The sequence below is a fragment of the Tursiops truncatus genome, chromosome 11, assembly GCF_011762595.2.
Source record: "Tursiops truncatus isolate mTurTru1 chromosome 11, mTurTru1.mat.Y, whole genome shotgun sequence".
Classification (NCBI taxonomy): Eukaryota; Metazoa; Chordata; class Mammalia; order Artiodactyla; family Delphinidae; genus Tursiops; species Tursiops truncatus.
The window spans coordinates 48,533,895-48,822,252 of NC_047044.1; the positions used below are offsets into that span (position 1 = coordinate 48,533,895).

A 288,358-nucleotide genomic window follows, 5' to 3' on the forward strand; every position below is an offset into this window, starting at 1 on the left:
GGTAGTAGAGTCATTTTCACAATGTTGATTCTTCCAATCTAAGAACATGGTATATCTCTCCATCTATTTATATCATCTTTAATTTCTTTCATCAGTGTCTTATAATTTTCTGCATACAGGTCTTTTGTCTCCTTAGGTAGGTTTATTCCTAGGTATTTTATTCTTTTTGTTGCAGTAGTAAATGGGAGTGTTTTCTTGATTTCACTTTCAGATTTTTCATCATTAGTGTATAGAAATGCCAGATATTTCTGTGCATTAATTTTGTATCCTTCTACTTTACCAAATTCATTGATTAGCTCTACTAGTTTTCTGGTAGGATCTTTAGGATTCTCTATGTATAGTATCATGTTATCTGCAAACAGTGCCAGCTTTACTTCTTCTTTTCCGATTTGGATTCCTTTATTTCCTTTTCTTCTCTGATTGCTGTGGCTAAAACTTCCAAAAATATGTTGAATAAGAGCGGTGAGAGTGGGAAACCTTGTCTTGTTCCTGATCTTAGTGGAAATGCTTCCAGTTTTCACCATTGAGGATGCTGTTGGCTGTGGGTTTGTCATATATGGCCTTTATTATGTTGAGGAAATTTCCCTCTATGCCTACTTCCTGCAGGGTTTTATCATAAATCGGTGTTGAATTTTGTCAAAAGCTTTCTCTGCATCTATTGAGATGATCATATGGTTTTCTTCAATTTATTAATATGGTTTATCACATTGATTGATTTGCGTATATTGAAGAATCCTTGCATTCCTGGAATATACCCCACTTGATCATGGTGTGTGATCCTTTTAATGTGCTGTTGGATTCTGTTTGCTAGTATTTTGTTGAGGATTTTTGCATCTATGTTCATCAGTGATACTGGCCTGTAGTTTTCTTTCTTTGTGACATCCTTGTCTGGTTTTGGTGTCAAGGTGATGGTGGCCTTGTAGAAGGAATTTGGGAGTGTTCCTCCCTCTGCTATATTTTGGAAGAGTTTGAGAAGGATAGGTGTTAGCTCTTCTCTAACTGTTTGATAGAATTCGCCTGTGAAGCCATCTGGTCCTGGGCTTTTGTTTGTTGGAAGATTTTAAATCAGAGTTTCAATTTCAGTGCTTGTGATTGGTCTGTTCATATTTTCTATTTCTTCCTGATTCAGTCTTGGCAGGTTGTGCATTTCTGAGAATTTGTCCATTTCTTCCAGATTGTCCATTTTATTGGCATAGAGTTGCTTGTAGTAATCTCTCATGATCTTTTTTATTTCTGCAGTGTCAGCTGTTCTCCTTTTTCATTTCTAATTCTATTGATTTGAGTCTTCTCCCTTTTTTTCTTGATGAGTCTGGCTAATGGTTTATCTATTTTGTTTATCTTCTCAAAGGACCAGCTTTTAGTTTTATTGATCTTTGCTATCTTTTCCTTTATTTCTTTTTCATTTATTTCTGATCTGATTTTTATGATTTCTTTCCTTCTGCTAACTTTGGGGTTTTTTTGTTCTTCTTTCTTTAATTGCTTTAGGTGCAAGGTTAGGTTGCTTATTTGAGATGTTTCCTGTTTCTTATGGTGGGCTTGTATTGCTATAAACTTCCCTCTTAGAACTGCTTTTGCTGCATCCCATAGGTTTTGGGTCGTTGTGTCTCCATTGTCATTTGTTTTGATTTTTTATTAGGTATTTTTTGATTCTAGGTATTTTTTGATTTCCTCTTTTATTTCTTCAGTGATCACTTCGTTATTAAGTAGTGTATTGTTTAGCCTCCATGTGTTTGTATTTTTTACAGATCTTTTCCTGTAATTGATATCTAGTCTCATAGCGTTGTGGTCGGAAAAGATACTTGATACAATTTCAGTTTTCTTAAATTTACCAAGACTTGATTTGTGACCCAAGATATGATCTATCCTGGAGAATGTTCCATGAGCACTTGAGAAAAATGTGTATTCTGTTGTTTTTGGATGGAATGTCCTAGAAATATCAACTAAGTCCATCTTGTTTAATGTATCATTTAAAGCTTGTGTTTCCTTATTTATTTTCATTTTGGATGATCTGTCCATTCGTGAAAGTGGGGTGTTAAAGTCCCCTACTATGAATGTGGTACTGTCGATTTCCCCTTTTATGGCTGTTAGTATTTGCTTATGTATTGAGGTGCTCCTATGTTGGGTGCATAAATATTTACAATTGTTATATCTTCTTCTTGGATCGATCCCTTGATCATTATATAGTGTCCTTCTTTGTCTCTTCTAATAGCCTTTATTTTAAAGTCTATTTTGTCTGATATGAGAATTTCTACTCCAGCTTTCTTTTGGTTTCCATTTGCATGGAATATCTTTTTCCATCCCCTTACTTTCAGTCTGTATGTGTCTCTAGGTCTGAAGTGGGTCTCTTGTAGACACCAAATATATGGGTCTTGTTTTTGTATCCATTCAGCCAATCTGTGTCTTTTGGTGGGAGCATTTAGTTCATTTACATTTAAGGTAATTATTGATATGTATGTTCCTATTCCCATTTTCTTAATTGTTTTGGGTTTGTTATTGTAGGTCTTTTCCTTCTTTTGTGTTTCTTGCCTAGAGAAGTTCCTTTAGCATTTGTTGTAAAGCTGGTTTGGTGGTGCTGAACTCTCTCAGCTTTTGCTTGTTTGTAAAGGTTTTAGTTTCTCCATCAAATCTGAATGAGATCCTTGCTGGGTAGAGTAACCTTTGTTGCAGGTTTTTCTCCTTCATCACTATAAACATGTCCTGCCAGTCCCTTCTCCCTTGCAGTTTCTGCTGAAAGATCAGCTGTTAACCTTATGGGGATTCCCTTTTGTGTTATTTGTTGTTTTTCCTTTGCTGCTTTTAATATGTTTTCTTTTTATTTAATTTTTGACAGTTTGATTAATATGTGTCTTGGCGTATTTCTCCTTGGATTTATCCTGTATGGGACTCTCTGTGCTTCCTGGACTTGATTAACTATTTCCTTTCCCATATTAGGCAAGTTTTCAACTATAATCTCTTCAAATATTTTCTCAGTCCCTTTCTTTTTCTCTTCTTCTTCTGGAACCCCTATAATTTGAATGTTGGTGCATTTAATGTTGTCCCAGAGGTCTCTGAGACTGTCCTCAGTTCTTTTCATTCTTTTTACTTTATTCTGCTCTGCAGTAGTTATTTCCACTATTTTATTTTCCAGGTCACTTATCCGTTCTTCTGTCTCAGTTATTCTGCTATTGATCCCATCTAGAGTATTTCTCATTTCAGTTGTGTTGTTCATCGTTTGTTTCATCTTTAGTTCTTCTAGGTCCTTGTTAAACGTTTCTTGCATTTTGTCTATTCTATTTCCAAGATTTTGGATCATCTTTACTATCATTATTCTGAATTCTTTTTCAGGTAGACTGCCTATTTCCTCTTCATTTGTTAGGTCTGGTGGGTTTTTATCTTGCTCCTTCATCTGCTGTGTGTTTTTCTGTCTTCTCATTTTGCTTATCTTACTGTGTTTGGGGTCTCCTTTTTGCAGGCTGCAGGTTCGTAGTTCCTGTTGTTTTTGGTATCTGTCCCCAGTGGCTAAGGTTGGTTCAGTGGCTTGTGTAGGCTTCCTGGTGGAGGGGACTAGTGCTTGTGTTCTGGTGGATGAGGCTGGATCTTGTCTCTCTGGTGGGCAGGTCCACGTCTGGTGGTGTGTTTTGGGGTGTCTGTGGACTTATTATGATTTTAGACAGCCTCTCTGCTAATGGGTGGGGTTGTGTTCCTGTTTTGCTAGTTGTTTGGCATAGGGTGTCCAGCACTGTAGCTTGCTGGACGTTGAGTGAAGCTGGGTGCTGGCATTGAGATGGAGATCTCTGGGAGATTTTCGCCATTTGATATTATGTGGAGCTGGGAGGTCTCTTGTGGACCAGTGTCCTGAAGTTGGTTCTCCCACCTCAGAGGCACAGTACTGACTCCTGGCTGCAGCACCAAGAGCCTTTCCTCCACACGGCTCCTCAATTTGGTATGATTGGTTGTCTATTCAGGTATTCCACAGATGCAGGGTACATCAAGTTGATTGTGGAGCTTTAATCCGCTGCTTCTGAGGCTGCTAGGAGAGATTTCCCTTTCTCTTCTTTAATTTTTACTAGTAATTCACTGAGCAGGGATTCAAAACCTGTCCAGTAGCCAAGGTAGAGGAGAAAATTATTCTGCCCCTTCCACTGACCTCCGCCCTTTCCTCTCCATCAGGAGCCCTTCCAAGCCGACTAACAAGAAAACAAACATTTCTTCATTCTTTTCCTAGAAAGTGCAAGTCAGTGCACGTTCATTCATGCAAACTGTCAGAGAGGTCATAACCCTCCAGTTTCAGGCACAGCTGAGTTCTCCCTTCTAGTCTTAATTTAGCTATGACATTCTGCTACGTTATTCTGTTAACCTATTTCTTAGCTTTCCTACTAGCTTACCAATAAGTTAAGAACTTGTCAACTTTATTCTCTTCCCTCCCCACACAGTACCTAAAATGGTGTCTCCCATATCATTATTTAATTGAATTGATAATGACCTTTCACGTGAAATCCTAGTAAATCCCAAGGGATATGACTCCATCTGTTCACAGAGTCACATTCAAAGGAAACACAAGTCGGCCTGCATAACTTGAGGAAAAAATTTATTATCTTCACTACTGGTAAAGTATTAGCATTTGGTATCATGTGTTCACTGTCAAGCATTTCCCAGAAGGCCGATGTTGGTTATCATTCCTTCTCATCACTTCACTCACTCCTCTCACACCACAGCAATTACAGAAACCAAACAAGCAAACAGAAGCCAAAACCTCTTCTACTTTTACTTATTTCTTCTCCATCTAGCCCTAGCCCTTCTCCACCTTCCCCACTTGTGATACCTCATTCTCTGCTTCTCCTCCTCCAGCCTCTCACTGTGAAAAGCTGCCTGGGAAGCATAGTTTCATTTCTCATCTTGGTCACTTTTCATTTATTTTTTCTTTCTTTTTCCTTGCGGTACGCAGGCCTCTCACTGCTGCGGCCTCCCCCGCTGCGGAGCACAGGCTCTGGGCACGCAGGCTCAGCGGCCATGGCTCACGGGCCCAGCCGCTCTGCGGTATGTGGGATCTTCCCAGACCGGGGCACGAACCCGTGTCCCCCACATCGGCAGGCAGACTCTCACCCACTGCGCCACCAGGGAAGCCCTGGTCACTTTTTAAATGAGAATCATCAACCTGCAGGGTAAAAAAGGATCTTTCAGGAGATGACTTGGAAATAGACCTGTGAGAATCATACGGTAATAATTTTTCCTTGTTAAACAAAAACAAAGATGCTGTCTGCTGATCTGTGTATTAATTTTAAAACTGAAAAACAAAGTTTGAACTGAATCTATCTTTAGATCTTTCTGGCAATTTTCTCTAAAGACGAAAAGTTCTGACACAAAATATGAGCGGCTCTAGAAGGTATTTTTTCTGCAGTATTTTGACAAACTAGTTCTGTGATATTTTTGCCCTTATAAGCTCTTATGAATTCAGCCAGCATAGAACTGTCAGAGGGAACCTGAGAACAAATTTGAAACACTACCCTCAACTGGTGTTTAGGCAAACAATACAGAATGAAGAGCATGCCATCTGGATACTTTTCTGTGCACCTCTCTGCAGTAGCTATCTATTACTGTGATTATCTATTACTGCATTTAAAAAAAAAAACCACTGCAAAATGTATTGGCTTTAAATAACCATTTTATTATCTCATGATTTTGTGGGTTGACAAGGCTCAGCTGGGCAGTTCTGACCCATGGGATTTGGGTCAGGGCTACAATCATCTGAGGACTTGACTGGTTTGCAGTGTCCAGATTGGTTCACTGGCACATCTGGTGCCTTGACAGGCATGGTTCAAAGGCTAATGCCTTCCATTTATCTTTTATCTATCTGAGCTGGGAGGCTGGGTATCTCTCTCTCTCTTCTCTCTCTCTCTCTCTCACCCCCTCTCTCTCCCTCCCTCTCTCTCCCCCCTCTCTCTCCTTGTCTCTCTCTCTCTCTCTCTCCCTCGCCCTCTCTTGCTCTGTCTCCCTCTCTCTCCCCCTCTCCCTCTATCTCTCCCTGTCCCCCACTCGCTCTCTCCCCCCTTTCTCCCCCCTCGCCCTCTCCCTCCCTCTCCCCCCTCTATCCCCCCTCCTTCTCCCTCCCTCTTTCTCTCTCCCTCTCCCTCTTCTTCTCTCTTCCTCTCCCTCTCTCCAACACTCCCTCTCCCTCTCTCTCCCCCTCCCCTTCTCTCTCCCTATCTCCTGCTCTTCCTCTTGCCCTCTCTCTCTCTCCCTTTCCCTCTCACTCCCTCTCCCACTCTCCGTTTCTCCCTCTCCCTCCCTGTCTCTCTCCCTACCTCTCCCTCTCTCCCTCCCTACCCCTCCCTCTCTGCCTCTCTTACCCTCTCCCTCTCTCCCCCCTTCCTCTCCCTCCCCCTCTCCCTGTCTCCCTCTATCTTCCATCTCTCCCTCTCCTCTCCCTCCCTCCCCCTCTCCCTTTCTCTCACTCTCCCTCTCTCCCCATCCCTCTCGCACTCTCTCCTCCCCTCTCTCCCTGCCTCTCTTTCTCACTTCCTCTCTCCCTCCCCCTCTATCTCCACCTCTCTCTCTCTCCCTCCATCTTCCTCTCCCTCCATCTTCCCTCTCTCCCTCCCCCCTCCCTTCCTCTCTTGATCTCTCCCCTCCCCCTCTCTCTCTCCCTCTCCCCCTCCCTCTCTGTCTCTTCCTCTATCTTCCCTCTCTCTCCCCTCTTGCCCTCTCCCCCTTTCCCCCTTTTGTCTCTCTCTCCCTTTCCCTCTCACTCCCTCTCTCCCTCCGTCTCCCCCTCTCTCCTTCTCTCTCTCCCTCTCCCCCTCATTGCTTCTCTCCCTCTTCCTCTCTCCCCCCCTCTCCGCCTCTCCCTCCCTCTCCCTCGCTCTCTCCCCCCCCCTCTCTCACTCTGTCTCCCCCCTCCTCCTCTCTCCCCCTCCCTCTCACTCCCCCTCTATCTTCCCTCTTTCCCATTTCCCCCTCCCTCTCTTCTTCTCTCCCTCCCTCTCTCTCCCTTTTTCTCCCCCTCTCTCTCCATCTCTCTCCCTCCCTTGCTCTCTCCCCCTCTTGCTCTATCTCTCTCCCCCCCTCTCCATCTCTCTCCCTATCTCCTGCTCTTCCTCTTTGCCCTCTCTCTCCCTCTCCCTATCCCCCTCCCCCTCGCTCTCCCTCTCTGTCCCTCTCGCACTCTCTCCCTCTCCCCATCCTCTGTCTCTCCCTCTCCCCCCTCGCTCTCTCCCCCCTCTTTCTCCTCCATCTCTCCCCCTCTCTGTCTCCCTCACTCCCTCTCCCTTCTCTCCCCTCTCTCCACCCCTCTCCCCCCTCCCTCTGTCCCTCTTGCACTCTCTCTCCCCCCTCCCTCTCCCTCCCCCTCTCTCTTCCTCTCCCCCTCCTTCTCTCCTGCTCTCCATCTCTCTCTCTGTCTTGCTCTCCCTATCTCTCTTCCTATCTTCTCCTCTCCCCTTCTCTCTCTCCACCTCTCTGTCTCCCTCTTTCCCTCTCCCTATCTCTCCCTCCCCATCTCCCCCTCTCCACCCTTCCTCCCTCCCTCCTCTCTCTCCACCTCTGTCTCCCTCTCTCCATCTATCTTCCCTCTCTCTCCCCCTCGCCCTCCATCTCCCCCTCTACCCCCTTCCTCTCTCTCTTCCTCTATCTTCCCTCTCTCTCCTGTCCTCTCTGTCTCACTCTCCCTCCCTTTCCCCCTTTTGTCTCTCTCTCCCTCTCACTCCCTCCCCCTCCCTCTCTCCCTCTCTCTCCCTGTCCCCCACTCGCTCTCTCCCCCCTCTCCCCCTCCCTCTCTACCTATCTCTCCCTTTCTCTCCCCTCCCTCTCTCTCCTCTCCCCCTCCCCCTCTATCTCCACCCCTCTCTCTGCCTCTCTCTCCCTCACTCCCTCCCTCTCCTGCTCTCCCTCCCCTGCTATCTCTCCCTCCCCATCTCCCCCTCTCCACCCTTCCTCTCTCCCTCCCTCCTCTCTCTCCACCTGTCTCCCTCTCTCCCTATTTCTCTCTCTACCCCCTTCCCTCTCCATATCTCTCTCCCTCTCCTCTCCCTCTCCCCCTCCCTCTCCCTCCCACCTCTCTCCCTGTCTATATCTTCCCTCTCTCTCCCCCCTCGTTCTCTCCCCATCCCTCCCCCTCTCCTGTCTCTCTCCCTCTCTTCTTTCTCCCTCTCTCCCCCCTTTCTCCATCTCTCCCTCTATCTTCCCTGTCTCTCCCTCTCTCTCCCTATTTCCCCCTCTACCCCCTTCCTCTCCCTCCCTCTCTCTCTCCCACTCTCCATTTCTCTCTCACCCTCTCCATCTCTCCCCCTCCATCTCCCTCCCTCTATCTCTCCCTGTCCCCCACTCGCTCTCTCCCTTCTCTCCCCCTCTACCTGTCTCTCTCTCCCTCCCTCTCCCCCTCCTTCTCTCTTGCTCTCCATCTCTCTCTCTGTCTCGCTCTCCCTCTCTCTCTCTCTCCCCATCTCCCCCTCTCCACCCTTCCTCTATCTCCCTCTCCCCGTATCTCCCTCTCTCTCCTCTCACCTGCTCTCTCTCCTGCCCTCTCTGTCTCACTCTCCCTCTCCCTCCCTCTCCCTTTCTCTCCTCTCCCCCCTTGCTCTCTCCCCTCCCATCTCCCTTTCTCTCCCCCTCTCTCTTGCCACCTCTCTCCCTCTCTGTCTCTCCATCTTCCCTCTCTCTCGTTCTCTCCCTCACCCTCTCCCCCCCCTCCCTCTCTCTCTCCCCCTCATTCTCACTCACCCTCTCCCCCTCCCTCTCTCTCTCTCTTTCTCCCCGTCTCCCTCCCTCTCCCTCCCCTTCTCTCCCCCCTCTCTCTCTCCGTCTCTCCACCTTCCCTCTCTCCCTTTCCCTCTCCCACTCTCCATTCTCTCCTTCTCTACCTCTCTCCCTCCCTCCCTCACTCTCTCTCCCTTTCCCTCTCTCACCCTCTCTCTCTCTCTGTCTGTCTCCCTCTGTCTCCCTCTCCCCTTAGTCTGAGGGTCTCTCCTACTCACCATATCACTTCTCCAGCAGAATTTCCATGGAGCCTCAGGACTCCCAAAAGCACAGAAGCTGCCTGGCCTTCTTCAGACTTAGGTGTAGAACTTCCACATTCTGTTGGTTAAAACAATAGACAGGGCCTGTCCACTTAACGTGGAAGGGAGTGAATACTAGAAGATGTGGTTCACTGGGAACCATCTCTGGAGGTTGGCTGCTACCACATACAATTCACTGGAACAACTCAATGTCCCCTTTAATAGGAAGTATTTTCTTCTATCGAGAACATTGTTTTAACCTGATGTTCTTTTTTTCAGTTATTTCCCCAAAATGTCCACCAGTATAGCTTTGAAGTCATTACATACATGTTTTATTCTGAAATAAAACTGTGTGCTTTACTACAGAAACAGCAATATTCACTATTTTAGATGATTTAGACATCTAGAGGCCTGAAATGAAAGCTTCACTAAAGAATACTAAGTGTGAAGACTCTGATAAAAAGAACTATACACTTAAACCTAAAGACATAAAGCAGAGTCTCTCAAAAAGTGTTCCACAGCATTGGTGCTACAGATTATAAACACTATTGTATGGATAAGCAGGTTGGAGGAAATGCTAGGTGAAACAGTTGATTTTTTTTAAAAAAGGAGAAATTTGTTACATCTTTAATATGCAAAGTAGGATACAGTGTTTTGTTTCCTTAACTTCCTTGAACATGAAACTTTTTGTCTTATCCCCAAGAAGTGAAGTTCCACTAAATACTCTGGGAAAATGATCTCTAAAGCATTATGTGCTGTGAAGATCACATTACAACCCAGTGCCGGGCTTCCCTGGTGGCACAGTGGTTGAGAGTCCGCCTGCCGATGCAGGGGACACGGGTTCGTGCCCCGGTCCGGGAAGATCCCACATGCCGCGGAGCGGCTGGGCCTGTGAGCCATGGCCGCTGAGCCTGCGCGTCCGCAGCCTGTGCTCCGCGACAGGAGAGGCCACAACAGTGAGAGGCCTGCGTACCACAAAAAAAAAAAAAAAAAGATGACCCAGTGCCTTTATGTGCTATACTTCATTGGTATAAAATACATCCTTAAAGCATGGGAGTTACATTAATCATAATAGCTGATGAGATTATTGACCACTTATGTGCCACATAATGTGCTAAGTACTTTATATCCAGTTAATAGTGCACCAAGTACATCACACGCATTATCCCCTTTAATCCTAATAGATGCACTTAATAGATATTATGATTTCCATTTTATAGATGAGGAAACTGAGTCATAAAAATACATGCAATTAAGAGGTGGAGTGATGACTTGAACCTCTGTTGGTATGACTCCATAGTCCGTGAGCTTCACTACAGCTCTATACTACCTTCAGTTCTGCACATCAAATCAAGTTTTCTGCTTCTAACATTAATGCTTCAGCTTACTTTGAGATTCCACAACTTCAGAGGAAACTTATATTCATCAAGCACCTACATCGTGCCAGTCCTTATGCTTTTATACATATCTATTAGGTGGTTTAGTCCTTACAATAACCATGGAAGAAAAGTATTGAACATTTTGTGAGGGGAAAAAAAAATTCCCTTGCTTTGTGATATTCAATGTTTTGCCAACATAGGATAAACATCTCATAAGTCCCTTCAGATGATTTCTCAGGAACTCACTCAGTTTTGAAGTACAAACTATCATCCCTCAAATTCATCTAAAGAATTGCTTCACTGAAGTACCCAGAACAGATTCAAGCTTCAATAAATCCTTCCTCCAGCCCTTGAAATATCTACTTGGAGTCCTAGTGAAAATTATACAAAATAATCTGTTTGGAACCTATACTTATTAAATTCTATATCCATGCAATAGTTTCTCTCTTAATTATATGCAAATTAAATGAATGGAAATTAATAGTACAGCTTGAATCTATACCTCTTTGCACAATGCCATTTCAATATAGCAAAATGGCCAAAATACCCATGGAAACATACTTACTTATGAAGTCATTTCAAGATGGATTCCTGAGCACAAATTTACAAGGCCTCTGCGGGTTCACTGAAATAGAAACACTAAAAAGAAACAGTAACAGCACAGTATGTTAGATGGGGGTGTGAAGAATGGTGGTCATTAGTGAATGAGATATTTCAACACATTTCTGGGTGACAGGAAGCAGGTGGGAGCCCCTAAGCCAATAACTGGCACAGGATTCCCTACAAGAGGCGCTGCAGTGAGGTGAGAGCTTTTCTACCAGTAGCAGTTGGAACAACCCCAAGCTCAGTTTTTAGGGAAGAGGGAAACATACAGCTGATAAAATGTTTTTAAGTCTATGTGGAAACTAAGGTCTATGTATGAAAAACTGTTTTAATTACTCAATTCTCACCTCTACTCAGGGGGCAGTCAGCCCAGAGATAGAACCTAGAGATGAGAAGAATGGACTGTGGAGCACTGGTTCAAAGCCTGCTTCTGTCACTTACTAGCTGTGTGACCTTGGGCAGGTTATCTAACCTCTCTGTGCCTCCATTTCCTTGTGTGTGATAATGGTAGCTAATCCAAAGGATTGTCGGGAGGAGCAAATGAATTTACATATGTGATGTTCTTAGTGCTGGCACATGACCAACCGTTATATCAGTATTAGCTATTGTCTTTATCAGCAGCAGCATCATAACCTCCAGAACAAATCTCTTGAATAAACCAAGGAGATTATCTGTGGTTTATGGTATGTGAATTGGAGTCTCCAAGTAAAGCCCTGCTCAACAGGGAACTTGGGGGACTAGTACCTAGCTGCTGGCTCCTTGCCCCACTTACCCTAAAGCGATCCTGTCAGTGAATTCCTCCTCCCAAGCAGCAGAGGGCTTTTAGTTAGACTCCCCACCAAAGGAGAGGCAAAGTGTATCAGGAGATAGAGCCACTAATGTAGGAATGAACTGAACCCACCCCAACTACTTGGTCATTTGTTTGAACTATAAATAGAAAACCAAAGACCATGAAGCACAATTTACCAGCATCTTTGTTTTTCTAATAGTCAAAGTAAGTTTTTATCTTATTTTGATTTTGTTTCCAGCTTTTTTGAGATGTTAATTGGCACGTAACATTGTATACGTTTAAGGTGTAAAATGTGATCATTTGATATCTGTATATGTTATGAAATGATCACCACTATAATGCTGGTTAACACATTATCATCTCACATACTTACCAACAGCAAAAACTGATCCCAGAGAAATTGGAGATAATTCAGGGAGAAGAGAAGTTAAAAAACATCAACTCCAACTAGAAATCTCAGATTTGAGATGATTTCGTACCTCCCCCCCACCAAAAAAAAAAATATATATATATATATATAGCCATTAAAAGAAGAAATCAAGGACAACAACAACAAAAAAAAGCTCTTTGGTATTGAGAACATGATTTCTGAAAATTCATAAAAATTTAAAAGAAAGCTAGAAGTTAAAATCAAGGCGATTCCCCAGGATATAAAGCATGATGACAACAAGATGGAAACTAGAGAAAAAAAAAAATGAAAGCCTTAGGAGAGCTAATTTATAGGAATTTCACATAAAACTAATGGGTTTTAGGGGAAAAAAGTCAAAATGGATTGGCCAGGTGTACCAAGGATTAGGTTGGAAACACCTGTGGCTGAGGAAGGGTTTAATGATTCAGATTGAGATGCTCTGTGAAGGTGGAACAGGGGAATGACGTCTACACTGCTCACAGCATTAGGGAACTTCAGGACACGAAGGCCCAAGAGAAGATCCTGAAATGAAAACCCAGTGAGAACAATTACATTATTAACAAGTAATAAGAACCAGATTAGAACGAGCAACACTAGATGCTTTAAGCCGACGCAGTGACGCTTGCCAAGGATCATCCGTTCACCTTCTTAATAGTGGGAAGGGTGCTGATTGCATGGCCTTTGTGAGCCGCACCAGCCTAGACACGAAAATAAGATCAAGAGGGTAACGACAAAATAATTTTTCTTGTTTGGCCTTCCTTAGCAAAACTCCAGCTAGCCCTCAGAGTCCTAAATAGTTTAGGATTTCCCCAGCATGACCTGCATATCACTCATCTTGACTCCAAAAGGTAGCAACACACCCCAAGTTGCAAGCAACTCTCTTGCAAATGTCCATTTGGCAAGGTTATTACAGTCAATGCCAATGTAGCCAGAGGGTCTGCCTTTGATAACTGTCCCGAACGAGGCCGGCTGTCACGGCACTTCACTGCACAGGCCATATCAACAATCTGCCTGGACGTGAATCCCAGACCCATCCCATTCCTAAAGTGTAACCTTGGCCTCTCCAGGCCTCACATTTAACATCTGTAAATTGGGGATAATAATATTTATTCCACAGTGGTTTTGAGAAGATGAAATGAGATAATTATATTTAAGAATGTAGCACAGTGCCTAACATAGTTAGTGCTTGATAAAGTTTCTGTATAAATCTTACACATCATGCCATTGAGACCCGCCAGCGTACACACCCAAAATGCTGCTGCCCGAGCATTGCACCATCTCCCATGGGTATCAAAGCTGCTGTTGCCTTGGGTAACATTTCACTCAGGTGAGCCGTCAACATAATTCTCTTAATTTATGAATCTATTTACCTTCTAATTTAAGCACCCATTCTGAGTGGAGATAGAAATTTAGTGAATTTAGAGCCCTGCTCCCACTTCCCAGGTGGCATGTAGATTTCCAGGGATTACACACCACCTTTGTGTTGCCTGGGGCTGGGGGGTGAGTGGCACCTAGTCCTTGGGTTCCCCTCACTGTGCTATACTTTCATCATCAACAAAGCTAGCTGCTCCTTCTCCCCTGACTCCCAGTCGGAAGGCCTTTAGGACCTAGGTCTCTGACAGTACCTGTGTTTCACTCTAGAGCTTCAGAGAATTTTCTGGGGCTGGCTCCGGTCCTTCACCATCACTGGCTCCACAGTGAGTGCGGTGGAAATTGTTCTGTGGATGACCTGGCCACCCAGGCAGGTCCACGACTCTTGCTCATTTCTCAAGCTCTGATAATGGGCACAGATGCACTGTCCTCAGCTCCAGATTCCCTGGTCTTGTCTGGATTGTTCTGTTCACTTCCTTCTCCTTTGAGGACTCTGGCTGAGAGTTAAGACAAAGAAAGACGCAGTCCCGTTTGAGTGACCAGCATCTGCCACCACAGCTTCTTTCCAGTCCTCCTCCTCCTACCCCGGGATGACCCTCGTCTCATGGTGGAGGAGGAGAAGAGAAAAGCCATGATTCTACAGTATGTGCTCTCTGCCTGGAGGCCTTCGAAGACCTATTGCTTTTGGCTCCCAAGCTATGACAGCCCTGAGTTGGGGCGCAAAAGACAAAGCAGAGAAGGACAAGGAAATGCAAAGTTACACAAAGATATTTAGGAACATGTAGTTGTTGTCTGCCCCAATTTTGATAACTCATAGACTAGTCCCAGGTATCATGTATTGAGTGAGAACTTACTAGATGCCAGGCGTTTCTCTAAGCGCTTTGTGTATATTAATTCATTTAATCATCGTAGCAACCTACGAGGCAGGTAGGATTTTATTCCCTCTTTTCCAGATGAAAAATGGAGGCTTGGACAAGTTAAAGAAACTTGCCCAAGGTCACTGAGGGTGTCCAGGGGAAAGGTGGCATTCTAGCCTAGGCAGTGTGGTTCCAGGGCTGGGACCTCCACCCACCTATCCCAGATTGTGAACCAAGCAGCCCCTGTGTTTTTCCCTCATTCTCTGATTGCAGCGCAGGGCATGAGTCTATGGCTCAGGCAGAGGACAGCTGGAGCAACAGGCATGTCAGGGTCACCCCCTTGCCCTCCCTGTCCTTGAAGCCAGTGTGCTTCCTGCACCTCCCCCTTGCTTTGGATGGAGTTACTGTACTTACTATGTGAATCCGTCTTAGATGGCAACTCGCTATGCCTCTGTGGGCCCACCCCAGCCCTCTAGACTTCATCAGGATAGGCTGTGATACCTACTTAGAAAAGCAAAACATGGTCTAATGGAAAATACAAGCCCAGCTTCAACCACCACCCCACCATTATAGCTATGAGACATCAATCAAGTTTTTAATTATCTCTGAGCCTTAACGATTTCATCCCTAAAATGGGGATAATACTTCCATCATAGGGTCATTAAATGTGTGAAGGACTTAGCACAGTGCCTGGAGCATGGAAAGCAAAGCACAAAGTAGATACTTGACTCCTTCTTTCATGTAACTTTGTGATGAGCATATAGGTGCCTTCTAACCTGTGGTGGCATAAACCTATTCCAGTTGCTCTGTGTGAAGCCCTCTGCTTGAGGCACTTTTTCCTAGAGGGTCAGTCCCATTTCTGGTTATATGCATGTCAGAAGCAATATGCTGAAAGATTCACTGTTAGCAAAGGTTTTTTCCTTAGAGAACCACTGCTCCATGTCTACTGGGTTATAACCAGGGTTAAGTCAATCAATTTTTCCCAAAAGGAAGTGGACACATTATCTTAATGTGCTTAATAATAATGTTAATAACTACTATCTAAAATGAGTCTATATAAATATTTATGTACCCAACTTAGGAGCACCTCAATACATTAGGCAAATGCCAACAGCCATAAAAGGAGAAATCAACAGTAGCACAATAATAGTGGGGGACTTTTAACACCCCACTTATACCAATAGACAGATTATCCAGACAGAAAATAAATAAGGAAACACAAGCTTTAAATGACACAATAGATCAGATAGACTTAATTGATATTTATAGGACATTCATCTGAAAGCAGAAGAATACACTTTTTTCTTAAGTGCACACAGAACATTCTCCAGAATAGATCACATTTTGGGTCACAAATCAAACCTTGGAAAATTTAAGAAAATTGAAATTGTATCAATCATCTTTTCTGACCACAACGCTATAAGATCAGAAGTCAATTACAGGGAAAAAAAAACAGTAAAAAACACAAATACACGGAGGCTAAACAGTGTGCTGCTAAATAACCAAGAGATCACTGAAGAAATCAAAGAGGAAATTAAAAAATACCTAGAAACAAATGACAGCGAAAACACGATGATCCAAAACCTATGAGATGCAGCAAAAGCAGTTCTAAGAGGGAAGTTCATAGGAATTCAAGCTCACCTCAAGAAAGAAAAATCTCAAACAATCTAACCTTACACCTAAAGCAACTAGAAAAAGAAGAACAACGAAAACCCAAAATTAGTAGAAACCCAAAATTGGTAGAAGGAAAGAAATCATGAAGATCAGAGCAGAAATAAATAAAATAGAAACAAAGAAAACAATAGCAAAGATCAATAAAACTAAAAGCTGGTTCTTTGAGAAGATAAACAAAATTGATAAACCGTTAGCCAGACTCAGCAAGAAAAAAAGGTAGAGGACGCAAATCAATAATATTAGAAATGAAAAAGAGTTTACAACTGACACTGCAGAAATATAAAAGATCATAAGAGACTACTATAAGCAACTATATGCCAATAAAATGAACAACCTGAAAGAAATGGACAAATTCTTGGAAAAGCACAACCTTCCAAGATTGAACCAGGAAGAATTAGAAAATGTGAACAGCATAGGCAGAACACTCTATGACATAAATCACAGCAAGATCCTTTTTGACCCACCTCCTAGAGAAATGGAAATAAAAACAAAAATAAACAAATGGGACCTAATGAAACTTCAAGGCTTTTGCACAGCAAAGGAAACCATAAACAAGACCAAAAGACAACCCTCAGAATGGGAGAAAATATTTGCAAATGAAGCAACTGACAAAGGATTAATTTCCAAAATTTACAAGCAGCTCATGCAGTTCAATAACAAAAAAACAAACAACCCAATCCAAAAATGGGCAGAAGACCTAAATAGACATTTCTCCAAAGAAGAAACAACAAACACATGAAAGAATGCTCAACATCACTAATCATTAGAGAAATGCAAATCAAAACTACAATGAGATATCATCTCACACCAGTCAGAATGGCCATCATCAAAAAATCTAGAAACAATAAATGCTGGAGAGGGTGTGGAGAAAAGGGAACCCTCTTGCACTGCTGGTGGGAATGTGAATTGGTTCAGCCAATATGGAGAACAGTATGGAGGTTCCTTAAAAAACTACAAATAGAACTACCATATGACCCAGCAATCCCACTACTGGGCATATACCCTGAGAAAAGCAAAATTCAAAAAGAGTCATGTACCAAAATGTTCATTGCAGCTCTATTTACAATAGCCCAGAGATGGAAACAACCTAAATGCCCATCATCGGATGAATGGATAAAGAAGATGTGGCACATATATACAATGGAATATTACTCAGCCATAAAAAGAAACAAAATTGAGCTATTTGTAATGAGGTGGATAGACCTAGAGTCTGTCATACAGAGTGAAGTAAGTCAGAAAGAGAGAGACAAATACCGTATGCTAACACATATATATGGAATTTAAGGGGAAAAAAATGTCATGAAGAACCTGGGGTAAGACAGGAATAAAGACACAGACCTACTGGAGAACGGACTTGAGGATATGGGGAGGGGGAAGGGTGAGCTGTGACAAAGCAAGAGAGAGGCATGGACATATATACACTAACAAACGTAAGGTAGATAGCTAGTGGGAAGCCGCTGCATGGCACAGGGATATCAGCTCGGTGCTTTGTGATGGCCTGGAGGGGTGGGATAGGGAAGGTGGGAGGGAGGGAGACGCAACAGAGAAGAGATATGGGAACATATGTATAAGTATAACTGATTCACTTTGTTATGGAGCAGAAACTAACACACCATTGTAAAGCAATTATACCCCAGTAAAGATGTTAAAAAAATAATAATATATATATATATATATATATATGTATATATGAACAGACCAGTCACAGGTAATGAAATTGAAACTGTAATTAAAAATCTTCCAACAAACCGAAGTCCAGGAGCAGGTGGCTTCACTGGAGAATTCTATCAAATGTTTAGAGAAGAGCTAACATCCATCCTTCTCAAACTCTTCCAAAAAATTGCAGAGGGAGGAACACACCCAAACTCGTTCTACAAGGCCACCATCACCCTGATACCAAAACTAGACAAAGATATCCCCCCAAAATAAAATTATAGAATAGTATCACTGATGAACATAGACGCAAAAATCCTCAACGAAATACTAGCAAACAGAATCCAACAACACATTAAAAGGATCATACACCATGATCAAGTGGGATTTTTCCCAGGGATGTAAGGATTCTTCAATATACATGAAACAATCAATGTGATACACCATATTAACAAATTGAAGAATAAAAACAATATGATCATCTCAATAGATGCAGAAAAAGCTTTTGACAAAATTCAACACACATTTATGATTAAAAAAAAAACTCTTCAGAAAGTGGGCATAGAGGGAACCTACCTCAACATAATAAAAGCCATATATGACAAACCCACAGCAAACATCATTCTCAATGGTTAAAAACTGAAAGCATTTCCTCTAAGATCAGGAACAAAACAAGGATGTCCACTCTTACCATTATTATTCAACATAGTACTGGATGTCCTAGCCACGGCAATCAGAGAAGAAAAAGAAGTAAAAGGAATATAAGTTGGAAAAGGAGAAGTAAAATTGTCACTGTTTGCTGATGACATGATACTCTACATAGAAAATCCTAAAGATGCCACCAGAAAAATACTAGAACTAATCAATGAATTTGGTAAGGTTGCAGGATACAAAATTAATGCACAGAAATCTCTTGCATTCCTATACACTAACAATGAAAGATCAGAAAGATAAATTAAGGAAACAACCCCATTTACCATCACAACAAAAACAATAAAATGCCTATGAATAAACCTAGAATAAACCTACCTAAGGAGGCAAAAGACCTGTACTCAGAAAACTATAAAACACTGATGAAAGAAATCAAAGATGGAGTGACATACCATGCTCCTGGATTGGAAAAATCAATATTGTGAAAATGACTATACCACCCAAGGCAATCTACAGATTCAATGCAATCCCTATCAAACTACCAATGGCATTTTTCACAGAACTAGAACAAGAAATTTTACAATCTATATGGAAACACAAAAGGCCCTGAATAGCCAAAGCAATCTTGAGAAAGAAAAACGGGGCTGGAGGAATCAGGCTCCCTGACTTCAGACTATACTACAAAGCTACAGTAATCAAGACAGTACCGTACTGGCACAAAAACAGAAGTATAGATCAATGGAACAGGATAGAAAGCCCACAGATAAACCCATGCACATATGGTCACCTTATCTTTGGTAAAGGAGGCAAGAGTGTACAATGAAGAAAAGACAGCCTCTTCAATAAGTGGTGCTGGGAAAACTGGACCGCTATATGTAAAAGAATGAACTTAGAATACACCCTAACACCATACATAAAAATAAGCTCAAAATGGATTAAAGACCTAAATATAAGGCCAGACACTATAAAACTCTTAAAGGAAAACATAGGCGGAACACCCTATGACATAAATCACAGCAAGATCCTTTTTGACTCACCTCCTCGAGTAAGGGAAATAAAAACAAAAATAAACAAATGGGACCTAATGAAACTTAAAAGCTTTTGCACAGCAAGGGAAACCATAAACAAGATGAAAAGACAATCCTCAGAATGGGAGAAAATAGTTGCAAACGAAGCAACTGACAGTGGATTAATCTCCAAAATATACAAGCAGCTCATGCAGCTCAATATCACAAAAACAAACAAGCCAGTCCAAAAATGGGTGGAAGACCTAAATAGATATATCTCCAAAGAAGACATACAGATGGCCAACAAATGAATGAAAAGATGCTCAAATTCACTGATCATTAGAGAAATGCACATCAAAACTACAGTGAGGTATCACCTCACACCGGTCAGAATGGCCATCATCAAAAAATCTACGAACAATAAATGCTGAAGAGGGTGTGGAGAAAAGGGAACCTTCCTGCACTGTTGGTGGGAATATAAATTGATACAGCCACTATGGAGAACAGTATGGAGGGGTTCCTTAAAAAACTAAAAATAGAACTACTATACAACCCAGCAAAACTACTGGGCATATACCCTGAGAAAACCATAAGTCAAAAAGAGACATTTACCCCAATGTTCATTGCAGCACTATTTACAGTAGCCAGGACATGGAAGCAACCTAAGTGTCCATCGACAGCTGAATGGATAAAGAAGATGTGGTGCATATATACAATGGAATATTACTGAGCCACAGAAAGAAACGAAATTGAGTTATTTGTAGTGAGGTGGGTGGACCTAGAGTCTGTCATACAGAGTGAAGTAAGAAAGAGAAAAACAAATACCGTATGCTAACGCATATATATGGAATTTAAAAAAGGAGTACTGATGAACCTAGTGGCATGGCAGGAATAAAGACGCAGACGTAGAGAACAGACTTGAGGGCACGGGGAGGGGGAAGGGGAAGCTGGAATGAAGTGAGCGAGTAGCACTGACGTATATACACTACCAAATGTAAAATGGATGGCTAGTGGGAAGCAGCTGCATAGCACAGGGAGATCAGCTTGGTGCTTTGTGACAGCCTAGAGGGATGGCATAGGGAGGCTCAAGAGGGAGGGGATACGAGGATATGTGTATACATATAGCTGATTCACTTTGTTGTACAGCAGAAACTAACACAACATTGTAAAGCATTTATACTCTAATAAAGATGTGGAAAAAATAAAATAAAAAATAAAATGAATCTATATACAAAACAGATTCACAGACACAGAAAATAAAGTTATGATTACCAAAGGGGAGAGGGAGGAAGGGACACACTTAGGAGTATGGGATTAACAGATACAAACTACTATAGATAAAAGAGATAAGCAACAAGGATTTACTGTATAGCACAGGGATTACACCCAATATCTTGTGATAACCATAATGCGAAATAATCTGAAAAAATATATAAAACTGAGTCACTTTGCTATACACAGAACAATGTTGTAAATCAACTATACTTCAATAAAAAATAACAGCTACGATTTGTATAATACTCACTATGAACCAAGTACTGTGCTAAGGTTGATTTGATTTTTACAGTGTTGTGAGAAAGGAGGTCTTGTACCCATTTTACAGAACAGATCACTGAGATTTAGAGGTTAAATAACTTGTGTATAGTCATAAAGGTAGCACATGGCAGAGCTGGACTCTGAACAGTGGGGTATCCATCAGAATCCAAACCCATGCTCTCCACCACTGCTTTAAAATAATAGTAATAACAATAGAGCATAATGAGAAACTTAGTTTCTATACTCTTTTTGTTTTCCAAAAAAATTGCATATTAATCCAAGTCACATGTTCCATTAAGGCTTGTTATATAAGGGCAATGACAATAAAGTAGAACTTGTCTTAGAACTGTTTACAAGACTAAGGAAAAGAAAGTCTAAGAGAAATTTCAATTATCTGAACATGTACTGTACAGAATCTTTGGGAAGAGGGTACTTAAAGCAATTATTGAAATTTTTTGTTTCCTGGTTTTATTTAAATTTTCAATGAATGTATTCACTGGGCCTCTCTAGCATACTGATAAGAGATAGTCCCCAGTTGACATCTAAATTAAAAAGTCAAATTTTCTAATAAATTCGATGCTGATTTATTTCACAATTGGTGTTCACAATGATACCCGGCAATGTGAATTCATTTGGCCTATTCACTTAGGGCTTCAGTAAGCAAACTTCCTGGGGCGGGGGGGTAGTGGGAGTTTGGAAATTAAAAAATAATGGATTAGATTCAACAGATAAGTGACACATCACTGTTTAGAAACTATTATGGCTTTAACAGAAAACAGAGTTCAATACCCACACCCTTTTACAGACCTGATTAACAAGAAATTTTCTCCAAGCAGATGGAGCATGAAAATTGTTGCCCCTTGGAATCAGTTGTCTAAAACTGAGTTTAATATTTGCATTTGCTTTTCCACTGTTATTATTATTATTGCCATTTTAACTTATGCATTACAGCCATAGCATATGCCTCTGGGTACAAGAGGCAGGAAAAACTCAATTTTAGTGTTTGTCTTATTTGCACTTCACTTGAAGAAATTTGGTTTGCCACATGGAGTGAATAAAGCTGTCATGTTATTTTTTTCAAAAAAGAACACAATAATTATAACAGACTATGCATTCATTACTGAGTAGATTAATTTTTTTCTTCCATTGAATGGCATGAAAAGGGGGATAATTTCAAACTGAATTGTGCCTGGTGAATCACGATGCACATTTCCAACCTAGGCATATAATAGGTCCTGGCTTTTCTACCAGTGTTTTCCAAACACGTTATCTTTTTGAAGAATATTACGAGCACCCCTCAGAGATACTGTGGGTTTGGTTCCAGACCACCGCAATAAAGCAAATATAGCAATAAAGCAGGTCACACAATTTTTAGTGTCCCAGTGCATGTAAAAGTTATGTTTACACTATATTGTAGTCTATTAAGTGAGCAATAGTATTATGTCTAAAAAAAACCCAATTCACATAACTTAATTTGAAAATACTTAAAAAAGTGCTAACCATCACCTGAGCCTTTGGCAAGGTGTAATGTTTTTGCCGGTGGAGGGTCTTGCCTCAGTGGTGATGGCTGCTGAAGGGTGGGGTGGCTGTGGACATTTCTTAACATAAGACAGCCATGACGTTTGCCACATGGATCAACTCTTCCCTTCATGAACGATTTCTCCATAGCATCTGTGCTGTTCTATAGCATTTTACCAACAGAACTTTCAAAATTGGAGTCAAAGCAGCAGCAGGGTTTGAGAAGATTATCAACTAAATTTATGTAATATTTCAACAATCTTTATAGCATCTTTACCAGGAATAGATTCCATCTCCAGAAACGACTTTCTTTGCTCATCTGTAACAAGCAACTCCTCATCCCTTCAAGTTTTATCATGAGATTGCAGCAATTCAGTCGCATCTTCGGGCTCCACTTCTAATTCTAGTTCTCTTGCTATTCTCACCACATCTTCAGTTTCTTCCTCCACTGAAGTCTTGAACCCCTCAGAGTCACCCATAAGGGTGGGAATCAACTTCTTCCAAACTCCTGTTAGTGTTGATATTTTGACCTCTTCCTATGAATCACAAATGTTCTTAATGTTATCTAGAACGGTGAACCCTTTGCAGAAGGTTTTCAATTGACTTTGCCCAGATTCATCAGAGGAATCACTAAAGCCTTAGGAAATGTATTTCTTAAATAATAAGACTTCAAAGTCAAAATTACTCCTTGATCCACGGGCTACAGAATGGATGTTATGTTAGGAGGCATGAAAACAACATCAATCTTGCACATCTCCATCAGAGCTCTTGGGTGACCAGGTGCATTGTCAATAAACTGATTTTTTTTTTTAAAGAAATCTTTTTTCTGAGCAGTAGATCTCAACAGTGGACTTAAAATATTCAGTAACCACGTTGTCAACAGATGTGCTGAAATCCAGGCTTTGTTGTTCCATTTATAGAGCACAGGCAGAGTAGACTGAGCATAACTCTTAAGGGCCCTAAGATTTTCTCAATGCTAAATGAGCATTGGCTTCAGCTTAAAGTCACCAGTGCATTAGCCCCGAGAGTCAGCCTGTCCTTTGAAGCTTTGAAGCCAAGCATTGACTTCTCCTCTCTAGCTAGTCCTAGATTGCATCTTCTTCCAGCATAAGACTGTTTAGTCTACATTGAAAATCTGTAACCACCTTAATTATCTTAACTAGAACGTCTAGATAACTTGCTGCAGTTTCTACATCAGCATTTGCTGCTTCTGTTTTCTCTGTGATGTCATGGAGACAGCTTCTTCCCTCAGACCTCATGAGCCAATCTCTGGCAGCTTTCAACGTTTCTTCTGCAGCTTCCTCATGTCTCTCAGCCTTCACAGGAGAGAGTGAGGGCTTTGCTTTAAGTTTTGTTTCAAGGAAATGTTGTTGCTCGTCTGATCTTCTATCCAGACCACTAAAACTTTCCCCAGATCATCAATAAAGCTCTTTCACTTTTGTATCGTTTGGGTTCACTGGAGTAGCACTTTGAATTTCCTTCAAGAACTTTTCCTTTTCATTCACAACTTGGCTAACTGTTAGGCCAAAAGCTAGGCCTCTTGAACCAATCTTGGCTTTCAACATGCCTTCCTTACTAAGCTTAATCATATCTAGCTTTTGATTTAAAGTGAGAGACATGCGACTCTTCATTTGAACACTTAGAGGCCATGGTAGGGTTATTAATTGGCCTAATTTCAATATTATTGTGCCTCAGGGAATAGGGAGGCCCGAGGAGAGGAAGAGAGATGGGGGAATGGCAGGTCAGTAGAGCAGTCAGAACACATACATATATTCATTAAGTTTGCTGTCGTATATGGTCATGGTTCATGGCACCCCAAAACAATTGCAATAGTAACATCAAAGATCACCAGTCACAGATCACCCTAACAAATATAATAATAATTTAAAAGCTTGAAATATTGTGAGAATTACCAAAATGTGACACTGAGACATGAAGTAAGCAAATACTGTTGGAAAAATGGTGCCAATAGACTTGCTTGACGCAGGGTTGCCACAAACCTTCAGTTTAAGAAAATGCAGTATCTGCAAAACACAAAGCAAGGTCTGGCTGTACTCAGGATGAAACAAAAAGATGTTGTCTGGCTTATATGTACTAATTTTCTGCAGGAAAATGTAAATTAAAATATAACCTTTGACTCCCAGAAAGTACTCTATGTTAAATATTCGGCTTTCTTCATTTCTTAGGGACTTGAATTCTCTCTTCCTTTCTTCTCTTTTTACATTGTCTCCTTTACATTCTCAGCTACCATCTAGCCATTGCCAAATCCTTCTTTATACGTTAGAGATCTTAGCTATGTTCATACCAGGATTCAGATATGCCTGGCCCTGCCAGGACGTTCACTGTGGTCGGCCCCTCAGAGCCCTGTTTGCATGAAGTGTTGAGATCTCCCTAGGAAATAGCTCATTATAAGAGCGGAGAGAGTGGAGGGGAAGATGTTTGTTTCAAGATAATGGGACAGGGTTGGAGGAAAGGGTCATTCGGGCAAAACATGATCATTCAGATCATTCATTCCCCATTCAGTGGAGTGGAGACTATAAGTAAAAACCTTTTAAGAGCTGTTTTACCAAAAGTATCTTTAGACAGTGGGAGCACAAAGAAGCATTTTTGGTGACGTAGGTAACACATGGTCATATAATAATTAATGTGTATTGTACACTTCCTAATCACAAAACACTTACCATATATAATCTTAGTCAAACACATTTTCATAATCATCACAGTGACCCTATGATATGGTCATGTTTTTCCATTTTATAGATAAACTATAGAGGATATATAAATATATCTTGCCTACGGACATGCAGCTAAAAAGTGGCAGATCCAAGATTCTAACTCAAATCTCTGATTTTAAAACGTACCCTCTCAGCTACATTGCAGTACCGTCTTCCACCAAGACAGACTGGGGCACATTGGAACGCGGAACAGAAACTGTAGGCTGTAGAAGTCATTCGTGTGCGCCTATGTCTGCGGTGTAAGATGGGAGAGTAACAGACCACTCAGTGTGGGAACAGACACCTTCTGGCCCTAGTCACAAGCCTCTCGTGGGCCTCTGGGCAACCTCTTAGCTGCTGAGTAAGACAGGAGGGAAGTGGTTCCTGGCAGATGGTAGCCTAGGTGACAGCTTTGAGAATACAAGTGAAGTAACTCCTAGGTTTCCAGAATAATTAGAGGGAAATTCAAAAGTATTTGAAGTTCTGGTAGAATAAACTGGGGACACAATAAAATGAATTCTGTTTTGTTACCACTTTATGACTCTATTTTTAACCTCTGACTGGTTAGGCCTAGAGAAATAGGTTATGCTAAGAACCCCCCAAGTCAGGATTTATCTGATATTGAAAGAAGGAAAACGGCCCCTCGTTTTTACATTTTGAGGCTTCTTAATGTCAGTTTGCAACTTCTGGGGGCGAGAGAGAACAACTCTGGTTTGCTCTGTTTTCTTCCCTTTGAGCTTACTGCGGAACAGGACAATTTCTGCCTCTTCCCCCTAACCTCAGTTATTATTCAAAAACAATTGTCAGCTACAGGTCCTTTACCAAATGAAAAAGTGCCCAGTCAATAGCACATTTGGAACACTGACTCTGAACAAGAGGCACAGAGCAAGGTCCTGGGGCCTTCAAAGATGACTAAGCTGTGGTTCACTCCTCTTAAGCAATTTCATTCTTGTGGGAGACGGACAGGTATGTAACTCATCACACACAGGACAGAATAAAACAGCTAAGTGGAGGCCAAGTAACAAAACGTCAGGGGGCTTGAGGCACTGAGTGCCGTTCGTGCACAGGGACTTTGCCCCTGTTCTCCATCAATACTGGCTATGTTTGGAGTAAGCACTATTTCACATGATTCTTCCTGGCTTTCCCACTCCGTTCCTTCAGTTATTTCATCCATCATGGTCTCTTTCTATAGACACTTCCTTTCTCCCCTTCCAAATCGTTTCTCAGACACCCATTGAAATTACTGAGCTCCTCAGAACCGCCTTAAAATCAAGCTACTAATGACACATTCTTGCCAACCCTTACTCTTTAGGTCCATCTGTCTTCTTGTCTGCTCAGAAGAGTCCAAAAGTATTTCTCGGTCTTTCAGTCTTTACACCACATGGGGGAAATGCATTGAAGCTAGTTAACAAGACCACAGACTAAGGGCAAAGCACTAAGATCGACTTTTATGTGCCCAGTTACCACCTAAGATGTCAACTATGCACCAGGGGGTTCATAATGAGTGTGTGAGAGACAGCATCTCTGAAACGGTTTGGCCTTTTCTCTTTCCTTTATAACCCGGTGTCTATCCTACTCTACTGAAGAAGCAACTACAAAATGCAGAAGAGAACAGCAGTAAGGAAGAACCGTCACGATAGCCAGGGTTTGTCTGTGCACTGCTTTATCTCTACTACCTAACATAGGACTAAATGAGTATTTGCTGAAAGAGAGAGAGGGAGATTGAGTTAAACGTTGCACTTGCTTGTACTAGATGAACTCCAAGGTCCCTTCTTACTGAGATTTATGACCGAGTTAAGAGAGAGAACTTAAATTTGAAAAACTACATTAAACTCATCAGGTTGCATTGTTTCCTAGACCGTCCTCTCTGTATACACAGATTGCTAAGCAATGTGATGGCCAACATTGAGATCAAGTCAGGGAGAACAGAATCAAGGCAACGGAAAGAATTTCAAAGGGCCATTTATTTTATCCCCAGTTGGCAACTAAGTCATTCCGTAAAAGGATGTAGGATGATATAATGGAAAGAGCACAGGCTTTGGAGCCAAACAGAGCTGGGTTTGAATTCCTATTCTGCTGCTCACAAGCTGCATGTCTTCAGGCAGTTTAAAAGCTTTGAGCCCCTGTTTCCTCTTCTATAAAATACAAACCATAGGAAAATATCTTAAGAGGGTTTTGTGGCTTGCACAGAATGACACATAGAAGGACCTCAAATTATGTTAGTTCCATTTCTCCCCAAAAATCTATGCACATAATTATTTAAAAGGTATGCCTCACTTTCCCTTAGGATAGCAGCATCTTACAAATTCCTAGTCTCTTAATTCTACAAATTTTGTAATTCTGGCCTTTACCTTTTTTGTTTTACTTACTTTTGGTTGGAATTTCAGTTGAAAAGTATCACTACTGCCAAATCTCCATTTGTACAATAAGCTTTCATAAACTCAAAGACCAGTGTCAAGTCCCTTGTGTGTCTGTTGTAAAACCCAGTCCTCACTCCTCATTTGTCAGAGGTTTCTGAAGAAAAGAATTCTTTTTAAACACTTAGGGTATCACAAGGTCTTAACCTGCTCTGAGACAGGAACTAGTTTTCACTCCACCAGGCAGAACCTCAAACATTAATAGGAATTCTAAGTGTGGAAGAAATCTATCAGTGCTGGAATAAAAGAAAACATGTATTATCTCCTTCTACTAAATGAAGGTTAAACTCTCTCCAAAGACTCAAGTTTAAAATAGTTATGATGCAGCCAGTCAACCTGCAAGGTGACGGGAGAAAGAAGAATCTTTGCTTCTAATGGAAGTGTTTAAAAATGGAGTAAAATCTTCCAGACCAGGGACTGAGTCTTAATCCTTGGTGATTCTCCGGGAACAGGGTCATGCCTGGCACCCAATAGTAACCAGAAATCTCCATTATGCCAAATTAAAATAACTCTGTCACCTCCATAAAAACCGTAAGACTCTACAGTAGTACCTTTAAATAGAAAACCAGAGAATATAGAAGTTAAAACCTAATAATATTAATGTAATTATTATTTTTAACATGGTCTTGCTATTTCCTTAAGAAGAATGTTCCCCTTTTAAGCCAAGAATATCACTTTATTTTTTTTTAAAGCTATTGAAAAAATATTTCAAAGGCTGTTAGTTCTGGGTCATAAGCCACTAACTCTTTTCTGGCTCTGATTAAAAATACTCAGTAAGATTTACCAAAAACTGGATTTGTCTCTGTGGAATAGATTCATTACTCTGTGCTTCTGCTTGCAGTAGACGGAGCCATCCTACTGTGTTTGCTCCAGAGCTGCCATTTCCATTGGCTGACATTCCTTCACGTGTACATAGCAATAAACAGTTTTCATAAATACATGAGGGAAACTTAGTTAAAGCATAAAATACTCCAAATACGTCAAAGTCCTCTGTCGTGCAACTCAGTAAGAATGCTGGTAACTACCTTACGGGGCTGCAGTACAGTGTAAGTGCGATAATGAATAGAAGTCACTCAACATATGTCTGGGACGTAGAAAGTAGTTGGTACCAAATTAATGTTATTAGTAATCATAGGAGCAGAGCAGTAAAGACAAGATGTTCATCTATCAAGCAGGCCTGAGTTCAAATCCCAGCTCAACCACTTTACAGCTATGTGACTGGGGGCAAGTTTTTTAATCTCTTTAAGCCTTAGTTTTTCCATTTACAAAACCTGGACACTTAGGGCACGTACCTAAAAGCATTTTTGAGAGAGTTACATTAAAAGGATTTAGCACAATGTGGTGTGTCGCTTGGTATGTATTCAGTAAATGCCTTTTATTGCTGTAAGCATTGTTAATAATAATAGTAAATTTTGTCTGTATTTTTCTCCAGGGGAAAATGGTTAATAAACTATATGTCAAGAAAAATACTCAGTAAAACGCTCTGTAACATTCTATCTCTGAATACTTCAGGTTGTATGGTAGTATAAATAATACTCTTTGATTTTTATTTATTTATTTAATTGAAGTACAGTTGACTTACAATATATTAGTTTCATGTATACAACATAGTGATTCAATATTTTTCCATCACTATATTGTACTCCATCTAAAATTATTGTAAAATATTGGCTATATTACCTGTGCTGTATATTACATCCTTGTATCTTATTTTATACATAATAGTTTGTACCTCTTAATTCTTTTCACCAATCTTGTCCCTCCCTCCACCCCTCTCCCCACTGATAACCACTAGTTTGTTCTCTGTATCTGCGAGTCTGTTTCTGTTGTTATATTTGTTCATTCGTTTTATTTTTCAGATTCCATGTGTAAGTGAAAACATGGTGTTTGTCTTTGCCTGGCTTATTTCACTAAGCATAGTACTCTCCAGGTCCATCCACGATGTTGCAAATGGCAAAATATCACTTTTTTTATAGCTGAGTAATATTCCTGTGTGTGTGTATACATATGTATACACATACATACATATGTGTTTATATATCTATCTTCCTTATCCATTCATCTTCTTTATTCATTCTTCTGCTGATGGACAGTTAGGTTGTTTCCATAGCTTGGCTATTGTAAATGAAGCCGCTATGAATACTGGGGGGCAGATATCTTTTCAAATTAGTGTATTCATTTTCTTCATATACATACCCAGGAATGCAGTTGCTGGATCATATAGTAGTTCTATTTTTAGCTTTTTAGGGAACCAGTAATGCTCTATTTCTTGACCTGGGTGATGACATAGTTAAGGTATTATCCTTGACACTCAGGGACACGTTTAAAATCCCATGAAATTCAATAGTAAACAATACAACAAAATCCTATCATATTCTACTTTGTTGAAGTTCATCTTTGGCATATAAAACATCATAACGATGTACTGATTCAGTCTAATGTGGGGGAAATACACATAATTGTTGAGTGAACTGGTATATCCTGTAGCCCCATACAACCTGCACTGAAACATCTCCTTTTCTTCCCTCAACTATAACTCATTTGTATGACCCATGATGAGTCTGGCTCCACAGCCCTCAGAAAGTCTTGAGGTTTTCCCATCATATATTTCATCTTTGGAGCTCTAAGACATTTTACAAACTAATTCACATTACCCCTCAGAGACTGAGAACTGATTAATATAGGACATTAGTGACATTTTAAGGTCCCAGGCCCCACTTTATTCTAAGGTGTTGAAAGGCTACTGTTTAATGACAACTGTTCCATTCTCAGAGGTTTCCCCTTTGTGATAGAGAGGCATCTGCAATAACCTCAGAACATGCTCCTCATGTTTAAATACAACCCCCAAAACCATGCATCTCATTTCCAAAAGTTGTAAGAAATATTTCAATGGCATCTCGATGGCAGTGGCTTGGCCACACGTCTGTTTCTAAACCAATCCTGTGGACAGGCGAATTGTGTGGCCAAGCTTGGCTGGGATACCATCCTTAGGCCAGTGTTGAAGGCAGCTCCACCAGGACCATATAGAGTGAGAGTGGCAAGTGATAGATTCCCAGTTAACTGGGGATGCACTGGATTATGCTTGGCCCAAAACTAACAAATGTCTACTACTCTAGGGAAGGTTGATGAGCCATTGGGAGATAGAATAACAAGACTAGGACTCTTTAGTTAGGAAAGATGGAAGCTAAGAAACCACCTAATGGAAATCTTTAAAACCATAAACGTTTTATATGGATGAATATCAAACCCTTAATTATTATAATAAAAATGCCAGTTTTGAAATTTTGAAGGTTATTTCAGGAGTGAGAAGGGAGAAACACCCCAAACTCCCATGACTCCCTTTGAAATATGAGCCACATGACCCTCTAATGCAATCGGCGTGTGTCTCCTGAGCCTGGGTTGTCCACCAGCCTCAATCTCATTCAACTGAACTAGCATGGGACTGCTTTACATGCCGTTTTAAATCCTTGGAAAAGTTTAGGGATTAAGTAAAGCGGAAAGACACAACTGGACTGTAAAGAAAAAATGTTTTCCATTATTTCATTTCCACATCCAACAGAGAGAAGAAAATGCAGCTGTAATCCACAGACATGAATCAAGAGAGTGAGAAAAACACGATGCAAAATTTGAGGACACGGTGCTTGAGACCAAAAACAAACCAAACAAATGTTGGTGTATTAGAGCTAAACATTTACATTCACATTTTTTGTTTTTAATTTTTCAAGTTATAACACATATAAAATAATTATATATTAAATAAAATATTATGTGTTGTTATTATACATAGCCTCCTAGTTGACAGCTGACTATCTGATAAGCCCTTTTGCTTCCTTTCCATCTTACTCTGTTGAAGTAAGTCTGATAAAGTTTGATTTATTCACTGTAGGTTATTTTCTCAAAAAAAGCTAGAAGTCCTTAAAAATGTAGATGTGTCCTTTGGGCAGGCTTCATTTTCTTTTTTCCTGGGATATTATTGTGCTTTCCCAGTGACTTAGCCACCAAGGAATGATAAAAAGAATGATCTATTTCAAACACTTGTGGCTCATTATGGGGACTGAGGGACAAAGTTGAAATAAAAGGTCACAATGAGGTGTGATTGTTCTTTGTGTTCTCTCACAGACAGGGATAAAGGTACACCTTGGAGAAGAAACTGTATAGGAAACTGTAAAAGAAACTTTCCTTTGTAAGTTATGCAAAAAGCACAGATAATGTGCATTTACAGAAAATAAATGCCTTCAGAGAATCAAACATGGTTCCAAACTGTGCCAAGAAAATTTGAAACAAAAGCTTTTTAAAAATATGTGGACGCTACATTTCTCGAAGTTTAGGATCTATGAACCCAGGATACACTTCTTTTTCACGGATTTGGGGTCAGTGTGGGGCAGACACTCACTGTCTTGTTCACCTGTGCCCACTGACCTGCTCAAAGGCGTGCCAAGAGGAAAACCACATACAGATTTGCTCACTTCACCAAACAGCTATCGATGGGAATCATCCTCTGCGTCAGAAATACAACACTGCCCAAGAGAAAGCCTTTGCCTAGTGGTAAGTCTAGTAGGAAGACAGAAATTCAATAAAAAATATTGAACTGTGATTGCGGTAAGAGTCACAGGGCTTCCCTGGTGGCGCAGTGGTTAAGAATCCGCCTGCCAATGCAGGGGACACGGGTTTGATCCCTGGTCCGGGAAGATCCCACGTGCCTCGGAGCAACTAAGCCCGTGCGCCACAACTACTGAGCCTGCGCTCTAGAGCCCGCGAGCCACAACTACTGAAGCCCGTGCGCCTAGAGCCCGTGCTCCACAACAAGAGGAGCCACTGCAATGAGAGGTCCGCGCACCGCAACGAAGAGTAGCCCTCGCTCGCCACAACTAGAGAAAGCCCACGCACAGCAACGAAGACCCAACACAGCCAAAAATAAATAAATAAGTAAATTGACAAAAAAACCCCAAGAGACATGAAGTATAAGCAAGGGTGTGACCGAAGTGTCCAACTAGGATATTAGAGTGGTTTGGGATAGAAGGAGGGACACCCAGGTTGCATCTTGAAAGAGTTAGATGGGGCATGAAAATGGCAAGAAGAGAAAGCAGTAATATCTCAAGCAGAAGGAACTATATCTTCGAAGGTTCTCAGATGGAAAGGAACACGATGTGTTCCATGAGCTAAAAGAAGACCCACAGGAAGAAGGCAGGGTGAGGGTGAGGATTGAAACTGGAAAGGTAAGTAGAGGCAGAACACATGGCGTCTTGACAGAGTGAGGATCTGAAGCTTTAGAAACTAACAACAATGGAAATCCATGGGAGAGGTGGTGGGTTTTTTTTTTTTCCCCCAAGTGCATGTCACTGTCAAATTTTTTATTTTGAATGATCCCCTTTTTCACAATTTGGGGAATCAACTGGCAAGGTATACGTACAGGTATAGGGAGACCATTTGTGTTTATCATTGTGGTCCAGAAGCAGATGATGGTGACTTTGCCCACCAGTGGTGGCAAAGTTGATAGAAACAGAAAGGTTTGAAAGATATTTAGGAGGCGGAGTCTATAATTTAGTGGGTGAAAGGAGGTAGGTGCCTGGCACTGGGACCTCCAAAGGCAGAGGATGTTTTAGAGGAGATTGAGTTCATTTCTCAAAATGTTGTCTGTGTCATATCCAGGTGGAGAAAGGAGTTGACAGTTGGACCTGGGATACAGTGGAAAAGTCTAAACTAGTTATATTTGCAAATTTATTTAGTAAACACTTTCAAATGCTTACTAATTACCAGTCACTATCTAAGCACTTTACAAATATTGTTTAATCTTCCTAACAGCCCTCTGAGGGAAGTACAACTGTTAAATCCATTTTCCCTACGAGAGAACCGAGGCCCAGAATTATCAGAGTCGCCCAGCTAGGTCATGAGCCAGAATTCAAACCTGGGGCCATCTGGTTCCAGAGTCCACACTCTTCATCACTAGGCTGCTGGATGGAGCCCAGGAATAGAGTAGGTGTGGGTGAGCTGTAGACTAATAAGAGGAGAGAACAGAGCCCTGAGGAGCTCAAACTATTAAAGGTCGGGAGAGGAGAGTGAACTGGCAGAGGAGACCGATCACTTGCACAGATCCGTGAGGCCCTTTTATCCCGGCAGGTGTGTCCAGCAAGGATCACACTCTGAAGTCAGCAGATCCCACAGGGGAGTCAGACAGTCCTCGTCTCCATTAGCCCGGACACGCTCCCCACCAGCTCCCAAGTCTGAGGTTTCTCCTGCTTGAGAAACCAGGACAGAGCTACCACGCCACTTTCTAAACTCTGCGCAATTGGTGCTCCTCCAAGGCTGACTCTTTTGCCAATAACTTGACTTGTATTATTTTTAGTAAAGTACCATGTAGCAAGCTGTTTCTTAAAATATTTCCAGTCTGGAGTGCTGTCAAGACAAAACTCCAAAAAGAAGAAAACTGGGAGTGGAGGGTGACAGCTGAAAGAGAAAAAGAATCATGAAAGAGGCTGGAGAAGCCACCCCCCAAAACTGTTGAGGAAAGAACATAATCTAAGTGAGAAGGCTGGAAAGCCAGCAACACATTCCAGTCAGTCTTAATCTCAAGGGACTGCCAGCCACTCATGCCCATATCATTCCTAAGTAAGCAATTACCTGGTTCCTTTTCAGTGATGATGTTAGTTAGTTAGTTCCTACTCCCAACAGAATTTCATGGTACCTCAGCATCCGAAAGCTGTGTAGCATCATATTTAAGAGTACAAGCTTTGGAACCAGCATGGTGTGTGGGAATTCTGGCTCTGTGTTAAATGTATGACTTCAGGAAGTTACTTATCTATGGCCTCAGTTTCCTCATCTGTAAAATGGGGATGATAACAACACCTACTTCATAGGATTCTCGTGAAATATTTGATCTAGTATCTGATGCACAGTGTAAATACTCAAGATGCATGAATTAATCTTCTTATTTTTATTATTGTTAGAAGGGCTGGTGCTCTCCAAATGCTTCTAGCAACATAAAACCATGGTATTTTCAATAGTACCAAGATACTATATTAATAGTCACTCATGGTCACAAGCCATTAAAGCAGGGTTTTTAAACTTAATTTGAGCAGTACAAGTTGAAAGACTCTCAACTATTGTTTGTATCAGGGAGCATTCAATCAGAGAAACAGAAAGATTGTGTGCGTGTTCACACATGCATGTGTGTGGAGAGAGAGACAGACAGACAGACAAACATATTTGTCATAGAGATTTGACTTTATGCAACCGTGTGATCTGGTTCATCAGTCTCTGTAAGTCAGGTGCTTCCTGTCTGAGACTGGAGCTTGAAGCCACAGGTCAGGCCGGCAGGAAGGGAAGATGGATGTAGAGTCAGGAAGAGCAAGGACAGCCAGGAACCCACAAATATGAGCTGGAGCCCCTGAGGACAGACTGAGACTTAGTTCTCGTCACCTCTGGCCGTGATTACATGGCTGCCCTGCAGCAGTGGGGACCCTCAGTCAAGGGACGGAACACACACAAATGGTCCAGGAGTCAGATACGCTAAGGAAGGCTCAGGAAGAAGGTAGGCAGTTGTAGGCCCATGTGCTGCCTCATGTCAATGAGGTGAGGAAGCAAATAGATAACAGTGTGTGTAAACTACAAAATGATGGTCGCCTCGCTTTGCCCTCTAAATATCCCATTAAAGTCTCTTCCCGTATGCTAGCACATATGTATGGAATCTAAAAAAAAAAAAAGGTTATGAAGAGCCTAAGGGCAGGACAGGAATAAAGACGCAGATGTAGAGAATGGACTTGAGGACCCGGGGAGGGGGAAGGGTAAGCTGGGACGAAGTGAGAGAGTGGCATGGACATATATACACTACCAAACGTAAGGTAGATAGCTAGTGGGAAGCAGCCGCATAGCACAGGGAGATCAGCTCGGTGCTTTGTGACCACCTGGAGGGGTGGGATAGGGAGGGTGGGAGGGAGGGAGACGCAAGAGGGAAGAGATATGGGAACATATGTATATGTATAACTGATTCACTTTGTTATAAAGCAGAAGCTAACACACAGTTGTAAAGCAATTATACTCCAATAAAGATGTTAAAATTTTTTTTCAAATTAAATAAAATCTCTTCCCACCCCAAATGGAAAGGGAATTCTGGGAAATGTCATTCAGCTGAGCCAATTGTCGATACATTACAAAACCACTGAAGGGCCCTTGCCATAGATATTTGCTAAATTGCCATGTGCCCAGTGCTGTGCCAACTGTTTTACCTTCCTTATCTCATCCATTTTCACCACAACCCCACAAGTCTGTCTGTCTATCACAAGTGAGGAAACTGAGGACAAGAATTCCTCTTGGGTAACCTGGCCAAGGTCAGATGAGAGTTATATAAATAAGTGATGAAATGCACAGCTGAGTTTTGGAGTTAGTGTCTGTATTAACCAGATTTTCTATAGTATGAGACTTCCTCTCCAAAACAGCTTAGTTAACAACTGCAACAGATAATCATCATGACGTTCCTATCCCTGCTCTTGTTAAAAATAATAGGGCAAGATTGGCCCAAGGCGCTGATGCACCTAACGATATTATTACACTCTTGGAATCTTATGAAAGTAAAGTAGTTTTCAGGTACTGTTTATATATAAATATTATTCTCTTAAAAATGAAGTAGATATCAACACCAAATGGAATTATTCCTTAGGCTCAATCTATTTCATTTCAAAAGCTATGAATTAATTTTAGTTAATTCTAAATGTAAGTCATAGCTAGTGTACCATTATCTTATATGTGGGCATGTAATTTGCATCAATTTGCACTGAATTTAATAAGAATTTAAATGGAAATCCTCACTTCCTCTTAGTTAAGAGTAATCAATATCTTTGAAGCTGAGATCCCTGCAGGCAACCATGGGATGCCACCCACAGAGGCAAAAATCCCAATTTACTAGTTAAAAGCTAGCTATAAAGAAAATGTAAGGTAATTGCTGAGTAAGATACAGATCCTGCTGCAGATAATAGCTATAAAATCTGGATATGAGGTAAAAAATTGGTAACTCAAGAAAACTGGTCACTAGAGAGTGAAGTAATACAACCCTATTCTTATGGGGAGTTCATGCTCCGTAAGAAAGGAGTTGTATAAAGTGAGTTTCCATTATTGTCCTTTTAGCCTGGGACCAGTAGTGTTTTGGTGACAGCAGGGGCACTGGTGAAAAACTGCAGTCTTTTTGTCCTGGGAATTCAAAAGACCAAATCTGTGGAAACCAGTCACTGAAGAGAGATGGGGAGCTCTGTAAGAAAAATGGTCAGAGAGGGGTTCTCCAATTTCTATCTGGCTCTTACTCTTAATCACTCTTGAACCATTCATGTGCAGAACAGATGCAAAACAGTTTTGCTAAGACAAAAAATAGGAGCTGAGTTTGGACCTGCTACACAGAAATTGAGTTTCTAGTTCAAGTATGAACCAAGAAAATTGTTTGCTAAAACAAAGTAACAGTCATCAGAGAAAAGTATTAGAATCCACTCTCCACAACTTAACATTCATATTGTCCTGGATACAATCACCATCACTTGACAGGTGAAGAAGAAAAATGGAACATACTCTTTTTTTTTCTTCCGAAGAGCAAGACTTTTTCTTATTTTTTCAAACATAGGGTGTTAGTGGTACAACAGTAATATTTTTTTCACCCATACTTTTTTTTTTTTTTTACTTTTGAGAGTGTTTTGGTTTTATTTTGATTTGATTTTAAGCCATATACACATAGTTTGTAAACTTTAAAACTGTAATATGTTGCAAATTAGTTGTATCATATGGACTTTTGCATTTACTGGTATTTAGTGATCATATGATCTATATTCCAGAAAGCATTTTTTTTATGTGGGGGTTTTGTGATGCCTTTTGTTTATTTATTTATTTTTTAACATCTTTATTGGAGTATAATTGCTTTACAATGGTGTGTTAGTTTCTGCTTGATGACAAAGTGAATCAGTTATACATACACATATGTTCCCATATCTCTTCCCTCTTGTGTCTCCCTCCCTCCCACCCTCCCTATCCCACCCCTCTAGGTGGTCACAACACCCATACTCTTAAGAGATCATATTCTTAAGAGAAAAGTTAAATTAATCCTAAATTCATCAAAATGTTAGACTTACCTGCTTTGAAATCCTTATCTGTTATCATGATCCTATGTGCTTAAGTTCTAAAAAAATGCTCATAATGGCAGGATAGGAAATTTCAGCAAAGATATTAAATCATAAAGAGAACCAAATGGAAATTCTAAATCTGAGAAATAAAACATCCGAAATAAAAAATTATCAGATGGACTTCAGAGCTGAGTAGCAATGACAGAGAAAAAAGTAAATGAACCTGAAAGTAGATCAACAGAAATTATCCAAAGTTAATATCAGAGAGAAAAAAAAGATTTTTAAATGAACGAAACTTCAAGGACCCAGTAGATTATATCAAATGGTTGAATATACTTGTAATTAGAACCTCATAAAGAAAGAAGTTAAAGAACTACGCACGAAAAAAATTGAAAAATAATGGCCAAATTTCCCCAAATTTGATGAAACATATAAATTTACAACTCAATATGTTCAAGAAACATCAAGCATGACAAACATAAGAAGGCTTTGCTTTGGAACATCCTAATCAAACTGTTGAAGCCTGAATATAAAGAGCAAAACTTGAAAACAGCAAGAGAAAAATGACATTACATACAAGGGAATAATCATCTGATTAACTAGTTGCGTCTTGTCAGAAACTATGGAGACCAGAACACCTTATCTTTGATAAAGGAGGCAGGAATGTACAGTGGAGAAAGGACAGCCTCTTCAATAAGTGGTGCTGGGAAAACTGGACAGGTACATGTAAAAGTATGAGATTAGATCACTCTCTAATACCATACACAAAAATAAGCTCAAAATGGATTAAAGACCTAAATGTAAGGCCAGAAACTATCAAACTCTTAGAGGAAAACATAGGCAGGACACTCTATGACATAAATCACAGCAAGATCCTTTTTGACCCACCTCCTAGAGAAATGGAAATAAAAACAAAAATAAACAAACGGGACCTAATGAAACTTCAAAGCTTTTGCACAGCAAAGGAAACCACAAACAAGACGAAAAGACAACCCTCAGAATGGGAGAAAATATTTGCAAATGAAGCAACTGACAAAGGATTAATCTCCAAAATTTATAAGCAGCTTATGCAGCTCAATATCTAAAAAACAAACAACCCAATCCAAAAATGGGCAGAAGACCTAAATAGACATTTCTCTAAAGAAGATATACAGACTGCCAACAAACACATGAAACAATGCTCAACATCATTAATCATTAGAGAAATGCAACTCAAAACTACAATGAGATATCATCTCACACCAGTCAGAATGGCCATCATCAAAGAATCTAGAAACAATAAATGCTGGAGAGGGTGTGGAGAAAAGGGAACCCTCTTGCACTGTTGGTGGGAATGTAAATTGGTACAGCCACTGTGGAGAACAGTATGGAGGTTCCTTAAAAAACTACAAATAGAACTACCATACGACCCAGCAATCCCATTACTGGGCATCTACCCTGAGAAAACCATAATTCAAAAAGAGTCATGTACCAAAATGTTCATTGCAGCTCTATTTGCAATAGCCCAGAGATGGAAACAACCTAAGTGTCCATCATCGGATGAATGGATAAAGAAGATGTGGCACATATATACAATGGAATATTACTCAGCCATAAAAAGAAACGAAATTGAACTATTTGTAATGAGGTGGATAGACCTAGAGTCTGTCATACAGAGTGAAGTAAGTCAGAAAGAGAGAGACAAATACCATATGCTAACACATATATATGGAATTTAAGAAAAAAAAAATGTCATGAAGAACCTAGGGGTAAGACAGGAATAAAGACACAGACCTACTGGAGAACGGACTTGAGGATATGGGGAGGGGGAAGGGTAAGCTGTGACAAAGCGAGAGAGAGGCATGGACATATATACACTACCAAACGTAAGGTAGATAGCTAGTGGGAAGCAGCCGCATAGCACAGGGAGATCAGCTCGGTGCTTTGTGATCGCCTGGAGGGGTGGGATAGGGAGGGTGGGAGGGAGGGAGACGCAAGAGGGAAGAGATATGGGAACATATGTATATATATAACTGATTCATTTTGTTGTAAAGCAGAAACTAACATACCATTGTAAAGCAATTATACTCCAATAAAGATGTTAAAAAATAAATAAATAAAAAGAAACTATGGAGACCAGAAAAGAGTCCAAAAACATCTTTAAAGTACTGAAAGTACTGAACCACTGTCAACGTAGAGTTATATATCTGGTTAGGGCAGGGGGTGGGGGGAACCTTCAAGAATGAAGATGAAGTTGAAATAAAGATACCACATAAAGGAAAACTGAAAGAATACATCACCAATAGGCCTGTAGTACAAAAAAGCAAAATATACTGAAGGAAAATAATTCTGAATGGAAGTCTAAATCTAAAAAAAAGTGTCACAAATGAAAATATCTGCATAAATACAAAGACTGTATTTTTTGCTTTTTCTTCTCTTAATTCCTTTACAAAGCATATGCGTGTTTAAGGATTTAAAGGGAGTGCACAAGACCACCTTCATTCTGATACCAACTGGAACTTCAGGGTCCCCAAGACCACCCTCAGATTCCATAATTCATTAGAAGGACTCAGAGAGCTCACTGAAAGCTATTATACTCATTGCTATGGTTTATTTCAGTGAAAGGACACAGATTAAAATCCATCAAGAAAAGAAACACATGCGGAGTCCAGGAGAGTTCCATGAGCTTCCAGCTCTCCTTTCCCAATGGAGTCATGGAAGGTGCTAACTCATCCCAGAAGTGCTGTGTGACAGCACGCATGGAATGCTGCCAACTAGGGAAGCTCATCCGAGCCCTGATGCTCCCTTGCATAGACATGGTATGTCACCTGCATGGTTGACCTTAGTTTCCAGCCCTTCCAGAGGCTGAGCTAATACCACGTGACCCAAAGTTCCCACCATCAATCACATTGTTAGTATCTGGTGTGGCTCAAAGCCCCCAGACGCTGGGTATCAGGCAGGACATTCCAAGAACTTGGGAATCACCTCACAGGAGCCAAGGGCAAAGGCCAGACCTCTCTTTTGAGCAAGACTAATTCTTTACTGCAAAGTGTTTAAAGTCAAAATTATAATATTGTCTTGTGGTGTTGATAATGAATGTAGATGCAGCATAGGGGACAAAGAGGAGATATGTATCTGTGGTTTGAAAGGGTTCTGTATTTTATATGAAGTAGTATGAGGTTAGTTGTAACTCGGTCTGCAGAAAGTTTAAGATCTACTGTATATTGTAATCCATAGGACAGTCAAAAAATGCAAACAAGTATAGTTGAAAAGCTGGTATGAACATTAAAATGAATTTCTAAAAAAATAAGTACAGGCAAAGAGGAATATAAAACCTTATTTTCAAGAGCATTAGAAAATTAAAATATTTAGGAATAAATTCAACAAAAGATTGTAAGACCTATACACTAACTTCCTTCAAAATGTTCTGTGATTTTTAAAGAAGATCTAAATGAATGAAAGCCTATTCCACAGTCAAGGATGAGAAGATTTAATATTATCAAGATTAAATTCTCACCCAAATTATCTATAGATTCAATACAATTCCATTGAAAATCCTATCAGACTTATTTCGAAGACATTGACAAACTGATTTTAAATTTTATATGGAAAAGCAATGGACCTAGAATACCTAAAACAATTTTGAGGACTTAAAATGGTTGGAGGAATGACACCATCTGATTTCAAGTCTTACTGTAAAAGCTGCTGTCATCTATACAGTGTGATGTTGACATAAGTGTAAACACATAACATCAGTGGAACAGAAGAGAGCTCAGAAATAGATCTGTACTTCTAAGGTCAATTGATTTTTTTTTTTTTCTTAGCCAAGATGTCAAGGTAATTTAATGGAAAAAATGATAGTCATTTCAACTAATAATGCTGAACCCAATGGATGTCTGTATGCACAAAACAACCCCTACCTCAAAACAAATACAAAAATTAACCCCATGAATTGGACGTAATGTAAGTGCTAAAGTTATAAAACTTCTAAAAAGAACCACATTTTTTTTTTGGTGAAATTGGATTAGGCAAAGATTTCTTAGGCAGCAACAGAAAAGCATGAAAATAGAAGAAAATTAGATGAAATGGACTTAAATTTTTTTTTAATGTAAACTTGAAAAATACATTTAAAGTAAGTAGAAAGGAAGTCACAGACCAGGAGAAAAGATTTGCAAATCCTAGTGCTTGTATCCAGTATACAAAGAACTCTTCCAACTCAATAAGAAGGCAAAGAATAGGTGCTGGGAAGATGGCGGAAGAGTAAGACGCGGAGATCACCTTCCTCCCCACAGATACACCAGAAATACATCTACACGTCGAACAACTCCTACAGAACACCTACTGAATGCTGGAAGAAGACCTCAGACCTCCCAAAAGGCAAGAAACCCCCCACGTACCTGGGTAGGGCAAAAGAAAAAACAGAGACAAAAAAATAGGGACAGCACCTGCACCAGTGAAAGGGAGCTGTGAATGAGGAAAGGTTTCCACACACTAGGAAGCCCCTTCGCAGGTGGAGACTGCGGGAGGCGGAGGGGGGAGCTTCGGAGCCGTGGAGAAGAGCACAGCAACAGGGCCGCGGAGGGCAAAGCGGGGAGATTCCCGCACAGAGGATCGGTGCCGACTGGCACCCACCAGCCCGAGGGGCTTGTCTGCTTACCCGCCGGGGAGGGCGGGGCTGCGAGCTGAGGCTCGGGCTTCGGTACGAGCGCAGGGAGAGGACTGGGGTTGGCGGCTTGAACACAGCCTGAAGGGGTTAGTGCACCACGGCTGGCCGGGAGGGAGTCCGGGGAAAAGTCTGGGCCGTCCGGGGAAAAGTCTGGGCCTACAGAAGAGGCAAGAGACTTTTTCTTCCCTCTTTTGTTTCCTGGTGCACGAGGAGAGGGGTTTAACAGCGCTACTTAAAGGAACTCCAGAGACGGGCGCGAGCCACGGCTAAAAGCGCAAACCCCAGGGACGGGCGGGAGACGCTAAGGCTGCTGCTGCCGCCACCAAGAAGCCTGTGTGCGAGCACAGCTCACTATCCACACCCCTCTTCCGGGAAGTCTGTGCAGCCCGCCAGCGCCAGGGTCCTGGGATCCAGGGACAACTTCCCCGGGAGAACGCACGGCGCGCCTCAGGCTGGTACAATGTCATGCCGGCCTCTGCCGCGGCAAGCCCGCCCCGCACTCCGTGCCCCTCCCTCCCCCGGCCTGAGTGCGCCAGAGCCCCCGAATCAACAGCTGCTTTAACACCGTCCTGTCTGAACAAAAAACAGACGCCCTCCGGCGACCTACATGCAGAGGCAGGGCCAAATCCAAAACTGAGCCCCTGGGAGCTGTGAGAACAAAGAAGAGAAAGGGAAATCTCTCCCAGCAGCCTCAGAAGCAGCGGATTAAAGCTCCACAATCAACTTGATGTACCCTGCATCTGTGGAATACATGAATAGACGAGTCATCCCAAATTGAGAAGGTGGACTTTGAGAGCAAGATTTATGATTTTTCCCCCTTTTCCTCTTTTTGTGAGTGTGTATGTGTATGCTTCTGTGTGAGATCCTGTCTGTATAGCTTTGCTTCCACTATTTGTCCTAAGCTTCTATCCGTCCTTTTTTTCTCTAAATAATTATTTTTAATTCAATAACTTTATTATACTTTATTTTATTTTACTGTATCCTCTTTCTGTCTTTCTTCCTTCCTTCCCTTCTTCCTTCCTTCCTTCCTTCCTCCCTCCCTTTCTTTCCTTCTTCCTTCCTTCCTTCCTTCCTCCCTCCCTGCCTCCCTCCCTCTACTAATTCTCTCTACCTTTTCTCCCTTTTATACTGAGCCGTGTGGATGAACGGCTCTTGGTGCTCCAGCCAGGAGTCAGGGCTCTGCCTGTGAGGTGGGAGAGCCAACTTCAGGACACTGGTCCACAAGAGACCTCCCAGCTCCACATAATATCAAATGGCGAAAATCTCGCAGAGACCTCCATCTTAACACCAGTACCCAGCTTCACTCAACGACCAGCAAGCTACAGTCCTGGACAACCTATGCCAAACAACTAGCAAAACAGGAACACAACCCCACCCATTAGCAGAGAGGCTGCCCAAAATCATAATAAGTCCACAGACACCCCAAAACACACCACCAGACGTGGACCTGCCCACCAGAGAGACAAGATCCAGCCTCATCCACAACACAGGCACTAGTCCCCTCCACCAGGAAGCCTACACAACCCACTGAACCAACCTTAGCCACTGGGGACAGACACCAAAAAAAACGGGAACTACGAACCTGCAGCCTGCAAAAAGGAGACCCCCAAACACAGTAAGATAAGCAAAATGAGAAGACAGAAAAACACACCGCAGATGAAGGAGCAAGATAAAAACCCACCAGACCTAACAAATGAAGAGGAAATAGGCAGTCTACCTGAAAAAGAATTCAGAATAATGATAGTAAAGATGATCCAAACTCTTGGAAATAGAATGGACAAAATGCAAGAAACATTTAACAAGGACCTAGAAGAACTAAAGATGAAACAAGCAACGATGACTAACACAATAACTGAAATGAAAAATACTCTAGATGGGATCAATAGCAGAATAAATGAGGCAGAAGAACAGATAAGTGACCTGGAAGATAAAATAGTGGCAATAACTACTGCAGAGCAGAATAAAGGAAAAAGAATGAAAAGAACTGAGGACAGTCTCAGAGACCTCTGGGACAACATTAAATGCACCAACATTCAAATTATAGGGGTTCCAGAAGAAGAAGAGAAAAAGAAAGGGACGGAGAAAATATTTGAAGAGATTATAGTTGAAAACTTCCCTAATATGGGAAAGGAAATAGTCAGTCAAGTCCAGGAAGCACAGAGAGTCCCATACAGGATAAATCCAAGGAGAAATACGCCAAGACACATATTAATCAAACTGTGAAAAATTAAATACAAAAAAAGCATTATTAAAAGCAGCAAGGGAAAAACAACAAATAACACACAAGGGAATCCCCATAAGGTTAACAGCTGATCTTTCAGCAGAAACTCTGCAAGCCAGAAGGGAGTGGCAGGACATACTGAAAGTGATGAAGGAGAAAAACCTGCAAGCAACATTACTCTACACAGCAAGGATCTCATTCAGATTTGATGGAGAAATTGAAACCTTTAGAGAAAAGCAAAAGCTGAGAGAATTCAGCACCACCAAACCAGCTTTACAACAAATGCTAAAGGAACTTCTCTAGACAAAAAACACAAGAGAAGGAAAAGACCTATAATAACGAACCCAAAACAATTTAGAAAGTGGGAATAGGAACATACATATCGATAATTACCTTAAATGTAAATGGACTAAATGCTCCCACCAAAAGACACAGATTGGCTGAATGGATACAAATACAAGACCCATATATATGCTGTCTACAAGAGACCCACTTCAGACCTAGAGACACATACAGACTGAAAGTAAGGGGACGGAAAAAGATATTCCATGCAAATGGAAACCAAAAGAGAGCTGGAATAGCAATTCTCATAGCAGACGAAATAGACTTTGAAATAAAGCCTACTAGAAGAGACAAAGAAGGACACTATATAATGATCAAGGGATCGATCCAAGAAAAAGATACAACAGTTGTAAATATTTATGCACCCAACATAGGAGCACCTCAATACATAAGGCAAAAACTAACAGCCATAAAAGGGGAAATCGACAGTAACACATTCATAGTAGGGGACTTTAACACCCCACTTTCACCAATGGACAGATCATCCAAAAGGAAAATAAATAAAGAAACACAAGCTTTAAATGATACATTAAACAAGATGGACTTAATTGATATTTATAGGAGACTCCATCCAAAAACAACAGAATACACATTTTTCTCAAGTGCTCATGGAACATTCTCCAGGATAGATCATATCTTGGGTCACAAATCAAGCCTTGGTAAATTTAAGAGAATTGAAATTGTATCAAGTATCTTTTCCGACCACAACGCCATGAGACTAGATATCAATTACAGGAAAAGATCTGTAAAAAATACAAACACATGGAGGCTAAACAATACACTACTTAATAACGAAGTGATCACTGAAGAAATCAAAGAGGAAATCAAAAAATGCCCAGAAACAAATGACAATGGAGACACAATGACCCAAAACCTATGGGATGCAGCAAAAGCAGTTCTAAGAGGGAAGTTTATAGCAATACAAGCCCACCGTAAGAAGCAGGAAACATCTCGAATAAACAACCTAACCTTGCACCTAAAGCAATTAGAGAAAGAAGAACAAAAAAACCCCAAAGTTAGCAGAAGGAAAGAAATCATAAAAATCAGATCAGTAATAAATGAAAAAGAAATGAAGGAAACGATAGCAAAGATCAATAAAACTAAAAGCTGGTTCTTTGAGAATATAAACAAAATAGATAAACCATTAGCCAGACTCATCAAAAAAAAAAAAAAGGGAGAAGACTGAAATCAATAGAATTAGAAATGAAAAAGGAGAAGTAACAGCTGACACTGCAGAAATAAAAAAGATCATGAGAGATTACTACAAGCAACTCTATGCCAATAAAATGGACAACCTGGAAGAAATGGACAAATTCTTAGAAATGCACAACCTGCCAAGAGTGAATCAGGAACAAGTAGAAAATATGAGCAGACCAATCACAAACACTGAAATTGAAACTGTGATTAAAAATCTTCCAACAAACAAAAGCCCAGGACCAGATGGCTTCACAGGCGAATTCTATCAAACAGTTAGAGAAGAGCTAACACCTATCCTTCTCAAACTCCTCCAAAATATAGCAGAGGGAGGAACACTCCCAAATTCCTTCTACAAGGCCACCATCACCTTGATACCAAAACCAGACAAGGATGTCACAAAGAAAGAAAACTACAGGCCAATATCACTGATGAACATAGATGCAAAAATCCTCAACAAAATACTAGCAAACACAATCCAACAGCACATTAAAAGGATCATACACCATGATCAAGTGGAGTTTATTCCAGGAATGCAAGGATTCTTCAATATATGCGAATCTATCAATGTGATAAACCATATTAACAAATTGAAGGAGAAAAACCATATGATCATCTCAATAGATGCAGAGAAAGCTTTTGACAAAATTCAACACCCATTTATGATAAAAACCCTGCAGAAAGTAGGCATAGAGGGAACTTTCCTCAACATAATAAAGGCCATATATGACAAGCCCACAGCCAACATCATCCTCAATGTTGAAAAACTGAAAGCATTTCCACTAAGGTCAGGAACAAGACAAGGTTGCCCACTCTCACCACTCTTATTCAACATAGTTTTGGACGTTTTAGCCACAGCAATCAGAGAAGAAAAGGAAATAAAAGGAATCCAAATCGGAAAAGAAGAAGTAAAGCTGTCACTGTTTACAGATGACATGATACTATACATGGAGACTCTTAAAGATGCTACCAGAAAACTACTAGAGCTAATCAATGAATTTGGTAAAGTAGCAGGATACAAAATTAATGCACAGAAATCTCTGGCATTCCTATATACTAATGATGAAAAATCTGAAAGTGAAATCAAGAAAACACTCCCATCTACCACTGCAACAAAAAGAATAAAATATCTAGGAATAAACCTATCTAAGGAGACAAAAGAACTGTATGCAGAAAATTATAAGACACTGATGAAAGAAATTAAAGATGATACAAATAGATGGAGAGATATACCATGTTCTTGGATTGGAAGAATCAACATTGTGAAAATGACTCTACTACCCAAAGCAATCTACAGATTCAGTGCAATCCCTATCAAACTACCACTGGCATTTTTCACAGAACTAGAACAAAAAGTTTCACCATTTGTATGGAAACACAAAAGACCCCGAATAGCCAAAGCAATCTTGAGAACGAAAAACAGAGCTGGAGGAATCAGGCTCTCTGACTTCAGACTATACCACAAAGCCACAGTAATCAAGACAGTATGGTACTGGCACAAAAACAGAAAGATAGATCAATGGAACAGGATAGAAAGCCCAGAAATAAACCCACAGACATATGGACACCTTATCTTTGATAAAGGTGGCAGGAATGTACAGTGGAGAAAGGACAACCTCTTCAATAAGTGGTGCTGGGAAAACTGGACAGGTACATGTAAAAGTATGAGATTAGATCACTCCCTAACACCATACACAAAAATAAGCTCAAAATGGATTAAGGAGCTAAATGTAAGGCCAGAAACTCTCAAACTCTTAGAGGAAAACACAGGCAGAACACTCTATGACATAAATCACAGCAAGATCCTTTTTGACCCACCTCCTAGACAAATGGAAATAAAAACAAAAAGAAATGGGACCTAATGAAACTTAAAAGTTTTTGTACAGCAAAGGAAACCATAAACAAGACCAAAAGACAACCCTCAGAATGGGAGAAAATATTTGCAAATGAAGCAACTGACAAAGGATTAATTTCCAAAATTTACAAGCAGCTCATGCAGCTCAATAACAAAAAAACAAACAACCCAATCCAAAAATGGGCAGAAGACCTAAATAGACATTTCTCCAAAGAAGATATACAGACTGCCAACAAACACATGAAAGAATGCTCAACATCATTAATCATTAGAGAAATGCAAATCAAAACTACAATGAGATATCATCTCACACCAGTCAGAATGGCCATCATCAAAAAATCTAGAAACAATAAATGCTGGAGAGGGTGTGGAGAAAAGGAAACACTCTTGCACTGCTGGTGGGAATGTGAATTGGTTCAGCCAATATGGAGAACAGTATGGAGGTTCCTTAAAAAACTACAAATAGAACTGCCATATGACCCAGCAATCCCACTACTGGGCATATACCCTGAGAAAAGCAAAATTCAAAAAGAGTCATGTACCAAAATGTTCATTGCAGCTCTATTTACAATAGCCCGGAGATGGAAACAACCTAAGTGCCCATCATCGGATGAATGGATAAAGAAGATGTGGCACATATACACAATGGACTATTACTCAGCCATAAAAAGAAACGAAATTGAGCTACTTGTAATGAGGTGGATAGACCTAGAGTCTGTCATACAGAGTGAAGTCAGAAAGAGAAAAATAAATACCGTATGCTAACACATATATATGGAATTTAAGGGAAAAAATGTCATGAAGAACCTAGGGGTAAGACAGGAATAACGACACAGACCTACTGGAGAACGGACTTGAGGATATGGGGAGGATGAAGGGTGAGCTGTGACAGGGCGCGAGAGAGGCATGGACATATATACACTAAGAAACTTAAGGTAGATAGCTAGTGGGAAGCCGCTGCATGGCAGAGGGATATCGGCTCGGTGCTTTGTGACCGCCTGGAGGGGTGGGATAGGGAGGGTGGGAGGGAGGGAGACGCAAGAGGGAAGAGATATGGGAACATGTGTATATGTATAACTGATTCACTTTGTTATAAAGCAGAAACTAACACACCATTGTAAAGCAATTATACCCCAATAAAGATGTTAAAAAAAAAAAAAAGGCAAAGAGTAAAATTTTAAATGGGCAAAATATTTGAATGGGCACTCTATAAGAGAAGATATACATTTGGCCAAAAAGATGTATTGAAAAGGTGTTCAATATCACGAGTCATCAGGGTAATTACAAATTAAAACCACTTTGAGAAACTACTAGACAACCTAGCACAACGGGTTAAATTTAGAAGAATACCAAGTTTTGACAATGATGTGAACCAGCCAGAACTGTCATACATTGCTGGTGGGAATGCAAAATGGTACAGCCAATTTGGAAAACTTTAGCCATTTCTCACAAAGTTAAACATATATATATAACTGAACAGTCCTATTCCTAAGTACTTACCTAAGATGAATGAAAATGTATGACCACACAATAACTTGTGCATGTATGTTTATAGTAGCAGTGCTCATAATAACCAAACAGTCCCGATTTTCATCAACTGATCAATGAGTCAACAAATTATGGTGTATACACACTATGAAATACTACCCAGCTGTGAAAAGAATGAAATATTGACATGCAGCAAAACGAGTGAACCTCTAGAGCCTTACGCTATACGAAAGAAGGCAAATAAAACAGACTACATACTGTATGATTCCATTTGTATAACTTCTAAAAAAGGCAAAACTATAGTGACAGAAAGCAGATCACTGGTTGCCTGGATGGCAAAGTTCAGGGAAGGGAATCAACTGCAAAGAGAAATGCGGTTACTTTCTGGGGGGATAGAAATGTTCTATGTTTTGACTGTGAAGGTGGTTATATGACTGTATACACTTGCCAAGCGCATCAAACTGTATACTCTAAAGGGTGAATTTTCTTAAAAGTAAATATGCCTCAAAGCAGGGGAATAAAAATTAAAAAATAAAAATAGAAAATATAGGATCAATTCCAGGACCTACTCATGAAATATGTCTGTAGGGTCTGCTGGTGATGCTTGTGAAGTAAGATATCATGCAAAAGAAAACAGGACTTAGGTCATTGGAACTAGGGGTTTGGGATTCTTATCCAATTCTGTCTCTGGAAATGTCTTCAACAAGAGACAACTTCTCTGGATCTCAGTTTCGACATCAAAAAAACGAGGAGCATATTTAGACGGTCTCTAACGTCCCTTACAGACAAATGACTCGTGTGCTTCTTCTACTCTAGTTCTTGCTCATGTCAAACATCACTAATTAATCATGGCCAAACTCTCATGCAGCCCAGAATTCCAGACTCCTTGTCAACACAGCACTCCAGGCAACTAGTACCAACTGCAAAATTGTGACTTGTGAGAAATTTTGTGTGCTACAGCTACTCTAGAAAATAAGTGAATCTCTATAACCAGTATGAATAAGGGTCTTAGGAACATACCTCAATCGTTGCTTACTGTAGTGCTAAATAGTTCTATTAAGCTAACTCAAGATGGAGAATGACTAGTGATTTCTATATGACAAGCTAGTGTAGAGCAAACCATGGTGCAAGGAAGATGGAAGGAATACTCTTAAGTTTGTATTGACGTCAAGCTTTGGAAATGTGATCTAAATGTGGAATTCAAATAAACCCTACCAACATCTCATGGGCTTGCTGTCATGCCCATCCTCCTGCATGAAGCCATTCTTTTCTGATTACTGTACACAGAATAATTTATCATCCCTGAAATCCTTGCTATTTCTGATCATTCATGCAGTGTGACCCTGATACTCTTTTTAAAAAATTACTTTCCTATAGGTATCACCCCAAGCTGGGTCTGGCTCAGCAGAAAATTGTGCCATGATCGATTAGTGATGTCTGCATGGGTAAGGAGACATATCATGTGCCACCTCACCACTGCTTTTCTGAGCACACTTAAGTGGTTTACAAATATTATCTCGTTGAACCCTCACAGCAAAACTCTAAAGTAGGTAATATTTTCTCCATTTTGCAGATGAGAAAACTGAGTTTCTGAGAGGTTGCCTAAGTTTTCCAAAGCCTCTCCCCATTCCCCCAACCCGGAGCCCCACCATTGTAAATGATGGAGTTGAGCTTCAAAACCTGAGCTTTCTCTACCATTCCGTGCTGTTTCTCTTTATAACACCTCCCACACACTCAGTTCCAGGCAAGAGGCTAGCACAAAACAGGTTCTTAGTAAACGTTTTCATAGCCTTAATAAATGGGAGCTATGCTAACCGTGGCACACAGCAGCCTAAAATAGGGGGTTATTTTTTAGACAGGTGTGAAGCTGAAGGCAAGTCTGAATCACAATGACAGAATTTTTTAAATGGCAGCCACACTGGAAAATAAACAAAGTATTTACATATCTGTAGATCACAGAGGGCCGGGGCCAGATCAACAGGTCTTCAAGTGATTAACAGAAGAGTCATTTTTAGTACACTCAAGACAACAGTGTTAAAATCTATATGATAATTAATCATTTTTTTCATGGCAAAAACTGTCATCAAATGAGATTTTAACCATATTACTTGGTGCTTAAAATTCTTCTTTGGGTTTTCATGCGTATCAATGTCCACAGCTCAGTCCTAAACGGTCTTCATGATCAGATCAATATCTTTACCTTTAGCCCTGTCCTTACATTCACTCATCTGACTAGCTTCACCTCAGTCACACCGAGTCACTTAGCCCCTTCACGTATCGTGTGGCTTTACATCTTCCCTCTCTTCACATACGGTATCCTTTCTCCCTGAACTGCCGTTTTACTCTTCGACACTGATTTAAAGCTTCACCTCTTCTCACAACTCTCCTCTGACCACCCTGAGCCTAGTCAGAGGTCCCTCGTTCTTGCTCAGAGTAGAACCCTGGATTCGTCAGATCACCTTTTCTTTGTATTTCCTTTTTTCTGTTTTTTTTTTTTAAATTGGAGTATAGTTGCTTTACACTCCTGTGTCAGTTTCTGCTGTACAGCAAAGTGAATCAGCCATACGTGTACATATATCTCCTCTTTTTTTGGATTTCCTTCCCATTTAGGTCACCACAGAGCACCGAGTGGAGTTCCCTGTGCTATACAATCTGTTCTCCTTAGTTATGTTTTATACATAGTAGTGTATATATGTCAATCCCAATCTCCCACCTTTTTCAGTTTAACTGTTGATTGCATTTTCACTCTTGTACCTGATCATAAGCTCTTTGAAAATACAGATCACATCTGATTTCATAACTACATCACCCAGCAGCATAGTGTCTAACACATAATCGGAGCTCAATAATTATTTTTTGAATTAATATCAGTTCTGTTCCTAGATGACACATGGATATAAAGGACAAAAGGAAAAGAACAACTATTTATCATCGGGGGTGGGCACGGGAAGGCCTGTGTGTCTAGAAGATGCAGTAGTTTATCTCCAAGTTTCTATTAGTCAATCTGGTGAAGACTGCAGTATTCACCAAATTACATTTCCCAGTCTCACTTACCATTTGGTTGGTTACGTGAAGAGTTATGGTGAATGGAATATATGCAGGAAGAATGTAAGCCACTTTTCAGCACTGCTGAGAAAAACCTCCCGTGTGTAATCCTCCATTCTCGTGGTCTTCCTCCTATCTCCTGTTGGGTGATGCTAGCGTGACTTCGAAACCTCAGTGCAGTAGAGCCACAACATGGAAAGAGACTGGGTCACTGAGTCACTGCTTGGGTGGAAGCTGGTGCAGAGCCGCCCAATTAGAAATATCCACCCTGAATGTCATATTGCTGAGATTTGGGGGTTATTTATTACAAGAGCTTATGTCATTTATCATGACTAATAAAGTCAAATCTATTTGCACCCATATTTCTCTTCCACAAGATTCTGCAGATATCAGAAAGAGAAGCTTTGAAGGCCTTAAGGGAGAATCATTCAATTAAGTAGCACTTATTAAATCTTCAAACTGTAACGAGCTCACAAAAGAGAAACTGGAAGTTGCAAAGGAAAACATTTCGGAATAGACCAGGTGGGATGCAGACCCAGAGAGGCCCTGAGATGTGTGGTGTGTGTGCCGTCAGAGGTTTGCCTGTAGAGGGGTATCGAGCTGGCCGCCTTACCGTCCCCTTCTGGCCTATGTAGCTGTGCAGTCAGCAGAAATACAGCTTGCTTGGCTCTTTTAGTGACCAGCTATGGAGAGAACCAAGTTAAGATTGTAATTTCAATGCATCCTGAGACTTTTGTGTGTGGGAAAGCCAGGAAAAAGTGTGGGTGGCAGGGGAGGGGGGCTCTCCTTGGAATATTGCCCAAAGGGGGCCTTTTTTTCCCATCAACAGGCCCCTTGCCTGATCCTTCCTACTCCCAACTCCTGTTTTCCTCCCTGCAAGTGATAGTGTTTCTGCCACTAAAGCCACACTCTGCCTGTCGAAGTAGCAGCCAAAGCCAACTCTAGAGCCGTGGTTCCTGGCAAACAAGAAAGTGGAGAAAACCCGTGAGCGACAGCACTTATGTAAGCAAACCACCTGGGGCCGTTACCTTTAGGTATCATTACCCAAGGGATGACTTTCCTGTGATACTACTGGGGACATCTGGTTCAACTCTATTTCACTTGCATAAGATCTTAAAATAGAATGTGACAAGACAGGATAATGCAAAGCTGAATGGATATTGTAGGAGCTTAGGAACTACCGGGTGTGATCAGACTCATGGCTTGGTACCAAGAGAGCCCAAACAGAGTCATCACTCAATTCTCAAGAGTTCATCCCTAAAGGTATATCTCTTGGGCATATCTCTTGGGCTGACTTCTAAAGTTCTTTGTGATTCTCTCTTATTGAGGAACAGCTCCGCAGCAGCCATGGAAATGCACTACTCAAATCTCCTGCTGTGAGAATGTAACTGATGGATGGCCCCAGTCCATCACAACATTCATGCCCAAGGCCACCCTTCCCACAGTCCGCTCTCAGCCAGTTTCTGAGTATGAAAGGGATACTAAGGCAAGCTAGTTTTTGCAAGGTTGCAAGGATTTTTCTGATTCTTGACTTTGGCTCAAGGACTCCCATTGGCTTGGCCAAAACCTTCTTAATGCTGCAGTCTTAGATTCTGCCAGTCCAACCTTGCTTTCTTCCTTCTCTTCCTCGTGGGGATTAGACCAGCATGAACAGTGTCCTCCGTCCCTCCTCTTTATCCTTCACAGGTGTTTCCCCCTGTAAATCTCTTGCATGTCTAATGCTATCTTGACGTCTGCTTCTTAGAAGGCCCAAACTAAAGCAAGATCACATCTACAGGTGGTGTTCCAAAAATGAGTCTGTGTTCTAGGATCTTGCCATAATTGCCGTAAGACCAAAATGGGACCATGGGATACTCAGTTCCAGGAATTTGGGGTGCAGAGGACAGAGACATGAAAACTGAGGTCCATGGAGCTCAGGCATATTCAAGAGCTCCTTAGAGAAAAAGTCTATGAGTTCGAATGTCAAGATCCTGAAGCTGCCTTCATACCTTTTTCTCCTGTATTTTTGTTTTTAACTATTCCTTTATATTTTTATGATTCTTCAGTTTCCTTCCACTGAATTCCCTCTTCTTCCTTTTTCTCAAGCTAGTCACAGTTGATTTCTGTCACTTGCAACTAGATGAGTCTGAAGGACACACTGAAGCACAGATCAGATTTTTCCTGTCTTTTATGGTGCTGCAAACTTTATCCAGATCCTTTCCTAAACTCATTTATGTATCAGTCCTCTGATGCCATCTCAGGCATCAGAGGTAGTCCTTATTTTTAAGTTGTGAAAAATCTTTATTTTTCCAAGGTATTGAACATAAATCTAAAACTCCCAAAGTGTTTAAGTTAGAAACAAACATGACTCGGAAAGGACAGTTTAATAGTTAGAAGTTATAGGAAAGGATTTGTCAAGCATCATTTGCTAAACCTCACACATAAACAGAAGGTGCTCAGCAACTATAAAAGGGGGTATCTTGTCCTACCTTGGGCAGCTAGCTAGGAAGGTCAGAAAGTAAGATTACTTAAAGCAAGATATTATTTTCTGTCTGGGTCTTAGAGGGATTTTTTTTTACTTTTCGAATGTTGAATCACTCATAAAATAGAAAAGATCTTAGATAATGGGGGGGAAAAAAAAGAACCACTGCAAGAAGACACAAAATGAAGCAAAAACAGAAGATTACAGATTATGTTCTCTGATGACACTTTACATCTACCCACAGCTCTTTGTCTGGCAATGTCAGCCTGTTTCTAAATGCCCCTGAGGGACATCTATAAGGATGGAACTCATCAAAGTGCAAATGACAAAATGGCACTAACTCATGGCACTTGTTCACTGTTAACCTAGAAATCACAGTCAGAGCAGAGATTGGCAGCCCAACGTGCTATAAACTGTTGGAGACATCTATGTGCTAAAGCAGGTCACACCACCTCTGAAAGTACAACTGCTGCTACGTTTTCAGTTTTATGAGAAAAGTTTGCATTTCTTCACTTGGTTTTCTGAGTGATTCCAAACAGATGGCAGAACTTTTAAGGGTTGTTTTTAAAGGCTCCAGAAATCTCTTTTGTTTTTCTTTCTTTTTAGTCAAATACCAGTCCATTAACCACACTTAATGGGGGAAAAGTGAAAAAAGTTATAAGCATAATATACATTCAGAGACATGGAATCTTTGTCAAATAAGATGCTGTGTGGTCTAGATTTTCCATCTAAAGAATTAGGTGATACACTGAGAATCTATTTGGCCTCAAGAGTTCCCAAATATGTTTCCAAACACCAGACGAGCTTATCATTCGGGCTGAGTGGCAAAGTCTAGATATATAGTATTATACATCATTACGTACAGCACCCCAAAGTTCTCCTGGGTAATTTCAAAAGCTTTTTATTTAGTTTGGAAACAGAAGAAGACAGATGATTAGTCATCTGCTTAATCTCCAATGACAGAAATAAAGAGCACAATTTTATTTCTGGCCTGACTTACTTCTGTCTTCATCTTCTTAGGAGCAGAGGAAAAATGGCAATCGTGCTGTGGAACATTCCTTCCTGTGTACGCTAAGCAGAGATCAAAGCATACCTTTCCCTCAGAGGCCCAGTGACATATTTTCCTCCACAGAGGATCTGGAGCAAGGTGAGGTCGCTGCCTCATCTATGTGTGGCTAGGATGTCAGCCCCGACTCTACTAGGCCTCCTAAAATTACTTCATATTGACGGATAAGGTCTCAATCACAAAGGTTCCATCCCCCGCCTCTTAATCACGGAGAGTCCCAACTTCTACCTGATCCTCTTTCTAGTGAATTGGGGCAATCTCTAGGGAATGCTACTGTGTTCTACAAATTCGGCTTGTTTTGTACTTGGCCATGCACTAACTCTGCGCTGCTGATTTCTTCTCTCCTTATTAGGTACGCAGCTCATGTAACAGCTCAGCTCTGCCCGGCAGTGGGCTCCACGATCTTTGCTCCCAGCATTCTATTAGCCATTGCCCGGACAAAAAACAAAACTCTTCCCAGGGACAAGCAATAATTTGTAATCCACTTAAAGGGCAGTCTAGATCCAGTTGGAGAAGAGATACAGCTACACACAGTAACAAACGAACCAACGTTTAGAGGGCTTCCTAGGAGCCATGCTTTCTGTGATTTTTCTTTCATTCTTGCTACAACTCGAGTCACATACTACTCTTATTAACATAAATTTATAGATGAAAAACTGAGGCACAGAGAAAGTTTTTTAAAAAAAAAAAATTGTTAAAGTCACAGCATTTAGTAAGGGGTAGAGCTAGGATTTGAGTCCAGGCAGGCTGGTTGCAAATGCTGGGGCTCTTCACGGTGATGCTGTATTTCCTCTCTGCCTCCTAGTTAAGTTAAACGTAATCTGCAAAGATGCACCTTTTGTTTGCCGTTAAAATAACATATTGCATTACCTTCTCACATCTTTTGGCCTCTTGGAGCTCAAACTTTTCCCCTCCGGAGTCTTGACTCCCCATGTGCATATCTAACAGAAACCCGCAGGGATGGTCTGCCCTAAAGATAAAGTCTCCAGCTCTTTGTGAAACGTGAACAATTCTACCCAGAATTCTGAATGTTTTGTTCTTATTGTCTTGCTTGTTTAGTTTAGTTATGTCTGTTTTCCGAGTCTGTCCTCTTCAGCTAAAGAAGGTGACTGGCTCTTCCCTGTACAAAAGGAAGCTAGGGGTCCATAAGGCACCTGCCCCACCCCCATTCCAGTGGACTTGGTTTCGGGTTTTTAAATCCCTCCTGACCACCGTCCTTCGTTGGTGAATGCTCAAAGTCAGTGCCTGCAGCCACTGGTAATATGCATACTTCAACTTGGGTGGCCCCTCTCCGCTGGCTTGTCCCTACCTCTTTGAACTCTTCTTGCTTTTAGCTTCTGTCCCAGGAGCCCATTCTTGGTCTGCCTTTCTTCCCACTCAGACCATGCCCATCCCTTCAGCTGGAACAATATGCGGCTGTTTCCCAAGCCTAAGTCTTGAGTTTCCACCTCTTCCCTGAATTCCTCTTCCATATAAATACTAAACTGCCTTTAGGATGTCTCTACTTGGATGCCCGAAGGTCACCTCAAATACGGCCACCTCAGGGCACTGCATTAGTGCTTTCTCTACCTTGGAGTGATCTTCCACTGGAAGGAAGGAAGTGAGGCAGGCAGGGAGGGAGGGAGGGAGGGAGGAACCATCTCTTTGCTCCCATCTCAGGTCCTCCCTGCCCCAACCACTCTGCTTCCAATGCAAAGATCTAAAATCCAGTCATGTGGGTCATAATTTTAAACAAATCCTTCAAATCCCTCCTCTACGCATAAAAACTTCACATGGTCCTGGTTTTACATGCTACCCTCACCAGCCTCACCAGCTTCATTTCTGACCACTGTCCCATGTGCATTTTGTGCTTTACCCAGCACTTCCCAAATAGATGGGCCATGAACAAATGGTCCTGTGGCCAAAGAAATCTGGATAACTCATCACACTGTAAAAGGCAGACTGAAGCCTATAAAACTTGTTAATAGTTTATCTGAGCGAAAATCAATTCAAATTGGGCAATACTGAATCAGTAGTTAGAGGTACTCCACCAACAGGAGCGAGGGGCAAGGTTTTTCTAGAGAAGACATGGAAGCAAAGCAAGGAAATAATTTGATTGGCTCCAGGTTCAGCAGTTACACTATTTGGGAAAGCCTAGTTGGCTGCCTGTGACTGGTGGTTCTTCTTACCCTTGAGGCGCTTGCAGGAATGATTCTGGCTTAGGTACACCACCAAGGCGATACAGCCACCTCAGTGTGCTGGCTTCCTTGTTTGATTTAACGATATTCTACCTCCATTTCAAAGAATCACAAAGCGTGCTGGCATATTAAGAAAATCACGTCATTAATAAGCCCCATCAAGCAAGCATTTAAAAAGGAAAGCTGTTTAAGTTTGTTTAGTCCAGGTTTCTCAAACTTTTTTTGTCCAGGAACCCCTTTTTCTGAGGAACAGGTATGAACGAGATCTCATGGAACACAGTTTGGGAACTACTGCTCTGTAAGACCCCTTACAGTTCCCTGAACACCCTGGCTCACTCATTCTTCCAGGCTTTACTTTTGTAGTTCTTGTGTCTACAAGGCCCATCCCACTTTTGATGCCTAAAAAATTCCTATAATTTCTGTAAGTCCATCCTATAAAGCCGAATGCAAGGTCACTTCCTCTCTGAAAACTCTCCTCAGGGAGAATTAATCACTGCCTTCGGACTCCCCATTGTATCTGGTACCCCCCTCCATCACAGCGCTCACCTTGCTTATTATTGTTCCTGCTATTTTCTGAATCCCCCGCTAGGCTGTGGATTACTAGGGAACTGGGGTCATTCTACACCCTCCATCACCTATTACAATATATAGAACATTGTAAGTGTTTGAAAATGTGGGAAGTAATAATAGTCTATTAGGGGACATACGATTGAAGCTTTGCTCCATGGTATCAAACATGAGGATGGGGAAAACTATGAGGGATGTATTAAATATTTACACTGATTCAATTAGTGTTTCACCTCCTTTTGTGGGAAGGTATAAAGGAAATGAAAGGCACAGCCCAACAGGAGGTAGTCTGGCTAGCTAGGACCTTCCCCCCACCTCTGACTAAAATGCATTCAACACTCTGAAAGTGACTTAATGAGGAGTCAAGATTCCTAGAATCAATTATTTCCGTTGTCGCCACTGCCCGCCTCTAGAGACGGGAAATAAACAGCCCATCGCCAGCCCACATAAAACACAGATGCCTCCCAAACCACAAGTTTGCCCTGGAAACTGGTCACAGTCATGCCAGCTGCCTGTGTTGTTACTTTCCACAGATGCTATCCACAGATGGGGTGACTTTATTTTTGTAGGAAAAAAACAGCCTAAGGAAGCAAGCAAAAAATAAACACATGACCCTTTCCAACTGAATAATGAAAAATGTGAACATTTCAGATTTCACATAAAACGGGGGGAAGTCAAGGAGTTGGGGTAATTCAACCTCATACCAGCCAGCATCCATTGTAGAGTATGGAACATAGCAAGTGCTCAAAAATGTGTGATGAATGGATTTCCATAAAATGTATCAGATTAAAAGATTTCAAGAGGTGCATAAAACAAGGCTATAAACCTGTTACCTTGCAAGGCTGTCTTAAAATGAGAACTAGCCTTGGCTTCTGGTCAACAAAGAAAAGACCGAGTGGGTTAAGGCTTCGGAATTTGTTGCTCTACTATTGGACCACGGAATTGGGGGGAAGGCCACAGGGCGGAGGGTGGAGATCGCTAAACAAAGTCTCTTGCCATTCAACTGGTTAACAAGACACCTTACTGTGCAACCAGCCTGAAAGCTATGTATTACCATGCAAAATGATTATCCCTGCCCCCTGCTTCTTTTAGCAATGCCCATTCTCTAGGGTTCTGTCTAAGGTAAACATGAAAAGGCCAATCATTTCTAGGTCCTCCAAAGCAACTTAGTAAGTCTGTTGTCTAAAGAACTAGGTATAGGACAGTGATCTCTCACCAAATAGTCTTGAAAAAATTTTTTATATCAATTTCAAATGACTTAGAGTAACTCTTACTTTCCTAGTGTTGCCCAGGAGACAGTTCTGTCCTGTAATTGTACCCAGATCAATATTCTGCTCTTCTCTTTCCTGTTCTGTGTTCTGGAAGGCTCCCCCCGTCAGTGCATCACCTGGGCTCCCCTGCCCTCTGGCTTCCAGTTTTGTGTAGCCTGTGAGAGGCACAAGCAGGAAATCAAAAGGTGGGAAAGGAAAGAAGTCAGGGCATCTCTTCTTGGCCCTTCCAGCTGTACGTGATGCTGGCGGTGGCCACAGGCTGCTAGACTACACATCCTTCTCACAGCTCCAGCTCCTTCCCTCTTTTGGCCTCGAGGTGGAATTCCACAGTCATTGTCATTGGCTGCCCCACCATTGCTTGTTGATTCCCTTAAAGCTTCTCCCACCAGTGCAATAATTTCTTCAAGAAATTTTCAGCTAAACACTTTGAGTGTGCCTTCTGACTGATCCACCATGTTAAGGAGTTTCATTTTTATCCTAAGTATCTCGGAAAATCATTGAAATATTTTAAGCACTGTGGGAGGAATGTGGGAGAAAAGTCGTAATTAAATTCGAATTTCAAAAATGTAACTCTGGCTATGGTTTGGGAAATAGATTGGAAAAAGGCGAGAGTACATATGGGTAGATCAGTTAGGAGATGACTGTAGTGGTCCACAGGAGAAGTGATGGTGGCTTTGACTATGGTGTTGGTAAAGGTGAAGATGGAGGATTCAAGAGATGTTTGAATGTAAAATCAACAGAACCTAGTGATGGATTCAGCATGGAGAGAGGGAGGTAGGTGAGAGATTGAGATGTCAAAAGTCACTCCTTGGTTTCTGGGGTTTGATCATGCTATATGATAAGACATGTAACATTTGAAGATTTCTGGGATAATGCTTATGATTTTGATGTAGGGCATATTCATTTTGAGTTGTCTTTAAGATATCTAAGCAGACAAATGCACAAGTCATGATTCAGAATAAAGGTCTAGACTTGAGATTTGCACTTGAAAGTTGCCTCTCTGTTGGTGTTAATTAACCCTGTGAATTATGACCCCTGGGAATGAGAAGTGCTTTCAATGTCCCAGAGAGCGCTTTTCTGAAAACTCATGAGGGATCCTGAAAATGAAGACGATTGAACAAATATGTGAAGTGAACCTGCCAGTTGTTTTTTTTTTTTTTTTGCCCAGATCAGATGCAAACATCTTAATACAAGCATTAAATTTTTAAAATAATAAAAAGAGCTATCTTTCATTAAGTACATATTATATCATTTTTCATTACCCAAGTCTGATGCAAAGTGTTTTAATGCCTTATGAGAGGATGCACGCTAAGTGAACAAAGAGATATACTTATGTTCTCAAAAAGCACGTTTTTTTTACCCTGAAGAGCTAGGACTTTATATTGCACACATTTAAGTGAAGTTGTCATGGTGACTAACTGCAGAGGATTGCTATCATTATCTGTACCGTTCCTTGTCCCAGAATACGGCCTAGGTTCCTATTCGTCTCACCCATATCCAATTTGAAAAACAATTTTTTCTCCATCCAGAGTCCTTCCTTCACCAATTGTCAGAGAAATTTTACTAGATTCTTATTTCTGTAGCTTCTAAGCATATTTACTGGATCTGATCATGCTATTGGATCCCATTTTTCTCCTTCTTATAATTAAAATGGCTAAATCTGAACATGGAGAACAAAAATACCCATTTTTGTAAATGCAACCCGACAAGGCCATCTTTTGACAGAGCAAAAGACATTGCTTTAGTTATAAACGTACATACGTGTACATACAGATACAAACGTGTACTGAAACATCTCATAAAACAACTTACTTTGCCATTTGCAATCTACTCTGAAATTTTCTGTTCTCTCCTACTTAGGTTTTTAGAATGCTGATTGAGGTCCACCAGCTTGTCTTCATAATCCACTCTTGGGTTACCACCTCTGGGTTGGAAACATTCTCTAAATCCTTGTTCCTCTACCAGCGTCACAGTTGTGTTACACCATCAGTGCATCCTTGGACTCTCACAATGACCTGGTGGTTGTCACTGACTTTTGCTAGTTTTTGACCCAGAGTTACTAGGTGAAAAAAGGAGGAAGGAGGGCTGGTGACATGAGCCGAACACAGCTTTGTGTGCGTGTGTATGTACATATGTGTATATATATACACACGTGTCTCTCTTACAGTTCCAGGGAACTCACCATTTTGTCTAAGAAGTTGATGATTTTGTTTGTTATATCAGACAGGCACCTTTAGGAGAAATTCTTGCCTGGATTTAATTATAAGAGAAGTTGTGTTTCTGCTGAGCAATTGGTACGTGTTTAACTTAAGGACACAGTATACTCTGAGAATGACCAGCTTACCATCTTCTTGTTGGCTGCCAGAAACCTTCAAGCTAAACACAAGTGTACATTCTCTTCATTTCTATTTCTTTTAATTTTTTTTTTTTTTTTTTTGGCCACACGGCGTGGCATGCGGGATCTCAGTTCCCCAACCAGGGATTGAACCCGTGCCCACTGCGTTAGGAGCATGGAGTCTCAACCACTGGACCACCAGGTAAGTCCCTCATTTCTAGATCCAAGTTCCATTCTTATTCTTATCTTGCCTTCATCCCTATCTATATGCTATTTTGTATTTTATATATCTTTGAAAACCCTCTCTGATTTTTATTCCTCTCAGGAATACAAGTATACACAGGAACAAGGGATATAAAGAAAAATGGGAGGCACTGCAATGAGGTGGTTAAGAACAACAGGTCTGGACTCAGGTAGCTTGAGTTTTGTGGGCACATTACTTGACCTCTCTACATGTTGGTTTCCTCATCAATTAGATAAAGGAAATGAGAACGTATTCCTCAGAGGTTTACTGTGAGGATTAGGACATAATGGGAAGTACTTTGCAGAGTTTGTCACATATAGTAAATGCTCAATTAATATTAGCTATTGTTGTAGAAACAAGTATATTTGAGTTTGTATGTGACTGTTTCTGGACACACAAACACACATGAACACATGTGCACACATGCCACTGGTATGCTGGCACGTGGCATGAAGAAACATTAACAGCTCTTTATTGATCTGAAGCTGGTAGGATGTGTGAAGAAAAGTCTTTTTCATGACATCCTAGTGCCCTCAGAAGGTCCACATGAAATTTTTGCTAAGTAGTTGTTATTTGTCAACTCTGGCTGCCATAACAGAATACTACAGACTGGGAGGCTTAAGCAACAGAAATGTGTTTTCTCACAGTTCTGAAGCCTAGAAGTCCAAGATCAAGGTGCCAGCAAGTTCCCTTTCTCATGAGACCTCTCTTGCTGACTGGTGGACAGCCACCTTCTCACCACGTCCCCAATGGCCTCTTCTCAATGTGAACGCAGAGAGAAAGAGATCTCTGGAGTCCCCCTCTCTCCTTATAAGGACACCGGTTCTATGGAATCAGAACCTTCTGACCTCGTGTAACATTCATTACCAGTTAGGGCTTCAACATACGAATTGTGGGTGTGGACACAGTGCAGCCCATAACAGTAGACATTGGCAGAAAGAAGTACAGGAATTGTCAAGGAGAGAGGAAAAGAAAACGACAACAAAACCTAGAGAATGAGATTTTTCCAGCATGGAAAGGGGAGGAGAGGGAGAGGAAAAGGGGTCATGTGAGGGACGCCCTCCTCCACCAGAACAAACAGTTCAGAGGAGGGCAGGGCTGCTTGTTGACACTATCCCAGAGGCTCTGCTGCAAAAGCCCTGGCTCTCCTCTGCTTGAGAAGCACAGATGCAGATGATGTGAGCTAAGCTGAGGTGTTTCACGAGATGAGGCATCTTCCCATGCCTTATAGAACTGGGGCTGGTTGGACCAGACCTGCTATGGAAACTGTGTCTTAGTGTCTTAGCTTGCCTCAGGACCATCAAGTGTTCAGTATCTTCAAACAGACCCCACTACCTTGTCATTTTCTCTTGACCAGTCATCATTAACAAGGGTATTTTTTCAGATTTCATTTGCAAAAATCTCTAGGTAATGTCCTTTAGATGGAATTACAACAGGGAGCAGGTAATGACCCTGAGTTAACAATCTACCAACTCTTACAAAGCTAGGGAAGCGAGTGTGTGTGTATACAAGTAACAGGCAAGTTTTATCATAGGAGAATCCTCAAACCAGTCACCTTGCCTAAAATGAGTCGATAGGAAAGCTGATATGAAAACTCCTGAGTTCAAAATAGCCTTCGATTCCAACTCCAGCTAAAACTAAAGTGAACTGGGATCTAGTTGGGACAATGATCAAATCTGAGCAAATCTTCCATAAATATCACACAATTTAGCTCATTGTTTCTACCTTTACCAACAATTAAAAATATATCAAAAATGAAGATGGAGAAGGCAGAGGAGGAATAGGGAGAGGGCGAGGGGTGAAGAAGAGGAGTTGAAGGAGGAGGGAAAGAGGAAGGATAGAGAGTTCTAGGTCCAACTGTCGCCCTTGAACTTCCAGTCTTTGAACTTAAGTGTGAATATGTTATACTTTTTGGGCCTCCATTTCTTTCTCTGCGTACTCACGGGCTATTTCATAGCAGCGGTTTTGAAAGCTTTGTTGTTTATTTCTGTAGTTGTTCTTTTGTTCCCTTTTTTTTTTTGCAATGAAATTCCTTTTACTAAACAAAAGGTTAGAGATACTCATATGGAATTCAGACAAAGGCAGAGCCCTCGGGAATGTTAGAAGCGGGTGCAGAGCTCACTGCATTAGGCAGCTACTGCTCTGAGGGACCCCAGAGGGCATCTGCGGAAATCTGGATGCCCGTGTCTAAGCCCTCTCCAGCCCGACTCTTGCTGTTGTCCTTAACCAATCCTCTATCAGGAAGTCTCACTCTGACGCCATCCACAACCCACGCGGTAAGCCTGCTTTACGGTAACTGTGCTTCCTACGTGAAGTTCTGTGAGTGCCACGGGATCGACATTTTTTTCACTCTATACTGAATTTTACTCTCAAGAAACAGCAAGATTACAGTCCAACTACAGATGTTTTCAAAAATTTTAACGAATTAATATCTCTATCCTGGACATAAGATGCCCACACCATGGGAGACACTGTATCATCAGATGTACTGGCAAGACTCCAATCACAGCTCAGGTTCAGGCTGCTCCACACCGGCTCTCTGCCACAGCACAGCCTGACTCACCGCCATGTAGGGGACCCACACCGAAAAGTCTGGCTTGAAGTTATTGCTGGAACACTGCTGGGAACCCTTCCACCACCACCACCATCGTGCATACGCAGAGCCGCTGCAAAGCCTAATCTGAATTCACAACGCTGCAAGGAAGAGCCCGCCTGAGAGTTCTGTAACCCAAACCTCTGTCCGTGAGCCAACCATTTAACCTGCTGGCATCAGACAGCTCAGAAAATGAACTAAATTTATAACATCCAAGTAAGCACTGAAGTTCTTTCCTTACTGTTTGGGTCCAGAGAGCTATTCTGGACATCACTCGATTAAACAAAGCAATGTAACTGACAAGCAGCAATGGCCAAAGTGAATTTCCTTTTGGAAATGAGGGAGGCTCTTGGCTTCTCCGTAGATTAGCCCCGCAGCTGTCACTCACTGGCAAGCAACAGAGCCAGGCTATATATATCAAACAACACGCATTTTGGGGATGACTTCAGGACTCCCCACATTTGACTACTTTGGGTCACAGACCTTCAGAAATAGTCTACTCGGGCCATTTTTTTAAAAAACTACATCAGATTAAAACCTTTTTCTCCAGCAATTTGTTCCCAGAATGAGGTATTTCCAAGTAAAGAGCAATTATGTGGAATCTACCATCAGGCCACAGAAAAGGGAGTAAACACTTGACATATTTAAACAATCATGCCTGTATTTCTCTTCTGTTAGCGTAAAGCAACTCACTGACTCCAAGTATTTGTCCCTTTCAGTCCCAACCAACACTAGGCAGCTGCAAAAACAGCATTTGCAAATTCTAAGATTTCAGAAAAGCTCACGGAAAGAATACGGTTCCCCAAGATAAGACTGCAGAGGCCAACTAGCGTATCAAAGGTCTTTGCTTTAGGCTGGAATTATATGATCTTAATGTAGTAAATATTCTTTTTAAATCTCATGCTGATTCAGTGTTTTGATTAGCAGTTTATCTAAGTCTGAGTAATTTTTTTAAAAAAAGACAAATTTTTTCATACCAAATGTAGTTTGGTAGATTGTATCTTTTCAAACATGGGACCCAGGAGGGGACAATAATAAAAAGAGTCCTTGAGGGTGAAAATATGGGAAACTACTGAGAAATCATTCTAAGGAAGTAATTGTGGAAATGTAGCCACATGCACAAATTATCCCAGTCCTGCCTGTGATAAGTTTAAAGCAACATGAAAGACTAGTAACAGAAGATTAGTTAATAAATTATAGTTCACCTATATAGTGCAAATACTAAGCCATCATTAAAAAATGCTGCAAATGTGAATTTATTAAAGGGAAAAAATATTCATAATATATTGCTAAGTGAAAAAGAACAGATTATAAAGCAGTTTAATGATGAGGGTAAACCCTAAAGAGGGGGTGTCTCTAGATGGTAGGATTATGTGTATTTTATAATTTTCATTTGATTATCTATAATTTCTAATTTTTCTCTGTGCTCTTGTAATAAGGAAAAAAATGAAGTGGAATATTAAAAAAAATCAAAATGCCCTGGCCAGCAGAGAAGGGAAGTTACGATGCTGAACAACAAATAGCTTCAGGGTCATCAAAAATGCAAATGAAATAGAATAAAATGTTGTTGAAATAAATAGATAGCGAATTAGAGAAAATCCAAAGTGTTGAATCTGGGTGACCCGTGTCTGCGCGCCTGTGGTCTAGGGTTTTCTCCCACTGCTCACTCTTCTCTCATATGCATAAAGCTGTCTCTTACTTCTCCAGCCCTTCCTTGTGAACTAATATTCAGAATCATATTAAAATTTTATTATACCTTTTTTTAAAGTAGCTCATTTAGTTTTGTAATAATGTTAGCCTTTTTTTCTAGTTCTTCCCTTATTCTCCAACTACTTTGAAAACGCTTTGTACACAGGAAATATCCTTATAGTTTTGTTTTTTACTGTGGGCCTTATCTCCCCTTGGGTCTCACCATAATATGGAACATAACCAGTCCAGAGCCTTGCAAGTAGTATACATTCAATAAACCCTGTCACAGTTGTCTACATGACCTTTTCTTTTTTTTTAACCAGTCTGTAAATTTCTTGTGGGCTGGGTCATGTCCTTCTTATCTGTGTACCTCCTTTAGTGCCTTATGATAACTTACGCACACAATAAGAGCTCAGTAAATACTGGTGAACAAAATGTGTGACCAAGTTATGAGGACTGACTCTGGCTCCTTTTATGTTTACTAGACAATTCTAAGCCATTTCTGTTTCTCTTTAGCTCAGAAGTTCTCAATGGTGAGCCAATTCTGCCCCCTGGGGACATTTGACTATGTCTGGAGACCTTTTTAATGTCATGACTAGAGGGAGGGGAGATGTTACTGGCATTTAGTGGATAGAGGCCAGGGATGGTGCCACACATCCTCCAATGCAGGGGACAGACTCCTACAACCAAGAATTATCTAGCCCAAGATGTCAGTAGTGCTGAGTTTGAGAAATCCTGCTTTCACTGTATATGCACTTCTTAAAGTCATGACACTTTTTTTTCCTCCTTTACCTCCCCTCCACACACACATAGTTTTTAGAGAAAGTCTCCAAGATTAAAACGGAAATTGCAAGCCTGTCTGGGCCCAGTTTTGTCATCTGTTTACTGATGGGTAGGACGTGCCCCACCTATCTTTCAGGGTTATTGTGAGGGCAAAAAAAATAATCAATCTTCAAATGCCTTTAGAGGCAGATGGAACATATTAATAATCTCTGCCAAGATACACACTGAGGGGGAAATGGGAGATTTAGTTGAACATGAATCTCACTCCCTCACCAATAAACACATTTATGTTCTATTCTGAGTCATCCAATAAGCATTTATTAAGCATTCTCCATAGAGAATTTTAAAAATGCTACCAGGTTTTTGATAGAAAGAAATCATGCAATTTTAAAATATGAAAGTAAAATTATAATCATTTCTGGGCTCTAGGCAACTAGAAATATTTTTGTTAAGCTGGAAAATGCTTTCCTTATTTCTCTATATGGGCATAAAGCAGGACTGCAGAAAATGTGGCTGACTTACACCCAGGACTATTACCACGCCTGCTTAATCAGACAGTGATCATTTTTGCTCAAGATTTCGCCGAAGTCTTAATTTATATGAACTCTGCATCCTTTGGTTTGGCTGCCAACATCTAAAGGTTGACACTCCTAATCCACAGATCACGTTTGTTGGGAGCTCAACTCCAAGGAGATGCCCAGAGAACACAGCACAGTCTTTTGAATGGAAGGTGTGAGTCCTCAGAACTTAAAAATTTAGATCGTAAACAGAACATAACAATGTCGAAAGGCATGCGCAATTGTTTTAAAATAAACCAAGTACACTGACTCTATGGTCAGGCTCCAAAGCGTTGATGTGATCTGTCACAGTGGTCTAAAATCGTGCATGAGTATGTCTCGAGGAGCCCCATGCCTGCTGCTCCTGGAACTACAGAACTGTGATTTTACACGCATGCTTAAGAGACATGTTGCGTTTTCCAATTTTTTCCTAAATTCATGACCTTGGTTTTGCAAATAGGGTCCCTTTGAGAATATGAGCCAGTTGGGGAGCTCTGCAGGAGGAATAGCTGTTTTTAAATGTCTACAAGAAAGCAAAATGTCAAACACACTTATGACAATTTTGAGTCAAAAATGTAGCTGTGTGAATTGATAACTTTGTCATCTGTTCAATGAATATTTATAGAGACTTTTATGTAACTATAGCAAGAGTAAGGTATTGTGTTCGAGGCAAAGAAGAAGAGCTTGCAATCTTCCTGAAAATATACATGCATGAAAATATGTCATCCAAGATATGTCATCAGACACTGAATGAGACATGCCAAGTGAGCAGCAAAGCCAACGATTTCTATAGGTGAGAAGAAAGGTACTATGAGATATAGAGTGACAGAAAGGATTCATGGGAGATAAAAGACTTCGACTTGGCCTTGAGTGACAGGTAGATTGTCAGGTGAAAAGGAAGGAAAGGGAAAAACATTTTTGAGAGGAGCAGTAATGAGAGAAATGACAGAGGTGGAAATTCATGGATCCATTCAAAAGAACCATCACTAAAGCCATTTTTATTATATGTCCGAGATGCTGTGCTAACTTCCATGAGTATAAAACTGAATGCACTGTATAGCCTTACAGAGTACACAGTCTAGTTTAAGCACATAATTACAAACACCCGAATTATAATGCAGTGATCTCCGAAGAGAGGTGCAAACTCTCCAGGGAATGTGCAAGATGATCTGTTGGGGTACAGGAGAAAATAACAGATTTTCTAATTATATTTATTTTAATGGAATCATTTCAATTTGCATAAAATTGAATTTATGCAAAATTCAACAGTATATAAATGTATATAAATATATATACATGTATATAAATGTACTGCTACAGTAGTTTACTTCATTTATAAATAACTAAACATGTATTAGAGATGAGTGCTCAAAACTATTTGCTGGGAATAGGGCAAGATCAAAAACTAGTAGAAGCCTGCTGTAATGTTGTACCTGTCCCACTGGAAGAGTAAACATATCCTCCGGGAAACCAAATCCCTGACGCTGGACAATGTCCAAATGTTACCGGATGAGGAGTGAGGACGAAGAGAAGGAGAGTGGTGGGAGAACAGGGTAAGAAGGGCAGATTGGCGACTACATTTGGGCAGTCTTGAGGAACCCAATCTCACAAGAGCAGAGGGATGTTATCGATGAGCCAAGGGGGCTGCTATAGGCTGTGCAGAGGCCAGTTCCCATCTGCAGAAAAATAATGTCTCATTCCAAAACGCTACAGAAATTCTAGCTAGAGAAGAACTAGGCGACAAAAAGACCAAGGTGGTTTGCTTTGTTTGACTTTGCTGATTCGCAACTAGGTCTAAAAGTCTCACCCTTTCCAGTAAGTTAAACACTCATGGCTCATACCGTTTGGGAGCTTACACCCACAGACTATTTTCTATTCAAGAAAGTAGGCTTCCTTTAAGAAACCACATAAGGCTGAATTCCTCTAGCCTGTAACTTCCCAACTAGCCACGCTCTGAGCAGATGTCACTGCCAAGGTGAAATCATCCCTGCTGTCCACCAGGGTCCCTTGGACTTCCCAGAGCAAAGACCATAGGCACATTAATCCTCATTCCTTATGCTCGATTTAGGGATTCAAGTGGAATTTCAAGTCCCCCATATCCCTGATTTAGCCTTAATGTGTATGTGGATGAAAATCAGCTTACAAAATATTGCATTCAAGCCCAGAGGAAACACCGCTCAGTACCTTTATTCTGTTACCACGGACTATGAGAAATGCTCGAACGGTCCCTGGAGACAGAGAGCATAGTTGGAGTACGGTAACTATGTTGTACTAATATACTATTGGGTATTAGGACACAAAGAAATCAGTGTCACTTGTGGCTGCTGGTCTGCACGGCTGCTAATATATTAAATGCATTATATTCGTTGTACTTTAATTCCAACCGGAGCCCATAAACCTCATAGGCACAATTAGAATACAGACTAACACCAAGTGGTTTAACCTACTATACTTTGAAATTATTGTGGCCGCTGGTAAGGAAAAGATATTCCTCTTCTGAGAGTTTTAGGTTACTAATTATCTGTGCCCTCGGGAAGTAAAACATTAACAGAGAGGAAACTCCAAATTATTCTAGAATAAATCCTTGAATTTTCGTGGCCTATCATAAAAAGGAAGTATTTCTTAAGAAAAATGAAATGTTAATAAATCCTTGATCATCATCGTAACATAGGTAACATTTTTTTTTTTTACAGAGAAGAACAAGAGTCCTACTAAGATTCTTCTCCATCACACCTCACAGTGACGAGCATTCTGAAGGTCATCTGAGGTTCTGGTGAAAAAAGAAGTGGTTCTGGTGGACCGAGTCCATTTCTCAATGTTGAACTGGAATGATCTAATAAGACCACACGGGGGAAAGCAGAAAATGGCACAAACTAACTAGAAAAAAAATTACAGCATGGAGAATTATTTAACTCAAAATTACACAAAATGATCCATCGGCTTTCAAGTTTAGCATTCTCTGGACAAGAAAGGTATATACCTAATTTTTTTAAAATAAGAAAAAATATCTAAACCCAAATGCTTTTGCTATATGATCTCCCAGTGAGAAGATTTGGAAAGAGCCATCTATGCTTTCTCTCCATTCAAATATTACTCTTGCTTCATTCACCACCTGTCTGAGATTTCTTGAATGCCTTTCTCAAAGTGATAACATAGTAATCCATTTGAGTATCTCAAAGACAGCTGGACCACCCTAATAATCTAGGGCACTTAAAAGTTATATTTAATCGCATGTAACCTCCTGTGGAAAAGTTCTAGGGTTTGCATTAGAGCACATAAGAAATAACAGGCCAGAATCTGGCACCTCCCTTAGTGGGGCTTTGATACTGTTGTTTCCTTTTTCCTTCTAGCCTCAAAGCATTTTCTTAGACTTCGGTTTGCTGTAGTTATCTAGGCTCGTTGTATAATTACTACCTATTTGAGAAGGTTACAATATTCTGTTCAATATATAACAGTGTCATAATTTACATTTACCAAGATGGATGGATAGATGAACTGATGGATGAGTGTAGGGAGAGATGAGTAAATCCTATGAGAAGCAGGAGAGTCTGTACACTTACCAACAAATACAACATACCTATGGTAGCATTCGTTAATAACATGTATCCAACAACAGATAAATACTCAGCCTTCGCTTTCTCTTACTCAGTTAAAATTTAATCCTCACTTGAAATGAAACATATCTGAAACACAGAGTGGTTTATATTTTCCAGAAATATATCTTCCGAACACTATAGTATAGAGGACTGTATTATAACTAGTCCATATTTTTTAAAGTCTACCTTTAGTGAATGAAATGAAATGGCCTTCAGCCATGGGATGAGAAAAAAAAATCCACCACAGGCTATTAATAGTAAATGTGTACTGTCCGTGGAATCTGAGCTGGAAATATCTTCAGAGATAATCTGGTCTAAAGTCCCAGCCAGTGCAAAAATTCCCAGTAAAACATCCTGGACAGATGGTTATCCTGTCTGTCTAAACCTACCAGCAACCAGGAAATAGCTCCGAAGGCAGTTCATTCACTGTGGAAGTCTCAATTTTCTCAAAATTCTTTCTTTCTCATGGGATGTGCATTCTTGTAACTTCTTAGTCGCCTTCCAGGCTACTAGATCTGTGAAACTATTTTTTTTTTTTTTTTTTTTTTTTTTTTTGCGTTACATGGGCCTCTCGCTGCTGTGGCCTCTCCCGTTGCGGAGCACAGGCTCTGGACGCGCAGGCTCAGCGGCCATGGCTCACGGGCCCAGCCGCTCCGCGGCATGTGGGATCCTCCCGGACCGGGGCACGAACCCGGACGGGGCATCGGCAGGCGGACTCTCAACCACTGCGCCATCAGGGAAGCCCGTGAAACTATTCTTTAAGGGACCCAGGCTCGGATCCAGTGACTGCCACTTTCTCTCAAGTGTCCTCCACTCATTAGATAAGAGGATAAGAACAAGATGGGAGAGTCAAAATCCTGGATATCAAAGTTATCACCCCCAAAACATTAGAGTCTTATAAGGCATGTTGCTTCCAACACTGTGACATTTAACAGGAATAAATGCAAGGCTGTAACACAATTCAATAAACCGATTGCTTCATAAATGATGGAAGAGACTTAGCAGAAACGTGTTTAAAAAAAACAAACTACTGCTGCTTCTCTTTCCATTGAGACTTCAAATACTGAAGCTGTACCTAATTAAAAATAATTAATGAGAAACTACACATGAGTCAGTACTGTGACTGGTAAAAAATAGTCTGAACAATCTTAGCTTGATATTAATAGAAACATAATTTTCTTGAAGGAGGGAAGTGAGATTATCACTTTTTAAAATCATGGTCAAAACACATCCTTGAACTCTGCCTTGGAGGTTTTGGACAAACTGAACGTGTCCAGAAGAGAGCGATCAGGATGGCAAAGGATCTGGAAGCCAGATCAGATGTGAAAAGGGAACCGCAGTGGTTTAACCTGGAGAAGGCAGACTCAAGATTGTGCTGTAGAAGAAGGGTTGGCCTCAGGAACCGAGAACCAGGGACACATGAAAACTACAGGGAGTCAGATTCTGGCTCACTGTGGAAAAGAGGATTTTCTAATGCAGAAGCTGCTCAGAGACTAGTGGGCTGTTTCCTCAAGCATGAGGAGTCTCCCAGCGTCAGCGGTGCTCAAGCACCATCAGAGGTACTCATGGTGGAAATACGGTCAAAGGAAAGCAAGGATTGTGAACAGAATCAAATGTTTATTGAATGCCTATTACTTGCCAGCTTCTGGGCATCCAGCCTCCACTAAACAAGACAAATACAAGTGCTGTACTCAGAGTTTATCATCTAATTGGAAGGGGGCTGGATTAAATAGTCGAAATTTCCTTTTAGTTCTGAGATTCTAGGATACACACTATTAGCCTAATATGCTCTATTATACATAGTATTACACAGAACTGGGAAAATGTTTCAAAAAGTGACTTCACGAATACCTTGGAGGAGAAAGCTTTGTATGACATTTGTTCCCTGATTCAACATTTACTGAGTGTCAATTATGTCTTGAGTACTGCAGTGCCCCATAAAGAATAACCTATCCTAAAGGAGGTCACAATCTATCATTTTAACCACCCTTTAAAGACTGTTTCCTGTAGTACGCTGGCCAGTTCAGAGTCACAACAGCAACATGTAAGATGACCACTGATCTATCTTCCATAGCAAGACAGTTTTGAAAGTGAAAAGGGTGCTATTAATAATTGCATCAAGACAACAGGTGTAAAACAAAGGACTGCCCAGACAAAACTAGGACATCTGGTCACCCTATTAATAAGTCTCTAGAGCAAATGGAAGCCCAGGCCCTCTGAGAATAATAAATCCTCTTTGAAGGTGAAGTAGACTGGGCATCAATTGCTTTGTCAACCCAGCTCCTCCCCCAACTCCTGGAAAGTCCTCCTCTCCCACTTTGTCCATTCCAGAAATGTGATTGTTAGTCACCCTTGATTCATCCACAGGTGGGCACCAGACCCAATCAGAGTCTGTTCCTGGGGACATTTTGATAACTGGTCCTCTCCAGTAGGGAGACCCACGAGATATCAAACTTGAGCGCTGCTGGTGAGAGAGTGCTCTATGTCTGGAGAATGAAGTCAACTCAGAAGGCGATCGAGAAGGATGCCGGTAGAGTTTGACTCCCCAGTTGCAGTTCTCTTGATGCTCTCTCTACTGCACACCAGTGTTTCCTATGATTTGGTTGTTCATCCTTTCACTTATGAGAGAGATACCAATATTCTTTTAATATTTTTTCCATTTTTACTGCACAGACTAATTCAGATACAAAGAAGTACTTTAAGTAAAAAAGATGGCTCCCCAAAAGCTTTCCATTTGCCTTTCTCCTATAGGTTTGGGCCTGTTCTAGTTCCCGGAAAAAAAAAGACGTTTAAGCCATTCTGAGGCGTGGCATCAATTCACCTTTGCTCTTCACTCACCCCCAACCTTGAGCATATGTTTGAAAAATAAGCTCACACCTGGCCTCTGAGACCCTCTTTATCTTTGCCACCAACTTGTTTCGTTGGGCATCTTTGTTGGTCCCTGTTCCTGAGTCTCTGTCCTGGTAATTTGCACTCATCACAGGTCTGTCTGAAGTCAGGGTCCCTGCCATGACTTTAACCATTTCCTCCCCTAGGGACTAACTCCTTCAGCTGTAGATGTGGCCCTGACACCTGCAAAGGATGCTTATTAGACTTTATTGTACTTGGCCTCTCTGCAGCATTGAGGCTTCTGGCCCTGTTTTCTTTCTTGAATTTGTCCTTTCTTTTGACTTCAGTCATTATATCAGCCTCTTTGCATTCTGGTCCCACTGTTCTAAACACTTCTCAATGTTTTCTAAAACCATCTTTTTCTTTGTCCATTGAAAAAATGTAGGAGATGTTGGAGGTTCTACCTATTCCCTCTTCTATTCTTCCTAGACAATTTGACTGAATCTCATGGTATCAACCACCACCAATAGGCTGACGGGTCTCTATTTTTCTAGGCCAGGTCTTTCTTGAGCTCCTGGTTCACAAATCTGTCTATTGGATGTCTTCTACTGAGAGACCCATTAAGTGCTTCCAACTCAAAGCATCCAAAACTGAACTCATCTTTTCTGCAAAACTATTCCATCTCTGAGATTCTCATTTTCTTCAAATAGCATTACTATCCAGCCAGCACCTAAAACAGAAGCCTGGGAGGCCATCCTAGCTCCTTCCTCTCCCTGGCGCCACATTTTAGAAGTCACTATGTCCTATTAATTCGACCTCCTAGTAATTCTTGAAGCAGTCCCTAGCTGTCAACTCTCACTGTCAGTGCCTTAGTTAAGGTCTTCCTCCTTTCTTTAACTATTGCAATGGTAGCTTAAATGGCCTTTCTTTATCCAGTCCCACTTCCTTCAAATAACCTTCCTTTATGCTGCCATCATAGCCTTTCTAAAATACTCTCAAATTCAAAATTCTCCAGTGATAATTCTCTAATTATCTACAAAGCAATGTACAACTCCCAGTGAGACTTGTGAAGTCGCTCTTGATCTGGCCTTGCCACACTTCCTGGACTCTTGTTCCAACACTTCACCAGCCATAAATGGAAGGCCAGCCACACTGAACAGTTTGTCAGCTTCTTAACGGGCCACTCCCTGTTATCTGTTCGTGCAGGTCATAAAAACCATTTGACTCTGCCTGGTTTTTTTGGAATGTCCACTCTCATTTTGTTCCCTCTTGAAACTCACATTGTGAGAAGCTCAAGTCTCATGGAAAGGCTCCATGTAGGTGCTTCAGGGTCAGCTGAGCCCAGCCCAGGTGCCAAACATATTAATGAAGAAGCCTCCAGATGATTCTGGCCCCAGCTGTCTTGAGTCATTCCAGCCCTCCCAGCTGGGGCCCCAGGCATCAGGAGGCAGAGACAAACCATCCCTGCTGTGTCCTCTCTGAATTCCTGACTCACAGAATCAATGAGCATAGTAACACCGTATTGTTTTCCGTCATTAACTTTGGGGTAGTTTGTTATTCACCAACAGATGAGTGAGACACCCTCTTATAATACTGTGTTATCTGGATTATTCAATTCTAGGATACTTCTCTCTGTCTTCAAGAGTTTGTCCCACAGTTACAGTACATTCCGCAGTGCTGTGACTGTTGCCTTCATGAAGAGTATGTTTTATTCTTTTCCTGCCCAGTGCCTAGTACACAGAATATTTGCAATGAATCTTGTTGATGGGATCCCTGAGCCTTCTTTCTATCTAGTTACTTAGTACTGTGTCTTAGGCATCCAGTGGGACCTGCCCCTGCTCTGACTTTTATTCTTAAGTACTGATAGGATCCCCTTTGTCTCTCAAAATAAGTCCTTCGGCAACCACAATTCTAGCAGTTCACCCAGACCCTTGCCTACTGAAAAACTCAGTCCGTTTCAGCTCAGCAGCCCCCCACCCCACCCTCTTTGAGCTCAAAGTAATTATGGAAGGCTTGGCAGGGGTCCTAAGAAATGTCACGGATCCATGTCTGCTGGTATCTATAAGCAAAAGTGGGGGGAGAAAGACATTCATGTTCTGAATACCCAGTGTGTGTCAGGATCTCTGCAAGAAGGTCTCCATGTATTATCTGACCTAATCCTCTCAGCAACCCTGTGCAATAGACATTTCAATTTCCATTTTACAAGGAAAGAATGCTGAGGTTCAGTGAGGCTGTGATCTACGTAGGGCCACTTAGCTGGCAGAATGAAGGATCAACCCAAGCCTGCTTGCTCCAAAGCCAATGTACTGTAGTTCCTACAAGCCATGCGTTCAGGGAAACTCTTGTGAGAGGGTTGATGGATAAAACTTCACAAGTTGAATTTTGTTTCGATTGACTTTAACCACAAAGAGGAATTATTCTCTGATCAACTACTAAATATCTAAAAACAACATAGTAACTAGAATCAATAATACTTCAGGATGCCTATGTTTATTCAAGGGCAGGTCTGACTGAGGAGGATCAGGGAAGGGAGAGGAAGGAAGCAAGAACACACAGAAAGCCTGAGGGAGAGGAAGGAGTTGTCTCAAGGTGAGGTCAGAGGGAAACTGCAGAAGGGAAGGCCTGCAATCTAAGACAAAAGGCCTTTCCCTGGAGACTTGGGTGGGGTCGTGTCCTGGGGAAGATCAGAGGATTTAGGACATCCTTTTGTATAATACAGACAGGAAACTGAAAACTTCTTTTACCTCTAAGCAGAGGAGCTTGAAAACTTTGTTAAACCGAAGGCTACAAAGAAACATCCTCAATGAAACGTGGACCATAGGATTATACTTTTCAATTTTCATTAATGTTAATTTCTTATCATGCTTTTTACTTACACATAAATTGATTTTTTTTTTAATTTTCATGGTTGTCAAAAGATTCATGCACAGAAAAGTTTGGATAAGGATCAATTTCTATTTCTTTTTCATTAGATCAATATATTTTAATGAAGGACAATTGATTAATATTTTAGAAAAAATATAAGACTCCTTTCCCCAGGCATTATCGATCTATGTCTGAGCCAAAGAATTACCAAAGGCTAGTCTCTCTTTTTCTTGTTGCGTAAGTCCTGGGATCTTGGGTCACACTGCCACTTTGAGGCCAACAGAAAATCAAATCAGTGCATTTTGGCAATCTATAGTGTACCCAGCATCCCGTACCTGAATTACACATAAGCAACTTTTATGTATGTGCACGAGGAACTAGGAAACAAGATCGTATGTCTGAAATCTGGTTTCCTAAGCAAGAAGCTTAGAGGTTGCTTGAAAGATCTGGTTATACAAAATTAGTGGGTTTCCCTCTAAATGAGGACTCGCTTCTCGCTCTATCCCTCTGAGTTGAAGTTACATTTATGCCAGTGCCCCTGCTGGGGCTTGTTCTACAGTTGAGTGAAGATGTGTTATCTATTTTAATACACACACACACACACACAACTCAAATTTCCACAGAAGTGCATTAAATACTATATAAAGTATAGCAGAGAACAAATACTCCAATGCTAAGTCATCCAGGCGGAGCCATACCAGCTTCTAGGACTCAGTTCTGTTCTTTGCTACATTCCACAGTGAAACAGTTATGGAAATCCTATGATGATTGCTCCAAGAAGAGAGAACTCCATCTCATGTTCTTCGTTCTGTATCATTCTCTTCACCCACCAAAGACATATGAAGCTTCTTTTATATCGTAGGGGCTTTACCAGACTCTGGAGATGGGGAGGTAAGTAAGATAGACTGGCGCCCTATCCTTAGGAAGCTTACATTCTAGTGAGGGACCCAAGACAATAAGAGAAGCAAGTAAATGAACTGACAACCCAGTTACAGATTATGATCATTGCCATGAAGAACATAGGCAGAATAACTGGAGAGAGAGTGATTGTGGAGAGGAGGGTGTCTATTTTAGATACAAGTGATTGCGGAAGTCATCTCTGGGAAGATGACAATTCGACTGACCCTGATGCAGAAGAAAAAGCCAGCCACGAAAAAGAAGAGCCCGAGTGGAGCATTGTGATCTGAGACTGGCAGGTGCAAAGGCCCTAAGGCAGGACACACCATGGCATGCTTTAGAAACTGTTAAGAAAAAAGATAAAGTGAAGAATTCAAAATACATGAAGCAAAAAATTGACAACTTAAAGGAGAAACGGGCAAATCCACAAATCACAGTTGGAGATTTTAACACATAACGAATTACCATAAAACTTAGCAACCTAAAACAGCAAGTATACATACTATATGTATTCTCTGTATATTCTGTAAGGCAGGTATTCTGAAAACATCAGCCCATGAGGCTGTGTGGTTCTAGCTCAGGGGCTCTCATGAGGTTGCCATCCAGACATCACCTAGGATTGCAGTCTTCTGAGGCCTGACTGGGACAGAAGGACCCACTTTTACCCTCATGGCTTCAATTCTTCACCAACTGTAAGCAAGAGGCCTCAGTTCCTCACCACATGGACCTTTCCATAGGGCTTCTTGAGTGTTTGTAGGGTATTCAGCTGGTCTCCCAGAGTGAAGACTCTAAAAGAGAGAGAAGCTACATGCCTTTTTCATCTGGTCTCAGAAGCCACACACACCATCACTTCTACCATATCCTATTCATTAGAAGCAAGTCACTAAGTCCAGCTCACACTCAGTGAGAGAAAGAAGGACTATCAGAAATGTGTGGTTATTTTTCAAAACCACTGCAGGCATACTAATTTAAATACGTCCTGTGAGGTACCCAAGTGGTTAAGACCAAGTAAGTGGTCTTCCTCATGGGAAATGCTAGTCTCAAGTGAGAGGAAAGAGGCCTGGGCTGGAGATACAAATTTGAAAGTCATCAGCATAAATGGGAGAGATGCAAATTTGAAAGTAGGCAACATCAGATTGGGGGACTGGATAACATCATCTAGGGACAAAGTGCAGCGGAGGAAAGAAGGCCTAGCCCTGAGCTCTGGGGCCCACTCTAACGTTCAGCAGTCGGGTGAAGGAGGAAAAGCCAGTGACGGAGAGAGCCGAGTAGCCAGTGATGTAAGAGGAAGACAGAAATGTGTGGTATCATGGAGGCAGAGGAAGAGTGTTTCCATAGTAATGATTAGTACAAGAGTAATGGCAGCATTTATTGAGTACTGTCTATTGTCATAGGCATTGTTCTAAGTACTATCTGTGTATATGAACATTTAGTCTTTTTTGTGTGTGTGGTACACGGGCCTCTCACTGTTGTGGCCTCTCCTGTTGCGGAGCACAGGCTCCGGACGCGCAGGCTCAGTGGCCATGGCTCACAGGCCCAGCCGCTCCACGGCATGTGGGATCTTCCCGGACCTGAGCACGAACCCGTGTCCCCTGCATCGGCAGGTGGACTCTCAACCACTGTGCCACCAGGGAAGCCCTAGTCTTTTTTTTAAAAGGATTCTTTTTGTTTTAATTTGTTTATTTTATTTATTTATTTTTGGCTGTGTTGGGTCTTCATTGCTGCGCGGTCTTTCTCTAGTTGCAGCGAGTGGGGATTACTCTTCGTTGCAGTGCACGGGCTTCTCACTGCAGTGGCTTCTCTTGTTGTGGAGCATGGGCTCTAGGCGCACGGGCCTCAGCAGTTGTGGCATCCGGGCTCAGTAGTTGTGGCTCACGGGCTCTAGAGTGCAGGCTCAGTAGTTGTGGCACATGGATTTAGTTGCTCCGTGGCACATGGGATCTTCCCAGACCAGGGCTCGAACCCGTGTCCGGTGCATTGGCAGGCATATTCTTAACCACTGCACCACCAGGGAAGTCCCAACATTTAGTCTTAATGACAGAAGGTAGACACTTTATGATTCCCTAATTGTAGTTAGAAAATTTCTAATCGAGACATGAAATTTTTTTCCAAAGTTTTGCAGGTAATTCAGTGGGAAGCTGGGAGAAGGAAGCGGTTGCTAGGTGAAACCAAACCCTGATTAAACCCAACTCTCTGCCTATTTAGTGCCTGCGCCCAGGTGACTAAGATTTTAGATCTTTTCTGTCCTTATCTCACTCAACCTGTTAACAGCTGAGCAAATATCTATTTGGTGCCAGGCACTCTTCTAGGTACTGAAGATACAGTGGCGAGTCAAATATTTTAAAGAGCCCTGCCCTTTGGAGTCTCCCTTTCAGTGGGAGAGACAGATCATAAGATAAATAAATAAAATATACAGCATGTAAAATAGCATAAGTGCAAAGGTGAAAGATAAAGCTGGGAAAGGAGCACGGAAGTGGTGGGGGGGCCATGCGGGCAGTTTTAGATGGGCTGTTCAGGGAAGGCCTCCACAGCAAGGACATTTCTGTAAGGCCCTTAGGTGAGGGATGAGCCATGCAGATATCTGGGGAGAAGCTTTCCAGGCAGAGGGAAAATTAATTAAAAAGGCCCTGAGGCAAGAGTGTGCCTGGCGTGTGAAGGAAGAGCAAGGAGGCCAGAGTGGTCAAAGCAGAGGAAGCAAGAAGGGTACGAGGAGAGAGCAGAGAAGGAATGGGGTCAGACAAGTAGGGTCTTGTAGACAGAGCCTGCGCTTTGACTTTTATTCTGAGTGAGGTGAAAAGGCGTCGGAAGGTTTTGAGTAGATGATTTACATGACCTGATTTGAGTTTGAAACGGGTCACTCTGGCTGCTTTGTTAACAATAAACTATATGGAAGCAAGAGCAGAAGCAGAGGCCAAAAACAAAGAGTAGAGACCAGTTAGGAAGCTATTGCAATAATCTAGGCAGTAAGTGATAATGGCTAAATCAGATTATTAACAGTGGAGATGGTAAGAAGTGGTTGGACTCTGGAAATACTTTGAAGGTTGAACCGACAGGTTTTGCTGATGCACTGGATGAGGGATGTGTGAGAGAAAAGGAAGACAAGTATGACTTCAAGGTTTTTGGTCTGAGAAACTTAAAGAATGGAGGTGTCATTTATTGAGATGAGGAAGACTGCAGAAGAAGCAGGTTTTTGGGGGGAGAAAACGAATTCAGTTTTGGACTTATTAACCTTGAAGTGCTTATTAAATATACCCATGGAGAAGCTGAATAAGCATTTGGACACATAAATTTATCTGGAGCTCAGGGAAGAGAACCAGAGTAAGATATGAAATAGGAAGTAATCAGAGCACATACCTGGAATTTAAAAAACCATGCAACTGGATGAAACCACCAAGAGAGCAAGTGTAGCAAGAAAAGAGACTCAGTTTACAGACTGATCCCTGGCCCTCTCCAATGGCTAAGGCTATGAAGAAGAACCAGAAAGGAGTCTGACAGGAGTATACAGAGAGGTGGGTGGAACACTGGGCAAGTGTGATGTCCTGGTTACCAGGTGAAGTAAGTGTTCCAAGGAGAAGGGCAATCAAATGCGGCTGATACATCAAACAAGAGCATGGACCTTTGGACTTAACAACGTAGAGGCCATTGGTTGATCTCATTAAGAGGCGTTTTCTTGGAGTGGAACAAGAGATTGGTGGGGTAAAACCCTGCCTGCAGTGGATTCGGGAGAGAATGGGAGGAGCGAAACCAGAGACATCGAGTGTAGCCTGCTCTTTGGAAGAAATTAGCTGTAAAAGTGAAGCCATGCGTAATTTATCAGTCCAATCCATTTCACCTGTAATCTGCCATTGCTAATCAAGGTTGTTTTAATTGTTGCTACAGAAGACTTGCATGTCCTCCAAACAGCACGGAGCCTGAACAGTATTTTTGCCCAAGTTCTTTTTCTAAGAAGTTGCGGTCAGCTGTGTCTAGTTCAGCTGAACCAAGAATCAGCTGTGTCTAGCTGGAGCTGAACTGGTTAAGACTGGATAGGACCACGGACTATCCAACCGGGCACACTTGAGTATCCCCTCACTTACCTTTTTTTTTTTTGCAGTACGCGGACCTCTCACTGTTGTGGCTTCTCCCGTTGCGCAGCACAGGCTCCAGACGCGCAGGCTCAGCGGCCATGGCTCACGGGCCCAGCCACTCCGCGGCGTGTGGGATCTTCCCGGACAGGAGCACGAACCCGTGTCCCCTGCATCGGCAGGCGGACTCTCAACCACTGTGCCACCAGGGAAGCCCCCCTCAGTTACCTTTTGATGTCAGAGGGCCGAAAATCCACCTTTAGATGCTGCTAAGCTCCTCCACGTTTGAAAATACAGAGGCCTGGAGCTTAGTGGCGCCTACGCAGAACCACGATTCCCGCACCTTTTAACAATCACCTCCCCCACGCCCCCCACGCTCCCCACGCCCCCCACGCTCCCCCACGCCCCCCACGCTCCCCCACGCCCCCCACGCTCCCCACTCCCCCCACGCCTTGGACCGCCCTGTGGCTTCATTCCTCGTCCCATGAATACCCCAAGCCCCGCCCCTCTGGCGAGGCTGTTCTGAGACTTTCTCCCTTCTCCTCGCTTGGCTGCCTCCTGAATAAGCTCTCTGCCACGGACCTCGGCGTCTCAGCATCTGCCTTGCTCTGCGTCGGGCAAAACGAACCTACATACCTTTGCGAAGGTTACTTATTTTAGCTACAAGTTGTCACAGCTATGTGTCATTAGAGTTAAATAGCGGCCATGGATTGAGGATTTACAGTTAGTCGGGCGGGGCTCGGTCTTTGTATGCAGTGTCTCCTTAGGTCTTGTAGCAACTCTGCGAGCTATTTTGATTATTCCCATGTTATAAATGAGAAGTGGAGGCAGAGCTTAAGCAACTTGCCCCTTTAGTTGCTCAGCCAGTAAGTGGTAGAACTAGCATTATTAAGCTCTACTTTCTGTCTCTAAGCCCCTGTTTACTCAGTTGTATATGAGATAAAATACAAGCTGCTTTACCAGAAAGACATTTTTCTCACGAATGTCCCAAATCATAAGCATTACTTTCCTCAACTCTTCCGACATCCCCTATCTTAATGTGCCAAATTCCCCTCTCCAGAAACCTGAGTCCACCTAGATTCCTTCCTCTCCCTGATTCCCTGCACCTCTTCTAACATCCACCTCCCCTACAGTCTACCTCCTTCACGTTCCCTGTGTCAGCTGGTCATCCCAGCTCTGGTGACCCTCTGTACAGCTCAGATCCACACCACCCTTCCCTACTGCTGCACTCCTCATCTCCGGAGAGCCGGATCTGAGACTTCTCCCCTCTCCTTATTTGACCTCCGCATCTCACCCTTTTCGGCTTGCTGTGCTTCAGGCAAAATAACCTAGTTCACCTGGTTCGGTAACAAGTAGAAGAAAAAGAAATGGGAGTAAGAACTGGAGGAGAAATGGGGCCAAGAGAAGATTTTGTTCTTGCCACGTTGTTGCTCTTTTTTCACAAAAGAAGCAACACATACTTGTAGGGTGCTGGGGATAATCTAGAGTAGAGAGAAATGTTTGATGCACAAGGACGGGGCAGAATTACTAGGACAGTCAACGAGTAGGTGAGAGAAGGTGGGACCTAGCACACAAATGGAGAGGTTGACCTTCGCAAGGACCATGACACCTTAGTTAACACACCAGAAGGTTGGATTCAGCCGTGTGCACTGTGGAAGTACTCTTCAAACTGTTTTCTGTAAAACTGGAGCGTAGGAAACAAGGTTATCTACTAGACTGAGAATGGGAACGTATTGGAGCTCCAAGAAGACAGAACATAAAATACTCAGGAACTAGGAGTGTAGATAAACCAGAGAAATGTAGTGTAGCCTCTGGGCAGTGTGAAGAACCTGTCAGTAGTGATCACAAATTTAAATTCGTGTCAGTCAGCACGGGTGTGTGGTTTGCTCCAAATCATCTTAGCTGTACTGGTGCAGAATAGACACCAAGAGCAGTTTCAGGGGAGTAATGTGGGAAGAAGCCAAATTGGGAAGACTTGAAGAGGAAATAGGAGGTGAGGAAGCAGAGATTCCAGACTTAGACCACTTGTCCCAGAAGGAATAAAATATACAAAGTGTATGCAGGTAGGGGATGTGGAATTGGGAAACGTAAGATTTAAAAGTGGGAGACACTAAGGTATGTTTGTATACTGTGGACTGAGCAAGAGAAGAAATTGATGATGGAGAAAAGGGCGGGGGGAATCAAGGAAGTGGGTAAAGTCCTTAAGCAGGTTAGGGGATAGAGAACACGGATCACAAGTGCAGAAGCTGACCGCTGATGGGCACAGGTTTGAGCAGGTTTGTAGAGAAGACCGGCAGGAAGGTCAGGTTTCCACTCTGAGGGCTTGTATTTTCTTAATGATAAGACGAGGTCATTCGTTGAAGAAGGCAGGTGTGGGAAGTTGGAGAGAAGGTGTGAAACAACCATCTGGAAGAAGACATAAGTGCACTTCTATGGAGGCACAGTAAGATTCCTGGCCGTTGACAAGCACCCATTTGAGGTTTTTATCCAAAACTTAGAGTCAGTCTGGTTCTGTGATGTTTTTTTTTTTTGTTTGTTTGTTTGTTTTTCTTCAAGTAGCTACTGAAGTGGAGAGTTGGGTTCACCAGGGAAACCTACAAGACGACAGAGCTTTCTCCATGAAAAATATCCTACCTCCAGAACCCAGGGAGGGTGGCACAGAGGGGAACCAGAGGGTGACACTGTATGTTATTCTGACTGCTGATCCCTTTAAATGAGTTTCTATTTTAAGAGCCTGGGGATCAATAGTGCTTAATTTAATCAGCTTCTTGCAGGTTAAAAGGAAATTGAAAATCTTTATGAGTCCTGGAATAAGTTTTCATCAGAAGCTCAGGCTAATGTGCCGAGAGTGTCGTAGGGCAAGGGAAGGTGGCGTCTCTGTTTATTCCAGAAGACAATTATGACCCTGCAGGGCATTCTTTGGCTTGGATCCTGTTTATCTGCATCTTACCAGGCCATGCTGGTCGCTTAATTCAGGATTTCTCCTTAACTCCAAGCTATGATTTTTAGCGTAGCCTACAGAATCATCCCTGTCATCAGTCCTGACCTTAGCACAGAGATTTTTAGGAGCTCTAGTTCAAAACTCAATGGACCTTAACCTCCTCGCTCTGGGATGTACGGACTTTTATTACATGGCTTCAGCCTACCTTCTCAGTTCATATCCTACTGCTCCACCTATACCAGGCTGCTTGTAGATCCCTGATGATCCAAGCAATTCCCCCTCTTCACCTAGAACATCCTTCACTGCCTGTCAACCTGGGCAGCTGCTGTTGTTCCCTCAAGAATCCTTAAATATTACCCTTCAAGCTTTCTCTGGTTCCTTTTTTTTTTTTAACATCTTTATTGGAGTATAATTGCTTTACAATGGTGTGTTAGTTTCTGATTTATAACAAAGTAAATCAGTTATACATATACATATGTCCCCATATCTCTTCCCTCTTGCATCTCCCTCCTACCCTCCCTATCCCACCCCTCTAGGTGGTCACAAAGCACTGAGCTCATCTCCCTGTGCTATGTGGCTGCTTCCCACTAGCTATCTGTTTTACGTTTGGTAGTGTATATATGTCCATGCCACTCTCTCACTTTGTCCCAGCTTACCCTTCCCCCTCCCCGTGTCCTCAAGTCCATTCTCTAGTAGGTCTGCGTCTTTATTCCCGTCTTGCCCCTAGGCTCTTCATGACCCCCTCCTTTTTTTTAGATTCCATACATATGTGCTAGCATACGGTATTTGTTTTTCTCTTTCTGACTTACTTCACTCTGTATGACAGACTCTAGGTCCATCCACCTCACTACAAAGAACTCAATTTCGTTTCTTTTTATGGCTAATATTCCATTGTATATATGTGCCACATCTTCTTTATCCATTAATCTGTTGATGGACACTTAGGTTGCTTCCATGTCCTGGCTATTGTAAATAGAGCTGCAATGAACATTTTGGTACATGTTTGTAAATGAAGCAACTGACAAAGGATTAATCTCCAAAATTTACAAGCAGCTCATGCAGCTCAATATCACAAAAACAAACAACCCAATCCAAAAATAGGCAGAAGACCTAAACAGACATTTCTCCAAAGAAGATATACAGATTACCAACAAACACATGAAAGGGCGCTCAACATCACTAATCATTAGAGAAATGCAAATCAAAACTACAATGAGATATCATCTCACACCGGTCAGAATGGCCATCATCAAAAAATCTACAAACAATAACTGCTGGAGAGGGTGTGGAGAAAAGGGAACCCTTTTGCACTGTTGGTGGGAGTGTAAATTGATACAGCCACTATGGAGAACAGTATGGAGGTTCTCTGGTTCCTTTTGTCATTAACCTCGCCCTTAGTACTTATCTGGCTCTGTAAGCACTTAGCACATCGTGCTGTGATTTATGTGTTCGTCAGTATTCCTTGAGGGACTTTGTCAAATTTATCTCTGTAGGCCCAGCACTTAGACCAAACTCTCACATATGATACGCACTCGAAGCATCAGATCCAACTTATGGAGCGAAAAATAATGATTCAAGAAACAGCTTCCACCTTTTTTTTTTTTAACTAAGCCCTAAACTTGTTTCAAGATCTCTAGCATTTGGGGGGTCAGTATGGTGAAGTAGGTAAGTCTTGGGGTTCTAATCAGAGACTGGCATTTGAATCTCTGCTCCACTATTTATTAACCAAGCACCTGTTTGTGCCTCAGTTTCCCCATATATTTAATGATGAATATGAGTATCAACTTCATAGAATTACTATAAAAATTATACAAGACAGGGAATTCCCTGGCGGTCCAGTGGTTAGGACTCTGTACTTTCATTGCTGAGAGCCCTGGTCAGGGAACTAAGATCCCACAAGCTGTGTGGCAGGGCAAAAAAAAAAAAAAAAAATTACACAAGACAGTGCATACAATGTGCTTAGCTCAGTGTTTTCCATGCTTTGCACATAATAGGTAATAAACATAGTTATCCTAATCATTATTATGAACTGTAATTATTTGGAAGCTAGATTCTTGCTGATTTGTCTCTGCCTGAGCCCTTGTCTTGAAACCTTAAGTGTTTTATTTCCTCTTTGAATTCATCTCTGCCTTGCATCCCTCGCCTGCTCTCCCCCATCTCTTCCAAACTACCATCCCACCCCAGATTCCTGGTCTCCTAGAGGCAGGACCCTGGCACCTGATTATCTGACCTCTAAACGCTGCCTCCCTGAGGTTCCTATCACCACGTGCCCCCCACTGCTGACCCCGCCTGCCTTTGCAGGCACCGTCATCTCTAGTGGGGTCTCATCCTGAATCCAGCTTCTGCCTGGGCTGTCAGAACACAGGTCTCTGCCTTCCTTCCCTCCTGCACTGACTCTGCCTCCAGCCCCAGTATCTGCCCCACCTCAGCTTTTCTGGGGCCCTCTGGGTCTGTATGCAAGGGCCATGGTTAACTTCTTCCCTCCATATCTGGCCACAGTGTACATTGTATATTTGCTGTGTGTACTTTTGCTGAACAATAATGACCAGCCCTGGGACTACACACAAAAGAGTGTACTCCTGACCCAGTTAAATTCTTTTCCTACAAGGATCCCCATTGTCCTTGTGCAGTATCCAAAAGGTCTTCAATTTATCAAATTGTTGGCCGTTCTAACCAAGTCATGCATATTAGATTACACTACAGTTTGTTAGTTTCAACCAGAGTCATCTAAAAGACCCAATCATTTCATCCTAGCTGGAGTTCTGAAGCAGAAGCATTCCAGCGGTAGACAATGGTGGTTACACATGCCATGGCTTTCGCTTTTTCTTCAAGTCAATTTCCCAACCAGAAACTTCAGACCTGTGCAATATTTTGACTAGAACTCCACCCAACTACCAACAGTCTAAGGAAATTAGTGGGTTTTGTAGCAGACGTAAATACGTGGAAATAAGGAGAATCCCATATTCTAAGTATTTCCCAAGCCTCACAGTTAGAAACGATGTTGGCCAAATCTGTTTGTCTAAAGTCTCTAAAGTCAATTGAAATGGAAAATTTAACAGAGATAAGGAGCAAGAGAGTGACAGAGACAGAGAGCAAAGCTGCCCCTGGAACTCATCGCTCCTGGATAAACTACCCTTAAAACAGAGCTACTGTTATGGTAAGTCAGTTCAACGAGGCACTTACTTCCATATCATCAAATGAGTTAACAACTTTATCTACGAGACTATCTTTTGTTAATTTTTACTCTCATAGAATGTTACTATATTGTGTAAATTTGTATGGGCTTATAAGAAATAAATTCATATGTAATGATTATTTTCTACTTATACAATTATATTTTACAAAGGAAGACATTAGATCCAGGGCCTTCTGCAATGTGAAATAAAATTCTTTTAGTACCAAAGATACATTTCCTGCAAAACCAAATGCAGGCAATTTCTCTTACTTATGATTTCTCTATACTTAGGAAACAAGGCAATAAAATTATTCCATGCATCATATCAGTGGTTAGTTAACCTGATAGGGGAGAAGAGGTGAGGGCTGGAGGGAGGGAAATCGCTGTTTACGACATTTTGAGTGATGGTTCATTCAACAATCAGGATTCCTTTCCTCCATGTTAAAAGAAGCCGCAGAGGTGAAAGGGACTGACTTGTTCCCCAACCTAGAAAAGATGCCATGGATGGAGGAGATGGACAGAGAAAGAGCCCAGCTCTCTCCTAGGGCTTCAGCTTCAAGCCTCCTTGGGGACTGGAGTAGAGATTCACACACAACTGCCTTCCAGCAGCCCCTCCCACATGCAGCTGCTATTCTGCAGGGCCTGTTACTAAATATAGCACCTGCATTTCAGACTGACAGAAGAGCTCCTGCTGTGTACACTGGGGAGCTGAATCTTCACACTCTCCTAATATGGTAAGCCCTGCAGCCCATCAGCCAGGGAAGCAGGGAGGGAGCCCAGCGGGTGCTAACATGCGCCTTAAGATTAACTCTTTCATGGAAGGCAGAATGGAAGCTAGCTTGACCACTGGTCACTGCAGAGTCTCCATTTACTAAGAATCTGGAAACCAGGATCCAGTCCCCCTTGCAAATAGTGGTATTTGCAGACAAACACTAGATCAAGGAAGCTGGGCAAAATAAACTGCCTCAACCCAAGGGTCACTGAAATAAAACAGGAAAAGAAAAATCAAGAAAAAATATTCTCAGGAGGGTGGGAAAGGCAGTAGAAAAGAGGACAGCAGAGGGACTGACAAGTACAGTACATGCCGCCTCTGCCCCACAGACTGTCAGTCTGTCACAGCAGCTGTGCCCACGGCAAAATGGCGAGCAGGTGTCCGTGTTGGCTTTTGATTACAGACCCAACAGTGATTGGAGACTGCAGAGCATGGGTCCCCCGGCCACTGGCTGTTCTTCCCAGCCTGCTGGAGACCCCGCCATCCCAAGGACTGGGCCATTCAGCATTTCAGGGTGTCTCCCCAGAGCCAAAGGACTATGCCCCTTGCAGGAATAATAAGAGGAAGCCCATGGTTAGACAATCGATGTCCCTAATCACTCACTAAAGTGTCAGGGTGAAATACTAAAAGCCTCCTCCTCTCTTTCCACGGGGGAAAAAAGGAAAACCACTGTGGCAGCTGCCCACTCGGAGGGCTGGGAGGACTGGCGAGTTCTCTTTTGAGCGGGGGTGATGGATAAGAGAACGAATGAAGTTTCAAGACGTCCTAATCTCGCTGCTCTATCCTTCCGCTTCTCAGTGCCCTGCTGGCTTCCATAGTTGGGTAGCAGGGTTGCGAGTCTACAAAGGTTAGGGAGGGTAAGGCCTTGTCTAGGCAGTATAAAGTATTTACTCCCCCAAGGGTCAAATGTGGGAACCTTTTTTTTTTAACATCGTTATTGGAGTATAATTGCTTTACAATGGTGTTTGAGTTTCTGCTGTATTACAAAGTGAATCAGCTATACGTATACATATATCCCCATATCCCCTCCCTCTTGCGTCTCCCTCCCACCCTCTCTATCCCACCCCTCTGGGTGGACACAAAGCACTGAGCTGATCTCCCTGTGCTATGCGGCTGCTTCCCACTAGCTATCTATTTTACATTTGGTAGTGTATATATGTCCATGCCGCTCTCTCACTTCGTCCCAGCTTACCCTTCCGCCTCCCTGTGTCCTCAGGTCCACTCTCTATGTCTGTGTCTTTATTCCTGTCCTGTCTCTACTTTCATCAGAACCTTTTTTCTTTTTTTTAGATTCCATATATATGTGTCAGCATAAGGTGGTTTTTTTTCTGACTTACTTCACTCTGTATGACTGACTCTAGGTCCATCCACCTCGCTACAAATAACTCAATTTCGTTTCTTTTTATGGCTGAGTAATATTCCATTGTATATATGTGCAACATCTTCTTTATCCATTCATCTGTTGATGGACACTTAGGTTGCTTCCATGTCCTGGCTATTGTAAATAGAGCTGCAATGAACATTGTGCTATGTGTCTCCTTTTGAATTATGGCTTTCTCAGGGTATATGCCCAGTAGTGGGATTGCTGGGTCATATGGTAGTTGTATTTTTACTTTTTTAAGGAACCTCCATACTCTTCTCCATAGTGGCTGTATCAATTTACACTCCCACCAACAGTGCAAAAGGGTTCCCTTTTCTCCACACCCTCTTCAGCAGTTATTGTTTGTAGATTTTTTGATGATGGCCATTCTGACTGGTGTGAGGTATCCTCATTGTAGTTTTGATTCGCATTTCTCTAATGATTAGTGATGTTGAGCATCTTTTCATGTGTTTGTTGGCAGTCTGTATATCTTCTTTGGAGAAATGTCTGTTTAGGTCTTCTGCCCATTTTTGTATTGGGTTGTTTGTTTTTGTGATATTGAGCTGCTTATATATTTTGGAGATTAATCCTTTGTCAGTTGCTTCATTTGCAAATATTTTCTCCCATTCTGAGGGTTGTCTTTTTGTCTTGTTTACGGTTTCCCTTGCTGTGCAAAAGCTTTTAAGTTTCATTAGGCCCTGTTTGTTTATTTTTATTTCCATATCTCTAGGAGGTGGGTCAAAAAGGATCTTGCTGTGATTTATGTCATAGAGTGTTCTGCCTATGTTTTCCGTGAAGAGTTTTATAGTGTCTGGCCTTACATTAAGGTCTTTATTCCATTTTGAGTTTATTTTTGTGTATGGTGTTAGGGAGTGATCTAATCTCATACTTTTACATGTACCTGTCCAGTTTTCCCAGCACCACTTATTGAAGAGGCTGTCCTTTCTCCACTGTACATTCCTGCCTCCTTCATCAAAGATAAGGTGACCATATGTGCGTGGGTTTATCTCTGGGCTTTCTATCCTGTTCCATTGATCTATCTTTCTGTTTTTGTGCCAGTACCATACTGTCTTGCTTACTGTAGCTTTGTAGTATAGTCTGAAGTCAGGGAGCCTGATTCCTCCAGCTCCGTTTTTCTTTCTCAAGATTGCTTTGGCTATTCGGGGTCTTTTGTGTTTCCATACAAATTGTGAAATTTTTTGTTCTAGTTCTGTGAAAAATGCCATTGGGAGTTTGATAGGGATGGTAGTATAGTCATTTTCGCAATGTTGATTCTTCCAATCCAAGAAAATGGTGTATCTCTCCATCTGTTGGTATCTTCTTTAATTTCTTTCATCTGTGTCTTATAGTTTTCTGCATACAGTTCTTTTGTCTCCTTAGGTAGGTTTATTCCTAGGTATTTTATTTTTGTTGCAATGGTAAATGGGAGTGTTCCTTTAATTTCTCTTTCAGATTTTTCATCATTAGAGTACAGGAATGCAAGAGATTTCTGTGCATTAATTTCGTATCCTGCTACTCTACCAAATTCATTGATTAGCTCTAGTAGTTTTCTGGTAGCATCTTTAGGATACTCTATGTGTAGTATCATGTCATCTGCAGTGACAGTTTTACTTCTTCTTTTCCAATTTGGATCCCTTTTATTTCTTTTTCTTCTCTGATTGCTGTGGCTAAAACTTCCAAAACCATGTTGAATAATAGTGGTGAGAGTGGACAACCTTGTCTTGTTCCTGATCTTAGAGGAAATGGTTTCAGTTTTTCACTATTGAGGATGATGTTGGCCTGGGATTGTCATATATGGCCTTTCTTATGTGGAGGTAGGTTCCCTCTATGCCTATTTTCTGGAGAGTTTTTATCATAAATGGATGTTCAATTTTGTCAAAAGCTTTTTCTGCATCTATTGAGGTGATCATATGGTTTTTATCCTTCAGTTTGTCAATATGGCGTATCACATTGACTGATTTGCGTATATTGAAGAATCCTTGCATTCCTGGGATAAAACCCACTTGATCATGGTGTATGATCCTTTTAATGGGCTGTTGGATTCTGTTTGCTAGTATTTTGCTGAGGGTTTTTGCATCTATGTTCATCAGTGATATTGGCCTGTAGTTTTCTTTCTTTGTGACATCTTTGTCTGGTTTTGGTATCAGGGTGATGGTGGCCTCATAGAATGAGTTTGGGAGTGTTCCTCCCTCTGCTATATTTTGGAAGAGTTTGAGAAGGATAGGTGTTAGCTCTTCTCTAACTGTTTGATAGAATTCGCCTGTGAAACCATCTGGTCCTGGGCTTTTGTTTGTTGGAAGATTTTTAATCATAGTTTCAATTTCAGTGCTTGTGATTGTTCTGTTTATATTTTCTATTTCCTGGTTCAGTCTCAGAAGGTTGTACTTTTCTAAGAATTTGTCCATTTCTTCCAGGTTGTTCATTGTATTGGCATATAGTTGCTTGTAGTAATCTCTCATGATCCTTTGTAATTCTACAGTGTCGGTTGTTACTTCCCCTTTTTCATCTCTAATTCTGTTGATTTGAGTCTTCTCTCTTTTTTTCTTGGTGAGTCTTGCTAATGGTTTATCAATTTTGTTTATCTTCTCAAAGAACAAGCTTTTAGTTTTATTGATCTTTGCTATCGTTTCCTTCATTTCTTTTTCATTTATTTCTGATCTGTTCTTTATGATTTCTTCCCTTCTTCTAACTTTGGGGTTTTTTTGTTCTTCTTCCTTTAATTGCTTTAGGTGTAAGGTTAGGTTGTTTATTTGAGATTTTTCTTGTTTCTTGAGGTAGGATTGTATTGCTATAAATGTCCAAATGTGGGAACTCTTGAATGTGGGCTGGCCTCACTCCTCACTGTTGGGCAGTGATGACATCAGTAACTGGCCAGTGATGTGGGTGTCTTTACCTTCTGGAACCCTACATTATCAAAACTGCTTTCCACATTTTATTTTGTCAAGGCCAGAGTCCCCAAGGACATTATAGGAGGTCTCTAAATTAGAAGTGAGACAGTGGTTGGGCTTTTTGTGACATAAGGCATGGGCCCAGACTCTGCTAGCTACCATCTCCTGCCTTGTGAAATGCAGTGTGTACATGGAGGGAATCCCCACTCCCAGCCCCACCCAGTGTGTGACTGTTCCACCTGTCACTGCCTCTCTGAGGGCTCCAAGGACCTCAGTTGGGAGGTCCCAACTGAGGCTTTCAGTTGGGAGGTTAGATGCGGGCTCTGCTAAGTTTCAGGGTGTAGGTGGGTGGCCTTCTGCTGAAGGCTGAGCTCCAGGAAGCTTGTGGAGGAAAGTCCCCCTACGCACATTGGAGCCCCACCTCACTGGCCCTTTCCCTGTATAATCAATAAGGAGATGGCCATCTGTAGCTTTGCTTGGCTTCCACACAGCTCTTTGGCCACTGGCTATCCTCTGGCACCTCTGCACTCTCTCCTCCCTCCCCTGGACCCCCAAGTCTGGCCCTTTCAGGTCGAGTCCCCCCTAAATCTCTGTGCCCCAAGAAGGGGTGGGGTGGGCAAAATCTGCTGTCCCCTTTGTCCTTAGCACCCCTGCTCTGTTTTTCTTTTCAAGCTCTGTTCTTGCATAAACTCTTAAGTGAAATGTTTGGTCCCTCAGAACCCTTGCTTTTGATTCAAATGAAACCCCATTAGTAACTGGTTCCTGATACAAGAACCAGTTTAGGATGTTTGAAGAGCAGAAATAAACAAACCTGCAATTAACTATGTTTTTCCTGTTCTGGTGTTTGGATGCAGTAATCTAATTCTCCTTGTATCAATGTAGACCCTCTAGTGACTATATAGAAAGTGTCAGGAAATGTGGAAAAGAAAGAAAGGCATAAAAGTTAATATATAAGATCTGCTATTGTACCAGTTGATATGTCTACAGACTATTACAAAAGAAATGATATCCAATTGGCAGGAAAGGAATGCTGAAAGTTTAAAAAGCATTATTTCATTTTGAATAAAACATAGATTAAAAATTCTTCATCAGAACTATTATCACCACCCATCTTTGCACCCAAATGGGGGAAAAAGGAGGAAGGTGGACACTTTTCCAGAGCTCTTCTTTCAGTGGTCAGTTAACTTCACTAATGCATAAACTAAAGCTACAACTTAACTCCAGCCCACCTGCCCCATTCCACCCAGGGTTGGGGGAGATGCCTTACAGCAAAGCCTGAGACTGCTGTGATTCTTTGCATCAGAAGCCTTAGGCCCTAAGAAAATGTGGACCGTGAACTGAACCTGCTTGTATTCACAAATGATTTATACTGGAAATTAATATTAACCAATATTATCCATTTACTTTGTTCAACAATTATATTTTTGAGTTATTCTACGTGTTATTCTCTGTTCTTGCCAAAGGAGATACTGCAGACAGAGGTCCTACCCTTTGGAGCTTTTAGTGGAGGAAACACACCCACGCACAACCCAGGAAAACAAATAACGTGATTGTCATCATTACTATGAAGAACATAAATAGGGTGATATGGTGAGTAAAAGAGTATGTACAATACAGGCACTATTTTCGAAAGCATGATCTGCGGAGAAAGACCTCTAAGAAGAGGACATTTCGAGTTAAGACAGGCCTGGAAGTGTAGAGGTACCGATGGAAGAATTTGTTTCAGATGCTTGAAGGACAGAGACGAAACCAGTGCATGGCTCGAGCCTAAGGAAACAAGGGGAAAGAGAAGAGATTGAGATTGGTCATTAGGGAGGGATCAGAAAAAGCCATGAAGAAGTTGAGATTTTTTTTTTTTTTTTTTTTGCGGTACGCGGGCCTCTCACCGTTGTGGCCTCTCCTGTTGCGGAGCACAGGCTCCGTACGCGCAGGCTCAGCGGTCATGGCCCACGGGCCATGTGGGATCTTCCCGGACCGGGGCACGAACCCGTGTCCCCTGCATCGGCAGGCGGACTCTCAACCACTGCGCCACCAGGGAAGCCCCCAGGTCTAATTATTAATGCTACCCAGCTTTCAGATGAGCTGACATGCCCTTTGTAGGGCTTTGGGTTGTTAAAGCCTGTGGATCAATATCAGTTTAAAGGTGGTTTCTCTCTGTTCACCCGTGGAACACAACAGAGGAAAGGGTTCTTCCTCAGATGCAGCAGAGAGATGTGTCTTCAAAGTGGGCGAAGAGGTAGACAGCAACCATTTGTCACCATAAACATTAGCTGAGCCATTGCATTTTTTAAGCACAGATTTATCGGGTAGGTTTGTGTGAATGTGTGCCTTTGGCAAAGTTCTCAAGGGCTGTCTGTTTCATTGGGGAAAAAACACCTCTCGGCCAAGGCCAAGAAAACGATTTCAGCTAAGAAACGAACTGCTGCGGCTCATAATATCACCCATGAAATAACTGTAGCCAGAGCCAGAAAATGCAGTCATTAGAAAGGCTTCAGCAAGAACCAGGCTGTGACGACACCCCCTTCCCCACCCCAGATAACTGTGCTTTCATCTTTGTGGCTCCCACTCCAGGAAAATGACCTTAGGATGACTTTCAAGTCCTACATTTCTCTGTGAAAGAAAACATTAAGAAGGAATAAGAAAATTATAGACGGGCCCCAAAATTTGAATAGAAGGGGAAATTCTTACGCGTTTACTTAGAAAGGAAATCATTAAATTCTTTCGAAATGATCTTTTCTCTTCAAGTGCAAAAGACGGACTCGGGGAGCGGAGAGACTACAGGCAGGACACACATGGTCAGATCAAGTCTTCACAGACCAACTGCTAAAAATAGATGAAATTTAAAGCTGGGATTGAATTAGGTCACCTTAGCACTTTGATCAGGGAGCCCATTTACCAAATGTGATGCTGCTCAGTATTTGGCCGTTACAGCTGAAGGAAGAAAAGAAGGATCGATTGTTGTAGCAGCCACTGTAGACACGCACATAGACAGAGCATCTCCTAGGCAGGTGGGCAGGAAGGCCGGTGCGTGTGCTCCAGATCCTGCATGTGCCCTCCTCTGGCTCCTTTCTCCGTCCCAGCTCTATACCCCAGGGGCAAGCTCTCCCCGCTCCCCGCTCCCAGACTGCTGACTTCTGGTTGGCTTTGAGGCTCGAGTGTGAGAGGAGAGACAGCCAGCTTGGGTATTTCCTCTCTGCTCTGCCTCTGCTCCTCGCCTGCCTCTGACAGGCAGCCAGCATCCTGCCAGGTCACTGCCTCCGGGGCTCGTGTTCTCAGTGGGCTCTGAGCAGGTTCCCCTTTCTCCAGCCCTGGAGGTGATAAAGGCTCTCTGCTCTCTAATTTCTGGCTGCCTCACCATGCACTCCCTGCTCCCTCACCCCTTCCTCACTACTCACAGTAGCCCCGGGACTACATTCTCTTCACTTAAATCGCTTGCGTGGAACTGTGTTCCCTGCCAGGACACTGAGCCGTACAGCCCTGAATACATGTGCACAGAAGAAGACTCCAACTCTATTCTAAGGCAAATGGTTATGGTATACCATGGGTACCTCATTTAGCTTCGATGCCTTAGTGTGGAAAATAAGGTAACATTAGTACAGAACTTAGACTGGTGGTTCACTGTTTTCTTTAGGCACTTTCAGCAGGATACTCATGTCTTTTACATACACATTATAGGAAGTCTGGGCCCGAGGCCCCAGATAGCCACAGTCAGATTTACATTTTGGGGGTCCCAGCAAGAAGGTACAGGACAGCAGAGATGAGCTGCTGCAAGCTTTCCAATGGGTGTTAAGAGAGCTTAAGGACTCTAGAAATATCCCCCAAGGTATAAAGGGATAGAAATATTTTGCATTCATTTTTATTCCTGGCTGTGAATAGGTGGTCAAGATAAGAGAAAGATGAAAGAAAGATACAGGAGAGGAGAGGAAGGGGGATGAGGTAGAGAGGAAGGGGAGGTGAGGGAGAAGGGAGGGGAAGGGGAGAGGAGGAAAAAAGAGAGAGCTAGTAATTCTTTGTTAAATTTCAGCCAGGGCTAAATAAAATCTCTTTTTTAGAAAACTAAATAATCTTACTTGCAGAATTAATGCCAAGAGCTTTGCTTTGAAAAACGGGCCAGCCAACATAGAGATACTTAATTTACAACCTGCAGCTCAGATGCCTTTCACAAACACCCTGTCTGAAATATCCCTGTCCTCCATAACCCACTGCCCCATCACGTGTTTTATTTTTTCTCATGACACTTAGCACCACCTGACATGACATTACAGGACTTCTGTGAGTGTCTCTTGTCAGCTCCGCCCCTGGCGTGCCAGCTCTTGGAGACCAGTGCGCTGTGCATTCCTTCACCAGCGCCAGGGCGAGAGTGGACATCAAGACCAAGGTGACAGTGGGAATCCAGCGAGTCCGGGAACCTCCAGTGGCCGTTCCTCCTGCAAGGCAGATGGCTGAGCGGCGGTCACCAAACAAACAACTATGACTACACTTTGTCTCAGGAAATCGGAATGGGGGACCCTTACGTATTCAAGAGCGATTCTCTCCCCAAATTTTTGTGAAAACCCGATTCAGGGTTTCATTCATATGCTGTAGTGGCAGAACATGAAGTGTCCCTTTTTCTCTTCCTTGGTGCTGGATTTTCTTCCTCTGAAAATAAGGAAGAAAAGACTCCAGATGGAGAGCTCACATTGTCGGCAGATTTAGAAAAACTCCCCTGGAATTTGTACAGACTGACAAGCGAGTCATCTTCCATCTTATTGCTTTAATTTCAGGCTTCAGAGATGCCCAGCTCTGTTGTTCAAATAGTTTTATTAAAAATTTGTGAGGAGGGAAAAGAAGTCTCCGCGGGCCTGTCTGATTTCATTATCCCTGACACAGCACACAAATGGAGCAGGGCTGCCGAAAGCTAGAGATGGCCGTCTGTGGCACTGGGGGGAAGTGAAAGCCTCTGGAAGCTTCCAGTGCTGATCACAGATGTTCTCGTCTGCCAGGCGATCTCACAGAATCACGAGTCTCCATATATAACTTACTGCATGTTTCTCAGTCATTAAACCACCAGTATCCTAGTCAGAAGACAGACACCCACCTATCCCCAACCTTTAACTTGTCCCTTTAGTCTAACTTCTATTGCTCCTCTCATTGGAAAAATTCCATTCTCTAAGAATTTTCTGAGTCCAGATTGAGCAATAGAATGCCAGCCATTCCTCTGTGGCTTTGCGGGATGACCCCAGCACTCCACAAATAGAGGATACTGCCATTCAGATTGTGATCCAGACATTCGAGTCCCCCAAAGTCTAGGTACAGACCTGCCGATATCCTGAAAGGCAGGGATTTGCCTGATAGCACCAACTAAAGCGGAGCCCCTGTGGAAAGGGCAGATGGGCTTGTGTGTTCCCTCGGAAGGAACACTAGGTCACATGAAGGTGGTCAGCCCAGTGAGACAAGCTACCTTCTCCCATACATATTTTTCTGGTTGCCAGGAGAGGTCTCCAGCCTCAAGAGCGGCCCTGTTGAAAGATGCCCAACTGAGTTTTGTGAAGGTTTGGAGCAGCCCTGTTGAAAGATGCCCAGTGGAATTGTCTCAAGGTTTGGAATGAGTAAGGGGATTGGAGGGGGTGTACTAGCAACACAGGTGGACACGTAGAAAGTAAAGAGCTCCCAGCAGGCCATCTGGATTCCAGCTCCAGCTCACTCCCTGACTCCATCACAGCCTTTCTCAACCCAAGATAAATGTTAGGATCAACAGAGCTTTTAAAAAATACTGGTGCCTGGACACGACCCTCAAAACAATTCAAATAGGATCAAATCAGAATTTTTCTCCCCACCTGAAAGTTCTAGGAGAAAGTATAAGGGTATAAAAAGTTTGGGAAAACTTTAAGTGCAGAGTTGCAAAGTTAATGCCAAGGATGAGTTTCTTTGGTTTCTCCAGCCACACTCTCATGCAGAGGGATGGGGGGTGGGGGGCACCGCCAAAACCAAAGCGTTTTCACGGCCAAAGAGGAACGTAGATGGAAGCTGACCCAGGAGAAGGGAGGGCTGCTTCCACGGCTCAGGCCCCAGTGCTCTCAGGCCAGGACCTGATTTCATAGCTGCTTTGGGAACTTTGCAAATTCCTGGGCCAATGCCCAGGGCTAGAGAAACCACCATGTCTACGTAAGGCCCCAAGCATCTACCTTCTATTCTTTAAGATCACACCTACCACTGAAGATCAAAAGATTCCTCACTCCCTCTACCAAGTCCCTTCCAACTTAGCCAAGAATTTTGTCCCTGCTTAACCTCCTTCCCCTGCTCACAGGAGAAATGAGGGTAGTTCTTTCTTCTTCTCTGTTAGGGGCCTGTGTTAAGCCTGGCGATGGTCCCGATTTTGACTCGCAGCATCACTGCCCTATTCAGGGGGTTTGCACAGTGCACGATCTGTATGACTGTAGATGATGACCCTGAGGAGGCCGTGATTAGATAAGCATGCCACAGACACAAATGTGCAAATGACTGAACACACACTCACTCACTCACACACACACACACACACACACACAGTCAGTAAGCCAGCAGCATGGCAAAGAAAGAAAACTAGCAACAACGAAACCAGAAGACTCATTTTTTAACCTAGACAGTGATCAAACGGTTCCATGTAAACTGTGATTTTAGTTGCTTCTTCCTCAGCCCTAGAAATTATGCTTCCCTCGGAAGAGCTGATGTAGCACTCTAAATGATACATTCACTACTAGAATTCAGTGTTCTGTTTCTCTCTAGGATAGTAATAGAGACTGGATACATGTCCTAGTGTCTAATTCTCAAGTTATATAATTAGTAACTACATCATGCAATTTTTTTTTTAAATCCTGCTACAAGATAGCAGCTCAGGGCTTCCCTGGTGGCGCAGTGGTTGAGAGTCTGCCTGCCGATGCAGCGGACGCGGGTTCGCGCCCTGGTCCGGGAGGATCCCACATGCTGCGGAGCGGCTGGGCCCGTGAGCCATGGCCGCTGCGCCTGCGCGTCCGGAGTCTGTGCTCCGCAACGGGAGAGGCCACAGCAGTGAGAGGCCCGCGTACCACACACACACACACAAAAAAAAGAAAAAAAAGATAGCAGCTCATAGGAGGCAAAGCTGAAGTTGTTCAGCAGGTTCAGTTGTTTTAAAGTACTCAGGCTTCTTTCAGCCACAAGTCATTATTATCTGTTTCTTCTTTATCATTACCATTATTATTATTACTATTTGACCACCATTAAGAGAATATTCTCTAGAAATTTAAGAGTTAGAGAGTGAGAGGGAAAAGGAGTATGACATTGAAATCATCTCAACTATAGCTCTTTGCATCTCCTGAGAAGCCTTTCAGAGAGGGGTTTTCTCTAATTTTCATGATCATGATTTCTATCTCATGAGGTGATTAGGTCTTCTCTAATTTTTATGAGACACCAGTGCATGTCATGATTCACTCTTTGGCAAATAACCCTGCGGAGGGCAGGGAAGACTAAAGGAGAGAAGAAATCAAATCATATTAACTAGTAGGCACTAAGTCCGTAATGGGATAAATCAACTCCCTTTTCTTTTCCTTTTAGTTGTTCAGTTATATAATTATTATTATCCACATGCTCAGTCTAACTTTTCCCAGAATATATAATCATACAGTTTACTTCCTAGGGCTGGACCTTCAGTCTCTGGTCTTCTGAAATGTTGGTTTCAGCTCACTGGCCACCTTGGGAGACCCACAGAGGTCATAGTTAGGGACTGACTTGGGCACCAACTGGAGTCAGCATCTTTTTAAAATTGCACTTTCACTCAACAAAGAGAAGTAGCTCCTTTGGTGAAAGGCATTTCAGCAGAGCTCATGGTTGATCTATTGCTTTCTTGGGGGGGAGGGGGCATTTTATCTGGAAGGTACCAAAGAGCTCTCCACCAGTCTGGTAGTGCTCTGTCCGCCCCGGCCTTCCATTCTCTCCTCAGTACAAACACATACACACTTGCTTTCAAGCCTGTCCACTGCTAGGGATGTCCTTCTCTCTAGCATACACAGAAGATGAGAATAGCATCACCACTGACTGACACGTCTCTTAAACGTTGAGAAGCAGTGTTGGCAACTGCAACCACAACAAATAATCCATATCGAGGGCCCACACTTCTGCCTCGAACATGGGAATTCAGGCCAATTCAAATATTTCCAAAACACCTCTCAGAGCCAAACTCTCAGATCCGCACACTTAAGGGGCAAGGACTCCAGCCCTCATCTCGGGGAGCTGTTTTTAAACAGGCCTCTGCATTAGAAAGTCAACACTTCACAGATTTCTAGCTACCTCTAGATCTGGTCTCTGAGATTTGAGGTTGTGCAAATTCAAACTCTAGACCATAGCTATGTCAATGAGTATAGTCCAGTACTAATAGTAATTAGCATTAAAGAGAACCAAACAATATTCAAGTTGCTTTTGTATCCATTGTGTCTGATGTAATGTGAGGAATGGAGAAATGCAAAATTACATAATTTTCAAGAGACCAAAATGGTCTGTCAATGCTGAGGAAAAAAGATGACCAGGACTCTCCCGTGGTGGCACAGAGGGACCTACACTTTCTAGGAGAAATTTCCATATTTATGACAACATTCCTTCCAGATTTTCCAAAACATTTCTAATTTCTATCAATTTTCCCTCTTGTTGCCATAAATATCCTTGTATTTGTCATACTGTATACCATGTATTTTTGGTTTACAGTCAGCATAATGAAAGCTCACTGCAACTTTTGGTGCATATCCAGGCCATTTAAACATAGGTCACTCTCTTTTTTCTTCCATCTCTCTTTTCCTGGGAATTAGTGATCCCTTGGCCCTACTAGCAAAAGAAGAGAGGGATGTCTCTATGCTGCGGGAGCGCAGTCCACAGCATGGGCCCCTGGGTATTTGGAAGATATTTATGCAGTCCAGTCAAGTAAGTTCCTTGCCAGATTTTTTTTTTTAAAAAAAAGGAATTTTTACAGAATGGACCAGACCTTCAAGATTTTGTATCTGGTGATCTAGCAGACAAGAGCACCTGGGATGAGTATAAAGGAGGCATAAAACGCCAGAAAGGAGAACGGTTAAGACTACCTCCATGGCTAAAGACGGAGATTCCCATGGGGAAAAAATTACACTAAACTGAAAAATACAATGCAGAATTTAAATCTCCATACAGGGTGTGAGGAAGCTCAGTGTCCCAATATTGGAGAGTGTCGGGGCGGCAGAGAATATGCCACTGCCCCAATCATGTTGATGGGTGACCCATGTACAAGAGGTTGTAGGTTTTGTTCTGCTAAGACTGCAAGAAATCCACCTCCACTGCATGCCAAGGAGCCCTACAATACTGCAAAGGCAATTGCAGAGTGGGGTCTGGATTATGTAGTCCTGACGTCTGTGGATCGAGAAGATATGCCTGATGGAGGAGCTGAGCACTTTGCAAAGACGGTGCCTTACTTAAAGGAAAGGAATCCGAAAATCCTTGTGGAATGTCTCGCCCCTGATTTCTGAGATCTTAAAGCAACAGAAGAAGTTGCTCTGTCAGGATCAGATGTGTATGCACATAAGGTAGAAACAGTTCCAGAACTACAGAGGAAAGCTCGTGATCCCCGGGCCAGTTTGGACCAGTCTCTACGTGCACTGAAACACGCCAAGGAAGTTCGACCTGATGTTATTCTAAAACACCTATAATGTTGGGTTTAGGTGAGGATGACGAGCAAGTATATGCAACGATGAAAGTACTTCGTGAGGCACATGTGGACTGTCTGACTTTGGGACAATATATGCAGCCAACAAAGCGCCACCTTAAGGTTGAAGAATACATTACTCCTGAAAAGTTCAAACACTGGGAAAAAAGCAGGAAATGAACTTGGATTTCATTAGACTGCAAGTGGCCCTCTGGTGTGTTCTTCACATAAAGCAGGTGAATTTTTCCTGAAAAATCTAGTAGCTAAAAGAAAAAAAAAGCCCTCTAACACTTAACAAGACATTCAAGATCACAGGAATTTTAAAACTTTGACTCCAGTTGGTAACAGAAGTGATGGCAGAATGCCTAGACTTCAGTGGATAATATCCCAGTCTTTTTGTCTTAAGAAAAATGTCAATAAGTTGTGCATATTTAATTATAATAATTCATTTGTCTTTTAGCATATCTTCTTTGTCCCAGTAAACAATTGCTTGTTATGATGTAATCATAAAACATCTTTGTAAGAATTTACTGTTAAGAGTATAATTTAAAAAATACATTAAAAACTTCTAGAAAATCAAAAAAAAAGTCACTCTCAAATTTGGAGACTATAACCCTACTATATTTAAAAGGGAGGAGGGTGGCTAAATCAAGGTTACAAAAGTTGTATGATTTAAATATTGGCATTTAACAATTTAATACCTTTAACCACCCCCCCATACAATGTAATATATTCTGTTTGCAAGAAATTCATAGAATTCTGTGTGCACACAGACACATACACACACACCCTATGTCTGGTGTGGGTTTCAGCCTTGTCCTTGGATCCCCTTATCTCTGGCTAGAAGTTTATTTGGAGAGCATGTTAAACATCTAAAGGAAAGGTGCTTCATGACTTTGACCCTGCAGGGTAGGAAAAAATTATTTTTCCTCTACCCTTCTAAGTTCTTGGCCAGGGCCCCTGGAACAAAAGACCGATTACCAAGAGAAAAACACAGAGAAGTTTATTCACATGTATATCTCACATACATGGGACTCACCGAGGGAAATGAGTAACTCAGGGAGGCGGCTTAGAATTCAGGCTGAAATACCACCTTCAGCTACATCAGAGAAAGGACTGTGGTGGGGCAGGTCAGGGGTGGGAAGGGGACCAAGAACAGTGACACGGTGAACAGGGTAAACTTCGTTACGCAGATTGCAGCCTGGGCCTTCTCCATGGATAAGTCTCTTCTGACTTAGAGCCATCCTTCTCTTCCTGGTCCAGAAAGCGAGACCCCCTCACAGATGGATATTTCCTTTACAAGTATAAATTGTCCTTACAAAAGGGCAGCTTTTATTCTGTTTTCCAGAGCTTCTCTTCTGTCTTCTCTTTCTCAAAACAATGCTTATGTCTAGAGGCCTATTTTGGGGTGGTGTATCCTGGTGTCCTACAATAATACGAAATGCCCTTCTGGCCCCCAGGTGAGAGGCCTTACGGTGAACGCTCGTAAAGCAGCCCTGAATATAAGCACAAGTCCCAGTAAACACAGTCATGAGCCTGATGGGAGAACAGCAGTCTCCAGAATGTGGGCGGGAGCTCTGTCCTCCTAACGCTTGGCTGTGGTGCTCAGGGCCTGGGAAGAGCTGGACAGAAAACCCTGAGGCCTGGAAACAATTTCACAGGCGGATACATTTTTGAAACTGAGGGGTTGTTAGAGCTCAAACTTTTGTGCTCTTTTCTTTTTTTTTTTTTTTTTTTTTTTTCGGTACGCGGGCCTCTCACTGTTGTGGCCTCTCCCGTTCAGGAGCACAGGTTCCGGACGCGCAGGCTCAGCGGCCATGGCTCACGGGCCCAGCTGCTCCTCGGCATGTGGACTCTTCCCGGACCGGGGCACGAACCCGCGTCCCCTGCATCGGCAGGCGGACTCTCAACCACTGCTCCACCAGGGAAGCCCTGTGTTCTTTTCCACAGTAGCTTTCAGTGGAGCAACGTGGAAAGCCCAGACAGAATCAACTTTCCAAAGCTGTCTGCCTTCCCACCTGCTGTTGCTGGGTGTCCTGGGGTAAAGGGAGGGAAGCTGGCCCATGAGAGAGGACCATCTACTTGCCTACCCCACTGGGAGAAAACCTGCTAAAAGCAAAATGAAATCTTCCCCTGGAGCCATTACTCACTAGGCCCAGCTCTGAACATGACGCTGGTGGGGAGTTTTAGGGAAGTTTTAAAACATAGAAGTGGGAATTTACTTGTGTATATGTACCAGCACTGGAAACCTCCATCCTCACAGGCCCTATTCCTGAGGCATCAGCACCAACTAAAGTTGTGGTCAGATGCTTCCTACTAAATTAAGGGAAAGAAATATAACATGGCAACCTGTCCTAAGTAAGACATAGGAATCCCTGTACATTCCTCCTCTTGAATCACTCCCTCCTTGCAAGCAGGGATTGGTGCTGGTTTCATGGAACATCCTTTCTAGATTTTGAATGCAGCTCCTCTCCCATGACTCTGTCCTTCCCAACAGCTGTCCAGGGTCTGGGGCACTTCATTAGGTGAAGCCTTGGGTCAACTGTATGTCAGATCCCTAACCCCACATTTATTTTAGGGATTAAAGAATGGAGGGAGTAGGAAGCAAGGGATACTCAGAATTTAAACATTTTCCCAGATCCTTTGCCCCAGGTAGCATTAAAAATCCTGAAAACCAAACGCTGTACTTGACCATGGGGCCTGTGTCTCTGAGCTTTCAGCCATCGGCCTGCTCAGAGCACACAGGAGTAAATAAAATTGCCAAATGTTTAACAATTATAACAGCTTTTGTTCAGCACCATTTATGTGCCAGACACCATGCTGAAAGCTTCTTATACATGAAATTATTTAATTCCCCTCAGCTCCTGAGAGGTTTATATTATTCCCCCCTTTTTTTGCAAGAGAAGAAACTGAGGTTTAGAAAGGGCAAGAGACTCGTCCAAGGTCACACAGTGAGGGCTGGTGAATGCAGGGTTCAGAACCACACTAACTCCAAACAGCAAAGTGACAGAAAGGAAATATTTGATTCAGAAATTCTCAGAGCATTTACCGTTTATCCCAGTCATTTGGGACTTTTCACATAATCTAAAATGTTGCATCAATTTTCATTTCAGGTTTTATAATCACACTAAGACTGCAAATTCCTTGAGGTCAAAGACTGGGTTTACCACTTCTCTGTGTTCTTCCAAGTGCCTAACATAGCAATTTGCACAACACAGGCAATTAAAAAATACGTATTGGGCTTCCCTGGTGGCGCAGTGGTTGAGGGTCCGCCTGCCGATGCAGGGGACACGGGTTCGTTCCCTGGTCCGGGAAGATCCCACGTGCCTTGGAGCGGCTGGGCCCGTGAGCCATGGCCGCTGAGTCTTCGCGTCCGGAGCCTGTGCTCCGCGGCGAGAGAGGCCACGACAGTGACAGGCCCGCGTACCGAAAAAAAAAAAAAAAAAATACGTATTAACAAATCTAAATGTGGTAGAGGTAAATTAATAATTATTAAGTGAGTTAAAGAAAAAAATGAGGCTTCCAAAATAAAAATGGAAGAGGGTTTGTTTTCGCCATTTCCCAGGATGTGGGTCATTTTTAAAAGGCCAATTTTCAGCCCATCTGGAGTTCCAAAGGAGGGAAATAGCCCAGGTTAATTAACTTCTGAAATAGCTCCACTGCGAATGAAGTGGGCAAGTGGAAGCCTCCGCCAGCATCCTGAATATGTCAGCGGGAAGTGATCCCAGCAAAGCTTCAATGTAAATCAAGCTTGGTTCCCTGTAAGCCCCAGATTCTCACAACTTCAGAGACGCATCCTCTCATCTTTTCACCCTCTCCTGAGGGCTTATAGCTTCTGCAGTGGCTGGAGGGCAGGAGTCACAGAAGCTCAGTCCTGGTGCCCACGTGAGCGGACAGGGGCTGTGTACCATCAGAAGCCAGTGAGATAAGCAGCAAAATCCTTTAAGCAGAGACCCTGGGGGCAGAAATGCCAGAGACCGAGGTACTGGAATGTTTAGAGATTTCAATCTGCAAGGAGAGAGAAGCCTTCTAACACCCCAGCCTGAAAGAAAGCCAAGTAAAGGGGTCCCGCTTCTTTCCTCCCCCCAAGGACTGCATCTTCTACGCTGTCCCCTCTTGAGCAGTGTGCCTGTGCCCCTGCCCTCACATGCACTGGAGTGCCCCTGCCCTCACATGCACCGGAGTGTGCATAAGCACATACAGCTACCCTAACTGTGCTCAGTTTCCTCTTTCTTTTCTTTATCAAAGTGCACGGCTGTGATTCTCCTAGATGCTGCTGGACTCCAGGCCGCCGTCCCCCTTCCTGGGGGCAGCTGCACACCAGACAGTACAAAACGAGGAGGGTAACACCAACGCGTTCGAGTGAAGAAATCCCCCTCTCCCTTTGGTCCTCTATTAATGCAGCAGTATCTGTCACCTAGATTTTGTTTTTCTCCTTCAAATACACAAGTAGGAAGTGTCACCCTTGAAGACATCTTTCTGGGGAGGGAGAGGACTTTTCTCCAACATTTGTCTGGCACCATTTCTGGCCACCATCTGTGGCCTCTTTGTGGGCCATCACCCTCCCAGATGTAGGTCTCAGCCAGCAGTGCACATCTGTGCTCAGGGCCCCGGGGAGGGGAGGGCCACCCTCCCAAATGTTCCCTTAGTAGCGCACACTGCTTCTCTCCCGGTGAGGCCAGAGCCTGCCACCGAGCTCTGGTTTCTCCCACTGTGATGGCATACGCTGCCAGTAGGGTCCTGGTGCTGCCGTTTTGAAAATGAAAATATCTGCAGCTAACTCCAGTTACCATCTGTTTGTAACCTTTACTCCTATCCTCAGGCCAGCATGAAACTGCCACTGTAGCCTCTGGGTCTCCTGGACTTTCGCAACAGACTAGCCACCAGCTTCCTCTTGCAATCATTTGAACAGCCAAGAGCCATTGTCACGAGCTATGCATCACTACAAGCATAGTCCACATTTTTAAAGGGCTGCACATCGTATGTCACTTCCAGTCTTCCACGGTGAGGAGCAAGAAAGAGGAAGAAAGGATCCGAAATTAAAATACGAAAATTTGCAAACCCACAGAGTTCGTTGCACCTTTCAGAATATAACTGGGTAGATTGAAAAGAATTGTTCATGTTATCAAAGCAAGTGGAAGAAATATGATTTAATATTTCTGGATAACAATGACATACCAGAAGAGGAAGAACCCTATTTAAGGAGTAAAACCTGTGGGAATTTAAAAACATCTGGGGATGTGTGATATCCATCTCTGGAAGAGATGGGACGATAAGAGATGCAGTAATGATATTGGTTGGGATGCTAATAAAGCAAGTCTAGCTTAAAAGCAGGTGTCGCAGTGGCACAGTGGTTGAGAGTCCGCCTGCCGATGCAGGGGACACGGGTTCGTGCCCCGGTCCGGGAAGATCACACATGCCGTGGAGCAGCTGGGCCCGTGAGCCATGGCTGCTGAGCCTGCGCGTCCAGAGCCTGTGCTCCGCAGCGGGAGAGGCCACAGCAGTGAGAGGCCCGCGTACAGCAAAAGAAAAAAACAAAAAAAACCAAAGCAGGTGTCAAACAGAAATATTCAATTCTGGGTAGTCGGCATCTTAGCAATCAGAACCGTAGAAGACATTTTTTATTCGATGCCAGTATAAGACAGAAGACCCTGGTTGCCCAGCCAGTTGACCCAAGGCTTCATCATTTCTTGGTTACCAAGAAAATTATCAAAATATGAGTTTGCTATGCTGCAAAGCAAGCAGGGATTTCAATATCCTATGTCATCAGGGAAGAGGTATAAATCTAGATTGGATGGGTCCGTGATGGGAGAGAGAAGGGACCAATCTAGTCAACCCCTCATGAGTAGCTGAACAGTCAGATGAATAATATAAAGAGGGTATAAAGCATTCACATGCGAGTCAGCCAACCTGGTGCAGAGGGGCCCATGGCAGGAATCCAGCAATCAGACAACAATCGAATCTTACAGGAAGTAGCACTGCATTTCTAGGCATAGACAGTAAAAATAACGTCTAGAATTTGTAGGTGTTCCTGGTACTGTTAATAATAACACACCTGCCAGGCTCTGTGCTAAGAGCCTCACAAATTTTATTTCACCAAATCCTCGAAACCAGCTAATGAGATGGGTACTATTTTTATCTCCTATTTTTAGATGGGGAAATTGAAGTTCAGAAATGGTAGCCCTACTGGTAATTGCCAGAGTAGGGATCTGAACTGAAGCTCTGGGTTTTTCACCCTGTAGAATCTAAGGAAAAAATGTATCCCTTCATTAATACCATGAGGCAGATACTATTCCCTTCATTGTATAGATGGTGAAACAGTGGCTCAGTTGGTTGACTTGTCCATGGCCCACAAGCTAGCAAGGAGCAGACCTAGAATTTCAGCCCACATCTTGTTTGAAACCAAAGCCAGAGCACTTAGGGTTAAGAATGGCCCTTATTGGCCTTCGTCAATCATGGTAATTCACTGACCAGTGATGGTTCAGGAACTTAGACCAGTCAGTGTCTAACATTTCCCTATCAGGCAATTTTTGCATCAATAATTGTTATGACTAAAATTGGTCCAAGCAAATGAATTGGAAGGACTTGGGTTCCACAGCTCAGGTTCAAAGATCTCCCTCTCTCTCCCTTTCTCTCTCCTCACCCTCCTCCAAAAGTGAATGGAAAAGCATAAGGCACTGATTGTTACTCGAAGCCGCCACACTACCAAGTAGAGAATTCACCTTTGGGTGAAGTCTTCTTTGTAGATGGCTGTGTGGAGAGAGAGAGGTAACCTTAGCTGTTGATGACATAATTAAATGGTAGGATCGACCAACCTTAGGCTGGATTCCTTTTTGTATGAGCCAATAAATGTCCTCACTGTCTGAATAACTTTGAGTTGAGTAACCATTCTCTGCAATGAAAAACAACCTAACAAATATCTACCCCATGAGTCCTCCTCAGAGAAGAAGGGGAAGAGTCATCAGAGCCCTTATAGATGATCTAACTCATGTGAGGGAGTCCACACTGTGCTCCTTTCATAGATGAGAACGGTGAAGTCCAACATGGTTATGTAACTTGCCCTAGCTTACATAGCTAGTAAGCGACAAGGCTGGAATTTGTACCGACGAGGGTGTAACACCAAAGCTTGTGTGTTTTCCAATATGCACGATGGAAATCTTGGCCAGTAATCTTCCAGTCTCCTGCAGACGTTAGGTGAGGGCTCACCGAGGACAAAACCTAATAAGAAATCTGGTTTTCACAGCAGATTGCCGGTCTCAGCAAGGAATTTGTGTGTTGGACATGGAGAACCTGTTGTATGACTGGGCCAATGTGACAGGAGACGAGAGAGGCTGGGATTCAGAGGCTAATCCTGGCACACTGGACCTGGGTTGAAGGCCAAAGCATCACATTCAGACTCTACCAGATAACGTGTGTGAGGTTACTGATATCTCTTCCTGCCCCAGTCAGGACCGGCTCAGCCATCAGTGGAGAACACAGCAGCTTAAGTGGAAACTCTTAAAGACAGAAGCTGGTAAAAAATAAAGGAAAAAGGGAAGGGGAGTAAATCCACAGATATTAGAAACATGATTATTATGAAAGTGACAAAGTGACTCCCTGCTAGATTTTTGCTTTATCTCGAAGTATCAGCTCTTTCTGGCCAATCTGCACTATATCCAAGTTTCTAATATGTTTTTAGTGCATTTTCACATATAACATATTGTTTTCCTAAAACTGGTTATTATTCTGTCTTGAGTTCTTGCTCAAAATTTACATTTGCATCTGAAACTCAAAGTACTATGGTACCTGGCTACCTTTCCCAGAGCTGGCATATATGTCTGCTGACATTGAATACTGCACTCTTTCTTGTAGAGAGCGCCATTCATGTGACTTCACTCAAATGGTACAGTGCACAACCTGAACAACCATACCCAATAGTCCTGCCTGATTCTCCAACTCCTTGTCCACTTTTTGTCTAAGACTTCTTTCTTAGTTGTGTTTGTGCCTATTTTCACTATTACATATGAGGTAGATTGGCTAATGGTTGCCACAGTTGCTCAAGTAGTCAGTGTAAGAAAAAATGTTCCGGCTTTGGTTTCATTTCAAACAAAATGTGGTCTGGAATTTTAGGTCTGCTCCTTGCTAGCTTGTGAGCCATGGATAAGTCAACCAACTGAGCCACTGTTTCACCATCTATACAATGAAGGGAATAGTATCTGCCTCATGGTATTAATGAAGGGATACATACTAAATGAGATAAAACATGTCAATGTATATTTTTCTTATAATTATTATCAGAGTCCCTAGCATGATGTCTGCAAATGAGTAGATCTTCAATAAATATTCTCTTCTCAAACTTCTATATCAATCTCAGTCCCTTCTCTGTGCAGGGAATGAACCTTGTCCAGCAGATGCCTGCATCCTAAGTGAAGAGTACCCTGTCCTGAATGTTTGCCAAACAGGCTGGGGAGCACTTTGCAAGTGTGCCTCCATGAGAAGTTTTGGGCTGAGAGAGGAGGGAGATAAGTTCTCTGGTCAAACATTTGAAAAGTACTGCATTCTCTACCTGCTGTTGGAGATTCTTACTGGCACATGAAAGGCTTTGAAAAATCAAATTTCAAAGACTTTGAGAAATACCTGGTAAAACACTTAAACGAAATAAGGTGGCTATGGATTTTTTTGTCGCTTTGGACAAATTAACTTCTCATGACTGTGCTCCATAGAACATATACTGGGAAGTGTCAGTTTAGGAATAGAAACTAGGAAACTTGGGTACACCAGGGAGAAGGTTGGTGTGATGAAAACGACAACACTAACGGGTGCTGGGGCAAAGTTCTTATGCAAAGTTCTAGAAGCGTCTATAGTTGTGACTTGATGTGTACTATTCCCTCTGAGCAGAAAGGGCGAAGTATGAGGAAAGAGAAGAGCAAAAGAGAGTAAAAAGGAAGAGCAAAAGCATTCACTAGTTCAAGCATTTGTTGAGCAACTACTATGTGAGGGATGCAAATATGAATAAGTGTCACTTCATTAAGGAGATAAAGCAAAACAGAAGAAAAAGAAACCAAAAGAGAAGGGGTGAAGGCAAAGAAAGATAATAGATTAGAAAGAGGGTAGAAGGTATATTTGAGAAAGCCTTGTCAAGATGTCTAGGTGACATGGACTCCAGCGTGTTGTACCTCACACCGGCTGTCTGAGCAGCCCATATTTAAGTGCAAGGCAATGCCTCACAAATGAATTGATTTCCGTCTTTTTTTTTTAAGTGAATTCTCCCAAAAGATTAAAATTTTCTTTAGGAAAATAAACAATAAATAAATGTATTAGAAAATTACAGTTATTAAAATGGGCAGCTGAGGGCAATAATGAAACCGCCACAACATTAACTCACATTTGTGGTGCATCTCTGAAGCTAATATGATGGGCCAGACCCAAAAATGGCTTCCGAATAAACCTGAAGCTTGAGAGGAGGCAGTTTTTCAAGTGTGTGCCTTGGGAATATGCACCCCATTCTGTCATCTCATTTGCAGAAAATTGTGAACAAATTGTCTTCAGTGTGGAGGAAGACAAGGAAGAAAAAAAGAAACGAAAAATTAGAAGCTGAATTCAGAGGCAGGCTCAGCATCTGGGAGGCAAGCTTCAGAAACTCTGGAATATTAATGTTCTTCTTGGAATACTGAGTTCATCACTGCCTCCTGCTTGTTCTGCCCTTATGTCCCGTCAGCTCACCTCCAGTCCCCAGCCTCCCTCGGCCCATTAGAAAATGAAGATCCACCTTCTAAATATTCTCCTCTCTTATGCTGATTTTTTTGTTAGTTTAGCCCCTCCTGCCTGCATCCATCCACTTATTCATTCTTTTTTTTTTTGCGGTATGCGGGCCTCTCACTGCTGTGGCCTCTCCCGCCGCGGAGCACAGGCTCTTGACGCGCAGGCTCAGCGGCCATGGCTCATGGGCCCAGCCGCGCCGTGGCATGGGGGATCTTCCCGGACCGGGGCACGAACCCGCGTCCCCTGCATCGGCAGGCGGACTCTCAACCACTGTGCCACCAGGGAAGCCCCCTAATCTTTTCTTTTTTATTTAAAAAATTTTTTAAATTTTTATTGGAGTATAGTTGATTTACAGTGTTGTTAGTTTAAGGTGTACAGCAAAGTGAATCACTTATACATACATCCGCTCTTTTAGATTCTTTTCCCATACAGGCCATTACAGAGTAATCCTACCTCTGCTTTTCTCCAACACTTGCCATTTCTATTAATAATACCACCAAGCTCCAAACAGCTGGGTCATATTTGATTCCTCTTTCTTTTTAATCCTAAGCTTTAAGTTTACCTTTAAAATTTTTGGCAGGTCTGTATTCTCCTAACCCTGCCACTCACTGTCTCCTAGACTCTTAATAACCCACTACCCAGGCCAACACTACAGTCCAACTCTCAATATCCTCCAACTCCAATACATCCGACCCATAGTTTATCCCTAGAGGAATGTCCCCATCAGAACCGAAGCACAGAATAAGCCCTCGTTAATCAGAGGTAAGTGACCTTCCAGGAACTGCCCCGATACCCCATCCGACACGATTTCCTACAGGCTAACTACGCCATCCATGCCTCCATTCCTTGGTATCTCCACAACATGGGCTGCCCTTCGTTTCATTCTATTTCTAAATTCTAGGAATTCTGCAAGACTTTCTTGTAAATGCTTTCTTCTCCAGGAAGCCTTCAACCGAAAGAAATCTTTACTTGCTGTAATCGTCCACAGCACTTGTCTGTATTTCGTGTCCATCGTTGACTATCTTAGTGTTATTTATGTACATGTTTTATCATTAGTACTAGACTAGTGCTTCTCAAACAGAGGCGATTTTGACCCCAGGTGACATTGCCCAGGCAATGGAGAAATACCAGGAGATGTTTTTGCCGGTCACAATTAGAATGGAGGAAGGGAGGAGGGTAGTGCCGGCATCTATAGTGGGTGGAGGCTAGGGATGCTACTAGACATCCTGCAAAGCACAAAACAGCCCCCACTGCAAAGAAACCGCAACGGTGTGAGGGTGAGAAATCCTGGACCAGACTCTGAGCTCTTGAAAAAGGGTTTCATAACCTCTTCCTTTGCATTTCCTACAGTTCCTAACTCAGTCTTGCACATGGTCATTGTTAAATGAATATTTTTTGACTTAATGAAACAATACAAGTTTTGGAAGAAGATGTGCAGTCCTGAGGAATGGCACCTGATACGGTTTTACAGTAGCGTACGCGGCCGTGTGCACAGTAGGTCTGCTTCTGTGTGTGGAAGGAGCCAGGGCTTTCCGATATCTGCAGGTTTTCATCGTCTCACCTGGTCACAGGGTACAGCTGACCGACTCTGAGGGTGTCCTGAGCATCGTCCTTAGTCCGGTGATTGACGGTTTTAAAAACTCTTTCAAACCAAATTCTGATTTTTCTATAGGAGGACAGATTAAACGATGCTTCATTTCCCTTTGCTAGTTTAGCATGCTAGGCATATGTCTTGATTCTGAGTGAGTTGGGTGATTTTAAACATACCAAGGTCATCACACCCTGAAAGTTGGCTTCCTTCCCTCAGAGAGACCTGAAGTGAAGCCATCCCAGAACCACTCAGACTTTGCAGATTGTCAAAGAGTGTGTTTCTGTGGCTGCCGTTAACTCACTGTTTAAACAACCCTCATATTAAAAAAAAAAAAAAAAAAATCCCTGCTGAGTTTTCTCCCAATTTATACCCACTAGAGTTTAGGCCTGCTTATTTTTAATCTGCTCTCAGAAATAGAGAACCACTCAAGGGACTATAATACAAACAGTAACAGTAACAACTAAATCCTTCTGATTTATAAACCACTTTTTACCATAAGCTTTCCCATTTACTAAATTAACAATTTACTAAATTTACTAAATTAACAATTAACCCAGCAGTGGTCAAGGTGGAGTCACCAGTCTCTTTCATTTTTCTTCTCTTTACTGTTCATTGGCACCCTCTCCACAGTGAGGACAGGAAAAACAAAAAAGGGACACTCATCAGACATTTTTGCTAAACCTTCATTTTAAGCAATGGTTCATTTTAGGTTTGTTAGATAATCTAGAGATTATCTACCTTCTTTATCCATTAACATAAAAAACTGCAACTTTTTGGTAATTGGGTTTAAACCGAATTGTTCTGGGTAAATCTGAATTTGTTAAATAATTCCTTAACTTTCAGATCTCACTTCTCTTCTATCAAATCATCTCCCAAGTTATTTCTTATTTCATAAGAAATAAGACTTTTAAAATAGTTATTTCTAGTATAGGATATCGTATCAAGAAGTAAAATGTGTGATAATCCTATGATGCAGATATTTATGAAGAGTTTTTCATGCAAGAAGGATCAACTTCCTTATACGAATGTCTCATCCACCCCTACATAAATACCATGAAGACTGCAGCATTACTGAGGCTTGCCTATGAAAATATAAATAATAAGTAAGGATTTGCTAACAAAACAGCTGATAGTTTATTCCGTATCCTGGTGACCTCAATCCCTAAGTATGAAAACATGCTCCCTTTTCAATGAGACTTTTATTCCCAGGTGTCACTTTGTCTGTGTCTGAAGGTCACAAGATGGGATGTCCTGGCTAAGCAGCATCATGAAGCTGTGTTCCAAGTGAGGAGTAGAGGACTTGGGGAGAGGCCAGTCCATCCTCGCCCCACAGTCTGCAAAATAAACATTGCTGAATTTGATTTTGATTTGCTTCTCTTAAAGATACATTTATTGTTGATACTGAACAAGTTTTTTCACTTTTATTTCACAGAGCTTCTAGCTAAGGTTGTCCATGCTACATGTATAAGGCTGTATCATTAAGGTTACTGGGTACAACATATCACATGCACTGTCTCATTTAATCCTCTCAACAGTAGCATGGGATCAGTTCTGCTATTACTCGCATTTTGCAGATGCAGAAACTGAGGCTCAGAAGGGTTAAGAAGTTTGCCCAAGTTCACATACCTAAGTAGTGCCAGGACCAGCCACGTATTTGAGCTCAGGTATATTTAATTCCAGAGCCCGTCTGTATATATGTGATATATGTATATATGTGTATATGACATTATTCATATTACAAACCCAGGTGCAAGTGTTAACACTGTCATTTGATGTTTGTCCTTAGTAAATTACTTAAAACTTCTAACCAATCTCATTTTCTTCAACTGTAATGGAGATAATTCCATAGTGTTGTTCCTATGACAATTAAATGAGGGAATTTTCCAAAGTGTGATAAAGCAAAAAATAATTGTGATAGCTGGCACCGGATTTATACTAAGAGACAGAACCATCTTGGAAAAGAATATCTCAAGCTTGGTGTGAGTCTGGGGGTAAGGGTCATAATAATGTGAGGAAATAGTGAAAATGATAAACTCTCTGCACAAGAAATAAGCAGGGCTTGGAGGAAACCAGAGAAGGGAGGAGAGAGCTTGGGGAAGAGAGCTGAGCAGAGTTTGGGAGCCTCAGGAGAAAGGTACCGAGAGAAAAAATTCCAAGGGCGATGAGGCCAAAGAATTTTACAAAGGATATCATTGTCTAGTATCCATTGTTAGGTTTTCTGTTTCTCTGTGATGTGAATAGGTTTCACCTCAAATACCTCCCCAATCCCTGCCCAGAGAGGCCTTCCTCAAACCCTCTCTAAAATAATGTCCCCATCACCTTCTTTTTCATACTCCACTGAACTTTTCCTCATTACTTTTATAACTACTTAAACCTTTTATACACACACACACATATCCAGATAGAACAGAATAGACAGATGATAGATCTGTCCTTGCCACCAGAATGCCAGCTCCATGAGGACAAGGAAAAGTGTGTTTGCTACTAGAGCCCTTAGAACAGTGCCTGACACCTAGCAGATGCTGAATATATATTTGATGAATTAATGAATCAAGGATGCTGATGAAACCAGGATTAATGAGGTGGTGTTCCTATCCTCATTCAAGTACAGTCCTGTCTTTATTTTTGTGCCTGAAATCCATAAATTTCCCACTGTTTCTTTGTTTCACCAGTGAACTGTCTTGGCCCCCTATAAATCTGTCTGTGTTCATTGTTAGAGAACTCAGAGATGCATAGTTAAAGGGCAGATTTTTATCTCAGGGACGTGGAGTTAACAGTTTTTTTCTTACTTTATATCTTCCATTAACTTGCTGTTGCAGTACAGTGGTTTCTGCAGGGATGGGAGAGGAGGTGCCTTTAAAATGCACCCCGGGATGCCTGCAAATGCCCTGTTCTGTATCCTGCAGTGGTGGAAGGGGTTCCTTGGCTCCAAAAGAGGAATGAAGTCAAATGATCACTAGGAATCTGAAACATTACCCTCTGAAGAGTAGAAGCAAATTAGACAGTAACCAAATAGGAAACAGGAATATTTATTGTACTACAAAATGTGACTCCCCATACGCTCTGAACCGCACAAGAAAATCAATCAAAGTGCTGCAGAATCTCTTGTTTCATTTCATAATCCCAAAGATTATAACACGAGTTGATCTTGTACTTTTTAACACTGATTTTGGACTCTCTCCTCCAAAGAGACAGTCCAAAAACGTTTTAGGAGAGTCACCGTCACGGAAATAAATAAATAGCTTCCCGATGTAACCAGTCAGTTAAATGCACACATTTATTAAGATAATTTTAAATTCAGGCACACCCGCTAATAAACTTATACATATTTAGTTTATGGTACATTAACTTTTCTAGCATGCATATCAGTTAATTAAAAAAATGGTTCATTACAACTTTTACAAATTATTTATGGGAGAACTATATCTTCTCCAAGAATAAAAAAAAAAATTACTTACTTTAGAAACACAGTGTTGGTCAAACATTTTAAAATATACAAATAGTTATTAAAATTACTATTCTATACTCCATTAATTTCCTTGAGGTTTTTACTTTAAAAAGAGGTCTTTTTTAAAAGGGTACGTGTTCAAAAGACATTCCTGATTAAATGCCATAAGTAATAAAACTATTAAGAAGGAGAAGGTAGGGGGAGGGGAATGGAAGAAGTGGGAGAAGAGGGAGGAAAACAAAAATTTCTGGGTGACAAAAATTTCCAAATTCCAGCCAATATCCCAGTAATTTTAAATAGTACTCACTATAAAAATTTTAGTAAGTCGGACATATTTATCAGGCCCTTAGAGTTTCATTCCCAACATTGGTTGACAGTAAATTAAGATGTGTCCCTTTTGAGCTGTTACTATATTTGTAATTTGAATTTAGTGGCCAATCTACCCAGCCTTGCCAGTTCCTTCAAGCTAACACAGATCTTTTTTCCCATGGCCTGGAGAGGCCACTTCAAATAATTTACCAGCTAATTCAGTCAAAGAAGCAGATCAGTAATATACACAAGCTCATTCATTATAATCTCAGAAAAAGTCAGAGGAGTATATTATAAATAATAGCACCCCAGGAGAGCCATGGAGAAAGGCTGGCTCAGAAAGTTCTCTGCATCACAGAATGTGCTCCTTCATTACTTTGCTGAGGCTTGTTCGGTCTTCATTGTATGCAACAAAGATTTCTCATAATGAGCTGGTAAATGCACTGTGGCATATTTCAAGGAAAATAATAATGGAGAGCTTCACGCTGAGGTCAGAAGCACTTTGGTGCAGGCAAAGAACACAGAGGTATCCACTGCTAGACAACAAATCAGGGGCTCAGTTCTAGTGATGACAAAGGAGTCTGATTCTGAATCATTTGAGAGACGTAAATTGCTCTAGAAAACTAGAGCCAGTTATAGACCGCTGGCCTTGAAATGAAACTGCCACTAGGGAAAATGGAAAGAGAAAAGCTTAAATATATTCCCTCAGGGCTTCCCTGGTGGCGCAGTGGTTGAGAGTCTGCCTGCCGATGCAGGGGACACGGGTTCGTGCCCCGGTCCGGGAAGATCCCACATGCCGCGGAGCGGCTGGGCCCGTGAGCCATGGCCGCTGAGACTGCGCGTCCGGAGCCTGTGCTCCGCAACGGGAGAGGCCACAACAGTGAGAGGCCCGCGTACCGCAAAAAAAAAAAAAAAAAAAAAAATATATATATATATATACATATATATATATATATATATATTCCCTCAAAGTTCCCTAGAGCTTTTCTTTATGCCCAGGGTATTTCTGGTAGAAACAGCCTTAGGAGACAAGAGTGTTGTTTTGAAAATTACTCTTGTCTTTTCGGAACTCTGAGAAAAATATGCATTTTAGTTCTTCCACCCCTGCCTGCCTTTTGAGCAAAATTAACTTTGGAAATAGTTTGTCTCCCGATTAGCCAAATTATTTAATTTTGCTCATCTAAAAGTTATTTAAACTATTGATTCAATGTTTCAGCAATTTTAAAACTTCAAAGCCAAATTTATTAATCATTTATACCACATATATTTATCTGAGCTCCTACAGGGTACTGGAGAAATGGCCATGAAAACCCGACAAGCTCCTTACTCTTATGAAGCTTATTTTGCAGTTGGGGCAGGGAAGGGAGGGGCTACAAAAATAAAAAAATAAATGAGAAATCTAGCAGATGGTACTCAGTTTACTGAGAATCAAAATACGCCAGTCTGACAGAGGGACAAGAGGCTATTCTAGATTGACTGGTCAGGGAAGTCTTCTTGAAGAGGCAACAGTTGAGATGACGATTGAATGGTAAGAAGGAGACAGCCATGCAAAGATCAGGAATAAAAAGCGTTTGGGACAAACAGCCAATGCAAAAGCCTTCAAGTAGAATGAGTCTGGTCTGTTCTAGGAACAGGAAGAAGGCCAGGTTAGGTAAGGAGGATGGATTGAATCCCAGTCCAGAAATGAGAAGCTAGGTCTCTCCTCTTGATTGCATTGGGAAACATCAAGGCAGTCAGTTCTGATCTGATTTCTGTCCCCTTCCGATATAATTTGCACTTCACTGTTAATTAACCTAAAACATCATGTTAATTGATTCAACTTCCATGCTCAGAAACCATCTTATACACCATCTGCCTGCAGAAGAAAGTTCAAATTATTTAGTTTGACATTTCCAGACCTCTAAAAACGTACACTAACCAATCTGTACAACTTTATGCCCCTCTGCTCCTCCAATAAATACTCCCCTCTAGCCAAACCTTCACTCCAACACTCCTTTCATTTTATCCTCATGATTTTTTCCTCCTGCCTTTCCCTGTTATATAGCATGACCTTTTCCTGTCTCTCAACAAAATTCGTATCAAGTTCTCAGAAGTCTTTTTGAAACTCTCAAAAGAAAATTCAACACAAAGTGACTTAAATAAAAAGAGAAATTTCCTGGCTTCAATAAATTAAATTATCCAAAGTAAAATAAACTTTAGGCGGTTTTCTCCAGAGGTTAATGACGTCATTTACTTTGAGATCACCTTGACTCTGTATGGTTCATTCTCAGGCTGGCTTCCTTCAGGAGGGCAAAACTGGCTGCAAGAGGCCTTGTACAGGCTTGGATAATGTTTCCTTAAAACTCGTGTCCACTGGGAACCTGTGAATATGGCCTTATTTGGAAATAGGGTCCCTTGATTCATCTTAATCAAGTTAAGATGAAGTCGAACTGGGTTTAGAATGGGTCCCAATCCAATGATTGGTATCCTTATAAGACTAAAGAAATTTGGATACAGTTCTCGCCCTGTGTGTCTCTATGTGAAGATGATGGCAGAGACTTGAGTGGTGCAGCACAAGCCAAGGAACGCCAAGGATTGCCTGCAACCACCGGAAGCTAGAAACGTGCAGGGGAGGGATTCTTCTCTAGAGCCTTCAGAAGGAGCACTGCTCTGTCAACACGCTCATTGTGGACGTCTAGCCCCCAGAACTGGAAGAGAATACATTTCTGTTTTAAGCCGCCTAGTTTGTGGTGAGTTGTTACCGTCACCCTAGGAAACTAACACAACCCATCTCTGCTCCCCGACCACACAGGGAGTAGAGAAAGATATATCTGGTAGTTCCCATGGGAAAGGAGCTTCTTTTCAGAAGCCTCAGCAACTTTCTCTTGTCTCCTATGCCCATGTCTGTCTGAATCAATCATGGCATCCAGACGTACTTGGAGCTAATAGACTGTCTCTCCCATTTAAACCACAAGGCAAAATGGTAGAGGGATTCCTGCCCTTCCCCCCTAAAAAAAAAACAACACACATAGCATTTAATTTATTTCCTTTGTTAGGAAAAGAGGTAAATATATGCTAGGAAAGGAATCAACTCTACTATTTGATAGCAGTTTGCATGACTTTGGCTGGGGGTTACAGAAAACCTGACTCTATCTGGCTTAAACATTGAAGAAATGTACTGTCTCATACAATAGGAGATCTAGAGGCAGATCAAGCTCCAGACACAGTACAAATAGGGCTCCAACTCTGAATCTCCCCTATTCTCCAGCCTCAGCCTTCCTCCACGTGCCAGGGGCCCTCATGAGCTCAAAAAGACTGCCAGAGGCAATCAGGGCAACCAACATCCTTTTCCTGCACAGTAGGAGAGAAAAAAAATCTTATTCCCTATTATGGAACAAAGGTTCTTCCTTTCAGACTGATTGGACCTCCTAGACCATTGCTAGGGGAAATGCCAGTCACTGATTGGCATTAAGTTTGGCTCCCTGAACAAACCATGGGGGGAGGGGAAGAAAGAGAGGATAGGATTACCATGATGACTTCACATTAGACTAATCAGGATTCTCCCTTGGAGTTTAAGATGGAGTTTGCTTTCCCTGAGGTATGTGTCCTGCATGGGAGAGGGTTTCTGAAAGATATGCAAAGAAGGGTGAATGGACGGTGGTTAGGCAACAATATTGTCCATCAAGGCATCCTTTCAAGTGCAGATCGGATCCCACCTCCTCCATGAAGCCTCCCCAGATTACTCTAGCCTGAAGCAAACTCTGTGAATTCCTTCAGCATTTATTGCTCACACTGACATTTCACACTTACCTTATACTTTTTAATAATATTTTTATGTACATATTTCTAATCTCCTGATCTAAATCCTTAAATTAGAGTATGTGTTACCCTCCTCTGTGTCTGGGAATATCCCTCATGTATCACCTTGCCCAGAACATTTTATGCTCAATAAAAATCTGTTGCTTAATTGAGTTACTTCTAACATAAGCATAAAGAAACAAGCAGCTTTGAAGCTTAGCAATAGAGATATAGATCCAGCTCACTAATTCAATTCTTCCTTCTTCCTAATAAAAATCTCCTCGTGCTCATTATCTCCCAGGAGTCTTTCATACAGACATATTGGTGATTCTCAGTCTTCGAATCCATCTGTACTTGATAAAACGGTAAGATTTTGAACCTAATTAAATAGTGAGAAGCACTGATAGTACATGACTTGGCTAATATTTTGAGTAAGAATCTGGACAAGATACAAAAACTAAAGTAGTGGCTGTTTTTCCTCTTCTCTGGGTTGTGCTTCCTTCCCTAGTTCGCGAAGATGCAGCTCAAACCGATGGAGATTAACCCGGAGATGCTGAACAAGGTGCTGGCCCGGCTCGGGGTCGCCGGCCAGTGGCGCTTGGAGGACATGTTGAGCCTGGAGGAGAAGTCTTCGGGCTCGGTGGCAGCGCCTGCCTGAGCGCTGCTGCGGCTCTTTCCTCTCATGGCCCAGCATGAGAACTTCAGGAAAAAACAGGTTGAAGAGCTGAAGAGACAAGAAGTAAGCCCTAAGGTGTACTTCATGAAGCAGACCATTGGCAACTGCTGTGGAACCATCGGACTCTCATTCATGCAGTGGCCAATAATCAGGACAAACTGGAGTTCGAGGATGGGTCAGTTCCGAAATAGTTTCTTTCTGAAACAGAGAAGTTGTACCCTGAAGACAGAGCAAAATGCTTTGAAAAGAATGAGGCCCTCCAGGGAACCCATGATGCCGTGGCACAGGACGGCCAATGTCGGGTAGATGACAAAGTGAACGTTCATTTTATTCTGTTTGACAACGTGGATGGCCACCTCTATGAACTTGATGGATGGAGGCCTTTTCCGGTGAACCGTGGCGCCAGTTCAGAGGACTCACTGCTGCAGGACGCCGCCCAGGTCTGCAGAGAAGTCACTGAGCGTGGGCAAGGGGAGGTCTGCTCCTCCGCTGTGGCCCTCTGCAAGGCAGCCGAATGCCTCGGGCGGGGGGGGGGCACTTCACTTTCTCTCCCCTTCCCTTCATCGCGAAAGTATATCCCTACCTATGTGGTCTGAAATGCTTCAGTACTTGTAGAGCACCTCTGTTCTCCTTCGGTTCTGCAGATAAGCACTTACCCTCAACCTCGCCCACTCACTAGCAGAGCTCACTGTCCATTGAGCAAGCTTGGTGTCACCCTCTGATGGCAAAGCATTCCCCTCGTTGCATGTCTTATACCTCAATATCTAATGCTTTAATGGCTACGTTGGTTTGTGACTGTAAGCTAAGGCCTTGGATGTGGTTTAATTGTCCTTAAAAGGAATAAAATTTTTCTGCTGCTAAGAGAGAAAAAACAAACAGGGGCTTCCCTGGTGGCGCAGTGGTTGAGAATCCACCTGCCAATGCAGGGGACACGGGTTTGAGCCCTGATCTGGGAAGATCCCACATGCCGAGGAGCAGCTAGGCCCGTGAGCTACAACTACTGAGCCTGTGCGTCTGGAGCTTGTGCTCCGCAACAAGAGAGGCCGCGACAGTGAGAGGCCCACGCACTGCGATGAAGAGTGGCTCCTGCTCCCAGCAACTAGAGAAAGCCCACGCACAGAAACGAAGACCCGACACAGCCATAAAAAAATAAATAAATTAATAAATAAATAACAAAACAAACAAACAACAAAACAAACTAAAGTAGTAATACAAGTTTCATTATGGAAGCTGAATAAGATAAAGGAAGGATGACCTCTTCAACTGAGCAGAGATGTTTTCGTCATTTTTTTCCCATTTTAGTAACAAATCACAATTGTGCTTGCCCATTTCAACGATACATTTCTCAACAGATGCTAGGTCTAATCTAGTAGTCATGCATGACAGTTTTGAGTTCCATTACTCAATATATTATTAAATTTCTATTATCTTTGAAAATGATTACACCATGTTTAGTAGCAAAATTTTTTTTTTTTTTTTTTTTTTGCAGTACGCGGGCCTCTCACTGCTGTGGCCTCTCCCGTTGCGGAGCACAGGCTCCGGACGCGCAGTCTCAGCGGCCATGGCTCACGGGCCCAGCCGCTCCGCGGCACGTGGGATCTTCCCGGACCGGGACACGAACCCATGCCCCCTGCATCGGCAGGCGGACTCTCAACCACTGCGCCACCAGGGAAGCCCAGTAGCAAAAATTTTAAGGATGATTTCTTATCTAAAATCTCAGTGATCTAGCATGGATTTTGATTATTAATTGAGGCTCGTCAACACTTTGAAGGTGTCTTGAGGATATCTGGAATTTTCTCTACAAATGCATTCTAGTATTTCCAATGGTTATTATTGCTACCATTAATGAATAGTATAATGTCCTGGTCTAGATACATAACCCAAGTGATCTAAGTGGTCAACACTGTGTTTCAAGGAGATTTCATCTTTCAAAGGATGAAAGTAAATAACTTAAATTCTTTATTAAAAAATAGAGTTGAGAGTAAAAATGTCTAAATGAAATCACCTTATTTTCCCTCTAAGAAGGAAATGGGAGCAAGAAAATTGGAGGCACACGTTCCCAGCAACCTTTCTCTGGGTTAATGGAGGTAACAAGGGCCGCCTTTATAAAACAGATAACTAATAAGGACCTACTGTATAGCACAGGGAACTCTTCTCAGTACTCTGTGGTGACCTATATGGGAAAAGAATTTAAGAAAGAGTGGATATATGTATATGTATAACTGATTCACTTTGCTGTGTAGCAGAAACTAACACAACATTTAAAATCAACTATATACTCCAACAGAAATAAAAAAAAGAAGACTGCCTTAATTGTGAAATGGATTACCACTCATTTCCTACCCTGGGTAAGCCTGGTCTCATTTTTAAAAAGAATTTGAACCAAGAAGAAGTTGAACTCCAATAGTGACTCAAATCTCCAGGAACATTTCATGTCTGCTGGCCATATTCAAGTCACTAGACAGAGTAAGGAAGAATACTGCCAGAGGGGTCAACACCCAAATTTCAGTTCTGAGCACTTCCAGGCCCATCCTTTCCCTCTTGCTTTCTAATTACATATGTATTTAACTCTTCTGTAGATCAACTTCAAGAGATTTCAGGGGGTTGGGGGGGAAAGGCAGGTGGAGAGAGAGCATTTCAAGGACAACAGGATAAAAACAGCCTGAACCCGGCTTGACAGAAAGTATTTCCAAGGCATAAGACAAAAAAGGTTCCAAATTTCCCGAAAAGAAACTGGATTGGGATATTGAGGATGAGAGCTCCGGCAGGTTACATACACGAAGGCCCTCCTTACCCAGCAGGCACGGGGAAGCAATGAAATGTAGTGACTGAGGGACCCATCGGCATATCTGAGTCCAAATACCAGCTCCACTCCTTACTATGTGACCTTGAGAAGTTACCTAGCTTTTCCAAGCTTCAATTTTCATATCTGTAAAATGACAGTGATAACAGTTCTTTCCCTGCAGGGCGGTGGTGAAGGTTAAATGATCTAATCCATGTGAGGCAGCTAGCAAAAGGTCTAGAACATATTAAACATTCCATGAATGTGATCTACTACTGCAATTATTAGGGGGAAGCCAGTCTGCTTGGGGTCCACTCTTGATCCTCTGACCCATGGCTCTCAGCCCACCACGCAATTTTCTACAGATGGAAGAGGCTGCTTCCCTATTTCTCACCTCTTTGCTGTCATTTTGCTTATAGAATGGTTTATGTCAAAAGAGATGAAAGTAATAATGTATCTATTTACATCACATTATCCTTATTTTCTATCGTCTCTCAGAAATGCCCTGGTATTATCGAATTAGGCACATTTTGAAGATGACATCCTCCTAGAACTAATCAAACTGTACAATTTTTTATTCCTTGATATTACCCCGGATTCTCATCCATTAATGTAACAGCTGCACTACTTTTAAAGGAGGCTGGGAACACACGTGGCAGACTTTCGGCACTTGATGACTGCAATCGTGATTGTTTACTGAATACTAATATTCTGTATGTGTTATGTGGTTTAGCTTTCTAATGCCAACACTCATTCACTGCACATAATCATAAGTCTGCGGGGAGGAGAGGTATTTCTGCTCAATTCAAAATCTTTTATTCCAATTGTCTGCTGAGCCTTGTAACTCTTTATTAACACTAAACTCTCACATACTAAATTTCTGAATAAATCTAATGAAAGATAACCATTTAAAAACCTTACCTCTTGAGTACCAAACTAGTATTTCAACATTGCATAACCTTCTAACAATGGACTGCTCTTTGAAATTTGTCGCTATGTCTGAAATATACATCTGATGTGTCCTGTATCTTTAGATGTCCTCTGTATTTGAGATGTTACTGACACTGTTATTTCTCTTTCATACAGATGTCTTCTAAAAAGCAGGTATAAAACCAAACGCCTCTTCCCTTTCTCTCTAAGCTATGTCTCAATAATTCCAACAATGTCTGCATGACAAATGAAAACTTCATCATTTACATACTTTTTGTAAATGATAAAAAACAGCTAACCATTTGGTATTATTTCTGACTAAAGTTTCAGATGTTTGACCCACATCACATCTTTAGATCTCACTTTTTATCTGAATACTTTGGTGGATTCCACTTAGAGCATGTATTTATATACACCATACAAATGGTAGAAAAACTAATGAAACACAAGACCACCAAACTGTGCTGCATTTAAAAAACCGTTACTATTCTGTTGAGTTGCTGTATTCTGAGAAAAAATTATTTTCCAGCTTTTTAAACCTATTGCTGATTTACTACTGCTTATGTTTATTATTCTTTTTAAAAATGCTTTCCTGCTTTTCTTCTGAGTATAAATATGATATATGCTCATTATAAGAATTCAAACAGAGCAGAAAAGCACAAATATGATATTAGAAATCACTTGAAACCCCACTCTCTAAGGACAGCCACCATTTGCATTTTGCTGAATGTGCTTAGAGTTACCTACGGATTTGTATGTGTAGATGTAATTCTACATCATGTCAAAGATCCTGGCTTTTCCAGTCAGCAGTGTTGGGACATTTTTCCATGCCAATAAAGCACAGCTCTGCATCTGTGGCTCTCATTATGTCCTCCATTCCCTTCCAGTTAAGAGCAGGATGTGTAAGTGGAATGATGTGGAAACAGGTCAAAGCGTTGAGCGACACTGATCTCCATCATCAGAGTTCCTAATTCTTTAACTTACCCCTTCAGGATTGATGTTTGTTTCCAATGGTTCACAATTATAAATTTGTTGGGTCCCAGTGCGGAGACAGTAGTTTGAAGGGAGCCTGGGTTAGACACACTTGCTAATCTTGGAGAGCTTCCCAAAGAGGCAGGAGGCAACTGGGACTCCCCCTGGAGACACAGAAGCTGGCAGCAAGCATTTCTGAGAGCTCATTCTACCGCAAGAAACTGGTGCTGACAAGTGCCACTTTGGAGCCCTCCCTCTAACCTACTAGGAGCAGGGGCTTAACTGCCCATCAGTGGGCCAGCACCAGTCCCGGACACCCCAGCCCACCATGCTGGGACCCAGGCCCATGCCAGCAGGTGGGCAGCCATTGCGCAAGCCCTGCCTGCCAGTAGTCAGCCCACCGCAACAGAAGAGCCCACGCAGCCCACAGAGGGGGCTCCCGAGAGTATACAGCTCTGGTGACCAGAGGGCAGTGTGCTGCTGGGCCCCATAGGGCATCTCCTACATAAGGCCACCTCTCCAAGAGCAGGAAATGTAGCCGACCTATCTACTACATAGAAATAATCACAGAAAATTAGGCAAAATGAGGAGACAAAGGAATATGTTCCAAACGCAGGCACCAACACCTCAGAACAAAAACTAAATGAAGTGGAGAAAAGCAAAGCAATCTACTCAAGGAAGAGTTCAAGGTCGTGATCAGAAAGATGCTCAACAAACTCAGGAGAAGAGTGGATGAACAGTGAGAATTTTAACAAAGAAAATGTAGAGAAGAACCATACAGGATTGAAGAATACAATAACTGAAGTGAAAACTACACTAGAAGGAATCAACAATCAATTAGATGATACAGAGGAACAGACAGCACACTGGAAGACAGTAGTGGAAATCACCCAGCATGAACAGAAAATAGAATTAAAAGAAATGAGGATAGTTTAAGAGCCCTCTGGGAAAACGTCAAATGTACTGACATTCTCATTATAGGGGTCCCAGACAGAGAAGAGAGAGAAAGAGGCAGAGAAGTTATTTAAAGAAATAATAGCTGAACACTTTGCTAACCTGGGAAAGCAAACAGACATCTAGGTCCAGGAAGCACAGAGAGTCCCAAACAAGATGAACCCAAAGAGGACCATACCAAAAGGCATATTATAATTCAAGTGGCAAAAATTAAAAATAAAGTAAATCTATCGATCTGTGTAACTCTCAACTACCAGAAGATTAAAAACGAATTCTTATTTTTAATTTTTTTGCGGTACGCGGGCCTCTCACTGTTGTGGCCTCTCCCGTTGCGCAGCACAGGCTCCGGACGCGCAGGCTCAGTGGCCATGGCTCACGGGCCCAGCCGCTCTGCAGCATGTGGGATCTTCCCGGGCCGGGGCACGAACCCGTGTCCCCTGCATCGGCAGGTGGACTCTTAACCACTGTGCCACCAGGGAAGCCCACAAATTCTTTTTTGAAAAGCCAGCCTCCTCTTTTTCTTTTCTCAATATATTGAACATATTGAAAGATTGAACATATTGAAATATATTGAACTTCCCCCACTTTTAATCATATGTACACACAGCCTTCAGTAAGAGGGCTCAGCTGCTGAAGTGGGTGTGACTTCTCCAGGCCGGACAGACTGCCCCAGGGCTGGCATTACAGACCACAGTTAACTTAAAAACTAACTATGCATAACTTAAACATTAACTTCACAGATGTAGCTAATAGAAGAAGCATTGGGCTGGAGGTCCCAGACCTAATTTTAATTCTGGCTCTGACCCTCTTTCCTCATCTGAAGAATGAAAGCATTGGTATAAATGTTCACAAAGATTTTCACTCTTTTCAGATTGTGGGGTCCTAAAGATGAAAAGACTTTCTCTCTACAACATGCTCTGCTGGGAGGAGAAGGGTAAGGATAGGAAAGGACTTTAATGAGAAATGGAGGAAATGATAACCTTCAAAAGTCAGAAGTAGGGCTTCCCTGGTGGCGCAGTGGTTGAGAGTCTGCCTGCCAATGCAGGGGACACGGGTTCGTGCCCCGATCCGGGAAGATCCCACATGCCGCGGAGCGGCTAGGCCCGTGAGCCATGGCCGCTGAGCCTGAGCGTCTGGAGCCTGTGCTCCGCAATGGGAAAGGCCACAACAGTGAAGGCCCGAGTACCGCAAGAAGTAAAAAAAAAAAAAAAAAAAAAAAAAAGTCAGAAGTAGCTGGAGAAAGAGGAAAATATGGAGAGGCCTTTGGTGGGTAAATACACCGCTGTTGCTTCTCCCTTTCCCTGGGGCTGAGGAATGGAGGGGACAGTTTGACACAATCATTCGCTGATGGTTCTAGTAGTTTTACTATCTGTTTCCGAATGAGATAATCATAGTAACTTACTACTAGGCGAAATGATATTCTGATTATCAGTGGGGACAAGATAAAATCAAGTCTCATATCACAGTTTCTCTTCCATTGATCCTTCAGACCCTCTTTTTGAATAAAAGACCAGTAATCTCTATACTTAGACCTTGAAACATGATTCAGAACCAAGGTAGAGATAAGAATCAGAAACCAAACCCTAGCCACAGCCATGCAAGCGTCTAAGTGAAGGTGCCCGGTTTTTGTTTTTATATACATTAGCTTTCAATATGTTCAATATATTGAGAAAAGAAAAAGAGGAGGCTGGCTTTTCAAAAAAGAATTCGTGGGCTTCCCTGGTGGCCCGGTGGTTGAGAGTCCACCTGCCGATACAAGGGATGCGGGTTCGTGCTCTGGTCCGGGAAGATCCCACATGCCACGGAGCGGCTGGGCCCGTGAGCCATGGCCGCTGAGCCTGTGCGTCCGGAGCCTGTGCTCCGCAGCGGGAGAGGCCACAACAATGAGAGACCCGCGTACCACAAAGTAAAAAAAAAAAAGTGGGAAAGTTCCATCCAGTGGCTGCTTGTCCCAGGCACCCTTTCCCCATCTCACCCAACAAAGTCTAAACCTACCATCTCCATTCCTAATCATCTACAATTCCTGCATTTCATGACTGGTAACAGGGGAACGTATGTGGCAATGAAAGGCTCTATTGCAGTGCTTTGCAGTGTTTTGACAACAAGCATCTTTGTTCAGTGTATTCTCCTCAGAGGACACTAGAATTCACTTTATTTGAATTCTCATGACATTTTTTGCCTCTCTTAGAGTATTGTATATTTAAGAAAAGCATTATTTTAAAATTAAGGTTTTCATTAAAAACTACTGTTTATCTTTTCCCGTTTTTTTTTTTTTTTTTTTTGCAGTAAATTGTGACATTTTTCTATTATTGTAGCAAGACAAATTCACTTTGGGAAGATAAATGTCACATTTTAATGAAAACCAGCTTCCTGTGTGGAGAGGAAGAGTGATCTTTAAAGGGGAACCAATGTGCATACACTTTGACATTTCTCATTCTTCTTAGCCACAACATTAAGATTTACGTTTATTTTTTAATATTGGAGAAGTTACCCTATAAATCCCATCAGGAAGATGAATGGGATACATTTGGAGCTCATTGACCCTCACAAACTAAGTCCAGAAAAAACTTCCTGACACAAGAAAAATTTGCAGTGAAATGGGAGATGAAATAAAGCAAATGAGAATTGGAACAGGGGGATGTTCTGGAAAGGGGCCACATGAGCATGCCACATAACACAGGAGAGCCACTTCTTCCATTTGAGGTTGGGAGAGGAGTGGTGAGCCCAAGGTTAAGCTATGTGGGAATTTTACCTCCGTGCATTGGCTCATGTGAAGGTGAGCTACATGCCTAAATGAGTCTTTTTTATACACATAAACTCACATCATTCATAGTGGACATTTATCTTTTTTTTTTTTTTAGCTGTCCAGCATGTGAAACTCCTTCTTAGGTCTGGGGAATTTCTTTTTTTTCTTTTCTTTCTTTCTTTCTTTCTCTATTTTTGTCTGTGTTGTGTCTTTGTTGCTGCGCGGGCTTTCTCTAGTTGTGGCGAGCGGGGGCTACTCTTCATTGTGGTGCGCGGGCTTCTCATTGCAGTGGCTTCTCTTGTTGCGGAGCACGGGCTCTAGGTACATGGGCTTCAGTAGTTGTGGCTCCCAGGCTCTAGAGCGCAGGCTCAGTAGTTGTGGCCCACGGGCTTAGCTGCTCCACAGCATGTGGGATCTTCCCGGACCAGGGCTCAAACCCGTGTCCCCTGCATTGGCAGGTGGATTCTTAACCACTGCACCACCAGGGAAGCCCTGGGGAATTTCTTATACTGTGAGTCATGGCTGAAAGCAGGGCCCGACCCCCACTACAGAAGCAGAAAAGAGTAGATACCACCAGCTTTTCCCATTCTCCAAGGAAAAGAGTACAGGTGTGCTCCCCTGGCTTGTTCAACCAAATGGTCTCACTCAGGTCTCAGAGGCAGGAGCAATTACTGCAAATAGGAATTCAGTTCAGCTTCAGGGACTACAGCACCCAGTGTCCAGTAACAACAGGGGAAGCTGAGGGCATGCAGCAGCTAGTGCTGGTGGCAGTGAGGTTACCAGAGGCCCAACCACTAGCGGACAGCAGGAAGCATCCTTCCCAGACTCATCCTGTGGTTGACACTGGGCTAGGAGTTTCCACGCCTCTCATATTTTCTAAGTTTCTGCCCAGTTTCCCAGCTTGATTTTCTAGAAACCCTTGCTACTGAAAGTGTGGTCTGGGAACCTGTTGGGAATGCAGAATCTGGGCCTCACCCCAGAACCACCTAGTCAAAGTATAAAAGTGTAGTATAGGGCCTTGCACATAGTAGGGCCTTCATGAATATTTCTGGATGTATTATAGATATATAAAAATGTGTTTTGGGTTCAGCAAGATCAATCTGAAATATATTTCTTCAAAACGTGTATGTGAACAGCCCTTAACCCAATGGCTGTACTCCGGAAAAAAACGTGAAGTATTGTACATAATGAATTGCATTTTAAATGCATTTTGTTGACATTTAAGAGATTCTCGTGTAAACGCATTATGCCTTTTCAAAGTGGATAATCACCCTTTCATTTATCTGTGTTGTTGACTTGTATTCTTTACAGCAGGGCACACCACAGTAAAGATTACTGCAATGAAATAAGTTGTTACTGAGATGACCACTGAAATTCTCTCCATGGCCCTCATTATTTAGGTCCTTGTCTATCTTTCTATGGGTTCCCTAAAATGCCAGCTGCATGTGATCTTGGTGTGTATCGATACCTAGCTGAGCACCCACGATGGATACATAAAACAGTTCTCTTTACAAAGTCAGCCAAACACTACGATTCTAAAGCACTGCACTGTATTTTGCCACCTGCAGTTATTGGACATTAAGGGCAACCTGCCCTTCCACTTGTCATCATGCCAGCCTCAAGAGCCTTCAACAGCCATCTCAAGACAACGTTGGCAGAATGCCACTAATACAGTGCCTGAGAGAACACCCAGCTCTCCCATTTTCACCTAGAAGAGAACAGCTCCTGGAAAGCAAACTTACTTTTCAAAAGCTTTGTTGAAGAAAGCTGGGGGAAGTGATAGAGGGAGAATTGGAGGAGGAAGAGATGGTACAACGTTGCCATCAGAGAATCAGCCACTTAATTACTTGCTCTGTTCAGCAGAGTTTCTTAACCCTTTGAGCCTTTAGCGTCCTCCTACTTCATCTGGAGCTGGTAAGAATGTTTATCTGACAGGGTACTGTGGGCATTAAGCGTGAGAGTGGATATAAAGCACAGTCAGGCACCTAATTATTGCTCTGTAAATATTCGCTATGACAATTGCTGTATTCCTACTTCAAGGTGTGAGGTCATCAACAATTTATGACGTGATCTAAAACTAGTCATATGTCATAGATTGGATGATTTTCAGTGAGACAGAATTTGATCCCCATTCTCCCACCCCAAACACCACGACTTTTAATACCTGCTCACCATAGATTTTAAGAAATACTGTGATGCAGATAAACACAGCGCAGGCTTTGGTGTTAGATCAGGATTAGAATTACAAAACCATAAATGTTATCCCCCTTTCCCCTTCCTAGGGGTTTCCAGATTTTTATTTAGGTATCAATCCCTCCTCCCCACAACCCACATGCTGGAGGGGAAGTTAGCTCAGACAGTGGACTTAATGGGCCTATGGGAAATCCCATCCCCCTTGCCAGGGTGACTGGTTCAAGAAATCAGGCCTCAGCCAATCAGGGCATTTAATCCCCTGATACAAAGATTAATTTAATAATGGACCAACGAACTGTGAGGAGAGACACAGCAGCCATGAGAATGCATCTCATCTCCTGTCACAGGAGCGTGGTTGACCAAGGGCTTCAGGTGCTGCACTTTGAAATCCATCCCCTGGTTTATGGATTCTAAGGGTACTAAGACAGACTGGCTCCTGGGAGACACTGAACTCCTTTGTCAACCGATTTTGCCTAAAGGATTTCCCTGAGGCTTTGCTCAGAGGGCACCGCAATGTAGGACTCTTTCTCTCACTGCACAGGAGACCTCTGGCAAGGTCTGACAGCTCTTCCAGCCTTCCCAGTTCCTTATTTCGTTTCACACTGCACTTTCTCTTATAAAAGGTCAGCACATATAATCCTACTTTGATGTCTGCTCTTGGAGGACCCTAACACAGGGAGTTTGCTGGAGGCTTCTAGAAAATAAGCCTCTTTGCTCTTCTTAAGGTGCTGGGAATGATGCTCTTTCTTCCTCTGTATTTCATGAACATCATGTAAAGCCTAGAATTGCTCTGGTCGTTTTCCCAACAAGAGTTCTCTTCTCCAGGTTAAATGTCCCTAGATTCTTCATCATCTCCTTATGTTAACTGGTTTTTAGACCCTTTAACTATCCTGGGCATACCTAGAGAACAAAACTGTCTAGGGAAAACAGAAAATACAGCAAGAGTATATTCTCCCTTGCTTCTCATACTGCAGCATTATATGGCTGGAGCTTTTAGAGAAACTGTATGTATATATTCTTAGGAATTTGGTAGCCACCTTGACCTATTTGAAAGACTGACACATAGAATGCAACTATCAAATGCTTATTAATTCGCTCTTCAGCAAATGGAGCAGCAGAGAACACAGACTCCAGATCCAGACTGAGTTCCAATCCCAGCTTTGCCTCTTACAAGCTATGTGTTCTTGGGAAATTTAATTAACCTCCCTGAACCTCCATAACCTCCTCTATAAAGATAATTACAGCACCTACCTCATAGTGTTCTATTAATTACTTATAAAGTATTTAGAGTAGCCCTGTACATAGAAAGTGCAAAGTAAGTGTTAAATAATTAAATATTTTAAAGCACCTATCATTGCCACCAGAACTAGAATTCACAAAGGTCGATGACTTAGGCAACTCTCAACTCATTTGACTATTGTTCAATACCTTCTTCTTACCCCACATGACTTTACCTCCTGAACTCACATCTATAAATCATGATGGAATGTATTAGGCATATGTTCTTGTTTGGAAGGGAAATATTTGAAATTTCTTGTAGGTAAGCACCATAAGTCCTATGAATAAATATACATTCTTTTCTCCACTTCCTCAACTTCCAAAGTGTTTCTAAAATTCTCCTGGGAGCTCCTGTTTAATCTAAATGTAACATACATTCATTTTTCTTAGTATATATTTTGGAAGTGTTTTGCACTTAGAATCAGCTTTGGGTTTAAAAATGGAAAAAGAACTCTCAGACCTTATCTTTACTCTGAGTGTAAGGTACAGTAAAGCAAGCAAATGTATCCAAGACATTTGGATACCATTCAATTCCTATTTCTCTTGTGACATAAGGTGAAGAGGTGAGAGGATGATTTACATACTCAGATAAGTGAAACTGCTAGCGAGACAAAGATTTTTGTGATTTGATTATCTGATGGTTTGCTTACAATGAGTAAACAAAGTGGTTGATTCCCTACCATTCATTCCTATTCTTTTGTTTAAGCAGTTTATAGTCCCAGAGAGTATAACAGATAAATGATGCGGACTAGAGAACTAAATGCATACTTCTACACTAGGTAAGCGCTGGGCTTTCTCTTGCTATGTTTTCCTCTCAAATGTCTGCAAAATGAGTAGTGTAAGCAATAGTTCTAGATTAGGAGAATTTTGCAGGAAATTATCTTTACCTGGTCTACAAAATCACACACTACAATAGTAATTGCAAATAGTGACTGATTCAGGTACCTCACCTTAATCATCTCTGGAAATATTTTTTATGCCATTTATTCTTAATATCTGAACCCACCTTCGGTAATGTAGTATGCAAATTTTTTTTTGATAAAAACGAAACCTACATCATAGCATAAACTATGTTTTTGCTACCTTTAATTTAAGCCAAAATATCTAAAATACACAGAAACATAGTTACAAAGTAGTTTCCAGACTAATGTCCCATCATTCTTCCTCAGGAAGCTGGTAATTTTTTTTTGTAACCATCTTTACAATCTACTGAAAAGAAGAAAAGAAAAAACCCAGTTCCATTCCATATACACAGCAAAAGCCAAGCTGTTCAGAATTCCTTCTGGTTGACTGAACACCTCCAACACACACACACTCCCTGACCTTCTTCAGAAGCAAGTTTCAAAGCTTTCAGGCTGAGCTGTCCCTTTTCCTCAAAGTTCTAGCCTCTTGAACTTTTCTAAGGATTGAGTCTCTCCTTCCCCCATGCTTGGTACTCCACCAAGGAAAGTCTTGATATCTCTGGGATAACTTGGCCTTACAATGAAAACTGTAGACAAACTGAGAAATAACAGCGCAAGGAGACTTTAATTAATTCACTTTCTCCCATCAGGCACTGACACATGCAGACTGTACTACAGCTAAACTCTAAATAACCATGAAGTATCAGAGGAGAGGTGTAGCCTCCACGTTCCCAAGATGGCACGGTGCCGGAGGAAGCATCTGGCTGGGTTTTAGGAACCCCGTGTTCCATCCTCCCTCTGCCACTAACACACTGGTAACTTGAGGTGGATCCCTGATGATGATGTGCACGGCACATGTTCTTTGCACACCACCTTCAAATCCATCAGTACATTCAGTCAGAAGATTGCTTCCGTTTGCCCACGTCCACACCAACCCTCCCTCACCACACACACCACCATTGCCCCCGTTTTACTCTATCTTGCCATCACTCTGAGCAGAAGATAATTGCTTTACACTGTTGTGTTAGTTTTCTGCTGTATAACAAAGTGAATCAGCTCTGCGTATATGTATATCCCCTCCTTTTTGGACCTCCCTCTCCCTCCATGCCACCCATCTAGGTCATCACAGAGCACGGAGCTGAGCTCCCTGAGCTATACAGCAGCTAATAGTACTTTTAAGCACTCTTGGTTCTGGGAATATTCAGAGCACCCGCCTACTCTAAAGCTCCACCATTAATAGGTGTTTACCTAAGCAGATAAGTTTTATTTTTAGCCAAAGCTGACTATAGTTGGAATGGTAAATCTTACAGTGCAAAAAAGTAATTCACTTTAATGAAAATAACCACAACTTACATAGCCTTTACTATATGCTATCCATAGGAGTATCTAAAGTTACCTCCTTTGGAACAATATTCTAGTGAGGTAGGCAACACCATCCAAGTTTCACAGGTGAGACCTGGAGCTTACATTACTTACATTACTCTAAGTCACACATCTTCTTAGACGTGGAGCTGGAATTCCAACCTGGCTCTCCTGACTTCTACACCAGCAAGAGCACCAAATACCTCTTCTGTTTTATTTTCCACACTGTGATTTGATCCTTCCTTTCACCTTCTGTGCCCACAAAATTGTTACCTCTTCCTTAAATATCCACTCATCTCCAGGTGAGAAATTGTCTTTAAAACTTAAGACGATTTAAAGCAAATGCCTCCATTTTGAAATGGGTGTGAAGTAAACCCTCTTCCCACCTCCTCTGCAGGGCACAGCTGGGTCTGGCCCATACTGGGTGTGTCTGGACAAAAGGGAGGCAGGGCGGAGACTGTGGACAGCTGTACCTTTGTGAGATCTCTAGAAAGGTCAAAGTTTGCCTTCTAGGACCGTGGGCAGAAGGAAGGAACGTCCATATGCTGATTACACAGTGTCCTCATTCGTTCAACCCACATGGAGTCACCAGTCCTGCCCGTTTTCCACAGGTTCCAGCTGATCCATCCCTACAGGGATGGTGGATGTCTTGTGAAAATAGCTTTGGTTGCAAACAACCCTGGGTTCGGCACCACGTCTGTAAAAAGGTGACTTCTACACTCACCTCCCCTAGTCATTTGGAGGTTACATCAAACCACATGGAAAGCGCACTGCACATGGTAGATGTGTGATAAACATGCATGGCTTTGGCCTCCCCTCTACTGACAATTCTGCTTCCTTCCATCTTCCTGATGTCAAGGGACAGTGGGACCCTCTGTGCCTTCCCCTGAGGGTGGAATCCAGCCTCCCTCAAGCGTCTGAGGCTTCTGAATCAGCCTCTGCTTAGGGCTCCCCGCCTTTCCTAAGTCCCTTTCATCTCTCCATGTCATCTCTTTATTGAGTTTGCAACAAACCTCTAACCTCAGGAAGCTTTGCATTGTTGCAAACCAGCAGAGAGCCCTAAAGCTTATAGCATGTAGTCTGAATGGCTTGCTGATTCATCACACCATATTGTTTTCTGCTTATCTTTCTCTAAGACATCCTGTACCCTCAACCTGGTGGCACCTACTACATCCTCAGTGCTGTGTTAAGTTGGGCCACTTCGAATGGCCACTCATAGGTGCTTGTTCTTCCAAAGTTACACAATGCGACCCGCTGATTCTGTATCTAATAAAAACACATTAACTGGACTGGAAAATTAGCCTGACTCTGATTTCCCATGACCTCAGACTGCTATGCATGGCTTCTGAGAAACCAGACTTTGGGAACTGCCCCCTTTTTTTTGCAGCAGAATTCAGGTGGAACTCAGCGAAAAAGCTAATGCTCACCCACCAACTCTGTGGTCGTCAGGCTCCAAGATACCCCCCAATGATTCCCACGTCCTGATATTCACACTCTTCTATAGTGCCCTCCCACGCTATATCAGGGTTGGTCTGTGCTACGGTCTGAATGTTTGTGTCCCTACAAAACTCACACGTTGAAGTCTTAATGCCAAAGTGGCAGCATTAGGAGGCGGGGCCTTTGGGAGGTGCTTAGGTTAGGAGAATGGAGACCTCATGAATGGGATTAGCGTTCTTATACAAGAGACCCCGCAGAGATTCCTTCTCTCTTCCACCATGTGAGGACTGTAAGAAGGTGCTGGCTATGAATCCAGAAGACAGCCTTCACCAAAACCATGTGGTGACCATGCTCACACCTTGATCTTGGACTTCCAGCCTCCAGAAGGGTGAGAAATAAATTTCTGTTGTTTACAATCCACTCCACCTGTGGTATTTTGTTATAGCAGCCAGAATGAGGAGAGGCAGTTTGTGTAACCAACAGAATACAGGAGGAGGGACAGGATATTGCTCTAGAGGCTGGATTATAAATGTCATTGTGGCCTCTGTCTTGCTTTCTCTGAATCACTCGCTTGAGTGGAAGCCAGCGGCCGTGTCTTAAGGACACCAAGCAGCCCAGTGGAGAGGCTCACATGGAGAAGAACTGAGGCCTCCAGCCAACTGCCCTGAGAGGGAGCCTTCTTGGAAGAAAATCCTCCAGCCCCAGCCAACATCTTGCCTGCAGCTTCAAGGGAGACCCTGAGCCAGAACAACTTTGTTAAGTTGCTCCCAGTGTCCTGATTTTCAGAAACTGTGGAAAAATAAATGTCTCAGACTGACATGTTTCAGAGCAAAATTTTATGCAGCAAGATATAATACAAACTCTCTTTCCTGTTTGCTACTACCTCTCTCCGCCTGCAGAAGTGTCCACCACCCCATCTGAGGTAAACCACCTTGACTTATAATTGAAAACAAATAATATGTACTTTAAAATTATTTGACTGTCATTTTATTACCAGATGACATAACCCAACAAAGTCAACCTAACAGATATTCCTTAACAAGAATATCTGGTTTGACTATATTATAATTGGGAACAAAACATAAAATACATTTGCAGTTTTTTCCCTAGAGAGTCAGGGTTTTAATGGGATACTTTAAAAGAACTTGAAGAAAGCTGTAACAACTAGTGTTTTGAAAGTCAAACACCCTTAGTCATTATAAGACACAATAAAGAAAATAAAGTCATAAATCACCCCCTAAGGATGCTTTTGTCATCCAAAGAGAACGTCTCTCAGAACAGACTGATACCACGCACACAAGGTACACACCTTCCACCACCTTCTATTCAGTACCTTAATGTGAGAGGCATCAGGGCAGAAATATACAACATATTTCCTCTGGAAATTCAGAATCTATACACTCTAGAGAGAAACAATCATTGGGTCACAATTTTGTATTCTGCTTTATCTAGAAAACACACACGCGCACAAACGATATATCAAATATAGACTATTTACATAAAAACTGTTAGTTTATAACTACTTGCTCCATGGAGATACTCAAAGCAGATGATTAGGAATGAAGTAAAGTCCAAGGAATTTTAAAGTCGGGCATTTATTTATAAGTTAGAAAAACATGACAGGTCGCACACTATCTGTAGGGCTTAGTACAAATAAAAATGCAAGTCCCTTGTTTGAAAATCATTAAAAACTTCAGGATAACCGCAGAGTGTTAAATTAAGCACGGGGCGTTTCTGAGCACCAGGCCCTTGCAGCGACCTTGAAGACAGGATACATTTTGTAGCCTGTTAAAGAGCTTTCTCAGGAGTTACGTACTAGAAGAAAAGAGAGTTAAGACCCGAAGGCATCAGTGGACGGCTTACTGAGTGACACAGAGAAGCGTTTATTGGTGTAACAGTAACTAATATTTCTGTCATCTTCGTAGTTCCCAAAGCAATCCCCCCAGATGCAGTATCTCACCGAATTGCAGCAAGAATTCTGTGAGATATTAACGTTATACCTCTTGTATAGAAGGCAAATTGGGGTCATCCAAAGTGGTCAAGTGACTCCTTCAAGGCCACTCAGACCACACAGGACCTAGATGCGTGTCGCCTGACTACAAATCCAATTTTCTTTCCACGAGATCAACACAGTCTTGTGGGTTACAACGAGGCGGAGAACTTCATGTGTGCAACCCAGCCATTCACTAGTGACAGCTGGGTGATAGGTGGCACTGACAGACTGCATGGATCAGGTGTTTCCACAACTGTGGGTCTGACCCAACTTGATAGCCAACACCAGACCAAATTCCCTATTCCTGACCCCTCCTCCCCACCCTCTAACGATAGCATCAGACCTCAGCCCTCCATCAGTTTCTGGACTGGACAAGTAAAGTGCCGGTCAGCCGAGCAAGCTCCCGCTCAGGTTCGCCTTTTATAAGATCTAGGAATCTGAGGCAAATGTCCTATGTTTGACTGTTGCACAGTCTTTTTTAATGTAATGCATGAATATTTACCTTTAATAGCAGCTTAAAGGACTCTCAAATTATAGATATCATTCTAACTGATCTCTCGTGACTTCCAAAAAGGTAGATGAGAGCCAGAACGAAACCTGCCAGCATAAATCTACACTTGAAGAAAACAAAGTTAATAGTCACGCTTAAGCTCATTTCATTTTCTCCATTCTTGCGCTAAAACCATGACAATTTATGTGGTTTGGGGACAAATTTTAATTATGAGAGATCTAGAAGCAAATTATTAAAACAAAACCCACAATGTTCTTTATTAGTACTACTCTTAAATGACATTACTTATGAAATATTAGCTTTTAATTGGTGATTACATAAATGTGATTAAAATACTTCCACAACCCTAATTTATAATGTTTCCTTCTTGTTTCATGTTTCCCGCTGCAGGAAGTCCAATGTTGAATGTAAGGCATTTCCCTCAGATTCCAGCTTTATTTCTGACTTGCTGGAAGGCACTGGCTCAAGCTCTTAACCTCTCTATATTTCAGTTTTCTTGGCTATAAAATTGCGAGCGCACAGTGCTTGCCTGGTTTGCAGGGACGCTTGGGAAATTCTGGCTCTAGGAGTGCAAAACACTTTAAAAGTACAAAGTATCATTATGTTTACTCTCACAACTTGCTTGAGTGTATTATAGCAAAGGTTTCACGGTGCTATCATACAGGAAATACATATTTCAAAATACTGGTAAAATGGAAATTGTACAGGTTTGGGAATGGGTGTTCTGAGATCCGGCAAGAGTCAGAACGTCTTGAAAAACATTGTGAACCTTCAAGTGCCAAGATAAAAATCAAACCCAGAGACTATTCATATCTTATAATAAAAGAGAGAAGATTTTCAAGAATGGTATAGGCTTAGTCTCAACTGCGAAGCCAATATTAATATACATGAAGATATTATGACACATATTATATAATAAATCCTATGTAATAAGACATAATATATATTATCATCCACCTTTGTTTTATTGCTATTATCCCATTTCTTGTTCCTTACGGCAATTAGGTGAGGAGTATGAAATATCAGAAGTGACCAGATAAGGAAGTTTCATGAAAGAATGGAAAAGCATAGCAACAAATGAAGAGGATGTAAAAGGGCAGGGATGAGAATTTAAAGGATGGAGAAAGAAAAACAGGGACCTTCTCGAGAGGCTTCCCGAGGTATTTTGTCCACTCCTGTTTGGGGTCCTTCTCTGTTCTGAGTGGTTCTTCCTGGTTCCCCCTACCCCCCTGGGGGCCAAAATCCCAAGAGGGATATTCCCTAGCATTAGACAGAGGAAAGGTCAAGGTCCAAGCCCTTGAATAAGATGCTTTTCTAATGAATGATTTAACACTCCTCCCCTGACCCCAGCAATCATGCCATGCTATGTGTTTGACTGGCTTTTTCTAAGCTCTCTGTTTTAAGACTTTATTTCTGCAGGGGGGCAGTGGGAGCAGTTTTAGGTTCACAGCAAAACTGAGAGGAAGGTACAGAGATTTCCCATATCCCCCCGTGCCCACACATGCATAGTCTTCCTATCAACATCCCCCAACACAGTAATGAGCTCTTTTTTTTTTTTTAGCGTTTTTCCCTGGCTTGTCCCCAAGTAGCCACTTCCTCTCAGCTCACCCTGTGTTTTTTCCCTCCCTATTTCCCTTCATTTGTTTTTCTTGTAGCTCTCCTACACTTTATTTTATTTGTCTTCTGAGCCATCATATCCTCTATTAGCTGAGGTTATCTCTGGGGCTGGCTCGCATCTAGACAACATTCATTTTCTTCTGATCCTACTTTAGAAGGGAATTTCAATTAATTATTCATGCATTTTTTTTCTCCCAAAGGGGTGATCGCTCAGATTTGCTAAGGTCCCCGCCTGTCCTACACTGGTACAGTTTCATCATCTGGAGGCCAGCTGTCAGGTAGCACGCAAGCCCACACTTCCCTTTATTGAAGGACCATCCCGCTCCCAGCGCTGACTCTCCAGCCTGCCTCCGACCTCATCCATACCTTGGCTCTATTTTTCAAAACTCCTTCCTTGATCACTAGGTATTGTCAGTTGCAAATTCAAGCACGTGAGAGAAAAAAGTACCCTGAACTCTATTCCATCCCGGGACGCTAAATATTATCAAGATAAGCTCAGCCTTAATCCTATGGTAGTATTAACTGAAGGCGTTTAATTTCATTTTCTGCAGATGACTTCTTCTATAAAGCTGTGTTCATTCCCAAGCTGCTGGGGCAGACCCAGGAGCAGCCATAGAAGAAAGTGTGTGCAGGTAAAGAGACATATACCTCAGACATCCTTTCTCTACGGACTGTCTCTCAGCAGCTTTTGATAGTAAGTGGCCTTATGAGAATTTCTTCTGCTTCCCCCCCACCTTTAAAACAAAACAAACAGACAAACAAAACTACTATCTTGATTTTCCAGCATACAGCATACATGCACCATTTCAAACAGGTTAAGGAAATTTCCATGGCACCTGTCCTTAAGAGGCTGCCTTTTGTTCCAAGAGTTTAAAGCATCTAAGAGATAGGATCCTGTACTTAAGGTGAAGGAGAAATGCCAGGATCAGGGAAATTGGAACCTAGAGAGGGGAAATTACTTGTTTCACAAGAGGACTGATGGTGAAGTTAGGATTAGATGTTTAGCTGTTGGTTCTTTCTCCCTAATGCCCTGTCCATGTGCTCAAGGCTCAGGGCCACGAATGATAAATTACAGTGGCTTCTACAGAAAACAGTGGACTTCTTGAACCAGAGCTTCCTAATATTCCCTCTTATAATAGCACACTGTGTGGTTTTTTTCTTTCACAGCTTTATCACAATTACAATAAAAATGTATCTGTTATTGCAAGTGATATCGAGAAACTTGCAGCAGACCAGTACTTCTGTCCAGCAAAACAAGGAAGGTTCAAAAATGCAGAAATCATCTGTCTAAAGGCAGTGGAGAGCAGCTGAGGGGCTGGGACGGGAGTGAGTAGAGTCAGAGAGATGTTCACCCATCTGGGGTCCTGGCAGGAGCTGAGAATCTGGGGACAGAGAAACCAGAAAATTTGTAGTTGAGACATGGGGGGGCCTCCAACACACAGCTGGATTCCCCTTCAGGACATTTCCTGAACTGGGGGTATATGAGGACTGGAGGCTAAAAAGCAGAAGCAGAAAGCCTCTGAAAATCATCTCAGTTTCCAGCAGCCTCGCAAGAGGAAAAGTGGAGTTTGGGACCTGCCAAGAGGAGGGGCCAGGTGAAGACACCAGGCTCTCAGGCCAAGGTTGGACCATTATCCGGCCTCACACCAAACCAAAAATTAAATTGAGGGCTTCCCTGGTGGCGCAGTGGTTGAGGGTCCGCCTGCCGATGCAGGGGACACAGGTTCGTGCCCTGGTCTGGGAAGATCCCACATGCCGCGGAGCGGCTGGGCCCGTGAGCCATGGCCGCTGAGCCTGCGCGTCCGGAGCCTGTGCTCTGCAACGGGAGAGGCCACAACAGTGAGAGGCCCGCGTACCGCAAAAAAAAAAAAAAAAAAAAAAAATTAAATTGAGATGGAGCAAGACCTCAATGCAAAAATGAAAACAATAAAACTTCTGAAAGAAAACAGGAAAAGGTCTTCATGACCGTGGGGTAAAATTTCCTTTTTTTTTCCCAATTAAAAAATATGATGCTCTATTTTGCTTCTCAAAACACTGCAGCATTCTGAAAGAAATCAAACCTTTGTATTAGGAGTAAGGATGGAGGTTACCTGTGGGGGTAAAGGGGCAGCTGTAACTGGGAGGGGGCGCGGCTTCTCATCCTGGGGGCTTGTGTGCACTCTGTGAAAACTCATGAAGCTCCGCACCGGCTGGACATACACTCTTCTGTAGTATGCTTCGCTTCAATAAACACATTTACATGAAACGGAAGTCTCAGCTTTCTAAACATACAAAGTGAAAAGAAAGGGAAAAACACAGAATGCTGCAAATTGTGTGATTAAAGTCAGAAGCACTTTCCTTGAAGCACTGGCTATGCACTGACAATGAAGACATTTTCAGTTTGTTTCCAAACCACCAGATTTAACTAAAAGTAATCAGAACACTTCTCGGGCCAACTGATGTCTCTTTTCCATGGATAAGAATGTCAGCAGAATGTTATGCCACTACAGTATACAGGAAAACAGGACAATCTAAAGCAGGGCCAACAGATTGGGCCTCATCTCTGAACTCGCTATGAAATGTGCCGCCTGAATTCCCTGGTAGTCCAGTGGTTAGGACTCCGGGCTTCCACTGCAGGCGGCCCAGTTCGATCCCTGGTCGGGAACTAAGATCCTGCAAGCCGCCTAGAGTGGCCAAAAAAAAAAAAAAAAGGTGCCACCTCCCACAGCATTACACTACCAAGCTCGGGCCACAGAGGTTGCCCGGTTTGTTTTGTTCTTTTTACAAACTATAGGTATGTACCGTTGATAACTCAGGATTTCTAATGGATAACACTACGTTACAAAGAAATTACAAATAATTTTAATTGCCCTCTCGTATCAATCTCTGAGTTGATGGAGTAAAGACAATAAGAGTGTCTTTTTATTTCAAAATTATTTAGAAATATGAACTTTGATAGCATTTCTAGGTGCTTCTGACACCCATAAACACTTCTTGGAAACCACTTGCAATTTCTAGAGCGCTTCAAAAACCACAAGGTGATCATGTTCCAGTTGTGCAATTAAACTCAGAGCAACTGATACCTTCTCAAATGGAAGGTGGGTTAGTTAATGCATTTGTCCTACATGTAGTCACATGATTAACAGTCAGCTGTCTTAATTATTCTCCTCCTGATCCTCTTTATCCCCATCTCAAACTCCTCATCTTCCTCCTCCATCTTCTTTTTCCAGAAAATGTTAAAGGGACCCTTTATCCTAACACTTTTCTTTTGATCATAGTTGGCGACATCCTTGTCATTCATCTCGTTCAACTCTGTTGCCTTTTTATAAAGTGATTTTTCACTATCACTCAAATTATTCCACGTTTTATTTTTCTATCACTGTGTGACAATTTACTATGATCTTAGCTTAAATCAGCATCCATTTACTAGTTCATAGTCCTGTAGCTCAGAAGTCCAGCATGGTGTGACTGGGTTCTCTGCTCAGCGAATCACAAGGCTGAAATCAAGTTATCAGCCAAGCTGAGTCCTCATCTGCAAACTCTAAGTGGACATCACTTCTGGGCTCATTCAGGTTGTTGGCAGAATTCAGTTCCTTGTGGTTGCAGGACTGAGGACCCTGTTTTCTTGATGGTTGTTGGCCAGGGTTCTCTCTCAGTTCTTTAAGGTGGCCTGAATTCCTTTCACATGGCTTCCTGCATCTTCAAGTCATATCCCCTTCATTCTTCATATCTCTCTGACTTACTCTTCCATCAACTGGAGAAGGCTCTCTGCTTAGAAAGGTTTTGTTGATTAAATCACACCCACCCAGATAACCTATTTTAAGGCCAACTTTGCCACAGAACACAATCACCTGAGTGAGTGATGTCTCATCCCTTTTATAGGTTCCAGGAATTAGGGTGAAATATCTTTCACCTGGGGGCATTTTATTAATTTTGCATACCATACCATGTCACCAGCTTTTTGGCAGTGGAAATGTCTGGGTTTGTAGATTTGCTCTTGGGCAGAGGTCTAAGTAGAAGAGGAAGAAGCCAGATGGGTTATGAGGGTATTGGGATATTATGATCTTTTCTTCTCGCCTCCCTTAACTCGTCTCCAATCCTTCATTTCTTGATCAAAGTGCACTTTCCCGTTTCACCAAATATGTATTTCTCTTTCCCACACATTGTATCGCACCTCAGAGCACTTGGAAAATGCAAAGCTCACCAGATCTCTGAATTTTTCTCCACAAAGATGGCATGAGCAGACATCTCACCTTTTGGTTTCTTGGGTTCTCTGCTATCCTGACTGTGTTGCTTGCTAGTCCAGGCAACACAGTGCATAACAGTTTCCCAGCCTTGCACTAACTGCTGCCACAAGAACTGCCTCAGGCAAAGATTTCTTAAGACACAGAAAGCAATAAACATAAGGGGAAAAATATTGATCAATTGGACTACATTAAAATTAAGAACTTCGGTTCTTCAAAACCATCAAGAGAGTAAAAGGATACTCCACAAATTGGAGGAAGAGAGTTTCAATACTTATGTCTGACAAAGGACTCTTCTCTGGAATACATAAAGCAGTCCTTCATATCAATAAGAAAAAGGAAGAGAACTCAATAGGAAAATGGACGAATGTCAGAAAAGATAATTCACAAGAGAAGATATCCAAACAGAAAATAAACGTATGAAAAGGCATTCGATTTCATTAGTCATTGGGGAAATGCAGATTAAGATCATAATACAGATCCCACAACATACCCTCCAAAATGACTAAAATGAAAAAGACAGACAATTTAGAGAGACCAGAACTTTCATACCCTGCTGACGAGAGGGCAAACTGTGACTACTTTGGAAAACTGTTAATAGTATCAATTAAAACTGAATATACCCATAGCTTATACTCAACAATTCCACTCCCAACAGAAATGCATGTGTGTATTCAACAAATGGCACGCACAAGAATGTCAACTGCAGTATTATTGTAGTATTCCCAAACAGGAAAGACCCCAAATGTCACCAACAGTAGAGTGGATACAAAAACCATGGCATATTCATTCATTCAGTAGAATAATATGCAGGAATGAGAATAAGTAAACTATAACTCACACACAAAAAAGGATGAAACTCACACACCTAATATTGAGTAGAAAAAGCCAGTCGCAAAAGAGTACATGTCATGCTTACCTTTTTATAAAGTTTAAAAACAGGCAAGGGCTTCCCTGGTGGCGCAGTGGTTGAGAGTCCGCCTGACAATGCAGGGGACGCGGGTTCGTGCCCCGGTCTGGGAAGATCCCACATGCCGCGGAGCGGCTGGGCCCGTGAGCCATGGCCACTGAGCCTGCGCGTCCGGAGCCTGTGCTCCGCAACGGGAGAGGCCACAACAGTGACAGGCCCGCGTACCGCAAAAAAAAAAACAGGCAAAAGTAATCTGTGGTTTTAGAAGTCAGAATATTAACCCTGGGGTGGGGGGATTGTGAGTGGAAGGGGGCACATGGAGGTATCTGGAGGTGCTAAGAAGATTCTTGATCTGGGCATGAATTATAAATGTATGTGTTCATTTTGTGGAAAATGAGCTGTACACTTATCATTTGTGCACCTTCTGTATGCGTTTTCTACTTCAACAAAAAGTTTACGTTATGCAAAGCAATTTATGTATCTATTATCTTTCCTGCCCATGAGTGTGGAACCACATCTGTTTTGTTCCCTACAATATCAGCAGCCCCTAGGCAGTGCCTAACACTGTTTCTTATTTCTTATTCTTATTTTAACCCCCCCAATCAGTGGAGTAACATTTACCTGTGTTTTACCAAATACCTTTAGATATTGTAAGGCAGGTGTTTCAGATCAACCAGCTTGCAGAGGAGAGAATGGAAAGCAAAATGCAGTAAGGAGCTGGAATTTAAGCTCCCTGAGGGCAAGAGCTTTTGTATTGCTTGTTCACTTGTTCTGATGACTTTATGTGTATAAATCATTTAATCCTTAGAACAACCGGCCGAGGTGCCTCACAAATGACGTAACTGAGGAGAAAACTGAGCCTTACAGAGGCTCAGTAACACCGTAGGGAATGAAACTGCCAAGACTCACACGCTGAATATGAGCTTGATCACAGCACTGTGTTGTTACCTCTGGTCACAGTAGTCACTTGAAAAGCGTCTGTGGAAGGCATCCATAAAGGACCTCTCCAACATCCCTATTTTTCTCCTCCCACTTCTCCACACAGCCGTCATTACTTACTAATAGTCGGGTCTCAGGGTGGGCTTGGGGGCTGAGCAGCTGGGGGAGGGAGGGCAGGAGAGCCTTTTGGCCCAGCCTCCCAGTTTAGAAAGTCTCAAATACAGACTTCTGACATCATTCCCAAATAAGCATACACATGGAAGTAACATTCATTCTTTTGACTGGAAGGAATCGTCCATCACACCACCTTAAACTTGGACCCCACTCTCTACAGCCCACCCTACAGAAATGTTACTTATAAACAGTGTAATCTTTGGAAAAGCAAGATCACTATACCATGCTTATTTAAGTGCACGTGTTAAAACTACTAATTTTTTAAACATAAACATTTTTAAACATAAACATTTAAAAATGAACTGCAATGTTTGTAATTCTGTTTTGGCCTTTTACGTTTTAACCTCCCAGAAATATTAAAAAAGAAAAACTGGAAGTGGCTGAGGCACTGTGATTTGCGGGGAGACCTGGCTAATGCACAGGCGAGTTCTGTGTGCACAGTGGCATTGTATCTCCTGCCAACCCCAGGCGGAACCGCTGCTACACAGGAGAGACAAATGGGGAGCCCTCGGGCTAATGTGAATCACTAAAACCCACTGAAAACTGAAAGCCTCATTTAGTTTCAACTTTTTACCCTGCAAGTCTTGTTCCTAGGGTGGCTTTTAAATAGCAACAAAAATGCTAGATTTTCCTTTCACTTCCTTCCCTCCTCATCTCCAGCCCCTGGTGGAGGTTCTCCTGAGGTTCTGCTGACAAAGGCAAACAATAATAACACCTTCCACTGACAAAGGTTTCTCAACAGCTCGCAGAACCTTTCCCTTCAGTTCCCTTCTAGTCTCTCAAGAGCCCCGTCAACAGCAATTACTAGCTTGTTGACGGTCGTGGTGACTGTCACCCCGCCCCCCAAAGTAAAAGTGACTTGTCCCAGGTCACAGAACAACTACATGGCCAAGCATGGATCTTACCCCGCAGATGGGGAGAAAAAAAATATAATACAGACCATGGACCGAGAACTTTAGTACTGCCTTAAAACTACCCTTTGCTTATCGATGCCTTCACCTTCAATTACAAGGAAAATACAAAAAAAAATTTTAATTTCAGTTTGGCAGTTTTACCATTTTCAACTACTGGAAAAATTAATCCACTTCAACTTCTTTTAAGATGCACTCTAAGCCTGTAGAACTGTCTGTGTGAATTAGGCAAAGGAATTAATTTTCACATGTTGCAGAGATCAAAAGGCGGAAGACATATTCGGCAGAGGATGAAGCCATGCTATTTCAAAGGGGGAAAAAATGAATATAGCATAAAAGGGAAAATATTTCAAATTTGTAAGGAAAAATATTTTTCACTAGAAAAATTTCCTCATGCTCTCATTTTTGTTTGGCTTAGCCTCCCCGTGGCATTCCAGGCAATCTGTCTCTTAGCACCACAGCTGTGAAATATATACACTTAAGGAGATTCAGTCGGTTCTAACCCCTCCCCCGATTTTATTAGCCTCCTGGCTTTCACTGGGTTTCATTGTAGGCAGTGTCTTGCCATTGGCTCGCAAACTGTGCTGTCTAAACTGTTTCATAATTCTATTGTACAGAATAACATTTTCATCTAATAAAAGTCAACACAACTTGGGGAAATGGTAACAATCAGATTTACAGTCACAAAACCACATCGCCATCTTCGAACAACAATTTATTTTGTAGACTATTATTCAGGCCATCCTAGAAAAATGGGCTAGTCTAAGAGTAAACTTAACTACAGACTGTATATCAAAAATTTGCATCTGCTAGATTAGGAGTTCACAAACTTTTTTTTCTTTTTTTGTAAAGAGCTAGAAAACAAATACCTTAAGCTTGGCAAGCTATACAATCTCTCTCTCTACTACCCAACTCTGCCATTGCAAGGAAAGCAGCCATAGACAGTAGACAATAGGTAAATGAACGGAAGTGTCTGTGTTTTAACAAAATATTATTTACAAAAACATACGGCAGGCTTCCGGGAAGATGGAGGAAGAGTAAGACGCAGAGATCACCTTCCTCCCGACAGATACACCAGAAATACATCTACACGTGGAACAACTCCTACAGAACATCTACTGAACGCTGGCAGAAGACCTCAGACCTCCCAAAACGCAAGAAACCCCCCACATACCTGGGTAGGGCAAAACAACAAAAAAAGGAAACACAAGGACAAAAGAACAGGGACAGGACCTGCACCAGTGGGAGGGAGCTGTGAAGGAGGTTTTCACACACTAGGAAGCCCCTTCGCGGGCGGAGACGGCGGGTGGTGGAGGGGGAAAGCTTCGGAGCCGAGGAGGAGAGCGCAGCCACAGAGGTGAGGAAGGCAAAGCGGAGAGATTCCAGCACAGAGGATCGGTGCCGACCGGCACTCACCAGCCCGAGAGGCTTGTCTGCTCACCCGGCGGGGCGGGTGGGGCTGGAAGTTGAGGCTTGGGCTTCGGTCGGATCCCAGGGAGAGGCCTGGGGTTGGCGGCGTGAACACAGCCTGCAGGGGGTTAGTGCACCACGGCTAGCCAGGAGGGAGTCTGGGGAAAAGTCTGGACCTGCCGAAGAGGCAAGAGACTTTTTCTTACCTCTTTGTTTCCTGGTGCGCGAGAAGAGGGGATTAACAGCGCTGCTTAAAGGAGCTCCAGAGACGGGCGCGAGCCGCGGCTAAAAGCGCGGACCCCAGAGACGGGCATGAGACGCTAAGGCTGCTGCTGCCGCCAGCAAGAAGCCTGTGTGCGAGCACAGGTCACTATCCACACCCCCCTTCTGGGGAGCCTGTGCAGCCCGCCACTGCCAGGGTCCCGGGATCCAGGAACAACTTCCCCGGGAGAACGCACGGCGCGCCTCAGGCTGATGCAACGTCACGCCGGCCTCCGCTGCCGCAAGCCCGCCTCGCACTCCGTGCCCCTCCCTCCCCCACCCCCCACCCCCGGCCTGAGTGAGCCACAGCCAGCGAATCAGCGGCTCCTTTAACCCCGTCCTGTCTGAGCGAGGAACAGACGCCCTTCGGGTGACCTACACGCAGAGGTGGGGCCAAATCCAAAGCTGAGCCCCGGAGAGCTGTGAGAACAAAGAGAAAGGGAAATCTCTCCCAGCAACCTCAGGAGCAGCGGATTAAAGCTCCACAATCAACTTGATGCACCCTGCATCTGTGAACCATCCCAAATTAAGGAGGTGGACTTTGAGAGCAAGATTTATTATTTTTTCCCCTTTTCCTCTTTTTGTGAGTATGTATGTGTTGCTTCTGTGTGAGATTTTGTCTGTATAGCTTTGCTTCCACCATTTGTCCTAGGGTTCTATCCGTCCATTTTAAAAAAAAATTTTTTTCTTAATACTTATTTTTTATTTTAATAACTTTATTTTACTTTATCTTCTTTCTTCCTTCCTTCCTTCCTTCTTTCCTTCCTTCCTTCCTTCCCTCCTTTAGACAACGAATCATCCCAAATTGAGGAGGTGGACTTTGAGAGCAAGATTTATGATTTTTTCCCCTTTTCCTCTTTTTGTGAGTGTGTATGTGTCTGCTTCTGTGTGAGATTTATGCTGTATAGCTTTGCTTCCACCATTTGTCCTAGGGCTCTATCCCTCCGTTTTTTTCTCTTAATAATTATTTTTTATTTTAATAACTTTATTATATTTTATCTTACTTTATTTTATTTTACTTTATCTTCTTTCTTTTTTTCCTACCTTCCCTCCTTCCTTCCTTCCTCCCTGCCTCCCTCCTTTTTTTCTTTCTTTCTTTATACTTATACTAATTCTTTCTTTCTACTTTTTCTCCCTTTTATTCTGAGCCGTGTGGATGAAAGGCTCTTGGTGCAGCAGCCAGGAGTCAGTGCTGTGCCTCTGAGGTGGGAGAGCCAACTTCAGGACACTGGTCCACAAGAGACCTCCCAGCTCCACATAATATCAAATGGTGAAAATCTCCCAGAGATCTCCATCTCAACACCAGCACCCAGCTTCACTCAACGACCAGCAAGATACAGTGCTGGACATCCTATGCCAAACAACTAGCAAGACAGGAACACAACCCCACCCATTAGCAGAGAGCCTGCCTAAAATCATAATAAGTCCACAGACACCCCAAAACACACCACCAGACATGGACCTGCTCACCAGAAAGACAAGATCCAGCCTCATCCACCAGAACACAGGCACTAGTCCCTTCGACCAGGAAGCCTACACAACCTACTGAGCCAACCTTAGCCACTGGGGACAGACACCAAAAACAACGGGAACTACGAACCCGCAGCCTGCAAAAAGGAGACCCCAAACACAGTAAGATAAGCAAAATGAGAAGACAGAAAAACACACAGCAGATGAAGGAGCAAGATAAAAACCCACCAGACCTAACAAATGAAGATGAAATAGGCAGGCTACCTGAAAAAGAATTCAGAATAATGATAGTAAAGATGATCCAAAATCTTGGAAATAGAATAGAAAAAATGCAAGAAACATTTAACAAAGAACTAGAAGAACTAAAGATGAAACCAACAACCTGGAAGAAATGGACAAATTCTTAGAAATGCATAACCTGCCAAGTTGAATCAGGAAGAAATAGTAAATATGAACAGACCAATCACAAGCACTGAAATTGAAACTGTGATTAAAAATCTTCCAACAAACAAAAGCCCAGGACCAGATGGCTTCACAGGCGAATTCTATCAAACATTTAGAGAAGAGCTAACACCTATCCTTCTCAAACTCTTCCAAAATATAGCAGAGGAAGGAACACTCCCAAACTCATTCCACGAGGCCACCATCACCCTGATACCAAAACCAGACAAGGATGTCACAAAGAAAGAAACCTACAGGCCAATATCACTGATGAACATAGATGCAAAAATCCTCAACAAAATACTAGCAAACAGAATCCAACAGCACATTAAACGGATCATACATCATGATAGAGTGGGGTTTATTCCAGGAATGCAAGGATTCTTCAATATATGCAAATCAATCAATGTGATACACCATATTAACAAATTGAAGGAGAAAAACAATATGATCATCTCAATAGATGCAGAGCAAGCTTTCGACAAAATTCAACACCCATTTATGATAAAAACCCTGCAGAAAGGAGGCATAGAGGGAACTTTCCTCAACATAATAAAGGCCATATATGACAAACCCACAGCCAACATTGTCCTCAATGGTGAAAAACTAAAAGCATTTCCACTAAGATCAGGAACAAGACAAGGTTGCCCACTCTCACCACTCTTATTCAACATGGTTTTGGAAGTTTTAGCCACAGCAATCAGAGAAGAAAAGGAAATAAAAGGAATCCAAATCGGAAAAGAAGAAGTAAAGGTGTCACTGTTTGCAGATGACATGATACTATACATAGAGAATCCTAAAGATGCTACCAGAAAACTACTAGAGCTGATCAATGAATTTGGGAGAGTAGCAGGATACAAAATTAATGCACAGAAATCTCTTGCATTCCAATACACTAATGATGAAAAATCTGAAAGTGAAATGAAGAAAACACTCCCATTTACCATTGCAACAAAAAGAATAAAATATCTAGGAATAAACCTCCCTAAGGAGACAAAAGACCTGTATGCAGAAAATTATAAGACACTGATGAAAGAAATTAAAGATGATACAAATAGATGGAGAGATATACCATGTTCTTGGATTGGAAGAATCAACATTGTGAAAATGACTCACCTACCCAAAGCAATCTACAGATTCAATGCAATCCCTATCAAACTACCACTGGCATTTTTCACAGAACTAGGACAAAAATTTCACAATTTGTATGGAAACACAAAAGACCCCGAATAGCCAAAGCTATCGTGAGAACAAAAACGGAGCTGGAGGAATCAGGCTCCCTGACTTCAGACTATACTACAAAGCTACAGTAATCAAGACAATATGGTACTGGCACAAAAACAGAAAGATAGGTCAATGGAACAGGATAGAAAGCCCAGAGATAAACCCACACACATATGGTCACCTTATCTTTGATGAAGGAGGCAGGCATGTACAGTGGAGAAAGGACAGCCTCTTCAATAAGTGGTGCTGGGAAAATTGGACAGGTACATGTAAAAGTATGAGATTAGATCACTCCCTAACACCATACACAAAGATAAGCTCAAAATGGATTAAGGACCTAAATGTAAGGCCAGAAACTATCAAACTCTTAGAGGAAAACATAGGCAGAACACTCTATGACATAAATCACAGCAAGATCCTTTTTGACCCACCTCCTAGACAAATGGAAATAAAAACAAAAATAAACAAATGGGACCTAATGAAACTTCAAAGCTTTTGCACAGCCAAGGAAACCATAAACAAGACCAAAAGACAACCCTCAGAATGGGAGAAAGTATTTGCAATGAAGCAACTGACAAAGGATTAATCTGCAAAATTTATAAGCAGTTCATGCAGCTCAATAACAAAAAAACAAACAACCCAATCCAAAAATGGGCAGAAGACCTAAATAGACATTTCTCCAAAGAAGATATACAGACTGCCAACAAACACATGAAACAATACTCAACATCATTAATCATTAGAGAAATGCAAATCAAAACTACAATGAGATATCATCTCACACCAGTCAGAATGACCATCATCAAAAAATCTAGAAACAATAAATGCTGAGAGGTTGTGGAGAAAAGGGAACCGTCTTGCACTGCTGGTGGGAATGTAAATTGATACAGCCACTGTGGAGAAGAGTATGGAGGTTCCATAAAAAACTACAAATAGAACTACCATATGACCCAGCAATCCCACTACTGGGCATATACCCTGAGAAAACCATAATTCAAAAAGAGTCATGTACCAAAATGTTCATTGAAGCTGTATTTACAATAGCCCAGAGATGGAAACAACCTAAGTGTCCATCATCGCATGAATGGGTAAAGAAGATGTGGCACATATATACAATGGAATATTACTCAGCCATAAAAAGAACGAAATTGAGCTATTTGTAATGAGGTGGATAGACCTAGAGTCTGTCATACAGAGTGAAGTAAGTCAGAAAGAGAAAGACAAATACCGTATGCTAACACATATATATGGAATTTAAGAAAAAAAATGTCATGAAGAACCTAGGGGTAAGACAGGAATAAAGACACAGACCTACTAGAGGATGGATTTGAGGATATGGGGAGGGGGAAGGGTAAACTGTGACAAAGAAAGAGAGTGGCATGGACATATATACACTACCAAACGTAAGGTAGATAGCTAGTGGGAAGAAGCCGCATTGCACAGGGAGATCAGCTCGGTGTTTTGTGACCGCCTGGAGGGCTGGGATAGGGAGGGTGGGAGGGAGGGAGATGCAAGAGGGAGGAGATATGGGAACATATGTATATGTATAACTTTTTCACTTTGTTGTAAAGCAGAAACTAACACACCATTGTAAAGCAATTATACTCCAATAAAGATGTAAAAAAAAAAAGAAAGAAAGATGTTAAAAAAATTTAAATTAAAAAAAAGATTTTACAGAAAAAAAAAAAAACAAAAAAAATATACAGCAGTCAAATTCGTGACATGGAGCCATAGTTTGCCAACCCCCGATGTGGGTGATGGATATGTTTGCAATTGCCGTTCAAAGGCTGAGCCTAGACTCTAAATCTTAAACATTTGTTTTGACAACTTACCCAAAAAGGTGTGTTTCTGTGTGTTTGCGGGTGGGGGTTAAGTTAAAATTAAAATGAATTTTCTCATGAGGAAATATTCAAAAGAGAAGGTACTTTCCAAATATGTTGAAGGATGCATTAGTTATTTTTCTATATCACAATAAAATTCATATTAAATAGGCTACTGGAATGAAAAGAATCTTTTTTAAAAAGCTGGGATCCTGATATCGATACACTGAATAAACTGACAATACCCAGCTGAGCCTTGAGCACCACTGGCCTTGACCTTCAGCTTTGCCCACGAGCAGAGTCTCCCTTCCAGGAATTCTAGCGCACAAAGTCAGCGGCACGTGTTTCGAGGCCTAGCTCCTCCTTCCATCTTGGTGGCACTGTTGGGCGTTATACTGATTGTGCTGTTATCTAGGCAAAGCACATGGCTTGTAGAAAGCTTAGCATGACTTTTCCAAGGCCACTCTTACTTTCTGATTTTTGTCGATGGTGATGGTCCTTTCCTTTACTTGAGCGTTTTCCTGAGATTTTAACAGACACTTCCCAAGGAGGATTTTTATGTAAATTTCAAACAAACCAGTGAGTTGAAAACAGCTCGTGCTGACCATCAGCGGAGAGCAGTGTCATTCCCTTTGCTGCAGAACCTTCCTCTTGCACGGCGCTGCCAGCCTTAGGCGTAAAGCTCTGGCAGGCAGTTTAAACGATTGTTGTTACAAAATCAGTACTTGTGGGGCTTCCCTGGTGGCGCAGTGGTTGAGAGTCCGCCTGCTGATGCAGGGCACACGGGTTCGTGCCCCGGTCCGGGAAGATCCCACATGCCGCGGAGCGGCTGGGCCCGTGAGCCATGGCCGCTGAGCCTGCACGTCCGGAGCCTGTGCTCCGCAACGGGAGAGGCCACAGCAGTGAGAGGCCCGCGTACCGCAAAAAAAAAAAAAAAAAAAAAATCAGTACTTGTGTACTATTATAACTTACTCCAAAATATGCAAGTAAATTGCATATACATCAAAAGGGAGTGTATTGTTTGGCCTTTAACCATTTTGTAAGCTGCCCTGCAGAGTCCCAGGATTACAGGAGCAGGCCTGCGCTCTTCCTTCTCAGGAACCTGGAGGCAGCATCTTGGGGTGGAGCAGAGGAAAGGTCTGTCTCTGAATTCTTTCCCTGGCTGAATCTGGCTTAAAGATGTTTCTTTGTCTCCAACGGAGCTTTTCCAGTGGCATAATGACCACAGCACCTATTTTCTACTACTCTTTTGTACTCTGCCTGATGGCAATATTATTTTCATATTTGTCCCTCCTCCTTGAGGTGTTCTTACAAAGGAAGGGTGCGGGAGGCTCATCCTTTGTCGTTGTCTACATCTCCCAAATAAATAAGTGGATGAGATCTTCCTTTATTCATTCTTTGACTCCATGATGCCTTCTGTCTACTAGTCAGTGTTCCAGGGCTGGGGGTAAGCAGTAAACAAAACAGGCAAAATTCTTCCCCTTGTGGAGTATACATTCTAGTGGAGGGAGTTGGAAAATTAAAACTAATATTAATTTAACAAGTGGTAAGTTCCGTGGAGAAGAGTAAAATAGGAAAGGGAGAAAAGGATGCTAGAGGAAGGACAGGGGTATGATTTTTAATATGGTAACCTAGGAAGGCCCCACTAAGAAGGAGGCATTTGACCAAAGACCTGAAAGGAGAACTGAGGGAGAGAGCTGTATGGATTTCTGGGGGAAGAGAGCTCCAGGTGGAAACAACAGCAAGGGTCCCAGGCAGACTGGAGAGAACAGCCCCAGGCACTGAGGCTGGACCAAAAGGGAAGAGGATTAGACCATGAAGAGGACATGGGCATTTATTCTAAATGAGACAGACCAATTACACTTGACCCTTGAATAACATGGGTTTGAATTGTGCAGGTCCACTTACACGGGAATTTTGATGATGAATTTTCATCATCATCATCATTCCAGGAGGACAGGAAACTAGAAGCAGCCCTGCATCTTCTGACAGGGAAAGATAAAAGCAGGAAAGACTTCTTAAAGAGAAAAAATCGTCATAAGAATTCATTTTAAAAGCAGCTGATGGTGTGATTATGCACTGGGATCCAATTTATTGCATGAATTGGGATGAGCCTAAAGGGACATCTCTTCAGTAGCAATTTAGGTCCCTAGGAATTTGGCGCAGCTCTGGAACAGTATTTATCCTGGAGGAGAATATACATCTATAGGAAAAAAGATAGAATTCTGGAAAAACATGGTGATGATTCCACATGAAAAACAAATATAGGAGACCTTGGATGACTTGGATAGAAACTGTAATGTATTAGCAGTTCCAGGAAAAGCAGAAGACAGATTTGTAACTGAGCAATGCAAGAATGAGATAGTGCTATGCCAGGGAAGAAGGGACTGAGCTGCCAAGTGCTTTTCCATTTGAGACAGATAAGGTTTATAGCAGGCAGCAGGAACAGCCAAAGACTGGAGATACATGAATCTCATAAAATTATCTGAATGTATTCTGTGCTGTAATGGGCATCTGTCACTTTTTCTGTTTGTCTGGCATCCTTTACTGCAGAGAACGTGATTTTCTTGAGTCTGTCAATCAAGGGGCCCTGCTACCTGTGCCACAGGGATGGACTTGTGACCCAAGGTGTTCAATCAGGTTATCTCATTTCCTGGGCCACAGTGATTGGTCCAGAGGAAGACACGTGACCTAAGCATGACCAATCAAGGTTTTCTGGGGGGATTGGTACAGATGCTGAAAGTCTCTCCTTTTGAGATTACTGGCTGTCAGGACCACATAAGCCTGGAGCTTCCTGGAGCCCTGTTGTCACCATCTGGAACAAGACTAACAAACCCAAACCTAGACAAGAAGAATCAAAAGAGAAAGAGGGAAGGAGGGAGGGAGAGAGACACAGAGACTGAGATTCCTGCTGATATTATTCGATTGTTTGCACCCCTTGATTCAGTCATAACTGAAGCTGCCGCTTCTTGGGGCTTTTCAGTTATGTTAGCTGATCGTTTACTTTTTTGCTACTTTTGCTGCTTTCAGTTTGAATTAGAATTTTTTCCATTTACAACCAAAGAGTCAACTAAGAAAAGTTTGAAAGAAATGATGAATTTAACCAAAGGATAAAGGCAATTTGTGGCAAACTAAACTGAAGTACATAATTCAGTCTACCCAAAAAAAGATAAGACATGTTTAAAGACGTTATGAAAGATTTGGGTAAAGATGTAATTTGGGGTTAAAATGGCCAGGGGACACCTTCTGCCAAATCAATCCCAAAAAGGACAGGAGCATGGCTCCCATGGACATGGCAGATAGAAAAATCCTCAGCGTCTGTCTGTGTCTTGGGCAGAATCCTTCTAGAAGTTTGTAACCCATGTCCTGGTCTTGAACATCTGATATATAAGTAACTATATCACAGCCCCAAATCTATTAACCCAGTAGCCTCAGCACACCTGAGATAGTAAAACTGCTCCCCTCCAATGGGAAATGATTTTACAATTACAGGAGGCTTAGAATTAAACATAGGATCATGAAATACATTGGGCCTGTAGTATTAATACTATTTATTAATAGGTTTGGGAATAGAAATTATAATTTGTGTGTTTAAAGTGTTAGTAGTGTTTAAGAAAATCTGACATATTAGAGAATCTGAAGAATTTAGCTTCATGATTTCAATTTGAAATTTATACTTAATTTATTCTCATTATCTTAAGTTGCAAAGTTCTGATAATTTGATAAAGTTTGTATAGTCTTTGAATGTTTTGACTCATTGTGTTTCTAAGGGCCAATTTTTAGAATTACAAGTACTTGGACTTTGCTTGTTGAGGTTTAAATCAGCCTTGTCAAGCATCTGAATTGCTTGATATATTAAATTGTAAATATTGTTAAAACCTTAGGGGAATTTAACTGATGGTTTATTAATGTGACTAATTGTATAGAGGATTTTAATCTGCTAAAATTGAATTAAATAGGTGGATGGATAGTTGTAAATTTTATAAAAATTACTTGGTTTATAAGTAAAATCAGAATTGCAAAGTGATCTTAAAGGCCTAAGAACGTTATAGTTTTAAATTTGTAACTTAAGTTAATATTATTTCAATATTCAAATATCTATTTCCTTTCTGTGCACAAAAGCCCTCACTTCCCCCAAATTGGAAAAAATAACGCATAAACACACATGGTAAGGAGTATCATCATAGATGCAAAAGCTGTAGATGAAACAGCACTTCTGTAGAGAATGAGAAACACAGGGCCTGTATGGGGCCTGAGATAAGGCAAATGATATAAAAATATTCATAATAAACAATGATGAGCCAACTGGACCCAGCTACCAGGAAGTAAAAAATAAGATCAAAGAATCAACAACTCAGGTGGTAATAACCCAAACTGATTCATTCATTCATTTGTTTTTATTCAACATATATTTACTGAATATGTACTACATGTCAAGTTCTGTTCTAGCAGTTCCAGGATATAAACGAAGAAAGGAAAATATGGATTACAGTTTGGATGTGAAAAAGACAAAAAGAGAGTAAGTGAAGTAATTGGAAATGGAGGAGAGATGCCAGCAGAAGGTTGCTTGGAGAGAGGAAAGAGCAGGTTGTCTTGTCTCAGACTTCTCAGCTTCGCCCGATGTCAGTAAGCATAGGAAATAAGGAGCAAGAGCATCTCAAGACACATCCACAGACGACAAAAAACAATTCAAGAGAAAAGAAAAAGAGGATAACGCACTCAGTAATAATAGACGCCAGACACAAAAGAGAAAAGGCTGGAGGGGAGAGTAATCGAGCCCGAGACAAGGGGAAGAGGCAGCCGGCACAGTCATCAATGAGAAGAATGGGGGAGGTTCAGATCAAGGCTTACAGGACTAATTAAAGTGACACAAATATGGGTTAAGTACAGCAGAAAGTAGGGACAGGCAGTAGAAATAACAGGAAGGGAAGAAAAAAAAAAAAAAAAACCGTGAAGGGCTAAGTCTGTGGGACTCTGAGAAGAAAATCTGGAGATGAGCTGAGGCAAAAGAAACAAGCCTGAAACCAGAACAGCTTGTTCCAAAAGACTTGCGTTGGGCGCCACACATGGACCTGGAGAGGAAGGGAGACACATGGTACAAGGACTGCTCAAGAAGAGAAGCCTATGATCACGCTGTAGAGAAAGGAGGGTGAGCTGACTCCTGGGCCTCATTGCTCACGAAAGAGCAAGCCTTTGGAAGGTCTGCTGATGACCCGTAGTCAGACAGCCAGAAAAATGGAATAAGTAATGTAAATGATGATTTGGGGAAGGGCATAATTTTGTTCTGATTATTTAAAAAATATTCCCCAAACATAAGTTAAATATAATCATTCTAGAAGAATGAGAAAACACAGATAACCAAATCAGGTATGAGAAAAGAAAAATCGCCACCCTAAACAAGACAGTGACATTTCTGAGGGAGAAAGGGCCACTGACTTTTCTAATTAGTTATTTGAAATTTTCTGTAGGAATCGCCAACCCATCCTGACCCCACCCTGAAAGCTGGTAGTGATGATTCATACCCAGGAAAGGTAGTAAACAAGATTGCCAAGTCCCAGTCGAGAAAAAAGAGTTTTAATCAACTAATCTGAAATATTCCCTTCAAGTTCCTGTAAAAATATGGTGACAAGAGCTGTAAATGGTTCCTTTCAAGCATTCATCAGACTACTGGTTAGCACACAATGAGGAAACAGCGCTCCAAGACCAGGGAAAGAACCATCCTAAAGGATTAGAGAGAACAATATCAAGTGCTCACATATGCCTTTTCCCACCAGACAGACTGGAAAATTTCATACTTCATGGGTCCTTGAGTAGAGAGCTCAGAAAGGCCTTGCCTCAGTACTGGGGTAAAGTTAGTCCTAACCTCAATATTGCTATGGTCCTGCCTAACAAATCTTAAAGGTATGACCTGAAAGAATCAAACTGTTTCCAAGTAACTTAGCTGCATCCCCAAACAAAGGTCAAGAATACTTATAGGAATAATAATTTTTTAAAAACCACTTAACAGGGAAAAATACCCAATGTCTGGTATACAATAGAAAAAATTACCAGGAAAGCAAAGAAGCAGAAAAATACAACCATCATGAGGAAAAAACAAAAATTGTAAATTGAAACCAAACCAAAACTGAAGCAGATATTAGAACTGAGAGACAAGGATATTAAAACAGCTGTTATAGCTGTACATTGTATGTTTAAAAAGTTAAGTAGAGACATAGAAGATATTAAAAAGATACAAGTCCAACCTCTAGAACTGAAAAAGTATGTTTGAGGTGAAAAATTACACTGAGTAGGATTAATGGCAGATTAAACATTTCAGAAGAAAAGATTAGTGAACCTGAAAACACAGCAATAGAAACTATCCAAAATGAAATTTATAAAAATATGACATGGAAAGTAGAATACCATCTCTTGAAGGTAGACTGGTGTGTGTGTGTATATGTGTGTGTGTGTGTGTGTGTGTGTGTGTGTGTGTGTGTGTGTGTATATATATATATATATATATATATATACACACATACTTTTAAGTGAGTTATAGGTAATAAACCAACAAAAGGATATAAAATAGAATCATAAGAGCAATTCAGTCAATCCAAAAAGAGGCAGAAAAAGAGGGAAAAAAATGAACAAATAATAGATAGAATAAACAGAAGGCAGATAGCAAGGTGATAAATTTAAACTTTAGCATATCAATTATCATAGTAAATACTATTTAGGCATCCTAATAGAGATTGTCAGGATTCGGTAACAACAACAACAAAAATCCAACTCTATTCTTTCTGCAAGAAATGCACTTTACATACAAAGAAACAACTAAGTTAAACACAGAAGGATAGAAAAGATACACCATACTATTACAGACTGAACCGTGTCCCCCGCACCCTACAAATTCCTGTGTTAAAGCCCTAACTCTCCATGTGAATATATCTGGAAATAGTGCCTTTAAGGAGGTGATTAATGTTAAATGAGGTCATAAGTGTCGGGCCCTAATCCCATAAGACTTATAAGAAGATGAAGAGACGCTAGAGGTATGATCTCTCTCTCTCTGCGCCACCCCCGGCGCACAGAGAAAAGGCTGTGTGAGGGCACAGCAAAAAGGCAACCATCTGCAAGCCAGAAAGAGTGATTTCACCAGGCTTCAACCTTGCTGGTATCTTGATCTTGGACTTCCAGTGTCCAGAACATTAAACATTTCTGTTGTTTAAGCCACCAGGCTGTGGCATTTTGTTGTGGCAAACTGAACAGACTAATACGTGTGCTAAGATCAATCAAAACGAGGCTGAAGTGACTATATTAATGTCAGGCAAAGTAAATATTAGAGCAAAGAATAGCACCAGAGACAAAGGTCATTTCATAATGATTAAGAAGTCATCATCAAGAGTACATAACAGGGGCTTCCCTGGTGGCGCAGTGGTTGGGAGTTCGCCCGCCGATACAGGGGACATGGATTCGTGCCCCGGTCCGGGAGGATCCCACATGCCGCAGAGCGGCTGGGCCCGTGAAGCATGGGCGCTCAGCCTGCGCGTCCAGAGCCTGTGCTCCGCAACGGGAGAGGCCACAACAGTGAGAGGCCCGCGTACCGCAAAGAAAAAAAAAAAAAAGGACATAACAATAAATGTGTACCTAATAAAAACAATTCAAAATATGTGAAGCAAAAACTCATAAAACGCCCAAGAGAAAGACAAATCTACAACCAAAATGAAAATATCAGTACCCTTCTCTTAATAATCAATAGAACAATGGAGAGAAAAATCAGTGAAGATCTAGAAGACCTGAACAAAACTATCCACCATGACCTAATTGATATTTATAGAATACCTCACCAAACAACAGCTGTACATACATTCTTCAAGAGTACTTGTAACATTAAACAAGATAGACCATGTCTCAGTAAATGGAAATGAATTCAAGTCCAACAGAGTATGCTGTCTAACTATGATGGAATTGAATTAGAAATCAATAACAAAAAGATTTCTGGAAAACTCCCAAATTTTTGCAAACCAAGTAACACACTTCTAAATAAGCCATGGATAAAAGAAGAAGGCAAAAGGAAAAGCAGAAAGTATTTGAACTAATTGAAAATGAAAAAAAGAACATAAAAAAATTGTGGGATGCCACTGAAGAAGTATTTGTGTGGGGTTGGGAGGGATTTGTAATACTGAATGACTTTATTAAAAGAGAAGAAGCATTTCAAATAAATGATCTCAACTTCCCCTTAAGAGACCAGAAAAAGAACAAATAAACCCAAAATAAGCAGAAGAAAGGAAATAGTAAAGATCAGAGTGGAATTCAATAAAATAGAACTCAGAAAGACAACAGAGAACATCAGTGAAGCTGAAAGCTGGATATTAAAGATCAATAAAAATTATAAGCCTCTAGCCAGATTGATCAGGATAAAAAGAGGGAAGACACAAATTACCAGTATCAGGAATGAAAAAGGTGACATCACTACAGATCCTAGATATTAATGGGATAATAAGGGTATATAATGAACAACTTCATGCCAAAATTATCGACAATTTAGATGAAATAGAACACTTTTTGAAAGATACAAACTACCAAAGCTAATCCTAAAATTCACATGGAACCACAAAGACCCCGAAAAGTCAAAGGAATCCTGAGAAAGAAGAACATAGCTGGAAGCACCACACTTTCTGATTTTGAAATATATTAAAATATATATTATAATACAATATAATATATTACAAAGCTATTAAAGCAGTACGGCACAGGCATAAAAACAGAACACTGGAACAGAATAGAGAGCCCAGAAATAAACCAATGCATAGCAGTCAAGGGTGCCAAGAATACACAAAGGGGAAAAGATAGTCTCTTCAATGAAACTGGATATTCACATGCAGAAGAAAGAAATTGAACCCTTATCTTACACCATACACAAAAATCAACTCAAAATGGATTAAAGACTTAAACATAAAACCTGAAACTTATAAAACTCCTAAAGGAAAACAAGGGAAAATATTCATGACATTGGTATAGGCAACGATATCTTGGATATGACCCTAAAAACATAAGAAACAAATCACAAAGAGACAAGTGGGACTACATCAAACTAAAAAGCTTCTGCACATCAAAAGAAACGGTCAGGGCTTCCCTGGTGGCGCAGTGGTTGAGAGTCCGCCTGCCGATGCAGGGGACATGGGTTCGTGCCCCGGTCCGGGAAAATCCCACATGCCGCGGAGCGGCTGGGCCCATGAGCCATGGCCGCTGAGCCTGTGCGTCCGGAGCCTGTGCTCCACAACGGGAGAGGCCACAATGGTGAAAAGCCCGCGTACCGCAAAAGAAAACTAAAACAAAAACAAAACAAAAGAAATGGTCAACAGAGTGAAAAGGCAATCTACAGAATGGGAGAAAATACAAACCATGTATTTGATAAAGGGTTAATATCAAAAATATATAAGGAACTCCTACAATCTAATAGCAAAAAAAGAAAAAAGAAAAGAAAGAAAAAAAATTGATTTTAAAATGGGCAAAGGACTTGAGTAAACATTTCTCCAAAGAAGACATACAAATGGCCAACAGGTACGTATAAGAAAGGATGATCAATATCATTAATCAACAGGGAAATGTAAATCAAATCTACAATGAAATATCTCACACCTGTCAGAATGGCTATTATCAAAAAATGAAAGACAACCAGTGTTGGTGAGGATGTGGAGAAATTGGGACTTTTGTACACTGTTGGTGGGAATGTTAAAATGTAAAATGATGCAGCCACTGCATCAATAGTATGGAGGTTTCTCAAAAAATTAAAAATTGAACTACCGTATGATTCAGCAATCCCCCTTTTAGGTATATATTCAAGAGAATTGAAACCAGAATCTCAAAGAGATATTTGCATTTCCAAGCTCATTGCAGTATTACTCACAATAGCCAAGATATGGCAACAATCTATATGTCTATTGATGGATGAATGGATAAAGAAAATGTGGTGTATACATACCATGGAATGCTATTCAGCCTTAAAACAGAAGGAAATCCTGCCATATGCAACAACGTGGATGAACCTAGAGGACGTTGTGCTAAGTGAAATGAGCCTGTCACAGAAGAAGTACTTCATGATTCCACTTATATGGGTTATCTAGAATAGTTAGACTCATAGAAACAGAGAGTAGAAGGTGGTTGTCAGAAGTTTGGGGTCGGCGGGAACAAGGTGTTGCTCTGTTGGACAGTATAGTTTCAGTTATGCAAGATAAATAGGCTCTAGAGATCTACTGTACAGCATTAGGCCTATAGTTAATACTGTACTGTGCACCTAAAAATTTGTTAGGAAGGTATTTGTTAGGAAGGTATATTATGTTAAGTGTTCTTACCAAAATAATTTGAAGAAAGAAAGAAAAGAAGATATAACCTGAATAGCCTTATATCTATTAAAGAAAGCTATCAAATCTATAAAACTCTTCCAAAAAAGTTGAAGAGGAGGGAACACTTTCCAACTCATCCTATGTAGCCAGCACTATCCTGATACCAAAACTAGACAGAGATTAAAAGAAAACTATAATTTCTCTCATGACAGATGCAAAAATTCAAAACAATGTTTTAATAAATCAAATCCAACAATACATAAAAGCTAATTCACAGTGATTAAGAGAGACTTATCCCAAGAATGCAAGATTGGCCTAACATTCAAAAATCAATGTAAGTCATCATATTAACAAATTTTTTTAAAACCCATACGACTATATTAGTAGATTCATACAGGAATGTTTACAGTAGCTCTATTTATAATTGTCAAAAACTGGGGGGAAGAAACAAGTCTCCATCAACAGGTGAGTTTGTTCATTGTGGTTTATCCACACAAGGAATGAACTATTGACACACACTGTTACATGCATGAATCTCAAAATAAGTATGCTGAACGAAAGAAGCCATACAAAAGAGTACATACTGTATGATTTCATGTATCTAAAATTCTAAAAAGTGCAAACCAAACTGTTCTCACAGAAAGCAGAACAGTTGTTGCCTGAGACGGGGGAGTGGTGAGAAGCAAGAAGAAGGGATGGCGAAGGGGCAGGAGGACACTTCTGGGTGTGATGAGTAGGCTCCTTCTCTTGATTATAGGGTTAGTTTCACGGGTGTGCACATATGCCCAAAACTTATCCTCTCTACCCTTCTCTATAAATCTCCATTCCAGAATATTATTGTTTTCACATTTGTTCTGTAACTACAATTTCCTTTGGATGCACTGTCTATAAATTCATTTTTTAAATTGAAAACTAAAAAATAATATTCATAATAATGCTTATGGAAATACTGTTCACTGCAGAACCAAGGAGTACCATTAAGCCTGTAGAGGAGATGTAACTCTTGTCAATAAATCTTTCTTGTTGGAAATAGAAAATAACTTTAAAATTTGGAGAGGGTTAGGATGGCACAATGTTATAATGACCTAATATGCCTTTGCCTGGTCACAAGATCACCCAACTTCTTAATCATTGTATTTGTTAGAAGAAATCCATGTTCTACCGAAAGGGATTCTTCACAGAGCCTCTGACTTCTGGCTCTAATTTGGACTGAAGGCTTTCTAGCCCTGCCTCAAAGTTCTCATTCTGGAATTCCTTTTCACTACAATCCTAGGTTAGATCCACTGCTCCTTGGAGCCTACGACTTCCTCTTACTTGGATTCTCTTTGTTTTGCTTGAGTAATTCTTTCAAAAATAGTCTGTGGGTGGTAAACGGTCTGTGCTCTTGCATGTTTGAAAATGTCACACTCTTGATTGATATTTTGGCTAGGTACAGAATTTTAGGTTCAAAAACATTTTTCCCTCAACATTTTGCAGACATGCTGCCTGTTTTTTGTTTTGTTTTTTCCTATCACCTAGAGCTGCTGATGACCTGTCCACTGTCAACTGGATTCTCATTTTTTTTTTGAGTGACTTATTCTTTTAGCTTTTAGAATCTTCCCTCCATTTCTAGTGTCTAAAATGTCACAAGAATATGTCATGGGGTGGGTTTGTTCATTCATCTTCTGCATTCTCTAGGCCCTTACAATCTGAGGTCCTATTTCTTCACACTTAGAAATTCTCTCTTGTTCTTCTCTGTTTTGTGTGTTTTCTCATTCTGAACATCTTTTTGGATGTTAGAACTTTTAGACTCTTCTCTAACTTCTTCATTTTTCTCCCATATTTTCCATCCCTTTAACTTTTTGTTGTACATTCAGAGATATTGCTTCCATTCTTTCTTCCACTGAATTTTTTAATTTGACAATTTTTTTTTCATTTTAAGGACACTTTTTGGATTGTTCTTTTCCTTAGCAGCCTACTTTTGCTTTACAAATGCTTTTTTTTTTTTTTTAATTTTCTCCTGTGAGGAAAGGAAGTAGAATTACTTTAAAGATGTCTTCTATTTCCTGAATTATCTATGTCCTCCAGGGTGAGTTTATTTATTTCCACCTGCCTTTCTGTCCTTATTTTTTTTCAAATTTTTATGATCCTTGGGCTGTCAATTCATAGTTATAACTGAGGCAGACCAGCTTATTTAATGCAAGTAGCTCTCCTTGCCTCAGCTGGTCTCGCCTTCTCTCCACGTGGGTGGGCCTTTTGACTGGTAGACTTTGCTTTAGACCTTGAGGGGAAAGAGGGGGACGAGGAGGACACCCTCCCAGCACCTCCCACCTCCCAGCCAGAAAGAGGAGAATTTTATTCAGAGTGAGCATCACCCGTTCTAGGGCTACATTGCATGCAGACGTTCCTCAATTATTTTAAAGATTAATCCTCTGGTTTTAGCCTGAGCATGTGACGCAGGGAAGGAGAATGTGGGCTATGACTCACAGTTATTCCACAGTTGACTTCTGTCCAACTTTCCTCTCATACTCCAAGTTCTGAGCCTCTGTGAGTCTGCTGCCAGGAAAAAATAGCTCCGGCCCCGACTGCAGCCTTCTCCTGTGAATGCGATTGAATCTGTTAATACAATTCCAAGTAGTTTTTACTTTTAAGAAATGTGTCTATATCTCTAGTTCCCAGATGCCCCTTCTCCTGTGCCCAGAACTGTCTTTCATGTATTATTCTCTGTTCCTCTTTACTGATATTTCTATGGGATTTGGGAGCAGAAAAGAGATGTATGCCTGTGCTCTGTCTGCCATCTTGAACGAGAGTTCCTATTGTATCTTTGGACACCTTTGTGATTTCTTCCTTATTTTACTTCCTTATTTTCAGGCAAAAGACTCCTTAAAGCTTCCACTGAGGGCCAGCCACAGGACCACACAAGCAAGGCTGAGTTTCTACTTAACAGCTCTCAAAATATTTGAAACTAGTTTTATATCCTCCTATCCTCTCCAGGTCAAATATTTCTAGTTTTACTAACCATGCCTCTTTGAATTTTTTTTTTAACATCTTTATTGGAGTATAACTGCTTTACAGTATTGTGTTAGTTTCTGCTTTATAAAAAAGTGAATCAGCTACATATACATATATCCACATATCCCCTCCCTCTTGCATCTCCCTCCCACCCTCCATATCCCACCCTCCTTATCCCACCCCTCTGGGTGGACACAAAGCACCGAGCTGATCTCCCTGTGCTATGCGGCTGCTTCCCACTAGCTATCTATTTTACATTTGGTAGTGTATATCTGTCCATGCCACTCTCTCACTTCATCCCAGCTTACCCTTCCCCCTCCCCATGTCCTCAAGTCCACTCTCTACGTCTGCATCTTTATTCCTGTCCTGTCACTACGTTCATCAGAACCAATTTTTTAGATTCCATATATATGTGTCAGCATAAGGTATTTGTTTTTCTGACTTACTTGACTCTGTATGACAGACTCTAGGTCCATCCACCTCACTGAAAATAACTCGATTTCATTTCTTTCTATGGCTGAGTAATATTCCATTGTATATATGCACCACATCTTCTTTATCCATTCATCTGTTGATGGACACTTAGGTTGCTTCCATGTCCTGGCTATTGTAAATAGTGCTGCAAGAACATTGAGGTACATGTCTCTTTTTGAATTATGGTTTTCTCAGGGTATATATGCCCAGTAGTGGGATTGCTGGGTCATATGATAGTTTTATTTTTACTTTTGTAAGGAACCTCCATACTGTTCTCCATAGTGGCTGTATCAATTTACACTCCCACCAACAGTGCAGGAGGGTTCCCTTTTCTCCACACCCTCTCCAGCAGTTATTGTTTGTAGATTTTTTGATGATGGCCATTCTGACCGGTGTAAGGTGATGCCTCATGGTAGTTTTGATTTGCATTTCTCTAATGATTAGTGATGTTGAGCTCCCTTTCATGTGTTTGTTGGCAATCTGTATACCTTCTTTGGAGAAATGTCTACTTAGGTCTTCTGCCCATTTTTGGATTGTGTTGTTTGTTTTCTTGATATTGAGCTGCATGAGCTGCTTGTATATTTTCGAGATTAATCCTTTGTCTGTTACTTCGTTTGCAACTACTTTCTCCCATTCTGTGGGGAAAAAAATAAGACAGAAAGGCAGGTGGAAATAAATAAACTGACCCTGGTGGAGATAGATAATTCAGGAAATAGAAGACATCTTTAAAGTAATTCTACTTTGTTTCCTCACAGGAGAAAAAAATTTTTTTTTTAAAAATTCAATTTTCTTAAATTTACCAAGGCTTGATTTGTGACCCAAGATATGCTCTATCCTGGAGAATGTTCCGTGAGTACTTGAGAAGAAAGTGTATTCTGTAGTTTTTGGATGGAATGTCCTATAAATATCAATTAAGCCCATCTTGTTTAATGTGTCATTTAAAGCTTGTGTTTCCTTATTTATTTTAATTTTGGATGATTTGTCCATTGGTGAAAGTGGGGTGTTAAAGTCCCCTACTATTATTGTGTTACTGTCGATTTCTGCTTTTATGGCTGTTAGCATTTGCCTTATGGATTGCGGTGCTCCTATGTTGGGTGCGTGAATATTTACAATTGTTATATCTTCTTCTTGGATTGATCCCTTGATCATTATGTAGTGTCCTTCTTTGTCTATTGTAATAGTCTTTATTTTAAAGTCTATTTTGTCTGATATGAGAATTGCTACTCCAGCTTTCTTTTGATTTCCATTTGCATGGAATATCTTTTTCCATCTCCTCACTTTCAGTCCGTATGTGTCCCTAGGTCTGAAGTGGGTCTCTTGTAGCAGCATATGTATGGGTCTTGTTTTTATATCCATTCAGCCAGTCTATGTCTTTTGGTTGGAGCATTTAATCCATTTCCATTTAAGGTAATTATCGATATGTATGTTCCTATTACCATTTTCTTAACTGTTTTGGGTTTGTTTTTGCAGGTCTTTTCCTTCTCTTGTGTTTCCTGCCTAGAGAAGTTCCTTTAGCATTTGTTGTAAAGCTGGTTTGGTGGTGCTGAATTGTCTTAACTTTTGCTTATCTGTAAAGGTTTTAATTTCTCCATCGAATCTGAATGAGATCCTTGCTGGGTAGAGTAATCTTGGTTGTAGGCTTTTCCCTTTCATCACTTTAAATATGTCCTGCCACTCCCTTCTGGCTTGCAGAGTTTCTACTGAAAGATCAGCTGTTAACCTTATGGGGATTCCCTTGTATGTTATTTGTTGCTTTTCCCTTGCTGCTTTTAATATATTTTCTTTGTATTTAATTTTTGATAGTTTGATTAATATGTGTCTTGGCATGTTTTGCTGTGGGTTTATCCTGTTTGGTACTCTCTGTGCTTCCTGGACTTGATTGACTATTTCCTTTCTCATATTAAGTAAGTTTTTGACTATTATCTCTTCACATATTTTCTCAGACACTTTCTTTTTCTCTTCTTCTGGGACCCCTATAATTCGAATGTTGGTGTGTTTCATGTTGTCCCAGAGTCTCTGAGATTGTCCTCAATTCTTTTCATTCTTTTTTCTTTATTCTGCTCCTTGGCAGTTATTTCCACCATTTTATCTTCCAGCTCACTTATCCATTCTTCTGCCTCAGTTATTCTGCTATTGATTCCTTCTAGAGTATTTGTAATTTCAGTAATTGTGTTTTTCATCGCTGTTTGTTTGCCCTTTAGTTCTTCTAGATCCTTGTTAAATGTTTCTTGTATTTTCTCCATTCTGTTTCTGAGATTTTGGATCATCTTTACTATCATTACTCTGAATTCTTTTTCAGGTAGGTTGCCTATCTCGTCTACATTTATTTGGTCTTGTAGGTTTTTACCTTGCTCCTTCATCTGTAACATATTTTTTTGTCATTTTTTTTTTGCTGGGTGGTGATGTATTCCTGTCTTACTGGTTGTTTGGCCTGAGACATCCAGCACTGGAGTTTCCAGGCAGTTGGACAGAGCTGGGTCTTGGTCCTGAGATGAGGACCACCGGAGGCCTCACTCCGATTGATATTCCCTGGGGTCTGAGGTTCTCTGTTGCTCCAGCAGTTTGGACTCGGAGCTCCCACGACAGGAGCTCGGGCCTGACCCCTGGCCTGGGAACCAAGATCCCACAAGCTGGCAATTTTCAAGCACATTGAAGAAGATAAAACATGTGGCAGGCGAAGTAATGGTCCCCCAAAGACATGGACATCCAAATCCCTGGAACCGCCTGGCTGGTGCATGGCAATGGGGACCCGGAGCCACCGGAGGGGCAGGGTGGTGGCCTGAGGTGCACAGGGCGGCCTGGTGTCCTCGGGGTCAGAGTCGGGCCATCTGCACCACCCGTGCCGCCCGCGTGCCAGGGACTCCCCTGGCATCTGCACCCCGGAGTCACATCCAAGGCGCCGGATTTATGTCATTAACCCTGGTTTTATGTCTGAGGCCCCAAACTTACATCTGAGGCTCTGGTTTTATGTCAGTGACCCAGTTTTATTTCTCCCTCTTTGAATTTTTAAGTCTTCCTATCATTCTGATCATTTCCTTCTGAACTTCCTCCATCTCTCTAAAAGAATTCAGTGCAACGTCTAGGGGAGTAAAGCTGGAAGCTAGTGCAGAGTAATCCAGTCTTTCCTCCCACAGCACACAACCACATTGTCCAGTTATTGTGCTGCCCTAGACACACACCACCAGCACCTGCTGGAAAGACTCTCTATAATGGTAATATATTTAAAAGCCATAAAATTATGGGAAGACACCAAGAGGAATTTCCATCCAAGAATTTCCAGGCTCTCTAGCCCAGCTTCTAATTTGTACACAATTATTTTATCACTTAAACAAAGGTCATTTAAAAATTCTTAATTTTAGTCATTTTGTAAAGAATGGTACTATGCGCTGAGGAAGATATTTGGGATAAATTGTTCCAAAATTGATTGAATCATGCAACTGAACTCACCATATAGTTTTTCAAGTATTTGAAATGCAACTTCAAAATTCCAACACATTTCTCATTAGCAAAAATGAACACTTTTCTGAGAGCTTCAGATTGTTGTAAAATCACTACTAATTAAAATATACATACAGGGCTTCCCTGGTGGCGCAGTGGTTGAGAGTCCGCCTGCCGATGCAGAGAACACGGGTTCGTGCCCCGGTCTGGGAGGATCCCACATGCCGCGGAGCGGCTGGGCCCGTGAGCCATGGCCGCTGAGCCTGCGCGTCCAGAGCCTGTGCTCCGTAACGGGAGAGACCACAACAGTGAGAGGTCCGCGTACCGCAAAATATATATATATATACGTATATATATGTATATATATATATATACATATATATACAAACTTAAAAATCAATAAAAAGAAGATAAATACAAGCTTTGTACCAGTTTAAAACGTCACAGCTATGGTGACACCCCTTTTTAGCAGACAGAGTTTTAAAATTTAAATAAAACATTGTCTGACAAAATTACATGGTACAGTTCTCAGCTAACACAAATATTTTTCTGATATGTGTACCTTCCTTGGAATATTGCCTGCCCCCAGTTCCTTGAAGAGCACATTTTAAAACTATAAAAGAAAATAAGTTTTCCAAGTTTATTAATATATCTGAAAAATGTATTAATCTGATGAATTGAAAGACCAAAGCATTTTACAGGAATTTTATAGAAGTTTTCAAAATCTATTTGTTGTTTGTTTGTTTAAGAGAGTTATTTAGGAAACTACTATGTGCTAGGTATTAGCAGTTCAATAATATACCAGAAAGATCTGCAGTCTCTATTTTCATGGAGTCTATTTCTTCAAAGTTATTAAATTTATTTTCATATTCAAATTTATCAAATTTATTAACGTGCCTTTTCTTCTACAACTTTGCTTAAGGAAGATGGAATCAGATGTAAATGAAGTGATGCCACCAGCCTCTAGAAAGCAAGAATCTTTTCCATTCTTTAGTATCTTTTCCATTCTCTGGGCCAAATGGGCTATGTCAGTAACATTTGTGGAATGTTGACTATGAGGAATCAGAGCTGAAAAGTTGGCAGGAAGCTAAGAAGTCATCTCAGGAAAAATTTATTATCCCCCACTTGCTTCCTCTGATCAATCAATATTTACTTTCTTCAGTCAGTGGGAATTTGGGGAAGGTATTCCAGTTTCTACAGGTGTGTGGCAGCACCTGGCATTACCTGGCACTGATGGCCCTGTGGGATCCCCCATATTTACAGCTGGCTCGCCAACAACTTCATAAAACACACGCTGTGCTCTTGGCCTGGACAGCTACTTTTAGTTCCCTGTGTACACCATGCTCTCCCATACTTCCTTTCCTTTGCCCGAAATGCCCTTCCTCTCCTCCTTCACCTGGAGTCCTCCTACTTAGGTTTTGGCGTGCAGGTCAAACACTGCTTCCTCTGGGAAGTCTTCACTGGCCCCCAGGCTGGCTCGTCTGCTTAGTGGTGTTGTAGAACAACTGTGAGAAAAGATAGACCAGGAAATGGATCTGGGTTCTAGCTTTTACCAGGTGTGGAGTTGTGTAAACTTTCTAAACATTCGTTTTCCCCATCGATAAAATACAAAGGCATTCCAGGGCTGTTTTGAGGATAAAATACAATGGTGACAGTAAAGACCCCAAACAGAGATCTTGGCACACAGACAGCACTCAGTAAATACTGCCTTCTATACCCTCCTCTCCTGTCACACCTGGGAATGGCATGAACTCAGAATCTCATGCTAGATCAACCGTAGTCCTTATTTTGAAAATCACTAGGATTATAATAATATAAAGTTGCAAATTAAAAACAGTGTTTTTAATCAAAGCTCATTAAAGAGTTTCCAGTTACTCACAAAGATCCTTTGGGTGAAGAATGACTATAAAATAATTAGCATGATCTTTTACTTGAAGTGCATGTGTGCAATAGTTTCAAAGATCCTGATCAAAAGCCTCAGCACTGTGTGTTCCAGGCCTATAAATTTTACATAGAGGTCATTGCTATATTCTTAGCAATCACATCTGCTCTTGTATCTATTTTACAAACTCAGAGCTAGGCCAAGAATGCAGTACATCGATAGCAAAGATGTCCAAAAGACTATGACATTATACGAACAATAATTATAATTATTATATGCAATAAGAATTTGCTTTTTTTTTTCCAAGTCTTTCACCCATTTCTTTTTTTTTTTTTTTTTTTGCGGTACGCGGGCCTCTCACATTGCGGAGCATAGGCTCCGGACGCACAGGCTCAGCGGCCATGGCTCACGGGCCCAGCCGCTCCGCGGCATGTGGGATCTTCCCGGACCGGGGCACGAACCCGTGTCCCATGCATCGGCAGGCGGACTCTCAACCACTGCGCCACCAGGGAAGCCCTTTCACCCATTTCTTAAGCATATTACAAACATTCAGTCTTCCTCATGGCATCTTCTGTGGCAAGTCAGTGGTGCTGGGATGACTGTTGTCCCAATTTCCAGGGCTGTGTGCAGAAGTCCTTCCACATCAGTGTAGCAGAGCAAAGCTGGGTGTGTTTTTTGAATAGGAGGAACAAGATGAGGAATATGAGTCCTCCTAAAGAGGCCAGAAAGGTTCATTTTTCCCGTCTAGTTTTCACTCTGTTTTGAGATATTTGGGAATCCTTAATGCCTTACTCAGCCACTCACTCAGCAACTATTGGTTAGAAGCACAGAATCTGGGCTCAGATTCCTGCTATACCACTTACAGCTGTGAGGCCTCAGGTGAGTTACTTCCTGTATGGTTTAGCTTCTCCATCTGTAAAATTGGAATACCGATAGCACCTACATCATAACACTATGGGGAGCAGTGCCCAGCACATAATTAACATTACTCATTATTGGGAACTATTAGCGTTGACTTTTATTCCTATCCTAGACACTGAGATGCAATGGTAAACAAAGGCACTCAATAAATACTCACTGGATGAATAATGCAAAACCATAATAGAATGAAGCTATAAATATCATTTTGGATACCCAGGTGGCTTCCATCAATGGCTGATGTCAGAGAACAAAAATTTAAACATTCATATGGTTAAGTCTCAGCAACATGCTCATTTGCCCAAGAGCAGAAACAGAAAGATATAATGAAACTATCCACCTGACGTCACAAAAGACAGACCAATGAGAGTAAGCCAAGTAGCTCTGTGCACAAGTATTCTATTTTTAACTTGGCTGTAGTATGATTTTTTAAATAAGCTTATAAATCTTGTTTAATCTTTAGCCACATACATTGACTCTCCAATGAGGTCATGTTTGGAAATATATGTATCAACATTTAAACAACTCAAAACCATAAGAAAATCTTAAGTACTTCAGCCAAACTCTGTCTCAACATTGAAATAAGTGAGATGTGAAAATTAGGGGAAAGCGTATTCTCAGTTGGATCATTGTTTTCTGCTACCCTTTATATATGAGTACAGAGTAACGGCATTTCAGGATATTATCATTAAAACTGTTTCCAGTTATAAAACAGTTCTAACCATGGCCAAACTTCCAGCACTGCTTAAAATTACTCAATTCTAAATTAATTAAAATTACTCAAAATTACTCAATATTTATATCTGCCTACAAGCACATAATCATCTTCAGTCTCGATTTTAAATACTGATATTTTCTTTTAAAGTTCTTCAAAATGTATGTTCTGTGAGAAGGAGAATTCTAAAAACATTATCTAAAGCTGCAGAAGAGCTAGAGGTCTTAAGGAAGGTGTGGAAAGAGTGACTGCAAGCAATTGATACAAATCAAAAATGGTGCAGTGGGCCGAAGAACAGAGATGGCTGGAAGAAGACAACATACTCCTTCCAATCATTGAGAGCAGGAGAATGTGTATCCCCGTGACCAGGAGTGCTTGCTTTTTTTAAATTTCCCCAGAGATGATGAAATATTAGGAACCAGGCATACTTAGAAAGTTGGCCTTTTGGAGATCAGCATAGTTGTAAGGGTTGTTGTTGTTTTTAAACAACTAATGAAAACAGATTATTACTGACAAGAGGGAATAGAAAGCCAGAAAGAATGGGGAAGCCATCCTTCAAAATCCAGTAATGGGAAGCTGTCTTCAGTAGCTGTGCACCCTGAAGCCACAACTGGTCCCTGAGGAATCACACACACACTCTCAAAAATAACGATCGATAAAGGACAGAATTAACTGTTATTCAAAAGTACCTATTCAAAAGGCAGGTATTATGTTTCCTTAAAATTTGCCCTATTTATGGGAGATTGGGATTGACATATATACACCAATATGTATAAAAAAGATAACTAATGAGAACCTGCTGTATAAAAAAATAAAATAAAATACAAAAAAAATTTTTGCCCTATTTAAATAGTGAATTACATTTAAATAGAGAATCCTTTAATATTTTTGCTTATTGTGAGTTTTAGTTTTGGCAAAGCAGGTAAACTGGAAGAGCAGTGTTTATACTCCTTGGTTCCACTTACCGGTTCTGTCTTGAACCCAAACAAGCAGCAGTTTATTTGGGTTCAAGACAGAATACACTTTGTCATTTTATTGTTCTCCACATCAGGTTTTTTTCCAGGAGGAAATGAATCCCAAATATACATGTATATCCAAAATATAATTTTAAAAGTATTAATAGATATTATGTCTTAACATACTTATACTGATCTTCTCTAGGTGTTGCAACAAATTACTGTAAACTTCATGGCTTAAAACAACGCAAATTTATGATCTTACAGTTCTGGAGATTAAAAGTTTGACCCGAGTATCACTGAGCTAAAATCAAAGTGTCAGCAGGACTGCATTACTTTCTGGAAACTCTAGGACAGAATGCATGTCTTTGCCTTTTCCAGCTTCTAGAGGCTGCCTGCATTCCTTGGCTCGTGGCTCCCTTCCTCCATCTTTAAAGCTGGAGGAGATTCTTCTTTATATCTCTCTAAACTAATAAACAATAATTTTATCTTCCTCTGACTCTCTTCTTCTGCCTCTCTCCATTTTTAAGGACCCTTTTGATTATATTGGGCCTACCTGGATAATCCACAGTAATCTCCCCATCTCAAGATCAACTGATTAACAACCTTAATTCCATCTACAACTTTAATCCTCCTTTGTCATGTGTATAGTCTGCTCTGGCTGCCATAACAGAACACCACAGACAGGGTGGCTTAAACAACAAAAATTTATTTTTCTCACAGTTCTGGAGGTTTAAGGCTAGGAAGTCCAAGATCAAGGTGCCGGCAGGATTAGTGTCTAGTGAGGCCTCTCTCCTTGGTTTGCAGACAGGTGCCTTCTCCCTGAGTCTTCACATGACCTTTCCTCCATGTGTGCAGAGAGAGAGAGAGAAAGCTCTGCTATCTCTTTCTCTTCTTATAAGTACACTATTCCCATGGGACTAGGGTCGTACCCTCATGGCCTCACTTAATCCTCATTACCTTCTCAAAGGCTCGATCTCCAATGATGTCACACTGACAGTTAGGGCTTACCAAAGAAAACTGTTCCTCTACTTCCAGTACTTCTTCTACCAAAAGGATGGGGTTTTTCCCTTATGAACAACCAATTCTTCAACTCTCCAGACACTAACTAGGTGTCTGCAACTGAATTCAATTCTGACACTAGCTCCTGGAGGCAGTGTAGACTCCATAGGTTAAGAGCTCAGTCCCACAAGACAGCTCCCACTTTAGACACCAGTCATAAGTCCCAAGCTGTCACCTGTACTTCGGACCAACCTGCTATAAGTTGGGGGTTCCTACCACACCCTCCCCAGGCTCAATTTGCTATAAAGGCTCACAGAATTCAGGGAAACACTTAAGTTTGCCAGTTCATTATAAAGGATAGTATAAAAGATACAGATGATCAGCCAGATGAAAAGGCAATAGGGTGAGGTCTAGAAGGGTCCCAAGCACAGAAGCTTCTGTTCTTTGGAGGTTAGGGTGCACCAACCTCCCTGCATATGGATGCATTCACCGACCCAGAAGCTCTCCAAAGCCTATAGTTGGGCGATTTTTACAGAGGCTTTGTCACATATAGGCATCATAATTTATTAACTCACTCTCCAGCCACTCTCCCCTCCGCTGAGGTCAGGGGGCAGCCTGAAAGTTCACACCTTGGTCTTGCCAGTGACCAGCCCTTATGCTGACACCATCTAGGGGCCCCTAGTCACCAGTCATCTCATTAGCATAAAAAAGACATTCTTATCACGATGGGGATTCCCAGGGTCTTAGAAGCTCTTGTGTCAGAAACTGGGGACTAAGACCAAGGACATATTTCTTATTTTATCACAATATCACAAGTTCCAACATATGAATTTTAGGGGGAGGGAGACACAGTTCAGCCCATAACATCATGTCATCTAACATATTCACAGGCTCTGGGAATTAGGACGTGGACATATCTGGTAGAGCCATTATTCTGCCTGCCACAGGGCTGTGCTTTGAATCGCAGCCCCCCATAATATGCTCCTGAGGGCAAATAAGGGGGCAATGGTGGGTGATCACAGATAGGACTGGGAAGAGGAATGACGCTGTGTGGGACAGTGGCTCTTTGGCCTTTTTCCCCAAAGTGGTTGTCATTGATGCTTGCGCCGCTTCCAAACAGAGGACCGACTTCCCTTCCTCTCTGGCACTGGTTCAGGGGAAGATCAACGCGAGCACTTAGAGTAAAAGGTGGAGGCGGCAGTGTTGTCGGGCCCTCTAGACCTTGGGGCTGTGATGGTTGCAACACTGAGATGACTCGTGGGGTTAGATAACCCAGGGGTTAATCTGAATACTGTTAAATGGTGTGTGCTGAGCAGATCCTGGGGAAGGGCCTGGGGGTCAAGCACTCTGTACTGGGTTTTAAAATCCAAGTTTGGAGAGCGCACGATGCATGAAAAAGACCAGAAATGAGCGCAGTACACTCTTTGTTATAAAGGAGTGTGCGTCTGAAAAGTCCAGGGAGAAGCTGATTCCCAGAGCAGCAAAACCTCCCATGTGCATATTTCCCTTTTATCGTTCAGGAAGGTCACTGGGTTAATCAGGCTCATTATTCATCATTTGTGTGTCAGGACACACAAGGATGTGGCCATCTTGATAAAAGGCCTTACTGTTCTCGAGAGGAAATAATTAGCTCAGGGAGTAAGAAATTTGCGGATCCCAAGCCTAAGAGCAGACAGCAAGTATCTGAAAAAGGAAAATATGCAGCTTCCTCCATGTCAGCTCTACTAGACCACCTCTTACTGCTGGCCAGAGGCTTGGCAGTAAATTTTTACCCAGAATTAGCCACCATTCTCATATCACCCGAAAGATCCAACAATGAGAGTCTAAAAGAAAGGAGATTATGACAACAAGGAAATACTTTCTTGTCCTTCTCCTATCCCACTGAACACACACACACGCATACAAATGTCTTATTAAAGAACAAATTAGTAAGCTGTACTGATATAAAAGCATTTATGCTCTTCCTGTTATGTTGGTTCCTAAAGGAAAAGAGAAAAACAAACACCTATACATTAACTAAGATCTAGTCTTGGCCATGTCCTGAGCACAACATCCATGCATCAAGATAAGAATTGAGGCAATGCCCCCTGGAATACAAAAAAGTCTATTCGACTCTGAAACCTTTCCTATGGCCATGGCAGACATTGCTAATCAATCATAGCATTATTTCCTATGAACCCAGAGGAAACTTTACAGTCTTAGGGCAAGATTCTAGGTAGCCACTATCAAGCATTCAGGGTTGGCGTCAAAAATGATATCTATTTGCCTTCCTGACCTGTAATATTTCTCATTTCTCCCTCTCTACCATCTTCTTCCTCACTTCCTCAAAACATACATAGACCTTAGTCTCAATAGCAAATATTTATGGAGGACCTATTTTGTGCCAAGCACCATTTAAGGCAATAGGAAATACAAAGAGAGCAAGAACTAGTATGATTTTTAGTCTAATGTAAGTGAGTTGCACTTAATGAGGGAGACAATAAACGATCATTAAACACACAAACAAGATAATTCCAGGTACTGATACATGCTTTATAGAAAATAAAACAGGGTAGTATGATGGAGAGGGACTGGGGGTGGGGGAATGGGCATTGGTAGGGTAGTCAGGGAAGTGCTATCTGAGCAGTAGAGTCAGAGCTAATGAATGGTTAGATGTGTCAAGCATCCCACAAAGAGGGGAGAAGTATTTCAGCAGAGGAAGCAGGAAGTACAATGTCCTGAGGCAGGAATGAGATTGAGACATCCAGGGAGCACAAGAAGACAGGTGGGGCTGCAGCATACTGAGCCGGGGAGAATGGAATCAAATAAGGTTGGAAAGAGACAGATGGTGGAGGGCTTCGAAGTAATGACAAGGAAATTGCCCATTTTACCAGTATGATGAGAGGATATTGGAGAATTTAAGTAGAAGAAGTTGCCATAGTCTGAGTTACTTTTGCCTACTTGGAAAAAGATTCTCATTTGATCCACCTTTGCCAATCGCCTTTCTCTGCGTCTACCCACATTCACCACCGTCCTTTGGGAGTGGATCTGCGCCCACCACACCATTTCCTCTCGCAGGCTTCCTCCTTAGCCACTTGATAGAACACTCCATTTCCTGCACTCTCCTGAAACCCTGTGCACACATCTCTCTTTGACCCTCTCCAAGCACTTTTACTTACTCAAGAATTTGTACTGAGGCCCCATTTTGCCCCAAACTCTATACTTGTCCCTGGGGATACCGTGGTAAGCAAGATAGGCAGTCCCTGCCCTCATGGGACATAAAGGCTAATAGTCAAACCAGTGCTAATGAGGAAGTTGAAGGTCTATGAGAGCAGGGCTTGTGGGTGATGCAGCGGGGGCAGCCCAGCCAGCCTGGGGAGGCCTGAGTGAGGTAGCGAACAGGGTGGGTAGGGGAAGCATGGCCACCTGAGACCGAAAGACAGCAGGAGTTAGCCAGGCCGAGAAAAGGAGGAGAACTACATTCCAGGTGGTGGAAACTGGAGGTGAGAAAGAGCACAGCAAGGGGTATGAGCTGAAATGGTCCCGGGATGGGTCAGTGAGACCAGAAGTGAACTTCCTCCCCATGATTAAAGTGCTCACTGGGTCCATAGCCAACTTCCTCTTCTTCTTCTTTTATTTCTTCTTCTTACATCATGGATTATTCTGAGATATACTCCTGGAAGTAGAATTCCAGGAGGTAAAAGCAAGTAGGTAAAAGCAAGTGAGATTTTCTAAAGCTCTTCATGCAGGTCGCCAAGTTGCCCTCCAGAAAGGTTCTGCTAATTACACTCCAGCAGAAACAAACGAATGTTTTGTGCCATCCCACACCCTTGCTAGCATGGAGGATTGTTGTTTTATTAATTATTGAAACTTCATGGGTTCAAGAAAAATAATTCATTGCTTTAATTTACATTAGTTTGAGTCACAATTTTAAATTTTGGGGGGGAGGGTCTACTTATATTTCTCACATAAAATTTTCAAACATGTCATTTGTCCACTTATTTCACTGGTTTATTAGTGTGTTTTCCTTAGTGATTTAAAAAGTCCTTATAGATTAATTAAATTGAATCTGTGCACCTTTAGATTTTATAGTCAAATAGTCCTCTCTCAAAGTTGTCAGCAAAAAACCTTTGACTTGTCTGTAATTTTTATATAGTCATATTTTTAAACACACATTTTTTTTCAGTCTATGCTACTCTAATTATAAAAATAACAACACAAATGGTACCTTCAGAAACCTGCATGGTCTTCTAACCCCCTAGAAGCTAGGGAGTCACTTCACTCCCTAAACAGAACCCACGGGTGTCAGGCCATTATTAATCCTTATCACTCTCTCAGGCAGTTAGGGCTCCACTGTCTCATGAAGTCTCACCATTTCCACTTGGCTCCCCTCCAGTGTTTTTCCACAGGAAATCTGAATGACTGTTTAAAAATCTGCTTTAAATGCTTCAATGGCTTCCTGGGGCAAATCAGAACAAATTCCCAATTCCTCAACGTGGTCTACGCTGCCTTCTCCCAGGCTGGCCTAAGTTTTCTGGCTTAGCTGACCTCCATAATCCCCTCTTCCCATCTTTTTTTTTTTTTTTTTCTTTTTTACAAACTCTTTTTTAAACATAAAATTCCTGAAAAAAATTTAATTGAATTAATAAATGAAATTTGACTCAAAGGCCTCAAGTTTCAGCAAGAGCAACAGCTACATTTTATGCACCAAGAAACCCCACCATTATTTCTACCTGAATATTTCTGCATCCCAAAAGCCCTCCAATCCATCCTCTTTCTAAATCTGCATTCCTGCCCTTTGGTCTAATCTGCCGTCTCTTGCGAACACTTCACATTGGTCTTCCTTCATCTACTCTGACCCTTCTCAGCACATTCTGCTAAAGACAGCCAGGGAGCATTTTCCTCAATATCCCGTGGTTGCTTGCACATAGGATAAAGACCAAAACCTTTGACCGCACCTACAAGGCTTGGCATGGCCTGGGGCCCGACTAGCTCCCTTCACGTCCCACCAAGTTCTCTCATTCTTGTGGTTCTTGCGAGTGCCAGCTGCAAGGACCTACCTCTAATTGCTCACACACACCTTGCTTCCTTAGCCCAGCGTTTCTGTCCATGATCTCCTTCCTCAGCTCAAAAGCTCTTTGTTCACTAGGGAAGCCATTCTTGATCCATACAAGACAATGCAACCTCCCCCCTTCCATTATCCACGCGCGCAGCACCACGTGCTTTCCCTTCACAGCTCTTATTACATTTGCAAATATGTATTTTTTTCATATATACTTGTGTAATGCCTTCCCAACCAGTCTAAAAACTGTAAAGATAGTACTATGTCTGTTTTGTTCACTAATATATATCATTAGTGCCTAAATAATACCTGGCATGTAGTAGGCATTTAATAAATATTTGACAAATGAATGGAATCTCCAACAGAGATTAATAAGATGGATGCTACAGGTGTTTTGGTTTTGTTTTTTTAAATTTAAGCCTACTCAAGCCAAAATTTCCAAAGAATTGAATTCTAGGGAAAGGGGAAATTAGGTTGGGTTTCCCTCTTCAGATAAAAGGATAAAAAATCAGCCCAAACTTACCCATACACTTATTTCCTGTACATCTTGTACACTAATCACATTGTACACAAATTGCTTGTACACTAATCACATTTCCCCCCAGACAACTGAAAGCAATTCAATAAGCTCTTACTTTAAATGACCTAAGCCTGCTCATGCGTTTTTGTTTTGCAAATAACACACTTCATTTTTACAAGAAATAGTCTAGATACTTAAAACTCCTCAAACTTAGGAGGGGAAATAATTTGGGATAAAAAGCAAGGAAAGACACAATATTTCTGTTTGTAAAATTGATTTATTCACAATTTGGTATTTTAAAATTGTATTTGGAATTTTAATTTTTATATATTTCCCTGGCCGGCATTCTATTTTTCTTAAAGAGGGAGGCAAAGGAGAGGAAGCCTGAGTAATTTTGAATTTAAGAGATTTACCTGCTGCTACAGTCAGTAAAATTTAACTTTTAATCCCTGAGATTTAGTAACAAGTCAGAAATATTTTCATATATTCAAATGTAAAAAGCATATTTTAAGAACAAAAAACTAAAGAATAAAACCACTGCAGTTAATTAACCTCCCCACATATGGCAATATAAGTCCCTCTGTCTTAAATTAACTGAGGGGTGTGTACAAAATGCATTTTAGTTATTAAATAAGCCAAAAGAGACTAAGATGCTCTAGTTCTCAGTTTTTTTTGTAGTTTCTCTCCCCTTTTAAAAAATATTCCTGGAAACCGATACAATTTATTCAAATAATAGAAATGCCCACTGCTAGCTCAAATTTTCTCCCCTTTCTAAATTTTTGGCTGTGATGTACAATTAGGGATTTTCTTTTACTGTCCAAGACCAAAGTTCTTTATCTGATTGCAACCTGAGGCCCAAACTGCTTTTGCAAGGTCACTTTGGAGCAAGTCACTTCAGTTTCCTCAAATATCAAATGAGGGTAATTATAGCTCACAGGGATGTAGAAGGCCGGACTGATGTTCATACAACACCATGAGATCTGGGAAGCTTTCTTCATAAGGAGCAATGCCCTGGAACACGTGAGAGTTATTATATATCCTGCTGCTCCGTATTATAGATGGCTGCTTAATACTCCTAAAATGTCAGCTTTCCTCGGAGGAATGAATATTAATTCATTAGTTTGCTCATTAAACTTCCTCGAGATGCAAAGGAATGGCAATTATGTCCCTTCCCCCCCCATATACATGAAATGTAGCGCAGATATTAAGGATATGACCACAGTAAAACACGAAGAGAAAGTCAAAACAAATAAACCAAATCCTTTGCAGTAAGATGCAGTTTTCTTATGTATGTGTAACACACTGGCAAGTCATTTTTCATTTTGGAAGGTGTTAAGCATCACTAATGACAAGGGTTTATTTGCCTAATGGCCCAAAGGAAACGCAGTGTAATTCAAGCTTTTTTAAAACAACAATGAAAAGTCACAAATACCCTTTCTTCAAATCTCTCTCTCAACGCTCTCTTTCCAAAACAGAAAATAAACTGATTTCCCTTTTCTCTAAAAGACCAATACCAATGCCAGCTAGGAACACCTGCCAGTGCTCGTTTGAAGGCAACTTTGAGGTTCCAAGAATATTTATTTGTGTAGTTATTTATTCCAAAAGGGAAGAGCACAGAAATTCAAATAGAATGTAACATACATCAATTTAAGAAAGAGCTTTGAGACGATCTGGTGATAGAGAATGAGTGGGGAACTCTCATCTGCTCTGCCAGATCTGGACGATATTTTAAATTTAAATTGCTGCTTTAGCATCAACTTTCAACTTATACATAATGTACATCTCTTAAAAATTTATATCTAAATATATTGGGTTTCTCGGTTGGTTGGTATTTTTTCACCGGGTAAGAACTCTGAGAAGCGAGAGAAGCAATTAGGAAAGTCTATGACCTGGGCTATGATAAAACCAAGTCTGGGATTGGGAACCCCTACAGTACGCCCTTGTTTTAGCAAATCCCACTTCTGCTGCAGGAAGCCACAACAAGTAATTCCTTGACTGTTGGTGGCAGGAGGGGTGTAAATAAAAACGTGAGGTAGTTCTTTCCACAAGTGGGAAATATTCGTCGACATAATATCCCTGCACATGTCTGACAAATTTCCAGAGCATCTGCTTGTTGTCATCTGTGAGTAAACTCTTAGCTTGGTATTAACTGAACTTGACAAATCATGAGCTAGTTGCAGTTCACAGGCCTTATTTTCTGATCCAGCCATGACTAGAGGAGCCACTAAACTCCCAAAAATGTGAACCAAAGAGACCACCAAGTAGGAGAACTGCAAAAGCATAAGCATTAAAAAGCCTATGGGGGAGGTGGTGAGAGCACAGAAGAGTAATTTACCAGGACTTGCGTACAGGAAAGAATGAAGACTGGTGGGAAATAATTTAGACTCTGCTCCAACAGCTTAACTATCAACTTGGTTTAAAAAAGTGTTTTTTTGAAGTTCTAGCAAGATACTAGATCTATACGATAGAGAACATAGCAGAGGCTCTAAAAAGGAAAATTAACACAGAAATACTAAAGGTAGAAGAACAGAATATCCTGAGAAAAGAGTTACCTATTAAAACTTTAGTCTTTCTGACTTGAAATTTGTACATTTATATTGAACTAATAAAAGAAAATCAGTGATTGCTGAAAAATGTTTGCATTCTAAACTCTCTCCAGGCTACCAGACCAAGACTAATACCAGAAATAGATCAGGAGTAAAATTATAGTTAGAAAAGGGGAGAAAAGTAAGGTAGGACATTAAAATTTTATTCTGAAATTATCTCTGGCCACGACAATAAAATTTAACAAATATTCACTGAACAGTCTTACTCCTGTCATCAGCTGTACAATACATACAGTATCATAGAACTGGCCACTAGGATTAAAATCCACTAGAACATATTTCATGTTAAGTGGCGAGAGCAGCATCCCACAGAAATTTTTACATACATATATACACAGTCCACATTCAACCATTTTCACATATTTTCAGTACACACAGTTGCAGCATATTACAGTCACGTGTCTAAGTTGTTGCTCGATAGAAACCCAAGCCACTGCCTAGACATAACTGTAGCAGTTGAGCTGAGTATAGTTACAATTCATTTTATCTATGTCCATAGCAGAGAGATGTACAAGCCCCTAAGAAACAGAGTTCACAAATACTATTTTTTTTTAATGCTACCACAGCATTATGTTGGGCAATATTAAAACCTTTACCAACCTAATCAGTTTTTTGTTTAAAGTCTTCTGCTTACCAGAATATTCTTGATGAAAAAAATTACAAAAATGAATGCTCTCTTGAAAATAATTCACACTTTGAAGATTCCAATATGGCCCAATGCTACTGATGCCTAAAGTGTTTCCTAACATTCTGATGGAGTCCTTCCACATGACTCCAAACCACCTAGTAAGTTTAAAAGTGGCTTAAGTGCCTTGCACCCAAATTGTAAAAATCCCTGGCCATCCTTACTAGAGCCAGGCACATATAAAAGGAATGCACTTTGGTTCATACCAAATGCCCTGGGATTAATCACACTATAAAATTAAATGGTTTGAGGTAAATTTTTACAAATACAGTTGATTTTTGTCTAGTGTTAGCATAACAAAAAAAAATATCGTTTAAAAAATCAGTCTGATGTTAAGATACAACAAAGACCATCTTTAACCCCTTAAACATAGGAATTCCCTGTGTAACTAACCAGTGGTTACCTTTCTCGGTGCCTGACGATGACGCGCGCCTTATGGTTTCTATTAAGGCCTGTAAGTAACTGGATGTTTAAGACAGATGTATCTTTGCAGAGGTGGGTTCCATCTAGTATTCAAAGAGTTAAAGAGGCCAAAAAATGCATGCCCTACAACATGGCATTCAGAACAAAAGGCACATTGTTATCACTAAGGGCACAATTTCTCCTCTACTGTTAATCTACACTGTCTTGCATCACTGTTGTTCCACTGTTGTAGCAATACACTTAAGTGGTAATGCACGCTTTGGGGGTGCAAGAAACGGAGCCAGATGAGACCGCAACCGAAGACAAGACCACACTGTGCTCTTCCTAAATCTGAAAACAGCTCAGACATCCCTAGACAATGGTAACCTGTGAGACCAAGGACTGTTTCCAAGCCAACTCCTAGTAGCCTATCGGAGCCCTTCATTTGTGTTTTAAAATCACAAGGATGCAACAGTTTTGTTGGGTTTTTTTGACATTATAGCTAAGCTAGAATTAAAAAGCAGCTCTATCACTAAACACTGAACATGGCGGCTCTTGTGAATAAGGGAAATGTCCCTGTATTTAGGGGGTGCGGTGTTGGGGGAGCCCCAATAGTGTTGCACATTAGTTTGGCTTAAAAGTTTCCGGTTACATTTGTGAATAGAGATAGTCACAAATGCACTGTTGGCATCTTAAGGACCAGTTTTGTGTGGTGAGGGAGAAGACAAGCAGTATTAGCCCATTTATAAATTTTCACACGGATAATCATTTTATAGGGATATTCATATTAATGGCAGGCTCAGGTTCATATATTTAAAACTAAAAGTGAAAATCTCTCAAGAGTGGATACGATGGAAGAGGAACACTGGAAGGGGAAAACAGCCTTAATGTTTTGTTTATTTTAATGACTTAAAGACGCTAACCATCTTAGGAGGCTTGTGGTTTTACAAAGCCGCTTCTTATGCCTTTAAGCCAGAATTTTAATAATAAATACACAATCTTTAAATTCTATAAGCCACTGATTGGGGGGTATCATCACATGAGCATCATTTAAAATGCAACTTACTAACATTATTGCACTTCCACAGATTACACAGAAATGTGTACAACAGGCTAAAGAATTTGACTAGGGGAAAGAAGCTATAATTTCTAGAAACAGAAGTATAAATTAATTTATCAGTGACACCCTTAAATAGTAAAGCAAATATCAATACCACTATCTTATTAATAAGCTAATCTTATTACTGATTTTTTTGGCAAATATCTGTAATAGTTCCTGAGCATTTTTCTCCACCATCAACTGACAAAGCCTCAAGATAAGTGAAGTGTTTTGTTCAAAACTACCTTTTTTTTTCTTAAAAGAGAAACTGTAGGATTAATATTAAAAGAACTGAACCGGAAACTTTCTTGGCCTCGCTGGGGACCATGCTTTAAGTACTCGTAAATCAATTTACAGGCAATCAATACAATAATATCTGTGCATATAAAGGAGTATTTATCCTAATTTATACTACCCAAAACCTATTGTCCAAACAGGCAGAAATCTTTCTATATTAAATTGCACATACTAAAAAATTTTTTCCACGTGCCTTGAAATTGATATATACCACTGCTCATACAGTAGTGATAAAATACTGAAATTTTCACTGTGAAAATAATTATTATTCAGAGGAGAAAATATTCTTTTACCTAACTCTCAGTTACTTTTCCAGGTAAAGTGTCATTCCCACAAAAACAATCAGTGCAATCCAAACGAAAGTAAAATAAAACAGAGGAATGTGATGTCTGTGGTTCTTCTAATGATGCATAGAGCAAATCAAACCATTTCACTTGAGGCTGAACTTTTCCTCCTTCGAATCTGTTGTTAAAATTGGCCTTGCTGAACAAGCACAATGACGTCTGTTCACGAAGAGGATTTTCAACTCTCTCTTTTTAAAGAGTTGATGCTCTCCCAGGCTAAGAGAACCTTACTGTGGCACGTGAAAAGTGTGAACTCAGTCTAATCTGCTAAACCGTCTTTGGAACTATGGAAATCCCCACCTTAAGTAGCTAGGCTGTTCTTTTTTAAAGTGGAATATGAAAAGATGGTCATAATCACAGCTAAAATGTCTCTCTTCTGTATCAGGAGTCTGGGATATATATTTGAAGGAAGAAAAAGGAATTAAATGCAAGCAACAGATGTGTGGTGAAAGAAGAACAGCAGGGAGAAGAGCAAAGAGAGGGGAGGAACAGTTCATGTAATACATTTCTAAATTTAGGTGCAAAACCAATTTTGTTAAACAAGGCTTCTTTGCAAAACAGCTCGCTGATCACATTGGAGAATCTGGAGGAACACACGTTTCCATTCATCCACCAGGTCTGCTTGGCCGGCCGTTAGAATGTCAGAATGCTAACTGGGCATTTCAACTGTGGGGATTTTATTTTGTCTCTGAGCACTATTTTAGGGAAAAATCTCTAAGGTGCAGTTTTTCTTAGAATATCATTTTCATCCTGACCATTCTCCTCCCACCATCACTACCACCTGGGTAACTTATGGAAAACGGAAGCAGGACAGGCTGCACCTGTGCATGAACCTGAAGCGTGGAGAGAGAAGGGGGGGCCTTCGGAGGCAATCACCTTGGGGAGAATATACTACGAACCATGAACACATAGTGAACGTCTTTGACACCAATCTGTAGATGCGCGGCAGTCATGACGTAATCAATGGCCTGCCACTGATGTTTATTACTCTGCCACACTAAATACAGTAAGGCTCATCGTACTTTTAGAACACAAAAAGTTTCAGAAAGTATAAAAACTTAAAGCATTGTCCCCATGTATTTTATAAAAACAAAACAAACAACCTTCTTACATTAAAATAAGTGCCAAAAAGATACAAATGAGTCGAGTTATTGAGCAAATAAAAACAGGTCTGAGCTACTCCTTTTCAACCCAGTAAGGCTCAGCAATGTCGTATCTTTCAGAATTACCAGCATCGGGGGACTGAGCTCAGCTAACAAGTTTTGGCAACACTGTCCTCTGCTGAATATTCCCATTGGCATCTGTCATCTGTGCCAAATTAGTCCTCAGTTTGGAGGCTGAGCTGGAAGGTGGAGGTAACTTGGAAATGGATGTGATAGCACCAGTGCTCTCGGTGATCCTTTTCACTGACGTCTTCTCCCCTGTCGGAGGCTTTGGCAGCCGCCTCCTCAGCCAGGGATGCCGCAAAGCCTGGCCAGGGGTCATGCGAACCGCAGGATCCCATTCTAAACACTGTTTTAAGAAGTCGAGGAAAAGGGGATCGTCACACCCCTTCAGTGCATTCCCCCACTCTCTGCTCTCCGGTGGGCCCCTCAGTTTCCCTCTCCGGGAACGGCCTCCGTTGAGAACCACGGAGCCGTCTGAGAGAGTCGTGACAGTGCAGTAACGGGGATAACCCTTGGAGCTCACAAAATTTTTGGCTCGCTTGGACGCATCCAGCAGTTTCTGGGAGGGCATGCCCAGCAGTTCAATCATACAGGCCAGCTGGTCCCCTTCATCCTCCCCAGGCAACAGGGGGTAACCAGTCAGGAGCTCCGCGAGGATGCAGCCCAGGCTCCACATGTCGATGGGCATGCCGTACCTGGCGCCGAGGATCACTTCCGGGGCCCGGTAAAAACGGGACTGGATGTACGTGTAGACCCGCTGATGCTCGTAACAACTGGAGCCAAAATCAATCACTTTAATCCCGCTTCTACCCTGCTGCTTCAGTAAAATGTTCTCGGGCTTCAAGTCACAGTGAATTATCCTGTTTTTGTGCAAAGCATCCAGGCACTGCAGGATGGAGTGGGCGAACTTGCGAACCAAAGGCAGGCTGAAGCCCTGGAACTTGTTCTTCTTGATGAGCTCGTAGAGGTTCATGCTGAGCAGCTCGAACGTCATGCAGATGTGGTTGCGGAAGGTGAAGTTCTCCAGCATGTGGATGACGTTCATGGTGTTGTCCTTGTCCTGCTTCCGCAGGTGCTCCAGGATGCGGATCTCCTCGGCCGCCTGCCGGTGGAAACGCTTCTCGTTCCTCACCATCTTCAGGGCCACGTGCTGGTGGACTTTGTGGTCATAGGCCTTGACCACCTGCCCAAAGCTCCCCTTCCCAATGACCTTGAGGACCTCGTACCTGTAAGCCACGTGATCGTGAGGCACCTGCACGTAGGATCCCTGGTCATCGTCGTAGCCACCGTTGTTCGGCCCGCCTGTCACGCCCTGGCGCTTCTTTGCGTTTGGACCCAAGAAGTATATTTCAGGGTAGCTGAAAATCTCATGGTGTTCGAAGCTGCTTAGTTTTTGCATGTATTGCTTCATCGCTTGCTCGGGTGTCATGGGGATGGCTTTCACCTTCCCCACGCCTTCCAGAGACTTCAGAGAGGTGGAGCTCCCCTGCCGCCTGTGGATGCTCTCCAGCTGCCGCTCCGGCACCACCGGCAACCCCGTTTTGCCCACCGTTGTAAGCCCATTTGGTTGTGTTGTGAGCACTGTCCGCTTGTTACTGTTATCCTCAAACAGCTGCTGAACCTGGATCTGTCCATGGCTGTGGCTGCCGACGTGTAGGTGGTCATTCATTGTGTGCTTACTGCCGCCAATCTGTAATTCAGAAAGGGAACATCAAGAGAATGGAAGAGGTCTGGCTGTTCAAAAGGGATATTTTATAAATCGGCGCCCACCCTCACCTTTACAAAATCCAGTTTGGTTTGAATTTACAGCCAGAATCAGGTTTCTTAAATGGAAAGAGTTGTGCACGCAGGAGGGACCTCACGAACACCCCGGCAGGGAGAGCGGACGTGACGTGGACAGCCTCAGACAGAAGTAAAGGCAGAAGAGGCTGGGGGGCTGGGGAAGGCGATCAAAGTTGGGATCCGGAAGAAACAGACCCCCACAGCTGCTACACGTAACAAAGAGTTTGCTGTACGTGTTTTCAGGGTTCTTAGAGTAAGTCCTCAGTGGAGGCAAGAGACCATGCTTCTTGCTCGTCATTCTCTACCTAAGATTCAGCACAGGGCCTGGGATATCACAGAGGGGCAATGCAGCCCATACTTGATATCAAGATGAAAGAGGACACAGAAAAAGCATGAACACGTCGGCACTCTACTGGCTCTCCCGCCCCCAGACCATAACATTTTTCACACTTCACTTAGTAGCTTCTCTATTATCGTGAGGGCAGGGACCAGGCCGGTCTTGTTTACTACTCCTTCTCCAGTGTTTAGCTCTATTCTGAGAACACTACTGTCTTCATTCTCGGTCTTCTCCACTACCTGAAAATCGAACTAATTACACCTAGGAAAGTGCATGATCCAGCAGCAAAGAAAACTGTACTTTTAGGCTGGAAACATTCCCATGTAGACATGCACTCTGTAGCATCTTGTAAACCCCAAACCTATTTTTAAGTTTCTGGGCTTCACTGGCTGTGATGACCATTTAAGGCCATTCAGCCCCACAAGCCAACCGCCACCCTCTTTTGGGCCTTCCTTTGGTCAATGGCTTGGCTCTCTCAAGACCTGTGTTTCTCCAGGCTGCTGGGATACTCAGCTCTCTGACAAGGAATACAAAGTAGCAATTTCTATTTCGGGCACACATGCCATCCACCAACATTCCTGTCTGAACAAAACTGACGGCATAAGCCAAGGGGCCCCAGCCTTCCTACTGAGAATCTACTGGGGATTTCTTTCAAGCATTGTTATGGCCAAGAGGTGAGGGGTACAAGAGGACTTGCAGCCAGGATCCCCTCCCAGTGAGGAATTCTTGCCAGCCTCAGACAATCACTCACAAGTCTTAAAAGCATCCCACTAGACGATTTTTACATGAAAGCTTAAAGATCAACTTGCCTCTCACAATCCAACTCATTCCTTCAGCCAGTGTCAGCTGAGGTCTAACCACACATGTGGCAGAGTCCCTGCCCTTCAGGAGCTTACAATCAACTGGCTGAAGTCCTCTACTATCAGTACTTTTCCCATCAACTCCTCCGAAATCCTACCTCTCGGGCTTTACGTATCACTAAATGGCGTAGAAGTGCTCTGTGTATGTAATATAATTCAGGAAGTGGTTCGGGACTACCTGGATCATAAAATGAAATTCCAAGTCCTTCTTACTAGGAGACCAAGGCCTTCAAATTTTCCTTAACTGACACACAGCAGGCACAGGGACTATCTGAGGCCTGCACTTTCTCTCTGCAATCTTCTAAAACAAAGTAGAATATAGTATAGTACCTGGGCCTTGCTGAAGTATGACTTCATTGAGAGATTTTATTTCTCAGATTTCTGGAAGACTTCTAGTTGAACCCTTTTATTAAACTCACAGATGATACTCCACGCTAAGTGAACTTATCTTCTGTCAGGTAGCTGGACAGGTTATTTTATCCTCGTTCTATGCCAGAAGCAAAGCAGTTCATAAAAAGGCATTAGGAAGCCCTGGGTATATACAAAAGTAGTACAGGCTTGTCCATGGATTTTTGTTCCCAAGCCTCAGTCTCTGAACCTCTCCTCCTCTCCACTACGGTCTTTCAAGCACCCGGGAACAAAAGGGCCTGAAATTAGAAATATATGTCTCCTAGAGAACCATTCTCTTCAGGGCAGCTTGGAGAGATTTCAGAAGAAAAACCGACATTACCAGCATACATGCTACAAAAAGCATGAGGCTTCACTGGGGACAAAATTAACGTTGGGGCTTTAGGAACTCCTAAAAAGAGGACAACGTAATACGTTCTGAGCTTCAGAAACCAACTTATTTTTGCAAGAGCAATTTTAATGTTCTGCATAATTCAAAATATCATCAAAAAAAAAGCTGAGTGACTAGAACTAAAGAGAGTTTGCCAATTAACTGGATCACCTCCTGTCTTTCCAACTACCTTCTCTTGGTCTCCTCCACAACAGCAACGAAGAAGGCTTCCAGAGTTCCCCAGGGTTCAAGCCTCAAGTGGCTGGAGGCTTCTCACTCCCATAACTCTCCCTGGTCGACTATGACCACAGCCAGGGCTCCAGCAACCCCCCAGGGGCTGACATCCGCCACATGTACACCTCTAGCTAAAAGGAGCCCGATCTATGTCTCCCGAGCTCAAGACCCCCTGTATCCAACTCCAGATCAGCTACCTTTCCCACAAGCCACTCAAACTCAACTCACGCTTTTTTTACCAAAACCATTTCCTCCTCCCACAACCCTCAATTTCTGGTCAACAAAAGGCTTCACCCCCGAATAATCACTCTGTCTCCACGTCTCCCACACCTTCCCAAGTCACCGCGGAGCCCCGTCATTCCTATCTACCCCACTCCCCTCCATCCACGCTGCCTCACCTCACACCCCTGCTGTCTCTCACTGCGACAACCGAAGCAGCCTCTTAACATGTCCCCTTGCTTCTAAGTCTAGAATTCCTCAAGTCTCTTCTCTCCACGGTGCTTCTGGAGTTACCACTGAAAAGTGTCACTCTGACACTGCCCTTGCTTTTGCTTAAGGCCCACACAGGCACCCCATTTCCACAGATAATATGAGACCTCACAGGCAAGAACATGAGGTTCTCAAATGCAGAGCCTATATGACCCGAGTCCTTCCAGTGTCACCCACCACTGTCATATTCTCTCCGAGAACAAGCTGGATTCCCCAAGACCCATGGAGACACCACGCTCTTTTACACTCTGTTTTTGGGGAGGTTATGTTTCATAATGGTTAGGCGTCCAGGGACTTTCAATTAGATGCATGGGAAATGAATCCCAGCTCCACCACTTACTAACTGTGTCACCTTGGTCAATTTACTTAATCTCTCTAAACCTCAGTGTCCTTATCTGTAAAAAGAAGGTAACAAAGCGACCTCATTAGGGCCATTAGGAGGATTAAATAAGGTAAAAGATATAGAGTGCTTAGTATAGTACTGAGTAAAGGAGAGCTAAAGTTATTGCCCTTTCCAAATGCTGCTTGGAATCTCCTTCCTAACCAGGACTACATGGTAAACTCATACTCACCCTTCAATGCGCAGTTCAACTCTCACCTCTTCTGTGAAATGGTCCCTTTCCCTTCCAGGGTGCTCATAGAGCACTGATATATTAAAACACTTATTTCGTTTTACATACCTGTTTTCACACCTGATGTACCCACCTGGGTGTGAACAATTCCAGGGTGGGGTCACCTCTTATCTTTTTAAGTCCTTATTGACATAAACCCAACATACAGGAAGTACTCAGTCAATTTCTGTTGAGTGGAAGAACTAACTCTCACGTCTCTGAGTTATTCTTAAGAACTATCTTTGTACCTTCATAAGAAAACATGAAGTTAACACCCAGGGAATTGGGACTTGTCTCCAGTGACCCAAGTCACAAGATGTTAGGCTTGCATTGCATCGGCAGAGACTTGGAAGCAAATGACAGCCCATTAAAGAGTACTTGCAGCAGAAGAGATCAACTAAACACCTAAAAGTGACATGTGGAATCTTAAAAACTTTCCAGATGTTAGGCAGATTCATTTTAGAGGCTCTAGTAAAGGAGGATTTTGAGTCTTAAACACTGTGGGACTCTACAATCACAACCCAGGTCGGAAGCACAATTAACTGATCTATAAAAAGGGAGGAAAAAAGCCCTAGAAATGCCAAAACATTTCCACAAGACATATGCCAGGACAACACCATAAACTTAAGAATGTTTAAAACCTCTCACTCACTTTTACCTATTTGCCAATGCCTACCTAGCACAGTGCCTCTTAAATTTAAAAATACTGAATGAATGTAATTGTTAGATACCTACAACGTATGGGTTGAAGCAGAGAGACCCCCAAAAGCCCTCTTTGACCACGACACATTTTAGCATTAAAAATTATGTAAGAACAATAGTCTAGTCAATTTGGTAGTTTTAATCTCTTCCAAAAATAAAAGGGAAAACAGCACATACTTCACTGTGCTAACATTTCTGGGAGTTTTAAAACTTTGCTGAAGTCATCTTAGAAATGCTGTATAGTGTTACGGGAATAGAACTGAGTCCAAAAAGATCGGAATTCTAGCTCCTCCTCAAACACACTGACGGTCTGTGTGGCCCTGAATCAAATGTCTTTTTCTTCTATCAAACATTACTGTTTTTTAAATGGGAATATTCATTCTTCTTTGACTCCTATTATCTTATAAAGGTAAAACCGGTAATTGGAGAGTGCTTTAAATGTTAAACAGTTATGAAAGTGATACAATACTAATATTTCAGAATTTAAAAAATAAGCACATTAATATCTCCCATACAACATTAAAAAGAAAAAAAAAACTAATAGGAATCAAAATAGTTATTGGGTACACTTTTAGGACAGAGATAAAATGACTAAGTATAATATATCCATGGAGATAGGGTACAAAAGGGCAATGCACTAGATAAATTCCGAAGTTTATAATCCCTATAGTCATATGTTTACCTACCTACTGCATCATTTACAAGAGAAAATATGGGCAAACACAACGAGATTATTTTCCTCTCCATAATGCCCTTCCCCCCACCCATTCAAAAATAGCTCTTCCTAGTTGTAACTGCTGTGAAATTAAAAACTAAAAGCTTACAAAAACCTGAAAGACATATGGACACATGGATCTGCTAAGGTTCTTGCATTTATAACAAAACTAATACAATTTCCTAGAATTAGCAGTCAAGCAGTGTGTTAAAGCTGGACTCAGGAGGGCCTGGGCTTTAGCTCCAGCCTTGATAGGAGTTGGCTCAGGAGTCTTGACCAAACCAGTTCACTTGTCTGACTCTTTCCTCATCTGTAAAATGAAGGAGTAGAACCAGATAAACTCTGTGGTCCTTTTACTTGCCTGTTTGAGGAAGTCTGCAATGCTGTGCAAATAAAATCAAAACTAAAGAACAACCAAAACCCAAATTCACACTTTCAAAACCAAGCTTCTAGTGATCAACAGTTTACTGAAGTTTAGGTAAGTTAAACACAGGTAAATCTGGTAGATACCACAGCAAAATACAAGCACCATCATTAGGAGTCCCGAGAAGCACGCACACATCTTCTCATTTCTGCTCCACCACAGGCTATTCCTCTAGTATCATTTTCTGTCATCTCATTACATATTTCAGTTGCAAAGAGGCTCTGATCAAGCAAAGCCCACCCTTATATAACTGGAAGCCGGATGCAAACCAAGTAGTAGTTCTTTTCCAGGTCATACCAATTCATGTGATTCACACATGGAAAAAAACTGGATGTTATATTTTCCAAATTGTCAGATGATTCCAAACCAAACTGAAACACCTAAACCCAATGGCAATTTCTCAACTAAAACATCACTGTGACAAGAACATTCAACTCTAACACACAGAATCAACAGCCTACTGATGCTCTTCCATTAACCACAGCCCAACAGATTGGTTAACTTCTGCGCAGTGAATTCCTAGCCCCTGGGTCTAGATGTGTCAGGAGAGACAGAAAGAGGAGGAGAGAGAGAAAGAAAATGTAAGAAGAAAACATGTTCCTGGGGAACTGTGCACAGATGTCCATGTCTAAGAGAAAATATTCCATTCTAGCCATCCGCTTATAAATTCTCCCCATAAACAAGTTTCCCCATGACACATGACCCTCAGAGCTGCTCCTCTGAAGGCTAGAAATGGCCTTTTCTGCAAGAACTTAACTTTCACTTGGCAACCAAAGCCATATCCTTAGCAAGCACTCCTCATACAGAACCATCTTAGGCAGTTCCTCTGGAAGATCGAATCGTAAACAAGACATTGGAAGCCATCAACTCCTCCAGGGCACATCTCCCCTAGGCTGTCAGCCACCATCCAAGGGCTCTCTCTGGGAGGCGAGAAAACGTACGTACTGAAATCAAGCCCAGCTTGCTGATCTCTGCAGCCACCAGTCCCGCGCCGAGCTCCCAGTTCCCTCTTGGCCCTCTGAGGGACCACGGCACCTGTCAGGTGCCCATCCCTTCCCACCTCCTTCCGAGGCAAAGCTGGCCCTTTTCTTTTCAATAATAGCCAACTGCAGAATCCTACAGGGGTGGCGCGTTGTTTTGACTGCCGCTGCGGCTCTTATTTTTGTTAATGTTAATTACAATTTCTGCTGTGCTCAAACCTGTAGCACTCGTAAAAGATGCTTCCACACGCGGAGGACAACTGTCGGTGCTCCCTGCTGGGTAGAGCCAGGCCCGGGATGCTCTTTGGGGCATCGATTTTCCGGGCAGGACGGCCTGGCTGTCCCCTAACACATATCTGTTTCTATAAATACCCACTCCCCAACGTGGTGGTGGAGGGGCAGGGATGTTTATCGGGTCAGGGAAAAGGAGCTCGAGGAAGCAAGGACGGAATAAAAAGGGGGGGGGGGTGGTGGGGAGCGAAGAGAGAAGGAAAGCGACCAGGAGGAAGTTCCGAGGAAGAGGAGCGCAGGGGTGGGCGGGCTCCGGAGGGGAAGTGAGGGGCCCACGCCACGAATCCTCCTTTGTGGCTGCAGCTTTGGGCTCGCTCAAGTTCCAGAGGGCGGCGTCCCGGAGAGGCCACTGGCGTGAAGACACTGGCACTTCGACCTCTCTACCCTCTCCCGGCCGCATTATCCCCCAAGTCCGGGTGCCTGTGCCCCGGACCCCTCCCGCCCCTCTCCCCCCGCCGCCCACGGCCTGGGTCTTACCGTGTGGGCTGCGGTGGCAGCGTTGCTGGCCCGGAGCGGCGGCAGGGCGATGGGGGAGGGCGGGCCGGTCCCCACTCCGCTCCGGGGAGCCCCCGCACCGAGCCCCGGGGAAGCCTGAAGCTGGCGAACGGCGCTGTCCCCTCCTCGGCCTGGCAGCCACGCGCGGGAGGAGACAAAAGAGGGTCAAGGGGGAGAAAGTCACCCGGACCCGGTGGCCCCGCCCCACCCCTCCAGGCGGCCGAGCCCGCTCTCCCCGGGGCAGAGCCGGGGACCGTGAACGCGAGCGTCCCGGAGCGGCAGGAGGCCGGGGACGCAGACACCCGGCACTCCCGCGGGGCGGGGCTCAGGCGGCTGCAAAGTTAAGTCGGGCCCCTGGCGCGCAAGCGAGTTCGCGACCCGTTGGTGGAGCCGGGCCGGGCGCGGGCCGGCGGCTCACGTTGCGGGAGGCCGCAGGCCTGGAGTTGGGCTGGAATGCCGACCCGGGCGCCGCCGCCTCGCCAAGTCCCGGGCGGGGGAGGCCCGGGACGGCCCCCGGCCGGCTCGGAGGAGCCTCGGAGCTCGCGTGTAACAATGAGCGGAGCCGAGGCGAGGGCGCGCCGTCCGCCCGGGGGACCCCGCGCCGCCCCGCCGCGGCGCAGACTTTGTTCGAGGTCCCGCTGGTAGCGGGAGCCCGCGCCACGAGGGCTGGCCCGGGGGCCGCGGGGCTGCGCGCCCGGGGCGGCGCGGGGCCCGGGCCTCCTTACCGGTCGGGTAGGCGGCGGGAGCGGCGGCCGAAGGTTTCCTGGTTAACATGGCCGCTGGAGAGGAAAATGCATCTCAGGGCTGCCGTCTCCGTCTCCGTCTCCGCCGCCGCCGCCGCCGCCCGTCCTGCTGCTACTTCTCGCGGCCGCCACCGCCGCGCCTCCTGGTCGCCCCTCTCGCGGATCTCCGGCGCCTCCTCGCCGCCTCCCGTCAGCTACAGCCAGACACACACAGTCCGCTGCATCCCCTCGGCCCGGGCCCGCCGCCGCGAGCCCCCCGCTCTCCTCGCCGCCGCCGCCGTCCTCCTCTTCCTCGGGCGGCCGCAGCACCCTCCGGCCCGTGCACATGCCTCGCCCTCCCCGGCGCGCCGCGGGCCTCCCCGATTCCCTCACATAGGGCGCGGGTGAGCTGGCTGCGCCGCCTCGGCCGACTGGTTCGGGAGCCTCCTCCCGGGCCCGCGCACGCGCGCCCCCGCGCACACTCGCCAGGCGCCCGCGCACCGCGCGGCCGGGAAGGGCAGCCCCGCCCCCGCTCCCTCTGCCGCCGGGCAGGCCCCGCCCCCGGACTCCCCACCCCACCCCAGGCCCGGCCACAGACTCCCGCGCACACCCTCCCCGACCCAGCCGCCCACCGGAGTCCCTCCCACCCACTCCTCCCCAGCACGCACCCCAGTCGTCGGCATAGCCACCCCTCCACTCCCCCGAAAACTCTGCAGCCTCCGCTCGCCCTTGGCCTCCCCCTCCGGCCTTCTGCACGGTTGCCCCTGCTAACAGCCTTCTCCCCTCCCCGGCCTCGCCCGCCCCTGCAGCACCCCACCCCTTCCCTGCAGCGCAACCTACCATTGCTTCCCTCCCACCGAAATCGCTGCAGAGACCCCCCTCCCCTTCCGAGCGCACCCCCAACCATATATGCATTTTCAGCTTTCCGAACCTGATGGCTGCTCACAGACAATACTGCCCCCCCACCGCCTTCCGGGTCCCAGTGGCTTAAGCACCTCCTCTCCCAAATTGATCAGGTAAATAACTTAGTTGTGCCGGGGGTCACCTCGGTAAGGAAAGTCCAGCCCGTTGGAGGGCCGCGCCTTAGCTTGGGGACCCCGAGTGTGGGCCAAGGAGGGGGCTGCCCTCCCACCTCCACCTCCACCACACACAGCCCCTCCCTGATTTACTGACACCAAGTGACCGCTCTCCAGTCTCTAGGACAAGGGGATGCAGAGAGGCGCGTGTGGATGGTTGCCGGGGAAGCAGTTGGCTGTGGGTTGCTAGGCAAAAATAAACATCACAGACGCCTCCCATTTCCTTACAACTCCGAGCCTTTCCCCTGCGCGGCCACTGGGAGAGGTACACCTTCCCGAGCGACACCTTTAATTCCTCTCCTCCCCAGACACAAGTCTCTTTCCCCTTCCCATCCAAGACACGGAGAATTTCCCTGTCCTTTGAATTTGCCATATACAGCCTCTCTTTCCCTTGCAGACTGAAGAACTACTGCCCATCTCACACCCGCGTCCTGTCGTCTGTGGCACATGCCTTTGTCCAAAGGTCACAGGTTTTGTGACTTCAACGGGAGTGGGGCGAGGGGAAGCCCGGCAATTCCGGATGACAGAACCGAAAGTTTGCCTTGCACTTTCTTCTCCAGACGTGCCTGGTTTCTGAAGTTCTCCTGCGAACCTGGGTCCGTTATGATCTGTCCTGTGTATCTGCCGCCCCTGGCTGGACCAAGTGTGCAGGCCTGAGCTAGTGCAGACTCAAATCAGAATGGGGACCGTCGCCTCTACTGTTTGCAAATTGTCATAGCAACCTCCCAGCAAGATCACCTTCAGCTAAATACAAATGCCCCAAAATGAGTGTTTCAGAGTTACAGTGTGGCCCTCTCAAGAGTCTCCAGGGCTCCTACAGGGGCATCAAGGACTGAGGGTGTTGGCAGAGGGAACAGGTGGCAAAGAGTAGAACTGTGCATAGTAATATGTCCCTCTAAAAAATCCTTCTCCCAATAAAGTAGAAACACAGTGAAACAATCAATCCAATAATAAACCTTTACAAAGAAGAGTGATGACCTGATCTGGTCCCAGCAAGAGATACTCCCCCTTGCTTGTCATCAGAGACGATCACATTCAAATTCACGTGGGGAAACATATTCAGTGTTCAGAATTAACTAAAAGAAAAGGGATTACTTAGCAGCAGAGTTGAAGCTAGAACTCATTTTCTGACTCAGTTTAATCTCACTCTGCTCTGTGTTACCTTGGCTTTTAAAAAACATCACACCTCTTTTCCTTCCTTCCCTTTCAAACAATTATTTTCATACTGTCTTCCTTTTCTTAATGAGTGTTCCATACAACTGATGCTTAGATGAAAAATGTGAAGCCAAAAATTCAATTTTAATATAACGGGACCCAGCTTTCGCTCAAATTATTCTTACCTTACTTCAACAGAAGCTAAATACTCTCCTGCTTTTTCATGAATAAGAAAAATGCTAACTACTGGAAGTCATAGTTTGTGAAATCCAAATTAGAAATATTAATTTCCACATTAAATATGAGGAAAAGGAACACTGACTTTTTTGTAAACAAAGGGACACAATGAATCATTAACTTTAATCAAAGAAAAACTGCTTGTTTAGAGAACTTTTCCTAATATGTTGTTTTATGACACGATAAGTACAATTTCAATTTTTTATCTTTTGGTTTCTTACCTTGAGGAAAATTTGCATTTAGTCTAATATCTTTAGCTATTTTAATTATAAATGGTACACCTTTCAAAATTATATTCTTGCTGACCTCTAAATTAGTATTTACAATTGCTCGGATTTCTCTCATTTTATTAAATATTGATGGCCTCAACCTGTATTAATGTCAAATAGAAAAATGTACAAATGCACTCCCTGAACTTTCAAGGAGAATAAACTGGGTGAATTCTAGTAGCTATTACCCTCAAACTCTATTATTCTAATGCATCATTATCAATTATACTACATTAATCTCTGTATAAAACCCTTTCACTAATACTATCATGTTTAATCGTCATGACTCATAACCAGATCAGAGTTGTGTTGCTGTTAACAGTAACCTCAGGGGGCTCCATTCAGTTAGTAAGAGTCTGGTCTTTGGTTCTTGCCCATTGTAAAAACTCCATCTGTTCTGAATATTTATAAAATCCAGCTTCAAATGACAAGTAGGCAGGATGTAGCAGGATGAGAAAGAAAGAAACTTTGGGGAATTCAGAATGGAGTCTTGTGGAAGGAAGTCGATTCTTCACTGAGAAAAGTACTGATCACAGAGAAAATTGGAAATGAACAAGAAAATTGCTGGTTTCAAAACATATTCACTCATTTAATCTCTTTATCCCAGGAACATTTACAAAGAATTCAGTGTGTGCTGGGCCTAGGGGAGAGGATGAATCATCAGATGTCGTGGGTGAGGCTTCAGCTGGGTAATCTGTTAGGACCTCATTCTTTTATTCAATGAAGCAATAAACTGTAAGCACCTATAATATTTTTGACACTATTCGTACGGGGGCTGCACATTTAAATAAATAATCCCTGGCTCTGGTAATGGTTATTAAAAATCACAATCCAGTGGGAGAGGCAAGACCCTTAATGATGTGATGGGGCAGAAATCAAGGCATGCAGGAGGCACGATGGTGGCACACAGGAGGGAGTGATGAGCTCTACTTAAGTGGTGACTGGCCTCAAAAGAGCTGTGATGTTAAAGAGACTTGGGAGTTTGCCAGTCAGACAAGCCAGGCTAGGACGTTCTAGGCAGAAGGATAGGATGTGCAGAGGCACCAAGGAGAAGAAAGCCTAGTGTACTCTGGGAGAAGTGTAAGCAATTCAGAATAGAGGAAGCTCGAAGTGGCAGGGGGAGGGTTGGTACTGCAATCTTTATAAGGTTAGGGATACGGATGATATTTGGGATAAGAATTATCTGAAACTTCACCAGCTGTGGAAATGTGAAAACAAAGTACAAAGTCTTTTAAAACAACTAAGGTAAATTATTAAGGAACTGCCTCATTTTGGGTAACAGACTTGTAAGTTGGGCCTAATGCCCCTTAGAAGGATCCCATTTACTGATGGTATCTTCCATGTATCCATCACCAAGGTCCAGAACCACCTAGAGAAGAACATCAAGACCATATGGCCTGAAGTCTAGGAATGTAACTCCTCAGATGTAGGGGGCATGGATGCCATACCCAAATGGCCACTGGTATTTGCCTTTGCCTCTGTGGCCACTGCTGGTATGGAAATCAGGAAGAAATGTCTGTCAGATTACCACTAGAGAGCTGGTGATCAGAAGTGTCAGAGTAGGTTGGTGGTGTTCTGGTCAGGGTACTTACACAGCCAGTTTCCTTAATCCTGGGGGCGGTGGGTAGGGAGGAGATGCATTTGTCCCCTAGGTGAGCTAGGTATCTGGAAAGGCTGGGGATACTGTCCAGCATTTCTTGGGGGTAGTTCATCTGCTTTTTCCAGCTGCATGCTAAGGATAGAAAAGTAGTAAGCAGAGAAAAGAGAAGGCTATATCCTGGATGTGGGGAGTACTGTGTTGAAGAGCCCAGTGGGACCTGTGCCTCTGACACCACCAGGACAAATGCCAGCAGGGCAGTGCCTGGTGTGTCCGGGAGCTTCAAAGGGATAAGGAGGGCCATCACTAGGTAGGGCCCCCAGCAGCAGGCTCCCAGGCCAAGGCCTCCCATACCACTGGCTCAACTCACACAGTCAGCCCCCAGGAGACAGGCCCACCAGGCTGCACTGCGAGCAACCAGCCAGGAGCGAGCTGATTCCAGGGCACCGGCCATCATACTGGACCCTGAACCTGCCGGGGAGTGAATGAGTAAAAATAGCACAGCAACTCTAAGAGCAACTCTATTAGGAAGTTTGCTGTAAGAGAAACAATGTGCGATTTTGCAAACCAGATAACAGCAAGGGACAGGACCTGTGGTTCCAGGTCTTGGGATCTTTGGTGACACTCTAACCAAAAGTAATGCCATCTAGAAGCTAGGAAGGGGCCAGTGGGAAGGAGAGGTCTGTTCTATGAGCATCATGAGAGCTGCACTGGCCATTGCTTCTGGCTTACCTAAGCACAGACTCAATAAAAAACATACGAACTGGAACATTATTTTAGCCAAGGATGGGCTAAGAGCAAACATCCACATTCAAACTTATAAACAATGAAAATGCTTATAAACAGTGAAAAGGGACTCCACTTCTACAAAAGACCTACAAGAGTACCTGTTTTCCTTAACCGAAAGAAATCCGAAGAGGATTTTCATTTTTACAAAAAAGGCGAAAAGCAAAAATAGCATTCAGCCTTTGTTTTGCAGTGACTCCATATAGAGGCATCACACACACACACACACACACACACACACACACACACACACACGCACAAGCAGTGAGAGTGGCGCCACCAAGCCCTTTCCCCTGGAACTGCAGCTCCGCATCAAGCCACCTTAGCTTTGAACTTGTCTGTGAGTGTCTGTGAGTTATCTCCATTTATTCTGTGCATTTGTTAGCAAGATGAGTCCTAAGGTAAATGCTTCTTTACTTGACACCATTCCAGCTTACGAAAGGTTTCAAAGGAATGCTGTACTTTCAAATAGTGGGGGAAAACTATACATGTACGTATATAATCAATTCTCAAGCTCTTACTACATGTCAGGCATTGATCTTGGTATTTGGAACAAAGCAAATAAAGTCCTTGCTCCATGGATCTTGTCTTCTAGCGCAAGGAGAATGACAAGTGATGAACAATACATATATCACAGGTCAGAGGGTGATAAGTAAGTACTATATGGAAAATGACATGATGTAAGAGGATAGGGAGAGATGGGAGATGGTACTATGTTACTTAGGGTCATCAGTGAAGGCCTCTCTGATAAGGTAACATTTTAGCAAACTCGAAAGAAGTAAAAAGCACGCGGAAATCTCCAGGCAAAGGGCCCAGCAGATGAAAAGGCTCTGAAGTGGAAACATTTGGGGCACAGCAAGAGGGCAGGTGGCTGCAGCAGTGACGTGGGCAAGAGCTGGGAAGTCACAGGGATAAGGTCAGAGGGACAGCTAAGACCACGTTAAGGAATTTGAATTTTACTCTGAGTGAGTTGGGAAACCAAGGCTTAGATGCTTCAAAAGGTACCAAACCAAGAGTGGAAGGTTACAACCAACCCTGCACACCCTTTATTTTTTTTACAATCTCAATGTATATGCATTTTTACACCTTTCCTAATTCGCATTGAGCTAAGCACTGTGGAAGGCAAAGCTGACCAAATACAAGCCATGGTCTCTATTCTGTGAGTCTCATTTGGGAGAAAACTCACACTCCAGGAAACCTTTCAAACCCACAGTAAAGAGCATGTGTTGCATGTTTTCCTCTTGCCCCTCAGGTCCACCCTTCCCCACCCTGCTCTGGGCTACACGGGACTTTATAGATGGCATCAATGGGCTCCCAGGCCCACGGGCTTCCAAGTGGATTTAGCTAATGGAAGTTTCCGGTAAGAGACCCAAGGCTCCAGGACAATGAGATCAAGCTCTTGATCTCCCTGGCTTTCCCCATGCCAGCCTGCCACAGACCAGCCAGGTCCCTTGACCTCAGCTCTTATCAGACAGTCCTTTCCTACAGCTACAGCTTGGAGTTCTGGACACCATTCAGTCCCCTTGCCCCTTCAAGCCTACAGGTGGTAAGGGTTTCCTGCAGTTGCAAGCTCCATGGCCCTTCATTTTCCCTTGCTGATTTCTCTTCTCCCCACCCATACGCTTGTACGTAGTCTATTAAACTCTGATTGTGCCATGTTTTTTTTGCCGGATCCTAACCAATACAGAGGATAACATATATATATATATATATATATATATATATATGTATATATAAGTCCTATATAGTGTAGGTTATGGGATCTAGATACCATATAACTCTAGAGGGCTAGGAGAATCTGTGTTTGTTGGAAGAGTCAGAATGGGATTCCTAGAGAAGATAGAATTTGATCTGGGCCCCAGAAAATGGGCGGGCTTCTCTTAGGCAGAAGAAAAAGCACTCCCAGGCCAAGGGAACGATTCGAGAGAAGGCAGAGAAGCGGGAATCAGTACTTCAGAAGCAGCAGCCCCAAGAGTAGAGACTGGAACTGAGGAGGACAGAAAACAAGAGGCGGGCGGCAGAGTAGGTGCACCCACCCGGGTCGCAGATTACAGTGGAAGCCGGACAGGAGAGTTTCCACTTGGTGTGGATGGAAACACCGGACCACTGGAGCTCTCCGAGCAGTGAGTGACCTGAGAAAAGTGCTAAGTCAAGGAATGTAGATCAATTTGGCTGCAGAATGTTAGAGAGACTGGAGTGGGGAAGAAATAGAAACTGAAACAACCAGTTTGGAGGTGGTTTCCAGAAGTAGCTGAGGGGGGTGCCACGGAGAGGCAGGGGCAGATACTGTTTATTTGGATGCCCTATCTAGAGCCCAAGAGAGGGGTCTTTGAAATGACGAGAAGCCAGAAGTAATGGAAGGGCCAGATGTTTGCCTTGCTACCTCTGGGTTTCAAAAGCATACACAATTCTTAAAGCTGCTTATCTAAGGATTTTGCAATAAAGCTCATTAAAATGACCTGCTAAAAGTGAGACATAGTTAAGAAATAACAGGTCAGGAAAGCCTGGAATTCCAAAAGATTCCCCCATCACGTCCTTTCTTAGTGGTCTGTAGACAGGATTTATCAATCACTCAAGGAGAAAATAAGGTATAATAAATAAGGAATAAATAGTGTGCTCTGGAGGCCAGCTTTATTAACCGTTGTCTCATCTATGGAGAGGATTGGTACACTGGCTTCTGTCTGATGTTGGGTACAGATTGCTGAAATTCCAACTAAGGAGCACATGTCATTAAAATAAAATGCAAAATTCTGAAGACAACCCTCCCCTTCCCACCCCTTTCGCTTTATTATCTTGCTTTTAAAGAGATATTATAAAGAGATGAAGGCGAGGGACACTCAGGTGCACCAACAAGATATGGAATGATCCATGCCCCAGTTCACTAAGTAGCCCTGGACATTAAGGTCCCATACACCTTGGAGGTATGGGCTGTTCCTGCATCTTTGGACCCTGTAACTCCAGGTCTCCAAAAACCAAGTCCTGAGAAACAACTTTTGGTCCCCTTTGGATATATCAATAGGTCTGAGACAGGGAGAGTTCAGAGGAGTCTGGTTCATTATATAATGTTCATTATAGCCCTGCTATGATCAGGGAAACACAAAGATGCTAGACTAGCTCTGGTTCTGAGGGTTTCCTAGACCTGGGTTAGACCTGGGGTCCAAGGCTGAGGCACCCTCCCAGAGAATAGTGGTAACACCTCAGCTACCTGAGAACCCTCAAAATAATAGCTAATACTTACATATAAGCAGTATGTCGAGGCAGTATTCTAAGAACTTTAACCCTGTGAACTAATGTAATTCTAACAACCATCTTGCATGGTAGATACTGTTATTAGTCCCATTTTAGAAATGAAGAAACTTAAGCATAGAAATGAAACTGTGGGTAATTATTAGTCAAATCCATTTCACCTGCCTTCACTAATCAAGGTTGTTTTTAAGACTTGCATGTCCTCCAAGCAGCAGCAGCCTAAACAATAAGATGTTTGCCTGAATTGTTTTAGGGAACTTGGAGTCAGCTGTGTCTAGCTGGAGCTCAGCTGGTTAGGACCAGGTAGGCCCACAGACCCTCCAACAGCGCATGCGCGAGTGTTTGCTGGGTGACCTTTTGACCTCAGAGGGCCCAAAACTCCACCCTCAGGTGGTGCTAAGCACCTCCGTGTTTGAACCTGTAGAGGCCTGGAACTTAGTTGTGCCTGAGCAGAATCACAATTACCGCCCCTTTTTCCAATCATCTTCCCCTACGTTCCCCACGCCTTAGGACCGACCTGCAACTTCTCTCCTCATCCCATAAATACCCCGAGCCCCTGGCCTGCGAGGCGGCAGTTGGAACTTTCTCCTTGCTTGGCTGCTGACCTCTGTGACTCAGTGTTTTGGCTTGCTGTGCATCAGGTAAAACAAATCTGGTTCAGTAACAGAGAGGTTAATTAACTTGCCCAAGGTCACACAGCGAAGACATGACAAGGTAAGTACTCTGGCTCTAGCGTCTGTGTGGGTGCTGCTTTCAGCACTGGGTAGAGATTTGACCAGATCACCTCCATGATGACCTCAATCTCATTATTACCATCAATAATATTTCATGCACTAAATGAACTTTTTGGGGAAGCCTCATGTTTATATGGTCATCCAGCTCTCTGGTTATCCACAGTAACCAATAACTCAAGGCAAGCTTATGTGATAGATGAGAACAGTGTGATGAAAAGAGCAAAGTGGCGTGCCCAGAGCCACAGGTAAGGGTAGAGGAGGCACTAGTGTTAGAACCCAAGTTTGTCAACTGCTAACACATTTTTTTCCCAAACTATTATAAAATTTCCTCCACTTCAGAGATGAAGGGATAGATACTCCTAAAAGCACACGCCACATAACTGGAAAGTGTTGCTACATCGGGACTTTGGGGACAAATTTTTATTGTGGCTTCCCCAAGAATGATTTGAGTCTGGTCTTTATTAAAGACCAGAATTAAAGACTTAACTTTGCCAAATTCACAAAATGTCCAAAGACAAGTAAATTATTTCTTCTTTATCCTATTGTAGCAAATCAGCCCTTCTGCCTCAAGCAAATGGAAAAGAGGAGGAATCTATAGCAATAGAAGTGGGTTCTCTCCACCAATATGGCCCTCCCATGGTGGAATCTAGACCACCCTAGGTTCCTGGGGAATTGCTTTCCATTAAATCATACATTTACGCATATCTACACACATTCAGCTTAAAGTCTGACTTGACAATGCTCTAGCTCATTAAGATAGTATAAACAATCAGTGGATCATCTAAGGCAGAAACCCACTTTTGTCTTCAGTTACCTTGGCAAAAGCAAGAGAAATCATTTTTGGTGATTGGATAATTTGGGTAGTTGTTAAATAGTCCTGGACAATTTTTATCACTTTTATATTCCAAAATATCTTGGTTTGAAGAAAGCCACTTTAAATATCATTACAGACAATACATTGTGCTTGCTAGTTATCTCTCACTTCATAATAATGGACAGGCCCATGGTTCACACAGCAACGTTCTCTAATGAAGGTTTTGAAATACAGAAAACCTAAAGTCCAGTAAGCAAACACTTGCATTTAGCACATGTGCAGGTGAATGGTCCTTGATCAGCATCTCCAGCTGGCATAAATACTAAAAATTAGCCAAGAAATAATGAACGACTGGTGGGCAGATAATAACAGATACAGAGAAGAGATTAAAAGGGAGTTTAAGTGGTCAGTAAAAAGAAGATTGCTTTGTGGAGAAAGAAAATATAGTTTTCTCATGACCTGGAAGGGACAAAAAAGAAGGTAGCTGGCAGGCTAGAGAGAGTAATGTTTTTAAAGAACAGCAAAAGAGCAGTAAATCGTAATGCAAGTACCAGTAAGAATGAAGAGGAAAGAAGTGGGTGTGAGCAAGAGAGAGAGAGGAGAAGGGGGAGAAACCTTACAGAAATTTTTATAAGGAAGAAGGGGGACATGATGAAATGTATGAGGTGAGGCTGAGTATGAGATAAAAGTGAGAAAACAAAACATAACCCTGCAGTAGAACCAGAATGCTCGAATCAAATGATTTTCTTCTAATACACACAGTTGGGCCTGGGGCTTACCTTAGCTAAGGGTTCTTTCTGCTGCTTTGTCTGCCTCTTTCCATTTAGAGCTATCTGTGGTCCCCCTCTCACTGGGGTTGCTCCATTCCAGTTCTCTGATTTCCCTTCTCTCTCCTCTCCCAACAATGCTTTATTATCTTTAAACCTGCCAAATGTTTCATGTAATACATACTTTAGAGAAAAGAATTCCTCGATTGCCTTCTCCTGGAGCTATGTGTCAAGCTCTGTGCTAATGTTTTGCCTGAACCATCTCTTTAAGTCCTGACACAACCCAGTGAAGCAGCTATATTATTATCCTGAGTTAAGAGACCAGGAAAGGGAGGCTTCAGAGATTTGCTAATAATGGACAGTGAACAGATTTCGATTCAGGGAAATCCAAAGCTCACTCTTATCCACCTAGAACGGATTAAGAGGGAGATGGCATACATTTCTCAGACTGCATATTGCTGTGGGGCATGGAGGAGGCCCACACAGCTCCTTCTGACCTGACAGTGTCATCTTCACTTCCCTGCTGAAACTTCTGTACTCCCCTCCACAGTTGGGCAGTGGAAAAGCAGAGAAATCCCCTCTACAGAAGTCCTGCCATCAGCGTGCTCAACCCAAGCAGAATCCAGGGCCTCTTCCTCTTTTGCTGTAGGTCTGTTTCCATGGTGCTGTTTCCCGGCTTGGCCCAGATTTTGCCTTCCCTTGTGTGCCTATCTCAGTTGAACAGAATTGCCTCCTTTAACTACTGAGCGATTAAAACAGCACTTGGGAAATGATGAAGCAAGACCCAGGGGATTTATGCAAAGAAATGCTGTATCAGGTCTTCCCTGGAAGTCTAGTGGTTAAGACTCTTCAACTAAGGTCCCACATGCTGTACTGCGTGGCCAAAAAAACAAAAACAAAAACAAAACGCTGTATCAACTATGTGAACTGGTAGAGAATTACCCGTTTCTGATGTGATCCAGTCAAGTATCATCTTGTTTGTAAATGAAAATGTTAACTAATAATGTAACTTAGTAGAGAAAGATTATCCAACACCAAGAACCTACTGTCTTTTTCAGATCTTTGAAACAAACAAAAAAGTGTCTACCACATGGTATTTGAGTTTTTCCTCCTTGAGAAATAAAACGTCAACGTAATCTTTTGCTGTAAGCACACCTTTATCTAAAGCTGTTGTGGATTGAGAACACAGTTAGATCTCATTAGATGACTAGACATCCATAACCCAGTTATTTAGCAAGAATAAAATATACAATGACCCTGTAAAAAGAAATAATCTATAACCTGATAAGGCAAGGGAAAAGAGAAAGACACCTCCCTTTCTCCCCTTTTTTCAATAAAAGGAGATTCACATGAAGCTAACTGGTAGTAAAGGGTATCTAAACGGACCGTTTACAAAGAGTAAATCGGGGGAAGCACTAATATCCTGAAATCCTACAGGGTTTTACAAAGTGCCAAAGAAATCACTGAGCAAACACATGACTAGCAGGCATCTGCGCCACAGCCCACGGCAGAGAACTTCCTTATTTGTGAGAAGGGTTACATTTTCAGCAGCAGCTTCTGACCTCAGGTTTACCCCTTCTTAGCCCTATGTCAGCAAATCTCTCCAAAGTTTGCAGAGTAAGACCTGTTCCATTTACAGGTAAGTGACCAAGACACATTTGTCAGCTTCCCCTTGAGCCAAGCTCTTCCACTTCACTTTTTCCTCCATAGTTTTCCACACATCTTTTCCCTAGTCATGAAACGTTCTCCTGAAGGCATCTGGGATTATCTACAAAATAGGGGTGTGGGTGAAATTAACTAAAATGATCCTTCCTCTCTCTAAATTCTAAGTCATTTTCTATTTTCATCTGGAGCAAGATACTTTTTTTTAAATCCCCACCAAAAACCTGAGAACATTTTGATTTGTCACTGGTGGGACCACATAGAAAGTGATTTGAAGTCTCCATCTGCACCCTCGCTCTCCTGGGAACCGGAGCTAATACTAGGTAGAAATAAGTGACACCTCACACCTCCAGTTCATCTCCTTTCCAGACTTCTAGAGCCTCTGTTCTTTCTTCTTGCTCTTGCTGTCTCAGCTCCCTGCCCCTGTTGGGGGAAAAAAAAAAATTTTTTTTAAAGTCAGTCTCTTGCACCAGGTGTTAGCTGGTAAGTGTTTTAAGACATTACCCCACTCTGGGGATATCTGCTTTCTCAATTATTTTACAAAAAAAAAAAAAAAAAAAATGAAGACACCCCCGCACCCAATCTATCTGTGTGAGTAGAAATGAAGCCACCATAGGGCAAGAGTCTCTAAGGAAAGTTTCCTGGAAGATAAAACTCTTCCCAGATCTTTCTCAAATCACAGCACCTGAACACTGGTCCAGCTGTCTGCTTAGGTTAACACCAGGATCCGAACAGAAGGATTTTAAGCATTCCCCTCAAACTGTTCACTCATCCAGTGTGTTTGCTTTTTAATGGAAATTTCTATATTGAATAATGGAGAAAATGAGTTATAGGAAAGACTATGAAGACTGGCCTTTAATCATAATGAAAATTTCTCTCTCTACTTGTTCGTTCCCATTAGAACCAGTCCTTTCCCATCAGCCTATATAATTTCTGAAGCTGAACATCCTTAGAAAAATATTTCAGGAGAATCTTTCAAAATGTCAACCTATTTTAGAAGCAGCAGGGCATGACTGTCTTATTCTGCATCATACTTAATTTAATGTAGACTTCAGTTTGAGAAGATTTATGCAAGGATAGTAACAAAAGTCAATAACTTTCATTATTAAAAAAACCGAAAAGGAATTATTTTTATTATATTATTACCTTATATTTACTCTTGTATTTGAATATGAGGACTTCATATTGAAACAGAAACTCCAGATCACACACAAAAAAGAATGGTTTATCCTGTGGAGGAGAAATAATTGTCATAACTATGTTGGAATTTAATGGCTTGGTTTAGTCAATAATTAAAACTATTTGTATGTAAATGCCAGTGTTAGAAGTTGTGAAGGGGGGCCTAAAGACCAAAAGCAACTTGCACATACATTTTGTTTGGCTTACATAGTGCTGTTTGAAAAAGTGAATTAAATGCCAACATTTAAAAATCAGAGATTTCAGGGCTTCCCTGGTGGCGCAGTGGTTAAGAATCCGCCTGCCAATGCAGGGACATGGGTTCAAACCCTGGTCAGGGAAGATCCCACATGCCATGGAGCAACTAAGCTCGTGCACCACAACTACTGAGCCCACGTGCCACAGCTACTGAAGCCCATGTGCCTAGAGCCCATGCTCTGCAACAAGAGAAGCCACCACAATGAGAAGCCCGCGCACCGCAACGAAGTGTAGCCCCCGCTCGCCGCAGCTAGAGAAAGCCTGCGCACAGCAACGAAGACCCAACGCAGCCAAGAATAAAAATAAATAAATAAATAATTTTAAAAAATCAGGAGGTTTCACGTAAATATCTAGATTTCTGGCAATCAGACAAGATCTTACTGCTCTGTGCTCCCAGTCTTGTATGGCAATGAAGAACACCCCAACTCCCTTTTGGAGGAAACCTGTGCCCAGCTGATGGATCACCACAGTCCCTACCACTTCCTGTTATTGTGCATGTGTGTGCGCACAAGGCTGACTTTACCATTGACACTACCTGCCTTTCTCCAACAGGCATCTGGGTTTTTAACCTCTACTTTACGTTTTGTATTTCCTGAAATTTCCTCACCGCCATTCCCTGTTGTTCCAAATTTATCTCTTCATTTCTTTTTCACTTCTTATGCTCCATTTCTTGGTGCTGTTGCCATCCCTGACACAGGTCAATTGCAATTTGAGTATTCATGCTGAGGCCTTTCAAACTAGTTTTGTACAAAAATACATATCTGGCACAGGAAACATTGTTTCCCCGTGTGCTTGAAAATCAAACGAATTTATACAGTACCAAAGAGTGTGGAAACCCTCAAGACCACAGCCTCTTTGAAATCAAACTGCAGTTAAATCTGCTCTCTTTTGCCCTTTGGTGCCTGCTGCAGCTGCTGTAGGAGAGTTAGCTCTGTTTGGGACTCTTTCTACTCATCATAAGCATACAAATTATATTCTTCCTGTTAGTGTTCTACTTTCTCTGAAAGCAGCGTTGAGGTTCAGAATTTCTTATAGAAGTTCATAAACATGTTTTATATCAAGCAGCAATTCAAATATGTCTCAGTACTATAGAAGCACTTAGCTGGAAGGACTATATTCAGAATGCAGAGGAATCGGAAAGCCATCTGCTTATTCCACATTGCTGCTTAGATGGCTAATAAATAGGTATCTCGAACTTAACGTGTCTGATATCACATGTCTAATTCCATCTCTCTAAACCTGTTTATCCCAGCAGGTTCCCTATTATCAAATGGCAACTCCAGCCTTTCAGTTGCTCAGGCTGAAAACCTTGGAGTCATTCTTGATTTCTCTCTTGCTCTTACACCTCACGTTCCATCCATTTGCAAATCCTGTTGGTTATACATCCAAAAATGTCCGGAATCCATCCATTTCTCACTACTGTCATTAATATCAGCATAACCAAAGGCACCATTATCTCTCACCTGAATTATAGAAATAGCCTGCTCTCCCTTGTCACCTTTAGTTTATCCTCTACACAATAGCCATACTGCTCTCTTTAAACGGTAAGATTGTGTCACTCTTCTTCTCAGAACTCCCCAAGTTTCCCATTATCCAGACTAAAAGCAAAACCCTTAAAGTAGCCCAAATTCCTATATGATTTACATGCTCTCCCCTCATGTCCTTATGTCTCTAAACTCACATCCTGTTACACCCTACCTTGCTCACTTTGCTCCAGCCAGTCTGTCCCTCAAACACGCCACACATGCCCCACCTCAGAGCTTTTGTGTCTCTGGGTCCTTTACCTAGAATGCTCTTCCCCTAGAAAACCCCATCTCCTTGAGGTCTTTGCTAAATGTCCTCATGGTGGGCTTCGCTGGTGGTGCAGTGGTTGAGAGTCCACCTGCCGATGCAGGGGACACGGGTTCGTGCCCCGGTCCGGGAAGATCCCACATGCCGCAGAGCGGCTGGGCCCGTGAGCCATGGCCACTGAGCCTGCACGTCCGGAGCCTGTGCTCCGCAGCGGGAGAGGCCACAGCAGTGAGAGGCCCGCGTACCGCAAAAAAAAAAAAAAAAAAAAAAAAAAAGTAATAAATGTCCTCATGGTGAAGTCTTCCCTGATGAGTTTTCTTTTTGTCACATAGTGTATTGTCCTCACTTGTTTTCTCTTAGTCTCCCTCCACAATGTATACACTCCATTATGTAAACACTGTGCAATATATACACTCCACAATGAATCATTTATGAGAGCAGGGACTTTTCCATTGCTCTTTTCAGTACCCAGGACAGTGCCTGAGACATATAGCTCCTCAATAAATATTTGATGAATGAATTAGGTAGAAATGCCATCAATCTAAAGTTTTCTACTAAAGTCTGCAAAGAAGAATGCATGCTTCCAATCATGAGCATATTTGTGAGATCTTTAAAAGAACAGAAGCCAAACTAAAAAGCTTTATTTCTTACATTTCTGAACATGAGCAGCTATTCCTGGTTTGTCAAAGTTAATCCCTCCTGCTGAATTCCAAACATGTGGAGCTTTAATACCTTAAAGGAAAATTCACCATTTCAAGTTAAGCCATACAAAGGGGTCAAGGATTCCATTTTGATATTACAGTGACTCTGCTTGCTCTTGTCAACTGCACCAAGGAGTCCAACGCTTCTTAAGCAAGACACTTTGGGGAGGCGTGCTTAGGCTGTTAGGACTGTGGGCCATCTTTCTGGGTCTGAGTTCCACTCTGTTAATTCAGTGGCATCATTGACTTCTGCATTTGTTTTGTTCAATTAGTTAAACAAGGAGGCCATTGCACTGAGGTGGCTCTAATGCCTTAGTAGCACACGTACATTAGGAAACCAAAATCTTAGCCTATCCATCCCTCAAGCTTAAGATGTTGAAACCTAAGGACAACGTACCACAAGCAGGAAACCAGGCTTTTCCAAATAAGGCAAATGCATAAGCTATAGCCAATCAAATAATGTCCTTGCTTTGCTTCTGCATCTTCTCTCTAAAAGTCTTCCCCCCAGCTCCTGTTGGTGGAGTGCTCCTAGCCATGCCTAACTGGGCACTGCCTGATTCAAATTGATTTTTGCTCAAATCAGCTCTTAAAATTTTTCATTCCAATTGTCTTTTAATAGTTCTAACATCTTAATGTGCTGTTCAGACGTTACAACTGTTAGGCCTAAATTATTTAAATGCAACATGCTTCTTCTGAATTTGAAAAAAATATCCCTGCAGGAAAAAGACAAAAACAAAACACAGCAGAGAAGTAGAAACAATTAGAAAACAAAACAAAATGGACACAGATTGAACATCTTAAAGTTTCTAACTTGATTTGTCAGAGTTAATTTCAACATGGATGTGAACCTTGTTCATTGCATATGCCATTAAATAAATTAAAACAGGATGTGACCAATTGTCCAATGTGATTATTAATCTGGAGTTGGTATTCACCTATTTCAGGGAATTTTTTAATGCTGACTTTTCTTCAAAGCACTGTGAGACAATGTAAGACTTGCTAGATAATCATAGATAATATTTACAAAGCTCTCACCCGGTATGCACACTGTTCCCAGGGCTTACATATATTAACTAATTGCAATGCTATCAAGTGGAGACTGTCGTACAGGAGGAAAAACTTGTTCTTGAACCTCTTAGAGTCCCTGGCTGGGTCAGAAAATTTAACTGACAAAGACAGATTAATAGGAGTAAAACATATAAGTTTGATTATATTTTTACACTATACGTGGGAGCCTTCACAAAACCTGAAGAAGTGACCAGAGCAGGAAGCTTTAATACAGTTTAGACAAAGAAACAATAAATTTGTGAAGAATTGACAAGACAAAGGGTTTGGGCTAGGAGTTATAAGTGGTGAAGAAGTAATTAGGAAGAATAGGTCGAGTTTAACAAGGTTTGTTTGTACAGATTTCTTGGCCCCCAATTCCCTGTCTCTGGTGATAAGAATGTCTTCCTTCCTCCTGGTACAGGGAGGGCATCTCACGTGGGAGTTTTACAACCTGTTTCAGGGAAGAAGGGCAAGGGCGGGGAGGTCAGAGTGACCTTCCTGCTTCTGCTGTGTTTTAAATTCCTTCCGTTTAACATACTTAACATGTCAAGGTGCCATATTTTGCATAGCATGTCCTGAACACTATCACTGTTATTATATCCATTTTACAGATGAGGGGACTGAGGCAAAAAGAGGTTAAGGAACTTTGCCTACGGTCACAGAGCTAGGTAGTTGTAGCACCTGGTTTGGACCCAGGTAGTCTGGCTCTAGAGCTCATGCTCTTATCCACTGCTACAAAAAAAGAGAATGATACCATAGTATAATAAGAAATATATTTGGTCTTTGTCCCTGGTTTCTGGCAGATCTCCTAAAATCCTTGAAATTTCCTGAGAGATAAGAGTTGTCTTTTGCTATTCATAAGGAGCTCCTTTGGAGCACACCTGAGTTTATGTTAATGAAGTGGCTTAGATCTGGTCTTCTAGATAGTCGCAAAAAAGGGCTGGTCACCAGAAACACCAAGTGATTGGAGGGTTGGAACTTCAGCACCACCCACCGACCTCTGAGAATTGGGGGAGAGAGGGCTGAATATTAAACTCTTACCCTGTGGGATCTGACACTGTCTCCAGGTAGATAGTGTTAGAACTGAGTTAAATTTGTAGGATGCCCAGTAAGTGTCTGCTGAGAACTGGAGAATTACTTGGTGGTATTGGAAAACACACCAGAATCACAAAAACAGAGCTCAAATAATTATTTATAAAGTCTTATTAAAGGTCTTATTTCTTATTCATAAGAAATTTCTATAAATTCTAACCTTATACCTAAAGCAATTAGAAAAGAAGAACAAAAAAAAAAAAAACACCAAAAACCCCAAAGTTAGCAGAAGGAAAGAAATCATAAAGATCAGATCAGAAATAAATAAAAAAGAAATAAAGGAAACAATGGCAAAGATCAATAAAACTAAAAGCTGGTTCTTTGAGAAGATAAACAAAATTGATAAACCATTAGCCAGACTCATCAAGAAAAAAAGGGAGGACTCAAATCAGTTGAATTAGAAATGAAAAAGGAAAAGTAACAACTAACACTTCAGAAAAACAAAGGATCGTGAGAGACCCCTACAAGCAACTATACGCCAGTAAAATAGACAACCTGGAAGAAATGGACAAATTCTTAGAAAAGTACAACCTTCCAAGACTGAACCAGGAGGAAAAATAAAATATGGACAGACAAACCACAAGCACTGAAATTGAAACTGTGATTACAAATCTTCTAACAAACAGAAGCCCAGGACCAGATGGCTTCACAGGCGAATTCTATCAAATATTTAGAGAAGGGCTAACACCTATCCTTCTCAACCTCTTTCAAAATACAAAAGAGGGAGGAACACTCCCAAACTCATTCTACAATACCACCATCACCCTGATACCAAAACCAGACAAAGATGTCACAAAAAAAGAAAACTACAGGCCAATATCACTGATGAACTTAGATGTAAAAATCTCTAACAAAATACTAGCAAACAGAATCAAACAGCCCATTAAAAGGATCATACCCCATGATCAAGTGGGGGTTATCTCAGGAATGCAAGGATTCTTCAATATATGCAAATCAATCAATGTGATACACCATATTAACAACTTGAAGGATAAAAAACATATGATAATCTCAATCGATGCAGAAAAAGCTTTTGACAAAATTCAACACCCATTTATGATAAAAACTCTCCAGAAAGTGGGCATAGAGGGAATCTACCTCAACATAATAAAGGCCATATATGACAAACCCACAGCCAACACCGTTTTCAATGGTGAAAAAATGAAACCATTTCCTCTAAGATCAGGTACAAGACAAGCTTGCCCACTCTCACTGCTATGATTCAACATAGTTTTGGAGGTTTTAGCCACAGCAATCAGAGAAGAAAAAGAAATAAAGGAATCCAAATTGGAAAAGAAGAAGTAAAGCTGTCACTGTTTGCAGATGACATGAAAGTATACTTAGAGACTCCTAAAGACCCTACCAGAAAACTACTAGAGCTAATCAATGAATTTGGTAAAGTAGAAAGATACAAAATTAATGCACAGAAATCGCTTGCATTCCTATACACTGATGATGAAAAATCTGAAAGAGAAATTAAGGAAACACTCCCATTTACCAATGCAACAAAAAGAATAAAATATGTAGGAGTAAACATACCTAAGGAGACAAAAGACCTGTATGCAGAAAATTATAAGACACTGATGAAAGAAATTAAAGATGACATAAACAGATGGAGAGATATATCAAATTCTTGGATTGGAAGAATCAATATTGTGAAAATGACTCTACTACCCAAAGCAATCTACAGATTCAATGAAATCCCTATCAAACTACCACTGGCATTTTTCACAGAACTAGAACAAAAAATGTCACAATCTGTATGGAAACACAAATGACCCCAAATAGCCAAAGCAATCTTGAGAAAGAAAAATGGAGCTGGAGGAATCAGGCTCCCTGACTTCAGGCTATACTACAAAGCTTCAGTAATCAAGACAGTGTAATACTGGCACAGAAACAGAAATATAGATCAATGGAACAGGGTAGAAAGCCCAGAGATAAACCCATGCACATATAGTCACCTTATCTTTGATAAAGGAGGCAAGAATATACAATGGAGAAAAGACAGCCTCTTCAATAAGTGGTGCTGGAAAACTGGACAGCTACATGTAAAAGAATGAAATTAGAATACTTCCTAACACCATACACAAAGATAAACTCAAAATGGGTTAAAGACCTAAATGTAAGGCCAGACACTATAAAACCCTTAGAGGAAACCATAGGCAGAACACTCCATGACATAAATCACAGCAAGATCCTTTTTGACCCACCTCCTAGAGAAATGGAAATAAAAACAAAAATAAACAAATGGGACCTAATAAAACTTAAAAGCTTTTGCACAGCAAAGGAAACCATAAACAAGATGAAAAGACAAGCTGCAGAATGGGAGAAGATAGTTGCAAACAAAGCAACTGACAAAGGATTAATCTCCAAAATATACAAGCAGCTCATGCAGCTCAATATCTAAAAAACAAACAACCCAATCCAAAAATGGGCAGAAGACACAAATAGGCATTTCTTCAAAGAAGATATACAGACTGCTAACAAACACATGAAAGGATGCTCAACATCACTAATTATTAGAGAAATGCAAATCAAAACCACAATGAGGTATCACTTCACACCAGTCAGAATGACCATCATCAAAAAATCTACAAACAATAAATGCTGGAGAGGATGTGGAGAGAAGGGAACCCTATTGCACTGATGATGGGAATGTAAATTGTTACAGCCACTATGGAGAACAGTATGGAGGTTCCTTAAAAACTAAAAATAGAATTACCATATGACCCAGCAATCCCACTACTGAGCATATACCCAGAGAAAACCATAATTCAAAAAGATACATGCACACCAATGTTCACTGCAGCACTATTTGCAATAGCCAGGACACTGAAGCAACCTAAGTGTCCAGCAACAGATGAATGCATAAAGAAGATGTGGCACATATATACAGTGGAATGTTACTCAGCCATAAAAAAAAATGAAATTGAGTTATTTGTAGTGAGGTGGTTGGACCTAGAGTCTGTCATACAGAGTGAAGTTAGAAAAACAAATATCTTATGCTAACGCATACATATGGAATGTAAAAAAAAAAAGGTTCTGATGAAGCTAGGGACAGGACAGGAATAAAGATGCAGACGTACAGAATGGACTTGAGAACATGGGGAGGGGGAAGGGTAAGCTGGGACGAAGTGAGAGAGTGGCATGGACATATATACACTACCAAATGTAAAATAGCTAGTGAGAAGCAGCTGCATAGCACAGGGAGATCAATTTGGTGCTTTGTGACCACCTAGAGGGGTGGGATAGGGAGGGTGGGAGGGAGATGCAAGAGGGAGGGGACATGGGGATATATGTATACATATAGCTGATTCACTTTGTTCTACAGCAGAAACTAACAACATTGTTAAGCAAGTACACTCCAATAAAGATGTTAAAAAATAATAAAAATAAAATGCAGTCAAACAACCACAAAAAAATACAGATTATCATCTACGAATAGATGTAAAAGATTCTCTCAATAAAAAATTGTCTTGATTTCACTGCAAAAAAATGTTCCTATGGAAGTACATGGTAAACTCTCTCTCTTGCAGAATCACTAGCACTGTTATGAATTTGACAAACTTTGAACAGATACATTCAATCAAGAATGTAAAAATCCAACCTCAAGCAACATAAACTCTTCTGGAAATGCTTTTCACCTCCCCACAATCCCCAGCTCTCTGATATGAAATCCTGAAAGTGACTGGAGGCCATTTAACATCAGAAAGGTGGAATAAGGTCATAGAAGGATATTCTGCCCCAGCAATTTTTTCATTGAGGCCTCTACCAGGTGTCTTAGGACACCATTGGTTATAGGGAGACGGTTGCCTGGGGTAGCTCTTTACACCTCAGTTACACACCTGGCAGGATTTGACACCGACAGGATGGTTATCCTTCCCAGCAGAAAAACCCAGGAGCTTGTAAAGAACATAACTTTGCCTCTTTGTAAATTCTAGTCACATGTATCAAATGTGCTTTCAGAGTACCTGTCATCTTGCTTCTGCTGCACATTTCTGAAGTAACAACAGTTTTCTGACATTGAAAGTTGTAAATGTATTCCTTCTCAGTCAGGTTTTTGAACATTTTTTTTCAGTTTTTAATTTTAGGAACTAAATAAAACTGAATTTCTTTAACTTATTTAATAATTTAGAGAAAATAACTAAAAGGAAAATCAATAATTCATTTCACTTCAAAAGATTTTTATATCTTTTCCATATTGTAGTTAACTTTGGAAAAACAAAACTTTCACAATACCTCTTATTCTTATGCTTAAGACATAGTTTACCAATATAGTTTAAAATTTCTTCCCTAGACATACCATTCTAATTTCCCCCATAGCACAAAGAAAGAGCATTTTGATTATTGTAAGCATTTGTTAAAAGGCTTGTTTAACATACCTTGAGAATCAGAGGACAGAGTATTCTTTCTAAGATGAAAATCTGGCCATGTTAAACTCTATTTCAGGGTTTCCATGATTCCCTACTGCTCTGAGTATAAAGTCCAAATTCTGTAGCTGAGGGTAGAACTGAGGGTAAGCAGGAACCACATCATGCCCGACCTTTGAACGTGCTGCCTCCTTCGTTTGAAATGCCTTCTGCACACTCTTCGTACCCTTTCTCCAGCCTCTTCCTGCCTCAGATCTCAGTCTGATGATCTGTTTTTCCTGAACACCCCCTAGTAGGACTAGGTTGAGTGCACCCCCACGTGCTGCTAGTCTACACATTCACTGAAGATAGAGATTATATTTTCTCTCCCTTGGGTCCCTGGGGTCTAGCACAGTGCTGATACATAGTCTATGTCTGATAAATGTTCGTCCAATCAATGAATCAACAACATTGATCTACATTATCAAAAAGTTGACATGAGACTAAGTTAGGTCATATACTTCTTCTAGATACCCAGACAAATGCCATCCATGGCACACTCTCCAATAGTATTTTCCTTTAAAAACATTTGTAATTCATTCCACAAATATTGTTTGAATTTGCCAGGTTCTATTCTATGTTCCTTGGGATACATGTTGGTGAACAAAACAAGGATCCCTGCCCTGCTGGAACTTATATTCTAACAAGGAGAGAGAAAATAGACATAAGCAGTAAGTAATTATATGTGAAGTTAGGTGAGAATTATTATGGGGGAAAAAAGTAGAGCAGGGCAAGTGGATTCAGATATGGTAGGACAGGGTGTGGGTTGCAACTTTAATTAAGGGAGTTAGGTAGACCTCACTGAGAGGGTGACATTTGAGCAAGTATTAGAAAGAGTAAGCAAGTGTTCACCCCATGGATGTCGAGGGGAAGAAAACCCAGGCAGAGAACAGCTGATACAAAGACCAGATCCAAGGTAGGTGTTTGCTCAGCTTATTCCAGGAACAGCCCAGAGGCCAGAAGGGTTGGAGCAGAATGAATGAAAGGAATGGGGGAGAAGGGTGAGGCAGAGAGGAGGTGGCAGAAGTAGGCACTGGATGTGTAGGACCTAAGTTCTACTCCAAGTGAAATGGAGAGCCAGTGCAGGACCCTGGTCAGAGGAGGGGCATACTTTGGCTTACATTTTGAGTATATAAGCCCTATTTCGGAAATGAGCTCTATTTTAGTAAATTAAAAAATGGTCTTTCTTAATTGATGGTTTCCTCTTTCATTTTCTTGTGCAGCCAATTCTGCACCAAAGAAGAGTCTCATCCTATATGTCTGAGTCTCTCCAGTATTTCTCAGCCAACTTATCTTGGCACACAGGAACGTTATGACCTGTGGCTAGGGTTTTTCCAAAATTCACAGCCAAGTTGATTTTTAGGACGCCATCTTAAAATGAGATATAGAAAAATGTAATTTTAATTCTGATTTTTAAATTTATTTCAAAATAAGTAGTGATGAGAGTTCTTATAAGAAGTGGCACAAGATTAATGATGCGGTATAAGAATTGATAATTATAGCTATATAATTGTCCTGCAGAATGTTACAGCATCATTGAATCAAGTGCTCTGTGTGGACCTCGGGAACAAAGGCAACATTAGAGAAATCCTCACTTTCAGATTCTAGTCAGTTTTTACCATAACAAAAGAGAATGCATACATTTATTGGAGCCGGTCCTAGAAATGTTTTGACGTCAGCCCAAAGGAAAAGCCACATAAAGGGTGTTTCCAAAGTGTACTAGAGAAAATATTTTACAGAAGATGATTATAAATGGATAATAAATCTGACAAAAAATGTTTAACTGCAAAAAAGAATGCAAAGCAATCATGAAGAACTTAAAATGAATTTCAAGGAGAAAAAAAGAGAATATTAGAATATTCAGGTGAGAATATAGGAATTTAGTGAAACACACTCTCAAACTGCTTGGGAGTAAGAACAGAGATGTTCTCACACTGTTGGTGAACAGAAAGCAATGTGATACTGTGGATTATAAATCCGAAAAAGTATCACATATATTGGCCTTGTACTTTTACTCCTGGGAACGTTTGTTTAGGAAATAATGCAAAAAAAAGTTAAGTTGCAGTATTATTTTAGAGAGAAATTCTCTATATATATTCCAGTGAAAGTAGGGTTAAATAAAATACTTTAAATCCATATTAAGAAGTGTTTACAACTTTAAATACTTTAAGAAAAATTAATGATATAGGAAAATACTTATGATAAGGTTGATGCAGGATGAAACAAGGTTCAGATACATGGTCTTGGCACGTACAAAAATATGTTAGAAATAAAAACTTAGTGGAAAAACACTAAACTGTTAATAGTGGTTATCTTTAAAAGGTGATATCATGGGGGCTATTTTTTCTTGTATTTTTGTACACAGCATTTATAATAATAACCACGTATAATATTTCTAAAGCTTTTCTATTTTAATATATAAATCTATTTAATATTTTTCACAAGTAAACTTTTAAGATTATTTTAATATAAAAGTAAGATATATTCAGGGTGTAGCTAAGCAATAAAAAAATTAAAATCTCTTTTTTTTTGCGGTACACGGGCCTCTCACTGTTGTGGCCTCTTCCATTGCAGAGCACAGGCTCCGGACACGCAGGCTAAGCGGCCATGGCTCACGGGCCCAGCCGCCCCGCGGCATGTGGGATCTTCCCGGACCGGGGCACACACCCGTGTCCCCTGCGTCGGCAGGCGGACTCTCAACCACTGCGCCACCAGGGAAGCCCCCTTGTTGTTGTTTTTTAAATTAAATCTTCACTCTTGAAAGTCTGGAAAATCAGCATTTTTAGAATGCCGTTCCATTGTAAGGCAGTTGTGTTTAATGAGTTCAGAGCTTGAGAGGTTTTCCTTCTTCTGGGAGTCCTGTTGGCATAGTTGGTTCAATTGTCCCAAGCCTTCCTCAAAAACAAGTTAAGTGTTTCAGTGTTCAAATCACTTTTCTGACAAAGTGTATTTTCCCTCCAGATTCAAAGTCTGGTGATTATAATGGTGGGAATTCTGAACATTCTCCTGAAATAAAGCCACCCTAACACTTCTGGGACTTAACATTCAGCTCCCCAGAAAGGCAGTTTCCTAGAAGTGCTCACCAAGTTCCTCCACGTGAGCAGTTCTTTCCTCCAAAGCTTGGTTCTCACCGTGCTTCACCCTTTTGGTGCTTTTAAATAATTTGAACTCGCTCTCCTAAGAGTTGGAACCCTTGATACTAACTAGTTATTGTATACCCCAGTTTTCAGTTTAGTTGGGGTGGACATTAGGTTTTCTTAAATATTTAGACTCCTTCATTCGAGCAATGAAGGCCATGGTATGAACCCCACACCAGCTCTAACAAGACACTCGGCATTTCAGAGCACTCCTTAGTCACAAAAAGACGCAGCGCTATCACAATTTAACACTCAAAATAGGGGGAGGATGGGAGGTGGCAGAATCCTTTTTCTGTTAAATTCCTTACTTAGCCTGGCAATCACTTACTTTCCTAGATTTCTTTTGAGCCAGTCCATAATCAACTTAGTGGAATATGAGCCAGCTGCCCTGTGGGTGAGTTTGGAAGCGGATCCTTCAGCCCCAGTTAAGCCTCAGATCTGCAGCCCCCGCTGACATGGAGACTGCAGCTGCTTAGTTACGTGCTGACATTCTAAACTGCCTTTTAGAATTGCCAGGTTTGCATTCAAGGGGGCCACTTCATGTCATTGTGACCACCTTGATCTCCCATGGAGAGCAGCTTGCCATGAGAAACGGTTATGGAAATATTCCAGAAAAATTTACTTCTCCGTTTAGTCACGGGGAAGAGGTGGGGAGAAGATTTGAGCTTTAAACCTTAAACATTTAGGATTGGAAGAGCTAGTCTCAATATTACTTCTAATTTTATCAAATACTGAGTGTTCTGTGCCAGGAAAGTGTCTACCATTCAGAAGATCATCTTGCAGCATGTCTCTTTCGGTGATCTCCTCTGTTTTCGTCCATTTTTTATTTGGTAAGGAATCAACATACTCAGTGGAATTGAGTTACTCAGCCTACTGAAACGAATGGTTTTGATTTCTCGTCACGGGTGTTCTGCCTGTGTTTACCTGATGTTCCCTCCAGCTAATCCGGAGATAGAGTCATATTAAAATTATTTATATGTAAGTGACACACATACTTTAGAGACTGTCTGTCATACCGAGAATGTAAGCCTTTAAATTTTTTAATCTTGTAATCTGTGGCAGTTTTATAGAAATCTGACAGTTAAAGCTGGATAAAGAACCACTATGGTGTGGGTGAGTAAAGAAGATATATTTAGGGGGAAGAGATGGCCTTGAGCAAGATTGTGAGATAGACCCAGGGTTTCTTCGAAGGATTGACAATCTACCTCCCCTTTCCTGACCTCTTCCTCTGGGTACCTGTGATGAATCATTACCCCAAATAAACTGGACTAGCTATTTCATCTGAAAGCTCTGGGTGTTAGGTTATTAACATTCTCTCTCTTTTTTTTTTTTAATAATAGATAAGGACTGGAGCTTAAAGTAAGATGCCTAGCTTAAAGTTACACAACTCATTAATGACAAACACAGAACTTGAAAACAGGTTTTCTGGTTTAAAATTCCATACTTTTCCATATGCCCGTGATGCCTAAGCTAACACTGGTTTTTATTTTTGTCTGTAAAATGATCTGTAATTAAGGAATAATTGGCTTTGGCATCTTTTAAAAATTGAGGATGTTTATGGCTATTATTAGTAACATCTGCATACAGGGTCTACTAACCTCTCTTTCAGAGTCACTGTGAAGGTAGAATGTGATGAGGTCTGTAAGCCTCCAGGTGTCTGGGCAGTATGAGCTCCTTGCATGCAGGTCTTCTGAGCTTAACTGCATGAGCTGGTACCCAGTGACCCCTCCCTGGCATTCCAGGACAAAATTTCATTACGCTGTTATTTCAATGTAAGGCTAAGCAAAAACTAAATGGTTTTTTCTAGAAGTGTGAAAACCTTTGCCAATGAACATACAATTTCTGTTTTAATATCAGAACTAATTTACTAACCTCTTGTCAGTAACTAATTTCCTAGGTGCCTTGCAATCCCAGTTGTGAACCCACAGAGCATATGCTTCCTTTTCTCGTAATCTGGAATACCCTGGTTCCTTCTGAGAAGGGAAAGGGTATGTAATTAAGTGACTATTAAGACTTCAGTCTTAATCATTAATATGCCATCCCTTTCTTGGGTATATTTTCCTTTTAAAAAGAAGAACCAAGAGAAAGAAATATTTAATACAAAGGATTGAATAGGTACTGGTGGAATTTCCAATGTACCTGAATAGCACTTGTATAGACTGGGGAAAAGGAGGCTATTTTAGTCCTGGAGAGGATGTCCCTCACATTACCCTAAGAAGAGCTGACTTCTTTGTTTTATATACAGATGATCTTTTACATAATAATTTGAATGGCTTCAGAAAATGAGATGAGAACCTCACGTTTCTTTTCTGTTTGAAGTGTTGCCCTAGAGTCTACAGACTGAAACTAAAAAACATCATGATGGGAAGCCAAGGCTTTGGGGGTCAGACAAATCTAGATTCACATTCTTAGCCACATACAAGCCATGTGTCCTTAGGCACATTGACAGCTGACCCTCAGTTTCTTCCTCTAAAAATACAGGTAGCTCCTTGCAGAAGTGGCTGCAGGATTAAATGAACCGATACAGGGAAAGCATCAACCCTAGCTAGCACTTTGCGTGCTGTACATGGTTGCTACTCCATCCCTGTAGTAGGAAAATGTGCTCACAAATTCCTTTCTTTCTCCTCTCCAGATAAAAAGCTGCAGTCTCTTAGATTTATTTCTTAAAACCAGGGAAATTTCTAGGAATTGGCAGCAGTTAGGAACATGGGGAATGATTTAGAAACTCCCCTAAGAAGTCAGAAAAAGCAATTAAGCAATAGAGATACTCTTCTGCATCCTCAAAAGTTTATTTACTATTCCAAGGACTACACAAGTTAAAAAAAGAAAGATTCATTAGATCCAAATCCTCACTCTCTTTTCCAGGTTCTAAATGAAAAGTCCTCACAGATACCTGTGTGCTGCCCGAGCTGCCAACACTTGAAACTTACAACCCTCTTGACTTTGTGTTTCAAGAAATTTGATTTTGAGATAATTTTAGAATAACAAGTAGTTCTCCACGGAGAGTCTCAAATGTTCCTGGTTCCCAAGGGGTTATAATTTCTGAGCTTCTCTATGAAAATCTAAATATATAATCTTTTATTTCTTCTTTTGGGGGGGGCAAATCACTTAATATATCAATTCTGTGGGAATCAACGTTAGAATCTTATGCAGAACCATCATTTAATCTCCAATAAGGCAAAATATAATATAAGTACTCTGTAAGGTCTCAATGATATTTACAAAGGCCAAAATAAATCTATAAAACATATATGCACATAGACATTTTAATTTTAAACTGGCCTAAAACTGGGAATTCCCTGGCCATCCAGTGGTTAGGACTCTGCGCTTCCATTGCAGGAGGCACGGGTTCAATCCCTAGGGAGGAACTAAGATCCTGCAAGCCATGCCTCACAGCCAAATAAATAAACTGGTCTAAAACAAAACTGCCTCCCTATCTGAACTCTTCACAGAGGCCACACTAATAGTCTAAGGCCAGCAACCACCTGAATGATCATTTCATCAATAACTCAGTGCTTGGCACTGCGCTCTGCTCAGAAAACAGCATCCAGCCCCGCTTTGGGCACAGTTCAGCCTGTAAGCGTGCTTTTGTATATACAGTTTCATCTCTTCCTTGCACCCAATTCAAGAGTGAGATCTTGCTCCCTGGTTTCAGCATCATCTATCCTTTACTTTGGAATTTAAAAAACAAACAAAACAAAACAAAAAACAGGTTGAACAGAATGTGACTTCCTGTGCCACAAAGGCAGTGAAAAACCCATATATTTTTCCTGGTAGAACTCCTGACATTCAGATGTTTAGAAACCTTCAGATTTATTGAGAGAACTTTTTTTCAGTTTTCTCCAGGTTTCTCAGGGAACTTACATTCTGTGCCGGGGATTTAACTTCTCTACTGTGTTGTTTTCTGGTGTGACTCACTCATTTCACAAGTAGTCCTCTTGCCTCTGCAACAAGATTTCAACTTCCTGAAGGAGGAATCCACCATGTCTTAAAGTGTTCTTGAACCTCCCACTATGTCTACCACTAAGTTTGATGATTAAAAGACCATCTATAAAGTTTAGATGAATTAAAATGAATACCTGATAATTGGAGCTGTTGATTAAGAAATTCAGTTTGAGACTCACAGACATAAAGAACAGACTTGTGGTTACCAAGGAGGAAGAGGGTGGGGAAGGTTGGATTGGGAGTTTGGGGTTAGTAGATGCAAACTATTATATATAGAATGGATAAACAACAAGGTCCTACTGTACAGCACAGGGAACTATATTCAATATCCTGTAAGAAAACTTAATGGAAAGGAATATGAAAAAGAATATATACAGATGTATAATTGAATCACTTTTCTATACAGCAGAAATTAACACAACATTTTAAATCAACTATACTTGAATAAAATAAATTTAAAAAAAGAAATTCAGTTTGAACAAATATGTTTTTTAAAACTTTATCATGATGGAAAGTTTAGAGAGGAGATGTATGATGAACTCCATGCTCCCATCACCAGCTTCAACAATTCTCAACTCATGAACAAACCTGCTTCATGCAAGTAGTTTTCTCTTTTTAACTAATAGACTACTTTTGGAGCAGTTTCAGGTTTACAGACAAAGTTAAGTGGAAAGTATAGAATTCTCATATATTCTTTTCCCTCATCTCCCAGTTTCCCCTATTATTAACTTCTTGCATCAGTGTGGTACATTTGTTACAACTGATAAGCCAATATTGATACGTTATTATGAACTAAAGTCCACAGTTCACCTTAGGGTTCACTGTTTAGGTTGTACATTTTATGGTTTTAACAGATACATAATGACATCTACCTACCATTACTGTATCATACAGAATAGTTTTACCAAATAATTTCTAATATTTAAGAATAGCTATAACTAACTCTTAATCACCACAGAGGGAATTATATTCACACTATTGAAGATGTTTCTATTCAGATTCAATTCACATTGTATGCCTATTATGAATTCATATATATTGTGTGAATATATATGAATATATATATATATGAATATATATATATAGAATATATATATATTGAATATATATATATATATTCAATTCACATTGTATACCTATTATGAATTCATATATATTGTGTCATTTAATTCACAGCAGTCTCCTTTGGTAGGCATTTTTATCCCCACCTCCTAGATAAAGATATTGGAGCTCTAAAAGATTAAATCACTTTCCAAAGGTCAAAGAGCTAGTAAGGGGCAGAGCGAGGATTCTAATCTAGAGTAAGTGGGATTAATTCATGCTGCAAAATTTATGACTTGGTAAATGACAGAAATGCTAAAATTAGTCCTTTCTACCATTTGCGGAGCAGTTAAGCATGCAGTTGAAAGCAGATCCAGATGGCAGGAGGCTTCCGAGGAGTCAGGTTTCCTCTGCTATGGCAGAGGAGTAACGATCTGGAAGTGATGCTGGGGGAGTACTTGGTGCCCCGGCGCACCTCCCCTGGGTTCGTGCATCATGTGTAAGAATGAACAATTGCAAGAGACGTGTTGGGTCCAAGGAGACTGCCAGGTTTCAATCAGGCGATGGGGTGGGCAGTAGCAAGTGTATTTGCCATGGTATAGACGTTCCATACGGTACAGAGGGGCAACTGGTGAGGGCAAAGGGAGCAGTGGGAGGATGTGCAGGGGAACAGAAGCAGTAAGCACGGTGGGGTTGAGCACAGAAGCCAGGGAGGCTTCTATCTCAGCTAGGAATTGAGGGAAGAAGAATGCCAGGCATGATGGGTTTAACTGACCACAAGGTTTTCAGAAGCATCCCCCTTTGAAGCCCTGGGTGTGTTGGAGTTGGCAATCCCCACTCTGAGTCCAGTGCAGTCAAAACCCTGCTTTCCAGTTGCTAAGAACCACGCTGCTCGAGAGGGAGTCTCACGCCCAGCAGCCTGGCCCCTGCACACAGGGTGGTCCTGCCAGGTCCTAGTGGGTGGTGGTCTAGTGCCAAGCATGGCCCAAGTTGACACACAGGTAGGATATCTCATAGAATATTGAGCTGTGGGCTTGGTTTTGATGGAGAGATTACTGGAGATCAAAAGGCAAGTGAGCAGGGCAATGACAGTGAAAATGGCTTGAGAAGTATTCTGCCCTTTCCAAGTGAGAATTTTCCAGTTCTCTGAAAAATTGTTTCACAAGGGAAGTATACTCTCAAGTTTATAAACCGCCCTCTTTCTTCCACTTTGGTGCCTTCGTCTCTATTCTCTCCCATGGTTCCATTATCCATGCTGCCATGGCCTACCTCTAGAGTTTCTCCTGGGCATATTTTCATGCAAACTTGTTGTCTCTCTGTACTCCATAAGAATATACCTGTTTTATGTCTAATCCTATATTAATAGGCCCAACCATTCTTATAATCATGAAATATGCATGTTATAAATCTATTCCAACTACTCGTCCTCTGATTAAATGCCTCCATAATACCTCCACCAAAGGGTCATGTCATCTTGAACACATTCAGGGACAGAAAACTCACTACCTTAAAAAGTAGCCTAGGTTTGGATAGACCCGAGTGATAAAGTTCTTCTTATTGGGTTAAAATCCTCATATGCCTCTCAGAGTATAATTCTTCTTCTACAGGCCATCTCTTCAAATATCTGCCCCTTCAAATATCTGTCTCTTCAAATATCTTCAAATTATTTTATTAGTGCAGCTGTTGAGTCCTAGGTCCCTCAGACATTGAACGCCAGTGTCAAAGGGTGAGAGCACAGTTCAAAGATAAGGAATCTGCCTCTTACCTTTTTTTTAAAGCCACATTACACATTTACTCCATGCCAAACTCTGTGCTAATTGTGAAGATTTTAATTTGATTAATCCAATAATCCCAGAAGGGAAGTATTGTTTTCTTTCTGCAAATGAATAAAAATGGCTTAGAGAAAAACATGATTTACCTAAGGTCATGCTGTTCTTTAGGGACAGAGCCAGAGCTGAAGCTCAGGTCCTCCAAGGTCAAAGCTCATTCTCCTGCCATCACATGACTGACAGTGACCCTCTTCAGACAATGACCAGCCCAGTGTTGGGAAGTCTAGGCAGAATTCCTGAAGCATAATGTATAAGTAGATAACTATCTTTGTTACTCTCAAGGCCAAGGTTAGTGTGATGGGGTGGTGTCTTAGTTATGGTAAGACACAGTAGCTACTGTGACAGCAAACCCTAAATCTTGGTGGCTTAACACAAAAGTGTCTTACACAACGCCTAATGAAGACATCCTTCTTTGGCAGGTGGCCTTCTTTGTCACCTGTTATGGGTTGAAAAACTTGATATGTTGAAGTCCTAAGCCCCAGTACCTCAGAACATGATGTTATTTGGAAACAGAGCTGTTGCAAACATAATTATTTAAGATGAGTAAGGTGGGCCTCTAATCCAATTGGTCTGGTGTCTTTATAAAATGAGACACAGGTGCCCGTACAGGGAGAATGCCATGGGAACATGAAGACAAACGGCCACTTACAAGCCAAGAGAGAGTCATACATAGGGCAGAGCCTTCCCTCACAGCCCTCAGAAGTTACCCACTCTGCCAACACCTTGAACAGAGGCTTCTAGGCTTTCAAACTGCGAGACAAATGTCTGTTGTTTAACCCACCCAGTTTGTGGTATTTTGTTACGGCAGCTCTAGCACATTAATACGTGGCCCTATACGGCCATCTTTCCATCCTCTAGAGCCTCACTGTTCTTTACTGGAGTCTGTGTTTGGCCAGTGGAAGGAGGAGAGCATGTGGAGGGGTACACAGGAATTCTGTGGGGCGGGTATGGAAGGAGCATAGACGTCTTCTGCCCGCATTTCACTGGTGAGAAATGAGCCACCTGGCCAAACCTAACTGCGAAAGAGGCCAAAAAATGTAGGTTGGCTGTATGGAACCGCTATGGGCTGGAGGAAACAGACGCCAGTAAATACATAGTAGTCCTGGCCCCAGATAATTCTGAGTAGAAAGATACTGGAAGAAAGAGGCCACGTCTAGGAGGCTGAACAGGAATCATCTGTGTCCCGCTCACTCCCTCGCCCATTCACCAAGAATTTTTTCGATTGCCCAGTACTTGCCAGCATTGAACTTGGTAACTAGGGGTACAGGAGGAAACAAAAGAGAAAGACTTTCTGCTTCAAAGAACTTGCACTGTGATAGTCTATGAAAAAGAAAAGGGAAGGTTGCCCTGGGGAGCTTTTTAAATGTAGTCCTAACCTACTATACTTGGTCAGAGAAAGCTTCCTTAGAGGATGAGGTATTTAATAAGAAATAAGAATGAGCTACTGGTCTGCAGTTCCTTCTCTGCAATTCCAAAATCCAATAAGGCTGAAAACCAAGTTTTTTGGGGGAAAATTATTTGGTAATAAAATTTGACTTTATCTTGACACATTTGGTGGAAAAGCCTGATCTGAAGGAAGTTACTTATAATCTTTATCTATCATATTTGGAGTGAATATTTACAGGTCTTGCTGAGGAAATGTTCTATGCTTGATTGCCAAATAGATCAAGGAATAGTATTGCTAGGGTACCAGACAGAATCACTGGGGATTTGAAACACAAAGATGAATTTTAATGAGAACAAAAGATTCCGCAGATCTTCTTCAGAATATATTCCAGTCACCCAGGTTTATGGGCATCATTAATATTCATTCTCCCAGTGGTTCTAATAATTGGATTATTTCCATATCTCTGACATCAAAGAGGAATCATCAATGGTTCATCCAATACCTGGAGCTGTAGAAACAGGTGAGTGATGCTGGGAGCAGCATCAAGAGTGGTACCTTTAGTGACCATCAGGCTGGGCCTGTGAGCCACCTTGACACAGAGTGGACTTGGGATCTAGGGTTTCTATTGACTGGGGACTTGGAGAGAAAGGTCATTTTTGGGGCCATTGCGATATAAGAATGTCTTCTCCTCAATAACTATAGCATGGAGGAAACAATGGCAGCATTAGTGCTTCTGGAGATGTTCCGCTTGCTCACTTTTCCATAACACCAGGAACACATGATAAAGTGAAACATTCGTCCTATGAGACTCTCATACACACAAATGAGCAATGAGGAGGCCAGAGTCACCTTGTTCTTCAGGAAATCTGGGAAGTGACTGATGTAAAGCACATTGTCCAACAGAGCTCTCTCTGTGATAGTGGCAATGTACTAGAATCTGTGCTCTCCAGTATGGTAGCCATGAGCCCCATGTGGCCATTGAACACTTGACATATGGATAATGTGATGGAGGAACTGAATTTTTTATATTATTTAATTTTAAATTTGAAATTAAATGGTCACATATGGCTAGTGGCTACAATATGGGAAAGCTCAAGTGTAAAGAGTTACATTTTTTCATGCGAACATCACAACATGGTTGGAACACAGGGCTGGGAATCCTGTTTCCTAGCTTTCGTTTCCTTGTAAATCAAACACACCAACTGCGGCATATTTCTGGAGGCACGTTGACACTAAGTTTTAGTTATCACTTCTAGGAGAGTGTTCTAACCTGGCGCCTATTAGGGACTGAAGGAAAGACTCTCCTTACTCTAAATTCTCTGCTCTCAACGTCTTACCTCTATACCTTTAGTCTTCCTTCTCCTCTTGGCCAACTAGAAACAAACAAACAAGCAAGTAGAGAGCAACCTGAGTACAGTGGTATGTAACCCTCAGGTTTGGCTAAAATGTTGTCATTCCACTGTTATTGGTGAGATTCACTTACTTCAGGCTTTAACCTTTTCCCTGGTGGCCAATAGAGGTGTTCTCTGAAAGGTCAGGGACACACTTAATTTATCTTTGTGTGCCAGGGTCTGGGACTTAGCAGGCATTTGATGAACGTATGTTGGATCAAATAGCTTATCACAGTCATACAATGCTTAAATTTACTTAGTAAACTTACTATAGTTCTTCAGGTACTTTGAAACTCCTCCTGATGCCACCTAACTTAAGCCAGAGAGTAAGACCAAGTTTATGGAGACACAGCTAAAAATTTTATACTGAATGGAGTAAAGTGAAGCTTATAAATAGAGATGGAATGTGGTTTCTTCACAGCTATGAAAGGGTGACGTGAGATCTCCCACTTCACAGATATTTAAGGATAGTGTCAATGACAATCTCTCTTAAGTGTTTTACACTTGAACTTAGAAAGAAGGGCGAGACAAAGAAGTCTCAGTCTTTTCCAGCCCCAAGTTCTTAGGTGTGAAAGCTTAATAAATTTTGCCTTATAAATCCCTAAAACCTTTCCCCATCAAAAGGAAAGACCTAAAGGATTTCTCAAACAAATATTCAGTAGTTAGACCACTGTAGATTTTTTTTTATTTGAGTATTGCACTGAAAACCTATAGTATCTTTTTTTAGAAAAACTATTAAAATCCCTACCCCTGGAATAAGTACCTAAATCAAAAACAATCCTACAACTATAAACAGCCTTACAGAAATATTCATGCCAAATGGTAGATATAATAGTAATGGCAGACAAACAGAATTCTGATTTCATTTTCTTTATTATGTGAATGCCTAATGTGGTAGATTTCTTTTTCCTCAGTTAGCATAGCTTTAATGGCAATCCTTCACAGAGGTGCAGGATGCTTATTGCGATGCTTCTGCTAATATCCTCTGGATATCCTCTGGGGGTACCCAAAGACCAGATGGATTTATTCAACTGGGGGCAAAAGTCGAGCTGTATTTATCCCCTTTCGTTCTCCACTATCAAATTTGTATTTTCAGAAAGGAGGAGGGAACCTGGAGAGGCTGCCGGCACCCTGGAAAATCTGTCATACAATGCTTGAATTTGCTTGGTTCGTTGTAGTCATTTAATGGGACATTAGGACCTCAAAACTTTTTCTGTAGGCCCTTTTAGCCAAGGCTGATCTCATCTATTCACACTTCCTGGTTACATGCTTAGGTATTTCTCTATACATGAACAAGGTCTTTGCATAGGTTGTGCGAAGAGAGTGTCAGCAAGAGATAAATGGCATAATTTAATGGACAATTTTTGGAATAGTTAACTATTATTAACCCAAAACAGTCATAAATGATAGACATAATGCCAAGGTTTACTATCTCATAAAAGAAGGAGAAAGGAAGGTTTTGTGAAATGTCTTAAGCTACCTTGGCCATTCACAATCTCACTGTTTGTAGCCTCAATCCGAAGAAGGTGGGGAAGTAACCCACATGCTCATCATCAGATGATTGGCTTAAGAAGATGTGGTTTATATATACAATGCAATACTATTCAGCCATAAAAAGAATGAAATATTGCCTTTTGCAGCAACGTGGATGGACCTAGAGATTATTATGCTTAGTGAAATAAGTGAGACAGAGAAAGCAAATACTATATGATATCATTTTTACGTGGAATCTAAAAAATAACACAAATGAATGTATATACAAAACAGAAACACAGAAAACAAACTTATGGTTACCAAAATGAATAGTGGGAGGCAGTGAGAGATAAATTAGGAGTTTGGGATTAACATGTACACACTACTATATATAAAAAAGGTAAACAACAAAGACCTACTGTACAGCACAGGGAGCTATACCCAATATCTTGTAATAAACTATAATGGAAAAGAATCTGAAAAGGAATATATATATATATATATATATATATATATATATATATATATATATATATATATACACACACACACACATATATGTAACTGAATCACTCTGTTGTACACTTGAAACTAACACAACATTGTAAATTAACCATACTTCAATTAAAAAAAAAAAAGCATTTTCTCTTAAAAAAAAAAAGATCCTTCCAGTCTCAACTAACCACCCTTGGAGTATGGATTTCTTTTCTCTTTTTCTTTTTTAAAACAGATCTTTATTGGAGTATAATTGCTTCACAGTACTGTGAAAGTTTCTGTTGCACAACAAAGCGAATCAGCCATATGCATACACATGAGCCTCCCTCCTACCCTCCCTATCCCACCCCTCTAGGTCATTGCAAAGCACCAAGTCGATCTCCCTGTGCTGTGGTGCTGCTTCCCACCAGCCAACTATTTTACTTTATTTTATTTTATTTATTTATTTTTTAAACATCTTTATTGGAGTATAATTAATTTACAATGGTGTGTTAGTTTCTGCTTTATAACAAAGTAAATCAGCTATACGTATACATATATCCCCATATCTCCTCCCTCTTGCGTCTCCCTCCCACCCTCCCTATCCCACCCCTCTAGGTGGTCACAAAGCACTGAGCTGATCTCCCTGTGCTATGTGGCTGCTTCCCACCACCTATCTATTTTACATTTGGTAGTGTATATAAGTCCATGCCACTCTCTCACTTCGTCCCAGCTTACCCTTACCCCTCCCCATATCCTCAAGTCCATTCTCTATGTCCATGTTTTTATTCCTGTCCTGCCCCTAGGTTCTCCAGAACCATTTTTTTTAAGATTCCTTTTATATGTGTTAGCATACAGTATTTATTTTTCTCTTTCTGACTTACTTGACTCTGTATGACAGTCTCTAGGTCAATCCACCTCACTACAAACAACTCAATTACATTTCTTTTTATGGCTGAGTAATATTCCATTGTATATATGTGCCACATCTTATCTGTCCATGGACACTTAGGTTGCTTTCATTGTAAACAGAGCTGAAATGAACATTGTGGTACAAGACTCTTTTTGAATTATGGTTTTCTCAGGGTATATGCCCAGTAGTGGGATTGCTGGGTTGTATGGTAGTTCTATTTTTCGTTTTCTAAGGAACCTCTGTACTGTTCTCCAAAGTGGCTATATCAATTTACATTCCCACCAAGAGTGCAAGAGGGTTCCCTTTTCTCCATACCCTCTCCAGCATTTATTGTTTGCAGGTTTTTTGATGATGGCCATTCTGACTGGTGTGAGGTGATACCTCATTGCAGTTTTCATTTGCATTTCTCTAATGATTAGTGATGTTGAGCATCCTTTCATGTGTTTCTATATTGTCTTTGAAGAAATGTCTAGTTAGGTCTTCTGCCCATTTTTGGATTGGGTTGTTTGGTTTTTTGATATTGAGCTGCATGAGCTGCTTGTATATTTTGGAGATGAATCCCTTGTCAGTTGCTTTGTTTGCAACTATCTTCTCCCATTCTGAGGGTTGTTTTTTTGTCTTGTTTATGGTTTCCTTTGCTGTGCAAAAGCTTTTAAGTTTCATTATGTCCCATTTGTTCATTTTTGTTTTTATTTCCATTTCTCTAGGAGATGGGTCAAAAAAGATCTTGCTGTGATTTATGTCATAGTGTGTTCTGCCTATGTTTTCCTCTAAGGGTTTTATAGTATCTGGCCTTATATTTAGGTCTTTAATCCATCTTGAGTTTATTTTTGTGTATGGATTAGGGAGTGTTCTAATTTCATTCTTTTACATGTAGCTGTCCAGTTTCCCCAGAACCACTTATTGAAGAGGCTGTCTTTTCTCCATTGTATATTCTTGCCTCCTTTATCAAAAATAAGGTGACCATAAGTGTGTGGGCTTATCTCTGGGCTGTCTATCCTGGTCCATTGATCTATATTTCTGTTTTTGTGCCAGTACCATACTGTCTTGATTACTGTAGCTTTGTGGTATAGTTTGAAGTCAGGGAGCTTGATTCCTCCAACTTTGTTTTTCTTTCTCAAGACTGCTTTGGCTATTTGGGGTCTTTTGTGTTTACATACGAAATGTAAAATTTTTTGTTCTAATTCTGTGAAGAATGCCATTGGCAGTTTGATAAGGATTTCATTGAATCTGTAGATTGCTTTGGGTAGTATAATTTTCACAATATTGATTCTTCCAATCCAAGAACATGGTATATTTCTCCATCTCTTTATGTCATCTTTGATTTCTTTCATCAGTGTCTTATAGTTTTCTGAGTACAAGTCTTTCACCTCCTTAGGCAGGTTTATTCCTAGATATTTTATTCTTTTTGTTGCAATGGTAAATGGGAGTGTTTCCTTAATTTCTCTTTCAGATTTTTCATCATCAGTGTATAGGAATGCCAGAGATTTCTGTGCATTAATTTTGTATCCTGCAACCTTACCAAATTCATTGATTAGTTCTAGTAGTTTTCTGGTGGCATCTTTAGAATTTTCTATGTATAATATCATGTGATCAGCGAACAGTGACAATTTTTCTTCTTCTTTTCCAATTTGTATTCCTTTTATTTCTTTTTATTCTCTGATTGCTATGGCTAGGACTTCCAAAACTATGTTGAGTATGAGTGGCGAGAGTGGACATCCTTGTGTTGTTCCTGATCTTAGTGGAAATGCTTGCAGTTTTCACCATTGTGTATGATGCTTGCTGCAGGTCTGTCATATATGACCTTTTTGATGTTGAGCTAGATTCCCTCTATGTCCATTTTCTGGAGAGTTTTTATCATAAATTGGTGTTGAATTTTGTCAAAAGCTTTTTTTGCATCTATTGAGATGATCATCTGGTTTTTATTCCTTAATTTGTTAATGTGGTGTATCACATTGATTGATTTGCATATATTGAAGAATCCTTGCATCTGTGAGATAAATCCCACTTGATCATGTTGTATGAACCTTTTAATGTGCTGTTGGATTCTGTTTGCTAGTATTTTGTTGAGGATTTTTGCATCTATGTTCATCAGTGATATTGGCCTGTAGTTTTCTTTTTTGTGACATCTTCATCTGGTTTCGGTATCAAGGTGGTGGTGGATTTGTAGAGTGAATTTGGGAGTGTTTCTCCCTCTGCAATTTTTTGGAAGAGTTTGAGAAGGATCGGTGTTAGCTCTTCTCTAAATGTTTGATAGAATTCGCCTGTGAAGTCATCTGGTCCCAGACTTTTCTTTGTTGGAAGATTTTTAATTACCGTTTCAATTTCATTACTTGTGATAGGTGTTTATATTTTCTAATTCTTCCTTGTTCAGTCTTGGAAAATTGCACCTTTCCAAGAATTTGTCCATTTCTTTGTGGTTATCCGTTGTATTGGCATATAGTTGTTTGTAGTAGTCTCTTATAATCCTTTGTATTTCTGCAGTGTCAGTTGTGCTTTCTCCTTTTTCATTTCGATTTTATTGATTTGCACCCTCTCCCTTTTTTTCTTGATGAGTCTGGCTAAGGGTTTATCAATTTTGTTTATCTTCTCAAAGAACCAGCTTTTAGTTTTATTGATCTTTGCTATTGTTTTCTTTGTTTCTATTTCATTTATTTCTACTCTGTTCTTTATGATTTCTTTCCTTCTACTGACTGGGTTTTCTTTGCTCTTCTTTCTCTTGTTGGTTTAAGTGTAGGAATTTAAGTGTAGGGATTTCTGAATGGTGCACTTCAGATCTTATTTAACAACCTTTAGAAAATACAGACATATTTCTAATAAATTACAGGAAATATAAGAGAGTGGTTGAGGGAGTGAAGAGTGGAGCTGTATAATCAACAACTTTCAAAGCTCTGGCTTACAGATTTGGGAAATTGTATTCTATTATCCACCTAAGTCTGTCTTTTCAGGGCCAAGTTCACCACTCTTCTCTCTCATCTGCCTTCACCCCCATATCATTCCTGTAAAGAAATATTGGCGAGAGTAGGAGCAGGACCTCTGAAGTCAGGCTGCATGGGTTTGAAGCCTGGCTCTGCCATGTCACGGTCGTGGTCTTTTTCCACAACTTCATTTCCTCACTCAAAAAATGAGAATGAGAATGATAATATACCTATGCCATTAGCTTATTCTGTGGATGTGAAGTAACTAAACTTGGCACTGTGCTTTACACCTAGCAAGTACCCAGTGGATATTTAAAGAAAAACAAATGCGCGCCTACAATGATGGGATTGTCTTAGGCAGAAGTATATGAGATAAAAACCACAGTTCCTGATCTCAAGAAGCTCAAAACCCAGTGGGAGAGACAGACAAGGAAATGGTAACAACGTGGTTAATCAGTGATCAGTACTGCGGAAAATGTACGCAAAATGTAGAACCTGGAGTGAACTGCCAGCCTATTTATCAAACATATGTATTGATACATCAAAGTCCACCAGAAATTTCCAGTAACTAAGAGGAAAATAAGATACCTTATCATTCATGGTGCTATACTGAGTATATTTCAGCACAGAAAATATTTTAAAACAACTTATGTATTGGAAAAAAATGTTTCATTTGAAATGTTCCACATTAAAAATTTGTCTCTGTTGGACGCTGAAAACATTTTCCAGGGCCCTTTTCCAGTTAGAAATGAGACTAATGTAAACAGTCCAACAATTAACTACATGCAGTTGGCCTTTCTGAACTAAAACACAGTTATTGAGCCCAAATCTTTAACTACAAAACACTTTGCCAGCCACAAAAACAAGGCTGAATCATATCAGAAAACATATGGAGTTCAGAAAAGACAGAAAGTTTCACCTTTTTTGGATTCCTTTGCTTAATCGTTATTTTAATAGGTCATCTACCTCTTCACAGCTAAGCTCAATGTTGCCGTTTTCCTTGCCAACGACAAATACAAAGTGAGATTTCAATGTGTGAATACGAACCATTTCACAAGAAAAGACAAAATGGCCAATTTAATAAATCCTAGACAAGAGGGAGAGTTTGTTTTTAAATAGAAATGGCAGATTGAGGATTATTAACCTGCTGATCTGCAGATGCTATAAATGTCTGTTACGATTCAAGCCCACAATGGTTTTGACACAATTTTTTATATTTTTTGTCATGGCAAGACAAATTCTATATATCCTTCATATTTGTGGAACAGGATGGATTGCACCAAATATTCAGGGTACAAGTATTAGAAAATTTTTCTTACACAACTTTCTTATTCAAAGTGTGGAAAATCAAAAGCCGTAACCGAAAGTTAATCAAGCACTCACCTTTTTTTCCCTAAATATTAATTAGGATTCATTTTGTTTCACATAATACATGGATAGGTTTAAAACTTAAAGAAAGAAGACTAATACTGAAGGCATAAGAAATATGTATTTTGGGATCTTACAAGATTCTTCATAATGTAATAATTCAAATCTGTATACTCTTTTTAAATAGGATCTTTAAGAGCATTACCAGAATACTAATGAGTTCAATTAAAAAATTCTTTTATAAATGGTTGGGAGTGGAGGTGGGATTTATATGTGGAATGAAGGAAAGTGAAGAGATGCCAAGATAAAGAGCTTAATAGAAATTATGATTAAAACCCAATCCCTTTTCATTTGAAAATGTTGTAGAATCTGGAAGTATTACTGTGCTCATGAAGGTGAGGAAAAAAGTTAATTCTAGTTCAAATCATTTAATAACAGAAAACATAATCGATTTTCATTTTTAAAAACTTAATTAGGTACGTTAATATGGTCCATTAATATCCAGATTTTTATACTTGCCTGTTCACCAGAGCATCAACCTGACTCCATTCTCTCTCATCCGTGATTTCATTTTCATAGAGATTCACAAATGGAGAATAAATTATAACTCTCTTCTTTTGCAGAGTTAGATCTTACACGTTTCTCCCATTTATTTTACCTGGGAAAGTAGTTTGAGAGAGGGATTAAGAGAACATTGCCAGAAAGATCAAATATAGAAATGAGGTTGTAATTTTCAGTCCCATTTAGTTTTATATTCAATAGCATGTTCACAATTTGGGAAGGAAATTCTTCATCAATTCCTTTGAAAAGTAACACCCAAACCATGATTCCTTTCTGAATCACCACCCATTTGGTCTCAAGTCTCCCCAAGAGCATCTCCTTACAAGCAATATGCACCCACTACTAGAGGCATGCATGGTTGTCAATCACACTTGTCCACTGCAGGGATACACACATTTATTTTATGTTCTAAATTAAATTTTAAAATAAGCTTGAGCTTATTTCCATGCCAGTTAAGCAAGAAGTTTACTCTCTTACTCTTGAGGCTACCCCTTTCCTTTCAACCTCTAAGAACCCCAAAGGCATACACAGCCTAATGGAGGGATTCAGTCTGATTTCCATATCCAAGCAGAGCTCAGACATTTACTGCCATAATTGTCACCAGCACATGGTGTCACGAAGGAAAAGCTGTTCCATAAAATCTAAAGGCCAAGGGGGAATATTTCTGGCCCAGGTCCCTGTGGGTGGATGGGAATGGGGAGTCATGAGTTTGAGGAGACTTGTTCTACCATGTTGGATCTTTGAATGAGGCTAAGTTTGTTCCTCAGGCCAAGCTTAGGCAAGGAGTCTCCTCACTTGAGTTCCCCAGGTTCACAGTTTAATTTTAAACTAGCCTCCAAGGCACCAGCTGCCATAGTAGTGCTATGTGTCAGAAGAGGCCTAAAAGCCCACCATTTAAGGACACCCAACCAGCATCCCTTTTATCTTCGTAGGGATTTGAATATCAAGTGTGACCCGGGGAAGATTCTCATTTTCAGGCCCTCATCCACAATAGGCTTTTTTTTTTTTTAAGTGTTTTAACTTTTTAGTTTATTACAGGCCTTTCTATTTTTAATCATTACATATGTTTTCAACATTTCCCTGTTCTGCTCCATTGTATTCCATTTATTGCCTCTTAGGGTCCCAGGCACCCCTGGCAGTAAAGGTCTCCTTGCCTTTTCCTGACATTGGGCCTCGACTGCTCCCAGAGGGTCCACATTCTCCACCCTCCTTTGGGGGATGAAGCCATGTTCCTGCTGGTGACTTACTTTATCAAGGGTGACCCAGGAGCAAACAACAACAACAAAAACAACAAACAAAAAATACAAGCACAAGTTAAATTTGGGGGATGAGGGGGACATCCCACTTCATTAAGGTTCAATGATATATGATCATTCCTTCTTAGCAATAGTGTATACGTCTGCCATCCCTGTGCTAGACGTATTAGCCTGCAGAGGCTGCAAAATACCATAGACTGGGTGTGTTAAATGACAGAAATTAATTTTCTCACTGTCTGGAGCCTGGAAGTCCAAGATCAAGGTGCCAGCATGGTTTGGGTTCTGGTGAGAGCTCTCCTCCCTGTTTATAGATGGCCACCTTCCAGCTGTGTCCTCATGTGGCAGAAAGAGGTAGAAAGAGCTCCGGTATCTCTTGTTATAGGGGCACTAATCCCATCAGGCCAGTCTCCACCCTCATGGCCTCATCTAACCCTAGTTACCTCCCAAAGGCTCCATCTCCAAATACCATCACGTGGGAGTTAGAGCTTCAACATAAAAGTTAGGGCACGACATAAACATTCAGTCTTTAACAGTAGATAAGCCTATTGTCAATTTTTTCTTGGCTAACATTTAAAAGATGCCCCTTGTTTAAGATTTATTTTATTACTGTAATGCATCATTTCAACCATAGTGAAACTATGACCAACATAGTGACCAACAACAAAAGTTTTTTATATGAGATCATTAATATTTTGAAAACTTAAATAGAAATGAATGCATATTTTTATCCAAATCAACTTCAGCTTTCATTTTTTTCCAACTTATTGCTTTTTGTTGTAGTACATGGCTTTTAGAGAAAGATCAGAAAAATCCCAACATGGAAAAAGATATAAATACGTATACATACATATACTGTTTATCTGAATGTGGTTAGATATATAAAATGCAGAAAAATATTTTAAAATTCTGAGCTTTTCAACCATTTCTATAACTAAATACATCTGAACACTTTTATATCTAAGAATTCTGAGGTTTCTTTCATCATGACTAAAGGCACCTAGAGCCTAATTTACATGTAATTTCTATTTTACATGCTTTATCGGGGATAGTAACATGACCCTTTCTAATACAAAAAAGATTCATAACTGATTACAACAGAAAATATTAACATTAAACTAATATTGCTATCAAATCACTACTGTACAAAGGTTGATGGGAGATGACTAGAAGCAACATAATTCAACTTTTATCTTATCTGTATTTATGCAGTTTCTTAACAACTGAAATAATAATGGTATCACATTATGCAATGAAACTTTTAGATCATTTAGAATAAAAAATGTTTCCCTCGGCTCTCTTTCTAAAAACATATACAGCCATCAGGATTCATTCTTGTGTATACATTGCAAAGAAAAATTAGCATGATACCAAATGTCAAATATCTCAATAACTTTAGAATCCAGAAACAAAGTTTGAAGGAAGAAGATTGCTATTTTTTTTTTTTTTTGAGGTAGGTACCCTTCTAGGAGCTTTTATAAGCCATTATGCCATTTAGTCTTGTAGCCTCTCTTAAGTGAGGAAATGTCTCAATTGTGCCGTTAAAACAGGTATTACCCAGGGTGAAGGGCCAGGAGAACTGAATTGCCAACCTATGTTATGTACCCTTTAGTGTGCCCAGGTGTGCCATTAGTTTTATATTAAAAGAAGAAAAGGTCCATGTAGCTTTTTCTCAGGTGGGCTGGAGATATTTTTCTCTACTGGAGCATTTCATTTGCTCCAAAAGTGTTTAAGTTATCATTTGTTAAACAAATATTATGGCTTAATCCTAATGTAGGAGAAGTGGCCCTAAGTAGTGGAAGGAGCTTACCGTGGGTCACCCCAGATGTGGCAAGCTCTCTGGTCATGGAACCAGGACTTGGAGAAACTTTGTAAGACTTTAAATCCTTTGAAACTTTCTTACGTTCCATGTTCTGTGTGATTTTCTCAGGGACAGCAAGGCAGAGGGAGCTGAGGAGACTATATTTCTACATCCAGACCTGGGGAAAGAAGAACACCAAGGGTAGCTCATGGGGCAACAGCTACTGCAAGAGAGAAAGGAGAGAAGCAATGTCATCGTATGAATTCCTGCTGCATGCCAGGCTCTACGCTGGGCACTTTGTGTACATTATCCCATGTAAAGAGTACAACACATCTATGAGGTCTGTGTACTATTAGTCTCATTACAGATGAAAAAAATTGACACCAAAGGTCACATACCCAGCACAACTGGAGTTTGAACTTGAATCTGTCTGATTGTGAAGCCCGAACTCTTTTCTCTCTACCATATGTACAAATGTACCATATTGCTTCTACTACATCTCAGAGACTTTTTATTAGCATGAAGCCACTAAATTTATATTGCAGATTATGCTTATAGCATTTTTATATATCCATCAGGTTCTCCTGCTTCACAAGACAGTGTACCAACTTGAATTTAAACTTGACTAAGCCATTTTCATAAATCAAATGCTGCTTGAAGTTTTGAAAATGTCCATACAACTGGCTAGAGAAACCATAGATTCATGATTCCCCACTAGATACTTATACTTTTGTGACTGTCATTGAAAATTATATACAGAATTGATAAGTTGGGGTTTGGTTGTACCTTCCCTAATTCAAAGGGTTTCCCTTCTACCTGATGTCAAGTTTTACATGTTATGACCATAAATTAGATATTGTCACTGGTCTTAATGTCAAGTTTCAGAGGTAACCTTAACACACTGCTATGTTTTGTGGGAAAATATAAATACTGAATCATGTTTCTCATCCTGGAACCTTGGGTACTTCTCAACATTTCTAGGCTATGGGACTGTTCACTAGTGGTGATGTTACCATGCCTTAAGATGATGCATGGCTCAGTCATGCTTCTTCTGAGATTCTCCACTCAGCATTCTCTGCTAGCCTGGCACTGCCTTCAGCTCTTCCTTCCAGCAGGAAACCATCACACGTCATTTTAATGTACTCAGGCAACAGCCTTTTTCTTGCCTTTGAATGCAAGTCATAGCTCTCATCCTGGTGTCTGTGTTTCCTGTTGGGTACTGGTTGGGAGAAAATGGTCATGAATTCTTATTTAATTCTTTCTTATTCTCTGCAAGATTGTCACTCTACAACAAAGCATCATGGCAAAAAAGCTAAGTAACGAGAGAAGAAGTCATCCCATTCTGCCTGTGACTACAGAGGCAACACGGTACCGTGGACAGAACACTGGTCGTCAGCCCTACCCCGTCGCACTCCACAGGGAGCTGGAGGCCACACCTGAGTCTTTTGTTACCAACCAGCTGTGACTGTTATTGGGCAAGTCATTGAATCCTGGTGGCTCAATTTTTCAGCTACTTGAAGCAGTAATAGTACCTCCTCTGTTTTCCTTAATTTTTTATAAGATTAAAATGAGATGGTGTATGAAAGTGCTCTGTGAAATACAAAGCACTCGACAAAACTCCAAGCTGCTGTGATGTTACTGATCCCAACCTTCAACAGCCTGTATTGTCTCTCTTACTCACTTGGCACCTCATCAGATACTGCTATGATTAGGGTGACCAACTATCCCAGTTTGCCAGGAAGTTTCTCCATTTTTCACAAGAGAAAGCCCTGCATCCTGGAGACCCTTCAGTCCCCAACAAATCAGGTTTCTTGTTGCCCTAGCGATAATGAAGTTACTTGATAAGAAGGATGCTGGCCGGTGCTAACATCTCCTTTCACCATCCCCACCTCAGAAAAGATGCCAACAAGGTGTTTCCATAAATCTGGGCTCTATTCACCTGAAAGCAAAGAGGTTTTCTGAGAAAGGGGTAAGCTGGGTGGTCACTGATGGGAAGGGGATAGAAAAGTCATTGTAACTGATACTTAGTAATATATTAATAAGGAAACTGAAATTAATCAGGATACCATCCTTAAAACCAGAACTGACTCACTTTTCTTTGCCCATAGGCAGGTCCTGGTGTTCTATTTTGGTGACAGATTGGGAATCTCTGAGCCAGAACTGACTCCCAGGCAGCTCTGCTCACCCCACCCCCTCCTATCTCTTCCCACTCGCATCCAGGGAGCTGACTAGTGTTTCATGCACTTTCGCAATCATTGGAAAGTTTTTGTCCTGTTGAGATGATGTAGGATGGTCTTTTTTTTTTTTTTAACCAGAGCCAATAAAGCAATTGCCTCAACTTGAACTTTAGGCTCCCAACACGCCTTTGGCTGTTCCACTCAACTCCTCAATTCTGACCCCTACACTCCCGTCCGGCTCAGGAGCATGGAAAGAGGTGGTGTGGCCTGACTCCTGCTGCCGCTGTGGTGACCTGTATTGATGCAGATACTGCCCAATGAAAATCCTGTTGTTTTCTTTTGGCTCAGGAGCTCACAGGCTGTGGGTGTCTCTCTAGCAGGATCGTGGACACTTAATACAAAACCAAAAGGACAGATTCAGTCCTATTACTCTGGCTCTAGTACAGCAGCTTGTGGAAAGAGAAGACATAAAATGATACCAACATAGTAGCAGTAGAATAAACACTTCTCTTTGAGTTTCACAGAAGAAATAAAACTTTGGGTGATCAGAGGAGAATTCAGTAGTTCCAAAGCTATTAATGGCTGTCGGAAAAACAATCCAAGAACTGGCCAAACGAGCTGGACTGCTTTCCTATGAATCATCAGAATAACCTCAGGCCTCTGACAGGCTGGCACCCATGTGCCCAGGTCCATCTCACCTGTGGGAAACAGGCTCTTAAAATGGAGAGTTGCCACCATCACCAGCTCCCGGCTTCTTGGTCTTCCCCAGCGCTGGACACAAGAATCACCGGACCTGTCTTTATGCTTATGATTTTTAATGTTTTTATCCCTTTACAACTTTAATGATGTCTTTTAGAGTATATTTTTTGAAATGCTGATAATCTTTTTTTTTTTTTTGCAGTACGTGGGCCTCTCACTGTTGTGGCCTCTCCCGTTGCGGAGCACAGGCTCCGGACGCGCAGGCTCAGCGGCCATGGCTCATGAGCCCAGCCACTCTGTGGCATGTGGGATCCTCCCGGACCGGGGCACGAACCCGTGTTCCCTGCGTCGGCAGGCAGACTCTCAACCACTGCGCCACCAGGGAAGCCCGAAATGCTGATAATCTTAATAATGAAATGGATCTTAAGACTTGAGGGAGTTGGAAGGGGGAATAGGAACTAAGTTGTGCATGTTTTTGATGATTTCCAGCTCTTCCACTGAAGAGGGATCAGAGGTGTGCTGACTAATGTCTAACAGGCACTCTGAGGAGAAAAAAAAAATTCTTTTTTAAATCTGATTTGTAGTGTTTGCTAATTTCCATGATGTAAATACTCCCACCATGACCACTTTCTCTGGCTCCAACACACCACTGGAAGGGACTTTAGTTTTCCTTTGCCAAGGTCAGTCTTTCCTGGTGCATGTCCTGAAACTATATTTATTAAGAATTAAAATTCATCCAAGTGATTTAAGTTACCATACTCTATTAAAAATGTCCCTTACCTTTCTTAACTTCCCCTTAGCAACTTGGCATGCTGTTCATACTCTCAATACCCTGCAATGCTCATTTTTTATTTGAAGTCTGCTTCTTGTTCTTATCTAGCTCTTATTCCCTTTCTCTATGCTGAGAACTAACTTGTAGCCAGATTTTTTTCTGTTTTTATTTTTTACCTCTGCTGTTTTTTAGATTATCTAAAACTTATCATGTCACCCAGCAATTCCTTTCCCCCCTCAATACTTAGAACCTCAATTGGTTCCCCATGACTTTTACGATAAAGTTCAAACTCCAGGGTCTTTGTGGTACAGCTTTTACCTCAGCCTCTGTCTCTAGCTTAAGGTCCTTCCAGGGCCCCCTCATGAAACTTGTACTCTGACTGCTCCAAAATCCTGCAGCAACTTGAATACGCTGAGCTGGTTCATGTCTCCAGGCCTTCCGACCTGTGGCTTCCTCTGAGAATTCCTCCTACCTAACCCCTTCTTTTTTTTTTTTTTTTTTCCGGTACGCGGGCCTCTCACTGTTGTGGCCTCTCCCGTTGCGGAGCACAGGCTCCGGACACGCAGGCTCAGCGGCCATGGCTCCCGGGCCCAGTCGCTCCGCGGCATGTGGGATCTTCCCAGACCGGGACACGAACCCGTGTCCCCTGCATCAGCAGGCGCACTCTCAAGCACTGCGCCACCAGGGAAGCCCCTAACCCCTTCATTTTAAGTTTACTCTGGGCATCTAATCTCTACAGATGCAGTATCCTTTGCTTATCTGCATCTCAGCAGTGATAGTAATTATTGACACTGAGCTATCTCCCTCCATTTGGGCTGTGACCCACTTGACGAAGGGACAGTTACCCTACTTTGGTATTCCTGGCACCTAACAAAATGCCTACTTCTATACTAGATGCTCAATAAATGTTTGTTGAATAAATGCATGAATTAATGAATGATAATTGAGGTAGTCATTTTTGATCCCTATTTTTATCCCTCCTTCTATTCCACCATCTTGATTCCTCCTCCCTATTTTGATTCTAAAGTCTCCTAAACGTTCATTAAAAACAATGTCCACCGATACATTTGCAAAGGAGATTGGTTCAGTAAAATATGATACAGGCAGAGTCAAATTAAAATATCAAAGTAGAGTTCCTAAAAGTGAAAGATCCAGATGCAAGAACAAAGTGTGAGCAGCATTACCTATGTTATGTAAATAAATATAAGAGCGGACATGCATACATAAGGAAGTTTCTGGAAACATATAAATAGACTTTTACTTGCTGTTTCGTACTTTTCTGTTTGATTTTTGTTTTACCATGTACACTTATTATTTTTACATAAGAAAACATTTATATGAGAAAAAATGTTAACAGGGATCATATGATGATAGAATATTGAACCACTTTTTCCTTCTATATACTTTTGTTTAATTAGCAAACATAAATGGTATATTGTTTTAAACTGAAACTAAAGGTAGCAAAGTTTCCCACGCTGGCAGATTTTTCAACATTGCCTATGAACCCACCTCCAGGAAGTGGGTTATCTAATTTACAGCTTCAGTGAACCTGTTTCCTGGCAATGGTTGTCAGGGCACGCCTCCTTCTCTCTGGTTCTCCATCACTCTCACTCTGAAGGCCTAAGGGCAGGAAAGATACTCACAGGGAAGCAAGAAGTAGCATTAGCATCATTTTGTGTGTGCCAGATAAAAAGAGCTGTCGACGCACTCCCCTGGGCACAGCACATACCTCTGATTCTGCCAACCTCCCTCAAAGAGGACCATCTCCTATTAAGCCTTCTGGGAAAAGTCTCAGAGCACAGTCAATGAAAAATAACCACTACTTCTTGCTTTGGTGCCAGCCTGCACAACAAAGAGTTCCTTTAACTGCCTTAAAAGGAATATACTCCTTTCCACACCTATCACATTTCATTCTCTTAACATAATGCCACAAACTGAAAAAGGAAACAGGTTGTGAAATAATACAGAAAGTCATTTTTAATTGAAAGGGTCCATTTATCAACACTAAAAGTAAAAAAGAAGGTTCAAATTATAAGGAGCATCAGAGAGATCCTGAAAAAGGCCTGACTCCCAAAGGCAGTGCTAAATGGCATCCCATGACACTGACATGGACCCTGAGACTCGAGATTAATCGCCTTGCGATAAAAGGTGATTGGGGTGAGGGCTGAGGGCTTACTGGCCCATTTTTCCATTTTTCTCAGACAGAGCCCTGTGTCCGAGAACTACCTGGTGCCACCAAGAACCACTGAGGAGAGTTTAAAGTCCGGAACCACAGGAGACATGTAAAAACTTGGAGACGGAATAGTTTCCCACCCTGGGACTGAGACCTGGGGTGGGAGCGACGCATCACTGCATCCCTCATCCTTTCTCCTCCCCCTTCCCAAGCTGTAGTGGCAGCTATGATAAGGCTGGGGATGGGGGAGATGTGGGAAAAAGAGAGAAGAAAGCATAAACCAAAAGGATTCTGAGCCATTCTAACGCCGGAGGTGGGGCGTGGCTTCGGATCTACAATGTATCTTTAGTTTCTGGGACTTCATGTTCCAAAGACAGATATCACTGAGGAAATCTTTGAGCCCAAAGAAATTTGAGGGTCTGTGGGATCCAAACTCTCTCCAGTTTGGGCTTCTGGTTTCTTCTTTGTGGACACCTTGATTCTGATACTCTTGAAGACAAGGGAGAATCTTGAAGAGAGAGAGAGAGAGAGAGAGAGAGAGAGAAAGAAGCTGGCTCCTTAAGCCTGGCCCTTGACTTATGTGAAAGGTAGTTAAATGGAACTTTTTGTTGCCTGGGGCACCCCAGGTACTTGAGCTTCAGACACAAGGCAGGAGGATAAGGAACTTCTGGATTGAAACTCCAGGATACCAGTGGGCCCCTCGATGTTATCTGAGGTTCCCTAGGTTCCCCTAGAGTTTACTGAGTAAACTCTAGTTTAAAGCTTTCTATTGTTCTAAGTGTCAGCCAGACTATGTTATAAATCAGCTATTTAACCCATGTTGAAAGCCATTTGTGCAATTTCCTTTACAACTAATCTCAGGTTTATAAATCCTGGTTGTGTAACCTTGGGACACTCTCTCTTGGCCGCGTTTCTTCATCTGTAAAAGGAAGACAGACTGGAGAAGGAATAGGTCTCTGTATCAGTTAGGATGCTGTTGGCTGCAAGGAACAGAAAACTCAATTCCAACTGGCTTGAATAATAAGGACAAATATTAGTTCACATAAAAGAAAGTCCAACTCTCAGAACCTTCCTGCTGCCACGTTCAGAACTCGCTGCTCTAACCTCTGGAGCCCGTCCCATCCTTCCAGCCTGTGACCAGCAGCAGAGAAAAACTAGTTACATATCATTTTCTTGCCCCATACACACTTTAAGGTAAGCAAAAAGATTAGAATAAATTTAGAGAATAAATTAATCTTAAATTAAGATTAGAATAAATTTTAACAATGAAGGAAATTGTGCACAACCAGGCCAGTCAGTGAGGCAATCAGATGAGTGCCAAGTTCTGGGAGGTGATCAGTGATGAACATGGCATCGACCCCACCAGCACCTATCATGGGGCTAGCGACCTGCAGCTGGACAGCATCTCAGTGTACTACAATGAAGCCACAGGTGGCAAATATGTTCCTCGTGCTATCTTGGTGGGTCTGGAACCCGGGACCATGGACTCTGCTTGCTCAGGTCCTTTTGGTCAGATCTTCAGACCAAACAACTTTGTTCTGAGGATTCCACAAGCACCTGAGATTTGGAACCACTCCTTGACTGTGTCCCAAAGAAGTAATAGACCCATAAGCTGCGTGGTGTACCTCAAGAGAGCAAGGTCCAGGTTGCCTGGTACAGTTCCTGAGACATGGGACTTTCTGTGCTAAAACCAGGAAAGTCCTGGGCAAATAAGGATGAGTTGGTTACCTCATGGGTAGCTAAGTGGCAGCCATGGTGGAGTAGAGATAAGACCTTCTCCTGCTGTGTGGGCACCATGTATGGCTTTTCCATCTGGGAGTTACCCATGGAGGGAGAGAGGGTCTGCCGGTCATGATCAAGTGCTTTAGGGGACACAGATTCAACTTTAAGTTGTTTTAAAGGAAACAAAGAAAGTAATGTGTTTTTTGCATACCATAGCTTGGGAACTGAGATTCATACCTAATACACAGGGATTTCCATAATCCCTTAGGAAAACTTTGTAGCCAGATATATGATGGGATGCAGAACTTTTTGAATTTTAGAAGGGATCTAGGGACACATTTTACAGTATGTGTTCCTTGTAATACATGCTCCGATATTGTACTCTGTAATCAGACACACTGATATTTCTACAGAAGTGTTAATACTTACATCAAATGAGTTAAAGAACAGTAAATAGGCTTATGTCAGCTCAGGCTGGATAGTGCTGCCAAATGGGGTCAGGTTAGTTTAGGTTTTGCCACCAAGTTAGTTGCAGTTTTCAGAAATTTTAATATCTTGGAATTATAGGTAATGAATGGATTGTTGCTGTATTTATAAATATGCATAAATATAAAGGCATGTCCTCAATCTACTATAATGTTAGCTGAAGTGTAAAATCTATCCCATGTTTTCTAATATTGACTACAGATTCTGGAGAATTTATGAATAGATAATGCTGCTTAATACACTCATAGAGTTTATCAGATCCTAATATTGGAATTGATAATACACAGAAATTACAATATAAGGTGATATGTGCAACACTCAAATGTTCTATTTACACGTCATAGATTTTTATCCAGACAGCCAGGGTGTGATTGTCACAATTTAAAATAGCTTTCCGTAAAGGTCAATGGAAATGCTGAATTTGCTGGACCTATAATGAACAAGATATTTTTCCTTGAGTGATACTGAACTACAGGTGATAACCTCTAAGTTTTCTCCAGGGTGATAACCGTAGGGTTTGGGGCCAAGAAAGTTTTGTTTAATGTCTCTGTGGAAGCAAAGTCAAGCACACTGGTTTACAACTGACATCACGGCTCTAAGAGAAATAATGATGGTGATGATGATGATATCCATTTGTTTGTAAACCGAGAAGGTGTGGTTATTGTGACACAATTACGTACAAGCACAGTCATTCTCCGATCTGACTCAAAATCATAATTTTCAGGGCCTGAAAAGCTGTACCAAATAAGTTGACAATCTCTAAAACTTTGGTGGTTCCATTGTCATTCTTCACCAGAAAATGAGCCCAGGTATAATTTAGTCAGAGCTTTGAAGATAAGATTCAGCGTCTTGAATCAAGTTTAGTTGTATATCAGGAATAAGTGAAAAAGCACAGGGTCGTTTGTTACAATTCTTAGATTTTCCTTTCTGCAGGGAAAGCCATGGGGGAAACAGACGCTTTCTTAGACATTTTCCCTCTAATGAAACGATGTATAACAGGCACCTAGATTGGATTTTATGTCCACGTTTGCACTTATCTTATTTTGCCGCATAACATGCAATTTCTTTAATCACATGTGATGGTTTGTAAAACTTGATGTTTTGCATAAGCTTTTTTTTTAACATCTTTATTGGAGTATAATTACTTTACAATGGTGTGTTAGTTTCTGCTTTATAACAAAGTGAATCAGTTATACATATACATATGTTCCCATACCTCTTCCCTCTTGCGTCTCCCTCCCTCCCACCCTCCCTATCCCTCCCCTCTAGGTGGTCACAAAGCACTGAGCTGATCTCCCTGTGCTATGCGGCTGCTTCCCACTAGCTATCTATTTTACGTTTGGTAGTGTATATATGTACATGCCACTCTCTCACTTTGTCACAGCTTACCCTTCCCCCTCCCCATATCCTCAAGTCCATGCTCTAGTAGGTCTGTGTCTTTATTCCCGTCTTACCCCAGGTTCTTCATGACCTTTTTTTTTTTCTTATTATTCTTAGATTCCATATATATGTGTTAGCATATGGTATTTGTTTTTCTCTTTCTGACTTACTTCACTCTGTATGACAGACGCTAGGTCCATCCACCTTAGTACAAATAACTCAATTAGCTTTTTTCTTCTTCATTTCATGTGGTTTTCAAAAGGCTTCAGAATCAGACTTCTTGTCAGAACCAATTATGCTGTCTTTTGAGATCGCCTTGGTGTCAGGATTCAATGCCACCATTCATTCTTATTCCTTCAATCTCAGTATTCATGACAAACCCATTACATGTGCCAAAATCTAAAATATTTATGTATAGACAACACTGTGTCTCTAATTACTGCAAACGAGGCTCCTTGTCTCTTTCATGGTATCTCTTCAGAGAGCGAGTGTGTGAAAAGTGTGGTAATCATCTTTTTTTTTTTCCTTTGATCAGTTCCTTTAAAACCTTCATAAAAACTCTCTTCATACCAACTACCCAATGGCATATGCAGCTAATTGTTCCCTGTTGCCCTTGCCCCTCTGATTTGCCTAGCGAAGGCTGCTTGGCCTGATCCCTGAGCTTAGAGGGCTCCTATGACCTGTGGGGTGCGTCTGGGCCCCGTGGGAGCCCAATTCTGGAGGAATCTCAGCAACTAAATGATAAACAGCCCAGGCTGCCTTTTCTCTATCTATATTGACTAATGTTTCATTCTTTTCTGCTCCTAAGTTCAACGGACTAAGAAGGCCCAGGGAAGTTTTAATTCAATACTATTCCCTTTGCCAGATATCCCCCAGGATTCCAGCTAACACTAACCCCAAACAAAGCAAGGCCCGGAAGGAAGCATATCTCACATGTTTAGGCTCACTGCTAAATGTCATAAACGATTCCTTCAAACCTTGGGCATGTAAGTCTGCGTGTATTTCTTTTCATTGTCATTCTATAATTAAGCACCCTGTAGAATAATAAATCAAAGAGAGAGAGGACCTTCAAGATGGTAGAGGAGTAAGATGTGGAGATCACCTTCCTCCCCACAGATACATCAAAACTACATCTACACGTGGAACAACTCCTACAGAGCACCTACTGAACGCTGGCAGAAGACCTGAGACCTCCCAAAAGGCAAGAAACCCCCCCACGTACCTGGGTAGGGCAAAAGAATAAACAGAGACAAAGAATAGGGACGGGACCTGCACCAGTGGGAGGGACCCATGAAGGAGGAAAGGTTTCCACACACTAGGAAGCCCCTTCACTGGCGGAGACGGGGGTGGGTGGGGGGTGGGGAGCTTCGGAGCCGCGGAGGAGAGCACAGCAACAGGGGTGCTGACGGCAAAGCGGAGAGATTCCCGCACAGAGGATCGGTGCCGACCGGCACTCACCATCCCGAGAGGCTTGTCTGATCACCCGCGGGGGCGGGCGGGGTTGCGAGCTGAGGCTCGGGCTTCTGAGGTCGGATCCCAGTGAGAGGACTGGGGTTGACTGCGTGAACACAGCCTGAAGGGGGCTAGTGCCACAGCTAGCTGGAAGCGAGTCCGGGAAAAAGTCTGGACCTGCCCAAGAGGCAAGAGACCATTGTTTCGGGGTGCGTGAGGAGAGGGGATTCAGAGCACCGCCTAAACCAGCTCCAGAGACAGGCACGAGCCGCGGCTATCAGCGTGGACCCCAGACACGGGCATGAGACGCTAGGGCTACTGCAGCCACCAAGAAGCCTGTGTGGAATACCCATAAGGTTAACAGCTGCTCTTTCAGCAGACACTCTGCAAGCCAGAAGGGAGTGGCAGGACATATTCAAAGTGATGAAAGGGAAATCCTACAACCAAGATTGCCCTACCCAGCAAGGATCTCATTCAGATTCGACCGAGAAATTAAAACCTTTACAGATGAGCAAAAGTTAAGAGAATTCAGCACCATCAAACCAGCTTTACAACAAATGCTAAAGGAACTTCTCTAGGTAGGAAACATAAGAGAAGGAAAAGACCTACAATAACAAACCCAAAACAACTAAGAAAATGGTAATGGGAACATACATATCTATAATTACCTTAAATGGAAATGGATTAAATGCTCGAACCAAGAGACATAGACTGGCTGTATGGAACAAAAACAAGACCCAAATATATGCTGTCTACAAGAGACCCACATCAGACCTAGGGACACATACAGACTGAAAGGGAGGGGACAGAAAAAGATACTACATGCAAATGGAAATCAAAAGAAAGCTGGAGTAGCAATTCTCATTTCAGACAAAATAGCCTTAAAAATAAAGACTATTTCAAGAGACAAAAAGGCCACTACATAATGATCAAGGGATGGATCCAAGAAGAAGATATAACAATTGTAAATATTGATGCACACAACGTAGGAGCACATCAATACATAAGGCAAATGCTAACAGCCATAAAAGGGGAAATCGACAGTAACAAATTAATAGTGGGGGACGTTAACACCCCACTTTCACCAATGGACAGATCAACCAAAATGAAAATAAATAGGGAAACACAAGCTTTAAATGGTACATTAAACAAGACAGACTTAATTGATATTTATAGGACATTCCATCCAAAAACAACAGAATACACTTTATTCTCAAGTGCTCATGGAACATTCTCCAGGATAGATCATATCTTGGGTCACAAATCAAACCTTGGTAAATTTAAGAAAATTGAAATCAAGTATCTTTTCCGACCACAGTGCTATGAAACTAGATATCAATTACAGGAAATAAACTGTAAAAAATACAAAAACATGGAGGCTAAACAATACGCTACTAAATAACCAAGAGATCACTGATGAAATCAAAGAGCAAATTAAAATATACCTGGAAAAAAATGACAATGAAAACACAAAGACCCAAAACCTATGGGATGCAGCAAAAGCAGTTCTAAGAGGGAAGTTTATAACAATACAGTCCTACCTCAAGAAAAAAGAAACATATCAAATAAACAACCTAACCTTACACCAAAAGCAATTAGAGAAAGAAAAACAAAATCCCCAAAGTTAGCAGAAGGAAAGAAATCATTAAGATCAGATCAGAAATAATTGAAAAAGAAATGAAGGAAATGATAGCAAAGATCAATAAAACTAAAAGCTGGTTCTTTGAAGATAAACAAAATTGATTAGCCAGACTCATCAAGAAAAAAAGGGAGAAGACTCAAACCAACAGAATTAGAAATGAAAAGGAGAAGTAACAACTGACACTGCAGAAATACAAAGGATCATGAGAGATTACTACAAGCAACTATATGCCAATACAATGAACAACCTGGAAGAAATGGACAAATTCTTAGAAAAGCACAACCTTCCAAGACTGAACCAGGAGAAATAGAAAATATAAACAGACAAATCACAAGCACTGAAACTGAAGCTGTGATTAAAAATCTTCCAACAAACAAAAGCCCAGGACCAGATGGCTTCACAGGTGAATTCTATCAAACATTTAGAGAAGAGCTAACACCTATCCTTCTCAAACTCTTCCAAAATATAGCAGAGGGAGGAACACACCCAAACTCATGTGGCCAATGAGGCCACCATCACCCTGATATCAAAACCAGACAAAGATATCATACACACGAAAAAGAAAACTACAGGCCAATATCACTGATGAATATAGATGCAAAAATTCTCAACAAAATACTGGCAAACGGAATCCAACAGCACATTAAAAGGATCATACACCATGATCAAGCGGGGTTTATCCCAGGAATGCAAGGATCTTCATATATGCACATTAATCAATGTGATAAACCATATTAACAAATTGAAGGAGGAAAACCATATGATCTCAATAGATGCAGAAAAAGCTTTTGACAAAATTCAACAACAAAATTTTTGATAAAAACCCTCCAGAATGTAGGCATAGAGGGAACTTACCTCAACATAATAAAGGCCATATATGACAAACCCATAGCCAACATCGTTCTCAATGGTGAAAAACAGAAACCATTTCCACTAAGATCAGGAACCAGACAAGGTTGCCACTCTCACCACTATTATTCAACATAGTTTTGGAAGTTTTAGCCACAGCAATCAGAGATGAAAAAGAAATGAAAAGAATCCAAATCAGAAAAGAAGTAAAACTGTCACTGTTTGCAGACGACATGATACTATACATAGAGAATCCTAAAGATGCTACCAGAATACTACTAGAGCTAATCAATGAATTTGGTAAAGTAGCAGGATACAAAATTAATGCACAGAAATCTCCTGCATTCCTATACACTAATGATGAAAAATGTGAAAGAGAAATTAAGGAAACACTCCCCTTTACTACTGCAACAAAAAGAATAAAATACCTAGGAATAAACCTACCTAAGTAGACAAAACACCTGTATGCAGAAAACTACAAGACACTGATGAAAGAAATTAAAGATGACATAAATAGATGGAGAGATATACCATGTTCTTGGATTGGAAGAATCAATATTGTGAAAATGACTATACTACCCAAAGCAATCTACAGATGCAGTGCAATCCCTATCAAACTACCAATGGCATTTTTCACAGAATTAGAACAAAAATTTTTACAATTTGTATGGAAACACAAAAGAACCCGAATAGCCAAAGCAATCTTGAGGAAGAAAAACAGAGCTGGAGGAATCAGGCTCCCTGACTTCAGACTATACTACAAAGCTTCAGTAATCAAGCCAGTATAGTACTGGCACAAAAACAGAAATATAGATTAATGCAACAGGCTAGAAAGCCTAGAGATAAACCCACGCACATATGGTCACCTTATATTTGATAAAGGAGACAGAAATATACAATGGAGAAAAGATAGCCTCTTCAATAAATGGTGCTGGGGAAAATGGACAGCTACATGTAAAAGAATGAAATTACAACACTTCCTAACACCACATACACAAATAAACTCAAAATGGAGTAAAGACGTAAATGTAAGGCCAGACACTATAAAACTCTTAGATGAAAACATAGGCAGAACACTCTATAACATAAATCACAGCAACATCCTTTGTTACCCACCTCCTAGAGAAATGGTAATAAAAACAAAAATAAACAAATGGGACCTAATAAAACTTATAAACTTTTGCACAGCAAAGGAAACCATAAACAAGACGAAAAGACAGCGCTCAGAGTGGGAGAAATATTAGCAAATGAAGCAATGGACAAACGATTAATCTCCAAAATTTTTAAGCAGCTCATGCAGCTCAATATCAAAAAAAAAAAAAAAAAAAAAAAAACCCAATCCAAAAATGGGCAGAAGACCTAAATAGAGATTTCTCCAAAGAAGATATACAGATTGCCAACAAACACATGAAAGGATACTCAACATCACTAATCATTAGAGAAATACAAATCAAAACTACAATGAGGTATCACCTCACACCGGTCAGAATGGCCATCATCAAAAAATCCACAACAATAAATGCTGGAGAGAGTGTGGAGAAAAGGGAACCCTCTTGCACTGTTGGTGGGAATGTCAATTGATACAGCCACTATGGAGAAGAATATGGAAGTTCCTTAAAAAACTAAAAATAGAACCACCATATGACTCAGCAATCCCACTACTGGGCATATACCCTGAGAAAACCATAATTCAAAAAGAGTCTTGTACCACAATGTTCATTGCAGCTCTATTTACAATAGCCAGGACATGGAAGCAACCTAAGTGTCCATCGACAGATGAATGGATAAAGAAGATGTGGCACATATATACAATGGAATATTACCCAGCCATAAAAAGAAACGAAATTGAGTTATTTGTAGTGAGGTGGATGGACCTAGAGACTGTCATACAGAGTGAAGTACGTCAGAAAGAGAAAAACAAATGCCAAATGCTAACACATGTATATGGAATCTAAAAAAAAAAAACAATCCTGGTTCTGAAGAACCTAGGGCCAGGACAGGAGTAAAGACACAAACATAGAGAATGGATTTGAGGACACGGGGAGGGAGAAGTGTAAGCTGGGACGAAGTGAGTGAGTGGTATGGACATATATACACTACCAAATGTAAAATAGATAGCTAGTGGGAAGCAGCTGCATAGCACAGGGAGATCAGCTTGGTGCTTTGTGACCACCTAGAGGGGTGGGATAGGGAGGGTGGGAGGGAGGGAGATGCAAGAGGGAGGGGATATGGGGATATATGTATAGCTGATTCACATTGTTATACAGCAGAAATTGACACACTATTGGAAAGCAATTATACTCCAATAAAGATGTTTAAAAAAAAAAATCATGTAGCACAATGTTCATGGCAGCCCTATTTGCAATAGCCAGGACATGGAAGCAACCTAAATGTCCATCAATAGATGAATGGATAAAGAAGATGTGGCACATGTATACAATGGAACATTACTCATCCATAGAAAGAAATGAAATTGAGATATTTGTAGTGAGGTGGATGGACCTAGAGTCTGTTATACAGAGTGAAGACAGAAAGAGAAAAACAAATACCATATGCTAACACATATATATGGAATCTAAAAAAAAATGGTTCTGAAGAACCTAGGGGCAGGACAGGAATAAAGACGCAGACATAGAGAATGGACTGGAGGACACAGGGAGGGGGAAGGGTAAGCTGGGACAAAGTGAGAGAGTGACATTGACATAAAATAGATAGCTAGTGGGAAGCAGCGCATAGCACAGGGAGATCAGCTCGGTGCTTTTTGACCACCTATTGGGGTGGGATAGGGAGGGTAGGAGGGAAACTCAAGAGGGAGGGGATATGGTGATATATGTATACGTATAGCTGATTCACTTTGTTATACAGCAGAAACTAACACAACAAGATGGCGGAAGAGTAAGACGCGGAGATCACCTTCCTCCCCACAGTTACACCATTAATACATCTACACGTGGAACAGCTCCTACAGAACACCTACTGAATGCTGGCAGAAGACCTCAGACCTCCCAAAAGACAAGAAACCCCCCACGTACCTGGGTAGGGCAAAAGAAAAAAGAATAAACAGAGACAATAGAATAGGGACGGGACCTGCACCAGTGGGAGGGAGCTGTGAAGGACGAAAGGTTTCCAGACACTAGGAAGCCCCTTCGCGGGCGGAGACTGCGGGTGGCGGAGGGGGAAAGCTTCGCGGCCGCGGAGGAGAGCACAGCAACAGGGGTGGGGGAGGCAAAGCGCAGAGATTCCCGCACAGAGGATCAGGGCCGACCGGCACTCACCAGCCCAAGAGGCTTGTCTGCTCACCCGCCTGGGCGGGCGGGGCTGGGAGCTGAGACTCGGGCTTCGTAAGAGCGCAGGGAGAGGACTGGGGTTGGCGGCATGAACACAGCATGAGGGGGTTAGTGCACCACAGCTGGCCGGGAGGGAGTCCGGCGAAAAGTCTGGACCTGCCGAAGAGGCAAGAGACTTTTTCTTACCTCTTTGTTTCCTGGTGCGCGAGAAGAGGGGATTAACAGCGCTACTTAAAGGAGCTCCAGAGACGGGTGCGAGCCGCGGCTATCAGCAAGGACCCCAGAGACGGGCAGGAGACGCTAAGGCTGCTGCCGCCGCCACCAAGAAGCCTGTGTGCGAGCACAGGTCACTATCCACACCCCCCTTCTGGGGAGCCTGTGCAGCCCGCCACTGCCTGGGTCCCAGGATCCAGGGACAACTTCCTCGGGAGAACGCACGGTGCGCCTCAGGCTGGTGCAACGTCACACCGGCCTCTGCCGCTGCAGGCCCGCCCGCATTCCGTGCCCCTCCCCCCGCCACCCGGCCTGAGCGAGCCACAGCCAGCGAATCAGCGGCTTCTTTAACCCCGTCCTGTCTGAGCGAAGAACAGACGCCCTCCGGCGACCTACACGCAGAGGCGGGGCCAAATCCAAAGCTGAGCCCCTGTGAGCTGTGAGAACAAAGAAGAGAAAGGGAAATCTCTCCCAGCAGCCTCAGAAACAGCGGATTAAAGCTCCACAATCAATTTGATGTACCCTGCATCTGTGGAATACATGAATATAAAACAAATCATCCCAAATTGAGGAGGTGGACTTTGAGAGCAAGATTTATGATTCTTTCCCCTTTTCCTTTTTTTTTTTTTTTTTTTTGCGGTACACGGAGCACAGGCTCCGAACGCACAGGCTCAGCAGCCATGGCCCACGGGCCCAGCCGCTCTGCGGCATGTGGGATCCTCCCGGACTGGGGCACGAACCCGCGTCCCCTGCATCGGGAGGCAGACTCCCAACCACTACGCCACCAGGGAAGCCCCTCCCCTTTTCCTCTTTTTGTGAGTGTGTATGTGTATGCTTCTGTGTGAGATTTTGTCTGTATAGCTTTGCTTCTACCATTTGTCCGACAGTTCTATCTGTCCGTTTTTTTTAATTTGTTAAATTTTTTTCTTAATAATTTTTATTTTAATAACTTTATTTTACTTTATCTTCATTCTTTCTTTCCTTCCTTCCTTCCTTTAGACAATGAGTCATCACAAATTGAGGAGGTGGACTTTGAGAGCAAGATTCATGATATTTTCCCCTTTTCCTCTTTTTGTGAGTATGTATGTGTATGCTTCTGTGTGAGATTTTGTCTGTATAGCTTTGCTTCCACCATTTGTCCTTGGGTTCTATCCATCCGTTTTTTTTCTCTTAATAATTATTTTTTAATTTTAATAACTTTATTATATTTTATCTTATTTTATTTTACTTTATCTTCTTTCTTTCTTTTTTTCCTACCTTCCCTCCTTCCTTCCTTCCTCCCTCCCTCCCTCCCTCCTTTTTTTCTTTCTTTCTTTATACTTATACTAATTCTTTCTTTCTACTTTTTCTCCCTTTTATTCTGAGCCGTGTGGATGAAAGGCTCTTGGTGCTGCAGCCAGCAGTCAGTGCTGTGCCTCTGAGGTGGGAGAGCCAACTTCAGGACACTGGTCCACAAGAGACCTCCCAGCTCCACATAATATCAAATGGCGAAAATCTCCCAGAGATCTCCATCTCAACACCAGCACCCAGCTCCACTCAACGACCAGCAAGCTACAGTGCTGAACATCCTATGCCAAATAACTAGCAAGACAGGAACACAACCCCACCCATTAGCAGAGAGGCTGCCTAAAATCATAATAAGTCCACAGACACCCCAAAACACACCACCAGACGTGGACCTGCCCACCAGAAAGACAAGATCCAGCCTCATCCACCAGAACACAGGCACTAGTGCCCTCCACCAGGAAGCCTACACAACCTACTGAACCAACCTTAGCCACTGGGGACAGACACCAAAAACAACGGGAACTACGAACCTGCAGCCTGTAAAAAGGAGACCCCAAACACAGTAAGATAAGCAAAATGAGAAGACAGAAAAACACACAGCAGATGAAGGAGCAAGATAAAAACCCACCAGACCTAACAAATGAAGAGGAAATAGGCAGTCTACCTGAAAAAGAATTCAGAATAATGATAGTATAGATGATCCAAATACTTGGAAATAGAATAGACAAAATGCAAGAAACATTTAACAAGGACCTAGAAGAACTAAAGATGAAACAAACAATGATGAACAACACAATAAATGAAATGAAAAATACTCTAGATGGGATCAATAGCAGAATAACTGAGGCAGAAGAACGGATAAGTGACCTGGAAGATAAAATAGTGGAAATAACTACTGCAGAGCAGAATAAAGAAAAAAGAATGAAAAGAACTGAGGACAGTCTCAGAGACCTCTGGGACAACATTAAACGCACCAACGTTCGAATTATAGGGGTTCCAGAAAAAGAAGAGAATAAGAAAGGGACTGAGCAAATATTTGAAGAGATTATAGTTGAAAACTTCCCTAATATGGGAAAGGAAGTAGTTAATCAAGTCCAGGAAGCACAGAGACTCCCATACAGGATAAATCCAAAGAGAAATATGCCAAGACACATATTAATCAAACTGTCAAAAATTAAATACAAAGAAAACATATTAAAAGCAGCAAGAGAAAAACAACAAATAACACACAAGGGAATCCCCATAAGGTTAACAGCTGATCTTTCAGCAGAAACTCTGCAAGCCAGAAGGGACTGGCAGGACATATTTAAAGTGATGAAGGAGAAAAACATGCAACCAAGATTACTCTACCCAGCAAGGATCTCATTCAGATTTGATGGAGAACTTAAACCTTTACAGACAAGCAAAAGCTAAGAGAATTCAGCACCACCAAACCAGCTTTACAACAAATGCTAAAGGAACATCTCTAGGCAGGAAACAGAAGAGAAGGAAAAGACCTACAATAATAAGCCCAAAACATTTAAGAAAATGGTAATAGGAACATATATATTTATAATTACCTTAAATGTAAATGGATTAAATGCTCCAACCAAAAGACATAGATTGGCTGAATGGATACAAAAACAAGACCCGTATATATGCTGTTTATACAAGAGACCCACTTCAGACCTAGAGACACATACAGACTGAAAGTGAGGGGATGGAAAAAGATATTCCACACAAATGGAAATCAAAAGAAAATGGAGTAGCAATTCTCATATCAGACAAAATAGCCTTAAAAATAAAGACTATTAGAAGAGACAAAGAAGGACACTACATAATGATCAAGGGATCGATCCAAGAAGAAGATATAAAAATTGTAAATATTGATGCACCCAATGTAGGAGCACCTCAATACATAAGGCAAATGCTAACAGCCATAAAAGGGGAAATCGACAGTAACACATTCATAGTAGGGGACTTTAACACCCCACTGTCACCCATGGACAGATCATCCAAAATGAAAATAAATAAGGAAACACAAGCTTTAAATGATACATTAAACAAGATGGACTTAATTGATATTTATAGGACATTCCATCCAAAAACAACAGAATACACATTTTTCTCTAGTGCTCATGGAACAGTCTCCAGGATAGATCATATCTTGGGTCACAAATCAAGCCTTGGTAAATTTAAGAAAATTGAAATTGTATCAAGTATCTTTTCCGACCACAATGCTATGAGACTAGATATCAATTACAGGAAAAAATCTGTAAAAAATACAAACACATGGAGGCTAAACAATATACTACTTAATAACGAAGTGATCACTGAAGAAATCAAAGAGGAAATCAAAACATAACTAGAAACAAATGACAATGGAGACACGACGACCCAAAACCTATGGGATGCAGCAAAAGCAGTTCTAACAGGGAAGTTTATAGCAATACAGTCCTACCTTAAGAAACAGGAAACATCTCAAATAAAAAACCTAACCTTGCACCTAAAGCAATTAGAGAAAGAAGAACAAAAAAAACCCAAAGTTAGCAGAAGGAAAGAAATCATAAAAATCAGATCAGAAATAAATGAAAAACAAATGAAGGAAACGATAGCAAAGATCAATAAAACTAAAAGCTGGTTCTTTGAGAAGCCAAACAAAATTGATAAACCGTGAGCCAGACTCATCAAGAAAAAAAGGGAGAAGACTCAAATGAATACAATTAGAAATGAAAAATGAGAAGTAACAACTGACACTGCAGAAATAGAAAAGATCATGGGAGATTACTACAAGCAACTCTATGCCAATAAAATGGACAACCTGGAAGAAATGGACAAATTCTTAGAAATGCATAACCTGCCAAGACTGAATCAGGAAGAAATAGAAAATATGAACAGACCAATCACAAGCACTGAAATTGAAACTGTGATTAAAAATCTTCCAACAAACAAAAGCCCAGGACCAGATGGCTTCACAGGCGAATTCTATCAAACATTTAGAGAAGAGCTAACACCTATCCTTCTCAAACTCTTCCAAAATATAGCAGAGGGAGGAACACTCCCAAACTCATTCTACGAGGCCACCATCACCCTGATACCAAAACCAGACAAGGATGTCACAAAGAAAACTACAGGCCAATACCACTGATGAACATAGATGCAAAAATCCTCAACAAAATACTAGCAAACAGAATCCAACAGCACATTAAAAGGATCATACACCATGATCAAGTGGGGTTTATTCCAGGAATGCAAGGATTCCTCAATATACGCAAATCAATCAACGTGATACACCATATTAACAAACTGAAGGAGAAAAACCATATGATCATCTCAATAGATGCAGAGAAAGCTTTCGACAAAATTCAACACCGATTTATGATTTAAAAAACCCTGCAAAAGTAGGCATAGAGGGAACTTTCCTCAGCATAATAAAGGCCATATATGACAAACCCACAGCCAACATCATCCTCAATGGTGAAAAACTGAAAGCATTTCTACTAAGATCAGAAACCAGACAAGGTTGCCCACTCTTACCACTCTTATTCAACATAGTTTTGGAAGTTGTAGCCACAGCAATCAGAGAAGAAAACAAAATAAAAGGAATCCAAATCGGAAAAGAAGTAAAGCTGTCACTGTTTGCAGATGACATGATACTATACATAGAGAATCCTAAAGATGCTACCAGAAAACTGCTAGAGCTAATCAATGAATTTGGTAAAGTAGCAGGATACAAAATTAATGCACAGAAATCTCTGGCATTCCTATACACTAATGATGAAAAATCTGAAAGTGAAATCAAGAAAACACTCCCACTTACCATTGCAACAAAAAGAATAAAATATCTAGGAATAAACCTACCTAAGGAGACAAAAGACTTGTATGTAGAAAATTATAAGACACTGATGAAAGAAATTAAAGATGATGCAAATAGATGGAGAGATATACCATGTTCTTGGATTGGAAGAATCAACATTGTGAAAATGACTCTACTACCCAAAGCAATCTACAGATTCAATGCAATCCCTATCAAGCTTCCACGGGCATTTTTCACAGAACTAGAACAAAAATTTCACAATTTGTATGGAAACACAAAAGACCCCAAATAGCCATAGCAATCTTGAGAACGAAAAACGAAGCTGGAGGAGTCAGGCTCTCTGACTTCAGAATATACTACAAAGCTACAGTAATCAAGACAGTATGGTGCTGGCACAAAAACAGAAAGATAGATCAATGGAACAGGATAGAAAGCCCAGAGATAAACCCACGCACATATGGTCACCTTATCTTTGATAAAGGAGGCAGGAATGTACAGTGGAGAAAGGACAGCCTCTCCAATAAGTGGTGCTGGGAAAACTGGACAGGTACATGTTAAAGTATGAAATTAGATCACTCCCTAACACCATACACAAAAATAAGCTCAAAATGGAGTAAAGACCTAAATGTAAGGCCAGAAACTATCAAACTCTTAGAGGAAAACATAGGCAGAACACTCTATGACATAAATCACAGCAAGGTCCTTTTTGACCCACGTCCTAGAGAAATGGAAATAAAAACAAAAATAAACAAATGGGACCTAATGAAACTTCAAAGGTTTTGCACAGCAGAGGAAACCATAAACAAGACCAAAAACCAGCCGTCAGAATGGGAGAAAATATTTGCAAATGAAGCAACTGACAAAGGATTAATCTGCAAAATTTATAAGCAGCTCATGCAGCTCAATAACAAAAAAACAAACAACCCAATCCAAAAATGGGCAGAAGACCTAAATAGACATTTCTCCAAAGAAGATATACAGACTGCCAAGAAACACATGAAAGAATGCTCAACATCACTAATCATTAGATAAATGCAAATCAAAACTACAATGAGATATCATCTCACACCAGTCAGAATGGCCATCATCAAAATATCTAGAAACAATAAATGCTGGAGAGGGTGTGGAGAAAAGGGAACCCTCTTGTACTGTTGGTGGGATGTAAATTGATACAGCCACTGTGGAGAACAGTATGGAAGTTCCTTAAAAAACTACAAATAGAACTACCATATGACCCAGCAATCCCACTACTGGGCATATACCCTGAGAAAACCAAAATTCAAAAAGAGTCATGTACCAAAATGGTCATTGAAGCTCTATTTACAATAGCCCGGAGATGGAAACAACCTAAGTGTCCATCAACAGATGAATGGATAAAGAAGATGTGGCACATATATACAATGGAATATTACTCAGCCATAAAAAGAAACGAAATTGAGCTATTTGTCATGAGGTGGGTAGACCTAGAGTCTGTCATACAGAGTGAAGTAAGTCAGAAAGAGAAAGACAAATACCGTATGCTAACACATATACAAGGAATTTAAGGGGAAAAAATGTCATGAAGAACCTAGGGTTAAGACAGGAAGAAAGATACAGACCTACTAGAGGACGGACTTGAGGATATGGGGAGGGTGAAGGGTAAGCTGTGACAAAGCGAGAGAGATGCATGGACACATATACACTACCAAACGTAAGGTAGATAGCTAGTGGGAAGCAGCCGCATAGCACAGGGAGATCAGCTCGGTGCTTTGTGATCACCTGGAGGGGTGGGATTGGGAGGGTGGAGGGAGGGAGACGCAAGAGGGAAGAGATATGGGAACATATGTATATATATAACTGATTCATTTTGTTGTAAAGCAGAAACTAACACACCATTGTAAAGCAATTATACTCCAATAAAGATGTTAAAAAAAAAGAAACTAACACAACAATGTAAAGCAATTATACTCTAGTAAAGATGTTAAAAAAAATAAAAATAACACAGAGGGAAGACAGTGAACTTGTACACCCCATAGGTCTCTTGGCAACATCTGCAGCAGTTTCTACTTCAAGCAAAAACATATTAAAGTCTTAAACCTTACTGTGAAAAGTAATGAGAATTTTGCATTCTACTCTTTTGTTCGTAATAACATGAAAGGGATATTTTGATACACTTAAGAACGAGTACAGTGGATACTACAGTAAGGTCAGTCATGGTGAGTTTGGGGTTCTAAAACTCCCAGGGATAAGCTAAGAAAACACTCCCTCCAGCAAGTTTGAAAAGCAGATTTGAAAATTCTCATGAGGCAATAGAGAGGCAATGGAGATTATATATATATATATATGGACAGTGATACTACAGAAAAGAGAACAGATTCAAGAAATGCGGGATCCAGCGTCTGGGAACATTGGCAGATGAAGAATGAAACAAAGATGGTTTCAAGGTTTCTATCTTGGGTAACTGGTCTCAATGTTAATGATACTATTGAAAATCGCAAACAAAGAGACGAAAGTTTGTCAATGAATGTGGCGATTATAGCTCGGAAACATACTGAGTGAGTTTCAAGAGGACACCATACAGATAAGCGGAGCTTTCCAGAGGAATGATATAAAATAAGGTCTAGAGTTCTAAAAATGGAGGTTGAGATTAAACATCAAATATTAGCCACCCTGAAACCAAATCTGGTCAATACAAGTGCTGTATTTGACATGCATAGTGTGAAAATATGTTTTTGAACATTTCAACCTTTGGAGACTAATTTCAGCTATTCTCAAAATATTACAAATTCAGGGAACCCTGGACCAAATTACCACATGACAAATCTCCCACTTACGAAGTAAAGCCTGCCCCTTTTGAAGAGGTCTGCACCCTCCTCTAATCAAGGAGGCATATACACTTACCTCCATCTGCCTCACTCATGTATAGTGTTACTTGTGAGACCCTGATGATATTTACAGATACAGTGTCTGGTCTAAGTGAAAGCTAAGCTTTTATAGTTAATGAACTCACTTGCATGAGAGAAGAGGAGGGAAAGAGAAAGGAGAAAGGAAAAGAGAAGAGAGACAACGAAAGGAAAGAGGAGAGGAGAGAAGGAGAATGTTTTCCCTGAGAAACAGTTGAACACTTGGCAAAAGAAGTGCCAGAAAAGGATTGTAAGGATGGTCAAGCCAGTAAGAAAACTGAGACTGTGCTGTCGCGAGAACCCGGGGAGTAGAGATCTCCAATAAAGAAATGAGAAGTCCCACGGGGTCGAAAGGTTCAATTCAAATGAATTTGGATTTGTGGAGATCCTTGTTGTTTCAATATGAGTCAGACTGCAGTACATTTAGGGGAGTGGAAAGTGAGAAGAGAGATACAAGTAGCCCAAAATATCCTTTTAGTAAATGATTTTTTGTGTGTTCTTTGAAAAGTTTAATCCACGTGATAGAGTGCATTCTAAAATGATTTCTGAGTTATTTTATATTTAACGGTTTGCAAAACAGATGAGAAATTAGTGCCCTAAATTATAAAATCTTTCTTAAACTTTAATTTAAATAAATTTTATTTTCAGGAAGAAAATATCACCAGATAAAAAGGGATTATTGATAAAGAGAACAATGACTTATACTGTATCTAGAACATTGCTTGAATATGAGGATAGATGGGACTTGAAATAACCCAACTTCATGGCAAGGCTGTGGTGATTTTTTTTTTTTTTTACTTGACCTTGATATTGACTCTTCTCTATTTTAGAGGAATGAAAAAATATTAATAAAAGCATGTATAATGACCAAAAAAATCAAAGAGAAATAGAAAGTCGTGGAAATGAACTCACAGTGAAGAGTATATTAAACAGACTTTATTATTTCACAGTATAAGCCCCAGACCATCCACACTGCAGTTCAAGCTAAAACCTCAGTGGGAGGATTCTGTCTTTAAAAGTCTGCTTGTTGTTCATAAGAATGGTACTATAAGCAAGAGATATTTAGACTTATTTAAGTGTCTTTCTTTGTTAAAGAGTAACTCTCTGTCCTGTAAAAGTTGATGCTCCATTGACTATATATTCCTTAAATCTGATCATACACTCAATACAGTGGCTTGAACCCAGAAGGAATGGTGTCTACAGACCATAGATAGTGAGCACTTTGATGCAGTGAAGATTTAGAATGGAGACTGGCAGACCCCTGTCTTTGGAAGCATCTCATCTGATTGTCTTCCACAGGATTGATTTCTATGTGTTAGCCTAGAAAGAAAATGCAGGCCCCTCGGCAGGGTAGCATCTACTGTCCCCCTTTCTTTCCCACTGGGAGCCAACAATTTCCTCTAGAACTTTAGAAACTATGAGATCAGCCAGCCTAGAGTCTAAACTAATAGGAAAATGCACTGAAGTCTTGTCAATAGCCATAAAATTTGAATGAACAACAAGAATAAAAATCATCTAGAAGCATGACCAACACTAGGAACAACACTTTTGTGGAATTAATAGTCTTCAGTTTCAAAGTCCTCTTTGCATCTCCTACTTGTGATACATTCGTAAGTGTTATTACTTGAATTAGCTATGCTTTGAGTTTTCCCTGAAAATGCAGAACATTTGTGTTCTTTTTCTTTCTCCCACGTAGAAAATTTGGAAGCATCCACCTGTTACCTTGAAAATAAAATCAGGTCATCCATTTTGTCATTAAAAACCTAAACGGAACCAGGATTGGTATTTTAATGCAAAATATTTGTTGCAATAGTTACGTCAATACCGAACAGGTATATTTAACATGAAACTCCTAGAGAAAACACCTGCAAAAAACTCCCTCAAAACATGCTTCAGAAGAGCAATTAGGGTTCAGAAAAAAATGGTCATATGAACTGCCAATAAGTGACTCCTCAGGTACCCCCTTCTTCATAGCCTGGCTCATCCCTACTGAGCTGCCAGGGAGCTCTGAGCACTGGTGTCTACTTACCTGGGAAATGCACCAGAGCCTTGCTCCCAATGCACAAAGTGGGAAATCATGCACTTCACAAAGCTCTATCTTCAGATTCAGATTTATGTGACAGATGGGTTAGGTCAAGAAACTTTGTTCTACTTACTGATGTACCCCAAGCACCTAGGACAGTGCCTGGAACATAGAGCATGTTCAATGAGTGAGTGAACGACCCATGCCATATAGAATAGATAGGCTGCAACCATCAAAGGGAGGACTTTCAAGGTCATAGGAGCCCAGCCCAGTAAAGAGGGATTTCTGGGAGCCCTAATCTACCATTTCTAGCTTCCTTGGGTTGTTTCCGGTCTGTCCCTCTCTCTCCAAAGAAGACAAAATGGAATTTTTCTTGGGTATAGGTCTAGGAGTGGAAATGTTGTTCACAGGGCATGTGTGTAATTACCGTACTGCACTGTAATCATTTACTTGTCTATCTTCTCCAGGGCCAACATATGCATTAGACATAGTAGCCCTCCCCAAAGAACTTTGAGGTTGAAGAAAATGTTTAAATATAGAATACTTTAAAAATTTCATCTGCATACTAACACAGTTATAAAATACCGCTTTTAATCTTTTTCAATGGAGGAAGGGGACCAGGAAGGCAAGAGGGCCTAGGGCCCATGAAAGTCACACTGCAGAATCCACCCACATTAGGCTGTAAGCGCACTGTGCAAGAGAATCATGTTTCCCGTCTTTGTAAACTCACAACCTAGCCCAAGACCTAGGAAACATTTGGTGCTTAATATGTGTTTGAGGAATGACTGAAATGAAATGAATGAATATGCATTCCTAATGGAAGTCAGACAGAAAAAATATATTGGCCACCAATATGATTTAAATACAGTAAGAGGAAGCAGAGAGGAAAGGGCTGATAAAAGAAGAGAAAGTCAGTTTTTTAGGAATGGGCTGGCAATAGTAGGTGAGAATGCCTTGGACGAGGCTCGGGAAGTAGGAGGCTGAAGCCAGGCGGGTGTGGAGGGGTAGCCGGCGGAGCTTCTGTAACAGGTAGGTGCTGAGTCCATACCTGGCAGGTGATGATGTGTTCTCTGGCCGACTGATGAGTCATGGAATTTGAGTGCTAGGAGTGCTCTTAAGAGCTGTTCTAGCCCAGCTCCTCATTTTACAGATGAGAAGAGTGAAGCTAATTAAATTATTGGCAAGTTAGAACCTGATTCTCTCTCTTTCTACTGCTCTTCCAACTCTTTCAATGGTCAGAACTGTATTTACAAGGCAGGGTGGTGAAATGAACAGACACATCATTCATGTGTTTATTATGTATGTGAATAATACAGATAGTGTGAGCCATTCCACATGGAGCAGAAGAGAGTCATTTTCAGACATCTTGATAGATCTACAAGATTACTTTCAGGTCACAGAATGGGACACTGTCATTTCTCTCAGCCCTACTGCAGCTCTGACCTGGAATCACTAACATTTGCCTAGCCACCTCCCAAGTAAGAAACCTAACCCTACTGGCAGTACTAAATCTGTCAGATGACTAAAAGTACCCGTAGCCAAATCTGCCTAAGGTGAAACCAGAACCCAGAAACCTTTATTATTGCCTGTCAAGGGCACAAGAGGGAAAGGTGAGATTGTTAAGTAAAGAGACTCTTCCACTATTAACAAGCTGAGGGGCAATTCTCAGGTCACTGAAAATGTTCTCCCTTCGCACTAGGGTCAGTGGGGCTGATTCCACTCTGCTTCCAAAAACTCCTCATTCTATAGGGTCCCTAAGAAGCTTTCGTTTATTCCTAGGTAAGAGCTGGCACACTGCATCCAAACATCTGAACCATTCTTGAGTCAGTTAACAAATATACCGAGGAGCTATTCTGCACAAATCACAGACTAGGATATGGAGATGCAAGGATGAATTACACTTGGACCCTGTCCTCAAGAAGTATACTGTCCAGTTAAGGGGCCACCCCAGGGAAGGAAGAAAAGCAGGCAGGATGGTGTTTCGCTCATGATCACAGTGAACAGGGTCACGTGGCTCCATTCTGCCTCTAGGACATTCTTTTATGAGTGAATGCTTGGGAGGTTCTAGAAATAAATCAACTTCCCACATGTGAGCCAGAACTGAGAAAGCTGAAGTGAAAGGGAATGAAGGCAGGGAGAGGTAGGAGGGAGATGGGAAAGGGGAGCATTGCAATCTGGGACGTTCTCAAAGACGTTCCAGTTCAGTAGAACCCACAAAAGGAACTAAATTTTATTCTTCAAAATCTGATATAAGCTTCATTGTGCCATGTCCCAAATGAGAGAGCTGTCTGATCAGTACACTTAACATCCTCCCAGAATCAACCTACACGTGGGTTATACCACCTGATAGGAGAGGGGGAAGCTTCTACTCTCCATAGATTGTTACCACCATGTATCGACGAGGTAGGAGTAGACCTTTGTCATTATCTCTAGTTTGGAAACTTCGTCACTCTTCAATAAACTAGCACTTACTTCTTGGGAGGCAGACCCATTTCTGTTAATTATTAAGGGCCCCGAACTCCACAAACGCTCTTCCTTATTGAATTCACCTGCCCAATAGGAACATATTAACTTTTTTTTCCCCCCTTGGGTCCTCTGTCCCTTTGACTCCCCTCTCCCAGCATTTTTTATTATTTTTTTTTTATTGGGGTATAGTTGTTTTACAACGTTGTGTTAGTTTCTACTGTACAGCGAAGTGGAATTCTCTGTGCTATACAGCAGGTTCTCATTAGTTATCTATTTTATACATATTGGTGTATATATGTCAATCCCAGTCTCCCAATTTATCCCACCCCCCCTTACCCCCTTAGTGTCCATATGTTTGTCCTCTACGTCTGTGTCTTATTTCTGCCTTGCAAACAGGTTCATCTGTAAAATGTCAATTTCAATGTCTTTCCCATGGTCTGAAGCTTTCAATGGCTATCCAGGGCCAATAGGAAAAGACTAAACACCTTGCCTCGTAGTAGAGAGTCCACCTACCATTTCAACCTCCTTGCCCACTGCTCCACCCTGAGGGCATCCTATCAGCTCCACTCTGGAATCTCACAGCATGCCATGCACCCTCTCATCTCCACACCTTTCCTACACTGTTCTTAACCTGGTGAAAACCCATCGTTTCGCCCTGCCTATTTATTCATTTATTTATTAATTGGATAAATACTTGTACTGAACCTGCTCCATTCCAGAAGTTTTAATAGGCCCTGGGAATCCAGAGATGAACATGACAAACACAGTCTCTACTTCGGGAGTTTGAACTGCAGTTTTGGTAAGTGCTGTGCAGAAGCATAAGGCATTATGATGACATGTAACGGTAGCACGTTCCCTCGTCAGGTGAGTCAGGGAAGGCGTCCCTGAAGGAGTGACTTTTAATCTGAGATGTTAAAAAAATTAAAAGGATTCAGCAGGCAATAGAGCATTCCATGAAGAAAGAACCACATGTGTAAAGCCCTAAGGCATGTCCAAATCCCAACCATCCTGCAAGTTTCAGCTCAGTTTGCAACTTCTCATGAAGTTTCTTCTCCCTCCTGGGGTCCATGTGAAAGAACCGCTTGCTCTTCTGAAGTTACCAACACTCTGACTCTGCACCATCTCCCGTAGCTCTTAGTCATGAGCTGGTCTTATGATGTTGTCATCTTTTATACTTTATCTTCTCACCTATCAGGGCAGGGCCATGCTTTAAATGTCTTACAATTCTTATGAGCATCTAACCCCTAGTAGGAGCTCAATAAACATTAATTAAATGCATGATTGCATACATGAATGCAAGAGTGAATGAATGAATAAATGATCTTAGTTAAGACTGCATGCATGGCCATTCAATGAGCCTCATCAGAGGCTACTGCAGCAGTACAGAAGATACTGTATTATCGAATTTTATAGAGGAAAAAATTCACTGGCTATTCATCTTATTAAATAGAGGCAAAACTCAACATCCCCCAAAGAACCACAGAGATGGATGAGTGGTCGAAAGAGTGGATTCTATTCAAAGTGCCATGAGAAGATCCTTCTTCTCTACCTAATAGGTGTTAGGTTGTATAAGTTGTTCTGAAGAAAATCTCAAAATGGAATGTGCTGAATTCTGTGGATACAATGCAGAAAAGATAAAGAGAAATCACTCTAATTAACCTCCAGGCAGGAAAACCCTTCAGCAGGAACCTGGCAAAAGATGTGTGAACAGTAGATTCCCCTGACAGCTACTCTTTCCCACCAACCAAAATTTAGCATTAATACCATACACCAAGTTGCTGCAAATTCCCCTTGCCCTGCTCCTATGCCTGCCAACCCTTCCATCTCAATGGCTCCCTCCATCTTTATTCCTCAGCCTCCTTGCACCTGACCTGCCAACCTTATGCCACCTTAGATCATTTTTCTCTCAAGAACTTTTCAAAATAGAATGCACTCAGTTCCTGTTGGCTACAACAGAAACCATCTCGATGAGTTTCTAGGACCTACTTGTGTTTGAAAGCCGGCTATGATGGGGCAAAAATACAACCATAGGGAGGGAGTGTACCCAGAGAAGGCACAGGAGAACCAAACTATTTACACCTCAGCCTCTAGTCTCTGAGTTTCCCCATACTCTGGATTTGAGATAAAAGTACCAGAGTGGGGAACATTTTGCTTAACATAAGTAGCAATGCGATCTTGGCTGTCGGAGCCAAACCAGAGCATATCCAATGAGGCCTGGCATGAAGAACAGTCCAAGAATAAACAGGAGCTCAGTTCAGCTCCTGTTTTTTTTTTTTTTTTTTTTTTTTGCACCTGCTAAGTTGCATATTCTGCACTGGGCACTAGAAATACAAAGATAAATGGCATATTGTCTTTGCTTTGGAGGAGCTTGCCATGTAGTGTGGGATTCAGACACTTCAACATATGATCCCTGCACCATGTGGTAAGTGCAGTGAGAAGGAAGAAGGGAGAAGCAGGCATCCTTTACCCATTTCAGGGCAGCGTAGGGCGGTAGATGTCTAGAGGGTTAAGAAAGATTCTGAAAGGGACATAGAGTACTAATGTTATAAAGAGAGTCGTGTTGTTACAGAGCAACATAAAAAGTTCCACATAAAAAGAGGTCAGTGTGTTTCTGGAAAACAGTTCCTTAATTTCTGGCCTAATGGATCAAACGAGGATTGCACGGCATAAATGAAGCCAAAGAAATATGGGATTTAATTATTTTAATCGCTAAAAATTGGCAATGCACACTGTTCTTTGCTTAGATCCTGAAATTTGACCAAAACTGTTAGGAATCGTTTAGGGCAGCATTTATCAACCTCAGCACAACTGACATTTTGGACTGGATAATTCTTCATTGCGGAGGCTGTCTTGCGTATTGCAGGATGTTTAGCCTCTATCCCCTAATACAGTACCCTCTCTCCCCACCCCCGTTTCCCCTCACCAACTGGGACAAGTCAAAATGTCTCAAATTACCAAATGTCTCTTTGGTAATTGGGACAAAATCACTCTCCATTAAGAACCACTAGTTTAGGATGTTTAGCAAAAATGAACGCAATCATGCCTATTGTTTTCAGGATAATCAGTTCCTATCTAAGGCTCTGTGTGATAATCCAAACCTGGGTATCATTGTAGTTAATAGATGATTTCTACTTGGGGCCCAGTGATAGCTCTGATGGGAACTTCTAATTTTTCCCACTATTCATTCTTCTTTTCTCCCTCATCCTGAAAAAAACCCCTCTGATTTCTATCTGGGTATTCAGAATAAGACATTTCCTGGTCTTGCCAATGGGTTAGAAGCAGAATTAGTGTGCACAATTTCCAGAAATGTCCTTCAAGGGAGGAAATGTGCCTTCCTTCTTTCCACTGCTTCATGGGAATGTAGTTGCTGGAGCTCCAGCAGCCCATTTTTAATTATGAGGTGACCTGGGGAATTGACGCCACACGTGTTGGAGAAACAGAAAAAACTGACACTGACGGGGCCTTACCAGCCTTCTAGACGACTACTTGAACTGTTATGTCCAGACTACTGCATGAGAGATTTTTTTTTCCAGGGTTATTACGAGTCTCTGCTACTTCCAGCTGAACCTGATATTAACCAATGCAATTGCTGAAAGTAGACATTATAATAATAATAATATATATTATTATTATATTATATACTTCTATTATATAAAAGCCTCTGAGCCATTATCTTCCTTATATTAGGAAGCTTGCTCAGCTGTGCTACTAAGACCTTTGCAGAAAACCCTATCATCTCATCTCCTCCTCCCTTACAGTGCACAATACAGGAAGTTTGTTATTTCAGTAATAACCCTCTTACCACCCTTCACTCCACTTCTCTAGTTAGTCAGTTACACTAGGTACACTGGAGCCACCCAGTTACTAAAAGCTGACCTCACCTCACACCTATCAGACAAAAAATGAAATGATAAAGCCTATTACTGGCAAAAGTACAAGAAAAAGTATGCTTTCATAGATTTCTGGTGGAAATGCAATGTTGCTGTCTTTTTAAAAGCAGTTTAATAATAGCTCGTAAATTTAAAAATACATATAACCTTTCACCCAACTATCAAATTCTAAGTAAAATTAATATTAAGCAAGGTTATATGTATAAGGGTATTTACTGCATTTTTTTCCCACAGTGGCAAAAAAAGAAAAGGAAAAGGGCTTCCCTGGTGGCACAGTGGTTGAGAGTCTGCCTGCCGACGCAGGGGACACGAGTTCGTGCCCCAGTCCAGGAAGATCCCACATGCCGCGCAGTGGCTGGGCCCGTGAGCCATGGCCGCTGAGCCTGCATGTCTGGAGCCTGTGCTCCGCAACGGGAGAGGCCACAGCAGTGAGAGGCCCGTGTACAGCAAAAAAAAAAAAAAAAAAAAAAAAGGTTACACACAGCATTGCATTGTATGTGCCTTATTTTATTTATTTGACCATTTCCCTCTACTGTTTATATCAGTTGTTACTATAAGCAATGCTACAAGGACTATCTTCCTACATATATCTTTGCACACACATGGATGTGCACAATGAATTCCTAGAGACAGGATTTCTGGATCAAAGTGTATATGCAGTGATAATTCTAATAGGTACTGGCACTCAATAGAGGTTATCAATTTACATGCTTGCCAATGTTTTATGAGTTTCTACACATCTTCATGCTATCAATTTTTTTTGCCAATATGGTAGTTTAAAAAAATGTAAATTCCCATGGATGTCATTTTCATCCCTCTTCCTATGCAGTCCCAGAATGAACCCACCATGCCTGCTGGTCCCCACTTACTCTGAACAGTACAGATTTCATGATTATCAGCCCTGCCTCAAAAGGCACAGCAGTCTCCTGGTCTCACACCATTTCCTAGTGGTTCTATTTAGTCAGTGCTCTCCTTTTATTGACAGCTTATCCACTAAATTTCCAATAAGTTATGAGTAATCTAACACAAGAAAAGTAGGGGAAATAGTCCACTTATTTACAGAGAAATGAGTTATGTTTAAGATTGTTCATTACAAATGGAAATGTTGGAGGATGGTTGGAAAAAGCTAAAAAGGAAGAAGGAAATTAAAAAGAGAGATGATAATGGGACAAATAGGGTTTTCTGAAGTCCCTTTGGCTTCATATTTTCTAACTGACTTCTTGAGGGATTTATACATTAAATGCAATTTACTTTAAATTACTTCAGCATGGACAGTATAATAAACTTGTGAACATGAGTGAGTTTTTACCTTAGAGTAAAAACTGGTCAACTGCCCTACGAGGGTCCCCATTCTCACAGGTCTAAAGAGCAGTCATCCAAACGGAAAGCCATACCAGTAAAAAATAATGAAATTTATTTATGGATAATGGGGGAATACTAACATAATGGGGGAAGTACTAACAAATATAAATGGGGCTAAGGATGCCTATAGTGAGAGGACATAATTCTCGGATGTAGAGTTTGGGCCTTTTTATATCTTTCCAATCCCCAAATTATTACATCAAACATATATTCAGAATTTGTATATAATTATTCAATATGCTATATAATTTTAAATAGTGAAACAAGGGGAGGAAGTTCATTTCTGGATAAGTGTAAGTAATTTAACCTTAACCCAAGGCTAAAATTGTCATGTTGGAAGCGTTCCTAATTTTGCCACGGAACCTCAGCTTTATTACTTTGTACTCAAAGGGCAATTAGCTCAGATAGTGGTTTTTGATATTTAAGCATTTTTCTTTTGTACATCTAACTAAATTGCATTTGGAGTAATAACCCTCTGTGAAGTCAATAGGTCTTTGGAAAAAAAGCGTGTGGATGACTGGAGAGAATGGAGATGGAATCCCACAAAGGACAAAGAAGTGAGGCTAATGCAGCCCTTTATCTTCTCCATTAAATGGTCATGCAAATCAGTGGCTCAAGTGAGTCAACCTTCTTGAAACTGATATGATTTCCTGGATGGCTCAAGAAAGTATAATGGCTTTAAGCTCTGAGTTGAGACCCTTAAATAAAGCACTAAATTGAAAAGATATATTTGAATTCAGCTGTTCATTGTCTTTTCAATTCTATTGCTTTTCCACTTAACATATTTCTTTTTTCTTTCACACATAATAAGCCTTAGTTATGAGGAAAAGAGACTGGCAGGAGAGACAACCCAGCCATTCAGGGTTTCTAATGGTCTCATCAGATAGTCACAAAACATTGGTGCCATTGAAAGAGCACAGTCTGTAGCGGGTGGTTGGCGGGGCAGCATGATGACACGGCCACAGGCTCAGTGGCTGGGCCTGTGCTGAGATTCTGCCCTAATCTTTTCGACCAATTCACTCAAACAATTGTTTTCTTCTTCCCCGAATCAACCAATAATTGATTGAACTGAGAAACAAGGGGTTGTTTTGGCATTAGGCTCCAGCCCAATACTTAACTGAAGTTTGCGTTTTCACATAGCTAAGTTCAATTCACTACTAAATTGAGGTTCAGTTTGAGATACAAAGCAGCTACAAATGATGTTCTAAAGTCGGTAAATCACTGTCAACTTATTTCGTGGCTTTAGAAACACACCAGATATATAAAAGTAGAGTAAGCTAGATACCTTTCTTTGAAAAATCTAAGCAGCCAGATATCCTTTCCTTGCTTTTTCTTTCTCACTGTTTTTTGGGCTTTGTTTTGTTTTTGATGGGGATGATATACTATCCCAGGACAAATTGGTTCTGGTCCATTTGTTTTTGTTCAAAATCACCAGGTATATTTCCAAGAGCACCTATTTCCTTGTACCTTTTGGAGTGGTCCGTGCTTGTGTGATCCTTCTTATCTTTTCCATTCTTGCCTCTACATCTGTCAAAGGACTTGAGTCTCTAATAACACTGGCCCATGGAAAGATGGGGGCAAGTATTCACCTGGAGGACCTAAACTCATCCCAGCTTCCCATAATGTTGCATGGCATCTCTGCCACCTCCCTCAACCCAGATTTTTGTCCAACACAAAAGAACTACAGGCATGCCAAGTTACCCAAATATCTATGAGAAGGTTGGCAAAGAAGGTTGTCATTTGTCATATCAATTCCAATTGGTGGATTGATGACGGTGGCATGGCTAGCTGGGTCCAGGCTTAGTGGAAAGAGAACAGTGGTTGACAAACAGTGTCTGACATGAGTGAGGAGCACACCAGGTATTTACCCTCCCTCCCAGTTCTAAGGAATTGTTCAGGCTTGATGCACTGGTTGATTCAGTGCAACCAGAAGAAACCATAAATTGGACATCTTCTTTAAAGGTTCTTTGGCGCTCATCACTCACCTGAGTCTCTTCCTTTTCCCACCCTCAGGGGTCAGAGAAAACTTCTTGTCAAGGTGACTTATATCACCTCCGTGACCCCAAAGTGACCCTAACCAAAGCCCTAGGACAAGAGGTCCATATTGAAGTGGCTGAGTCAGAGCGGCAGAGGGACCGGAGTACGGATTCAAGTTTCCTCCTCACTCCATTAACGGTCCCTCTGTCAAACCAAACACTTGGAGGCAGCGAGGCTGCGGAGTTTCCACAGTGATGAAAGGCAGAAGCATGATCCCTGCCGCCTGGAGCTGGCTGCCCACTGGCTCTGTCGTTTGGACTTGCCCCCAGCGAGCTGCCAATCCTGGAAAACCCTACTCCCACCTTGAGCCCATTTCCATCGTGCTATATGCGCAGTTCATCCTTTCAGATGCAATGCCCCTTCAGAATAAGGAGGTTCAAATAAGTGAGTTCACGCTGTGTGTTTATTCAGGTGTTTCTTGTTAATAGCAGTGTTTTGCTTATGCGAGATTAGGGCTGGGGTCACGAGTGATCTCATATCTGTGGGTTTTCTCCCTTTTAGTTTTGTTCCCTTGGAAAATGTTTGGATTCGTTCTGGTTTTCAATTTTAGTCCACAGTTCTCATTTTCATTCTCTCTCTCTCCTCAAGCCCACCCTGCCTCATTCTCACTCTCTTTCATTCCTTGCCTTCTCCCATTAAAAAAAGCATCTTTTCCTGTACTGAGCCCTGTAAGTAGCGCAACGACAAGCACACACACCCTTGCCATGGATTTCACATTCTCTTTTTCATCTTTTTTTTTCCACATTCTCTTTTGCTGTGAGTCTGAAGAGCTGGGTAGCTATTCTCTTTCCCCAGTGGAGTGAGGTACGGTGGCAAGCGTGTAACCAGGGGACCTGGATTCTCCCACATATTAGGTGTGATTAGGGGCAAGTCAACCCCTCTCTATTTCTTCTTGCTTCTTTTCTATTAAAAAAAGGGTAATTCTCCATGCCTTGTCTACTTCACAGAATTTTTACAAGGATAAAATAAAGAAACGCTCGTGAAATCTCTTTGTAAAGTATAAATTGCTATGCAGATATTATTTTATTATTGCTACCCTTTTGCCCATCTGGTCACCCACTGAAAGGTGCTAATTACATCACAGGAGGATCTGACTGTCCTTTGTGGCCCCTGACCAAAGAATGACAGCTTCTAGGCACTGCCTATCCCAAGCAATTCTCGCTTATCTGGGATCCTCTTCATCAGGGGTCCCCAACCCCTGGACCACAGACTGGTACCGGTCTGTGGCCTGTTAGGAACCAGGCCGCACAGCAGGAGTGAGTGGCGGGCGAGCGAGCAAAGCTTCATCTGTATTTATAGCTGCTCCCCACTGCTCGTATTACCGCTTGAGCTCCACCTCCTGTCAGATCAGCGGTGCGTTAGATTCTCACAGGAGCGTGAACCCTACTGTGAACTGTGCATGTGAGGCATCTAGGTTGCATGCTCCTTATGAGAATCTAATGCCTGACGATCTGAAGTGGAGCTGAGGCAGTGATGCTAGCACCCGGGAGTGGCTACAAATACAGATGATCATTAGCAAAGAGGTTTGACTGAACAGAGACCATAATAAATCAATTGCTTGCAGACTCATATCAAAACCCTATCCGTGAGTGGCAAGCGAGTTGATGTAATTCAATTGTACAGCTGCATCTGGTGGCAGGCTGTAAGTCAGAATCCGACACTTATTTTAGTCCTCACGTGGCCCACCCATTATTTTATTTACCACTTCTGTCCGCGCCGCTTTCCCACACTGTGCACTTGCCTCAGTCACAGTTTTGGTAAGCCCACAGGCTAACCCTAGCCAAAATGAGTAAAAAACAAACGTCTCTGGAGAGCTTCTTCAGAAAGGGGGAAAGACCCAATGATGAGACAGCAGAAGACTCTAAGACTGCCAAAAAAAGAAAGCTGCATTTAAAAGAAAATACCAAGAGTCCTACTTAAATTACAGGTTCATTGCAACAGGTGATTCACGTTCTCCAAGCCTGCTTTGTATAATATATGGCAACCGGCTATCCAACGAAGCCATGAAACCTTCAAGACTGTTTCGCGACATGGAGACCAAGCACCCTGCATTAAAAGACAAGTCTTTGGAGTTTTTCAAAAGAGAAAAACGTGAACACGAAGAACAGAAGCAATTACTGAAGGCTACTACTCCATCAAATGTGTCTGCACTGAGAGCATCATTCTTAGTGGCTAACCGCCTTGCTAAAGCTAAGAAGCCCTTTCCTATTGGTGAAGAGTTGATCCTGCCTGTTGCTAAGGACATTTGTCATGAACTTTTAGGAGAGGCTGCAATTCAAAAGGTGGCATGTGTTCCTCTCTTTCGGCTGCACCATAACTAGACGAATTGATGAAATAGCAGAGGATATTGAAGCACAATTGTTAGAGAGGATTAATGAGTCACCGTGGTATGCAACCCAGGTTGATGAGTCTATTGATGTTGGCAACAATGTTTGTTTTTGTGTGATATATTTTTCAGGAGGACGTGCATGAGGATATGTTATGTGCACTTTTGTTGCCAACCAACACCACAGCTGCAGAACTATTCAAGCCTTTGAATGAGTACATATTAGAAAAACTCAATTGGTCACTCTGTGTCAGTATATGCACAGGCAAAGCGGCTGCCGTGACTGGACGGCTTTCTGGTTTCACTACTCGGGTCAAAGGGGTCACTTCTGAATGTGAGTCGACGCACTGTGTCATCCGTAGAGAAATGCTGGCCAGCCAAAAAAATGTCACCTGAACTTAACAACGTTTTGCAGGATGTGATTCAAATTATCAACCACATTAAAGTACATGCCCTTAACTCACATCTGTTCACGCAGCTCCACAGGAGATGGACCCAGAGCACACACGTCTTCTCTTATACACAGAAGTGAGGTGGCTTTTCTAAAGGTAGATCACTGGCCAGAGTTTCTGAGTTACGAGAGCTGCTCCAGAGATTTCTTTTAGAAAAACAGTCACCACTGGCAGCACATTTCAGTGACACAGAATGGGTCGCAAAACTTGCTTACTAGTGTGACATATTCAACCTGCTCAACGAACTCAATCTGTCACTTCAGGGGAGAACAACAACTGTGTTCAAGTCGGCAGATAAAGTGGCTGCATTCAAAGCCAAACTGGAATTACAGGGGCAACGAGGGAACATTGGGATTTTTGACATGTTTCAAACATTAGCAGAGATTTTGAAAGAGATTGAGCCAGGGCCTTCTTTCTCCCAGCTGGGGCATGATCACCTATCTCAGCTTTCAAAAGAGTTTGAGCGTTACTTCCCAACCACAAAAGACTCCAGAACTGGGAAGGAATGGACCCACGACCTATCTGTGAATAAGCCAGGTGAATTGACTTTGTCTGAGCTAGAAGAGGATCAACTGCTTGAGATCGCAAATGATGGTGACCTTAAAAGTATGTCTGAGACAACTTCAAATCTCCATAGGTTTTGGATCAAAGTCAAGGTGGAGTATCCTGAGATGGCCACAAAAGCACTGAAAAGCCTGCTTCCATTTCCAACACCCTATCTTTGTGAAACAGGGTTTTCTGCAGTGACAGCGATCAAAATGAGATCACGGAGTAGACTAGACATAAGCAACACACGTCGGGTGTCACTGTCTCCCATCACCCCCAGATGGGACCATCTAATTGCAGGAAAATAAGCTCAGGGCTCCCACTGATTCTGTATTATGGTGAGTTGTATAATTATTTCATTTTATATTACAATGTAATAATAATAGAAATAAAATGCACAATAAATGTAATGCACTTGAATCATCCCCGAACCATCCCCTCCTCTCCAGTCTGTGGAAGAATTGTCTTCCACAAAACCGGTCCCTGGTGCCAAAAAGGTTGGCCGATGCTCTTCATCATTCCCAAGAATGCTGCCTGATTTCCTGACGTTAACCATAACACAGCCAAAGTCAAGAGAGAGAAGCTACTGGGGCACCTTCAGTGGTCAAGGAAACACCATCACCATCAACAGGATGCCTGCCACATTACTCAGAGACTTTCATCTTTGCCTTCAATAAACTTCCTTAGATGCAGGTCAGAAATCTCCAGATCCCTTCCAGGCCACTATAGATAAAGCTGTATAGGAAGAATGTGCTTCCAATGTAGGGATTTCTCTTTTGACAGCCTTGCATTCATATCTCAACCCCAACTCCTTTAATGCTACATGTGTTTCCCTACTGGATCTTAAAGACAACTGCTGCTCTAGTTTAATAAAACGGTAATTTGCATCTGATCTGTGCTATGCTGCTTGAGAGCACTTCCCTTGGAATCTCCTCCATGCCTCTATTTTAGAAAATGATTTTCACTGAAAAGGCAATGATGTTTTAGGAAATGATGCCTAACTAAAATCTCAAATATCATATAAGATAATCAATCCATCCATATTTTCAATACAGTTCCTCACCAACTGTAGAAATTTGATTTCTGAAAATCCCCAAGGTAGAAGAATTTATATTTGAGAAATAAAAGATCATACAGAAAGAAAAAAAAAAAAACAGGACTGTAGAGCTGAGCTAAGATTCATTGTAAATCTTAAAAGGTTCTTACAAATACCTTTCTATCAGTTTCAATGAAACAATGAAGGCAGCACATTCTGTAAAGACAGAATCAATGAGATGATGAAGTTTTCACCCTTTGAAATTCATGATGGTGTGTAGAGTACTTGTTTTGCCTCTCTCTCCAAAAGGGATATGGCAGGCAGAGACAAAAGTCCTGCTAGGCTGGAGGAGGGTCAGTGCTTCCCATAGGCTTGGCCGTAGGAGGAGGATGGGATGGAAGGCAGGCTGGTTGCCTTTTACCTCTAGGCAGGCTGAGCAAATATCAAAATGGCACCCTGAAGTGTTAAAAGGAAACCAGGGAAGTATGCCCCCAATAGATCAATCAATGTCATGGGGATGTGGGGGTGAGGAACAAGAGAAAATTATCAAAGCTGAGGCTTAGAGCCCAGTAAATTGCCAAGGAAGGTAAAGAAGCAA

At 41.7% G+C, this 288,358-nt stretch overlaps 1 protein-coding gene, 1 long non-coding RNA gene and 2 pseudogenes across 4 annotated transcripts; 2 read left to right on the forward strand and 2 right to left on the reverse strand.

Annotated features, from left to right (window-relative positions):
• Window positions 1-3,356: 3,356 nt before the first annotated feature.
• On the reverse strand, window positions 3,357-151,442 carry LOC109547205 (uncharacterized). 3 transcript variants are annotated; one of them, XR_012324297.1, is made up of 4 exons: window positions 151,213-151,442; window positions 13,776-14,018; window positions 8,949-10,987; window positions 3,357-5,134 (listed from the first exon to the last, which is right to left on the reverse strand). It is a non-coding gene; the product is annotated as an uncharacterized lncRNA (long non-coding RNA). The 3 variants fall into 3 exon arrangements; XR_002172960.3 differs by having other exon boundaries at window positions 8,949-9,048; window positions 10,914-14,018; XR_012324296.1 differs by having other exon boundaries at window positions 8,949-14,018.
• LOC101322191 (lipoyl synthase, mitochondrial pseudogene) lies at window positions 102,393-103,595 on the forward strand (annotated as a pseudogene).
• Window positions 122,604-123,358, forward strand: LOC117314312 (ubiquitin carboxyl-terminal hydrolase isozyme L1 pseudogene; annotated as a pseudogene).
• Window positions 151,443-187,206: 35,764 nt separating the features above from the next.
• DYRK2 (dual specificity tyrosine phosphorylation regulated kinase 2) lies at window positions 187,207-200,639 on the reverse strand. Its single transcript, XM_004326391.4, has 3 exons — window positions 200,501-200,639; window positions 199,758-199,906; window positions 187,207-192,767 (listed from the first exon to the last, which is right to left on the reverse strand). The coding sequence occupies exons 1-3, from the start codon at window positions 200,547-200,549 to the stop codon at window positions 191,160-191,162; spliced, it is 1,806 nt and encodes a 601-aa protein (XP_004326439.3). The 5' UTR covers window positions 200,550-200,639; the 3' UTR covers window positions 187,207-191,159.
• Window positions 200,640-288,358: the final 87,719 nt, after the last annotated feature.

Excerpts from the sequence above, each read along its gene's own strand:
- DYRK2 (XM_004326391.4), bottom strand. The coding sequence starts at position 200,549 with ATGTTAACCAGGAAACCTTCGGCCGCCGCTCCCGCCGCCTACCCGACC. Across the intron at positions 199,907-200,500 it reads TCCCGCCGCCTACCCGACCG|GCCGAGGAGGGGACAGCGCC; the intron begins GTAAGGAGGCCC and ends CGTGGCTGCCAG. Across the intron at positions 192,768-199,757 it reads CTGCCACCGCAGCCCACACG|ATTGGCGGCAGTAAGCACAC; the intron begins GTAAGACCCAGG and ends TCTGAATTACAG.